This window comes from Rhinolophus sinicus, chromosome 5, assembly GCF_057876585.1.
Source record: "Rhinolophus sinicus isolate RSI-liver-muscle chromosome 5, RSI-T2T, whole genome shotgun sequence".
Classification (NCBI taxonomy): Eukaryota; Metazoa; Chordata; class Mammalia; order Chiroptera; family Rhinolophidae; genus Rhinolophus; species Rhinolophus sinicus.
Genome location: NC_142505.1, coordinates 57,420,398 through 57,708,755, shown reverse-complemented (window position 1 = coordinate 57,708,755; position 288,358 = coordinate 57,420,398). Strand labels below are relative to the sequence as shown.

Below are 288,358 nucleotides of genomic sequence, written 5' to 3'. Positions count from 1 at the left end.
AGAGCCTGGCAGGAGCTCTTTACCCCGCCATTCCCTGAACACAGCTCTAAAGCAGCTTGCAGACTGGGTGGTCATAGTATTTGAAATAGTAATAACAACAACACCTAATATTACTGGGTGTGTATCATGTACTAGGTATAATTCTGAGCACTTTACATGAACTAACTCACCACATCCCTATGAGGTAGATAGAGGTGTTATTCCCATTTTACAGGTGACATAAGTGGAACACAGAGAGGTCACACAGCTTGGAAGTGGAGAAGCAGGATTCAAACGTGGGCATCCTCGCTCCAGAGCCAGTGCCCTTAACCACCGTACCATAGCAGATGTGGATGATGATAATAACTGATAGCAAGCATACTAGACCACTGACTGACCTGACATGCTAGTGACTTCACATAGTACATTGCTTTAAACACAACCACCCTGTGAAATAAGTCTGACTATTATGTCCATTTTACAGATTGGTATACTAAAGTTCATAGACATTGTGACCTCCCCACGGTCCCCACTGACAGCCAGGCCCTGAGCTGGGTGTGGTAGTCTGCAGAACCCCTGCTCTTAACCTCCCTGGTCTACATCCTCACAGGAAGGGAGCCGATCACCGTCAGGAGATTTGCATCATGACTGTCTGAAGGGACAGTCCTCTTCCTGTGCAGCCAGTTGGTGGTTATGTCTGTCTCGCTCTGGCAGGGCTGGAGGGAAGGTTGAGAGCATGCATGTCATATGAACGCTGAACGGCAGGAGGCAAAGCTGGCAGTCCGAGCCGATGTGCCCAGGTCAGAGGCAGGAAACACACAGGAGCCAAGTGCAGCTGTCCCAGAGTTGGCTCCCAGGCAGGAGGCACCGATGGAGAGATTAGGCTGTAGTGCAAATTAGGGTCAGGGTTCAGGTCACACACTGGGGCCTGGTGCAGAGTTGGAATTGGGACTTGTTGCTGCAGCAGAGGCCGCACCACAGGACAGCTGGAGACCATCAGCTGGCCCCTGCAGAAGGGCCCCTTGTGGAGTGAGGGGACTGGGAATACGGGTCCTCCTCGAGGATCAGCCATATTCTGTAAGAAGTGGTTGGGTCAGACAGAGCTGACACCTGTGAGAAGGAAATGCAGGTGTGTATGGGAGTGAGGGAAGGGAAAGATGGTTTCTGTCCATTCGTTCAGCTGGCAGTTGTGACTTGAGTGCTTACCCTGTGAGTTACAGCAGAAGAAATGAGAGTGCAGCTGCAGAGCAGCCTACTAGACCTTGTAGTTTAATACCTATGTAACCTTGGACAACTGGCTTATCTATTCTGTGCCTCAGTGTCCTCATCCTTGAAATGGAATGACAACAGTGCCTTGTTAGGGTTGTTGTGGGAATTAAATGAGTTAATTCCTATAAGGAATTTAGGACAGTGCTTAATACCCTCTAAGCACTCAATTAATAGTAGCTGTTATTATTGTTAGTAGGTGCCTCAGCCTGTGCAAGGTGCTGGAGATGCATGCTGAGCCAAAGTGGATGTGGGCCTTGCCCTCCTGCACCTCACAGTCTAATGGCGTTTAATAGATAGTAACAATCTAATCGCACAATATAAAATTGTATCTGTGGCAAATGTGGAGCTAGGAGGGTAGACAAAGAGGGATATGGCCGAGTCAGGGAGATCAGAGATAGCACCTTGAAAAAGTGATGCTTACTGGAGAATAGAAGGCATATTCCAGACAGCAGGAGCAGCATGTGCAAAGGTCCTGTGGTAGGAATGTATGGCAAGCATGAAGAACTAAAAAAAGGCTCCCTACCTGGGCGGAGCACAGAGAGCAGGCAAGGAAGGCAAGGGTTAGATAGTACAGAGGCGTTTAGGATATTTGAAGTGTTTGGGCCTTTCCACTAAGGACAATGGAAAGCCCTTGAAGTTGCAGGCCAAGCATGGAGGGACGTAGCAAGATTAATTTGCATTTTGAAAAGATGGTTCCAGCAGCTATGTGAGGAATTGATTAGAAGAGGGCAAGTACTGATGCCCGGAGACCCATTAGGAGGGAATCCAAGACTGTGCAGCGCAGGAAAGAGATGACGATGCAGTACCCACAGTGTAAACAGAGCGAAGACTGAAATAAGGGGATGATGGTGACTTAGGAGAGGAAATTGGCAGAGGTTTATAGGGCCCCTGAGAGAAGGGTCCTGGGAGACCCAAGAGGATCGATTTGAAAACAGAAATGGATACAAGTTTGCCTGCTCTGTGATTTTTTGACCCAGGCCAGCATGAGCTGAAAGTATGTGTGTGTCAGTGACCTGGATATGCAGACGCAGCAGGAACAGAAGTCGGAAAGGGCCTCCTGCCGGCTTTGATCAGTGTGGCATTGTTGTGGCATGTCCACACCGTTAACACCCATCACCTACACACCTGGACAAGGGAAACGTAGTTGTGCAATGCTGAGACTCACTTATTACTGAGGGGGATGGGGGAATTTGTCAGCGTTGCTGGAAACTGGAAAAGAATGTGAAAACAGCAGTGTAGGGGTCTGAAACAACTGGAACAGCTCCCTTTACCAAGAATGTCTGAAATGCTTTTTAATCCCTGTAATGCAAAACATTTCTATATTTAATTTGGGGGAAGGAACATTTCTCTTATTCTTCTGCATAACTTGGGTATCCATCTTCTAACCCAGTTTCTTTATTTAAATTGTTGGGTAAGACCTCCTAACCAGCTGGCGCCCAGTACTTGTGTGGCCACACCTCAGCCGTGCTCATATATTGCACAGTCCAGATCTTTTTGTTCATTCCCTCCCCTGGGGAAGATGTGTGGCCCAGTCTGGTTTCCCAGATTTGAGAACCTCGAATCTACCTTGAGTCCTGTGCGTTGGCCCTGGGCTGGCCTGGGGTCTACTTGAGAAATGCATTGAGATTGTCTTCGTTCATTGGAATTACAGAAGTCTTGTTTGCAAGTGTCAGAATTCCAACTTCAACTGGTGTAAACAAACAGAATATTTCTTAAATCAAGTAACTCCAAAGTTCACAGATTTTTGGTTCCAAGCACAGCTGGATGCAGGTGTCATCAGGCCTGATGGCATCCGCACTCAGCTGCTTTCCTTCTCTCAGTTCTTGTTTGCTCTATAATGGCTTCATTCTAGGCAGGCTCTTCTTAGGGGCTGCACAAATGGCTATCTCAGCTTTAGGCCAACAACATTCCTTGGCATTAGGTGAAGGGGACTAGGAACTGCTCTTTCTTAATAGTGTCCCCAAAGTCCCAGAATTAAGTTGCAATTACCTGAGTTGGGTCACCTGATCATTGTTAAATTAACTCCTGTGGTCAGGGTGGATGATTGCTCTGATTGGCCAGGCCTCAGTGACATACCCATCCTGGGAACCAGGCAGTGGGGTCAAGGCCAAAATAATTCAGGGATTGAGAATAGAGATGGGGGGCTTCTCACAGGCAAATCAAGGTCGTGTCTTCAAAGGAAGAAGGATTGTGTTGCAAGGAAGTAAAAATCACAGCGGTCTCCTACTGAACCCTAGGGATCCCCCCATCTTGGCTGACTCCCCTGCTCTGGTTCCTTCCTCCAGAAGCCCCACCATTTGAACTTGGCTTCATATGTCCATTATGTATGTCAGCCATGGTTTTCTGGAGTCAAATCTCTGGTCTTTGAGGCATGTTGCTGTGGTGATTTTAATGTGGGGGTTTCAGGCCAGCAAGGAGATATTTTGGAGGGGCAGGTTGGATGGAGCTGAACCCTCTCGCTGTGTTTAGGATTTGATTCAGGAATACCTCCTGACTGGTCCCATGGGGCGACTTCCTCTGTGCTCTTCAAGGAAGCCGTGCCCTCCTGGGGGCATTTCATAGCTCTGAACTAGGCTCATATACCAGGGGCCAGATGAAAACCAGCAGAGTAAAAGTCATGGGAGAATCTGTTCGTCTCTTATTTCTATTTCTGAGTTCATTTCCTGGTATGTGGGGAAGCAGAGGATATCTCAGAGCCAGGTGGGAGAGTCGGAGCACAGTGGACAGATGGAGAGAGCCCAAACCAGAGGCTGATGCAATGCACTCCTGCTACATGTCATGGTCTCACTGACATTTTCTGGGTTCGGAGGAATTTTTCCAGTGTCCTGGTTTTTAATAACCATTCAGGAGGCTTATTTATAACCTCCTTGGGCGTGAGCAGTCATCTGTGCCCAGAGTAAGTAACCGTGGCTGCTGACAGGAGAGAAAAGATTGCTGATTTTATTCATTTTATTACTGAAAAGGCAACCCTTGAATAATGGGTCCAGGGTGGAGGCTCTTCAGACTGGTGGAACATTTATTTCATAGAGTGAGTGGATTTTTAAAGAATGTGTATACATTTCTCTTAGAACCTTTCAATTTGGGAATCTCACAAAAGGAAATGAGGTAGCTCTTGACCACTAGAAAATGACTTTGAAACTCAGATTTTTATGATTTTTTGTGTTGTTTTTTTTTTGTATGGGAAGTTAGGAAAATGTAGAAGAGGAAAATTAAGAAAAAAGAAGTAGGGAAACAATATCCAAACTCTCACCACTCGACTAGTGTTAATATTTTGGTGAATTTTCAATTTTTTTTTTCCAGTATACTGGTGAGTTATTTTTTCTGTGTTGCGAATATACTGAATATTGTGGGCCCTGAATTTCATCAGTTGCTTTCTGGCATCAGCTTATTTTTATAGCTTCTGTAACCATCATTTTTAATGCCTGCATTAATATTCAGTTGAATGGATGTTACCACATCTCTTGAACTAGACATTGAGGCAATTTCCAAACGGATTTGTGTTTAAATCTTGATTTCCTTTTATTTCCATCAACAAAAACTTTTTTACCCCCTTTCCTTATAAACATAATCAAACCTTCTAAATATTTTGACTCCGTGGCTCTCAGGCCCTTGACCTTCTCGATAACTTACTCACTTGGAAAAGCCCCTTTAGCATCTCCTCTACAAAGTGTCCTGGTGGCAGGCGAGGCCTGTCAGCGATTCTGTGCCAACAACCACTCCTTCCCCTTCAACCCATATATGAAGGGTCTCCTGGAGCACTGGAAAAATTAATGTGATTAAAACCCCACTTCCTAATACAAGCCACCTGTAGCCAGCTTTTACGAGTGTATTTCTCCATGTAAACAGTCACCCATCCACTCCGTCAATTAGAGTAATCCAGGAACCACCTACATTATATTCATCAAGGATGCTTGTCAACAATGCAGATTCTTGGGCCCCATCCCAGACTCACAGACAGACTTTCTCAGGGCTCGTACCTGGGAATCAGCATTTCTAACAAGTGCCGCCCACCTCCCCACTCTGAGAACACTTAGGCCCACTAAGGTTGAGGACTATTGAGCTAGAGAAAGCCAGGCTCCTCACCTTTACCTGAGTGATCACCTGTACTTACCATCTCGTCTATGGTCAGAATCTTCATCTCTCCTCCAGTGCCCTTTTGCATCCCTCTTAGCCCTGAGTTCAGACTCCTGTTTAGACAAAAGAAAAATTTGATTATGCTTCTTATGAAAAGCTCTGAAGATGTTCCTGCCATCAAATAACTCCTGGTACAGAAAATAGCACCTTAATGAGCTAAGAGCACACCCTCTGAAACATATGGACCGTATATTCCTTAATTACATAGCATGGATTAAATATGAAAGCGGGTAATACTTGCCGAGTGGTTTTGGTATTGTCACTGAATGCAGCATCAAAAGTGGACAATGAGTGACACACTCTTCTTCATGTAGGGCACGTTTCAGTTCTAAATCAATACCATGAAACCACAGTTGCGCAAGAATTTGAAGTTGGTTGCCGTCTTATTTATTTAACCTAGAATAATTTTCACCAGCCCTCCTCAATTGTTTTGCCAGCAACACCTTGAATACCCAGGTGGGGTGTGTGTGTGTGTGTGTGTGTGTGTGTGTGTGTGTGTGTGTGTGTGTGTGTGTGTTCTCCCAGGCATCTCCTCCAGCCTGCCCTTCCCAAATCAAAACCAGACCATGACATGTTTCTGGGAGGCAGCTGTCACAAATCAGGCTGAGCAAACAGGCGGGGCACTGTCTAGAAGATAAAGTCTTTGTCTTCCAACACAAAATTACTAAGAGAAAGCCTAGTGTTTTCTTTGCTAGAAAAACTTTTAACAGCTTAAAAGTGCCGTGCTGAATTCCCCATCCACTTAGCTAAAGAGGGCATATTTCCCCCATTCTTTTTCTCTGTTGCAGAAAATAGCCTTTCTCAACTCTTGGCTACCCAAGGGTTTGGTTTGCAGTTTGCAGACCATCCAGCTCCTGTCTTCTCTTTTCTCTTATTTTTGCCACGCACAAGGAGTGCTGGCAAAAACGAGTTCCTTTTGCTCCTTGCACAAAGGGGTAGGAACTGCCCTCTGTGCATTTCTGTTCTCTGGGCCTTTTCTTGGAACAAATCCTTGACTCTCAGCTGTGCGAAGTCCCAGGGATTCTTCTTGGAGTCAGTCCTCCTGTCCAGTCAGATCTGCATCTGTGAGAGTGTTACCAGTCCAAGGACACCCATGGGGACTCACTTCCGATTCTGAGGTGCTTATGGTGAGTGTCCCTAGCAATGGCTCCATCGTGCGAGCAGCAAGCGGTCTGGATCTTGCCAGAGTTTCACATCCTGGCAGGAGCAGACTTCCTGATGGCTGCCTTTCAAATCAGAAGTGCTGATTTTAAAAGGCAGAGATGTCTGTTTCAGGCTCTTCTTGTGTCTTTTCCTTGGGAGCAGATTGCGCTCAGAGCAGGATGAGAGAGGAAAGGAGATGAGAACAGCCTAGAATACCTCATCCTTTTTATTTCTTTCTTTATCCTTGGCTCCTGAGTCGTAGGTAAAATGATCGGGGGGAAATACCCTTTACCTGCAATGCGCACTCATTTGCAAACACTGCCCAATGTGAGTGGGGGTCTAAATCAGAGGTTTTCAGCAGTGGGGATTTTGCACCGAGGGGACATTTGGCAATGTTTAAAGACATTTTTGGTTGGCATAGCTTGGGGTGCAGGGTGGAACTGACTTCTAGTGGGTAGAAGTCGGGGTACTGCTAAACATCCTACAATGTGCAGGACAGCGCCTTCCCTCCCAGCAAAGAATTTTCCAACCCCATAAACCAGCAGTGCCAAGACGGAGAAAGCCTGGTCTAGACACAGGGCATTCCACTGGAAACCACCAGCCCCCACTGAAGCCAGGCAGAACCGAATCTGAGGAGGGCATGCTGTCATATGAAGGGCCTGCCTGACTGGACATTGCAGAAGCCTTGTCTGCAGCTGAAAGAAGTCTTTTAACTTTGGTCTGACCTCAGCTGCAGTGCACATTGGGGCTTAATGTTTAAGGATCAAACAGACCTGGTTGAAATCCCACCCTCTCTAGCTGTGTGACCTCAGGCAAATGGCTTCAATCTCTTCAGTCCCTCAGCTTCCTTGAGAGTAAATGTAAATGTCTGCCACATGGGGCTGTTGTGAAGCATGAGGTAATATGCAGAAAGCACTTAATTGCACGCCTGGCACGAGGCAACCTCAATATTTGAGAGTTATTATTACTCTTACTATTAGGTGCCCCAAAGATACGACCTCCTACCACCTTCCTTTTAATTCTGTCTCAGCCCATTGCTCACTTGCTAGGGAGAAGGAAGATTGAATGGAACTTAGATATCATTATAATAGACAGGGATAGAAGGAAAGGACTGGAACCAACTGAGGAGCGGGAGGCTTGGTGGTTCTGTAGATGTCAGTGATCCAGACACATGCTGACACCCACAACTGGGGAATTCTGTGCCTCGGGTCTTCAGGAATGCTAGCAGCCAGAAAAGATAAACCCTTTCTTCTTGAATCTCATTTTCCAACCTTGTCTGAGTTAAAAGAGGCTACAGAATCTGTGGCCTAATTATACCCATGTACCACCTATTAATGCTAATGGAACGGGCCTCCCCACGAAAGCTGACTGCTCCCACACCTCAGTCTTTGCTTCACTGCTTCCCCCGCCCCCCAGTATCAATTAACTTCTCAGAGAATTCCCATTTGCCACAGTTTAGAGGAGTTAATTTGTTCTTTGAGTCTGTGGATGAGATGCAGGCCCAGCTTTGGGCCCGGAACTAGGAAGACAATGGGGAGAGTACAACAATGGAAGTTTTCTGTTGAGATCATTATCAGCTCCAGAAAGAAGCCCTGCCAAGCCCTTGTCTGCAGACCTGTTTCAAGCTTGGGCCCCTCTGCAGGGAGAGGGACTCCAGCCTGGCCCCAGGTTCTCATAAAGCTCTCCTTGTTGCATCCCAAAGCTGTTCCTCCTTGAGTAAACTGACCAGGAGAAGTGCAGACTTTCTGTCACCTGACTATTGTCCTTTGTGGCTCTCTTTCTGCTCATGATTAGGGCTGCCCAAGAAGCGGATGGCTTCCTCTTTCACTTCTGCCCTCTGAAGCTGTTTATGCGGGTGGGCGGTGGGGTGGTGGGGAGGCAGTTTGTAGGGACATCTGACACACCTTTATCTGGCAGTATTGGATGGAACACATCAGATTAGAGAACATTTTTTATTCCAGGTTTCCTCTGAGCCCCAGAACTGCTACAAAAGGAAAATTTTAGACACTCTTAGTGGGTTCACAGAAGTGCCATCCCCACTCCGCCCCTCCACCCCTATTTGCCATCCAGCATGGAACCCAAAGTCCTCCTGGTAACATTGAAACGTAAATATCATTTGCTGTCAGCCCAGCCCCTGACTGTGCATCTCAGCTGGAGAAACTGCATAAGATGCCACATCCTCCCTTATGGCATCCCCCCAAAATACATCTCTAATGGGCTGCGTTTCTAGAGTTGCCATTTAAATGGGAGCTGTGCTGGTGTGTCTCCCCCACGCACCCACAATCCCAACAACCCTGTTTATCTGTTTTCTATGCCAGAGTTTGAGACAGGATTTGGGGGGAACAAAAAGAATAGGAAAGAGAAAGATATTTTAAAATTTTTGATTCTGAGTTGTTTTATATTCATTTACTCAACAAATATTTATTGAGTGCCTACCACGTGCCAGGCCCTCTGCTAGCTGCCAAGTATACGTTGCTGAATAAATCAGACCCAGTCCCTGTGTGGGTCAAGGCCCCAGCAGGAAACAGATGGCATATTCAGAGGTTAATTAAAGTCTAATGAAGGAGGGCCACTGGGTAGGAACTGAGGCCTTAGCGAGCGAACTACAGCCAACCTGCAGCCTGGCGGAGGACACCAGGGTAGTAAATAACCTGAGATAACTCACTTTCTGGCCTCTGATCTCGCCCATGAGTCAAACCCAACTAGAAGCCAGAGGGTAAGAGAGCCAGCCATTGGCACAGTTCTAAGAAAGAACAGGGTGGAGATGGTTTATAATCTAGCAGAGGCTATGCAAACACACACATAAGGACTGATTGTGATATGTGTTATGAAATAAATGAGCAGGGAAAAGAATAGAGAATATTGAGAGTTAAGTACCTAAAAAGGGTGGTCAAGGAAGCTCTCTGGAGTGATTGATATTTAAGCTAAGAATTGGCTGAGAAGGACTTGACCTTGCAAAAGAGGGGAGGAGGACAGGAAGGAGATCATTGGCTTTAGGAATAGCATATGCAAAGGCCCTGTGGCAACAGAGAACTTGTGCAGTTCCAGAAACTGAAAGCAGGCCAGTGTGATGAGAATGTCCTGGTCAAGAGGGAGACAGCTATACTTAGAGCTGTGAAGCACTCACATGTTATTGCTGGCTCAAATTCAACCTCTTGGAATTCCTCTGAGAACACTGCCCTGGTCCCCTTTTTCAGTGGAGTGTCTTAGAGTACAAAAAGGAAGATAACTTGCCGAGTGGGTTGAGGAAGCAAATGCAAGAGTACAAAGAAGCATTAGGTCAAAAATATCATGTGTGTTGGGGAGAGTGGGGGAAGAGCACACCATTTAAACCAAAACTATTTTGTGACAAAACTAAAAAACAAAACCAAAAAATAACCCTGTAAACTCTTTCTGTTGGCATTTCTATTGCTATAGCGTATTTTTCCTTTCAGTGCTGACTTCTGCCTTGGTCATTTCCTGGATTTCATTTACGTGGTACATTTGAATTTTACCCCAGGTATCCTCGCTTAGCCAAACAACTAATATATGAATCTGATTAAAGCAAAAGCCTTTCCTTAAGTAAACAGTAAGCCTTGGAAACATATGGCAAAACAGAAATATGATTCATAAATCCCCTTCTTTTTTTATTGCACAAATTAGCCAGTGTTGGCCATGGCCGACAGACTCCAGGGCTCTTTAGATCTGTCCATTGGTCCTAAAGAAGACTGAGCAGTTGCCATTTCTCCCAGGTAGATATTGCGATAATTATAGAAGCCTTTCACCTAAACTTCAAAGAGCTCTATCCTTTCACCTTTCCTCAAAATCCCTTTCTCAGGCCAAGGTACAGGAGTTCAGCAGGAAGATTCTGCATTGTTGGTGCCAAATCATCATGTGACATTGTCCTTCTACAAGGTCATCACAGTATTAAGGCAAGAGAGGAGACCAAGTGAGGTCACAATTTCGGACCAATTCGGTGACCACTGACTGAGGCTTGTCCTTACAGATCTCCAGAGTCCTCACGTATTTGAGGCCCTTGGCTGCCATCACCTTTGTTCTGGTTAACATGGATATGGGAGCCAATTCCTCATGGGAATTCGCTTCTCAAAGTCACATTGTTTAGATTAAATACTTCACACACATTCTAAAGAAAATTGTCACCAGGTCTTCTCCATCTCTTCTAAGAGAGTTTGATTGGGCACCTATTGGAAAGATGGAACGTACACGCTAAAATACTCAGACACTGGTTCTCAATCTTGGTGACACATGGAGTGTAAAAAAATACTGATGCCTGGGCCTACCCCAAAATTTCCAATTTAACTGTTCTAACGTTTGACCTAAGGGTGAAAGGATGTTTGAAGTCTTCCCAGTAATTCTACAGAGGTGACAAAATTGAGAACTACTGCATTAAGGCAAATCCAAATTCTTCATCAAGTGCAAGGTCTGACGATTAAGTTTGCGAACTTGTTGTAACGATGTTGCTAACGTTTTTTATATCAGAGGGATTATTCATCATGGATTTGTACCAACTGGACAAACAGTTAACCAAGTTTACTATTTGGAAGTGCTGAAAAGGCTGCGGGAAAAAGTTAGACGACCTGAACTTTTTGCCAACAATTCATGGCTCTGGCATCACGACAATGCACCAGCTTGCACGGCACTGTCTGTGAGGGAGATTTTAGCCAGTAAACAAATAACTGTATTGGAACACCCTCCCTACTCACCTGATCTGGCCCCGATGACTTCTGTATTTACCCGAAGATAAAGGAAATAGTGAAAGGAAGACATTTTGATGACATTCAGGACATCAAGGGTAATATGACAACAGCTCTGATGGCCATTCCAGGAAAAGAGTTCCAAAATTGCTTGGAAGGGTGGACTAGGCCCTGGCATCAGTGCATACCCTGCTTCCTTGAAAATAAGACCTAGCCTGACAATCAGCTCTAATGCGTCATTTGGAGCAAAAATTAATAAAAGACCTGGTATTATATTATATTATATTATATTATATTATATTATATTATATTATACCCGGTCTAATATTATAGTAAAATAAGACTGGGTCTTATATTAATTTTTGCTCCAAAAGACACATTAGAGATGATTGTCCAGCTAGGTCTTGTTTTCGGGGAAACACGGTAGCTTCCCCGAGGGAGTACTTCGAAGGTGACTGTAGTGATGTTCAGCAATGAGTTGTGTAGCACTTTTTCTAGGATGAGCTCACAAACTTCATTGTTCAGACCTGTATGTTTCAAGCTTCCGGGGTGATTTGTGGGCGGCTCTGCTTCCATTGCCCTAGTTTGGCCCTTTCTGCCTCTGTCTGTGAAGTAGCACACATCCTAAGGGAGACAGTGCTCATTTGAGTGTACAAAATGCTCTCTGGTAACATCCTTGCTCTGCCTAATCCCGAAGCACCTAGAAATGCCACTAAGATGATCGTCTCGAGTGTCAGACCACTGTTCAACTCTTGGCTGTGTCTGTGACCAGCTTAGTAACCTTGAGCAAATTACCTAAACTCTTTCAGCCTGAACCTTCTCACCTATAACAACCCTTTCATAGAGTTAAATGAAAGATCACTTAATATAATGCCTAGCTCAGACTCAAAAACATTTGCTGTTTTCATCATCAACAGAGATGTGGAATAATCTCAGGATCCATGTATTTTGATACTGTTATAGCTAAGGACTCAAGTGGAAAACTCAAGAGAACTATAACAAACAGCAACAATTATGACCATTATCCACATCTTGGAGATGAGGAAACTAATGATCAAAGAACTTAAGATCACATAGTTGGTGAATGGCCGAAGGGGTTTTGCCAGCCTACACATGAACCACTACTCCATATTTCCTTCCATAAAATGAAAGCCCTTGAAGGAGAAGGAGGGGGCTCTTGGCGACATCAGCCCTTAAATCTTGGCTGAGAATAGGGAGTTTACACAAAGCTCAGATCTTTCTCTGATGGGAAGGGTACTCTAGAGAGACATGAGCAGATGAAGCCAGAAGGGGCAGGGGCAGCCAACTGCCACAAGCACCTCGAAAAATCATCTTCCACCCGTTTTCATTGTTTGTGTCCTTCCTCACAGCTGCCCAGCACATATGGCATCCACAGCAGCCAGGGCACCAGCCAGGCTCAGCCAAAACAACCTCAGCAGCTGCCATTGCAAGATTAGGGTGCCCAGCTGAGACAGGCGGGTCTCACCCCTTCTTCCTCCTGCTCATTGTTTTTCCTCATCCTAATAGATAAGATCCTCTGCAACTCAACTTGCAACGTCAATGGTTCAGACCAGTGTCTCTTCACTTTTGTTTGTTTATTTTTAAGAAGGCATACCCTCTTTTTAACAAACTAAACAGGAGACTCTCACACCCGCACCCCACTGGAGTTTTTGACTGTCTGCATCCCAGTCTCTTGTCCAGAGCGTATCCTCTGTGCAGCCCCAAGATGGCAGTCATCTACGGTCATAAATAGAGCTGAGAGCTGTGAAGCCTCTCGGGTGGGCCATTGTGTTAACTACTAATGTAGACGTTTCTTAGTTAATCTTTATAATGACACTGTGAAGCCTGTGTGTCGTGTTGTCTTCACAGAGAAAGCCCAAGAAATTGAGTAACATGTTCAGCATCACCACCCAGCAGATGGCTTGAACTCAGGTCCCAGGGGTTGAGTCCTATACTTTTAACCGTAACCCTGTGGTTCTCAACCAGGGTGATTTTAGTCCCAGGCGACATTAGCAGTGTCTGGGATGTTTGAGTTGTCACAACAGAGTGTGGGATGCTACTGGAATCTAGTGACTAGAAGCCAGGGATACCGCTAAACATCCTACAGTGTAGTGCCCCACCCCCACACCAGAATTACCTGGCCCCAAATGTCAGTAGTGCCCAGGTTCAGCATCCCTGCCATAGCCCAAAACTGCTAAGCGACCTTTTTTCAGTTTGTACTGTGAAAAGAATCATTAATGTGATTATTAGAAGATTCAATGTGCTTTTTAAAGGGCCCATGCCCTCCCTTCCTCTACTTCTCTCCCTTGACCTGGGAACGCAATAGCCACTCCAATCCCCCGCTTTGATAATCCCTGGGTTTTGACTTTGTCAAAATCACTTCATCACGTTAGCAGCAGAGGTTGAATCTGTCTTCAGAAGTTTCTTTTTGCCTGTGGAGAAGTCCATTTCTGTGCTGGACCAGCAGCGGGTGTTCATGGCTCCAGGCATGGAGAAAGCAGGTGGGCGCTCTCAGACCACGCCAGGCCTGCCTCCTCTGTCTGCTTTCCCTCTTCACCACCAACACCCCCTTCCGTGTAAGGATGGAGGCTCTTTCCATGGGAGCAGCCTGAATGCTGCAAACTGCAGAGAAAAGGAAAGAAGGGGAACTTCTTAAATCATATCAAAGATAAGGAAATCACCCGGAGACAGACCTCAATGGTTCAATCCGTCTGCTCCCACTTAACCCCCACTCCCTGGTTGAGACTTCCAGTTTAATCGGTGTCTGCTGCCCTCTTCCTGAGTCTGTTAGATTGGGAGACCCCAAATCACAAAATGGGACCGAGAGAGAAAGCTTTCTGGCCTGGGAGGCAGAAAAGCTCTGCCTCCTGTTAGGCTAACCAGAATGTTACCTCTGTGATCTGAGGGGAGAAGGCCCCAATCTCTCTGAGCCTCAGATTCCTCTTTTGAAAAAATGGGAATTACAATACCTACTCTTAGGGGCTTCATAGGAATCAAATGAGGTTGTATATGTGTTAGGTTGGTGCAAAAGTAATTGCGGTTTTTGCAATTGTTTTTAACCTTTTAAACCACAATTACTTTGGCACCAGCCTAATAAAACTGCCCAGCAGCATGCCTTGCCATGGTAAATATTCAGAAGGGTACCTCTTGTGAAATAACAATGGAGAAAATCTTACACAGGACAGGACTTGCTGCAGAGGGGATGGGGGCAGGTGGGCAATGGTGGTGATAATAGTGGTGGAGGTAATGGCAAGAGTCACTGAGTAGTTTCTATGGGATGGGGCTCTGCTAAAGCGTTATGTGCATTAGCGCATTTTGTGAGGGTGGAGTCTGTTCTTATCCCTAGTGTAGCCCCTCCTTCTCTTCCCCACCTTATCTTTCTGTATAGCACGTAACACCCTTTGATATAGTATATATTTTATTGCTTATTTTGTTTATTATCTCCCTCACTTGTTGCCCCAGTAGCTGGAGCGCTGCCAGACACATAGTAGGCATTTCGTAATCTGACACATAGTAGGCATGCATGAAATTGTTGTTGAATAAATGAGCCTCCATTTTACAGATGAGAAAACAGAGGCTTAGAGAGTTTAAGAGATTTGCCCAAGATCGCATGGCTGCCGCGAGGCAGCCAGAGTCCAGCGCCTGTGACCGATTCTGCAAACTGCCTCATGCGGCATCATGTGGCCCATAGTGGTGACCACAGGACAGTGAACGTGTGGCTGCTACTTAAAACCAGCTGCAGAGGAAGTGGGTCCTTTGTTTGGGTTCAGAGCTTTGGGGTAAAGATGTGGGTGGAGGAGGATGGCTTGAGATCTGCAACTGCCTGCCCTGGTTTTTCAGGCCTCCCCTGTGAGCTCCAGGTATTTTCAGCCATGAAACAGCTGAGTAACTTAGCACAAGATTTGGGGAGGAATGTATTTTCTTTGCTGTGCCTCACAATGTCCCAGAAATAGTAGCCTTTGTGCTTAATATTCTTGTGCCAGGCTCCGTTTCAGCTCCAGAGAAAGGATCTTGTATCTAGTTCTCATGGGGGGTAGGCTAACGTGAAAGGGGTTACTTTTCCATGTAATTTTATTGTCTTCTCTAATTACATACAAAAATAGTATTTTTAATTACAAAACTATAGAAATATATCCTGTATAAATTGAAATTGTCCCATAGTTTCCTTCCCTCACCACTATTCCTTTAGTATTTGTCTCTGGGCATACACTGACAAATACATAATTGCAAAGGAAAAAGTTATCACCCCATTTTGTCATTTGATTTTTCACTTACCAGTGTACCTGTTCACCTTTCCCCTCTTGGTACATGTCTGATAGCGCTAACTCGCATGAAGCTCTGTAGTATTTCACTGTATGATTGTACCACCGTCATTCTTTTAACACAATCCCTATGGCTGGATAGTGGGTGTTTTTTTCACATTTTTCACTGTTAAAATTTGTGTTTCCGTGAACATCTTTTTCCTTGAGTTTGTGTGCTTGTTAAAGTTTTTCCACAGCATAAATTCTAGACGTGAGATTTCTGGATCGAGGGACGTGCACATTGCAGGTTTCTATGGATGTAACCAAATGACCTGCTTGTATAAATGTGTACTTCTATCAAAAGACTCGGAGCTCTGAGCTGGGTGCTTGGGAGGACAAAATCCTGCTTCAGGACGACGATTGCACAGCATGTGGAGGGTGGGCACCCACCTGCTCGGATATTTGGGGGTTTTAAGTGCTCGCAGAGCAGAGAACAGCTCTGATGACCCAAGAGTTGGAGCCACACCAACTGCATTCCTCCCTCCCTACCGGTCTCCAGCATCCTGACAGGTTTCTCAGGTGCCAGCCATCTGAACAGTTTCCAGGGGAGCTGGGGTGCCATCACCCTCACTGGGTTGGCACAGGGACCACACTTAGTGACAGGGGCCTGGGAATTAAGTCATCAGTCTTCGCCAGCCAAGATCTGGCAGGAAAGGTAACAAATTGTCCTGGAAATCCTGCGTCTGACAGTGGCTTGGGGTTTGGCGGGTCACAGAATCCTCGTACCTTGCTTGGCGCTGGTGAGGTAGTTACATAACAGACTGAATTCCAAGGTTGCCTGTAAGTGAGGGGAACTGGTGCTGGGGACCTGTTTGCTTATTCACACTCACATGACTTCAAAGCAGTGGGGTTTATTTTATTTTCCAAGGCACCAGAATCAAGAAAATGCAGATTCTGGAGCCCCCACTCCCAGAAGTTCCAATGCAGGAAGTCTGGGACAGGAACCAGAAAACTGCATTTAAAGAAGCCCCCCCCACCCTTGCTGGTTCTGACACAGGACTGTGCTCTGTTATACACTGAGCCTTGGCCGTTTGGTTATAACTTTCAAAGCGCAGGGTACCAGGACCTACACGATCCACTTGAGACCTCTCCGTCGGTTTCCACAAATGAAAAATGACGAAGTCGGCAAATCTTTGGTTTAGGTTTCTCTCTTTTTCTTTTCTTTCTATCAATGAACTGCACCCCTAAATGTTCCCTGACTGTCTAAGAACCCCTGAGTGTTTTCATGTCTGACCTCTGGCAGCTCTCCAGTACCTCTCCTTTCTCTCCCTTCTGCCTTGATCAAAACGTCCCTCTCCCTGGCACCCTTCTGTCAGGGGCCAGACTCTGCCATGGTACCTGTACAATAGTCCACACTGATCAGATAATGAGACGTTTCTGTCTTGGATTATAGAATCAAATCACAGACTCTCATTCTCAGAAATGGGTGAAAGTGATCAAAATTTATGAACTTGCAGTTATAAAATAAATCCTGGGGATAGAATGTACACATGGTGACTATAGTTAATCATGCTGTGTTGTATATTTGAAAGTTGATAAGAAGATAGGTCTTAAAAGTCGCCAGCACAAGAAAAAAAATGTAGCCATGTATGGTGATGGGTGGTAACCTGTGGCGTGCCAGCCGCCACGAGTCGATCAGTACCTGAAAAGGGGAGTGGGAATGAAAGAAGACACTCACACAATATGATGCGATCAATCAGACTCCAGTGATGCTGAAGCGTCGAGTTTATTCTGTCCCCAGAATTTATACATTCTGTGGACGTGCAGTTTAACAATCACAAAAATGCATTACCTCATTAACAGTAAATCTTTAACTTTAGACACAGAAACTACAAAATCACTGAAACTACAAAAGATGATTATCCTATCAATTGCCCTGATAGGCATCAGCCTTCTGTGTCCGGGAACTGGCCAATCCCACCACATTCCTGAGCAGCTTGCAAGCACCCTCCAGGTGCAGGCAGAGACAATTGCCTCAGGGGGAGGAAACAGGTTAAGCATAAACCGAGCCATTCTGTTAAGGCTCAGAGTTAGCTGTAACCATGGCTCCCCACAGTAACCAGACTTACTGTGGTGATCATTTTGCAATATGTACAAATATCGCATCTGTATTACCCACCTGAAACTAATACAATGTCAGTAATATCACAATAAAAACAAAAAATCTTTGAACCACCCCTCTTCCTCCCCACAGACTCTCAGCTGGGAGAAGGTTAGAGAGTCTCTGGTGCAAATTCAGAAGAGAAGAGGAGCTGAGGCTCAGAAAGGAGAAGTAATGTATTTAGGATCTTACTAATGCTTTGCAGCGGCGTTGGGACCGGACTCCACGTCCCTTGCTATCCATGGCAATTACAGATGTTCCTTGACTTACAATGGGTTTACACCCCAGTAAACCTATCATAAGTTGAAAATATCATAAGTCCAAGTGCGTTTAATACTAGAGTACTGGTGATCGCAAGGCTGACTGGGAGCTGCCCAGCATCACAAGCGAGTCTCGTACTGCAGATCTCTAGCCCCAGAAAAGATCAAAACTCAAAATCTGAAGTATGGTTTCTATTGAATGCATACAGCTTTCATACCATTGTCAAGTCAAAAAATTGTAACTCAAACCATTATAAGTTGGGGACCATCTGTATTTTTTCTACTACCCTAGTAAACACAGTTTATAGGACATATACAATCCATAGAATTTCACAAATGAAAATTAAAGATTTGACTGAGGTGAAAGGTGAATGACCCGTCTGGCATGACCAGGACCGGGGTGAGTCAACTGTGTCACTGCCATGGATACATAATTGAAAGGGGTGCCAAAAAACTCAGCACTCAGGATAAGTAATATCTCAGTGCAGTGTTTTAAGATTCAAAATTCATGCAGAAATCCATGATTAACAAAATATAAAATTTGTAAATAAAGACAGGATCAGTTTTACTGCTTATATCCCTTTGCCTCAGGCTCCAATTTCACTGGGCATAGCACTATTACAGTGACAGGGATAGAAATTATAAGCAGACACCTTTGTATTTTAACAGGAATCATTGTTGTTAAGCCAGTATTTCCCAAAATGTGTCCTTTTGGGTCAGGGTGGAGCCAGGTGTGAAGGGGTGCTATTGTCAAAATACGGAAAACAGTGCATGTTCTATCTTCTTTCTGAAAATTCCTACTGTACTTAATCCAATGAAAGGGTTTGAAAAGTCCTTCAGAGATTGTCAAACGTATTTGTCTACAGAATTTTGTTTCGCATACTTCAAGGAGGATACTTTGGAAAAGCTTCTATAACTCCCGGGCTGGATCCATGTGGGGTTGGTGAGGTGGGAAGAGAGAGATTTTTTGAGGGCCTTTGGAGGACGCTGGATTCCCAGCTCCTCACAGGTTAGCAGCTGCTTATTCCATCTGTGTGAATGGTGAACCTCGCCAAGCCCAAGTTGCCTCAGGAAGACGAGTGAATGGCACAGACTGGCTGAGTCAGGAACTGGAGCTGAGAACAGGAAAGGAAGTTGCCATGGTCAGGTTCAATGTCCTTATGTTTTCCAAGAACGCAGTCCTGGCTTTGGTGGGTCTTTTGTCAGAAGCAGGGAAGAGGTTAGTGGCAGCTCCACTTGATGAGCGGAGAAAGGAATGGGATAGAGCAACGCCACACTTTCTCTCCCTCCTTCAGAAGTTCCCTGGCTCCCTGGCCAGAGGTCTGGGGGCGTTACATGCTCAGACACAGCCCCCTCGATGGTCTCTATGATCACACCTTCCTGGATGCATTAAGAGAAACAGGGGATGCCAGGTGGTCTTTCCAAATGCAGGTGATAAAGCACCCCCAGACCTTTGCTGTTCCAGGTGTGGTCTATGGACCAATAACTTCAGCATCTCCTGGGAGCTTGTTAGAAATTCAGAATCTCAGGCCCAACCCCAGAGGCATTGGATCCAAACCTTCGTTTTAAGAAGATTTTTGCCTCCTGCCCCTCAAATCTCCTGCCATATTCCTTTTACTCTTTCTACTCAAAATAATAAAGGCAGGAGGTAGAAGAGTTCTGAAGTAGCTCCTGTGTGACCTCAGGCAATTCTTCCAGCTCTCTATTACCCACTTGAAAAAACTGCATAACAATGCCTAGCAATATACATGACAACACACTAAAAAATGTTTTACAGGTGACAAATACGAGGTAAGGACTGTGAGAACATTGCATCTGATCTCACTGCATCAGCACTGTTCTGAATACTCGGTGTATTAACCCACTTAATACCTTAACCCTAATGAAGTAGATTCTGCAATTATTCCCATTGTGTAGATGAGGAAACTGAGGCACAGAGAAGTTCAGTGTCTTGCCTGAGGAAGTAGAACCATAAGGGACAGAGCTGGAAGGTGAACTTCAAAGTCAGTGCTCTTCACTGCCCTGTGCTCTAAGATGCTTTATTAATCCTGCCTGCAAGCACGGGGGAAGGGAAAACACTCTCAAACCCACTAGAGAAACCTCCCTCTGGCTCCGGTTCCCCTCCATGGCTTCATCCCGCTTCTGTCCTCCTTGCTCAAGATACTCCAGTCTCACTACCTTTTGGTCACTTCTTAGAGCACATGGAACTTTCTCTGGTACAAAATGTTCTCATTCCGTCTGCCTAGAATGCTTTCCCTGCTCTTGGCTGGCTCCTTTACATCCTTTAGGGCACACGCTAATTATCGCCAACAGAGGGTTCTTTGCCAACAGTCTGTCAAGGCAGAGCCAGTCTTTTCTTCTCTGTCGTAGCATTGCGTTTCTTCCCTACCTCGTGAGTACTGCTGTAATAACTGTATGTCTATGCTGATTTAGTGATACGTCTCCCCGCATAATGTAATACCCATGTGCCGTGTTCCCTGGAAGACCTTGTTCCCCATGGTCTGCACAGCCCCTGGCAGTGGCAGGGCTGCATCAAAATCTCTGAAGAAACCAAGTAGGTGGCCAGGTCCGTTCCGGCTCTCTACCCCTGGAGAGCCGTTTAGCTTCTGCCCTGTGTAGTCAAGTGTTTCCTGAGCAAATACTCCAGTGTGGGCTGCCTGTTGACTTGAGCTAATAGATTCTGGAAAACAGCATGGGGTCGGTGTAGGCCCAGAACAAACTCTGGCAAACAATCTTCAACTGGTTTAAATTTTTGCACCTCCTTTCAATTAGCAACTGGCTTTGTGGCAATACAGCCGCAGTCCCCCACAGAGTGAGTAACAGTTAAAATTGACCCCGCATGTTTCTGAAAATATCGCTTCCTGGTTAGCCCCTTCGCTACTTTTACACGTCCGTCTTTAGTGGGGTAACTATTTATCAGGAAGTTAATGTAAAAAGCAAGGCAGTGAATAGAAGAAGGTAGGAGACCTCCAGTCCGAACCAAGTTTTAATATTGATCAATTTCGTCCTTGTAACTGTACTGGGTCAGTGAGAGAAGCTATTTTAGTCCTACTGCAATGCATGTCACTTCCGAGTCCCATGCTGGTTCAAAGGCAAGTGCCTAGTGAATGCTGCTAAAAAACAAAGGCTCTTCCCTGAATGGGGGAGGCAGCTGAGCCTGGGGGCAGAGCAGGGGGTTGAAAATCATAAGTGCCCATGTTCCTTCCTTTCCCCTCCTCCGGCCGCTCCCTCCCCCTCGACAGCAGCAGCTGACAGAAGGAAATTGTTTCTTGCATCTGCCAGCACTTTTCCTGGTACCTTAGGAGCAAAGGCCAGACGTGCGACTGCAAACACTCACAAGCTGCTGATCACCTGGGACGACTAGATAGGCCGGTGACTGGAATAAAGAAGTAAGAAAGATGCATCAAGGGCTCGCGATTTCAAAAGCTTCAATAAGACGGTGAAGACCTTAACCACAGGGAACTCTTGAAACCCATTAAGGGAAGGACAGACTGTCAAGAGTGGGTTTGTAGAGAGGAGTTTAGGAGGGGACAGCTGTGCAGTTCCCTGATTGTGGAGACAAACCACACCCAATAGTGGGATGCACTCCTCCTTCTCTAGAAAGAGGGGCCCCCGTCCTATCTAGGACTAGGTCAGGCTGATGTTTGCTGTATGGGATGGAGCAGGCCTAACCCACGGCTGCTCCTGGAGGGTCAAGAGTGGGGTGCTCCTTAGCCTGAGGTCAGCAGCTGCTCCAGAATCGGATCTATTCAAGCAGTAGTTCTCCGTCTGGTGGTTTTGCCTCCCAGGGAACATTTAGCAATGTCTGGAGGCATAAACTACAGAGGTGTTACTGGCATCTAGTGGGTAGAGGCCAGGGCTGCTGCTACACAGTCCACAAAGCAGACGTCAGCCCCACAACAGAGAATTATCCTGCTCAAGATGCCAAAAGTACTAAAGTTGAGAAATCCTGAATTAGAGTATCTGAGGGTATAACAATGTGGTTTCCGAGAATAGGAGCATCTTTAGTTACGAAGAATATTTTTCTGGAAACTGCCATCTGGCACTGTGTCCCTCTCACCCTCAGGGGCATTGCATCACCAGGGGCTCCTCTGCAAAAGCAGATTCAGAGCCTGAAAGTCTGGCTAGGATGCCACTGCCCCTGGCCCACAGGGCACTCTCTGAGGAGCAAGGGATTTTGAGTGTGTTCATAATATCCCCACCTCCACCCCGTCTTTTCCTTCCCCCTCTCCCTCTCTTTCTATCCCTGTCCCCCAGCTGTCCCTGTCACACTCCGTTCGAACCATTCACATCCGGTCACCAAATAGTATGTGGTGGTGTTTAAACTTTACTGCGCAGATAGCAGCTTCTCTCCAGCTGTTGCCAATTTAAAATTCAGGGTGTTGAAATCAATTGACTTAGTTAGGAAAAGGATCCCAAGGGACCTGATCAAACTGCCCCCCCCACACACACTTAAATAAACTTGTACCTCAAAGACATTTTTTGCATGACCAGAGACACTTAGATGGTGAGAGCCCATGGCTTTGGGGATGCTCAGGCTTGCTACGCTTCAGAGATGGCACATTCGCACTCTAAACCATAGGTTGACTGTTTCTAGAAAGGGCCAGATAGTAAATATTTTAGGCTTTGCAGGTCATACAGTATCTGTCACAACTACTCACTTCTGCCAATGTATCAGGAAAGCAGCCATAGACAGTATGCAAATAAATAGGTGTAGTTGCATTCCAATAAAACTTTATTTACAAAAACAAGTAGTTAGCTGGGTTTGACTCATGGGCCAGTTTGCAAACCCCGGTTCTAAACAATTCCTATTTCTTCATGTCTCTCCTTCAGCGAAAAAAAAAAAAAAAAAATCATAGGGGGAAAACCTTACTGAAAGAGAGTTAAATCATCAGTATGAGTTGTAAATGTCTAGAGGGCGAAGGTGAGTAGGTACTATTTCTTTTACTGCACAGAAATGTGACATGTAAATGCACCTTTTAAGTTGGCAGAAATATACCTCTGTCTTCCTATGCCTTTTTTTTTTTTTTTTTTTTTTTTTGAGGAGTAGAAACAGAAAGGGCAATAAATAAGGAACAGAAAGATGTACCAAAAGGGCTGCCCTTAACATTTAAGTCTGCATTTTCTTCTCTTTGGATTTGAGTGCATACCTACTGCTCTTAGAACAGATGGGAGGAGGGGAACAGAGCAAAGATTGCCTATCTCTCACATCAGACCCAGCGCATTTTTTGAAGGTATTGATTTTTCTCATTGTCACCGGCTTCTGTGAGACCTCCTATTTGCAACGAGGGGACTTTGCTGAGACAGAAACGCTGATGTTGCTTACAGAGCCATGGCTGCACCTTCGTGTTGACAGTTTAACCACCGAGAAGCAGAGGCTGCATTCAATACTGATTTCTCCTTGTTGGTGCAAGGCCTGTGGGGCCTGAGGGAACCTGCGGCCCTGTGGGTGTCGACATTTGTGTAGCTCCTGGCCACACTGACCCCTGGGATAAAGAGAAATCAAATCGAGGCCTTTAATTCCACACTCACCATCTAGCACGTCTCACAAAGCCTGCATTATTTGGAGAGGAAAAAATCCCCCTCTGTCTATTTACAAGACAGAGTTCCATTTGAGAGGAGAATGACCTGGCATCTGTGTCTCATGCTACCAGGTTCTCCAGAATGTGTTGGAGGCACCAATGAGGCCGGTGTTAAATGTGTGGTCAGACTGTGGGCTTCGGCTAGAGCTCTCAGGAGAATGGGGTTTGCCGTCTACCCCACCCCTACCACACCTGTGCTTCTGCATCCATACACGCTCACATACACACAACATGGCTTGGGCGGCAGGACAAGCAAAGTGCATTGATTGCAGGAAAGCAGAGTGGCATCTGGGAGCCCCATTTGGTTGGACTGTCTTGATTTGCAGTGTTTTGACAAATAAAGAGTTGAATTTCGTCTGGGTAGAGAAGTAATCTCCAGCTTCAGTGTAGAGCACAGATTATTTTAACAGTGGTTCATGGTCAGTGAGCATTGCCAAGTGCGGGTCACGTTTCTCAGATTCGCTCATTCATACAATCATGCATTCATCCAGTATCTGTTTGCCTGTTGCCTGGGTATAAAACCCTTAGGGCATGTTCTCTTTCTTTGGGAATTTTTAGGCCCTGTGCGCTTTCTTCCAGCATATTGAATACCAGGTACTGAGGTGGGCACCCAGCAAACAGGAGCCAGTCCCTGCCCTGTTGGAGCTTATAGACTAGCCAAGGAGATGGAGAGGAAATCAAAACTACACAAATGTATTACCGTTGTGATGAGTCTTAAAAAGGAAAGGTACATTTTTCCTCATCTAATAGTCACTACAGCTTTCAAGTTTGGATACTATTGTTATGTTCATTTTACAGATGCATCTCAAGAGATTTGAAAGTGGCCCCAAGTCACCCAGCCAGGGTGACTCTCCACAGTTCTGCTTATAGTTATTTAGAGAGAAAGGGCTTATCACAGTGAGATGTGATCTGTGATAATACAGTTCTATCTTAGGGACAAGCTGCTAATTTAAACAGACCTCCAGAGCTATGATTAATAAGACAAAACATTTTTTGCAGATCAGGAAGCTAATAATAAACCATGTGTTCTTCAACTTTAAAATTGGAAAAGCCCCAGATACTGAGTGGGCTGATTACTGAACCGGCAAAGACAACGAACGAGATTGACAGGTGTGACCGCGGTTGGCATCCCACCCACCTGAATTACAATCAGTTGTTCTTTCAGTCTGGCTCACTCTGGGTCAGAGGGTGGTTGCTTTTTCCTGGCAGTGGGCAGGCAGTGTGAGGCTTCTTGTGCCTCAATATCACAGATATTTACCAGCATCAATGGGGTGCCAGGGAAAGTGCTAGTTCCGGGCAAGTGTAGTGAACAGGAAAACAAGATCCCTGTTCCCGGGGGATATCCATGGAGCTACAAATTTACACATAAATTGAAGAAAGTCAGGGTGGGGGGCTTTAAAAAGAGTCCAGTGCTACAGAGTGACTAGTTGGTGGGGGAACAACATGTCTTTAGAGTGATCTGGGCAGGCACCGCGGAAGAGGTGACAGTTACGTGAGGGCCTTCACGAGAAGTCAGTTCTGCAAAGGACAGGGTTTTCCAGAGGGGGCTGGAATGAGCTTGCTGTACGTACGTTGGAGGAGGAGGAAGCCTGTAAGTGAGGCTGAAGCAGGGAAAGCCAGGAGCAGCACTGAGTCAGTGATTTTGGATAACCAAAGGGCCGTGAGGTCTGCATAAGGACTCTGCATCCTGCTAATAATGAAATTAAGCACAGAGTGACCCCATGTAGAGGCAAGTACACAATTATTGCTAGTCTGTGGGCAACAGTGGCCATTTTGTTCATGCCTTGCGTGAACGAAGACCCTGAAGAAAAATCTGAGATGAGAACGTTGACATTTCTCCTCTCTGGAGTGAGCAGTCCCACCCCCATGTCTGCCAGGGGAAGAGCTTAGGTGGAGGTAAAGCCCATGGTAGACCCTGCTTGAGCAACAGGAGGGCGGCAGGGTTAAAGGCATCCTGAGATTACCCAGGATGCAGAAGCACATAGGAGAGGGCAGGGTCACCTCCCAACGGAACTGAAGCTGCCCGTCTTCACCATTAACCCCCTCAGTAAAATAGGAGTCTCTTCACCTACAGGACTGTCTCAGAAATACTTGACTTTGGGCTTCTGAAAGTCAGGTTCAGGAAAACAGCATGTCTGAGAATTCGCAGCATTTGCTGACCCTAACTCCAATCCAGGGTGTGAGCAGAAAGCTGGGCACAGATCATTGGGCCGCCTATGTAGCTTTTGTTTCTACATGTGATTTTTGAAGAGTTTTACTCCCTCCTTACTAGCGTCCGTCTGCTCACACTACTCACTCATCATCTCAGGTTGCTACTCTCCTCTCCTCTCCACCTTCAGATTGGGGGCGTTCTGGAAGCTATTAGGCTGTTGTAAATCAGCTTTTGTGATGTGTACGTCAGAGATAAGCAGCAGGAAAGCAGGAGATGGAGGACTCGACTCCTCTTGCCCTGACAATTATCCCAATAATGAAATGAAAACACAATATGTGACTGGAAAGTACGCTGTTGGTCAGAATAGTTTCCTCATAGGCATATCCTACATTTACACGTGGCTCTCTGATGAGAACCTTGCTTTATTTTTACACCATTTTATTGAGGTATAACTTATGTAGGATAAAGCAAGTAAATATGGAAACTACACCTCAAGAAACTTTTACGTTTGTGCATCCTTTTATAATCATCACCGAGATGTAGATAAAGAACATTCCCAGTGCCCTAGGGGTTTTCCCTTCTACCCCCTCCCACTGTTCTGACCTCTGTCTCCACAGACAGCCTTAGCCTGTTCCTGAACTTCATACAAATGGAATCATGCAGCATGTACTCTCTTCTGTCTCTCAGCATTTTCTATGAGATTCATCTATGTTGTTGGATGTAGTTATTCATTCTATTGATGTGTAGTATTCCAGTAAATCAGTTTCCCAGCTGCGGCATTGATGTTCTGAGCTGGATAATTCTTCTTGTGGGGAGTGTTCCTTCTTGCGGGGACAGTGAGGTATTTAGCATCTCTCTGGCCTCTACCCACTAGGTAGGTGTTGGTAGCACCTCCTGCCCTTAATTGTCCCTGGAATTAAAAACCATCACATCATATAAATACACTACAATTTTTTAGAAGCTTTTAATTTGGAAATAATTTCAAACTTAGTGAAAAGTTGCAAAAATAGAGCACATAATACTCACAATACACCCTTTACCCAGATTCAGCTATTGTTACATTTTGCCTCCATGTGTTTTATCATTTTTCTTTCTCATACACAAAATTTATTTCTGAACCATTTGAGAGCAGGTTGCATCCACCTTGGTCATTTACCACTGTGTACTTCTGAGTGTATTTCCCAAGAACTGGATCTTCTCCAACACGATGATAATTATCAATTAACCACAGTCAAATTAGCATAATACATTTATCAATTGCCCATAACCCAATTTTTGTCAGTTGATCAACAATTATCCTTTATAGCATTTATTTTCACTACAGAGCAGGTTCCAGTCCAGGATCAGGTATTGTATATATTTGCCTTAGTATCTTTCAATCTAGAACATTCCCTCAGCCTTTCATTGTCTTTTATGATACTGAATTTTTTTTTAAAGAATACAGTCTCTTTTCTTATTAACAGAACATTCCTCACTTGAAGGTTTGTCTAATCTTTCCTCCTGAATACATTCAGGATATGTATTCTTGACTGAAAGACTACATGAGTGGTACTGTGTCCTTCTTAGAATGTCCCATCTGGAAGCACGTGAGGTCCAGTGGCACCTCGTCAATGATGGGAAGTGTGATCTCCACTGTATAGTTACTAAGTTTTCCCTTGCAGCTAATAAGCTATATGCGGGGAAACATTTAACACCATGCAGGTATTATGCTCCCCCATCAAATTTTACTCCCCAAATTTAGCATACTTTGACTCTGGCATGAGTCTTTACCTACAATGGATAAAAAATGATCTTCCAGATCCAGCATTCCTTCTCTATGCTCTCACTCTGCTTAGCACTCCACTATATACAAGAACCCACTCTTTCCCCCCATTTATTTATTGATGTTTTTATCTGTTTTCAGTATGGAGTCATGAATTCCTTTCCCCCCCCAGTGGTTTATAAATCATTACTGGTTTAAATGCTCAAATTGCTCAGCTATGGCTAGTGGGAGCCCCTTGAAGTTGGGCCCTGTGTTTTTCTGACAAACACCATCAACTTTTATTTTTTAACATTTCCTTACTTTTTGGCATAACAAGATAGATGTTCCAGGCTCACCTCTTACCTTCCCTTCTGTGGTCCTAGAATCGGCCATTTCTCCAGAGTCCTAGTTCCTTTTAATGGGGAATGACAGAAAGTATTGCAATATATTTATCCATTTACCTGTTAATTGACATTTGAATTGTTTCTAGTTCTGTGCTACTCTAAAGAAAGCTTGTCTGAATACCCTTGTACATTATTTTAATACCTTTGTACATTTCTGCTGGGTATATACTCAGAAGTGGTGATGTGATGAAAAGTCAGAATCTCCACTCTGGTTATGTACCCAACAGAAATGAATACATAAGCCCATAAAAAAAGGACACAGATATTCAATGAAACTACTTTCATAATGTGTGAGTATGTATATATGGAGCTTTAGTAGATACTGCTAAGTAGTTGTTCAAAGTGCTCATAACATTCATTTTGTCCGAGGAGCAGAAGTCATTGGCCCCAGTAGGTGGGGAGAAGTAACCAGTGACAGGGGACATCATGGGCCATTGCAATCCAAAGACATGTTGTCTGTGAGCAGAAATAGCTTGCTCATCCTTTCAACAGATAATGAATGGAAAAAACTGAGATTTTGCCACCTGGTCCACTCTTAAGCCTCTCTTTTCAGAGCTGCTCTAAGACGGGCAAAATGGAAGCTACCAAAGCCAAGGATCTCCCACGACCTTCAAACCTGTTTTCATCTCAGAGATCCCAGGGACAGCACTTAGGGAATGCAGGTCCATTGCCAGGGGCACCTGCTGTTAGTGAGCATTAGGGTCACTGCTTTGTTTTAACAATGCGTCCCCGAGGGAAGGAGGAGACCCGCAGAGTCCCACTCCCATCTCCGGGCTGATGGGGGCCCACTTAGAACACTGGAACAATTACTTAACAGTCTCTACATCCGGGGACTCAGTTTTCAAGACATTTGAGAACAGGGGCTGAGGGACAGCAGGGCCCTCGGGAAACTGCCAGAAGCTAACAGGAAAGTAGGAAAGTGAACTGGTCCAGTATCGTGGGATGAGGTTCTAGGCTCAGTGTTGCCAGGAAGTGTTTGGGCGTGGCCTGGCCTCTTAGAGCTTAAAGTTTCCGCATCCAAAATATCTGTTCTACATAGCTTATAGTACATCATTAGAATCGAAGAGGCAATTGAAACTCTCTTTAAATCGGAATTCTAAACAGAGGAAACATCATACACAAGATACACAGTGGGCTCTTAGTAACTTTGATGAGCCGTTCTAGGAATTAACTCATAAAATGCATCTCTGTGGATGCATTTTAACCAAGTGTCCCCTCTAGGTGGACATTGCCCCACTGTGCAGTGGGGAGAGCCCTCCTACACCCTCTCTGAGAGAGCCTTTGTGCAGCGTCGAAACATATGGGCAGTGACCCCTGAATAGCTGATGGACAGCAAGAGTGACCCCCACTGCTGCACATTTGTATTAACCTCCATGGTCCTCTTCTCTCCACCTCCCCTCCCCCACCCCACCCCCCACAGGCCTCTCAGCCGACGGTGGCGCCAAGCGCCAGGAGCACCTCTCCCGGTTTTCTATGCCTGACCTCAGCAAAGACTCTGGAATGAATGTCTCCGAGAAGCTGAGTAACATGGGCACACTTAACTCGTCCATGCAGTTCCGCAGTGCAGAGTCAGTTCGCAGCCTGCTCTCGGCCCAGCAGTACCAGGAGATGGAGGGGAACCTCCACCAGCTCGGCAACCCCATTGGGTATAGAGACCTGCAGTCCCGCGGAAGGATGCATCAGAGCTTTGATTTTGACGGGGGGATGGCAGGCAGCAAGCTGCCAGGGCAGGAGGGCGTAAGGATCCAGCCCATGAGCGAACGCACCCGGAGAAGAAGTACTTCCCGCGAGGACACCCGCCGCTTCCGACCTCACCGGTCCAGGCGTTCCCGACGCTCTCGCTCGGACAACGCCCTCCATCTGGCCAGCGAGCGCGAGGCCATCTCTCGGTTGAAAGAAAGACCGCCACTACGAGCCAGGGAGGACTATGACCAATTCATGCGCCAGCGGAGCTTCCAGGAGAGCCTGGGCCAGGGGTCCCGGAGGGACCTGTACGGCCAGTGCCCGAGGACTGTGTCGGATCTGGCTTTGCAGAATGCCTTTGGGGAGCGATGGGGACCCTACTTTACCGAGTATGATTGGTGTTCCACCTGCTCCTCCTCCTCAGAATCTGACAACGAGGGCTATTTCCTAGGAGAACCGATACCCCAGCCAGCCCGCCTGCGATACGTCACAAGCGACGAGCTTCTGCACAAATACAGCTCTTACGGCCTCCCGAAGTCGTCCACGTTAGGGGGCAGGGGACAGTTGCACAGCAGGAAAAGACAAAAGAGCAAAAACTGTATCATTTCTTAATCTGATTGGGGTTAGGGAATGGGGAAAGATGGGAGCTAAGAATGTAAATTCAGAAACTTGCACTGTTTTAAATTTTAAAGCGCTTTTTGGGGTGGTTACTGGGGGAGAAAAAGGGAAGTGCTCTCAGTTGATGAAGGCAAGGTTACAGATTGACTCAATAGGTAGTCACAGTTCTTGGCATGTTGAATATTATTTGCACATTTCACTTTGGAAACGCTGTAGACTCGGAGGCCAGGGTTGGGCGCCCCTCCCGTCAGTGTGTTGAGTTGCCGCTCTCAAGATGGCAAATTGTTTCCCGCTCGCTTACGTCCTCTCTGGTTCTCTTACTGTTAGGGCCCCTTTTCCAGTAAGTAATTTGTTTATTAGCCAGGACCCAAGACTAAGTTATTTACATGTCCATTGTAAATGCAATGTAAATGAGAGTTCTGATAAAATATTTTTGTATTTTGTAATATGAAAGGAATTTCTATATCGTAGGCCTCAGCGAAGACGTGCATGCACACCCAGCCTTGTCTTTGAGTGATACTCAGAGGTGGTCCGGGACCACCTGGCTTTCTTTCTTTTTTCTATACAAATTTGTTACATGTCAGTGAGACCTTTTTCAAAGGAGTTTATTCAATTAGGCTTTTTGTGGCTAAAAAACAAAAACAATTAACTATTATACCCAAAGCATTTTGTGCTCTATTCCTTCTTAAGGAGCCATCCTTATGTCCATTCCCACCCTCAATAGAATCTATTCTCTACAAAGTGATAGTAATTTTTTAAAATAACAAACATAGCTTTTGCCAATTAGCGAAACCAATCAGTGTCAGTAAAGTTCTGTGAGAAACACCATCCCTTCTGGGAACCCCAAAGTTGCTTACTATTGGTCTCTCCTTTGGGGAAAATAAAAGTGACTGTGAGTGGTGCTGTCGTGTGATGTCGGCATGACGTTGTTTTGAATGTGGCATTCTTTTCTGGTGCTCATGTTTCCTGGATTATATTATCTGCTTTCCTTTACCAAGGCAGACAGAACAGCTGCCTTAGCCTGACAACCGCTTGTCCTCAGTGCAAATGAACTTAGGTGCAGGAAGGTTCTGGTGGGGCTCTGGGAGTGTGCTAGAGTATATGTTATGCATGGAGGAGAGAATATGAAGGAAGGTCAGGGCGAAGAAGAACTTCTGGAAATGAACTGGAGGAGAGGTGACAGCCGCCTTGAAGAGCCCCAGTCCAGTGCTTGTGGAAAGAATTGGGTTTAACGCACTCCACAACCAGAGTATCTCAGTGACCCAGAAAGGTTGAGCTGCTCAGGAGGTTTCAGTATAAGGGTCTTAAAAAACAAATGTTGTTGAAAGGAGGATTTCCATCTTGAACTTCGGGGGACATTGGTCAGACAGAAAATGGGCTCAAAGTGAGTTTGCTTCAAGAAGACATTTAACGGTTGTGTTGTTTATAGTAAAATAAAACTTCCTACCTTGCTTCAGTTAAAAATGAAGCGCTTGCTGTTTCTTCCATTCTCCTCCTCCCCTTAATGGATCGTGGCAGTTGAAATACTCCATCGCAGGACCCACCTGTAGTGAGATATCCTGTTGGTGTAGTGCACAGTGTATCTCAGCGGCATCTGCCATGGTGAGGTGAGCGTGGTCTCTTTTCAGTGTAGTAGTTAATATTTTCTAGTATTTTTTTATGGAGAGAATGTGAAAAGTGGCTTTTCAGACACCATGCCAAATGGGTCTGGGGAAAGGATGGCTGTAAAGGATGTGGAAATGGCACTCCATTCAGGATGTATTAAAATAATTTGCTTTTCAGGTATTAATATGACATTTGTCATTGTCACTGATTTTTTAAAAAGCAATGCAAATGTTGGTTGTGGCTGTTTTCCGCATGCTACCTTCATATCTAAGTGCTTCATTAATTATCCAAGTATAGTAAGTCTGTAAACTGCTTGGCAAACTGATTTTAAGAAATAATGTGCAACACCACACTACTAAAGTGGCAGGTTTCTGGTAGAAATTGGGCTAGTCCAATTTGGAGTTTTGAGTTTCTTGATTGAGGATAAAAAGGCATTTTGGAAAAAGAAAAGCGTCGATCACTTAACCTAGCAAAAAGCTGAAAATAATGTAGGTCCTCTGTGGCCTGGAATCCAATAAAAGTAATTCTCCTAGTAAATGCTGCTTTCTAACTCTGTCCTTTGCAGAGTACCTTTTGCATTTCCCAGATGAGGCTTTAACCACCACCAGCAGAAAGAAGGTGGCCTAGAAACTGATCCATAGTAACCAGTACCCAGAGGGGTTAGAGGAATGAGCAGTTTCAGATCTGGTCGCTCAGGGAGCATCCAGCATCCAAGCTGGGCCGAGCTTGAGATTTAATGAGGTACAAGCCTCTGTCAAATTGTCTACCCCTCCATCTGTTCCACCACTGCAGGTGTCCTCTCCCCACGCCACATGCAGTCAGCTGCCTTACAGAACGCCCAGGGAGGACAGCTGAGTCCTCACAATGAGGATGGGAGTTCCACTTGTTGGTGATCACTTACACGCAACATCCCAGAATCCCATTCCCCCAAATTCAGTGCATTCTTTTCTGAGGCAAGAACTTTCCCTGACTCCTCCACCATAGCCATGAGTTCTTCTTGGCCAAGTTTCGCCTGTGAGTGGGGCCCACACTCATCTCTTCTTAGATCATCACTTCATATCCAGTAGACTGTGTTTATAGAGGTCATCTTTTCCCAGTTTCCTCTCTGCTCTACTGCCTTGGGATTTTTTTTGTTTTTCTACCTCCCCTCATATGGGTCTTCTTGTCTTTTGGTTAACACCACAGCTTTAGAGTTCAGTTCCTGTCCTACTGCGCCTCAGTTCAGTGGCAAAGACCTGGCTCTTTCCCAAGAAGGAGAGGTCATTGACAGTTTCCTGAACGGCCCTGCCAATGCTACCACTCTTGATACTGTGAACAGGTTTCTTAGCAGGCTGATAGCATTGAGCGTGACATTTAGGTACCCTTCCTTCTGTCATATAGTTCTGGGGACTCTACCAAGGTGAATCAGTGAGGGAAACCAGAACTGGGCTTCTTGGTTTTGCATGTGTTCAAAGGGGGAGAATCCCTAGGGTTGGTGGTTGGACACCTTTCCACATTCACCTTCTGTTCTCTAGTCCTTCCTTTCTACCCTCGGCCAGCTCAGTGACCAAACAATTTTGTATTTCTAATATGGGACCTGGAGGCAGCTCTTTCTCATCCTCTTTCCCCTTTCTGTAGGATGCTCCTGCACTACAACAAGATTATATTTCCTTCTCCTCCTGCAGCAACTTTCTGCTTCTTGGGTACCACTAGCCAGTTTCGGTGGGGACCAGTGATGACATATATGTAGCACATGCTCTGCCATCCTGCAACCTGGGCAGATATAACCGATGTGTCACTGTAAACTTTCCAGAGAACGTGGATACAGCCTCAGAAATCTTGCAACGCTCCAACCAGCCAGAGCCAGTTGATCAGAACTAAACTTATTTGTCTGATAACAAATCTTATTTGTAATCTGATTTTTATTTGTCTTCCCACTCTGGGCTCTTTGACCATTGGCCAAAAATAGTACAGCAGCCATTTAGAAAGCATCATTCATAAATAATTGAGACTCCAATTCCCATCTCCCCAGATCGTGGATGCTAACAGGATCTGACTTCTTTAAGCTAAACGAAGACAAATCTCTTTGACCTCCTTTTCCCTTTTTGTGTTCTTGGCAGCCTCTGTTCATCCTTTTGCAGAGGTCAGATAAGAGTCCATCTTACTATTCATTTAATCCCACCTTTTAACGAGAAATAACACAAATATTAAATTCCAAAGAGAAGTGCTCTTTGTGTATTTCTGTCTAACAGAAACCAGATGTTAACACCTAAGAAGGAGAGTCTGTCTATGACAAAGGGAAGTTGAAGGTGGAGCCAGCTATCTGAATATTTCATGCCAGAAGAGTTGCTATTAGCAAGCAACTGTTTAGCACCTTTGTGGCTTTGAAATGGGCTCTGCGGACAGCATTCCAGGTACAGGACTCAGCCAAGCCTCCTCTGCTGATTTGAAGACAGTTTCAGATTGCTACCTTTTGAGGTATATTTCTTTAAGCACAAGAGAAGTAGAAATGAGGAGGGTTGTGCTTTGCCTCCAGTGGTTGGTTCCTCGGGGACCTCAGCAGACACCAATGCTTGTATGTCTGACCACTTGGAAGCAGCCACCAAGGTTAGGATCAAGAAAGGATTTGATTCTTTTTCCATTTTCTCATAATAGTAGCCCGGTCAACACAAGACTCATAAAACATGACTCACTGTTGGGAGCTAAACTATTTTATAAGCTTACTTCCTGCTGACAAAACTAGCTTCCCTCAAGGGGAATAAAAAGAAGGCAGGGAAAGTCATGTAATGTTAGGACTTCTGTGATTTAGAGATAACGAATCCGTAGGATAGAAAAAAATTATCTTGTTCTATCCTGAGACATCCTTTCACCCTACTGGGCTTTTGGCCGTCGATGTTCAATAGGTCACTGGCCAACCTTTTCTAAAATTTTCAGAGCTAATTACTCACCAACAAGGTCTGTTCTCAAGTCCTTTCTGGTTGATTTCTATATATTCCCAGAAAGCATTTTGGTTCTATCATGGACCCTGACTTAACACTCTAAGGCCAATGAGTCCTCTGTTTTCCTTAGCAAATTAGAACTTTGGCAGTTTTCCTTCTCCTAAACACATTCTTTCCTGTACAGGATTGCTTTGCCCATCTCCTGATTTAATTCTAAGTAATTAAACAAAACCTCAGAGGTCCTGAGAAGGTGAGGCAGGCCAGAGTCTGTGCTGTGTGTCGAACGTCGAGCTGTTTGTTAAGAAGGTCTACAACAGGCCTTTGGTGTAGGCTCTGCCAGAGACTGTTGTGAACACTTTGCTTGAGATCTGTGCCCTGTAAAATGGATATGATGTTTTACTGATGTCTGTAATACATTTGTAAACTTCCAATAAAATTTGAATAAAAGAAATGTTGCCATTCTTCTCAGTCCTCCCTCGCTTTCCAGATTTTTAAAAATCTTTGCCTTTTAGCATCTCAACAGAGAAGAGAGAGACTACACATGTCAGGAGATGAGATTTACTATAGAGATGAACCTAATTAGTTGAATCAGAATTTCGCAACCTCAGCATCACTGACTTTTGTGCCAGTTTATTTGTTGTAGCAGAGACTGTCCTGTGCTTTGCAGGATGTTTAGTAGCATCTCTGACCTCTTCCCACCAGATGCAAGTAGCACCCTTGCCCCGAGTTGTGACAACCAAAAATATGATCCATACATCACACCCATTAGGATGGCTACTATCAAAAAACAAAACACAAAATAACAAGTGTGGGCGAGGATGTGAAGAAATGGGAACCCTGTGCACTTCTGATGGCAATGTAATATGGTACAGCCTCGTGGAACACAGCAGTTCTTCAAAAAAATAGAATTATCATGTGATCCAGCAATTCTATTAGTATATACCCAAATAATTGAAAGCAAGGCCTCAAAGATGTTTGTACTCCCATGTTTATAGCGACGTTATTCACAATAGCTAAAAGGAGGAAGCAACACAAATTGGTGTATGAACGGATAAAGAAAACGTGTTCTATGTATACAATGGAATATTATTCAGTCTTCAAAAGGAAGGAAATTTTGACACATGCTGCAACATGGATGAACCTTGAGGACATTATGCTAAATGAAACGAGCCAGTCATAAGAAGACAAATGCTGTATAATTCCACTTACAGGAGGTACAAAGAGTAGCCAAATTTGTAGGTTGTTGCCAGGGGCAGGGGGTTGAAGAGAATAGGGAGACGTGTGACAGTTTTTCAAGATTAAAATTCTGGAAATTGGTTGCACAACAGTGTGAATGTGTTTACTGAACTGTACACTTAAAAATGGTAAATTTTATGTTATCTTTATTTTACCTCAATTTAAAATTAGTATCACCATCCATAGCTGATTGTCCCCTGGGAACAAAAAATCATCTCTGGTGAGAACCACTCATTTAAATGCTGTGCCTTCTTAGCATCTCTGTCCCTTGAGTATTCTTGGAACTGACTCCTATCCAGGCCACACAGTTAAGTTTCAGTTATTAGCAGGAATTAAAACCAGCAGATGACCCTAAAATATTTGTATTTGCTTTTAAGCAAATAGTAAGTGGGCTGTTTAGAGAGTTATATGCACAGCTGTGTTCTGGTTAGGATGGCATTAATATCGTCTGGAAGCCAGAACCAAAGCAGCATGAAAATTGGATTTTCCCACATCTGATCTACAACATTTAGGAGCTGCTGGATACGGTAGTATCATTTATTCATTTATTCAAACATTTATTCAGAGCCTGCTCTATGTCAGGCACTGTTCTAGGTGCTTGGAAAATAGCAATGCACAAAACAAACAAATCTTCCTACCCTAAAGGAGCTTACAAGTTGACTTTGTACCAGGCAAGAAATTCGGAACAGCAAATATTCTCACTTAACCATGAGGACTTGGGATTTGGAGATGAGTTATTTTACTCGCAGGCCTTCTGAGAGCCTTGGAATGAAGACTTACGTCGTGCTGAAATGGCAATTACGTGCCATGCCGGTTCTGCACACAGACCCTTGTGGAAAGCATGGCCATCAGGCAGCCATGGTTTTACTAGTTGACCCCCTCTTCCTCCTCCTCAGCCAAAGTGACTCGCATCAAGAATGGCACTAGCCACCTAACACAACACAGTAACCTGGACCAATCAGATTCCCTCTCTCAACCTTAAAAACCAAGGAATTCCGAGAGAACGGGGCATTTGGCAGTGGAAAATGAAGCTAAGAGGATGTGTAGGAAGAACAGCTAGGAGGTAAAGTTCAGCCCGCAAGCATCCTGGTAACATGAGGGGTGAAGAAGCAGAAGTGATGAGTGAGCAGACGCTCAGGCTGAGAACAGGTCCAGGAACAAAGATGGATGTGAGCACCGAGAGATCTGAAATGGCCCAGAGGAGCTGGTCCCAGGACTTCCTCACCTGCAAACAGATTCCAGTTCCTGCTCTGGAGGTACTCTTCTAGGATTACCTGTGAGTTTGGTCCTTCACACACCTCTTCCCCATTATGCTTATGTATTAGTACACTAGACACCCACATAAACTCTTAGTTGCACTCAAGTGTTCCTTGCCACCCTAATTAAAGCATATGGAAGATGAATTCTCAATACCAGCCACCACACCTCTTTTTTGCCCCACTTCCTCTTGAGCAACTTAATCCCATCTCAACCATTTACTAGTTGTATCATCTTGGGAGATACCCGCATCTTCTCTAGGCCTCAGTTTTTATCTGAGAGAAATGGGGAACAATAGAGTTGTGTAGATTTACTGGAATAATGCATGTAAATCCCTTAGTGCTGTGTCTCCCACTGTAAGAGCTCAAAACACATGATCTGTTGCTGCTGCTGCTGCTGCTGCTGCTGCTGATGATGATGATGATGATGATTTCTATCCCATCCAAAGATAAAGGGTGGCAGGAACTAGATATCATTGGTCTAAGAGTGTTCATTGTCTTGTCTTTGAATGTCAGCATTAACTAATGGTTAGAGACATCCCCGAAAGGCCTGAATCTTTATTACAACACATATAAGAAATGTCTGCAAAGCGTATTAAACAATGAAAATCTCCTGGTCCTGCCCACAGAGGTTATGGTTCAGGGGATCTGGGAAAAAAACTCAGAATCTGTGTTTTTAACAAGGCCTTCCATTGCATTCTGATCTAACTGGTTTGAGGATCACAGTTCAAGAAATTCTGCCTTAGCATTTGTTTGTTTTTTTCCAAATATCTGGGAAAAACAAAACACACCAAAAACCTGTCTCCCAGTTCCACTCACTTCAGGAGAATCTGATAACAAGTCCATTGGTCAGGATGGAGAGATCTGAGCCTGGGGGTTATAACGCAATTCTGAGGACCTGAGGTATATTCACTTCATCACAGGAGTAACAGTCTTCAAAAGAAAGAAATGTCATTTGACTTTAATTTTTCTTGAGTGACATAGATCACTACTGCACTAGAAGATGGTGGGCTTATTGCAAAACACAGTCTCACAATTGTGTGTGGACTTGAGAATTGCTACTTTGGGCTCATAGCCAATGGCTTTCACACATCAAAATTACCTAGTTAGATTATTTAAAATCCAGAGCCCCTGGCACCTTAGAAAATCTGATTCAGGAGTGTCCAGCAGGGTAAGGAAAACTGCATTTTTTATAAGGATCCAGGGAAATGAGACCACCTTTGGAGGAAAGCTTCTCTGAGCCTCATTGACCGTGGGAAATCCTTCATCTTCTCTCTGAGCCCCTATGTGCTAAATGCAGTCCAGCTCGTGGTATCGCACGTCAGTCTGGAAGGGTCTGCTTCTCAAATGTTCACCTACCATATGTGCAAAGTAGATACTGGTTTACTTCTGACCTCTGACCTATAATGAAACATTAGCCCCTTTGGAAAGCCCAGGCTAGTGTAACTTCTACACACAGCTTATTTGTCTGAGAGAGATGTTGAGACAAGAACCCAAGGTGGAAATCTTATCAGAAGACACAACAGATAAATAATCAAAGACAAACACAGGCTCCAATTTGGGGGGACATGGTTAAGCCATTAAATGACACAGTCTTATCCAGCAGAAAAAGAGATGAGGTCAGAGCTTTCTCAGTAAGATACTAGCAGTTACTTGTGTCCCTGCTAGGTTGTTGATTCTAGACATAAAACAAATCATCAGGTTTCATGGAAGGCTTTGTGCCATTAGCACACAAGTTAGCAAACAGATGACACCAAAAGTACAGAAAGCAAACCCAATAACGTGAGAAATTTGGACCATGATTTTTTTGTATTTTTAGTGGCCAAAACTTACTTCAAACCAATTTGAGCGTAAGTTGGGGGAAAAAGAGAGCGAGAGAATTTATTTGAATGTACTATGCATCTTGTGAGAACCTACGGGCAGGCCCTTCATGAGGGTCTGGACCCAGGAAACAGAAAGCTCAGTCCATCCCAGTTTTGAAATCTGTTTCCCTTCTGCTGTCTGCTGAATCTTCTCCCTTAGCTTTTTCTGCTTTGAGCAGCTCATGTACATATGTGGCAGCTCACATTTAACCCCTTATTCTCAGGAAAGAAACACTGATTGGCCCAACTTGGATCAAGTACTCATTCCTGGTCCAATCAACTGGACCAAGAATGAGAGTGATTCCTAGGGGCCAGCATGCTGGTAGAGTGCTAGTTCTTGAGAGTGAGGAAAGTTTTCAGATAGAGAATAACGTGGGCTGAACAGGCACCGCACAAACTGTTTCTTATAAAAATGATCCTAGTAATATCCCAAGAGGGAAGAACCAGGGTTATTATCTACTGGATGTGTTTCTAAAGAGTCACTGGCACTCTACTTATAGAATTGGAGCTAGGGAAAGTTTCCACAGCCCCCCAAACCCTATGACTCCAATTGGCCTGGTCTGTCAAGTAATACATTAAAAGAAACACCATTAAGGAACCAAAAATATTATAAATCTGTACTAAGTATTTCAAATCTGTACTGTCTCTCAAGGGAATGACAAAGGAGAAGATGAATCCTTAATGCATAGCAAACGTCTTAAAATTCTCTCTCCATTGCTGCCCTTCCACTATTCTGTACCTGGGTACCAGCGTTCCCCCAAACTCTCTTTCCTAGTCTCAACTTCCACCCCAAACATACCAAGTGCACAGACCTTTGCTGCCCCACTTCCCCTTCTCCCTCACCTGCTACTTATTATGTAAATCAAATTAGCCAGTGTGTGGTGTTTAGTTTTTACCTCTACTTCACCCAACACCCAGACTCCTCTGTACTGTGCCATTTCTAACACTGGATGAATTTTTGTCACCCAAGCTGCAGGTACCATAGAGATCTTTTCCTCTGATGCCATAGCCTGTGTGGATTCCATCCATGTCGTGGCCTCCTGTCAGGTAAGAGGATGGCTCTGGGTAAGTCACTGTATCTGTTCTCATGGTCAGGTCCATAACCCAGGACACCTTGGTGGTAGACAAGTTCTCAGGTCTGGCACCTTCTCTCAGTGTTCAGCTAATTTTGTCTCAGAGAGCTGTCCAGACATGCACACACAAGGCACATGAGTGGAAGACATTGCATGATGGGCATATGACCAATAAGTGGTATGGAAGTCTGACCAAACCAATCTCTCTGTTACCCATCGGTCTCTCCCTTGTACCTACACCTTTGTGCTTGCTGCTCCATCCATTCAAACACTCTTATTTATTCTGTCCCTCCTGGTCTTCACCTGATTACTTCTCATGCTTCAGCTCTCAGCTTAGACGTGCTTCCTCCAGGATGAACAGGCTGCTCTCCGCAGATGGGAAACAGGTGCCTCTGCCTTGGGCTCCCCGGGACTCTGCGTATCCCCTACCCCCATCTTGTAGTTGTGAGTTTCCTCTTCTCCCCCATTACAACCTGTGCTGCATGAGGGCGGGGGTCCTGGCTGTCTTCCAGCACTATTCCTCTGGGGCCTAACACATAGTAGAGACTCAAAAATATTTTGAAGAAATATCAAGAGGAAGATTCCTACAGATCCCGGTTCAGTAACTTAAAAGGGTGAAGGGAGAGATGAGCTTAGTTTTTCACACTGTTGAGTGTTTGGTCTCCCTGCTGTGCTCCAGCCTTCCTTCTAAGGTGCAGGCTCTTTTCCTCAGGATGATGCGTTGCTGCAACACAATGTTTCATTCAGAGCTCCCATTAGTGTCTGTGGCTGTGATCAGGTTTACGTTACTGAGTTTCCCCCACATTGGAGCTTTAAAAAAAAAAAAAAAAAAAAAACAGCTAAGCATAGTGTTTTCCGATATCGAGGAGTCAGTGCCGTTGGACTCCATAATGAAGCTACCAACATTTCAAGTACTATCACCCATAAATGCAAAAGCCAAAGTCAAGAGTTCTTGCCACTGAATTCTAATCAGGTGCTTTATGATATAATGAAAGCATCATCACTAGGAAATGAAGGCTTAAGAATAATCAAATCCATATTGATCTGGAAAATGCTACCTAGGAATATACTTATAGTAGCAAATGGAAGAAATTATCACGTTTCAACATACTGTTTTCACGGGTCTAGTGCTAATTATACTACCCTTGTTTATTGGAAAATGTGCCTGAGCAAACTGCGACAGAATCAGGGCACACTTAGTAGGTAATAGAAATCTGCAGCTGAATTAGAAATAAATGAGATAGTACAACACTTAATAAAAGCCCCAATGGCAGAAGAAACACAAAGAAAGAACTTGATGTTTGCTACACAGTAACAAAAAGTAAGCCTAACAAAAGCAAATGTTACTCTAATATTTTAGATACAATCAGCTGTATTTATTGTACACAGAAGCCCAACGGGCAAAGGTTCACAAAGGCATACATTCATAAGGTAGGTAATACTACTGCCACAAATTTTGTAGATATATTAAAACCAATTTACTTATTCTATAATCTAAAGTTTTCTCTCATCTCTTTTTACCAGAGTGGAAAAACAGACTTTGTCACCTGAAAATATGCAGGGTAAGATTAATTTTTCCTGGCCTGTAAAAGAGATCAAAGAACTATGGACATAGCACCAAAGTCAATACTGACTTCCTCTGACCTAGAGAGAGGGGCAACTAACCCTATTCCTTTCATTTCAAAATTATTCCCAGATAAAGAGCCCTGGGAAGAAATTGGCCCATTGTTTGCAAAAATCTATCCTCTAAATCTCATCTATCAACTGTCTCAAAGTTGTTTCTCAATTCTGCAGAATGATGATTCGGGGTGGGGGGGTTACATAAAGAATGGGTATGGCTAAGACATTTAATGCTCACTGAATATCCATGTGTTGTTGCCTCCCACTTCCCAGCCCCTTTGCAGTTGAGTGGGGTCATGTGACTAGTGCTGGCTAAAGAACCAAGGAGAAGTGAGGTGTCACTTCCAGACTAAGGCAGTGAACAGCTCTAGGCATTTACGTACAAGCTCTCATCTTGCGCCATGGTGACCTGGATGCCACAGGTTGAGATGCTGAGTCATTAGATAGAAGCAGACCAGATCCCTGAGTCACTGTGTGGAAGATGCCATCCAGCACAAGCTTTGTTTAAACGAGAATATACCTTTGTTTTATTAAACTGTAGAGATTTCAGGGTTAATTTGTTACTATAGCATAATCTAGCCTATTGTGATGGATACATGGTGGCCAATCTAAAATGACCTTTCAAGGTTTTTTCTAGCCTAGAATATCTAGCTGTGTGAGTCATTTGATGGCCATGAGAAGTTCTGAAGGCCCAAAGGGCCAGTGTTTTGGGTGTAGTTTCTTTGTTTGTTAGTTTGGTTGGTTGGTTGCTTTGGTTTGGTGAAAGTTATTCAGTTAGTTAAAGCCTCCAACCGTGATGCTGTCCTTAGAGAAATACATTCCATAAGACTGCAGATTCCAAGCTGGTGTACACCTACTTAGCTCACCATTCACACATGCTAAGCTCAGTCAGTGCCTGCACAGAATAGGTTCCCAACAAATACTTGTTGAACAAAAGGAATAAAAGAACTAATTAAATCATTGAAATGACCCACGCAAATGTTATCTAGATTGCATGGAGCCCTCCACCACCCCAAGTGCTTTCCTGAAACACTGAGGAACGCTTTCCCCTCCATGCAAAAGCATAAGGAAACCGCTGCACTGAGTTCATTGGACAGCGTACTAATTCCTGAGGTATTTATTGAGAACCTATGGTGTGCATTTTTCTAGGGTTAGGGATAGAACAATGAATAAGTCAGGCACATTTCCTGTTCTCATGGGGTTCTGCTTGGCTTTTCTCACATGTCTATTTTTTAAGCCAAAGTTTCGTCTGCACAAAGAAAATTTCACTAGTTATCTAGTTATCTGAATTTTCTGAGGCATGGCAGAAGGTCCAAGTACACCCCAATATGTTAACTCCACAAACCCCACTTCCCTGGGGCCCTTGATCACTAATCAGTCTGCCTTGCTTTTGCTTCACCATTCACTTTTGCTGCTTTGCCCTGGAGATTCCCCCTCCCTGTTTCTTATTTGAACTGAGTGGATGACCCCTACTCTCCTCCCTTGCTCAACCTCATTCTTAAGAAAAACTGTTTCCTTCTATGAGCTTCCATTCATCTCCTCCTGGGTCAGTTTCCTGAGGGTTTTTCCTATCCATGGTTTTGGAGATGGCTTGCTAGTCTGCCCTGATCTAAACGTCCCCAGCCAGGGCCTCAGAACTATGACTGTTTGCAAAAGGGTCACTGCATCTCCACAGAAATGCTCCCAACAGTCCTAACTGAAACTACATTGAACTGGCCCGAGGACTCAGGACAAAAGTTTGCTTCCTCCATCTAGTCCTCAGGGCCTTGCCTGCCCCCACACAGAGTGGTAACCAAGCAATGCTTAGCACTTAGTAGGGCAGCAACACAAGCGCACAGCTGCTTGCTAGCTGCCCTCTTTCCTGCTGGGGCAGCCCTCCTTTTACCACCTCCACCCACCCACACAGGGTCACCAAACAGCTGTAAATACTTAGCTGACCACCCTCAGGAGCTGGGATGGGAGGGTCATTTCCAGTATGCAGTCCTGCCTTTGTTCCTCCTGCAGCTTCTCAAATGCTTGGCCAGTATTTTGAGTAGACTCAACCTCACCCATGAGAAACATGTCCCCCAGAAACACCGGGTCCCCTGAAAGGAGTCTTCCTGACATCATCAGGGAAATCCTCCTCCTCTTCCCAGCTCTTTGTCCTGCAAATCAGTGCCATCCATACAGTGCTGTAAAGGAATCTTTTTTTCTTTTTTTTCTTTTTAAAGACTGAGGCCAGGAGCTGGGCACAATACACCAGCCAGGGCATGAACGACCTTTCAACCTCGTATGCTGACAGCCCAAAATAAAATCCTTAGAATGGGCAATAAAATGCTCTGCAAAGAATGAGCATATAAGAAGCCTGGAAAGGAATAGGACCCCAAAGAGCAGAACATTGGGAGTTTGCTCCTTCAGAGGCGCCGCTGCTCCTGTCTCCTCCCCGACTTGGAACATGTGCCATTGACCCAAGAGGTATACCCAAGAGTTCTCTTTCTGTTAGGCGGGCCATCCAGGTAAACAACAGGTATAACAACGCATGTAACCACATCCAAATGGTCAACAGAGCACTGGAGAAGGTGCCTTTGTGCTGCCTTCACCATGCCAGGAGTTGCCGCCCCTGCAGTAAGTACCCTGTGAACCCCGATTTCAGCTCAGACTGTGAGTCAGCTGGACCTTCGGGAAAGGGAAAGAAGAGGGGGACACAGCCTCCTCTGCTGCCCAGCACTAATGGTTCTACAATTTTGAATCCAGACAGGATGTATCTCCCTGCATCCTCTGAATGGGTCTTTGTCAAAAATAATGACAGCATCGAGGGAAAAACTCATCTCTGGCCTGGGCGAAGTATATTCTTTAATCTTCTCAGATGATTGTACTAATGAGCAAACTTCTAGGTAGTACACAGTGTTATTTTTGTGTGGGCCATGTTCAATGGAGGGAAATTTAGGGAATCATCTATATTTTTTGCATGCTTACCGATTTTATTCTATTCTTTCTGTTGGATGCTTGATGTTTCTCATCTCACTCCCACTCTGAGACTACACCATGAGGAGCATTAGCTGTAACTAAACCTTCCCTCCCTTGTATCTATCATCTTCCATTATAAAGGACAGTAGTTTCTCAGTGAAGTAGCCTAAGATAACACGTGCATGATAAAGCTTCTGCATTCGTCAGCACACGATCCTGGGACCACAATTTGACCCAGGGCCTGACCCACTGTACAATGGAAGGATCTTAATAACATACCCACATATATGTACACGTGTAAGGATTTTGTTCCCCAGAATTGTATATATCTGCCAAAGCAGGTAGATTTGGTGCATTGTAATAAGTCCACCAAAGATAATTTTTATTTAATGGATTATTATATGAAAGTTTTAAAAACACACACCTTAGCTACTATTTCTTAGAAACAAGCTCATTGCTAAGTGGGACACGTACAACCTAAAGACGATGTATGTATCAGTAACCACTGTTACAAATCTTATGTGTTGCAAGTGAATTTCAAAGAAGTAAGGGTGCTGTGATATGAGAGAGCGTTCGCCATTCAGCACCAAAGATCACCCTAAGAGAGTCTGTTATTAAACTTTTACATTTCTAGGGCCTAGCAGAGGTCTTGACTCATAATAAGTACTCAATAAAACATTCTTTCCCAAAATCTCATTAAGAACCTCTTATATACAGCCATTGCGCTGGGTACCAGACATACTTCAAAGCACATAGCTCCTGACCTTGACCTTGAGAAGTTCAAGGTCAGAGGTCTAAAAATAATAACAGGCAAAAGCTTCTCAAAGGAACTATTTGAGATTGATTTGAAAGGATGTGTAGGAGTTCAACAGGTGAAGACCAAGTGGAAAGGCAGAGGAAACCACAAAGGCCGAGCTCAGCAATATGAAACAGTGTGATGTATTAGGGGAACATTGTGGCTTTAATGTGGCCAGAATCCTGATGCCGGGACACAGGTCGGGGAGATAGATGGAGTGGGCAGTGAAAGATCCTGGGTGCCATGCAAAAGAGTTTGAACTTCATTTTCTGGGCAGTGAGAAGCCTCTAAGTTTCCTACATAGGAAGAATGAAGTGATTCCATTTGTTTTATAGAAAGCATACACTGGTAGCCATATGCAGGAAAATTTTGGAATGAAAAGAAAATTGAGACCCAGGGCAGAGTGATTGTTGCATCAACCCAAGTGAGAAAAATTGAGATCTTTCTGTTCAGTTTGACCCGAAACATGGGCCTCGGAGGGAAAGAATTGGGGGAAAAAGCTAGAAAGTTTGGTGGGAAGAGGCAGTGTGGTGAAGCCATTGAAGATGGGCAATAGAGAGATCAATCTGGAACCAACAGAAGATAGTGTTTTACTGGTGTCCAGACGCTTCTTTCTGTAGCTGTGGCTTTCAAGAGACTTGGAACCCTTAAACAGGAGCTATGCACAGACTTAGATAGCTCACACTTTATATCTTGGCTCTGCCCCTTGCGAACTGTGTGCCCTTGGACGCATTCGTTGCTTTCTCTAGGCCCCAAGTAGAAAAAACAGACACCATGCTGGAGGCAAAGGGGAGTCCTTGTTTACTGAGAGGTGAGTGGGTACATATGAAGCCCAAGTAAGCTGAGCCAAGGAAAGAAATAAAATTGGGCAACTTGGTTGACTCCAGTTACTTGTCCTTCCTGTTTTTATTCCTATCGAGCTGCTTCTTTTTCAGGTGAAATTCATCACCCAGCTTCCTATTCTGGGATCCTGCTTTGCTGGGGAAAGTAGAAGAGGTGTCCAGGGAGAAGAGGAAGTCTCGTCTAACATGCTGGTTGAACTGCAGACAGGACCAGCCTCCATCTAGTCTCTCAGTGAAACACTACATTGTTTCCTCTCACTCTCTTTCAATGGGGATGATCTAGGAAAGGGCTGGGACCAAGTAATCAAGCCCTTGGATCTGATCCATATGGCATCCCATTTGTGAGCCCCAGGGAGATCAAAGCTGGCCAGTGCTGGAGCCAGCCCATATTTAGACCATTTCCAGATGGCACCTTTTGATTGACACTTGGCAAGTACATGAGAGAGTTTACTTTTCTTTCCTAAAAGCTATTTCTGTTTCCAACACTGTAATATCTAATGCCTACAAATGTCTTTTAATAATTGTAATTGTAGCGAGGATAGCATGGATAGGATTGAATTCACATTTAGTTTGGGACCTGTTAGAATTTCAGACCTTTTGGGAATGGTCCTCTTGGGCCATGGGGTGAAAGCACATCTTGGAGGCTGAGGCTGGAGTGGCACGTCTCCTGGAGGGAGCGGGTAGCCCAATGGCCCATGGACTTGGGCCTAAGTCACTTTTGGGGAAAGAGGATTTCATTCAACAGTCAGGATGGAGATGAGTGGGGCCAAGAGATTCTGGGGCATAGAGAGGTCCTAAGAGTGGATATACTCTCTGGCCATGTCAGGGCTGTGGTCATGCGTGGCCCATACGGGCACCATTCTCAGGGAAGAGAATGTGAACGGTGCCCCCTGGAGTTTCGCAATAAGGTGACGCTAAGCCAAAGACAAGGAACTGGCTCAGTAGGAGAAGCTGGCAGGTTTGGGCGTGTGATTCAATAGAGAAGGCCGATAGCCACACTTGGGATGATATGTCCCTCACTGCTGTGGTCAGACTCGGGGGAGGCAGAGAGCAGGGCAGTGGAGCCAGCAGCAGGAGGGGAGCCTGAGACACAAAGTCAGTATGCAGTGAGCTCTTGTTTGGAGCAGAGGTGGCAGGTTTCCAGGGCAGGAAGAGTCAGACAGTGACTGCATCCTTCAGCTTCATGGGGCAGCTACCATGTTTCCCCAAAAATAAGACCTAACTGGAAAATAAGCCCTAGCATGATTTTTCAGGATGACATCCCCTGAACATAAGCCCTAATGCATCTTTTGGAGCAAAAATTAACATAAGACCTGGTCTTATTTTAGGGGAAACACAGTATCACCTGGTAGCAACCAGGCATTTGAGTGTGATTAATTCCTGGACACCTGGGGTGAAGGAAAGAGATGGGCTCATTTGGGCCCTTAGGCACGAGTTGTTGTACTTGGAGCATCAGTGTGGGGATAACGTTTGCACATCAAGCTGGGGAATGGATACCCCATTTATATGTGACTGTGTTGGCTTGTTACCCATGGAATAAAGTGAACAACTGGCTGTGGATCTTAGGTTTGCCTACCTATAAAATAGTCTGGTGAGTTTTATGAAGATATTGGATTCTCTTATGTTAACATTGTCGTGGGTCGAATTTTGGCCCTCAAAAAGATATGCCCACGTCTTAATCCCTAGTATGTGCGAATCTGCCCTTAATAGAAGGTCTTCACAGATGTAATTAAGCAAAGGATCTCCAGATGAGCTCATCCGAGATTTCGAGTGTGTCCTAAATCCAATGACTGGTGTTCTTCTGAGAGAAAGGAAAGAGAGATGCACACAGAGAGACACACAGAGGGGAAGGTCATGTGAAGACGAGACGGAGATTGGAATAAGGTGGCCACAAGCCAGGGGACATCGGGACCCACCAGAAGCTGAAAGAGGTAAGGAAGGATTCTCCTTCAGAGCTTGCAGAGGGAGCACGGCCCTGCCAACTCCTTAACTTGGGACATCTGGCCTCCAGAACTGTGAGAGGAAAAATAATGTCTGTTTTAAGCCACATGCTTTGTGGTGATTTGTTACGGCAGCCCTAGGAAACGAATGCAAGCATATTCAGTGTTTGCTGATGTAAAAACTGAGTCATGATTTCACGCCCCTCTCTCTAATGGGAGATTCTAAACACCTGGTTGAAAGCATGTGACTGATTCATTAAGCATTCTAAGGCAGAGATTCTTAAACTTGAGTATGCCTCAGAATCAGTGGAAGGTTCATTAACACAGATTGCTGGGCCCCGACCCCAGAGTTTCTGATCCAGGAAGTCTGGGGTGGGACCAAGAATTTGGATTTCTGACAAGTTTCCAGGTGATGCTGGTGCTGCTAATTAGAGGCCATTGAAGAGCCCCTGAGCTAACGTTTGCAGCCCCAGGGCAAATGGGTGCTTCTTATGTTAGACACTAATAGTAATTCTGGGGAAAGAATCCCACTTGGGGTACATGGATGATGGAAAGAATAAAATTTATTATTTTATTTGCTATGGCTTACAAAGGGTCCAAGTGACAAATCAAACAAAAATTATTCACTTGTGAACAGTATTGCCTCTTTTCTCAATCAACTCCCTGCCATTTTTCTCCGAGTGTCGACAAGTCTATGGATTGAGCTGGTGTTTCATGGGCAGCCCCTTTGAGGTCCCCGGGAATACAGTGGATCTAGGCAGTAGTCATGAACTTCATTAGACCTGCAGGATCATTTATCACACTGGACCCCTCTTGTATACCGCTCCACTCCTTTCAGCCCTGCCCCTTACTATACCTCCTGTTGTGCCGGTGAGGTCAACCAGACATCAAACAGCTTCATGTAGACACAACCTGACAAAGCTTCCCTTTGGGTCTTGACCCTGGGCAACTTCCCTCTTGCTTCCCTCTGAGTCTCCTCTGACTCCTTGCACACTCAACCCAAGGTGTGTAATGCAAGAAGTTAATGCAAGAAGTTAATGCTCTCATGCCCTTCCTGACAATAAGGAAATAAGCTGATGGACAAATATTTCCACTTTTCGATTCCTAGGTGGACAGTTCTGGCTTCTCAAAACGTCCTACAGGATAATTTAATGCCCATAGCGGTGTCCAACTCTGTAATGATTCTTAGAATAGACTTTCACTCCTTCCTTATTTATCCCTCATCCCTCACTCCAGCTCCTTAAGACCACTTCCCAAAGAAACCTACTTGTACTCAAGCTTTTATCTCAGACTCTGCTTTTTAGGGAACCCACGCTAAGATATTCCCTGTACCCCTGTTCCCCCCTACCATCGTTTAGAAATTGATAGAAGTCCAAAGATTCCACGTCATATGTGCACAGGACATTTGGGATGTCTGCCATAGGGATGAGGGAGTTTGTTGGTTTCCGTCAGGTAGCTTTGACACTAAGAAATGAAATTCCCCATAAGTGATTCATTGAAGTGGACAACAAAAGCTGACATACCCACAACTTGCCACCCTCCCTTAGATTTCACGGACTAAGGGAGGCCCATTATTGGTTCAGGCAGATACCAAAAAGGCTTGGAGTTCATCTGTGCTCACAAGTAGGAAGACCCTACAGTTTGTTTTCATGTAATGCCGTGCAAACGCTTTGGGTTTCTCAGCCTCTGAAACTCCCCGAGCTGTATGATAAGCTAGTCCCGTGGTTCTCCCACACTGCGCTATGGACCAACTTCTTCAAAATCAGCTAGAGAACTTCGTGTTTTAACTGTGGTAAAATATATGTAACATAAAATTTACCATTTTCACCACTTTTAAGTGTACAATTCAGTGGCATTGAGTATGTTCACATTGTTGTAGAGCCATCACCACTATTTCCAAACCTTTGTCTTCACCCCAAATAGAAACTCTGTAACCTTATTAAGCAATGACTCCCCGTTATCCCTTTCTTGCCCCTGGTAACCTCTAGTCTGCTTTCTGTTGCCTAGTCTAGACGTGTCATCTAAGTGGAACCATACGATATTTGTCCTTTTGTGTCTGGCTTAGCACAATGCCTTCAAGGTTCATTCATGTCGTAGTATGTATCAGAATTGTATTCCTTTTTATGGCTAAATAATATTCCATTGTGTGTGTGTGTGTGTGTGTATAGATACATATAGAGATATAGATATAGCACATTTGCTCATCTGTTGATGGCAATTTGGGTTGTTTTCACCTTTTGGTTATTGTGAATAATGCTGCTAGAAACTAAGATAGTACAAATGTCTGTTTGAGTCCCTGCTTTCAATTCCTTTGGGGTATACCTAAGAAGTAGAATTGCTGGGTCATACGGTAACTCTATGTTTAACTATTGAGGAAGCGCTACAGTTTTCCACAGCTGCCATACCATTCTCCTACTAGCAATATAAAGGGGCCCATTATTCCACATTCTTGCCAACATTTATTTTTCATATATATATGAAAGCCATATATATATAGATATATATAGATATATATAGATATAGATATATCACTTCTGATACATAATGGGTGTGAAGTGGAATCTTATTGTGGTTTTGATTCGCCTAATGACTAACTAGGGACCTCTAAGCAAATACCCACCCTGAGCTCTACCTCTGGAGATTTGGGTTGGCTCTGGGGTTTGGGCCATAGACCTAGCACATCCTTCCACCCAGTATGGAAATCTATTTGTATACTTCCCCAAAATGCTAATCCAGTCTCTGCATATTTCTAATAACATGGAATTTGCTGCTTTCTGGGGAAGCCCATTCCACGTTTACACAGTTTTAGTTATTTATCTCCTAATCAGAATTTGTATACTTTACAGCTACTCACATAGCATGTGGCATGGCATGTTTTTTCTGCCTGGACGCTTTCTCAAACCATCCCTATCCCAGGCGGAATCGGCTGCATCCCCTCTGTGCTCCCATAGCGTCTTAACCTTCCACTATCATAGTGTTTCCCCACGTGTTGTAATTTCCTGTTTACTTGTGTGTCTCTGCTACCACACTATGAGTTCTTTAAAAGCTCGCAGCTGTCATTGATGTCACACACAGTTCACTGATGTCTTCCCAGTGTCCACTACCCCGTCGTAATATAGGCACCTAACAAACAGAGGTTGAAGCATTGGTTGAAAAACATAAGTTCTTCACTAAATGCACAAGGAAATATTTTGGTATTCTTTAGTATGAAATAGGTTATGCTTGTTAACTAACGTTAGGAGCTCCTCAATCAGCAAGAAAGAAAGAGGATTTCCTAAAACCTAGACCATCTTCGAATCAGGCGATAGAATCCCAAACCAATGAGAAATATCATCCATAAGCAAAGGGAGCTGGAGAAGCTGCTGGATTCCTTTCTCTCTCCACTCTTTTCTCTCAAAGAGACTCACTGCCAGCACATATGACATTTGCTCAACCTGAACTTTCCCTGTGCTTGACAAAAATAAAGCACCTTAGGGTGTATTTAAACAACCTCAGAGTTACATTTTCACTTGTGCATTTCACCTATGCATTGGAAAAAGGAATTTTGTCCCAATTAGAAAAGGCCTTTTCAACTGCTGACACAGTTTATAGAGCATCTGGATATAATCTGATTAGCATCTGGTGTCAGGCTGTGAGATACTATCTCCCGAGGTCTCCCATAAAGAAGGAAAGGCATATACTTGCATTTATTTGGGCCATTCTAGTGTTGACATCTGCTTCTGGGTCAAGGTATTGGGGCCCCCATCCTCCAACGCTCCGCCAAAGTTCACCTGGACAGAGGGCGTCACCCTGGACTCTCGAGGTCTCACTTTAATTGGAGCAGAAAGCCAGTGTCAGCACTCTAGCTGGTAAGAAAATCTTAACATTCTTCTCTCTTCTTTTCCTCTCCAGCCAGCGTGGAATCATCACACACATCTAGTGAAGGAAAAATATTGGTGGGCCTCTTCCTGCTCCAGCTGCCGATGTTGCCAGCTCTTTGGCGCATGGCTTCCCCGTTCACCTCCAGCTTGCATCCTCACAGAAAGTTGCATGATACAGCTCAAGAATTCCCTTCCTGGGTTTTGTTTTGTTTTGTTTTCATTTTCAAGGCAGAGGTTTAAAGGAAAATTATTTCATCGAGTTGTGTTTATTTTTTGTGTTAGTTTTTGTTTTAGGTTGAAGCAAATAGAGCTGGTTTCCCAACATGTAAACTAATGGGCATCCTCTCCCTGGAAATGCTTAATTACTGATGTTTGATGAATACACTGAACTGAACTGGGGATGTGGCAGCAGCACTTGTCGGTCCTCACCCAGCATAGCACCCTGCACTACGAAGGCTTAGAAAGGCGAATCTGCGTAAGAGGGAAGGAGAAGGGGGTGGTGCTTTCAGGCGTTGATAGATGACTAGTTGGGCAGGATCCAATATCATCTTAGGTGCATAATTTTTGTGATGGGTCTGAGGAGAGAGGGTAGCTTGTAGGTGTTTGGCTAAGTCTCACATACCCTTTATCTGTTTAAGTCCAGTAGGGCCAGACAAACACACTGACTTTAGTTAGTGATTCAGGCAAATATTTACTGAGTGCTTCTATCAGGCCCTAGAATACGTGCAGAAGGAACAAGCCCACCATGGCCCCTTGTCCTCGCTCCAGACAGAGTCTCGTGAGGGAGACTGGCCATCACACATGATCGCACACATCAACACAGTGTCCTCAACTCAACGAGTGCATTTTGTCATTATGCTTTTCTGTTTTCCAAAGTTTCTGTTTTACTACTTGAATTATTTTTAGAATGTATTTGTATTTTCATAGCTACTAATCTTTATTCCTGAGGAAAATTATTGGTACTACGGTGAAAATAAAATTTGTGAAAACAACAACAAAAGGATGGTATCCTTAACTGTGGGAGCTCATGAGTGAGAATGTAGGCCCAAGAGGAATTGGAACAGATTGCTGCTCTGACTCAGGGGGTGAGGATGGCCTCCCCGAGGATGTGACATTTCAGCTGACACTTGGAGGCATCAGTCAGGTGGAGGTAGAGAGTTCGAGGCAGAGCGAACAGCTTCGCAATGGTGGGAAAGAACCTGGCACATGCACGGAACTGAAATCATGCCAATGCGTGTGGAGCAGAGAATGAGAGTGAAAGGGTAGAGGATGAGACTGAGGGTGAGGAAGGAGTGGGTGGCACCAAGTCACACAGGTGTTTTAGCCTTAGGAAAGCACATGGTCTTGTTCTAAGGACAATGGAAGCCATTAAAAGTGCTTAAATTGGGGGGGTGGTATAATCCAATTAAAATCAATGGTTGTTTGGAAAATAAATTGTAAGGACAATAGTAGAAGCAGGAAAACAGATCAGTAAGTATGAAAAGAGTGCTAATTGCCCACCTAATAACCATTTTCCCCTTCTGCGAAAGAACCCTGATTTTATTCTAGTAGGTGATATGATTACATTTCCCTAACACCCTTGCAGCTAGGATTGGACAATGGGATATAAATAACATAAGTGAAGTTTTCGGGTAAGACTTTTGAAAGCCCTTTGAGAGGAACTGATTTATCGGGAGTAGGCCCTTTTGCACTTTACTTCCTTCCCCATCCTGCTGCCTGGAGTACAGATATGATGGCTGGAGCTTCAGCAACTATGTTGGATCACACAGTAATCAGACTTAAACCAAGGTGGTAGTGAAAGGGATGCAGTGATGGAGCAGTGGGAAGTGAAGGGTATGGCCAGGAAGGCTTCCCATAAGAGGTGATGTTTCTACAGCATTTTGAAGAGCCAGAACGATTTGATCAAGTAAAGAAATAGGGCAGCTATTAAAAACATGTCTTTGGGGGCCGGCCCGGTGGCTCAGGCGGTTAGAGCTCCGTGTTCCTAACTCCGAAGGTTGCCGGTTCGATTCCCACATGGGCCAGTGGGCTCTCAACCACAAGGTTGCCAGTTCAATTCCTCAAGTCCCTCAAGGGATGGTGGGCAGCGCCCCCTGCAACTAAGATTGAACACGGCACCTTGAGCTGAGCTGCCGCTGAGCTCCTGGATGGCTCAGTTGGTTGTAGTGCGTCCTCTCAACCACAAGGTTGCCGGTTCAACTCCCACAAGGGATGGTGGGCTGTGCCCCCTGCAACTAGCAATGGCAACTGGACCTGGAGCTGAGCTGCGCCCTCCACAACTAAGATTGAAAGGACAACAACTTGACTTGGAAAAAAGTCCTGGAAGTACACACTGTTCCTCAATAAAGTCATGTTCCCCTTCCCCCACCCCCCCACCCCCCAAAAAAGTCTTGTTTTTGTATGTTTAGTTTTGTTTTCATTTCAACGTCTATCAAGAATAAGACCAGAGGTTGAAAATGGTAGATCATAGTCAAGTCTAACCCTGTGATATATTCTATGTGGGCAACACTTGATTTCACATGTTTTGAATTCTTTGTCAAGCTTTACAAATTCGGAGAGCTCATATAAAACTCTGGATAGGAGGGAATTCTCTTGAGGATTTAACAAGATTGGGGCCCTGTTTATGCAAGGCAAGATAGTTAGCTGAATCCAAGTGGTGACTGCCCTACTGGCCTCACTCCCCCCTTGGCTCACTCACTGCTGCTATTCCCTGCCTGGCCCCAGTGGGCACTTGAGTTCGCAGCCTTGGACAAGGGGACCCTGCCATCATGACCAGTGGGAGGCGCCCTATGCTGAGACTCTCTGAGGGCGAGGAGGTGGAAACCAGGTGTTAATTGACTTTTGGAGAATGCAGCGCCACCCTGTTGAGTTCAGGCCTGGACTGGTGGCAGATGAGGCCAGGAGGGTATGCAGAAGCCTGACTGGGGAGGCGACGTGGCCTAAGCTGTGAGGTTCAACCATTTTCTGGAAGAACATAAGGAAGTAGGGAGCATTTTAGACATAACAGCTCCTTAATCAGGTCTGTTTTCAAATTTTTACTTGGAAAGCTGGGTGAGACTAATTTTGTTGTAAATAATTACCATTTGTATACAGTTTACAAGTTTGTACATACTTTTTTTTCATTTGATTTTTATAACACTTCAGGAGTCAGGCATTGTGTATATTTACTTTGATATAAGAAAACGAAGGCTCAGAGAGGAAATAAAACTTGCCCGAAGTCACACTAACAAAACGGCAACTTCTAAGACCAAAGCCCAGGTGATATTTTCCCCCAGGGCCTAGTATGTGAGACCAAAAAAAGGGAAAGAATGAAAGAAAAAGAAATAAGCATATTTCATCATCCTGAAACCTACTTTTGTTCCTTTTCATGTCATTAAATCCGAATACATTGTCATTGGCTCAATGGCTTTCATTTGTCGTCTGTTTGATTGTCCGTGTATGTCAGTTTCTAAAGAGCCTCCCACCCATTTTGGTTTCCTTTGTTTCCCACTCTCTCTTCGTCTTGTTTTCCTTCTCTGTCATAGGCCTTTTCTGACGCACGCTCCAATAGCTAAGTTTCTCCAGGGTTCCTCCCGTGGTCATTGAAGCTACCAACCCGCCTTAGCTCTATGTTACTGCTCCCTGTCGCGCCCGCTGCACAAGCCCACATGCAGGTGTAGGGATGGGAGAGCTGGGACACACCCTGAGAGCTCATCCTGGATGTGAGGGCCAGCTGAGTTAGGCCAGAGAGTTTGAACCCCCCCAGGCAGCCCTAATTCAGGGGAAAGGCATTCAACAGCTGCCCGGGCATCCTGTTCCTAGGATCTGTCCACAACGGGGACACTCAGCAAGTTTTCTCAACCATTCACCTAAGTCATACCCTGCATAATTGGCCAGGACAGTGGCCATTCATGCTGGCCTCGGCCAATCTTCCCTTCCTTTCCAGAAATGAAAAGCTTGGCCTTCCATATCTATACACACCCTCTACTTTGCTCCTCCAGGGAGTGAGAATTTGGCTCAGGAATCCGCTCAGGACTCCCAGCATCCTCTGGCCATCTGGCATGACTGCTGCCTCCAAATTACGTTCACATCCATGGATAGGCAAGTGGATTATCTGCAAAAATGACCTTCTCAGTGAGCAAGAAGGGAGGAAAATACCACATGTACTTGCTTGCCTAGAAAAGACGGCGGTCATCAGCTATTGCCCTTGCTGGCGGTAGCATTTGGTTGCTGCTCCATAACGCAAAGCCTAAGTCAGGCCAATTAGTGTGAGACTAAAAGGCCTTAAGGGCGGCCAGGGTTTCCAGAACTGGCATTCGCTGCTGTCTGGCACACAGAGCTGACAGGCTCCAGCTTGGAAAAGGTCAGCAAGGGCTCAGAGTACCCTGAATGACTCACTGACCCATCCACCACCGCAGGTGTAATTAAGCTGCATGTCCTTCCATTCCTGGATGTCATCCACTTATTGACAAAGCATTCACAGAATGAAAGCTAATGTTTAGTAATTGGCCCAAGCAAAACATCGCCAGGGAAGCAAATCTGGGAGAAGCACAGCATCTTGCTGGCCTCCCGTCGCACAACTAATAGAATCGACATCATATAGCTCGTAGGAATCTCTGTCCATAGACTCCAGAAATACAATATTTATTTTCCCTTAAATCCTTGATTCACAATCAGGTGCAATGTTGCTCCCCAGGGGACGACTGGCAATGTCTAGAGACACTTTGAGTTGTAAAAACTGGAGACACAGAGTGGCGCTACCGATATCTAGTGAGCAGAGGCCAGGGATGCTGCTAAACATCCTCCAAGGCACCAGGTAGACCCCACAGCAAAACTACCCAGCTCAAAGTATCCATAGTGCTGAGGGTGAGAAACCCTGCCTTAAATCAATAATTTCTGCTCCAAGCCTCCCATTCTGCTGACAAGACAGTTGATATCGATTATTATTGGGGTTTGACCCAGGGCTGTGCCATAGCGCTGAGATCTTGGGCTGAGCCAGGGCTAAGTAGAGGGTACTGTGCCTGGAATGGAGAATCTTTGGGGAGGCCGCCAAAGGTCCCATCTGCCTAAGCCTGACTTTCGACACCTGTTCCTTGAGCTCTTGTCTCTTCTGCCAGGTGGTTAAATGAGATCCCCATGGCTCCAGGAGCCTCTGTGCTTTCTCCTCTTCTGCCCCGAGCTTGGGCGAATCCCTTGATCGACTCTCCGCCCCCTGCTTTTTCTGCCACTCTGTCTCTTCTTGCAATCCCCCTTCTTCCTCTTAGCACTGCAGAAATCTCCTGAATTCTGTATGAGACAAGAAATCTCCCAGGCTACTTCTACTTTCTTCTTTGGCACATACTTCCCTTAAGCTCCCTGCTGGAATAAAGGGAAGGGAAAGAATAGGACAGAGGAGAAAAAAACAAACATAAATTAACATCTTGAAATATCATCCAGCAGTCGCAAAGAGTACAGTGAGGTCAAATTAAGAAGTCTATGCCATCCTTGACCTTGGACTAAAAGGGATGCCCAAACTTTCTTGCATTCTTCTCATATAACAGCTTTTCCTGCCTATGGGTAATGTGAGGTTGTTAATGCCAGTTATCAGATATGCTGACACTTGAATGAGAAAGGCTTGAAGTTTCCAGTCCTAGAGAAAGGTTCTGATAAACATTTCTACATTGGCATAAAAAGAGAAGTTTAATTTTTGAACTCTCACTGATTAGAGCTGACCTGGCTGTGACAGAATCACCCTAAGAGTTTGTTTTAAACAATAAAACTTTTGGAGATGATCCAATGGAATCTGTTAAAATTATAAATAAGCCTACCATTGAACTCAATAATCTTTCTTCTAGGATTCTATCCTGTAGAAATAGGATTTCGACACATGATCATTGTTTATAGAGGCAAAAGGAATATAGGAAAAAACAACAACAACTAAAAGTCTATCAATTGAGAAACAAATTGGGAAGTGAATGCATTGAGTTCTATCCACAGCATGTGTGACGATTACTTCTGTATGTCAAGTGGGCTAGGCCACAGTGCCCAGACGTTTATCAAACATTCTTCTGGATGCTGCTGTGAGGGTGTTTTTTGGATGAGGTTCACTTAAATAGGTGGACTTTGAGTAAAGCAAATTATGCTCTACAATGTGGGTGGGCCTCATCTAATCAGCTGAAAGCCTCAGTAGAACAAAAACTGACTGCCAGTAGCAAGAGAAATTCTGCCAACAGACAGCCTTTGAATTCAGATTGCAACTCTTCCCTGGGTTCCCAGCCTGCCAGCCTGCTGGGCAGATTTTGGAGTTACCACGCCTCCGTCATCACATGCTCCAGTTCCTTACAATCAATCTATCTATCTATCCTTATGCTACTGTTTCTCTGGAGAACCCTTACTATTAATAATGTATCATAGAATATTATGCACTTATGAGTTATATCTAACCTAGGGATCTGGAGAGATTTCCATGTTGCATTAAAGAAAAAAGGCAATACATGGAGATACATGATGTAAAAGAAACAACAGCCAGAAATGTGTGTGTGTGTGTTAGCACAGAAACCTGTATGGAAGAAAACATAAGTTTTAACACTGGTTACCTGGAGGTGGAGGGATGAGGTAAAAGAAAAAGAAACTCGAGTGAAATCGAAAAATATCTATCAGATAATATCAATGAAAATTGTAGAATACTCAATTCAATCTGATATTATTAAAAATAAGAAAATACTAAATATCCCCATTAGTAGAGATTAGAAGTTAACCTGCAAAACTGAGTAAATTTGTATGTCCTTGGATTGGGATTTAGGGCCACTCCTTAACTTGAATTTCTGATACTTTAATATTATAATAATTAAGAAAAAACACAGATTCTTGAGTCCAAGTCCCAACAATTTCGATCCGGTAAGGCAGGGGAAGACTGAGGATGTGAGAATTGGCATGTTTTAAATAAAGGCCCCCAGGGTGATTCTTGGTGTGTGACTAGGTTTGGGATCTACAAGTATGGATGACAGAACATTCCACGAGAGCTCATTCTAAAATTCAGAGCGCAGAGGCAGAGAGCATTTTGACCGATCAGCTCCTGAGGACTTGGGGTGAGTGGGAAAGGGACACCCCTGGCGCTTCTGTTCTTGAGTCTCCCTTCCATGCTGAGGGCCCTGAATCCTCAGTGAACTTTCTTCTTATCCCATACCTGACCCCAGTATCCACAGCTTAGCCCCAGTGTCACATGCTGAGTGAAGTCAGATCTGATGTCAAGTGAACATTTTAGGACTCAGAAAGCCTTCAGCTGAAGCCTTTGGTAAGACTCCAAACCCAGGACTTCATTTCCTTGCCTACATCCCACCGGACTCCTCAGGAATGGCCTTGCTCCCGGAGGAGAAGGCAAACACAAGGTACGCGTGTCCATGCATTTATATTCCCACTTCCTAGAGCCCAAGACTTGACTCAGTCGCCATGGCCACGGCGATTCAGGGAACCTGAGTATGTGACATCTGTAAATTGTGGGAACTGGGTAAATGCCACTCTCCTGCTTTGCCAATCAGAAGGGGCACTTGCAGTTCCTGGGGGTATCGCCTCTTTCTCTTTTATTTCCTTTGTGCTTTTTCTTTTTCCTTTTTCCTTCTTCTTGACCTCCTTTGAAGCCCCAAAGTAACTGGAACAGAATACACAGTCAGAGTTGGGACGAAACCTTTTCATGCCTTCCCACTCCAGGCCCTGATTCAAGTCCCAGAGACTCTCAAAGCCATTAATACCGCCCTCATCAACCCTCCAACAGCCCATAACCAAGCCGGCTGCTAACTCGATTAGTTACTGTGTCAAGTTTGGACATATCGATTTCCCCCTAAAAACAGTGAAGGGGGACGCTCATTGTGAACAACAGGGTGATTCCAGGGCCTCAGTTAGCTCCACGGCTGAATGGCAGGCCCCCAAGTCTCTCCTGCACCCCAGTGGAAAGGTTAATGAGTTGGCTACTCCCAGAGCAGGGAGGAGGGGGTACAGGAGGTAAGACCGAGAGTGCAGGCCGTTCTCAGCGCTCACAGGCCACAGTCACATCCACTCACTTGCCACCTCTACTCTTTCCAATGACATCTTTTTTTTTAGAAATGCAAATATTCATATAGCACCGTGGACTGACTGCACGTCTATCATCTTGTCTGATTCTCGCTAGCTCCCAACAAGGTGGACACAGAGCCGTTGTTGGTGTCATCCCCACCTACAGATGGTGGCAAGGAGGCTGAGGAGCTAATTAGGAGACCTCCGCACACCCAGCTAATTCAGAGTAGGAGAAATGGGATTTGAACCCAAGTCTGACTCCCAATTCCTTTTTTCCCGTACCTACCACACTGCCTTCTCAACTCACTTAAATGCCTTTTTTTTAATGCCTTAAATAGCCAGCCTTTAATTTTTGTTGATTTGATGTGGAAAAAAAAACATTCTCTTATGATTGACAAGCCACTCGATGCATGCTGTTTAATTTTTGTGTTTGCTTTCCATTGTTAGCTGTTTCACATCTGCCTTTGTTAGTCATTTCATGTGGGGGCTTTTACTTTATACTCTATGCATCATGGATTATCCAGGGCAGAGAGTTTTATAAACGTGTTGGGGACGATGTGAACTGAAACTGGCAAGAAGTAATTTTTCCTCTAAGTGGAAGTTATTGTCCTGTTGATGGGATGGTTTGTCTTCTTCATGCTGAGGACACCTGAACAATGGGTTTGAAAGCCGCTCGGTAGCTGGCAGAACAAACAATACCACACCTGAGGATGAAAGCAGACATGTCTTGAAATTTGTGATAGGAATGTACTTTCCCAGTTAAGGAAAACTTTCCTGTTCTAAAAAATGTATATATATATATATATAGCAGGGAATGGAGCCAGGCCCACAGACAGCAGGAGAACATCATCACTGCTAGCAGAATACTCTGGGGCCTGGATTTTTGTTTCCAAAAAAAATAAGGTCTGCTTATTACTTGTAGAAACATTTTCCTAATGGAAAATCCCAGTATGTTTTCAAAGTATTTCCCAGGCGTCAGCATCTGGTAAGAACTAGAAAATACTGATTAGCCAACAAGAATGGAGAAAAAAGGGGGAGAAGGGGGCTGCTCGTTAGGGTATCCACTTGGATGATTTTGAAAATCTGCTATATTTTGATTGAAATCCAATGAATTATTACATAAGATTGATTATGCAGGGTAGAACTCAGTGCACTTGAACCTGACCTTTAGTTTGGCCTGCTTTTGAGGCCCATGGAGGGTGGCTGTGGACACTGTAATTCCGCGTCTTACAGAACGTCCGTCTCAGCTACAGTGAACGTCCCTTCTCGTACACTTCTACAGTTTTGTGCAATGCGTTTCCTTACTAACTTGGGAAAGTACAGCCACTCTACTTCCTTTTCTCCCTCCTAAAATTCAAAGGCCTTGATTATTTTTCTTGGTCCTTTTTAAAGCCAAATGAAAGAATAAAGCTAAAGGAAACATTGGCTGATGCCATGTGCAAATGAGCCGGTGATCTAGAGCAGGGCTGCAGGCCATTCTGAGGGTGAAGTCGAATCTATCTTGTTGTCAAGGGGATGGAATAGCCTTGTCTTAATAAGAAGTGAGATGCCACAATACTGCATGAGAAAGAGAGAGAGAGAGCACGGAAAGGGCCTTTATTAATCTGACCTATGGGTGACTGTTCATGCAGACTCTTATCTTTCCACCTCTCACTGGCATTAACCACTCATTAAGTAATCCAGACCCATTGCCAGCTCTTCTCTCTGAAGGGCACTAAAAAAGACCCCAGCTTTAATTCTGCTTTATCTTCATAAGGCAGACAGGAAAATATCCTCTGGCCATCTACTCTTGATTAGTAAAGAAGAGCCCTCTGCCCCCAGTGGTTTCTGCCTACGTGAACAATGGACCACCCGAAAAAAACAGGAGAACAAAGGTTCTTGGGGTTATAGCAATGCAGAACTGACTAACATTGAAATACTAAGGCAATCAGCTTTGGTGTAAAACAAGTTGTCATGACTTTTTCATCACTGTGCCTGTTTTGGTGTCATGGGTAATCTCCCTCTCTCCCATCGCATCCAGGGCTGGTGAAAGGCAGTGGCATGTGTTGCTTTACAGTTTGTGAAATGCTTTAATGTATATGAACTCATTAGAACTTCATCATAATGCTGTGGGGGTGGTATTCTTTTGTCCGAGTCTTGCAAGAGCTGAATGTAATTGCTTGCTCGCCGTTGGTCCGATAGAATGTGAAGGACCGGTGTTGGCACCTCTTTCTCTTCTCAGGTGGTCACTTACGTTACTGTTCATCCAACTTACGGAAAGCTATTTCAGCTGTTTTACAAAATGAAATGCCGCCATGGTGTACTAAGTCAGGGAATTTGCCACAATACTGAGCAGATATTGTGAAAACACAAGTGTGTGTTTATGTACATGGGGTGAATAGAAAGAGTTCTGGAAGTATGTTTGCACAACTGGTCACAATGGTTACTTTTGCGGGAATATATGCAATGAGGAGTGAGGGTACCTTCATTATTTATTTCCTATGCTTATGTATTGTCTGACTTTTTAAAGACAAAGGTATATTACATTTGTAATCAAATTTTTTTTTTTACTGACGATAAATAACTAAAACATCTTCCCTACATGAAATCTCTTTTAAAGCTGTCTCTAATCCTGCAGACCTGCAATAAGCAATAAGAACTTAGTTCTTCCATGTGGAAATTAATCCGCAGTGGCAGAGATGCCTATGACCAGTGCCCCACCTTGCATACCCGCTCTGTGAGAGGCAGCCCGTGAATTTAAAACTAGGAAGGAACAAACATTGACTCCTTTGTATGTGCAAGGCCCTTTCTCATTGTCAGCCGATTTGAGCCTCTCATTGCCTATGTGAAGAAAGCATAATTCACCCTGGGTCTAGATAATAAACCCAGAATTCAGGAAGAGTAAGTGACTTACCCATGATCACATATAATATGGAGGAGAGCTGCATCTGTGATTCTTCTGTGCCACAACTCCTCCTGGAAACTAGCTTAATAAAATTCAGTGAAATATAAGATCCAGAATAATTATTGCTTGGTTTCTATGTCTGCTTTTCTGAGACCTTTGAGTTTAATTTCTCTTGGCAATAATCTCTGTTATCCTAGCTAGAGAAATGGAGGGATTCCCTTGGGAGGAAAATAGAGACCATCGGTTAGCGTGATTTTGTTGTTGTTGTTCAATATAAATTTCATGAGCTAAATAGAATTTTTTGGTAGCAGGCATTTTGAGTGAGAGTTGATGATTGAAGCTCTCACGGTATCTCAAGCTGCCTCTTAGCCCCCAAATGTTCATTCTTGTCTCTTGTCTCCCATTTTCCTTTCCTTCGTATAGCCCTTCTGTAAAAGCAGGAACACAAAGGCTCCTGCCTGAGAGGAGCAAATAGGTTGCAATTCAAGAGGCATCTTTGCTCCGATAATACTGTACTTCCCCTCCAGGCCCAAGGGTCACATAAAAAATGTCAACTGGAAAAAGAAATCCACTTAATTTTTATTAAACTACCTGACTTTTCCAGGGGTCTTTAACTTAAATCTTGGTTAACTGGTAATTGGACACTTAAGGAATGACCCCAACTTTCTCAAGTGAATCTATAGGTTTGTTAAGAACCAGGGGGAAAAAAAATTCCTGGAAGGGAAGGTCACCAAAATATTACCAGTGCCTATGTGAGGTGACAGGATTACTAGTGATGTTTTTATTTCTTGCTTTATACTTTCCTAGTTTTTTTTCAGTTTTTCAACAATGAACATGTACTCACTTTTTAGTCAAAATAAAATGTTTTGTTTTTAATTCTGGAAAGCAATGTGTAAAGTCTACTTGCAGTATTGTCCTAGGTATGTACCAGTGTGCTTCAAAAATTACTGACAAAATATAAGCCAAAGTGTTTATAATCTATGTTTCTAGATAAAACAATTATGGCTGATTTTTTCTTTATATTTTTATGTATTTTTCACATCCTCTCTAAGGACTCTGTAGAGGATTTATAACCTTAAATAATAACCCTTTTTAAAGACTTAAATTTGATGAGGAGTGGGGGGATTCTATTAAATTCTAAAATGTTGTTATTATTCTTATAGCAATGACATATTCTTCTAGTTCCTGGAATAATTGAGATTTCTTCAAAATACATAATTTATACTTAGGAAGTAAGGTATCCATCTTTCAGGATCTAGCTCAAAAATGTCCTAATTCCTCCCAAACTGATTTAAATTATTTCATTCACAAAATATATAATGAGCTTCCACTCTGCACCAGAGATCATGTTTGGTGCTGGTTGAAGCCCGTTACTGTTGGCAGATGATTGCCCTCCTTGGAGCACCCCAGTTACCTCAGTAACCCCCACTGCCCTCACTTCTCTTCTGGATGCTTGTCTCAGGGGCCACAATCCTCAAAGGGGTGGGGAGACAGTCCTTTGTGCTCTTCTGGTTTGGGGTTCTCTTTTTGCCTGTCTTTTAATGTGCTCCACAGCTGGAGCTATTTTTATAGGGTCAGTCCCTTATAAATGAGATGTCACACCTGGGACAACATGATGACCCTTTGACTTAGCAAGTCACCATCTAACTCCATTTTAAAATGGTATTAAATGAAGTCGTTGAAGGTAAGAGAGGGAACCTGAGAAATGAGTTCATCTAGGAAGGTCAGCATTACCTTCCTAATTCTACGAGTCATCTAGGTCTTTGTTCACCAGTGACATTACGGCCAAATCCAGTGCAGCAGTCATTGCTGATGGCGCGGGCCAGCTGCATCTAATTTGAGAGCTTGTTACGTTAAATACTCCAATAAAGTTCTTTGGCAAACCTAGGAATTAATCTATTATGCCAGATCATCTTTTTAACGTACAAAGAATTCCAAATATAGGGCTTTGTTTAAAACCAGAAGTTTTTGCTTTAAATGAAAACTGTAATTTAAAAATAAAGGGGGGGGGACTTTTCTAGGAAGAGGAAACAGTGACTATAAATTGCAGATGTAAATCAGAGCAGCTTAACAGCATCAAAAATAAATAAATACATAATACATAAATAAATAAATACATAAATAATCTGTTTACAGAGCTAAACATTCCTTCTTTGACACAATACAGTAAATGCAATATGATGACACAAACCATTTAAGTAAATACCAGCTCCAATAATAGCTGCATATCAATTGGAAAGTATTTTTATCATGTGTGTGCTGGCTCCCCAGCCATAGCCTTTATAAAGCAGAGCAAAATGTGTGATCACTCTGGCCCAGTTTCAGAGAAAGAAATGATGGATTGTTTGATCCCTGGAAGCACCGATGCCGCTAAATGGGTCCTTAGTGCTAAGAATAATGAAGAAAAAACCCTGTGTGTCGTGTGATAACCTCTGTGGCTAAGGAGAAGAATTTGGGAGGGAAAGGAGTAGAACAAGAAAAGAGGAAATTTAATTCCCCAATTAATCTCACTCTGCTTCTGACATGATTCTGGATGGCATAGAATATTAAAAATTGGCATGCCCCACATTCACATTCTTCCTCTCTATCCTGTCTGCTATCCATCTCTGTCAGATTTTCCCTGTAGAACGGGGACAGGATTCCCTAAGGACTTGTGAGAGAGAGAAGAAGAGAATGAGTACTCCCTAAATTTTGCAATATGTGTTTCGGTTTTCACCTGAAGGTCACCTATAGGTGGGTCTATGAGATTTAAGGTGCTCTCACAGTGGTTTTCAACATGCCCACATTCTCTGCCATTCGCTTGGAAAAGTGCAGCCTAATTCACATTACCCTGAGTGTGGACTGGACTTAGCGACTCATTTCTAACTAGCAAAAAGATGACAGAACTGACATGTGAGACTTCTGAGACTAAATCATGAAAGTCGTAGTCTCTCTCTCACCTCTCTCTCTCACCTCTCTCTCTCTCTCTCTCTCTCTCTCTCTCTCTCTCTCTCTCTCTCTCTCTCTCTCTCTCTCTCTCTCTCCCTGTCTCTCTTTCACATCACTCAGTCTCAGGAAAGCCAATAGCCTTGTTGTGAGGACACACAAACAGTCCTGTGGAGAAGCCTGTGTGGTGAGAAACGTCTACCTGCAGGGAACTCAGACCCACTGCCAATAACCACACAAGTGAGCTGTCTTGGAAGCAGATGCTCCAGCCCCAGTCAAGCCTTCAGATGACTGCAATCCCACCAAGAGCTTGCTGCATCCTCAGGGGATACTCTGAGTTAGAATCACACTCTCAGCCCCTCCCTCTTCCTAAGAAACTGTGTGACATCCTGAGTGTTTATTGATAAAGTAACTGATAACTTAGCAGTTAGTTTTTACCTTTCCTCTTGAGGGCTAGATAATAATAGATTCCTCTTGAGCACACTGATAACAAGTTTAAATCTTGGGCTTGTGTTCTGACTTACTGTGAAGATTTGTGTATTTTCATGTTCTCTAACTGCTTTTGGACATATTTAATTATTTTTACATCATTCGACCACGCAGTTGTCACATACGGTTTTGTACACAGCAGCAATCATCTTAATTGTCTTCTCCTTCTGTAGGCTTGTCCCCAGATGGTGGCGGAGATGCCATGTTCTGATTGGGATTGATAACTTTAATAATTTAGATGCAGTGGGTTTACAAACTGGAATACTAGCTGGCACCAGTTACCTTCTTAGGAAGATAACTGTCTCTGTTTGGAAAAATACCTTGATGAGTCTCCACGGAAAAGGATAAGGCCCTAAAGACTTTACATTTTGCAGGAGTAAAGATAGCATTTGGCTAAACATTCGTGTATTAGAAAGAATTCCCTGTAACAGTGGGAGCGGTGGTAGGAAGAAGTGAAAGACAGCTGAGTAGGAGGAAGGCTGTAACTCAAGCCATGGAAATGGCCATGGGTTTTCTTGGAACAAGATTTTCTAGTGTTAGATTTTCAGCACTTTGAATTTCTGCAATATAAATCCCTACATAAATCTTCTCTTGACTTTCCATAAAATGCTCCAGTTGTGTGAGAGATTCATTTAATGGAAATTAAAAAGAAAGGATGACAATGTGTGAGAACTGAGACAAGATAGGATGAATTCACCAGAACCAAGAGCTCAGGGCTGGGGTGAATCACCCTGGAATTTAGAGAAATCTTGGGGATAGCACTGGACTTCTCAAAATCTGTGAAAAGCAGGTCTGGTTCCAACAAGGTGATCCAGTGACATCTGTAGTGTGTGCATCGCTCATTTCATCAAATGATTATAAATCCCAAGTATGGAGTTTTGCTCATGTTCACATATTTTCCTTCGTTTGTATGCAGTTTTCTCTCTCCAGATAGTGATATTACTAGACTTTATTTTTCATGACTTCATCTAAAACACGCACCTAATGAATACCATCTAATAACGTGACAGCCCTTTTATGTGTGGGATGTGTGTTTCTTGGCTTTTTCTAAAGTGTCACATACTTTAATCACATGACAACTCTATGAGGTACAACCTATTATGATCATCATTTTACAGATAAAGAAACCGAGACTTCGTGAAGAAGTTACATAAATGTCCAAAGACACACAGCTAACAAACACGGAAACCAAGGTTGAAATCTGGGCTTGCTCAGCAGAGCAGCCTAAACCGCTAAGTGCTGTGCTGAGCTATTATGCTGCTGACAAGGGGTGAAATTTTGCAAAGGATCCCAAGGAGAACAAAAAAGCTGGATAAGAAAGCAATGGATTGGGGGTCAGACAGGAAATGGTAGAGGGCCGAAGTGATTAAAACAATGCGTTATATAAATACGTGAACAGAAGAGATCATTGTCACCAGGGCTCATCTGGGAGGGTTTCTGTGAGGCGGTGGGACTTGAAATGGGTGTTAGAGAACCGACTGGATTGGGGGAGACAGGAAATAGTCTAGGCTGGAAACACCTTGGTGGTTACAGCCAGACAGGTGGGAATGATCTGGCATATTCGCCAAGAAAACCGACCCTTCTAGGGTGGAGGACAGAGGCTGGCGCATTGGAAGAGGAGGGTGGATGAAGGTGGAGAGAAGAGGGCAAGTTATGGAGGGTTTGAATGCCAGGTGAGGAGCAGTGAGGAGGTTGGGCTCTTGAGCACTTGGCATTGGGGCCACCTTTTGCTCTCAAGATGCTGTAATGACCTGCTAAATGCTTCTGTTTCCTTTGAGGAGCAGGGATCATTTCTTATTCTTCCCCAAATCTGCCCCATTCAGAGTGTCTCATACACAGAGGTACTCCTTCATAGATGAATGAATAAACGAATAATCAAAAGGTGAAGAAAGAGGAAAGGTGGCGTGCAGAGATGTGGGAGAGTCCGAGAGACACTGCCCTTTACCTTTGCACTTACTGTCCGAGTACCTTTGGGCATGTATCTCCCTTAGCCTCAGTGTCCTCATCCATAAAATAGAATGAATATTTATTGCAACCTCATTGGTCTGTTGTGAATGCTAAATAATGTGTGTAAAACACAGCACATCCCATATAATAAGCTCTCAATACAGTACTTTAATCTCACATCAACTTTAGTGAGTCTAGATCAAAAGAATATGAAACCTAGTGATTAGGAAAAATCTTGGGGAGCGTGGTAAACTTTTCTCAGAACCCAGGACAGGGCTTCAATGTGAATTTTGGTTAAGTCTCAAGGGGTGTGTGGACCTCGATTGGACTGTTGATTTTAATTGGAGAAAGGCCTGCGAATGTGATTGTGAAGGACCTTGAATGCTCTGCCAAGGATGTTGAGTAAAGTAGTGACAAGACTGTATCTGTTTTAGGATGGTCTCTCTGGTGGCAATGAGGGTGATAGCTCAGGGACCAAAAGGACAAAGGCAAGTTCATTAAGAGGCTACTGCAATGGTTCTAATAAACATGATGAGGGCTTGAATTAATGCTATGCCTGTGAGGACATGGAGAGGAAGTTTGATTTAAGAAACTAAGAGAAGAAACTGGATGTAGAGACTGACTGAATGTTGGGGGAAGATAAAGGCAGAACGCAAGGATAACTGAGGCTTCTTTGAGCATCTGGGTGACTGGTGATGCTGGGGACAGGACCAAGGGAAACAGCAGAGATAATTGAGGATGCCCAGTTGGGCACCCAGGTGATTCCATTAACCCAAATAGAAAATAAGAGGGGATTAATTTAAGTTACCTCTTTACAATATCTCCTTTTAGGAATTCATCACACTGATACACACGATGAGGGCTCCCCCTGACTCGCCCAAGTTCCAATGGATTTTACCGAAAAAAAAAAAAAAAAAAAAAAAAAAAAAAAAAAAAGTAAAGAAGGACAGAAAGAAAAACAATGTTAAGATATTTACATTTCACCTGCAACCTCTCTCCACCCTACATTTTACCATCGGTTTTGAGAAGGGAAAATTTTGCTTCAGGGAGGCCCATAGTTATGGTGAAAATTTCTGTGTAACAGAACATCTTCCTACCTCCAAATGATGACCCACTTATGAGAAGTAAGATCCAAAATAAGTCGATACTAGATTTATATTTCTACCCAACGAAAGAATTGGTAATTGAATTTGGCTTGTGTGTGCATGTGTGTGTGTGTCACCCCTAATACACACACATAGAGAAATACTGACATAGAACACACAATAGTTGAGAGAACTCCCCTTTAATCGTGTTGGCATCACTATGGTAACATGAACAGAAGCAGCACCCCTAATCACACAGGGCAAACCTGCTGTTTAGTGGTACACGCCCCACCCCCAAAAGAATGTCAGCCACCATGTGGACCATCACAACATATAATGCTTGCTTCTAATTTTTCTCATATCTACTATTTCAATAGACCTCCAGGACCACAACACGGCAGCTCTCACCCCCGTTCTTGCTGCTGAAAAATGGTTCTCTTGGCCACTGTGAAGGGGGTCTTTCCCCGTGTAGAAGACACTGGTGCAGAAATAACTTGAAACAATTCTGCCGTACCTTAAAGTTATTTAAAATTATATATCATTTGAAAGAATAACTTTTTAAAAAACAGACTTCAAAATGCCAGCAGCATTCTTTTCTGGGGTTATTTATGTACGCACTCATGGAAATGACAGATCTGTGACCTACAGACTCAAAATACCGAGTCAGAGGTCAGCTACCTGTGGGTGAGGTTTAAGAAATGCCTCCTCAGTCACTCCAAAAGGAAATCAATCCGGCCTTTACTATTTTTCTTAGGAGAATTGGAAATAGCATTCATTAGAGAAATCTACTTCCCTCCAACTCCAAGGGGGCTCCAGATTGCTATTGTACTTATATACTGCATCTCTCGTAATGGTTTTCCTAAGGGAGAGCTTCTTTCTTCTGATAACATTCAAATACTCTTCAAAAGCTTCAATCTGCTAAAACTGATATGAAACTTCCATTTACTAAGAATTCATCTCTAAGTACCAAACAATTACTTTTGATGTGTCATCTGTGTACAGTATCATCTATAATACAAATGTTGTTCCGAACCTTTAACAAGTCAATGATTTTTTTATTTTGAGCTCCTGTTGAAACAGAACTTGTTATTTTGAAAAAGTTAACAGTTTGTGCATTTTAGAATGTTTGTGTGACACAAACATGTGCATGTATATACTTATATGTATACGTGCCTATATATGCATATATGTGTGTAAGGTTACATGTATGTTAAATTGTAATAGGGATTAAGAGTATAGGTTCTGGAATCAAACTATCATGAAGGGAATTTTCCCTCCTGTGTGACTTTGTGTAAATTACTTAACCTCTCTGCTTCTCAGTTTCCTCATCTATACATGGGAACAATAATAGCAACCACCTCATAGAGTTGTATGATGATTAAATGAGTTAATAAATATTTAGTGCTTAAAACAGTCAGGCACAGAGTAAGTGCTCAGTAAGTAGCTTTTTTTTTTTTAGAAGTAGTCCAAATAACTCATATTTTTTAAAAACTGAGTCACCAGCAAACAAGAAACTTTTAAGTTATTGGTGTGTTTTATAACATGCCAATTAGTACTGGTAACAGAAATATTGCTGTTGTCTGCTCTTATTGGAAAGCATGAATAAATGGTGGCCCTCTACTCTCACAGTCTCTGGGTCCAAGTTTCTCCCCTGCAGAGTTAGCCCTTCAGATGGCGGTTCCACCCCCATGGAGTCTTCAGTGAGAGGGCAAGTTACATCAGTGCAGGGAGAACTGTTGGAGTTCCAGCCACTTTTTGTCATTAGTGGTGGTCCTGGTGGTGGGGTTTCACTCTTTTTAAAAAATTATTCCTTTCCTTGTTGGTGTAACTGGAAGGAAAGAAAGACTACGGCGTTTCTAGCATGAATAGGCATGCCAAGCAGGGTTGAAATTTCAGGAAGGGCTATGGAAGGAAGATGATTTGTGGATCTGTTCATTTTGAAATCAAGAATACGTGGTGGCTGATGCGGGTGGTGGTCGTGGAGGGGAATCAGCTACAGTGTTTAATAGTACCTCAGAAGTTAAGTGCTTACCTTTAATCTTACAGAAATCTGGACTCCGTAAAGGGTCATGGTTGTCGTGAAGAAAGAAAGAGGAAATAATGATGGCTCCTCCTGCCTGAGCTCTGCCTCTGAGGCAGGTGCCGCTCCCAGCACGCTGTACACCATTCTTCCTCCCAGCCGGTAACTCAGAGATGGCCCAGGTGAGGTCTCAGAGAGGCCTGAAGTTCTGCTCACACTTCTACATTTAGGTCTTCAGACAGCTCTGAGGAAATAACTGGTCTCCAACCACGTATAGGGTGCCCTTACACTCATTTTTAATAGACTTTATTTTTAGAACAGCTTTAGGTTTGCAGATAAATTGAGCAGATAGTACAGAAGGTTCAGATATACCAGGTGCCAATTTCCTTATTATTAACATCTGACATTAGTACAGTACATTTGTTACAATTAATGAACCAGTATTGATAGATTATTATTAACTAAAGTCCATACTTTTTTCAAATTGCCTTAGATTTTACCTAATGTCTATTTTTTATTCCTCCTACTATCTGTAGTTTATTCAGATTGCCTTAGTTTTACTTAATATCCCAGGATACCCCATTCAGTTCTCATGTCTCCTTTAGGTTCCTCTTGGCTGTGACAGTTTCTGAGACTTTCCTTGATTTTTATGACCTGGACAGTTTAGAAGAGCAGTGGTCAGGTGTTTTATAAAAAATCCTTTTATTGGAATTTGTCTGATGTTTTTCTTGTGATAAGACTGGGGTCACAGGTTATTGGGAGGAAGACCACAGAGGTAAAGTGCTATTTTCATCACATCTTATCAAGGGAACATACTATCAACATGATTTATGACCTTGATCTCCTGGAGGTGGTAGTTTGTCAGGTTTCTCCCCTGTAAAGTTCCTCTATCACCCTCTCCAGTCGGTGCTGGTTGGAGCAATGTGATTGTGTACAGCCCACATTTGGAGGAGGGGCAGTTTATGATCCCCCCCACCTTCAGAGTAGCTACAGAAATCATTTGGAGTTCTTCTACAAGAAAGATTTGTATAGTCATGTTTCAAGTGAGATAATTTTGAAGAAAATTGGCCAAAGAGAAAATTATGGTCAACAGATGTGTAGACATGAAGAGGAAGTATTGAAAACAACAAAGGAAAAAGGGTCTGAGAAATAACTTTTCATCTATTTTGGGAAATTACCTGAATAGTCAGACATGTACTCAGAAATATGTCCAAAAAAGTTCATTGCTGCATTGCTCATAGTACTTAAAAACAGAAAGCAAGTAGAATTCCCAGCGAATCATGGTATATTCATGTAACTTAATTCAAAAACATTTTTATATATGTATAGATAGGATTGTTGGCATAGAAATATAATAATGGTATGATGGTGAATGAATTATATATAATACAAGTATGAATACACATATAAGTGCACACACATATATACTTATATAAGCATACATATATAAATACACTTACGATATAAGTATATTATATACACACACTTGTGTGCATGTGTGTGTGTTTGTGGGTAAACATACTCATACAGAATGTCTGGAAGTTTAGCTAATACGAAAAAAAAAATTATGGTCATTATCTCCAGCTGGTATGATTACATATTATTTAGAATATTTCTTTCTAATACCTATACTTTCTATTTTCTTCAATATCTTTTTATTTCTCTAATAAAACATGAAAATTAAAATAAAATTGCTTAAAGCAAAAGCTTTACTGACAAATATAACACTGGCACATAGTGTTAGCAATCCAAATCATCAAAAATTCACTATTTATCACTTTGTGGGGGGTATAAACGTCTAGCTATTACATTGTTTTGTACACCTGAAACTAAAAAACAAAACAAAACTCACTATAGGCCAGCTTTTAAAATGCCTCTAAGAGGACTTGGAATAGAGAAGGATGGCAAGAACTTTCCTGATTATTTTTATGCTGTTTCCTCTAACACCAGGAATCCTAAATACAGATACTTAGTTCTCTGTCCATTCTTGGACCTTGGACTCCGAGACCAAACCCGACCCCACCCTCTAAACAAAGGGCTGTGTCGCTCCAGCCTTTCTCCATCTTCTCAGCTGCCCCCCGTGTCTTTCTTCAGCCCTTCATCACCTCAGCGAACCCCACGTTCTCTCATCCGGGCCTCCCACCCCCTGGTCCTGTGCCCTCTCGCCCCCCTGACTTTCTCGGTGTACTTCCCTCCTCTGGCTACTTATAGACCCTACAGCATACTAGATTCCTTCGCATTGCCATGTAAGACCCTTCATCATCTTGCATCGATCTCATCAATTGTAAGCTAACCACTCATTCCAAACAAGAAAAGGGGCATTACACCAAACTGTAAGTATGCCATGTGTGCCTTCCTATATTGCCTTTCCTCCTGCCTTCTCTCACCTCACCTCCATACCGTCTCACCTCACCTCAGCTCTCCATTTTCTGAACCTTCTCTTTCCTTTAAAGTGCAGGCTAATCACACACACACACACACACACACACACATTTTCCAGCTCTCCCAAAGTCTGTGATTCTTTTCCCTCTTATCTTTGAGAGCACCTATTGTCTATCAGCTGGTTTTTAGCGGAAACTACTTTGGGCTGTTATATTTTCACTATATTCCCTAAGCATAGGACTCATTTTTCTCCTCGTCAGGCACTCTTGGTGCTTAGGATATTGCAATGCGTGTCTTTGGCCCTCACTAAACGTTTGTTCTGCTCATGACTATGTGACAGTCACAATGAGAAATAACTAAAGGTGTAGCAAGTGAGTCTGAGGTAAGAATCAGTATAATACAAACGTAGCATGAAACCCACAGCCACTGGAGCCTGACCTCTGTTCCCCACCGTCTGCGTCGTCCTGAGCCCTTGCTCACCCTTTCTGAGTCTTTCCTCGTGTATAAAATGGGAGTGATGATCTGGGATGAGCCTGAAATAGTTGAGTCGTACGAAGCTTGCATTGTTTGCAAGCCTGACAATCATTGATTGTTGACATCATTAGCTGGTGTGTGAACTCTCCCATCAAAGTCACATAGGCTCTGAGCACAATACTGCTAAGGATCTAGAATGAGGTGTAGCTGTTTTAAAATGGACTCGGGATTTGTTTTAATCATGTGTGGTGCAATGACAGACATAGAGACAAGTGCCTTTGAATGAAAAGTATATAACTCACTGTTCCCAAAAGGAGGGAACATGCCACGCCACGCAGGGCCCATGGGGAAGCACCAGGGTTGGTCAGGTGGCAGAAGGAACAAGGGGAAAGCAAGGGCAAAGCCTTTATTACTATAATGTGGGAAGTTGGTAGGTGAAGATGTCCCTTATCAGGCAGGAAATGAAACACGGGTGGGGTTTGTGGTTGGATGGCTTGTAACATGAGTTCTGCACGCCCACAAAAACCCAAGGATGGTATGGATATACATAACTTATGCTGTTAGTGTGGCCCATGATTTAGGATGCCAAATTATCAATTACAGAATATCAGGACTGGTTATTACCCAAGCTGATTTCTATCCATGATTGTACTTTCCTTTAGTTTTCAGTGGCTACCATCCTTTCCATCAATGTTTTTATCTCTTACTGTCTTCTTGAAGTGGCCTTGCTATGCCCTGAGTTCTGTGTAAACCTATTCTTTGGCCCATTTTGGTTTATCTCTCTTCTAAGCTTTACTCTGCTTTCATTATACCTGAAAAAAAGGTTTTCTCAGTTTTTCACTTTCTTCTCTGTATAAAGTCTTCTCCTTCTCACAAACAAGCATAGAAACTTGGAAAACAGAAGAAAGCTAAGGTTGTGTTGCCTGTCAACCCAAGGCAGAGCTGACTTTTCAGCATCTTGCACTAATCTTCCTCACTTAGGGACTGGCAGGGTCCTGGAAAAGTGTTTTGCCCACTGAAACGTCTTTTGGCAATTATTGAGGACACCCAAACTTTGTCTCCAAGGCCAGGCTGTCCTGTGGCTTGGGTGAGCTGCTAAGTGGGATCTCCTGAAATGATCTCACTGTCAAGACAGGACCAACCATAGCCCAACACCCTTCTCCCTTTCTCCCATTTCTAAAGAGGAGCCCTACTGAATATCCACGCCAGCCCATGACTGGATAATCACAGGAAATCCTGGCTCCACTCAGCTGAAAGAATTATGGAAGAAGAATTTCAGGCTCTTTTACTATTTCCCCTTTCTTGTAGTCTGGCTCTGTACCCCCATTCTCCTTTCTTTTCTCCATGCTAATTCTGGGTTGCTACCTAACCCTCACCCCCACCATGCTCTGCTTGGTGAAACATGAAGCCCCTAACAACCAGCCTTCCACTCTGAATTGGTTGAACATTTTTATCTCTCTTTTTCCTGAAGAAGAAAAATAATGTATTTTATGATATAACCTCTGCTTTACTATGTTATTTTTTGCTTTTTTTTTTTTTTTTTTTTTTGAGTTAGGAAAATGTATTGGTTAGGTAGCAATGGCTCTGGCTTTGGTTTCTGCTCCCTTTTTATGGGGTGAGGAGTAGGTTCTGACCTGATTACACCCTTTAATGACGGTGGCAGCAGAGAGGAGGGGACTTACCTAGACTTCTAGGGGGGCCGCATTATTTGAGCACAATGACAGATTCCAAAGGAGCCCTGGGCTTTACATCACAGTAATTGCCTTTCTTTGACTCTGGCTTTTATTTTCCAGAATCAAACATCCTGCTATCTGCACGTCTTTTTGCGTAGAGTGTCATCTGCAGACCTGAGCAGATGGGACACGACAGAGCAGTACAAGACTCGCTTGTAAAGGAGAGCCCAAAAGTGACCAACCAAACCCTCCAAAGTTCCAGTGACGACTGATTCCAGCATAGGCTCCAGACAGCAACACAGCTGCATCTGACTGAAGCATATACCATTGGTTTCCATTTTCTCTGACATTTATTATTTGGGGGAAGGGCTGTCAGGGGAAGGGGCATTAGCCACAAATATGACAAGGTTAAAGGACAATGGGTCTGGTCTGCAGCATTGTGTTCAGATGGTTGACTTCCTGGGTTCATCAATCAATATTATTGACTTGGCTGAGCTTCAGGTTGGAGTAATTTCTGTAATGCGATTTAGCCTGTGCCACAAAAATGATGTGTTGGGGATAAAATATTTGAAGCCAATCGTCTGTAAGAAACATTTTAGGAAATGTTCTTTAATCTTAAAAATAGAACTTGGAGTGTTTGCAGCCAGGAAAATGCTTAAGTAGATTCATATAGGAGCCACCAGCTGTTCATAAGAGAGGCAGAAATGTCTGAAGTCTCTTCTGGTTCTGTGGAGACAGGGGAAATGGCTCCCTCGTGGCGAGCCCAGTCTGAGAGATCCTTCAGCACAAAGCTCTCCAGGCCTGAGTGGCCAAGCTTGGCACACAGAGTTGCATTTTCCCCTTCTATATCCTCTTGCTCGGCTCTCAAAACCTGAGGAGTTCTTAGTCACAATACCGAGTTTCCCCGAAAATAAGACCTAGCCAGATCATCAGCTCTAATGCGTCTTTTGGAGCAGAAATTAATATAAGACCCGGTCTTATTTTAATATAATATAAGACTGGGTCTATAATATAATATAATAATATAATATAATATAATATAATATAATATAATATAATATAATAATATAATATAATATAATATAATATAATATAATATAATATAATATAATATAATATACCAGGTCTTATATTAACTTTTGCTCCAAAAGACGCATTAGGGCTGATGGTCTGGCTAGGTCTTATTTTGGGGGAAACACAGTAGTAAAATGTCCACAAAGTGATCCTGCCATGGAAGGGGCCATATAATTCGTGTATGACCAGCCATATCCCTCCGCTTCCTCCCGCAGCTTCTCTCCACACTCTCAGAGGTAAATCCTGTCTTTACCAGACTAATTCCCGGATCTTGGTGATCCAGCTGTGGGCAAGGGTACAAGGAGAAAACACAAGCGAAGGAAGCTGAGAGGGAAGGTGGAAAGACGTTTTCATAAAGACCAAGTCAATCTATATAATGACAATTTGGGAGAGAACAGGAAGAGAGTGTAGAGGGAAAATCATGCAGGTGGTTCTGAGCGAGTTTTATGGTAAGTTCACGGCTCTTCAATGGAGGAGAATAGAAAGGAAACTTTGAGAAGTATGAGCTTTGGGTTATGAGCCAATTTGAGATGAGTTACCAGCCTCACAGGTTCAGAGGTGACAGGGCCTTAGAAATGATACAGCTCAACCTCCCATTCAATGCAGGAAACTCTTTTAGGCTATTCCTATGGAAAGGGCACCCAACATTTACCTGGAAACCTTCAGTGATAGGAAATGTGCTGTTCGGTTGGCACTATAAAAGAGTAGTAAGAACACAAATGCTAGAGCTAGATGACCTATGTTCAAATCCAGGAGCCACCAGTTACTGCTTGTGACACCTTAGGTATGTTACCTAACATCTCTGTGCCTCAGTTTCTGTACCTATAAATGGGGGATAGTAATAGTAGAGGGTTGTTATGAGGAGACATATATAGATATAGATATAGATATAGATATAGATATAGATATAGATATAGATATAGATATAGATATAGATATAGATATAGATATAGATATAGATATAGATATAGATAGATATAGATATAGATATATATATATATCACTATTGTCAGATTGGTCTATGTAAATGAAGGTTCTTTTTCAGATTAAGTAAATTTGGTTGCTCTTATTCCTGCTTGTTCATTCCATTTCTCAGCCCTGAAATAACTCAGACAACGCTGCCTACCTTTGACTTGGGTACCTTCCGAATATCTGAAGATAATTATTATTTCCCTCTTTGCTTTCTTCCTTATGTCATAGAGGAGAGCTTTTGCAAATGCTGTTCCTTCTGCCTAGAACACCTTTCCCTCCCATGTTCTTCATGTTCTAACTGAGGTTCCCTCTCCTTCGAGATGCTGTCCTTCATCTGAGTAATTTATACAGTTTTACTCATGTTCTCTGTGTAAAGGTACAAAGATAAAAGAACACAGTACAGAGTCTCATAGCCATTTGTAGGTGTTACCATGTGAGCATTGGATTTATTCGTCTTGGTAACCCAAAGCCTAACACAAAATACTTACTGAGTGAATTAGGTGGAGTATAGAAGATGGGTGGGCGTAAAGCAGAGGCTTTCTTCAAAGGCATAAAGCTTTTCCCGAGGAGAATGGAATATTTGGAGTAAAGAGAGAAGTGGAAAGAGTCGGCCTTTTCAAACAACTGCTGAAAGCACTAATGTCTGTAATTTCATAAGTTGATGTTTTTGTCCCTATTAATTCCATCAAAAGGGAAGATTTCTGGGTTTCTTGATTTCTGAGTGCTCGGACAGCTTTCAGTCTCTACTTGATTGTGCAGAATCTTATTAACGGGGGAACTGAGAAACAAAAGACAAAGAAGAAAGAGAGTCAATCTATATAATAAAGAAATAAGGCAGGAGTGAAGACGGGGACAGAGGAAGAAGAGCCTTTGGGTTGGATGTGGGCAGGTGGTCCCTAGGAAGAGAAGCGAGAGGAGATAGGGTTTGGTAGAAGCCACTGGCTGGGGTGTAAAAGAGTGTGAAAGTGGAGAGTCATCTGCAGGGACGTTATAAAGGAAATTTGCTTTGCACTAAAAATACTCTTTTATTTAGTGTTTTCTTGTGAGAAAACATGGCCCAATCCATGGGAGACCCACTTGTATCTGGGTTGTGTTCTGGCTAGGCTGGTTGACTGGGTTAACCAAATCCAGGGGTGTCCTTTTTCTGTGGGACAGTGAGTGACGCCTCACTATAGCACAAGGCAGCCCTAAGAGAGCAGCTGTCACATAGAGGCAGTAATGTTTATGTCTATAAATGTGTGACATAGTCAGGCCTGGTGCAGCTCAAAGCAGCCCGTGGACTGCTGAAAATTTCCTCTTTGTATAAACATGGGCTGTTTCTCTTTGCTTCCCAAACTGAATCAATACTTAAAATCTTTACTTAGATACTGGCCCAAGGAGGAAATTATTTGAGGATGAGACCAGAGGGACACTATTCTTATTTATTCTTATTCTTCTTCTTATTATTATTATTACTATTATTATTGTTTTATAAAGTAATGGTGCAAATGTTACCTGGGATAGAAAAATGTATGTAAGATACCAGCATTCTTTTCCATACTGGGATACTGATTGCCACTAAAAAGATATCTGATAAAGTCTTTTGTAGGTGAACCTCTACTGAAACTTAGCCTGTCCTTAGAAAAGCTCCCCTGTCCTAAGGGAATACGTACAATATTCTGGCTCCCCACAATGTAAAAGGATTAGCTATTTCTATCAAATTTTGGCCAAGTGTTCTTACTTTCAAGTTGCTATTTTAATTGTACAAAGAAAGGACAATTGACATTCTCTAGCTGTTCAAAGAAAGGTGATACATACACACTTCCCAACAGGAGATCATAAATACTTTTTAGGATAGCATCGACCGAAAATATAAAAGTAATTGTTTTATGGTAATACGTGGAAAAAGGAGCCTTAAAAATAATTCCTTGTTGGACCATTTCTTAGAGGACACAAATTTCTGCTTCTGTTACACTAATCTAGTCTTCTTGCAAGTTTCAAAGCTTATTGCTCTTCTGAGATTAAGCTTTTCCACTTTCATTATAGAATACTTAGCATAAAAACCATAATTAGGAGCTTGGAATTGTGTGGTTTGACTAATCTTCCCAGACAGCTCCATCAGAACTGGCCCCAGTTTTTCAGGAATAAGGTTGTTTTGAACTAATTTATTGTTTGTCTGTTGGAACTATTTCAATTTGCTACCAAATCTTGACTTCATTTTACCATAAAACTTGACTTTAAAAAAGTGCAGAAAGCTTTTACCACATTTTCTCTGTTTATAAGTGGATGGCTATCCACTACTAATGTACAGTGATTATCTATGAGAGGTAGAATAACAGACAATTTTAATTTTCTTCTCTTTGATAATAGCAAGAAGTCTAATGAGAAAAAATTAAATGTTATTTTTAAAATACATTATAAAGAGAGACTATTTTCCTTGTGTTCCCAGGCTTTCTAGAGGCGGTGGAGTGCATATTTCTCTACTATCACTCACGTGTATTCTAGATTCTAGTTTATAAAAGGATCAGAAGAGAAAACTCAGCAAAATGAGGGTAGACAGAAGATGAAAAGAAATTGTGCTTGGAAGACATGCGAAAACAGGTCACATTATAAGTGTCTGAGCGATTTAAGCTGGGTCTATGCAAATATTTGGGCAATGTAGGTCAAAAGCCATGCTTAAAAAAAAAAAAAAAAAAAACTTACTGGCATTTCAAAGCAAAAGTATTTTATCTGCATCAATTTCCACTCCCGACAAATGTAAAATTGGCCCAAAGTGTTGGAAGAAAAACAAAAACAGAAGCAGTTCTGCTCAGGGTGAGCACGTGATAGATAAAAATAAAACGAGTAAGGTTGGCGTTTCAATAGGCATTATCCTGGGAAATCAAGGAAAGGCTGAGTGGTTGGTGGGCGAATAGATAGAAAAAATAAAATCTCCTCTTGTTGGTTGCTGAATTGCCTGTGGAACTGTGCCCACCTTCTGCTTTGCCCTCACATGGCACTGTGACATCCCGTGACCTGCGCCTCAAATCCTGAGACCTGGCGGAGCCGTCTGTCGCAGGCAGTACAACATGGCCGTCAGAGGTGCTGCGTGGTGAGTGAGGGATTCATCAGAACACAAACGCTGAGCGCTGTTGATCTAAGGACATGGCACCGCGGGGTCAGCGAGATTCTCAGCAAGTATGAGGGGTGACACAGTGCACACAGACCCCAAAGGAGAAGCCAGGACGGCCGTGCACGCATAGGCCACAGAGATGATCACAGGATGTCCGTAGCAATATTTTGTTAATGACTGGCAGTTGTTGAGAAAGTCCGCTCCCTAGAACAACTACCGTGTTCCCCTGAAAATAAGACCTGACCGGAAAATAAGCCCTAGCATGATTTTTCAGGATGACATCCCCTGAACATAAGCCCTAATGCATCTTTTGGAGCAAAAATTAATATAAGACCCGGTCTTATTTTCAGGGAAACACCGAATGTACCTAAGTGGAGTTAACTAATATCCTTATTTAAAGGATTTTGAGCCAAAAGGCAAGTTGTTTCAGAGCAGGCAAAATGCTCCATTAGGTTGGTGCAAAAGTAATTGCGGTTTAAACGTTTAAAAATAATAGCAAAAACCTCAATTACTTTTGCACCAACCTGATATAATTCATAATTGGAAGGCACTTTATCAATCTAATAATCAGGAGGATGCTGATTCCTAGGTTGACTGCATTAAGGACACCAATTACATTTGCATTCAGTTCAGTTAAGGTAAAATGAAAGTAACAAGGATTTTCTTAAGATACAGATCTTAAGTTCTTTGCAACATTTTGTTCACGGGTCTCCTGGAGTTCAGACTCAGATATAGTGAGTGGAGAATAACCCCAGATGTGGGTTATATGGACCCCTCATCCAACTGCACAGAGAACTCCGTGATTCCAACTGTGTAAGACAGCCAGCGCCTGGAAGTGTCCTCTCACCAGCAAAACCTTCACACGCAGCAAGCAGCACAGCCCTGCCTGAGGGCCACGGAACAGGATTTGCAAATGGGAGGCTGCGAGGATTCAAAGGGAGCCAGTGTAGAGAGTTTGCATTTGTGCAAGCAAAACCCACAGGGCTGATGTTGAAACAAGCTCATGGTGGCATATGAAGAGATGAACAAAGGGAGACACAGAAACACAAGAGGGAAGCCAAAGCTTGCTCTACTCCCAATAAAGAGTTAAGCCTCACACTCCCCTTTCTGTTTTCCCGCCATTCCCTAGGCAGTTGAAGTGAAAGTGGTATTTGGAGGCCTGAATTAGTGAGCTAATTACCTCACTTTCTCTAATTCACTCTGAATAGATACATTTAGTCTTGGTGTTGTTGTTTTTTTAAATAAAATAAGCAACTTTGAGCCTACATTAAGAGGTGTGTCAGGTTTTGATTTGAACAGAATGATGAGCATATGTTGTTGAACACATGACACTCAACACCGATGAGTGTGTGTCCCCCAACCCCCGCCTGGATTATACTGTCCTTAGTCAATGCCATGGGAGGCAGGGTGAAAGTCTCTTGTGCAATTTTCCTGCAAACAATAATGAGGAGGTCAAAATAGAGCTCTGGGAACCGTGTGTTAGTATTTCAGGACATCCACTCCGTTTGCCAGGCACCAGAACCTCAAGATACATTTAAAAGGGAATCGATAGGACTGACTGACCAACTAGATGTAGGAGGACAGAGAGAAGGAGGAGCTGGGGAGGGGCTGACTTTTCTAGCTCGCACTGCCAAGTGGATGGAGAGGCCCTTACCATGCGCGCTGCCACGGCAAGGAACGCAGGTCTGCGGGTCATCCTTAAGAATATCAATCATCCCGCTGTGCGAGGAAGCCCTCGGGGTTATTGAGCTATGTGGGACTGTTTGCTCTGCTTTTCAATTTTCTTGCTTCTTCCTTAGCTGACAAACTGTCAGCTGTCACTTCTTGCTACTGTCAATGTGCCTGATTCTAATCATCTTCCTCCTTTACTTTCTAATGTGCTGCTTCTAGAAAACCCAGGAGGCAAGTTGGCCAGAAATGTATGTAAAACAAGAGTCCATAGGGGCAAAGGGATGGTCCAAGGACCATTGTATGTTATAAAGCAGCAGGCTTTGTGACTGCTCTCTCAGCTGCTGCAAGGGACTTCTCTCATTTTAGATGGATCAGGTCTTCACAGATCTGACATTCAGATGGCTAAGGAGGTGTTTATTTATGTTTGTATAGCAACGTGGAGAATAAAATGGTTCCTCAAGTCATCCCGTGACTATCCATTCATTTCTAAGGTAGGATTTAAAAAATGTCTTGGCTGCCATGTAATAAATAATGGCTGACTTACATTTATTGGGCACTTAGTATGAGTCAGGCCCTGTTCTAAGCCCCTTTAATGCAATACCACTTGGGATCAGCGTAGGACTACCTCCTGTGTAGTATTATTATCACCCATTCTATAGATAAGGACATCTGAAGCTCGAGAGGTTAATTTTTCCAAGGCCAAGCAGTCCACAAGCAGCAGAGCCAGGATTCAGATGCAAGCACTGTGACTCCAGAGCCTGTGTTCTTAATGCTTCGCTGTGTTACCCCACAAAGCAGGACCACGGGCAGAGGGCCCCTAACATGAGACACTGTGCTTTCTCTGGTTAAATAACAGAATGGTAACTAGGACCAACTAGTCAATTGTTTCTGTGTGTCTTTAGGGCACAAAATTGTAGTTCATTAGCAACACAAGTCAGACTTAACTCCCCTGTCCCCGCAGCCCCCACCTCTAAGTTCACAATATACAAACATCAACCACTTCAGACACATTTGCAGCTCCGTGACTTAGCTAATAATGTAGAAACCCAAATAAGGATGAAGCAAATTTCCAAACTCGGGGGGTTAGGTGGCTACTGACTCAATAACAGTATGTACCCAGATAATTCACTAACGAAGGTCAATTTGTCTTGTTCTCACCAGATTTCTTCCTTCCCTGCCCCAAGAAGGATCTCACTGTATGTTTCCATTATGTTACCCAATGAGCTGTGTCTCCCCCCAAATTCATATGTTGAAGTCCTAGCCCCTAGTACTTCAGAATGTGACTAGGTTTGGTGATAGGCCTTTAAAGAGGTAATTAAGGTAAAATGAGGTCATATGGCGGTCCCTAAAACAATAATTGGTATCCTTATAAGAGGAAGGGATCAGGACAAATACAGAGAACGGACCACGTGAAGACACAGAGAGAAGACTGCCATCTATAAGGCACGTCGAAAGGACTCAGAAGAAATCAAGCTTGATCTCAGACTTCCAGACTCGAGAACAGAGAGCAAATAACTTTCTGTGGTTTAAGCCACCCAGGCTGTGGCACTGGTTTATGGCAGCCCGAGAAAACAAATACAGTGACCAGAGAGGTTTGTGCTCAGAGTCTTATGCAGAGGTCACGTGAGAACAGGCTCCCTCCCTGGCTTTTCCCCCCAAAGCTTAAGTTCATTGAGGTATTATCTTAGGAAAAGGGAAGGAAGTTGAGCTTCTTAAAATGGGGTGGTGGGGGGCTGCAGGAAGGGCAGAAATGAAAAAGGCTGAGGGGCAAAACCATAAGGGCACCTGGCTCGGTGGGTAGCAGCCTCCCACCTAGACACGGGTGCTCCACCTCCAACTCGTGCCCAGTGATGACCCAGCTAAATTCATGACACATCAGTCAGAAATTTAGAGGTAGATATTATGTTATCATTGGACTACTACTGTTAATTCACAAAATAATGACACACCTGTGGTGTTGAATGGAACTTGAGTGAAATCACACCCTCTATGAAAGCTCTGATCATCTAATTGTGAAAGGCCTACGGCGGAAAGTTAACAGCTGTGACCACCACTGCTCTTCATGTCCAGCACTGTCCCCTCTTCTGCTGGTGACACACCTTGACACCTTTTTGAGGAGTGACTTTGCCCCCAAAGTCTGGGATTCTGGAGCACTGTCAGTCAGGATGCTTGCCTGATCAACCAAGGACAAGCCCGAGGACCAGCTGGATCAACTGGATTCTCCCCACTTTCTGAATCTTGAGAGAAATGATCTAAGGAAGAACCAATGCTGGAATTAATTCATTGCAACTCTCGCTCCCTTAAGTAACTGGCCAGATGGCTGGGGTTCCTTGGAGCTCCCAGAATGAAACTGGTTCTCCAGGCTTCCCCAGCATCCCGTGAGGGTCCACCGGAGTCTGTTTCTGGGGCTTACAACCACAGAACTAGTGAACACAGTGACTGTGGGACCAGACCCTGGAGGTTCACATGGAAACAGCAGATAGAACACGTTGATCACCGCTCTTAGGGGAATGTCATAACTTGCTGCTTATTGAGATTTTCAGCCACTCATTTCCTCACAGGTGGTTCAGCATGCTGAATTTAAATATATGAATTTTGAGATTAGAGACAGATAGTTTGCTGCTGAATTTGGGGTTGAAATCATAATTATCATCTGTAACCACAAAGGGGCACCCTTTGAAAGACACTTGGTGGAAGCAGTGGTTCTGATTCATGTACTCATTAGTTTGACAAATATGTATTGAGCACCTGTTATGGGCCAGACACTGATTCACTCAAAGGGGATACAGCTGTGGAGAAAGCGTTGACAAATCCCTGCACTCCCCAAGTTGAATTCTAGTGGGCAAGATAGGCACTAATGGAGAGGAAGTAAATATATAGTCTGTTAAATAAAGAGATGTGTTTGAGGGGAAAATAACCAGGGAAAAGAGGATAAACAATATTGAGGAGCAGAGCACTGTAAATTTGAACAAATAAAAGGATAAACCAGGATATATAAAGTTCTCTGTTGTATACCTGTTAAGACAATACAGGGGAGTAGGATCTTCCCCTTACTTATTTATTTTTGTAACAGTTTTACTGAGATATAATTTAAGTACTATACAATTCACTCATCTAAAGTAAAATGCAATGGTCTTTAGTATAATCACAAGATTGTGCAGCCATTACCACATCAATTTTAAAACATTTTCATAATCCCCAAAAGAAACCTCATACCATTTAGCTATCAACCCCTCAACCTCCCTATCCACTAGCCCTAAGCACCACTGGTCTATTTTTTGTCTCTATAGATTTGCATGTTCTGGAAATATCACATAAGTGGAATCATGTAACGTGGTCTTTTGTGACTGGCTTCTTTCACTCAGCATAAATATTTAGAGTTTCATCTATGTTGTTGTGTACACATTCTTTTTTTTTTTTTTTACTGAGTAATATTCCATTGTATGGATACACCACAATTTGTTTATGTGTTCATCTGTTGACCATTTTGGTCATTTCCAGTTTGGGGCTATTACAAATAAAGCGTCTGTGAATAGTTGTACACATGGTTTTGAATGAACGTGTGTTTCCTATCCCCTTGGGTAAGTAACTAGAAATATAATTCCTGGATCACACGTTTAACTTTTAAGAATGAGTCAAACTATTTGCCAAAGTGTTTATAGCATCTATATTCCCACCAGCAGTACCTTAAAGTTCCAGGTCCTCCATATCCTTGCCACCACTTGGCATGTGAAGTCTTGTCATCTGCAGCCATTCTAATATATATCTCTTGAGGGTTTAATTTACATTTCCCTAATGACTCAAGGTGTTGAGCATTTCTTCATGGGCCTATTTGCCATCTACATATATCTTCTTTGGTGAAGTACCTGTTTACATCGTTAGCCCATTTTTTATCAGGTTGTTCACTTTCTTATTGTTGAGTTTTGAGAGATCTTTATGTAATCTGGATACAAGTCTTTATCAGATATACACTGTCCAGAGAATTTCTCCCAATCTGTGGCTTGTCTTTTCATTTTCTGATCAGTCTTTTGAAGTCCAAAGATTTTATATTTTAATGAAGTCCAATGTGTAAATTTGTTCTTTTGTGGATTTCGGTGTTGTATCTAATAAATCTTTGCCTAACCTAAGGTCACAAATATTTTTTCCTATGTTTTCTTCTAGAAGTTTTATAGTCTTAAGTTTTAGTGTGCTGAGAGGTAGAGATCCAAATTTCCTTTTTTTTGTATATGGATATCCAATTGTTCTAGCATGATTTGTTGAAAAGTCACCATTCATTGCATTGCCTTTGTGCCTTTGTCAAAAATAAATCTATATAAGTGGGGGTTTATTTCTGGACTGTGTAGTCTGTTCCATTGATCAATTTGTCTGCCTTTCCATTTATACCATGCTGTTTTGACTGCTGTAGTTTTATAATGATATTGCCATATTTGTGTATGTGTGTGTATAGATTGCAGACATCATGGTATTTCATCCTTCAATACTTCACAAAAGTTTTAAGAACAAAGACTTTATTATACTTAAGTTGTGACAGCAAACAATTAGTGAATATGGACTGTATATTAAATGATTAAATGTCCATATTTAAATTTCTATAATGGGTCCCAAACCTCTATAGCTTTAAAAAATTAAGATAGGGGGCCGGCCCAGTGGCTCAGGAGGTTAGAGCTCCATGCTCCTAACTCCGAAGGCTGCCGGTTCGATCCCATATGGGCCAGTGGGCTCTCAACCACAAGGTCGCTGGTTCAACTACTCGAGTCCCGCAAGGGATGGTGGGCTCCGCCCCCTGCAACTAACATTGAACAGGGCACCTTGAGCTGATCTGCCTCCCAGATGGCTCAGTTGGTTGGAGCGCATCCTCTCAACCACAAGGTTGCCAGTTCGATTTCTCGACTCCCGCAAGGGATTGTGGGCAGTGTCCCCTGCAACTAAAATTGAACACAGCACCTAAGCTGAGCTGCCGCTGAGCTTCCAGATGGCTCAGTTGGTTGGAATGCGTCCTCTCAACCACAAAGTTGCCAGTTCGACTCCCTCAGGGGATGGTGGGCTGTGCCCCCTGCAACTAGCAATGGCAACTGGACCTGGAGCTAAGCTGCACCCTCCACAACTAAGACTGAAAGGACAACAACTTGAAGCTGAATGGCACCCTCCACAACTAAGATTGAAAGGACAACAACTTGACTTGGAAAAAAACAAAAAGGCCTGTAAGTACACATTGTTCCCCAATAAAGTCCTGTTCCCCTCCCCCCCCCCCAAATATGATAGGGTTTAATTTATCAATATCTCCAGCTTCTCTTTCATAATTCAAAATGGTAAACTTTTTTCCCTGGATCAGTTTTTACAATTTATAATATTGCTAGGAATTGATCCTTCTAAGTATCGCAAACTGTTGCCATAGAACTGATTATCCTATTCTCTTAAATTATTTTAATCATTCTGTTTCTGGTTGTTTCTACTTGGTTGTTTCTAATCTTCTCTCTCTCTCTCTCTCTATCTCTCTCTCTCCTTAATTGGGATCGGAACGAGTTTATATATTTTATTAGCCTTTGCCTAAAATCAACACTTGAATATATTTATCCTCTGTGCCATCTACTTATGCTATCTTATTACTTCTGGGTTTTATCTTTATCCCTCTTCCTAGTTTCTTTGGGTTTATTTTGTTGTTCTTTTTAGGAAAGTATAAAAGTGAATTCTTAGTGCCTTTTGGTCTTTCTTCTTTAGCCACGAAGGTGTTTGAGGCCGTGGACTCTGAAAAGGGTCTCTCTGTATGACACATTTCATATGCTGCGCACTATTTTTTGTTGCTTTGTACATATCTGGTAATTTTTCTTTTGAGTGCCTCCTTAATTCAAGGGTTATCAACAGCTCCTTTTTAGTTTCCAAGTGGGTAAGATTTTTGGTTGTTTTAAATTACTTATTTCTAATTTTACTGGATTATGAATTAGAAAATTGAGGCCTGTAAAATCTTAATGCTTTTCAATTTTTAAGATTTAATTGGGGGCTTATTTCATTTCTTTATAATCACGTTTTATAGTTATGGCTGAACCTTTGAAAATAATGTATATTTCCTATTGAATGGATGTCAGATTCTATAAATACCAGTTATATCAAGATTATTGATTGCATGTTTTAATTTCTCTAGGTTCTTGCCTTTTTTTTCTATGCTATCTAAGGGAGATATCTAGAAGTCTCTGATTACAATAGTAATTTTGTCAAGTTCTCCTTGGATTTGTAATAGGTTTTGTTTTATATGTATTTAACTTCTAAAGTTTGGTGTATAATATGCTTTGTCTGCTATATTGTTTTAACGAATATCAGCTTTATGGTTACAAAACGGCCTATTACATCCTGTTGAGTGGTTTTGACCACTCCTATTCATTTTCTTCCATCTTAAGATCTCTCTTCTGGCTCATTAGTGGTGGTTTTCAGTCTTAATTATTTCCTTGGAAAAGGTATTTTGGAATTATAATTTCTAGCTATTTTCTTATCTTCAAATATCTTTAAACCTGACAGATGGAAAATATCATGGCTGAGTATAGGTTTCTCAGGTTGCAGTCCTCTCTTAGATACTACTCCACTATGTTTTAGCTGTTTCCTATGGTTTAGCTGCTTCTGTCTTAGATGCTACTCCACTTTGTCATCGTCACAGGTGAGAAGTCTGAAGCCATTCTGATGAGGTGTGTGTGTGTGTGTGTGTGTGTGTGTGTGTGTGCGTGCGTGTGTGTTAGGGGAGCTGGGTGGCAGTTTGAGGGCATGGGGGTACAATATCAACCAGGGCTGCCATTATGCACAATTTCAGGAGGCGCCATCCATGTCAACTTTCGACATAAGAACCACAGATGACTGGGGGGTCGCATTCCTTCCAGCACCTGCCACTCTCTTGGCCTCATCCTAGGCTTTCCGAAGCCCGGTCCGCAGGGACTTGCCCAGCCCATAGGGACAGATACTTCCACCTGTTTTCTCTTCCAAGGCTCCTCCACTGCCCGAGGCCTCACCCGAACTCCACTACCCTGAGGCTCCAGCAGGGGGACCTCCTGAGGTGCAGAGAGACGGAAGTGAGCACCGAGACGAGAGGAGCCGCGTTTTGATTGCAGGGTTCCCAGAATCCCGCCTCATCCTTCTCTCTTAGCACAGTTCTTGAGCCAGGCTTGCTTAGGATTTTGCCTCCAGAGATATGAACACTTCACACTTAGAGATTTCTCAGTGACAATAAAACTGTTACTCAGTGACCGTAGCACCACTTTAAACAGATTAGGTGCTAAATTACTTTGTCCTAAAATAAAGCTCAATGTGTGACATCAGTGCTCTCCATTTAAAAAAAAAAAAAGAAAAAAAAGAGAAGCGCTAAAACCTTTAGACATTTGGCTTGTCCACGGTCTAGAAAATCTAGCAGCCAGCTTGCTTTTGAAACAGGGAACATAAGACTCCACAGTGCACAGCGTGACGGTCCAGAGCGGTAATGACCGCGTTTGAGGAAATATTTCATGAGACACCATCTGATTAGAAAGCAGAGTCCATGAAATCAACTTGTTTAGCTATGTCTGTATGCTTTAGGCAGGCGTACACTCACTGAGAAGAAACAAAAGAATGTTCCTATAAACTTGTAATGGAAAAGCAATAAAAGCCACCAGAGACATTATGAAATTTTTATTCTAATATTTCACTGATCAGAAGGAGGAAGTAAGAAGCCTCACAAGGTTTGAGAAATAGTTGACAATATGGAAACACCACTTTTTCTGGCTTGTATGCAGCTAACTGGGGTGGAATGGGGGGGTGATGGGGTTCAGAGAGGAAGGAACAATTGGTCTTGTTGGGCTTGAATGAAGTACACTTTTTTGAACTTTTTGTATTGTGCTAAAATATATGTAACATAAAATTTGACATTTTAACCATTTTTAAGTGGCATTAATTACATTCATAATGTTGTGCAACCATCATTACTGTTTCCAAAATGTTTTCAATCACAATATTTCTGTTTCACCCCAAACAGAAACTCTGTGACCATCAAACTACGGAACTCTCATTTCCACCTCCCTGAAGTCCCTGGTAACTTTTATTCTAGTATCTGTCTTTAGGAATTTGCCTATGCAATGAAGTATTTTTGTGGACCAGAAAATAGTAACACTAAGTTGGAGCCTGGGTGAAAAGACTAATTCTAAATTGCTTCAGTACTTAGTACTTCTGTAGACCAGCGAAGGCATGCAAAGTTTCAGAGCATGCAATACCACCTCATCGGAAAGTTGCTTTAGGAAGTTTCACCTGGCAGAAGTTTGTGGGATGGATCCAGGTCTGGAGAGCAGCTAGACACTGTCAGGAAAGGCTGTTTTAGTAGCAATCCCCAATGCTCCAGGGGGAAGTGACATTGGGGGCTGCTACTGAAGTAGAAAGGAAGATTTAGGAGGCATTTGAGGGATGATGGAGGAGCAAGCTGCTCCTGACCTGGCACAATTACCTTGGGGACGGGAGAGGGAGGATGATGTGAGAGTTGGATAATATGGATGATTACTTAATTTTTAAACTACACATTTTATATTAGACTCCTATAAACAGTCACAAAAAGAGTCATTTAACTTATCAACGCAGAGTACAAGGATAAGGCCAGAATTAGGTGTGATGTTAAGAAAAAACCCAAATCAAACAATGAAAGAATTTTATCTTCCCTTAAATGTCAAGGTTCCTATTATGTGGCAGTTCATAGACAGGAAAGGAGGTAGGAAAGACTGGGATAATCAATCAATATAGAGTGACTGAAGGTAAGATTTCAGGAGAGGGAGAATGTGTTAATTCTGGGGGGAAGTTTGTTACTCATGGAGGAGTATGCTATGGTTAATGTTTGACAATAGGGTGTGTGATATTACAGCTAGGAGCATAGAGTCTAGATCCAGACTTCTGGAGTTCAAATCCTACTTTGTCATGTACTGTCTACTGTTTTCCCTGAAAATAAGATCGAGTCTTATATTAATTTTTGCTCCAAAAGATGCATTGGGGCTTATGTTCAGGGGATGTCATCCTGAAAAATTGTGCTAGGGCTTATTTTCCGGTTAGGTCTATTTTTGGGGAAACACGGTATGTGACCTTGGTCAAGTTACTTAACCTCTCTGAACTTTTGTAATGCGGAGTAATAATCATATCTATCTCATGTGTTGTTGTATAGATTCATGACTTAATATTTGCTGAGTTCTTAAAGAAGGACCTGGCACCAAGTAAATGCTATGTAAAAGTTTGGTGCCATTATTATTATTATACTAATTTAAAATATAAACCAAAATAAAAATTTGCACGTAAATTTAAACAATTTAATTTACCAAGGAAATCAGAAATAAGGAAATCACAGTCTTAGACGTAGCGATGGCTCAACTGTCTGCGTTCTTTGGTTTAAGTTAACCAAGAACCCTGGCTTCTCAGGCCAATGCTAACTGTTCACCTTTTGGTTAAACATCACTTTAAAAATACATAATTAGTATCCTTAGTCACTTTTTAAAAATTTATTGATTTGGCATTTTTCTAATGAAGGTTTCGGTTTGTCTTGATGGCCAGGGTTTTCGCCGTTTTGGGTTTTTTTGTTTGGTTTGTTGGTTTTGCCTATGACTTGTGATATATAGTAGGGGCTGAATCAATACACAGTTAACTAAATAAAATTATTTGTGTGTTTTCGGTTCATCAGTGTCAGGGTATAAAATTAGGAATACAGATCTTTAAGGATCTTTTGCTTCTTGGTAACTAAAAGGGGGAGGGTTCCAAAGGTCGTATTCATCTTCTAAATGAGTGGGTTTTCCTATTTTTCTCCTGTAAAATTTAGAAGACGCCCAGATTCGCTGTGCTTACTGTCAAGTGCTACTGTCCTGTACACCCTTCCCCTTGACCAGGCTGCAAAGCGCCTTACTCACTTAACCTGGAATTCCTGATCGCCAGGCGGGCCTGGAGCCCCGGGTGCCAGGGCTCCCTCGACCGCTGGGCCCTGCAGGACTCGGTGGGCACTGCTGCCCTCTGCTGGTGATCGAATGGAACACCGCACTCTGTTCCCTCCAGCTGAGCTTTGCAGAGGAAAGGAGCCCAGTGGTGTGAATACCTTTGAAACCCCACACCCTGGAGCCTCCACACCGCCCTCTCTCCCCACATGCTCCGGAGAGGAAAATGCAACATAAAAGCAGTACTAAGTAGTGTAGCTGAGCAAAAGGAAGTCCACACAGCTCTGATTTACCCCACAGTTAGACCACAGCTCTTGTTTGAATGTTCACTATTTACTTCTCTCCCAAATTTCACTTTCTCCTGCTTTTGTTTTGCTGAATCTGCCAGGAGTTCATGCAGCACTGTTTCAATGTGTCCAGTGTAGGATTTTCAAGTTAATCTTAAGAATTTGAAATTTAGGTGTATGTGTTCTACTAGACTGCTGGCACAATGTGACAGCAGTGCCCTGTGGTTGTGTCTTAAACTCTTCTGATGACAAAAGTCAGACTCACTCTTTTTTCTTTTGATATTTTGTGTCCTAGTGGTTACCTTTGAGTTTATAACTTATCATTGCCTCCACTCCCCCTTAGTCCTGTTTGTCATTTGTGTTGTTAAATGATATCCTTTGATTTCTGGAAATCACTCAGTATCACATCATGATTCTTTTTCACAGCTACATAATACTCCACTGCATGTTTTGTGCTATAGTTTATTCAACTACTTTTTTATATTTGGGTACTTAGGTTGCTTCCAGTATTGTACAATTTCAAACAATGCTGCAATGAATTCCTGTGTGTGTGTATTTTTGTATTACAGAAGGCATATCTTCAGGGTAAGTTCTAGAGGTGGGATTGCTGAGTCAAACAAAGGGTGACTGCACGTGTAGTTTTGTTCAGTTTTATCAAATCGCTCTCGGAGGGAAGAGACTCTGAGACTGTTAATGACTAGCATTTATTGTGAGGATAGTTGTGATTTAAAAAGCAGAAAGAAATATTGGAGTATTAACTACATGGTCATGTCTCTTGGATACTAAGAAAGCAGCTTGGATGGAGAGGTGGGGGGAGGCATGAACAGGGTCTCTTGAGAACAGAAACAGCAGCACAAACTGGCCTTGTAGAAGTGATTTGCTGCTAGTTCTGGACCTAAGGCTGACCTAGGTCCCTTCACCTTGTGGTTTGATGAATACTCCTTCTGATGTGCCATCACTTCTTGTGGGTTTTTTTTCCTTGTGAATAATTAATTTTGATTTATTTTAAGCCAATATCTTTCTAAAAGTTGAATTGTAACTAAATTTTAATAATATAAAAATAATAAAGTAATATAAATATTGCAGGAAATACATATCAGATTTCCTGATGGAGAATGAAAAATTTAGGCACGTGTTTTTTCACTATCCCAATGAGTAACAAATACTTAAGAATAATGAGTTCTGGAATTTAGTCACTTCCTGTAAAGTAGAAAACATTTCCAATATTTTTATTGTTGTTTTCTCACACTTTAAAAAAAATTGCTTCCTATGAGATGATTGCAAAGAGTTAATTCAGAGTATATGAGCTAGACTGATGTTTCCTGTAAATTAAGAAGCATTCCCAGATATTTATTGTTTTTCCACAGTTTAAAAAGAAGTTTATTTTCAATGGAATGAAGTTAATTCACAGTATGTGGATTAGAACTAATGTTTCCCTTTATATAATCTTTGATGGAAAGGTTTGCTGAACTGATATATTATATAAAGAAGAATCTTACGAAAACAAACTTAGTGACTTAATATTTTCACCCATAAAATGAGGATAAGAATAGTACTTACCTTACGGAGTTTTTTTTGTTTTTGTTTTTGTTTCAGGTGTACAAAACAATGTACTAGTTAGACATTTTATCCCTCACAAAGTGATAACTCCCGACCCCCAATCTATTGCCCCTCTGACATTGTACATATCTATTACAATTCCATTGCCTCTGTTCCCTATGCTGTACTCCATATCCCGTGACATTCAATATTATTTAGCTTCAGACGTACAGCGCAGTGGTCAGGCAACTTTTTGTGTGTTTGTGGTTGACGTCTTTCTGTCTGCTTCTCCTCACATCACCGCCTGCTCCCGTGCTCTGCAGCACACAAATCTGTTCCTCCTGCTCCTTCTTGCCCATGCTTTCAGGTCGCCGTTAACTTTCTGACTTATTATGGCTGCTCTGGGCATACAGCCTCTCTCTCTATGTCATGACTACGATTTCTATGCCCACTACCAACTGGGGATTCTCACCACAGTTTACAATTTGAATTCTGATAAGAAAAAGTCAGAGTGCCCCCATCTTCCCTTGGAGACAGAACTTTCCACACTGGGGTGGCCTCTCCTAGGATGGTCACCAACAGTTCACACTGCTGCCCTGCCTGGGCGCTCATGCATCTCCTTGGAGCAGCTGCTCCAGAGGGGTTGTGGGTGGGACTGAGAGGTAACAGGTCACATGGTTGTAGGTATAATTTAGCAATGTACTAGAAATGACTTTACTTACTGTGTTCTCAATGGCTGCACAAGTCCAGATGCAAAGATTTTTCCCATCACACGCTTGCTTTTAAACTGTGAAGAGGGGAAGATGCTATAAAACCTTTTCATCACTATGTATTTTGTATATGAAGGGAAATAATTACTAATGGAACTAAGAACATTGGCACAAGGTAACATCCTTTAAAGATGATCCTAAAGCAAGCCCAGCATTTTTATCTCACCCCAAATATCATCTCACCAAAAAGCCTTTCCTTACCTTGTGTGCCCCGCTCACATGTTCACATCTTTACTGTTCTTGCCACTATCTGAATCATTTACCTAGTGATTTATTGTTTGCATGTCTTTTCCCAGCCCTTCCCCACCAAAACGTAAACTCCATGAACTTAGGACTACTGTCTGTCCTGCACCCCCAGCACCTCGATCCGTGCGTGGCACATAGTAGGAGCTCAGCAAATATTTGTTCAGCAAATTAGTATACTAAGAGTGGGGTTGCATGAAATGTGGCATGCTGTGTGACACGTTTTACACTTCTTGCTGTGCGCAAGTGGCTTCTAGTAATCAAAAAGGAAAACTGATATTGTTTACATCAATTATTCAAGCTTGATAACCAGCTCCAGGAACAAGAGCTTTTCCAAAATGCTCCTTGGGGAAGGTACAATGTAGTGAGGAAGAAACATCGCTTGATGTCTATGCTACACTAACAATGACCTTCTGTGCATTCCAGGCAGATGTGCTCTGTAAAGTCGGATCCTATGAGGTGTGATCAATAACCACCCACCAGGAAAGACGCTGGCAGGAGCAGATCCTGTGTCCGCACAAACCCATCTCGGAACTGTGCAGGGAAGCTCCCAGCAGGGCCTCTCACATCGACTCTGAAATTCAGTGAAAAAGCTGAACGTGCACATAATTAAAAGTGAGCATCACCACAGCCAAGCAGATAAAGCTAATTGTACACTAAGAGGAACATTTTTTTTTTTTTTATGCTGTGGTCATATAAGTCATCACAATTGGCAGCCTGCGGGGCCAGGACAGGGAGCTAAGTTCTGCTCAGAATGAAAGACTCCAGTGCCCTGAAACTGAACATCCTTTTCAGAGCCAAATGCTCTCACATAAAGGGAAAGTACAAAGGCTGAAAAGAAGTAGGAGGGCCTGTTTGGTAGCCTCTCTAAATAAAACCAGGCTCAAAGAGAAAAGAGGTTGTACCATAATATTATAGTCACCATGCTGTACGTTACATACTTGAGAGCTGCCAAGAGAGTAAATCCCAAAAGTGCTCATTGCAAGAAAAAAAAGTCCTTGTAACTTTGTGTGGTGACAGAGGGTAACTAGACGTATTATGGTGATAATATCACAGTGCAAACAAATATCAAATCACTGTGTTGTACACCTGAAACTAATATGTTATATGTCAATTATACTTCAATTTTTTTAAAAAGAGATAAAAGAGCTTATAACACTGGCAATAAATGAAGAAAGTATGATTTTCAAATAAACCCTAGAAGCAGAGCAAATAAAGAAGACATACATCCTATGATAATGGGTGGAAACTAGACTTTGGGTGGTGAGCACGCAAGAGCGTACAGACATTGAATTGTAATGTTGTGCACCTGAAATTTACATAATGCTGTTAACTGATGTTACTGCAATAAAAACTAAAGAAAGAAAGAAGATATACATGTCTTTAGCTCACCATTGCCAGTTTCTGTTAAACATTTTAATTGCCACGGAGCAGGATTCTATGAAGAACATATGTATTTATTTTTCCTCTGTGAGGCTACAAAGACCCCAGGCATCAAGCTTAAAGAAGGGTCTTTGTAAAACTAGTTAATCCAGTCAAATCAAGTTAATGGCTACAGAGAGGTTGATGGAATGGGTGATTTACTGTTCAATAATGACTTGTCAATATGGGACAAAGAGCTGCTTTGATCAAGCAAATCACAGCAACAGTTCAGGGTTTGATTGATTTTGCAGCAATTAGTGGTAATGGTGCTAAAACACAAAGAAAAAGACAGATCTGACTGGAAATTGGTCTCCCATGTGCTGTGTGGAGAAGGTCCTGATAGCAGGTGCTGTGCACAGGGCCTCGGGGGGTATTGGCACCTGGAATGCAATGGAGACTGGAACGGCCTGTCATTTAGATCCTTGGGCAACTGCAAGCTAAGTTTGATGATGAATCTATACTAGGAAGAACTGGAAACCAGAATGCAGCAGTCACACACAGTTTAAACTGCGTTCTCTATATTAATGATCATATATGCAGGATTTCCCTTAAACTGAATAATGAGTCTGTGGTCATATGTTCAATTCTTGTCACAAACCTGAATCTCTGCTAGGATCACTTTTTTTTTTTGTCTTTCATTCTTTGCTCTTGGACTTGAGTGTATCTTCCCCCCTTTTGAATTGAAATACTTCACATCTTAGTTCTAAGTTTTGTAACATTGAGTAATACTTTAAAAAAATTTTTTTATTGGGGAAAAGTGTGTTTTTTCAGGACCCATCAGCTCCAAGTCAGTTGTTATTTTCAATCTAGTTGTGGAAGGTGCAGCTCACTGGCCCATGTGGGAATTGAACCGGCGACTTTGATGTTATGAGCACCGTGCTCTAAACAACTGAGCCAACCTGCCGCCCTTGGGCAATATTTACGTTGGATTTTTTTTAAAAGCTGGGGTTCAACCTGAAATAATAAATCTAATTACAGAAATGAATATTTTCACATAATTACCCAAGAAATTTATATTGACATCAAAATGTGAAAAATGAGGGGAGAAAAAGAATATGAGGCTCTCTGAACGCTGGGCAGTAAAAGCATCCCAAGTATAAAAGTAAAAATTGCTTCAGCATTCACTGTGATCAGTTCATGATGTTCATTCAAGGATACTCATTGCCTCAGAATTCACCCCCATGTCTGTGGGGTTAATGTAATTCCTCAAGTGAAAAACCTCCACCAGTGACGCAGGTTTCTAGCGACGTCAACAGTGACTAATACAGTTAAGGAAACATACCCATATGTGTCCGTGAAGAAGTACTATTATTTTAGGAGGCAAAACATTTTGTAGATTAAAAACCTTCAGAATTATAAATTCTAAGCAGAGACTTAAAACAAAACAAAGCAACTGTAGAATCCTGCTGTCCAGAGACCAACACTTCTAACGTGTGTCTTGGAGTTTTGGCCCCTATATTTCTAAACAATTGCCTTGTGCTGCTTTATCCTCTTTTCCAGTTTTAGATATTAGCTTTTAACTCCATACCATGGAAAATAAAGTTCACACAGATACACATTTTCTCAGATCCTCTGAGAATAGGTTCAGTCCTGGCTGAAAAAATAAAAAAAAAGGGGGGGGGAACAAGAACTGAGGGGAGCTTGTGGCGATAGAGCACAGTGATCTGGATCTGGTTCCGGGGTGCTCGTCCCCACCATTCCCGGCCAACTTCCCATTCCACTCTCATTCGTCCCCTGCCCACTCTCCATCCTCCAGTCTATTTATCGTAACCCTGCCTCCATCCATGCCTAGCATTTACACTGTTATAACTACTTAAATGTTATTCACAATTGAGCCTGGAAGTGTTTTAGAATTCAGTTTCTATAACTATCTCACCCCTGAACTCACCGGCAAGAGTATCAATTTAGTCTCAGTATTTTCTAACTCATCTTGTATTTGATATGTTTCTTCTTCTTGGACACTTTCTTCTGGAGCCGCCCCTCCCCCATTTATTCAAGAAATATATGTGGGTGCCTACTAGGTGCCAAGCTGTCTTCTAGGCACTGGGTGCACTCAATGCACATGACAGCGTAAATATACCAGAGGAAAACATGAGTGATTATTTTTCAAACCATGGTGTTGGAAAGGTCTTACTAAACTTGGCAATAAGAACAGAGACCATAAAGGAAAAGACTGTTGTATTTAAGCATAGAAACATTGTAAACTTTTATGTTGAAAAAGTTTCATTAAAATATAGAAAAACAACTAGGAAAATTTGCAACACTTGAAAAGAATTTAGTATCCTCAAGATACGAAGAGTGCTTATAAACCAATGAGGAAAATTCCGTGGAGGAATTGAGAAAACAAAACAGACATTTCATAGAAGAGGAACTATACATAGCTAGCTCAAATGTGAAAAGAAACCCAACCTCATAATAATAAAAGAAATGTAAAGGAAAAGCAACATTGTTATTGTTGCTAAAGCTGAAAATGGTTGCTAAAAGTATGTCAGCAAAGGGGGGGGCGGGGGGCTCTCTGTTTAATATTGGTCAGAATGTAAATTGTTATATCATTTTTGAAAAAATAATTTACATAATCCTTATATGAGGTCTGACTATTAAGTTTGCGGACTTGTTGCAACAATGCTGCTACCCTTTTTATTATATCAGAGGGATTATTCATTATGAATTTGTACCAACTGGACAAACAGTTAACCAAGTTTACTATTTGGAAGTGCTGAAAAGGCTGCATGAGAAAGTTAGACCACCTGAACTTTTGGCCACAATTCATGGCTCTTGCGTCACAATGTACCATCTCACACAGTATTGTGGGGGAGTTTTTAGCCAGTAAACAAATATCTGTATTGGAACATCCTCCCTACTCACCTGATCTGGCCCCCAATTACTTCTTTCTTTGCCCAAAGATAAAGGAAATATTGAAAGGAAGACATTTGGATGCCGTTCAGGACATCAAGGATAATATGACGAAAGCTCTGATGGCCATTCCAGAAAAAGAGTTCCAAAATTGCTTTGAAGGGTGGACTAGGTGCTGGCATGGGTGCATAGCTTCCCAAGGGGAGTACTTCGAAGGTAACGAGAGTGATATTCAGCAATGAGATATGTAGCACTTTTTCTAGGATGAGTTCGCAAACTTAATTGTCTGACCTTGTATGTCAAAAAATAAAACATTCAGACCCTCTTATTTAGCAGTTACACTTCTAGGTATTTGTATTAAGAATTATGAAGTATGAAAATGTATGCACACAAATGATCAGCACTGTGGTATTTATAAGGGTGAAATCAGTATCAATTAAAGATTGATGGGGAAAAAGTTGGTACATAAAAGTAATGGAATTCTATCTGGTTGTTGATTAGAAGTGATGATATCAATCCATTTCTATTGGCATGAAAAGATATCTACAATATACGGTGGAGCGAATAGAACAGTTTGTAAGGTATAAGTACAATATGACCCTACTAGTCATATCTAAGTGGGTTTCAGTGAAGTTAAGTGTCTCTAGAATGTAAGTTCCACCAGGACAAGTGCTTTGTGTTCTTCACTAATGTATCCTTCATCCTTCATGCCTAGAACAGCGCCTGGTACTTTGCAACCATGCAATAATGTTTGTCGAATGAACGAATAAAAGATATTTAGAAAGTTCTTCACCAATAATTTACCATGGTGGAGTGCTAGTAATTTTTTCTGTGTCCTGTATATTTTCTGTACCATTTGAGTTGCCTTCAAAATGCTTACTTTATTTTTACCAAAACAGGTAAGATATAAAAAATGTGTGGTGATGTCTACTGCTGGTGAGAATGTGGCAGTGACTGTGTAAACTGGTTCAACTCTTTTGGAAAACCATTTGACATTAAGTATGCAAAAATCACAAAACGTTGTTTCCTTTTGTCTTGTCTGTTAATCCTTTGTGGGAATTCATGCTAAGGAAAACAAATACAAATTATGAAATGACCTATGAATCCAGTAGTGTTCATCTCAGTTTTTATGTTAGGAAAACAAAAGCGAACCTGTATAATATAAAGGCATCTCTAATGGAGGGAAGAGTAAAAGTAAATTATGGTAACTCCATTAGCTGGAACTTCACGTAGCCATTACCAATTCTGAAGCCTCTGGGGCAACATGAATAAAAAGAGGCTGAAAATGCAGGCATGCAGTAATTTAAATTATGTTTAAATAACATGATGATGTTGTTGTATTAAGACTAGAATTCTGGATGCTCTTTTCTTAGAATAGCAGAAGGAACACTGGCTTTAGAGCTACCAACTTTTCTTTTCGAGCATTGCTACATACTGTTACATAATCTTGCTTGATCACGTTCCCTAACCTCTTTGTGCCTCAGTTTTCTTATCTACAAAATGGGCTAATAGTACTACCTCCTAGTAATAACAGGATTAAAATGAGATGATTGTCGTGCATGGTCTCAGCTCCCGCTCCCCGCACAAGAATACAGGATATGGTGACGCCAAAAAGGAACAACAACAGAGCCATAGACAGGGGAGTCATACCACGATATTCTTGATGGCTGCCAGTAGAGACACAAAAGCAAACATCCTCCAGTACCCAAAGGAGGGGTCTTCCTGCACCCCAGTCTGGCTAGCAGGGGAGACACAGGAAGTAGGATCTACAGGATCCCGCAATCCGCCATCCGCTTGCTATCCGCACTTGCTAGACTCAATCCGCGCGGCTTCTCTGCCAACCAACCAACCCCCTAGCCAAGCCATGGCAGTTGTATTAGAGACTAATGGCTAATGGGTAACAGCTGATGGCCATCTACTACCGGAGCCAGCACCTTTCCACGTAAGGCCGAGAGCCTGGAAACTGCACACTGGGACTCTGTCCCCACAATGACACACGTAAAAGGCCAGGCAAAGAATTAAGGACTTGACAAATTGTGATAGTTGTTTTTTATTGTTGTTATTATATTTTCAAAATCTTCAAAGACTGTCAGCTCCTATCAATTACAAACGGAGTGAAAAGTAAAACAGCTAAAAAGAGGAAGGAAGAAGTTCACGAAGTCGAACTTCGGGGTTGGGCTTCAGACACTGAGACCCGCGAAGCCCAGCGCGAGGGAAGCTCCCAGCCCGCCGAGCGTTCCCGGACACGTCCAGGAGGGGTCGCTGCCGGTGGAGGTGGATCCCGGACCGGAAGCCGGGCGGGAGGCTGCGGGGCGCGCTCGCCGACTCCTCCCGCTTCCGCCGCCGTCGCCGTGGCTCCGCGCTGAGTTGCCGTCTGCTCTGAGCCGCGTCCGCCGCCGCCGAGATGCCCCTGGAGAACTTGGAGGAGGAGGGTCTGCCCAAGAACCCCGACCTGCGCATCGCGCAGCTGCGCTTCCTGCTCAGCCTGCCCGAGCACCGCGGGGACGCGGCCGTGCGCGACGAGCTGATGGCGGCCGTCCGCGATAACAGTGAGCCCGCGCGAGCGCCGAGTCAGCGGCCTAGGCCTGGGCTGGCCCCGCGCCCCGGAGCCCGCGGGGATTTCCCCCGACGGGGCTCCGCACCCCGGGGCGTCCCCCTCCTGGGGTCCCCGAGGCCAGGCCTGGCTTCTCACACCCTCAGGACCTTCCTCTTGTTGGGGGAGCCTTCGGGGACCGCCGGCCTTGCTCGCAAAGGGGTCTGCATCGGTGTGGGCGCTTCCCCTCGGAGAGCAGCTTGGGGGGAGTCCTGAGGTCGTTAGCCCCGTGCTTCGCACAGAACAAAGACTTACTGTCATTAGCGAGCGGAGCTGGGCTGGAGGTAGTCCCGCAGGAGAGTCACGCTGTCCGTGTGTAGGACCCGGGTCGCTTCCCTAAGTCCTTCTAGCAATCTGTGGCTCTGAGCTGTATATGCTTGAACATACGTGTCTGAGTGTGTGAATAAACAAGCTTACCCTTTACGTTGCTTGAAAACTCTTGGAACAGAAGCCATCAAGAGGCAAACCGAGCCCCACTAGAGGTTGGCAGTGCCAGGATCGGCCCCGATGCAAACCTGCCAGCAGCAAACACTTACGTTTTGTCAAGCCCTTTACCAGGCGCTATCCCATTTCTTCCTGGTAGTGAGTAGGAGGCTGGTGGATGACCTAACCGTGTGTGTGTGTGTGTGTGTGTGTGTGTGTGTAAGAAGTGGGTGGACACTGACTCTAGGGTACGAGGGGTCCCTTGCTATTAAGTCACATCTCTATTTTTGGCTCTCAGACATGGCTCCTTATTATGAAGCCTTGTGCAAATCCCTGGACTGGCAGATGGACATGGACCTGCTTAATAAAATGAAGAAGGCAAATGAAGAAGAGTTGAAACGTTTGGACGAGATGCTGGAAGATGCAGAAAAGAATCTTGGAGAGAGCGAAATCCGCGATGCTATGATGACGAAGGCAGAGTACCTCTGCCGGATAGGTGACAAGGTGAGTAGAGATGGTTTCCCCGCTCTGGATAGTCTAGAATGGGCACTATTCTAAGTTGGTAATGTCTTTAAAATCAGCTTCCTTTAAAAAAAAATTCAAATGTAATGTGCCTACCTGAACTAGTGAATCAGTGCAAAAAATTAATAAAGAGAAAGGTAATAGTCTTCTTGCTACACCCTATCTATCATCTGCCCCACACACAGCAACCAGGTGTGTATTCTTCCCCATCTCTCTTTCTACCAATAAAAACAAGTGCACAAGCAGAAATTTTTGTTTACTGCTTTTACAAAATTGGGATCATTCTCAGTAGTTCACTTTTCTCACTTATCTTGGTTGGGAAGCATCGTTTCTGGTGTCTTTTTAAAAGTATTCTTTACACAAGTAATAATCTTATAAAAAACTAAAGCATTATATAGTTAATATTAAAGTTCTGTTTGATCTTTCTTTATTCCCTACCTCCTCAAAGGTAACCTTTTGAGTTCTTTTATTGTACATTTACGGGCATCTAAATGTACCTGTAGAAATTAGGTAGTATTGTGTTTAAATATTTTTTTTTAAATCAATGGGCGATAGTATATTCATATCCCGTTTATGAAGCTAATAGCCTTGTAGGGCTGTGCCATAGTTTACTTAGCTATTAAGCCATTGATGGACATATATGTTATTTTCAGCTATTTTTGCTATTACAAGCTGCTGCTGTAAAAACATGCTTGTATATGCTTTCTTGAGTATATATGCTAATATTTCTCTAGGGTATATTTTGTAAATTGAAACTGCTGGGACAAGGAATGATTTTTCTCTTAATATGTGTGGTCAGTTCTTCCACATAGCAGCCAACCTAATTAATACTCCACTATCAGTGCAGAGAGGGATACCCAACAGTATTGGATCTTTAAAGTTTTTAAATGTAGTAGTTGTGTAATAGTGGTTAAGACGATGGGCTTTGAATATCCTTTATTTTAAGCACTGTACCCTAAAGTATTTCCATGACAGATGACATAGTGTTAATATAAAAAAAATAAAATGTTCTGGGCTCTTGGATCAGATTGCCTAGTTTCTGTTTCCGGTTTCAGTAATTATGATTTACTGGCCCCTCAGTTTCCTCATCTGTAAAATAGGGATAATGATAGTTCCTACATAATGAGAATTAAAAATAAAGGCAAAGAGCTTAGACTAATACGTGGCACAAAGTGCTTAAATGTTAAATGATAGGCACTATTATTATTTAATTTAAATTTAAAACATGTTTTCTTCTTCTGATTATAAATCTAAGATTTGGTCATTGTAAAACTTTGGAAAATACAGAACATTTTAAAAATACCTAATAGTGTGTGTGGTTTTCTAGGTTGTGTGTATGTTTGATTTGATTTGATTTTAAAGAGGATACATTATTACATATGAATGAGAAACTTAACGCTTTTGATTCAGACCTTGAGGAATTTCAACAAGAACATGCTTGAATCAATATCAGGGGGTTGTAAATGAGTGATGTTCTAACATTCTGTTTATCAAAAAGCATTATTCTAAAAAGAACAGCTTCTATTTCTCCCGTTTACTCTTATTTACAATTACTAAATAATAGACTTAATGGATTTTTATTCACTGTGTTACCACTGATTATAGTTATTATTCTTTTACGGTGCCCAGTTTGTTACAGATTTATTCATGGAAGCTCCTTCAAGAAGCCTTCTTTGTACTTTTGACGTTGGTCTTCCTTATTTTTCTCATGCAGCAAGATGTCACAGGCTCCCCTGTTATTTTCACTCTCCAAACCTGGAATCATCTATTTTTCCTAGGATCCCTGGTTTCTTTTAGTGGGGGTATTTAAAAACCAAGATCTGAGTGCTAGGTGTACCCGTTACTGTCTTGCAAGTTCCTTTTACAAATTTATAATTACATAAAACTAAGATAAAGGCAAAGAGCTTTAAGTCAGACACATACTAGAAATTACCAAATATAGACATGATTTTATCCATGTTCATGTTTTAAAGCAATAGAAACATTTTATTCCACAATGCTGATCATTTGCAATAAAGTAATTTTAAAGTAATATAATTGTTAAAGAGAAAAAATATTGAAACAACTGTGAATAAATTGTGAGTGTTTTTCTTATATTGTTTTCTAGAATACAAGTATATGCTTAGGCACATCTGATCTATTTTTTATACTTTATGCAAGTGGAGAGAATAGTATAATGAAGCCCAGCTTCAGCAATTATCAGTGCATGGCCATCTTGTTTTCTCTCTGCCCCTGCTTATACCCCCAATCCCTTAAGAGAATCCCAGACGGCTGATAGCTTTTGCAACTTGTCATCTGTTCTCACCTGTTGTTGCCTTGGTTCTCTTGACAGGAGGGTGCTCTGACAGCCTTTCGCAAGACTTATGACAAAACTGTGGCCTTGGGTCACCGGCTAGATATTGTGTTCTATCTCCTCAGGATTGGCTTATTTTATATGGATAATGATCTGATCACTCGAAACACAGAGAAGGCCAAAAGGTACTTGTTAACAGTGCGGATCTAGTGCCTCTAAATTATTATGCTATCAATAAGAAATTGATGTAAGAAATTTGCCAATTTTTCTTTGTTTACTATTTTCTTAGTAAATTTGGACAAATAATTGGTATACCAATTTAGTAAAATATTTTTGTAAATAATCCTTTTGGTTCAAGTTGTTAAAAGTTGTTTTATCTTTAGAAATAACACAAAACTTGTAAAAAGTGGCATTGTCTATATCCAGATTATGACTTTATACTGTTTTTTACTTTATAGCTTAATAGAGGAAGGAGGAGACTGGGACAGGAGAAACCGCCTAAAAGTATATCAAGGTCTTTATTGTGTGGCTATTCGTGATTTCAAACAGGCAGCAGAACTCTTCCTTGACACTGTTTCAACATTTACATCCTATGAGCTCATGGATTATAAAACCTTCGTGACATACACTGTATATGTCAGCATGATCGCCTTAGAAAGACCAGATCTCAGGGAAAAGGTAACGACTGAGATTTAATACTCATACTTAAGGTTACTTCATGCTTTTCTAACTTAAATACACAAAAATCATTAAAGCAAGACATTTGTTTTTTAAAAAACGTCCCTAGGTTATTAAAGGAGCAGAGATTCTTGAAGTGTTGCACAGTCTTCCAGCAGTTCGGCAGTATCTGTTTTCACTCTATGAATGTCGTTACTCAGCTTTCTTCCAGTCATTAGGTAAGGATAGAATGGCTCATTCTGAATTTCTGTCTTGTTCCTGATCCTGTTTGCAGATAACCTAAGATGATTTTTCACATATATGAAAAATACAGTGTGTGATAGCTATATGTCCGTGATCAGTATGGCTAACTTTTGCCCATTTTTGTTTGGGGGGGGTTAGCAGACTGACCTGTTTTTATACAACCCAGGGGGTAAGGTTAATGCTTACATTTTAAAAGAGTTGTAAAGAAAAAAAATGTGACAGCTGTGTGGCTCTCAGTGACTAAAGGTATTTAGTGCCTGGCCCTTTGCTGAGAAGTTTGCCAGACCCCCTAATTAGAGTCTTAGGGGTGAGCAAATGGTCCTAAGTATTGACTCGTATCAGGAAAGATGTGAGGGAATCCTGAATCTCCTCGTGGGTTTATGGTAACTGAACCTCAGATTCAACAATGGATTGTTCTTGATGCAGTAGCTGTTTTTGCTGATTTGCAAATCATTTTCAAGGGCTGTAGGTTGAGAAAATAATCAGTCGAAAATACTTGTGGTGTTCTCCAAAGCTAGTTTACAGTGATCCCACCTACACAGATGTGCTTGTTTTCCCTCTTGTCCCGTTTCTTCCTGGCCATTTGGCTTCCTGCTGATGAGCAGGCATCACTAAGATGATAAAAGAATTAACTTGCATCAAATCAACCCAGGGATTGTTTTTCCTAAAACTTAACGAACTCGGCTTTGATATATTCTCTTGTTAATGCTGCAAATTTCAGAAAGTATTTGGTTAAATAAGTAGGTAGTGTTCATGAAAATTGGGGAGTGTGATTTCAAATGATGATCTTCCTAGTTTTGGAGTTGGTTTTGGCGCAGTGTTTATGGGGTGCTTTCTCCATGCATGCAGTTAGGCTGCTCCATGAGGATTCATACCTCTTACTTACCTCCTGTAACATGGGACCGGGCTCTCCAGGCATGCGGACTGCCTGCTTGACCTTGTCCTGGTGTGTTTGCACACAAGGCTGTGTTGCAGAACTGCTCTTCTCCTTTCTCGTGCTTGTAGATGGAGCTCCTGGTCATTGCTCTGCGCAGATGGGGGGCATCTTGTTTTTGTTGCTGTTCTTCAGTCAGAACAAATCCCTTCTCTGCATTCCTGGAGCCTCTTCCCCTCTTTTTACTGAGATATAAATCACATACCACAAAATTCACCATTTTAAAGTACATTTCAGTGGTTTTAGTGTCTTGATAAGGTTGTGCAGCCATCACCACTAATTCAAATATATTCATCACCCCAAAAGGACATCTGTACCCATAGCGGTGACTTCCCATTCTTTCCCCTAGCCCCTGCGACCACTAATTTTTATACAGCTATGGATTTGCTTATTCTGGACATTCGTATAAATGGAGTCAGACAGTATGTGGCCTTTTGTGCCTGGCGTCTCTCACTAGCATCATGCTTTATGGACCGTCTGTGTTGCAGTCTGTATTATATCAGTGTTTCATTTAGTTTTATGGCCGAGGGATACTCCACTGTATGGACTTACCACATTTATTTATCCATTCATTAGTTGGTGGACATTTGGGTTGTCTCCAGTTTTTAGCTGTTAGAAATAATGCTGTAATGAACATTCATATACAAGTTTTTGTGTGAACATGTTTTCATTTCTCTTGAGTATATACCTAGGAGGGGGATCACTGGGTCATATGGTAGCTCTTTGATTAGCTTTTTGAGGAACTGCCAGACTTTTCCAAAGCAGCTACACCATTTACATTCCCACCAGCAATGTGTGAGTGTTCTGATTTCCCCACATCTAATACTTGTGATTGTGTGTCTTTTTAATTATAGGCGTGAAGTAGTATTTTGTGGATGTGATTTGCATTTCTCTGACGGCTAATGATGTTGAGCATCTTTTCATGCACTTATTGGCCATTTACCCCATTTCTAAAACTTAATACATTGTTTTGTGATTTTTTTTTCCTTAGACTTTCTCTCTTCCGATAACTAGAATTATTAGGAGCAGAATTTATGCTTTTTTTAATCTTTGTAGTGACCCCCGATACCAGCTCAGAGTCTGGTACATTATTGAGTACTCTGTGTAAATGTCTATTGCATTAATTAAATCAGTAATTTAAGAGAAGCATGAGGGGAAATGCTATCCCAGTGTAATGAAATTGGCTTTTGGAAACCTATGAATGGTGAAAGTATTAACGAGCTCTCTCCGTCCCCTTCCCTACTAGCAACGTTTTATTTCAACACTTTCAGATGAAACTTTTTATCTTTACCAATTTTATACATTTCCCAGATATTTTAAATTAAGAAGACAGGCTAGTCAAATTTTCTTTTGGTGACAGTCATCATTATTTTCATTTATTAACAAAGTTATCCTTTATTCTCTGCTTTGGTATAGTGAGACAGGTAGGGCTTATTTGCTTTTGTAAGACTGTTTGGTTCTCCAAATATTCATAGACTATGTGCTTTAAAATATTTCATATGAAAAAAGAAATAGCATCATTTTCTAGATAGTACCTGATTGTTTTTGAAAATTAAGAATAAACCGAGAGAGTGGAAGGTATTGTGTCCCATCCTATCCCGAAATCCATACACACACATTCACTCACACACACAATTCTTCCAGAGATACACATTTTAAGATTTTGTCGTATATCCTTCCAGGCCTTTTATTCATTGATATGTACTTTAAGAAACAAAAACCACACACAAAAAACCAAGGTTATATGGACACATGGAAAAATTTCAGACGGTATCATGTATAGAAGAAAAAGGCTTTCTCTAATCTGTTATCCTTTCTCCAGAGGCAACAGCTGTTAGCAAGTTTCAGTGTATCCGCCAGAGGCATTTGTATGTAGAGATACAGGCATAAAATACCTTTAAACATGTGGATGGATTTTACATGCTGTTTTCTAAGTACCTTTTTTTCCCTTCCACAGTATAATGTTTGTATCTTTTCATGTCGTTATACAAATAGCTGGTCGTTGAGTCTGTAACTATTGTTAAGTGGCTGTCGTGTATCAAGCACTGAGTACATATGAAGTGACAAATTGACACTTGTTGGAGCTTCCAGTTATCTTTTTTTAAGGACCTCCTAGTATTTCATTCAATTAGATGTGCCTTTTTCCTTTACTGATAAAAAATGTGTTTGGTGTTTATTATAAGCAACCTTGTTTTGAACACTTTTTTACAAGGCATATTTTCCACTTCCACTTGTTATTTTCTTAGGGAAAAAACAGAAACAAAAAAAAATTTTGGATAGGGTAAATACATTGCATCTTGATCATTGATTGTTGCCCTCCAGAAATATTGTGCCAATTTATTAGGTTGGTGCAAAAGTAATTACGGTTTTTGCAATTGTTTTTAACCTTTTAAACCGCAATTACTTTTGCACCAACCTAATACATTTACACAATTTCTATTTTACTCACTTAACATCATTTGAGAGTCTGTCCTCTTCCCCTCATACCCAGCCAGTTTGAGAAGAGAAAAGTAATTTTATTGATGTTTTGTGGGGTTCTTTTTTGTTTTTTTGTTTTTTTTGGCCAAGGATGGTTTGTTAAGGTGGCACATAAAAGAAGGAAGAAGATATTTTATGTTGGGCTTGTGGATGTGAGCCGTCCTGACCAGCAAACATTTTTCTTACCATCCTGTTCCATAGGTTTTCTTTGCCGTGTTTTTGTCCCCGTTTAATTGTTGTATAAATGACATGTAACTATAAGTTTAGGTGTATAACAGTGATTGGATAGTTGTGCATTTCTTTTATTAGCAGTGAGAATGAGCCTCATCTCCTGTTCGGGGCCATTGATGTGTGTGTCCTCGTCTGCTCTGATGTTGACCAGCCTTTGCTTGTGGCTCCAGCTTTATGGCCTCATCCTGTGTTAGACGTCTCAGTGCTGACCGCCCCAGACTTGCCCATTGCTCTTTTCTCTATCTTCATTCTGTCATCAAATACATCTGGATGGTAATGATCCCCAAATTCATGTCTCCAGGCTCAGGCTTCCCACTGAGCACCAGACCCATGCCAAACGCCTCCTGGATAGCTTTACTCGGATGTCTCATGGGTGAATCCACTAAAACTCTGCCAAAGTATAATGCTGGAATTTCAAACCCATCCCATCCCCCTGAGCGCACCTCCAAAAACGAAACAAAAATTCTGCTTCTCCAGGGATCCCAGTCTCGTTCAAGCTAGCAATATGTCTATTCTTGACTCTTCTCGCTCTCCTTCCAAATCCCTGTAGCTGTCTCCCTGCTACATCCTGAATCTGTCCTCCTTTCTGTTCTTGGGCGTAGCCAGGTCTTCCTGCCGTGGGACCTTTGCGTCATTCGCCCGCTGTGCGCCTCCTGCTCTCTGCCCAGCGGCTCCTCAGAAAGGTCTCCCTTCCGCCCCCGTCAGGCCCAGGGCGGCCTTCTAGTCACACTCTGTCCCGCAGGTCACTCCTTTTCTTCACAGACCTTGGCAGTCGCCGAGAGTCTCTTGTTCATTTGTTGATCTCTGCTCTTTGGAAACCTAGTTTCTGTGGGAGCACGGTCCTTGTGTTTTGGTTTACTGCCATCGCCTCAGTATTTAGAGCCTGATACAAGTAGTTATTCAGTAAAATAATTGTGTGATTGCTCATTTTACTGTTCAGTTAATCTTTTTTTAATTGACTTATAAGAGCTCTTCATAGACCAAGGCTATTCATTCCTATCATGTTATAAATATGTCCTCCAGTTTCTCTCTTTATCTGAAAGGGAGAGTCTTATAATTTGTCACCTTGTTCATTGCAGCTATTGTGGAACAGGAAATGAAGAAGGACTGGCTTTTTGCTCCTCACTATCGGTACTATGTGAGAGAGATGAGAATCCACGCGTACAGCCAGCTGCTGGAATCCTACAGGTCACTAACCCTTGGCTATATGGCGGAAGCCTTTGGTGTCGGTGTGGAATTCATTGATCAGTAAGTTTAAACAAGTTACCTTTCTCCCTGTTTGCATTGCTTCCCTCAATTATGAAAAAAGTTAAGAATTTTTCTCTGAATATTATCAAAACACTTCTATTATCTCTGCCTCCATGTTGTGCCCCTTCTGTTACAGATGGGGAAACTGAGTTGGAGAGAGGTTAAGTGATTTTGCAAAAGTTTATTAGACCAGTTGTTATCAAAGTAGCCTTCTGCTTCTTTCTGGACCACATTGCTGCTAAGCGTAGTGACTCTTGGATCTCTATCTCACATTTCATGTGAGGTCACATTTCCTCTGATGATGCCTTTCAGTTTTAGGGTGCTGCTACGATTCTGGGCAGAGTGGTTAAGACGGGGCTCGTAGCCCTTGCGTGAATGACTCATCAAGTACTTACTTACTCAGCCATTACACTGTGGTTGGCGTTGCGTTAGATCCCCATCTTTGTGGACCTTCATTCTAGTTTTAGAGGAGAGACGGCGAGTAAGCAAATAAGTACATAAGGTAATTTCAGACAAAAGTGAGTCTCCAGAGACAATGAAATGGACTGGAAAGATGTGTGTGGCTGCAGCATCGGGGCGGCCGTGGAGTCACCAGGCCTGTGCGTGGGGCCTGCTGGGCCATGCTGCGGACCTCCGCCTTTATGTCGATGCTGGGGGAGCCAGTGGAGGACTTAAAGGGGTGGGGAGGAATGGTCATGATTTCATGCTGTGTCTCCCACAGACCCAGAGAATGGGGAGAAGACGTTGACAGTGGCTTGGACGAAGGTAGTGGAGTAGTTGAGAGCAGTGGAAGTTCAGACTGTGTGCTGTCCGTTTGGTATCAAGAGCAGTGGTTCCCAAACACAGGTCTTTTACATGTTCACGATGTAGTTTTCATTGGCCCACAATGAAAAAAAAGTGATTTATTGGCTAAAATAATATTAAGTGAAGCGGCATTTCATTTTAATAAGACCATTCTCTTTCTTTTTAGTGGTGGTTTTTCCTAATTTATTATGAAAAATTTCAAACATGCAAAAAATTATAAAGAATTAATACTGTGAATTCCCATATATCCTTGATTCTCCAATTAATGTTATATTTGCTTTAATCACATATCTGTTCATAGATTTTAACTACTTCAAAGTAGACTTCAGATGCCAGTTCATTTTATCCCTAAACACTTTAGCTTGCATATCAGTATTTATTTATGGGTTGCTTTGTTTTGAGGTAATATTTACACTCAGTGGAATGCACGGATCTTAGTGTAACTCATACTCCCCTATGGAGCCATCACCGGAAATTCCCTCATTCTCTTCCTTTGAAACAAATAAGTGATAGTAATTTTTCGGTGTTTTAAAAATTATCCTTACCCGAGTGAAGGCTGGTATCCTTCGGTTGGTTTTGTTTCATTTCTGAATTAACTCGTCTGAGATTCAAGTCTGGTCAGCACTGCCTGAGCGAGTTGTTTGCTAGGATCAGGGGTGGCCATGATGAAGGTGGTTTTCGTGACTCAGTGGAAGGACTGAGCAAGTACATGAAAAAGGGGCATTGGCTTGTCTTGTTCTAGCTCTGCCTCTACAAAGCCGTGTGGCTGTGGTCAGGCTCCCTCCCTTGCTCAGTTTCTTACCTGTAATGTGGAGGTGCTGCAGCCTTCGGTGACTGGGGGCAGCGGCGGCACGGATGAAATGGTGGCGTCACACTCAGCAGCCATCTAGACGCCCGCAGTGTTCTGTAGTCATTACAGTGACGTTAGAATTCAGGGCAGGTGGTACGTTGCAAGGTAGGTGGTATTTTGAGTTGTTTAGTTTTTTCTTCATTTTCTAAGATCAGCTCTAGAGACAAAGCTTGTACCACTCAGCTCTAATTGTTGTTACCTACGGAGGCCTTGTTTTAAATTTCCGTAACTGATTCAGGTTTTCATGTATTCTTTCCCCCGCCCCCTTACAGACTTATTTTAGGTGAAAGCCTTTTTAAAAGATGGGCTGATTTAGTACTTTTGAACAATAACTCTACCTCGCTCTTCTGCTGCTGCTTCTTTAGCCTCAGGATGATACTGTTGGAGAAAGGGAAGGGGCCATTAGCTGAGTAAACAACGCTTCCACTGCCATGTTTAAGGTTAGAAATATTCAGGGGCTGTGTTCCACAGTTTTCTTTGTAGGTCTTTTGTTTGAAACTTGGGATGCAAATCTGACCAAAAAAAGTACAACTGGACATGTACTGAGGGCGTGGAGCAACACAGAGGTGGGAAGACGAGGGGACAGGTTTGATTAGCACAGAGGGAAATAAATGACAATAAAGGTAGTTTGGACCTAAAGTGAGGAATGGGACCAGAAAGGAGGCTGCGCCCAGATTACTCTTGGCACACATAGTTCAGAGCGAGCGTAACTGGGAGGCCGAGGATTTGATCAGTGTCTGAGAAATGGACGCATCCACAGATGGCTCCTTGTGGGCATTTAGACTGGATGTCATTGCATATTTAGGATTTGTATAGGCAGTGATGGAAAAGAGAGCTTTCCAGATGGAAGAAGCAGCACAAATAAATGTAGGAATGTGTTTGAGAAGCCAGTACCTAGTTGTGCTGGATGGAGCGTGTGGTCCTATGTACGGGGAGTGCACTGAGGTAAGCAAGCCCAGAAGGATACCAGGTTGGACCTAAAGCAGTGTCTTCATGCCAGACTGAAGAGTTTCAGACGTGTTTGGAGTCTCTTCTGGGTCTGTCTTTCCTCCTGCTTCCACTAGTCTGGTGATAATAGGAATGGAAAGCAGCAGCCGAATTGTCAGCAGGTCCACAGCTCAGCAGAGGCCATCTTCAGTCAGAATTTGCTAGTAAGTCAAGGGCAGTGTATTTCTTTATCTTCCTGCCTGGTACCTTGTTCCTAAAGCAGAACATCAAGATTCTTCTTTAGAGGTTTTCCTTCCTGTTCTATCGATTTGGGAGCAACTAAGAAGGCTGGTGATGATTCAACTTGATTGTACAATTTGTGCTGTATACTTCAGTCTCAGAATAAGAGTTGCAAATGGGTTTAGCGGCCAAGGTCTAGAGGTGCAACTGTTTACTTGGAAAATGAATATAAGTGAGTTTAGAAACACTGCTGATCTTTTTAATTTTTAGGTTTTGTCTAAAACCACTCAGTTACATGACTCAAAAAACTAACAGTTGAAAGAAGGAATGGATCAAATATCTTTGCTATTGAGATAATAGAAATAAAGCGTGCTATAGAAGCACGTACAGTTCTTGCTAGTTTAGGATAACCTCCAGCTTAGAATCTTCAATAGTATAACTTAATTCAAGGCAGTAGTGGGTCTTTCACCACTGACTGACCAGTGGCAACTAATTATGATACTTGATCACTTCTTTCAAAGCACACTCTACACACTTTTTTCCTCTAATTAAAACGCTTGTTCTTCAATGAGTATGAGACACGGTGTTTGCCTCAGACCTTCCTAACTGGTGCATTAAACTTTGTTCTTCCCAGTATAGTAGCATTTCAGAGTAGCTTTAATCTGCAGTTTCAGTGAGTGAAGTTGATCTTTTTTATGTATATCCTTCACCCATGTTCTAATGAGTCATTAGTCTGATTTGTAGTATTTTCTAATTTATACTGCAGACCTCTTTTATCCACACTGTCTATTGGTTTTGATGGTATTTTCCTATGTAGAAATTCTCTTTACATAAGAAATCTTACGTGATTTCCTAGGCACCCTCAACGCCATTTAGTAAGCCAACCTTTCCCCATTAATTTGCAATGGCATTTTTGTTAGAAATTCAATTCTTAAGATTTAGAGTTCCTTTTCCGTTCATGTTTATGTGCTTGGATTGAGATGTCTTAGTGTAAACAGAGAGTAATGTGTTCCATAGTTTTTATTGGAAATCTCGTTTTTCTTGATTAGGAGGGCTCACTACATGAAACCTCAGTTTAACACAGTCCTAATGCAAACGGGTCTGTATTTTAAAGGACTCATCTTACCATTTGTTCTCTGTAGTAGCATTATGCAGCTGTCTTCGTAGAGCTCTTGTACATTCCTAAGCATTTACTTTTCTTTTCCCCATGTTACATGGTGGTGGACTATCTTTGGAGAGTCTCTCTCCTGGTGCTGGTTTTTGAGGTACGAGTATATGTGACCATGTTTAAATAGTTGTCTCAATGAGGTTTCGGTCATAACCGGATATGGACACTCAAAGTACCTTTCGCAGTCACAGCAGATTACGTATCATCTTTGCATGCGCGGTCCTACTTTATTAGTACGTTATTCTTTTTTCCTGAGATTTTGAAAATCCTGAGAGTTACCTGCTCCTTAAAAGTTAAGTTGAAGGAAACTAGGCAGTTTAATCAGGTTGGTCCCCACCCCCCTCAAAAAATCTCGTTTCCTTATATTTATTGTTTTTCTAACTTAGTTTTTTTCTCTGAGCACTTCCATAGCTCCAGAGACTTGCTGTGATGGTTTCATCCTGTGACATCTATGCCCCATCTGAGTATGAACTTCTAGGGTCACGTGGGTTTGGGCAGATGACTTCATGTTTGGGGGTAATCCTGTAACACAGCAGAGGAGGTCTTCTCTACGCTCATATTCAGTAGCTAAGGAGGGAGAGAAACTAAATGTTCCCTTGAAAGACAATTGAATCATGTATTTAGTGTACTTTATACTTTTCTAAGATTTCTCTATAAGGCTAATGCTGAAGGCTTTTCTTTTTTTCTCTCAATTAGGGAACTCTCCAGATTTATTGCTGCTGGGAGACTACACTGCAAAATAGATAAAGTGAATGAAATAGTGGAAACCAACAGGTACTTTTAAGTTTGTGTATCATTTGTAATACTTCCCCGAATAAGGGGCATTCTTAAGTGCCTGCTTTTAAAAGTAGGTCAACTATTGTTACGAGTAATGTGACTGGTAAATAATTCATTTTTTTTCTTGAATTTATTTATAGACCTGATAGCAAGAACTGGCAGTACCAAGAAACTATCAAGAAAGGAGATCTGCTACTAAACAGAGTTCAGAAACTTTCCAGAGTAATTAATATGTAAAACCATGTAAACAAAGGAATTCCTTTAGAGAGAATTATTTGGAATTTTTATAGCTTACTTTACTATGTGCCCAGTTCAACTCTATAAAATAAATACTGCATTGTTTCTTTCAGTTTACTTTTTTTCTTAAACATATCTACATTAAGGATGGGATCCAGTAATGTTAAATAATGTCACTTTTATGTTATGTGAGTATCTCCAGTTTATGGAGTAATGGTTAAAATCAGAGGACATAGTACCTGAGTTCAAATCCTGCCTGCCTCAGCAGTAAAATAGGGATAATAATACAAGCCCATCATTTCTTACCTTTAAGTGTCCTGAATTTTAGAAAGAAGAGTAGTACACGCTATACATATAGTAGGTCAAGATTAAACACGCTGTCCCTCACTGAGTGATATAAGATAGGACATATATGTATCATAAGCTTCCCCTCAGAAACAGGTAATCAAAGAAGACAGGAAGTTATTCCTTTTTAGGAGACTGCCATGCCCTGGATTCTAGAATCTGCCAAGGCTGGTCTCAGTAAACATAGGTGTAAAAACCTATGTAGATATTGGCAAAGGGAATCTTTGTTTTCCCCCCACAAACAGAACCATAGTAATAGCGGTGAGGAAAACAGAGTTGTTCCTTGTTTTTCTCCCAATTATAATATAAACTCAGCGAGTCAGATGGGGTAAGTGCATGAAGAAAGAAACATAAAACCTGATAAAGGAGATAGAGTGAAATAGGGCATGAAGGGCTCTCTTCTATGGGGTGTCACAGAAGGCCTCTCTGGTAAGGTGACATTTAAATAAAAAGGGGAGAGAGACTGCAAATATCTAGGGGAAGAAAGAGATGGAAAGTCTCTGGAGGTTTTAAGCAGACTAATGGCCTGATCTGACTTACCTTTAAAGTGTCACTTTGGCACTCAGCTGGATGGGACAACAGATAACGGTGACGTGGACTATAGAGGCAGCCGGATTTGTTACAAGATTAGAAGTGGGGAGAGGATGGGAAAATGAGTCAAGGAGGATCCTCGGCGTTTTGATGGTGACCGTGAGAAGAGCAGTTTAGGTACAGGTAAGTTAAAAAGAGAATGGGAAGTGACATTTTATTGTAAAAGGAAGGGCACAGAGTATGAGGCATTTTGCTTTAAGAGAGCATGTTTATATGCTGATGGGAATGGTTCATTAACATATCAGAGGAGAAAACATGACCTCGAATGAAAATAATTTGATACAATTCAACATTCATTTACGATAACTTGAGTAAACTAGAAATAATAGGTTGGGAAATCCTGCCCTATCACAAAGGAATATACTTAACGGCAAAGTATTAGAAGCATTACCTTAAGAGTCAAGACAGTGGCTGTCACCAGGATTGTACTGAAAGAGGGGCCCTTGGTTATATGCCAAGGAAAGGAATGTGACCAGAGCTGTACTCGTGCAGGCTCTGTATGGTGGACGGGAGGCTATTAAAATGCTGGATGTGCATACAGCATTGAGAATATCCACTTGCGGGTATCTAAAAGTGCTTCTTTATAAAACCTTATTAACAATGATCACTAATTTGTTGTACAAATTGTGAATATAAGTATCCTTCAAACCCACGATCCTTAGAATCCGTTGCAATGTTAAACATACAGTCATTGCAAACTTACTGTGTTCCTATTTAAAAATTAGTAGAATTCTGTTTTAGCAAATTGACTTCACTGCAGTTCATGCTAGTAGGATTAAAATGTCAGTTTCTTGAAATAACCCTTTCCCCAACTCCCACCTGTAAAACCACTTGGATTGATCATAGAACACCTATGGCTTTTAAATCAAGGTCGAGACTTACTCCTGCTCTAGAGGATCGGGAAGTCTCAAAGCACTTCTCCCTTGCTTAAAAGGCACTTGATTTTATTCTTTTACCATTTTAGCCCAAATACATAAAATTAGTGGGAATGAGAGGGAAGCGATGCTAAAAGAAACAAATGCTGTCCATTCCCAGTGCAAGATGGGGAAACCGAAAACTCCAAGACTGCTGATAAAAGTCAAGTAGAAGAACTTTATGATGAAGTAAAGAACACAATTTTGAGGAGAGGGAGTCAATTTTTTCCTCTTTTTCTGAAAATATATGCTCATTGCAAAAGAAATTCAGTCATCCAAAGTGGAATTGCCATGAAATTCTATACTGCAGTAGAATTCTAATAGTAGATAGCTACTGTTAACGATTTGATGAATAGGCCCCATATTTAGTCCTATGCACGTTACTTTTAATACAAAATTTGAGTCTTTGTTACGTACTGTTAAAAAGTTATTCTATGTAATTACAAATCCCAGTGGAACACTGTTAAGTCTCAAAGTTATCAGTTTTTGGAGGTAAAAATAAAATTGGAATCCAATAAATCTATTTTTAAATGAGGCCATTATCGTATTGGAGAATTAGCACTGGACCCTGAAACTAGAAACATCAAATTCTAGTCCCAGCTGCCCTGACACCAGCCGTCTGATGTTGGGAAAAACTACTTTCTTCATCTCTCAGAGCCTATTTCCTCATCTGTAAAGTAGAAAAGCTGGCTGTTATGAGGTTCATTTACGTGAAAACACAACCTGTAAAGCAGTAGTATACCAAGATGTATTTCTTAGTACAGTAACATGAGTGTTAGCAGAAAGCTCCTGCCACATAGGGTGCCAAAATTGGGCCACCTAAGCCAAGTTTTATAGGATAAACAAAAAGTTTTAGAATATTTTTGTATTTTATCTCATTAAATTGATTTTTAAAAACAAACTTATGTTTGTTGATTGTGTAGTAAGACTGGATAGAATGCTAATTTCAAACCTTGGTTCTCTGCTCTTTGGCTAAAGTATGTTAAACCTGGTAAAAGGCCTGTCAAGTCAGTTTTAGGTTCAGACCCTTATTTCCTACAGCTCGCGATACAAAACACCCAAAACTAAAGCCAGGATGGCAAAGAAGGGATCCTGATGCTACTTAGTTGCAAACTGGTCACCAATGGGCTGTAGTTGCCCCTCGGGCAAGATACATTTTCAAGAAAATAAGTCATGGTCACCATATATATAAAAATGGAGAATGTAAAACGCACCTACCTGGCAACTGGAAAAATGAGCAGATGAAGCTAAGTCTGGGCTCCCAGTCGCAGCTCAGCTCCACGGCATGCATTCTCCAGCAGGGCCCCGCTCACTCAGCCTGCCGTACCTCACACTTGCGACCTGGCCCCCCGGGGATTGGAGTGGGCCCTGCACTCACTCCCCATATCGTACGTGCGGTTGATGGTCAGCCCCATGCATTAATCATCGAAGAGAAATGTTTCCAGAGAATTCTTAACCTTCCTAGCTTCCATTTTTGTACCTTTTTTAAAGTTTTGAATTAGTTTTCTGGTTTTAGTCATGAAGGGCACAATATGAAAATGAGATTATCATCAAATAATTTTATTTGCTAAATGACATAGAGCTAAAACACTTCATTGTGTTGAGTTGTTTTCTTGTTGGTGAATGTTACGTAATCTTGTCATGTGCATCAAACCTAGTCTCACTCATACTACACTATCCTTGTGTGAAACAGAATCATTGTAATGAACCATCTTTTGTGGTTATTCTTTAAAGGTAAATTAATGCCAATTTCTCTTAGTAAAATTTGTGTATCAATTGTATCTTCAATAAGAAATATTTAAAAGTTATGTCAAATTATGATAATCTATTTCCTATATTAGAAATAACAGCTCTAGGTCAATTTTTTATTTACTAACTAGCCGTCTTTTAGGAATGGAAATACCATCTAGAAACCGCATTTGTTATTAAGTACCTGCACCTAACTTCACCTGACCCAAATGACTAAAGGGATACCTATCTCATGTGTTCCCTGAACACACACGCTGCAATGTACTTAAGATTTTATGACTGAACACATTTAGTCCCGAGTAACCTGATGAGGCTACTTACCCTTAGCAAGTCAATTGCATAATTCTGAATTAATCCTTGATGCTGTTTTTATCTTTTTTTAAAAGAGGATTAATAGCTGATACTTGAAATATTATCTGTTCCCTTGATAATAGGGAAAAAAGGGGGGACTGTGACAATCCCTCACGTAATGCTGTCAAACTTGGGGGTGTTAGTAACAAACCTCATACCCTCATAATGGCAGAGGAGGAGTTGAATCCCTGTCTGGAAAACATGAAAGGCTCTAAGAATCACTGGTTTTAGTTTCCAAGCCACAGGTTTGCATTATTGTGTGTTCTTGGTGCCCTACAGAGGATAAGACTGCAGCAGCTTGTCCAGGCCGATGTTGACGTACATGGTAAAGGGGGGAGGGCTTTGCTGCTTATCATTCACGAATCTCTCATAATGACATACAGACGATGTAAGAAATAAAAAGGAGCTTTCAATTCGGCTATTCTATGAGGGCAATTAAGTTTGCAAACTCACCTACAAAAAGTGCTCCATACCGCATTGCTGAATAGCACTATGGTCACCTTTGAAGTCCTCCCCTTGGGAAGCTATGCACTGACGCCAGTGCCTAGTCCACCCTTCACAGCAATTTTGGAACTCTTTTTCTGGACTGGCCATCACAGCTTTCGTCGTATTACCCTTGATGTCCTGAGTGTCATCAAAATGTCTTCCTTTCAATATTTCCTTTATCCTCGGATAAAGAAAGAAGTCACTGGGGAGCAGATCAGGTGAGTAGGGAGGGTGTTACAATGCAGTTGTTTGTTTACTGGCTAAAAACTCCCTCACAGACAGTGCCCTGTGAGCTGGTGCATTGTCGTGATGCAAGAACCACGAATTGGTGAAAAGTTCAGGTCGTTTTCATCTAACTTTTTCATGCAGCCTTTTCAGCACTTCCAAATAGTAAACTCGGTTAACTGTCCAGTTGGTACAAATTCATAATGAACAATCCCTCTGATATCAAAAAAGGTTAGCAACGTTGTTGCAACAAGTGCTCGAATTTAATTGTCAGACCTCATATATCATAAAACCTGAGACTGCCTTGGGGAAGTAACCACTTAGCTAAGGCTGCCAGCAGGTGGTGTCCTGACAACTTTGCCAGCCCTCTTAGAATTCTGTCACCAGCGTCTCTGTAGTAGGTGGAATATCAATGCTGGTAAAACTCTACATGTGGTTTTAGAGGACTCTGCCTCTCGTGAAACCGTCTGGGTTAGAGGCTGTTTGCTCATACAGACCTCTGCAACTTGGGGGCAAGAGTAAGTCGTTTCCCAGTCCCTTGCTCTCCTGGTCAGTGTGTTTCCACCCTCATTCAAAATGCCTTCCTTTTGAAGCTGCTCACCACACAGCAATACCACCGACTCGCTGTGCTCACTGCCTTCCGACCTTCCAGTTACTGATCCCATTCACTCCGGACCCGAGCAGCTGGCTCCATCTCCCTCTCAACCCTGACTAATTCCGACCTGGCAACCTGCACAGTAATACCCTCGCCTCGCAGTTCCTCCTTAGCCTTACCTCTGTGCTCTTTACCTTCATGCCATTTCCATCCACTGCTGTGGTCTCTCAGCCAGGACCCTGGAATCACAAGCACCAATGAATAGCTTTGCTTTTGGAGTTCCGCTCCGACCGTTACCCTATTCCATCTTCCCCTGACCTGTTCCTAAAAGTGCTACGCCACTGTCCTAACTGGTCCCCAGATTGGCCTTGTATGTAGCCCCTCTTCACTATTTCTGGCCATGTGGAACACGGACTTCGCTCTGTAACCCTGAACAGATCACCTGCCTAATCACAGACAAGTTACCTGGAAGGACCCTAAGACTTAACAGGAGGGTGATTACAAATGAAATATCCTGAGAGCGCTTGCAGATTCTCTGTGGTAGCTTCCAATGCTCTTCCTTGAATACCCCATCTAAGCGTCATCTGTTAGCTTCACCCTCACTCATTAACTCTTTGGCACTCTTCCTACACAAGTTCTTCTGGCTTTTTCACTCAACCAATACCTATTGTTCCAATTATCCCGGAGAAAGCAGGAAAAAATACCCAACACAACCCATTACCTAGGTGGGTTGATAATTACGATGGAGTCAACTGTCTAAACCATCTCAAGTTCATCCTTCTCTCTGCCTTCCCCGATCTGATTCTTCACACCTTTAGTACCAGTTCTCTTCACCCAGATACTCTGTCCTTCAGCAGTTTGTCTTGGGCTTCCCACTGGGCCGTGGAGGATGGGCTTCGAGTCAGAGAAATCCTGGAAATGGAACATAAAATGTGGCGTGCCTGTGCTGGCCCCGCCAAGTGCGTACTGCTCATTGCACAGCAGCCCGGCAGTCGAATGACAGAGTTGGGACAAAGAGACTTTATTTGGAAAGCCAACCAGCTGAGAAGATCCTAAAGAACCATCTTAAGAAAGTACAGAATTCATGCTTTTTTTATGTCAAGGGAAGGGGGAAACGGGAGGGGCAAGAGGGGATTGAGGACCTCAAATATCTGGGTGCCGGCAGGGGTCCAAGCAAGATGGTGTGACTTTGTTCTTAGTCTGTTGACTCTAGTTGATGTGAGTCCAGTCACCAGGTTTCTGCAAATCTTGGATAAACATGATTTTTGTACCTACTTCCCCTACATCTTCAGGAGAGGTACTTTCTGGTAAAGAAGGGGCTGTTTTTGTAAAATGTAAGCCACAAGCAGAATTCCTCTAAAGACTGGCCTGTCTGTAGGCAAGACAGAACAGAAGCTATCAGCCTGAGGGCCGTGGGAACAAAGCAGGCTGGGACAGGATGGAGTTAGAGGGGCCGAGCGTTTCACTGTCACGTGCCTTTGTCAGAGAGAATCCGTAACTTCTTTCATGTGAGTCTCAGAATCTGTGACAGAAAAAAAAAAAGGTTACGAACCACTCATGTGACGAACCTGGCAGAATTCACAGCCTGGCAATGCCACCTACTAGGGGTGGGACCCCAGGCAAGACACCTTCTTAGAAGACCTCTATCAGTATAATTAGGATCAAATACCTACTCTTACAGGGGAGATTATGTAAAATGTTAGGTACAGTATCGGGCATACTAGGCACTCAACTTGGAAAGCATTATTTTAACACACTGATAAAGTCAAATCTAATAACTACTTATGTGAACTAAGCCACTCCCATCTAAAAGGGAAAAACACCCTGCAACTGTGTTACAGCGCAAACCTCCCTCATAAGCTCCATCCAGACTACATACAGCCACTAAACCAATATCCCACCAGTAACTCAATTTGTTTTTTGTTGTTTTCATTGTTTCTTTTTCCTTCTCTGTCACCATATATTTCACTTAAAGCTCATCAACCAGTTTGGCCAAGGTAGAAATCTGTACGTTATTTTTGAGACTCAGTTTCCCCTTTAATGTTCAACATAATTAGACCTTAAGGCCTATTGTTTCTGCCTTTAAAAGACCTCTGCACTCGGTCCCCTCTTGATCCCCAGGGTCACCACCTTAGTTTGGAAACGTAGTAACTCTTTACCTGGATTATTACAACAGGTTTGTGACTTACTTTGTCCCAAGGTTCTCACCTGTCCATTCTGTCCTCTATAGTTATTGGAGGGCCTTATGTGATGGGGATTTAGAAAAGTATTGCATGTTTGATGCCCCCTTCCCCCTGAAATATGTTTCTTTTGCTGAGTCTCACCCTCCCCAGTAAGATACTCTGCTAGGGCCAGCCTTTGGTCCCTGGGCTTTGCTTGAAGATAGCAGATACCCAGAATCACAGCCTTACAAGGTGAAAGACTAGTTTCATTAAGTCCCATTCGCAAGGGGAGCAAAAGTTTCTTATTAGAAAGAGGCGACTGATAGAGGAGAAAGCAGGGTAAGAAGGGGGGGGACCTTAGGCTTAGTTTAGGGGGGAGCTTTTTGATTAGGACTTGAGAGAGAAGGGTAAAGACAAAGGAGAATGAAAGTGCAAGAAAAAAGGAGAGATTTCAGTGCTTTGATTCATCAACGTCTCCATTAAAGATGTGAATGGCTTTTATTTTTGATAGCTGCGCCATGCTGGGCCTGGTCCATGAAAATCTCTGAGCTGTGACAGTTACATTTGATTAAATTGTATGTTCCTGAAGATGAAAGCCCCAGGACAACTCATACTTGAGGTCCCTGACAACCTGGCACCAACTTCGCCACCCCTATCAGCCGGCTGCCTTCACCGAGAACTACCCTGTTCACATGTCTTCACACCGGTGCTGCTGCTGGCTGGGGCTGCTCCCTCCGCTCGGAAGGACGGAAGGACTTCACCTTGCCTTTCTGCTGGTGAATTCCCAATACACCAAGACCCCAAACTGCCAAACCCCTGCTTGAATTGGGATAGTCTCTTGCTATCCATAGCCAGGTCACCTGCAAGGGAATGGAAGTTAAAAACGTAACAGATTGAGTAATTTGAACCTTTCCCTGGGAAGTTTAAGGGGGACACCCAAGGTGAAAGGAGTTAGCCACAGAGCTTCTTAGGAATGGACCTGAGTAGCTGATTGGTCTAGGAGGGGATGGGACAGCCACGGGGCCGTGGGGGGAGGGGCAGCCTGACTCCGTCATGCAAGGCGTGGATATTTTCTCCAACACAGAAATCAGGTGCTTCCCTTACTACTTTAAGCAACAAAAATAATTAGTAACTTACTAGAATGATTTATTTGCCAATGATAAAGCGGGCCAGATTTCTAGAGATAAGATGATGTTCTCCTCTGAAGAATACTAAAATGCACTTGTATTGCCAATAAAAGAGGTACGTAAAAGCAAGGAAAAGATCAGAGCAGCTCTGGGTAAAAAACTTACTTCTAAACAAAACTGACCACGTGCTATCATGTTTACATACTGAGCCACTGAAGTAGAGGTGTTTCTCAATCTAGAAGCTCCTGTTTGTTGACAAACCTGCAGGGCAAGAACGCAGAGGTGTTCACTGTTTCCAGTCCTTAATCTATCAGGGCAAAGCTTTGTGCCCAAGGATGGAAACCTCCTAAGATCTCAGAAGGCTTTAGCTTGCACAGAAGGGGAACCAAAGGAAAGGGCTTCACAAGGGTGTCTGAGGCCAAAACGGAATAAAAGTCAGGCTAGATGGAAAGGGCCCTAGTGTCACAACGAGGCAGAAACATGTAAAATAGTTCATGCAGCCAACCTTATTTATTGAGAAGTCCTAATTTTATTGCCTGTTTAGTAACATGTTTGTTCAACAAACTAATTTTTCATAAAGCAAAGCACAACTTTTTCTTATAAATAGTATAAATTATTTTATTTACAGAAACTTGTTACAAAACAAATAGACTATATATTTCTTCTCTTTTAAATATCCAAAGTAATTTTCTATCCCTTGACATTTGTTCATGTTCTATACAGCAGCCAACACAAAGTCCAGCTGAGATGCTCTTGATTATGTGTACAAATTATCAAAGTATTCACACATTTTAACACAGGAGATTGCTTTTATAACCAAGCTCAAATAAAACAAACAACCCCCCCCCAAAAAAAACAGCAAAATGCTTTCAAGCCCCTACATTCACACTGACAGTATGTAGTGCTCATTTACATGATCTGAAAATGTTTACATGTTTTGCACAAAATGTAAAAATGATTATTTTCTTCTAAACAACAAAACTTTTAACCATCATTTTCCAAAGCCCAACATTCCCCCCAGGACACAATGAGAGATATTAAGAAATTCCTTGGCAACAGAACTCTTGCAGGAAGACAGCTGCCTTTATAAATTACATTTTTCAAATTATACATTGTTTTCAATGTTCTCAGAGGTACTTTCTATTATAGTTTTGGAATACAAAATATTTTAAACATTCTACTTTAAACTCTGTTATTTCATGAGTGAATAACAAAACAGACACATCACACAAGCTGCTGGCTGACAAAAAGATTTGTAACCCCTTGGTGCCACTGGGCAATCTCTCACCAGTTAATTTACTGTGAACCACAAAGCCCTAATTTTAAAATACCTTATAAAATCATCAGCATTGGTGGTTGTCAACCCCTTCCCTAAAATTTTAGAAACGGTATTTAGGTGGAAAAAGCAAACTCCAAAAATTCAACTGAACATTCAAGTCTTTTTAAAGAGAGTCTGTCTAAGCTTAAAACTAGGTTCAGGCACTTTCAGTTTTTTTCCATTAGTTTTAAACCACATCGCATACTAACACACATGTGCTCAGAGTGTACACATACAAACACACAGGCGCGCGGGCACACACACTTTCACACATAAAACAACAAAAGAAAAGCAGTGTGTCACTTAGTTCCATGTAGTCTATCGGGAAACCAGGCAACCAGGGAGAATCAATGCCCACTTCATCTGTAGGGACCCACTCCCAAGACATCAGAGGGACAAAAGGACTTTCACAGAACAGAGGCACCCTTTAACTGCAAAGGAGGCAGGTTCTAGGACTCTTGGCTTGGCAGTGAACCACTTCAAATTATAAAAAGGTATTTACTTTTATTAATTAATAAATAAATACTAGATGATCTCAATTGTACCAAAACAGGATATCAGAAAAAAAGACCTGTGCAAAAATACATATTTAAATATGTACAATTCATTTTTAACAAAATATGTCTTCTGAAATAGGGATACTTCCATATTTATAATAGAACAAGAAATTCCAAAATAAAGGTACAAAAGTAGGTTTTGTATAATTCTTTGTTCATCATTGCAGCACTTTTTTTTTTTTTTTTAGGTTAAGAAAACTGCAGGAGTTGTCATGAAATTCTACTGGAAAGAATATAAAAATTATCTTGGTTTTAAATTGATACCAAAGTGTCTAGAAACAACCCAACCACTGCAAATTTGGTTTTTGCAAGTTAATTTAATTCAAAAATACTTGTATTCCCATGTTTTAAATGGTCTTAATTGTTCATCATAATAAAAAGTAGTTGTAGGAGAAAATAAAATATTTGAACAACAGTCTAAAATTTAATAGCACTGTTTAGAATATGTCTGTTTGTGGCAGGCAGAATCCAAAATGGCTAATTTCCTAATCCCGCTGCTCTCTGTACTACCGGGAGACATAATGAAATTCAATTAAAACCTCAGTCTAAGAAATCAAATGATCAACACTCGCTAATCTAGATGTATCTACATTATTCTGAATCAACTTGCTATTGTGGGTCCTATTCACATCTTTTGGAACATGATCTGTCTATAAATCCCATTGCTAAAAGCAACTTTATTTATAACCATCAAGTCCCCTTGGCTCTGAAAATAAATTCTACCCATACCCCATTGCACTTGTCACCAAGGAATCAACTAAGTATGTTCTGATTCCCTCCCTCCACTGGGATGGAACAATCCAACTGACTTCTAACTGCACCAAACTGGCCCATCCATGCTCTGTCCTTACTAAGCTCTCCTATAGTATAATTTTAAAAACATTTACTGATTGATTGCATAATAAGTGAACAAGATACTGTTCTCCCCTTCTTTTAAAAAAAAATCAATATTTTTACATCAATTTATAGCTAAAGTATCTGCATAAAGTTTTTGTTTTCTTACATAATAATTCTGTAGCAATTCACATTATTAGGCTGGTAACCAAGTATTTATTCATTCTACCTGTTGTTGACTTGAAATTCCCTGAAACTGAACCAAGAATTGTAGGGAAGAAAGGGTGCACTGACTGGCTCTGCCCAGGCCTGCCCAGGGAAGTGATCAGAGCCCTGGGAAATTTACCCTGTGTTTTGTTCAGCAACTTTGCGAGTTCTTCTAAGCATGCGTGCCTGGTTCTTGGTTCAGGAGCTGTGATGGTGAAACCACCTGTTAAAAACCCCAACTTTCCCCCAAATTCCATGGCAGCTTCTCAAGCGGTGATGTTTTAATATATTAAGCTTTGTTTTGGGGCGGGGTACTAGAAAAAACATCCTGGAGGGTCTCCAGGACTCTCTCAGGAGGATGGCTGGCATCAATCCCAAGAAAAGGCGGTGTGTCAGGGAAACACCACCACGCGTCTCGTCACCTGCACGGGTGCACGTGCACTCACCCCATGCCCTCCCGAGTGCCTGCTCCCTGCCCCAGTGGCATCCAAATCAACGTCTGTAAGGGAAGGAGGGGGAGTGCACAACGTGGACATTTATGCTTAGTCCCAGGACAGTATCCAAAGAGGAGACTGATGGGAATGCAGAGGTGTCTTGGAAACATTTAAGTATATTAATGACTGTGCATGAGTTTCTGCTGCATCCGGATAATTTCACTTTACAAAGGCAATTCTTTGAAGAGAATGAGCAGGACCAACAACCCAACCTGCCACACTGTGTGACATGAGACTAAAAGTATAAAAACATTCCATCTCTTTGGAAATCTTGGGAAAAATTTTCCCCATATAATGATTTTATCTACCTTCCCCCACCCCACTAAAATTTGGCTTTCCATTATTAAAACTAGTTTGCGTTTTCTTTGAAAAAAAAAAAAAAAAATCACACAGAATTGCTTTTGTACCACGAAAAGGAAGCCTCTATAATGGTATATACCTGCTCTCTGGGCATCACTCTCTAAGTTAGAAACTTCTGACAACTTCTTAATCCAAATCACTTGCAAAATGCTGGGCACAATATAGGCTATTTTCTCATGACGCCTTGAGCTAACGTCCGTATTTCGTTCCTGGAACGTTGCTATAAAAAACCTAACGACAGATCCCTGTCTCTGGAGGGTTGCTCGGGATACAGCTCTGTCTCTCCTCTGGAGGGGTCTCCAGTGAAGGTGCCCTCCCTGCTGGAGAGTGACCTGCAGAAGACAGTGTAAAAAAAGGACTGGGGCGGGGAGAGGCGGGAGGGAGGAAAGTCTACAGTAACGTTCCTGTCAAACATTCTTTCACCCAGCCATTCTCCTCCAAGAGTGGCTCTGTGATATACTGCAAGTTAAAAAAAAACAAAACGAAAACTTGTCACAGATCGGTAGCAAGCAGTCCAGACCACTTTAACACTGACAGAAGCAATTCAGCGGCTGAACTTGACCCAGTGTCCTTCAAAGTACTCACTGCTACAGACGCAGCTTCAGGGAAATCCTCGTTAAAACAACAGCCCGGCTGGCAGCTTCCTACCCTTGAGACCCACAGGAGGTTGGGGAAACAGACTCAAAGGCATCTTGGAGTCCAGAGTGCTGAGTGGAGGTGTAACTTGTCGTCAAAAGTGTCCAGAGTATTCCTCCCCGTGCTATTTTCAGCTGTCAGGGACGAGCCTTTGGCTTTCAAAACAAGAGAGGGTGGGAAACAATGAAAAGGTAAGTGGCTGCACACTGCACTGACAGAGCTAAACAAGAGTATGTCCAAGGCCGCACGCCCCCCAAGGCTTCAGGGACTGGGGGCGGCCAGGAGCTGTCAGCTACAGAGAGGGGCCTTAGCTGTCAAAAGCCTTCACTGCCCCATCATGCTAAGACCGGACTTCCAGAAAACTGTCTGGAGAGATGCAGGCTGGGTTTCTGGCTTAGAGAAAAGGCTCACATGTTTGCCTTTGCTTTTATTTACTGATTTGTTTTTCCTTGAAGGTATTCCAGGTTGTCAATTGAAAACTGAACAAGGACAAATGGGCTGGCACATGCAGGTGTGAAAATTCACATCCAAAGCAGGCCCATGCTGGGGGACCGGCAACGCTGGCTATGAACAGACTGGGGCGGGAGTGGAGGAGTGACCCAGCCCCAGCTGCTGGGCTTCCCAGCATTTCCCACTGCATCCGCTCATTTAGGCAGCTTCATCCAGCTCAGTTCAACGAGGAACGGAGAGTCGAGGTCCCTACTTTTCTAAGAGCAGTAGTCTTTCTTATAGCATTCTGGAGTCATGGGCCCCTTTGAGATGCAGACGAAACCTCCAGGTTCCCTCCTGTAGTAAATGACCATCAACAGAAAAAACAGTCCTTTCTGGGGGGTTCACCGAATCTCTGAGCTCCCTGGGAGTCGTGCAGCGTGATAAAAAGTACTCCACTGCACAGCAGAAATCATTCTCAGATACACACTTAGGCTGAAACTAATTTCTAAGGAACAGAACACAAACGTAGGCAGCCTGTCCTAGCGGGACACAGTCCCTCCCTCTCCCCCACCCCACCCACAGTGGAAATCAGAGGAGGCAGACTGGTGGCTCATGAGCCAAACTTAGCCTGCGTGAGCTGCATTAGATTAAAAAACCAAAACACAACAAAAGTGACACAGCTTTAAAAGTGGCCAAGTTTCTCAGGCAAGTCCGGGTCTGCAGTTTCTGGGAGCAGCTGGCTCCGTGCAGACAGGGCTCCCCTCTCCCATTTCCCATAGGCCCGGGTACTCTCTGCTCTGCCTCCTCCCCTCCTCGCTGTTACTTGGGGCAGTGAGGTCTGCAGCCATGTCCCCTGAAGCCAGAGCGTGCTCTGAGTACACACGTGGCATCTCAACACAATGGAACACCCCCGGTGCGGGGTTCACGCAGCACCAGGAAACCATACTCAGAGGGAGTTTTAAAGAACGCGCAGACCGGGCTGTGAAGGCTGCACTGCACTTCTGTTTATCATAAACTATATATAACGAGTAACTATAAATAAGAAGTAAAAGCACATTTTCCCTTGTCCAGGAACCCCTTGCCCCAAGAGCCAAACACACCAATAGCCCATATGTATTTGAGGTTCAAACAGAATTTTAAGCAGCTGCTATTTAAATTCATGGATAATGATTTTCCCCATACCTTGGGCACGGGGAGTAATTAATTCATACAGATATTGGAAGGAAATTGTATCACAGTAAGAAACTTCCTTGTATTTTCTGAAAAAGTCCTAAGCTGGCCTTTGAGTTAGGTTCTGAAGATGAGGAAGGAAAAAACAAACAAAAACGAGCCTCACATTTTAAATCAGGGCTCTGGGGTGATGCTGCTGCAATTCCTGTTCGTAAGCAGGGTGAGGAGACATCCTGATGAATGAAATAACAAGATGAGAGATGAGCTGGAAGTTAGAGCAAAGGAAGCTGGGAGGAATGGCTACAGGAGAGATCAGGAGAGAACAGTAACTGGTGGGAGAGTGGGGAAAACAGATACAGCGTAAAAGAGAAAGCCAGGGTTAACTCGGAGTCCGACAGCCAGGGAGCCACTTCTCTACAAATGCATCCACATTCAGATTTCTTTTGCATCTACTAACTTAAGAGATTTTAGTCTTCTGCTATGCCCATACTTAATGCTGTTACCCTGCCCCCCTGGAAACGGGGAGGAGAAAACATAGGGAGAGAGTTAACCAGAAAATCTAAACTTCTTTGATGAAAAAATATTAGAGGCTCTCTCTTCTTACAAGTTACATCATGCCTCTCTAGATCAGCTTGAGTTGAGCCCAGCTTCCTTTAGAGGAACACAGGAGAGAAGTGCTCTGCAGGAAATCGCCTGCTTCCTTCCTGAACTGCACCACAGGACGCACACGGTCCCCCACGACCACACTCGTTGGCTAGGGAGAGGGGTTTCGTGGTCACACAGGACGGTTCCCACAGCCCTATCTGCTAAAGCACTTCCGTGGTTTCGTTACCCAGGACCGTCTTCCAAGTCCTCAGAAACTCTCGCAGAAAGGAGCCTGTTTTACCTTCGTATCGCCATGAACTCTTTCTTTTCTTAGAAGATACAGGAAAGCTGGACATCTGTTTATGCGCAAACCAACCAACCCAACTACACAATGTCCATGCCGGTGAAAGGTCTCAAGGGAGAGGAAGTGGGCCCCCCGCGGGGCTCAGAGCCCACGTCCTACCTGATGCAGAAGGGAACTGTTCGTCAGTCCTTGTGCCCCTGGGCTCGTGCCTGTGTATTTCACGTGGACGTTGTTCATGGCTGGCAATTTGGCAACCTTTGTGGGTTTGCTGCTGCTGTTGACGACGCTGCTTGAGCCGGGTGAGCACTTTCTCTTCTTTCCTATGAGTTTGTCCAGAGGAGTGTGTGAGTGTGAGTAACCGCCATGGGAGTTGACAGGCAGCTCGCTGGCCTGGTGAATGAAGGGGCCCAGAGAAAGCGTGGAGTCGCCGCTGTTGACCATCACACTCATCCTCTTGATGGATTCGGCAGGGCTCCCCCCGGGGGGGCCCCTCCCTGACTGCTCGTGCCGGACACTCACCGAGTTCGCTTTAGTCAGCACACAGTTGAGGCCGAGGCCATGGGAAGATGTCACCGCTGAGGGGTAGGGAGGCCCAGAGGGAGCCACACAGTTTTTCCTAAAAGACTCCATGGAATGAGAAGAAGAGGAGGAAGAGCAGGACGAGGAGGAGGAGGGAGCTACCAGAGGAGAACTGGTTTTGCGCTTCTTTCCTGAGGCACTGCTGGCACTGCTACTGGTGCTGTGACAGTTAGTGCCGTTGCCAGAAGACTCCTTGGGTCGTAAAGACTTGCTAGATTTCAACTTCTGAGGTTTCCTGGACATGGGGGAGGAGGGCACTGAGGAAAGGCCAGAGGGCGTGGAGGGGGACGAGGACGAAGAGGACACTTGTCTGGACTGCATACTGCACACAGGATCCATTGCCCCGGACGCAGCCGGCTGTGCATTTAGCGTGGTGCCGTGAGCTGGCACCGACTTGCCGTTTGGGGAGATGCAGGTGGACGAGAGCAGGACTGGGGGTGTAGACACGGAGGCTGCCGCCAGATAGCTGACCCCACACTGCGATGTCGGCACAGAGTTCGTCCGGTGAGGAACACGTGTGGAGGCGGGGGGCGTGGTACTGGGCACGGGTGGGATTTTCCTGCAGAAAAGGAGAGGGCAGTGAGCGATACTCACCACAGCCATCATGGATGATGCTCTGTGGATACCCCTCCACCTCCGCCGGTCAGAGGGATCACTCTGAAATGCAGAGGCAGTTCTGTCACTTATCCCTCAAACTCCTTCCTGCCTCCCAGGGGCTCTCAGGTAACGGTCAGGGAGGTCCACGGGCCTTGTCGGCTGCTAGCGCTGCAGCTCCACTGCTGCCTCCCAGTGGTTCCAGGTGCTGAGCTCCCTCAAGGTCGGAGACCAGCCGATGACGTGCCACCCCGGGTATCTTCTGCCTACAACACTCTTACCCCAACTTCTGCTTATCCTTTAGTTGCAGTCCATCATCGCTTTCTCAGGAAACGTCCTGGCCTTTCTGACTTGCTTCATTCCCACGGACTCACACTGCCCTGTCCCTGGACTCTGGGGACTCGGGGTGGTTTCAACGTGTGAGTGCTGCTCACTGTCTAACTTCTTTGCAGACGGAGCAATCCGCAGCTCATTAACCACAGTGGCACCCTGCCCAGCACGGTGGCTGGGGTACAGACAGCACTCAAATATGAGCGACTTCAAGGGCATGGCTAATGAATAGCTGCTACGTCGTAACTATTGGCCTGAATGATGAAGCCCCCAAATCTCAGGGGATTCCCAGTTACAGTGCAGAGACAATGCGTTCTGATAAAAATGTCTGGGCGAGGTGTTTATTTGGGGGGGGGGGGGGGGGGAGCCATTCAGAAAGTCAAACCAGGGAGGCATCTTTTAGTTTAGCTCTGAGTTTAAAATGTGACAGCACCAAAATTTGAAAAACGCCTATGGCAGAAATAACAGTGAGGTGGCAAAACAGAAGCTGGCCTGACTGGAAGGCAAGCACCAAGACCGCTCTGCCCGACTTCAGGGGCAGCTCTGGCTGATCCAGTCGCCACGCCAGCTGGGGCTCCAGCGCCTCAGCTTTCAAGTGACAGAGTTGGCCAACGCTGCTGCCAAAGTGCTTTCCAGATACTTTTTAAGAAGAACTATAGTTATTCTTATAGTTATAAAAGGAGTTAATTACAAGTGCTTGCAGCAGCTTAAAACTCCCATTCAAGAGTGTGGCTCTGGCCCCGAGTCGGTGCTTCTCAACTCTGGCTGCACATCACGGTCACCTCTGGAGCTTAGGCTGCACCCAGACTGACTGCACCAGAATCCGGAGAGGGGGGGTCTTAATAATTTCTGAATCTCTCCAGGAGATTCCAACGTGAACCCAAGATTGAGACGCTGGCTCCCGCCTGCCCCTGGGCTCCTGGAGGACAACCACAGACATCACCTGAGAGCCTTATGAGAAGTGCAGAGTCCCCAGGTCCCACTCCAGACCTGCTTCATCAGATTCAAATCTCAACAAGACCTCCAGGCGAGTCCTGGGCACTGGCCCCTTGGAGAAGCCTTCTGCTCACCGGGTGCAGTGGCTTCTCATGGCCACCAGGTGGCTTAGGAAGACAGAACCTAAAGAACCAAGTCCCAGGAATAGAAAAAAGCATCCATGCGGGGCGGGGTGTGGCTCTCTCCAGACCATATTACTGGTTTCTCTTTAGAAAGTTCTTTTAAGTCATTCATTACATTTTGTATAGAGAAGAGACAAAGCAAGAATATGTTGTCATACTGACCTGTGTTTGCATAAATGAACTCTGTAAAGATAACACAAGCAACTAATAAAAATGCTTCTTTCTGGTTAGTGGGGGACTGGCGACTAAAACTTTCCCTGTATACCTCTTCATATTCATTTTTCTTTTTTCTTACCCAAGTGAACTTATTACCAATCTAAAAAATTAAATTAAAAAAAAAAAAAACCTCAAAAATTCCTTGATAACCATCCCAGCCCCTCCTTGGGGGATATGGAATAGTCGTCCCGAATCCATGCCAGGTGATCAGTTTACATGTCACAGGAACTTGGAAATGACCTTTTGGGTCATGGTCACATTCCAGAGGAAGTGCTGGTCTAATTTCACTGTCCAGAGACTCCATACACTGAAGGGACTTACTTCATTGTCACACTCAAATCCCACCTCCTCTTACTCCCCAATTAACCACATAAGCAACTAAAGGGTGAGGGGCTGAGAAGAGGACTCTTCCTGGAAGGCAGAACTTTGGGCTGAGCCAACAGGACGGGACCTGGACCGCTCTGAGAGTTTCCTTGAGTGCCTCAGAGACGCCACCTGAGAACAGTTCTCTGGCTGAGAAGTGCTGACAGACTCCCTGAAAGTCTTGGCGGCTGCCTGAGTCAGGGGGCACCTCTTCAAGCACCTGGCCTGGCTCCTCTTGCCAACCTACTGTCGGCCTGAGGCCTGTGTGCTGGCTCATCACTGAGCAACAGGTCTGAATCTGCTTTGACTTTTAAAATGGAAGGTCCTGTTAAGGAAAAGGAAAGGATTCCTTCTCACCGGGAATGAGTGACTGATAAGGCAGTCAGCCTGACAGGACAGACAAGGCAGGCAGCGAGACGGCACAGTGGACTCGCCATCCTGATCCTGCTTCTGCAAAAGTTCTCCAAGAGGAAAACCTCTTCAGACAAGCCACTCGGAACTGAAACCACCTTCACCCAAAGTGCTGGCCACAAACCACTTATCAGTATAGAGCGGGCAACACATTCTGAGGACCCTTCTGCACTCTTAGGAGTACTGATCCCACAGTTCAGTAAGCTCAACAAGCACTCCATGTCCCAGTAGCTAGTATGAAGCTGAGATTCACGTAACTTGGGGTTCTCTAATATGGAGAGGCCACCCCCCACCCCCCCAATCCCTACAAAGCAATGCCCTGAGTCTGTCTCTGGGCAGGGACGATGTTCCTTCATGAAGAAAGAAGAGGAACCTCTTACCGAGTAAGAACCAGGAAGAAATGTAGACTAGAAAAGCAGAGTAACACTGCTCTAGCTCTGGGTTTCTAAGTGAACAAAGACAAGTCCGACTGATGATCATGGATTATGGGCTCTCTGAGGCATCTCAGCAACTACCTCTGACTTTATTAGGAAACCACGGTAGGGAGACAAATGGATATCCTGGCAGAATCCCTTCAGGGAGGCACTAGTACATGATGCCCAAATGGAGGACTTGGGATGGCCTGCGGACCACTGGACAGCCCCCTTTAGCAAAGCACAAGGTTTCCTAAAGTAGGTACCACCAAATGCTGGCTCCCCTAAAAGAGGCTCCCAGGTTTGGACCTGGGAGCTTGGGAGACGTTCCACATTATACATGATATCCTTTGCTTTGAGAGTTATAATGGATAGTTCCCATTAAAGGATCTGAGAAGTCCTGCAGCAAGAAAATATACAGACTTCGGGAATGACTGAGCTAAACCTTTCTGACCAAGGAATGAACTCTTCTTCCACTTAAAATCCCATTTGGGAAGCACCAGCAAAACATTACCCAAGACGATCATCTTACCCTAAAACGTCTGTCAGAGCACATGGCTCCTCTACCTAAAACTGTCCACAGCCCCTCACTGCATTCAGAATCAATTTCAGTCATGTGGCCTCTGCTGGCCTCTAGGATCTCATCCTGTACCATGTTTGCTTTCTCGCTCTGCCTCAAACCACATTCCTTTCTGACTCAGAGTTTCACACACATGGTTCTTTCTGCCTGGAACTCACTGCTCCCCACCATCCCCACGGCTGCTCTCTCTCAGCATCCATCTCAGTTCAAGGGGCTCCTCGTCAGAGACGCTTGCCCTAATTCCTCTGATCTGTGCTTTTGTCCATCTCACCTCTCTGTTCGGAACCAAACCTCCTCTGGGTCCAAATCTTGGCCCTACCACTATCTTGCTATGTGGCCGTGTTTCTCAGTTTCACTATCTGCAAAATAGGGATAATCAAGGTCACCTGACAAGGTGAATTATGCAAATTAAATATACTTAATATGCTGCCCGGCATACAGCAAGCTCTCACTGTTAGTGATTATCTCTTATGACATACTATAATCTCTATTTTCTGTTTATTGGTTTTCATGGTTTTCCAGCAACTAGAATGTGAGCTCCATACTTGTGGGGAACCCTGTGCCTGGAACCCCAACACCCAGAACAAGACATATTTGCTGAAAGAGTGACTCAATGAATGAATGATGGTGGCCTTCTTGTCAGGGCCAAAGGGTATGTTTTCATTTTAGATAAGCGCGTCTTCATTACATTACTCCCGTAAGAAACAAGGAGGACGCAGCACTGAGGGCAGTCGCCCCTCCCGTCCCGGAGGTGTGAGGAGAAGCACTCACTTCCACAGCTGAGAGTTCAGATGCTTCTCCACCATGAGGCTGAGGGCGCAGCGAAGCCGGTTCCACCTGGAGTCAAACACGTAATAGCCTCTTCCAATCTGCCGGCTCCCGAATGTGCAAAACTGCAAGAGAAAGCACAAGCACACAGCCTTGCTAACTCTGCCGGCGGCACACCCGGCAAGGGTCTCTCTCCTTCAGGAGTGAAGCTAACCATGGAAGACAGAGCGTACTCTGAGCACCACAGGCTGTGAAGCATGACAGTGACAATGACTGGCCCTGAGGTTCACAGAAGAGAAAGGAACAGCATGAGAAGCCCCGGACACACTGCATGCCGCCACTGGGGTAACCTGCTCTGAGCTGCGCTGCTCTCACACCTCGCCCGCGTCCCTCGAGGAGGGCATGCCAAGGTTCCTGGCGCGCCCCACTAGCGTCTGGTCCCTGCTGCACGGGAAGGTGAGCGGGGTGGGTGGGCACTTACAGATGCCGGCTGAGGATGACGACCTGAATAATGACAGTCCAGTTTTTCAACAGACTCTTCTTTGTCATCGCCTTCTCCCTCCTCACTGGATAACCGAGAAGCTGGCTCAGTGGCAGGCAGGGGAGGGTGTGGAGGTTCATGGACTGGAGGAGGGTCAATGGGGGCACTCCCCACTTGCTGAGCAGGGCAGCCTGGAGGCCTTGGTGAGTAGAAAATGCAGCACTAATCAGGTCACACGTCTGGGAATCAGCCGCCTTAACTCAGATACAACCACGGATCCCAAACCACCTGGGGTGCACCGCTAGCACTGGGGAAACCCGATGCAGTGGCCTGGGAGTGAAGGCTCCTCTCTCCTGACCTCCACGATGCCAAATGGAGCTGTGTGCCACATCCGGCCCGAGGTTACTTACATCTAGTTCTCCTTTCTACAGCCACTGGGGGGGCTCAACTCCTCCTCGTCTCCCCAAAGAGGGGAAAACATGCATGGAATTTAAGAGACTACTTTCTTTGATTCCCCTTCAAATTTCACCTGGATTCGGGTTACTAAGGCAATAAATGAGATAAGTGTCAAGTGCTCTAAAGCAACCTCGGAGGGCAGGGGGTGACAAAATAATTGGCACATTATTACTTTATGTGGACAAGTGAGCCTACAGCCTCGTACTCAAGAACACAAATGTATTTTTCCTACATGTAGTACAAAGTCCTGGGGATTCTAGAATTAAGCTTCGTTTTTTATAGATGGGAGAATTTCAGTGAGAAGATGGCCAAAGAAAGGACCTGCTGAGGAATCATGGCCAGGCCCAGCCACTCTCTGGGGAGCCTCCTCTGATGGCTCTTCCGCCGTGATGCTCAGGAAGCAGAGGGGCTCGTTTTGGGATGAGCTCAAGCAAACACCTGGGTTTCCACGAGGGCGGCACTTCCACCCTTCACGTGGTACTTTCAAGGCTCAGACATGTGAGTGTGAGTGTGACAGGTCAGGCAATGGCAGCGAGGGCTGGATGCTCCTAAACAGAAGCCATGGTCGCCGATGACCAACACTGGCAGCCCTCGTCAACATGCCTTTCTCTTTTCCTTCCCTCTGGGAACTGGGTACAAAATCCTTTACTTCAATTTGGTGAAATATATAAGCACCGACATACATGTATTCTGTCCACCAACACTGTCTCCGAGGAATGTGTATAAGTTCTTGGTAAAACACTCTGATCCATTGCTTACTACATGGCTAAAAAGCCTAATACATGCTTAGGCCGAAGTCCCAAATGAATGAATGACAAAATATGTTGATAAATGAATGCTGAGAAACTTAGGCTAACTGTCCCCAGCAAAGATTCCCACTGCTGCATTTTGCAAGAAGCAAGACAAATGAATGGGAAATTGCTGCTAAAGCCATGTGAAATGTCCCAGTCACTAACCTGCAGGTAGGACCCACGTGTCAGCCCTGCTCAGTGGGCTTAAGAGACACACAGTGTTGAGCAGGTAATTCTAGCTTTATTCTACTGCTTGCATTGGGCTAAGAAGAGCCCAAGGATGAACTCAACAACTTTTCTTCCCTTGAAGTAAAATCCAATTAAAAAAACATTGTCTCCTAGTGAGCCTGATGTACACTCCTCGGCATCGTGACTGCACTGGTGTGTCCCAGTGTCTCCAAGTCTGTTCTCTGAAAGAGGGAGAAGAGTGGGAAAGCATGGCTTACCTTGGAAGACTGGGGGTGTGAGGTTTAGGTTTACTAGCTACAAAAGGCTTTGATTCGGAAGGAATCACTCCGTGAGAGTTTTGGTGTGGCTCCTGTGAAGTTCTGGGAGGGGCGGGATGCGGGTCCCTGAGAGGCTGCGCTGGTTGCTGAGAGTCCAGATGGCGAATCGATTCCTTTTCCCTGGTTTTGTTTTTGTGCTCGGCTAACAACACATCAAATAGTTTTCTTCTACCCTGGACAGCCCTCCGTTGGGTTAAGGAATGTGTCTGTAGACCAAAAAGTACAGAAACCAAGATATCTCAGTAATAATTCTTTCTCTGTCATACGTCAGAAAACACTATTCCCAGTAAAAAAGCATCCTGGACCACTAGCAAAGGCTGCTCAGCATTTGATAAACTAAAAATCATGAGTATGACCTTTTCCCTTTAGCTAGAATAGAAACAGCACATATTCCAGGCTCCAAATGTGTGAGGGTTTGGTGATGGTACTGCCACCACAAAAAAGAAATGTTAGCTGTGCTGTCCAGTACGTACCGTATTTTGCTGTGTATAATGCACTTCTTTTTGCCCAAATTTGTGAGGGAAAAATCAGGGTGCGCATTATCCATGGGTAGTACTAATTCCATATCTATATAAATGTTTTAAATTCTTTTATTTATGCTTATGAGTTAAAAGAGTAACTCGAGAAATCAATAACTATACCTGTATGCCAAATAATACCGTGGAATATGGTAACTGGTTTTGTTGAACTTAGGACAAACTTGCGACAAAGAAGAGTTCTTGGCCTTCTACATGCGTAAATATTGTAAATTTGTTACCGGTACATAAAATTTCTTGTACCTTGTATCTGTTCTTGTGTTTTGTAATTATTTGTTACATAAAATTTCTTGTACCTTTATGTTAAAAAATAAAGGCTAAAATTCATTTATAATACAAAAAAACCAAGTACCTAAATGTAAACAAACAAAAATTTGAATTAAAAAATTAAAACGAAAGATTTTTTCCCCTGAAAGTTTGGGCCAAAAACGTGCGCATTATACATGGCAAAATATGGTAATCAAGTGGCAAACAGTAGAAACAAGCAAGTGACAGGTCCTCCTGTTTTGTGCAACAATAATTTGTTTACTGGGGCTCCTACCAAATCCATTAGAAAAATCCCTCTTTGGGCCATTGAAAATTTTGAATGTTAAAAGAGAAGAAACAATTATTCATGAAACATGTATCAAAAAGTTTTCTTTTAGTAACTGCCAGAGAGTAAAAACTATACAAAAGTGCTTCTCTATTCCAATGAAAATGCCATTGAAGAAGAGAAAGTGACTCCATGCAAGCTGAGGACAGGGCCTACTTAGGCCCAGGAAAGTTTCTCCGGCTGTGAGGAGATACACAGCACAGTGAATCCCTTTAAATGTAAGTGAATTCATCCACATATTTCCTTAGCTCTTTTATGCCACAAAATATTGCAAATGATACTTTATGTGTGTTCACAGCTCTCCACATTACACAGATGTACTGCTCTACAGATCTACATGCTTGCTACAATTGAAGAGGTTTAAGGGGAATTAGGTTTCTAATGTCCTTTTGAAATTCAGTAACATAGACCTGCTTCCTTCTGAGACCCACTGCAAATTACAGATGCCCCAAATCTAATCTGACACAGAAAGATAAATGTGTTTAGCTGCTTTTAAATTTTTTCCTTAATATGTGATATGTACACAAGAAAATAACGTAAACGAAGACAAAGAGCTGTTTTTTCAGTGCTGGACCAGCACGCACACAGCACCTGGCACTCAGTAAATGCTTCAAACAACGAGCACATAACAACAGAGGCCTCCAACACGTGTCAAATGAACAACTGAATATATAATGGCCCTGGTACACCTGCCTGTCTGCAGACAGACAGAAAAGCCTCTCCTCATCACCAAATGGCCCCTGGTGCTTAGCACAGCAAAGCCAGGCGACCCATGTAGGCCGGCATGATCGATGTTTACCCTCTTGATTTGAAGAGTAAACAGGTTTTCCACTGAGCACTGAAGAACCTTCCAAACACAAATGTGACGCTCCCTCCTGCATCAGAACTCTCTGGGAGCTGCCTCAGGCTTGCAGGATAAAGGCCGACTCTGTAATGAGGCTTCCGGCCCCGCACACTCGAACACCCACGCTTCCTGCTCCCTGCTCCCCACTCTTTTTGGTGCCAAGTGCTTCAGCCTCCTGGCTGTCGTTCTGACCCTAAGGTGTTTGTTCTGCCCAGCACAGAGCTATCAGACATGTTGCTTCCTCAGTCTCTCCCACCCCTCTTTGCCCAGATAAATCATAGGATTTCAGCCTCATGGTCCTACGGCAAAGGAGGCTTCCGTGGTCCAATCGCCCTACGGAATGAAGCCTGTTATAACATAGCCCCCCTCCATGTTTTACACATCAGTGGTTAACTTCACACTTATCTGAGTGATTATCAGGTCAAGCTCTACCTCTCTCATTAGACCGTGAGCCCTATGAGGGTAGGAAGATGCCTTGATTTCGTTAAAGCCTGGTAACCTCTGGGACCATGAACGAGGCCAGGGTCCCAGATATGCAGTAAATTTCTACAATGATTAAATGGACAAAGCCACCAGACTCAAAACCGATGTGCACTAAAAGCAAAGAGGACATTAAACAGGACACTGGACAGATGGGGACGCGAGGAGGGGACAGTGTGGGGCCGACAGACAAGAGGGCACGAGCGACAGGAGTGAGAAGCAGGAGATGCCGCCAGTGAAGAGCATGGACGATGTTCTGAGTGGCAGACGGCAGGGGCCTGGGCGGCACTGGGGCATGTGCAGCAGGGGCACCCACGAGTGTTTGGCCAGACTCAGGCCACGGAGGAGAAAGGGAAAGGGAGAAACACTGACAAAGAGCACAGGAAGAGAGGCCGGGCATTCAGTGAAAGGGCAGGCCTGCCAACACGCTGCATTTTCTGCCAGTTCTCTGCTGAATTCATGACATGCCAGGGCCGAGATACCAATTAACGCGATGACAGGATTAGCACCATGCCACAGACAATAATGACACGCTCAGCAGAACACACGGAAAGCACACACGATCCAGAAAGGAAGGTGGTCAAACTCCTCACAGATTCTGAGCTGAGAAAGCTTTTGGTTCACCAGCACACCACAGAGATGACTGAAAAAGAGCATGTTGGATAAAGAAAGCATCCTTCATTGACCACAGGTACGGGACTACTGAGAAATCTGTCGAGATGATGATGGACCAAGGCACATTTTCACAAACTCTAAGGGACAGCTAACACGGACATAACCCTACAGAGCTCGGATGGCCGCCTTCAAAGAACAGCAACACATCTCTATGTGTGTTCCATTATCATTACAGAAAACAGGAACAATTTGTTCTGATAGGATTTTTTAACCTAGAGATTCGGGGCTGGGCTGGTCCATCAGCTCTTGAAATAGAATGCAAAATTCAGAACACATATGTGAGTATGTAGTTTTTCCTCAGGAAAGAGGATCTGTGATTTTTAAAAAATTAGATATTTAAAGGTGCTCATGACCAACCCCTTCCCCCAAAAGATCAGAACCATTGTTGTAAGATAAAATCTACATACTAAAATTAAATCAAAAATTAAAATTAAAATAAGGACCACTTAGAAATAACATTTTCCATTCCTGAAGATTACAATGTTCCTCTACTGTTTTACGGGGTGGAGTACAGCCTAAAGTCCTTTATTCAAATACAATCTTTGGTAAAATTTAAAATAATATCCCAAACAATTTTATTAACTTTCAGAAGATGAGACTAATTTTTATAATTTTTAACTTGTCCTCCAAACAAGGGTTTTTAAATTACACACTTCAAAGCAGTGATTCTTAATATTTCTTGATCTTTCCGAAGGGACACTCTCCTTCTCTACAGAACCACAAATAAACATAAATGCTCATTTACGTAGCAGGTCCAGTGACAGCCTGAAGCCCCCCTACACTGACAATACTTATTTTACAGCAAATATACCACAGCGTATTAGCAAACTGGCATTTCCAAGGAAAACCTCAGGACAGAAAGGAGGACCATTATGTTTTCTTAGCTTACATGTAAATTAGACTGTACATTGTCTAGTATTTAAAACATCACAAATGTTTTAAAGTGGCTCTTTAAAATGGAAGGACCACAGATTACAAAAACATTTTAAGAACATTCATGTATATGCAAAGTAAATTTATAGACTTGTTCTAGTATAATTTAAACCACAGTAAAGGGTAGTTTCTCATATTCAATTTCTCTGAAAAAATGTTAAAAGTATTTGAAAATAACAGGTTAGTGAGGAAAGAACACTATTCCCGAGTATGACACTGCTCAATGGAAACAAAACCTCTCTTAAGATTGCAGTTTATAACAACAGACTTCACATGTTCTGAACCTGAAGCTTTCTTCATTAAAACCAAGTTATTCCCTCATTTATAAAATTCGAAACAATCCGCAGACCAGACCCCTCTGGGTTTGAGGTGCTGGGAGCCATGCCTGTCTGCTGCAGCCACTGTGCTTCCCTGAACACAGGCAGCTCTGCCCAGGGCACCACCTACCTTGCATGTCAGAGACCGGGTGCAGGGCTTCCTGGTGTCGAGGTCAACGACCCCACAGTGCATGTCAGGATCAAACTCTCGTTCTGTCAAAAGCACACAGACATTACGATGGGCTCACCAAACCCTCCCTTCACTCAGTTTGTAAATAAGAAAACAGGAGAAATTGGAAAACACACAAATTGTAATTGGATAAAATCTACCACATACCAATAAATATAAAGCAGCAGTAACACCACTCAGAGTGGGGACTGTTGCCAGCAGGGGACAGAAGAGAGACTGTTTAAGTCAGCACAACCACAGTACCGGAACATACCATTGGAAAGCTGTCTTCACATAAGCTGCGTGTGCGCATGCGTGCACACACGCGCGTGCACACACGCGCGCGCACACACACAACGCACACACACATACACATAGCACACACACGTGCACACACACACAGCGCACGCACACATACACACAGCACGCGCACACATACACACATACACACACGTGCACACAGCACACACGCACACAGTGCACACATAGCGCACACACACATACACAGCACACACAGCACACACACACATACACACAGCACACACACATGCACAAACACACGACACACGCACGCACAGATACACACACAATGTGCACACACACACTCACATACAGCACCCACATACGCACGTGCAGATACACATACACACATGCACACACATACACACACGTGCACACATATACACACAGCACACACGCACACACATACACAGTGCACACACGTACACAGCACACACGTGCACACACACATATGCACAGCACACACAGCACACACACATACACACAGCACACACACATGCACACACGACACACACACTCACATACAGCACCCACATATGCACGTGCAGATACACATACACACATGCACACACATACACACACGTGCACACATATACACACAGCACACACGCACACACATACACAGTGCACACACATACACAGCACACACGTGCACACAGTGCACACACACATATGCACAGCACACACAGCACACACACATACACACAGCACACACACATGCACAAACACACGACACACACACTCACATACAGCACCCACATATACACGTGCAGATACACATACACACATGCACACACATACACACACATACACACACAGCGCCCACGCACACACATACACACACACAGAGCACGCACACACACGCTTTAAAACCGAGCAACAGTGCAGACGGCAAGCATCCTACTTAAGGAACGTCCTCCTCAAGCTGGCGATGACCAGTTTTAAAAGAGGACTTACAGACAGCAGCTCATGTGCTCCCCTATGAATGGCCAGTACACAGGAAACACTACGAGAAATGGAAGTTACCTGATAATCTCTTATTTAAAAACTTCCTGTTACTGGAACTATCTTCAGACTTCTTTTCCAGGGAGGGCGGTGCAGGAAGCCCTTTGCCATTCAGAATCTGTCCAGGTGAAGGCAAGGTTGGCTTTGGTATTGAGGGGCAGTTAAGGCCAGGCTTGACTGAGGAGCTCACAGTAGCAGGACAGGGCGGCCCCACCGCAGGTTTCAGTAGTGTGCCATCCATCTTCGGATGAATCTTTTCCACTTTCACAGAGGGCGTCATGCTGTGGCGGGGAAGCAAGAACAGCAGGACCTAAGTACCAGCGCCCCGGTGAGTGGGAACAGACGGATGAAGGGTGCCTGTCATCCGTGCACCGCACCGCACAGCTAGGCTCCTCAAGGCACCTTATGGAAACCGCTGAGGACTCTCCAGGAAATTCAGTAAGGTTCACATTTAGCCAGTCTATAAGCCCTTCTGGTGAGGCAAAAACCTCCAGGGACCATCGACTTTACCTGGTCTGTCATCTTTCCAGAACAATCTTACACAGGAGCCTTTGGGAGATCTAACTTGAGACCTAATGCAATTCCTACAAGAAGCAAAATATGAAAAAGTCTAAAAGGACCAAAGACTATTTGCAGGACCTGAAGGTCTCTGAGAACTGTCATTTTTAACATGTTGCATACGGCGGGGTTTAAATCCCTCGTGAAGATTCTCGTGATCCGTATGCAACGTGTTAAGGAAGGATCCATCAAAACAAAGTAAACTGAGTGAGCAAAGAGAAGAACATTGAAATTAGAGAATATTTCCAAGAAATGTCACTAAAGACTTATACGGACTGAAATAAGCCTAACAATATGTCGCCAAGAACAGGCTCTCTGCTTCTGTCAATGAGCAAGACCAACGTTTAATTAGTAAATGATGTATCACTGGAGTGATAATTCTCCAGTCCCTGAGAAAGGTTTCTGTAATAGGAGCTTGGAATACACATGCCTGATGCAAGGCTGCTGACCACAGAATAATACCTGTGCCACTAACAGAGAATGGATTTCTCTTGAAATCTTACAGACACTATCATTTGGGTGGCAAATGCTGCTCTGAAGCTAACAGCTGGCCTGGTCCCCCTCTAGAGGACAGCTCCAAATAGAGGTTTGAACGGATGGGGTTTTATAAACTTCGGTCAGTGGAGTCAATGCTCTGACAGCTGTGCAGCTGGCAAGTGACTTGCACAGTACACTGGCATTTTCTTTGGTGTTCAGACAGCTCTAGGAACAAAAGCCAAGCTTGCTGTACTCGCACTTCTGACAGATGAACAGAGGCTGGGGGCTTAGCAACCAGAACAAACAACCCCAAACAGCTGTACCTGGGACAGCCTGACAGAAGCAGAGACACTGCAAGATGCCAGGGCCACTCCCAGTTGGCAAGGTCCCTGAGCAGTAGCAAGGGCTGGACGCTGCCCTGAGATTAACCAGGTTAATCAGACGCTGGGCCTGGGATGTGTGGCATACCCTCCAAAGGGGAGGCGGGCCAGGGAAAAGCCACCTGCCACCAAGGCTAAGGGACGCCATGACGAAGCAAGATGTGTTTCTCTGGGAGTGCACGGCTGCTGCCTCACGTGACCACAGGGGCCTGCCCACGTACAGCCCCGCGTGGAGAGGCGCCAAAGCCTCGCCTGGTGGGTGTCAGCTTCTTCCCGTCTCCCCTCATCACTACACTCGTGATGTGAACCCAGGACGGGGGGGAGGAAGCACCGCTTCCCTGTTGGCCTACAGGCTCTGGAAAGGCCTAGGACAGCATCTGGGACTCCCTTCACCTTTGCGTCCTACTGTTACCAACTGCAACAGCAGAAGTGCCAGCATCCATTTATTTATTCTCTCCTGTGGGCCAGGAGCCTGACTAACACATTAGCCCCACTGCTCTCATAACCCTGCGCGACGGATGCTGTTCCTGGGCTCTGGAGAAAAGTGGTGCCAAGTCCAATACCCCACAGCTAGGAATTGACGCAGCTGGGATGTGAATCCAGGCCTTTCTGACTTGAGGGTCCTCAGCTAAAGCTCCTTGACCTTTTATTACACTTCCTTATCCTCACCCGGGAAGTGGGGATAACAACAATACCTATTCCATAGGTTTGTTCTGGGAATTAAAGGCCGATACACATGTAGAGCTTCGTTTCAGTAGGTGAGACACAACAAAGGAGCAGTAAGTATTATTAACCTTATAACTAACACTATTACTACTCTGCAAAGTCACCCAAGATGTGACAGGGAAACAGAAAGAAACAGCATGAACATGACTTTCCCCCGGCAGGCTCCCTTCCTCATGCTCCCAGTCACGCCCAGAGCAGCGGTGTGCACAGGCCCACTTGCATCAGGGAAGCATGACGACCATCCTGGCCGTACTCACATTCTGCTGTGGGGGACTCTGCTTTGTTGGACGGGATGCATTGGTCTGCTGTTCCCCCTGAGCTGCAGTTTCTCTTTGGGCGATTTCAACAACTTGGAACTTAGTGAGGATGTGCTTAGAACACCTCCACTGGAAGAACGGCTGCCTCCACTTCCACTGCCTCCTTTGCTTTTGGACAGAGAAGGGAAGAAAGAAAATACTGAAGTGGGAGGAACGGCCAAAGAAGGCTTGCTGGATGAGCTATGTCTTCTTTCTGAAAATGAAAACAAAGGGAAAAAAAAAAAAAAGACATCATGTTTCAGGCAAGTCTCCAAGGGAACCCTGGAAGAGTACCCTGAAATCAACACATTTAGGTTCCAACATACTAAACTCTACAGCTTTCAGAAATGGCTTATCTAGGCCCCACAGGCTCAGTAAGGCTTCTAGGAACTGGTCCTTGTGCATAGGAAACATCTCAGCATAAAAAGGTTTATCATTCACAGACAGCCGTGAGGAAGTTAAACAGCCATTCTAAACCTTAGAATACTGGGTTTTGCACATGAACCTCATGGTTCCAACTTGCAGGCAGACAGAATAAAATTACTCATTCATCTGCAGAACTCTGCTGACTGACATTGTATGGAATTAATTCTTCCTCTCCAGCATAGTACCTCTCCAATTTTCCAAATAGCAAAATGTTAAGAAACAAATTGTACCTTCATTTTTTTTTGCCACTACCCACTAGCATATGACACTAAATAAGAATGTTTCTAGGGTAATCTTATCATTCCTTAAGAATCTGTGCTGCATTTTTCTAGTTAATCATTTCAGCCCCCCCCCCCCCCCCCGCTTTTTTCAATATTTCAATAATGTCATTCAACTACAGATGGCATAGCTCTGGTTCACACCACTAAGATGCCAAAGGTGCAAGACAAAAATACCACAAATAGCTGTGCTTGGTGTTTAAACCAGGAAGTAATTAATGGTTAAGTACAGACTACACAGGTGTAACTGAAAATAAGTCCATCCGCTGGAGCACCAGATTCTCTCAGAGTAAAGCAATCCATATTAAATAAATCAGAGCTGTTGAAGAATGTTATCAATGGAAACAAGTAAACTATTTAGTAACTTTAGCTACTTAAGTACCTTATGATGGTAGCTTAGCGGCTGCCTTTAAACTTATAATTTAAAATGACACATCTGCTTAAGTCTAAGTTTTAAACGTATGTGATCCAATATTTACTTATCACAATATGGAAGCTCTGAGTATTTAAAAAATTAAACATATGAGAATCAATGACTACCAGCATGACTTAAATAGTTTATTTTAAAAGGTCTTTTTTATACCAGTCTGGAGCTTCTCTATGAAGCTGTGATGATTTATCCCCACAAGGCCATTAGTTCAACGATGCTTTAGGAGGTACTTGAGAACCTGCCCTACACCAGGACAAATGTGTTATGCTATCTGCAGGCAAAATTCAAATTCTCCAACTCAACCACACAAAGGCCACCAGCAGGTTAGGAAAGCTAAATTGATAGTGACTTGTAAGTGCTTGTTGCATCCCGCCCCCCTTTCCTGATTTGAAAGTTGTAAGGAAGGGAAAACTAAATTAACTTAAGTTTAATAATTTTTCCAAATTTGGCATCAGAGGTTTTTTGTTGATTTTTTAATTTAGTTTCTCTCTCATCTGTGATCCCAAATACTCTGACTATACTTCCAAGACTCAGCGCTTGTCAGCCAGGACTGTAAAACTCTATTTCCAGTTCTGTTGTCTGCTTTGGATGGCGGAGCTTCCCTGAGCCATGTTTCACTCATCTTCCCCATACGACATGGCACAGAGCAGGGCTGCAATTCACAGCTGCTTGATCGGTTCATCTTTTCTTGTGAAGAGGAGTGGTTTTCTCATGGCCCTAGACCAGTGGTTCTCAACCTTGGCTACACAGTGGCATAACCTAAGGAGCTGAAATCACACTGGTGCCTGAGTCCCCCTCACTCGGAGAGTGTGATTTAACTGGTTTGGGGTGTGGCCTGGGCATCCAGACACTTACAAGCTCCCGGATCTGATTCCATGGTGCAGCAGGGCCTGCCTGAGACGAGGCTCAGTAACCGGGGCTAAGAGAACATTTGTGCAGCACCGAGAACACTGCCTGGCATCCCCACAGTGCTGTACCGTGCTGTGTACCAGTTTGTTAAAGCTCACTGCTGCTACTTGTCCTGAACCGGCGTTCTCAAAACTTCCATCAATTACAAACTATTTTCATTGTTCTAACCAAAGCCACATAAAATACTATTTTGTACTCAACACTTTAAATGATCAACTCTACTATTCCCTACTCTTCCTTAGTCTCGTACTAACCAGTCTCTCATGTGGGCATCATTGGTATTTTGGACAACTCCACAGGATTTCAGGATAGTTAGAATTCCTGGTCTGCCACCCTTTAATCACTAGTAAGGGCAACCTGAAACTAACCCCAACCCATTTTCAGATGGCTCCATGTGAGATGGCTCCGTGTGAAGCACGGTACCGCACTTAGAGATATTTTCCCAAAACAATAGTATCTCTGAAGCAATAGGTTTGATCAGCTTCCTATAAACACTTTTCTGGTATACATTAAAATAATTAAATATTTAAATACTCATCCATAAAACAGTGTATGTCCGGTGGCAGTGTACTGAAGGAACAATAATACCATGTCTGTGGTATGAATGGGGGAAAACCCCAACAGGAACTCTGATTTGTAAGAAATCGACTCCTTTTACTATTCTCTGGCAATTGGAACTCTCAAGCACGTGTCTCAGAGTAAACGTGATATATTTTCTCTGATATTAAAAGATGTAAACAAAATTCTCAATCTAATTGAATACAGTCAGTTCTGCTACAATGTTTGTTTTCAAAATGTAAATTTATTCCAAAGCTATTGATACACTGAAAAACAATTTGAGCATAATGAAATTTTGCATTTGCTTTTGTAAGATTTCATGTGCCGGAAGCACTAGGTGCAGGAAACTGCCCCTGGCTGAACTGAACCCCATGGGAATGCAGCTCGGCCACCCAGGATGGCAGGAGCCACGCCGTCCACATCAAGTGCTCCGACTTTCCAGTGATTTCACAGACTCTTCCTTCCACCACTACTCAGCTCACAAGCGCAATCTTCCCGCCACCTTCTTCCAGAACCAAATGTCAGGTCGTTTTCAAGGTAACTGTCATATTTATTCTCATATTTATGTTGTGTGTTTTTTTAACCATTTAATCCATGTAAAACTGTGCTACCGTTTTTGTTAGGTTCCTATCTTTTTCTGTGTGTCACTGATCAAGTTCTTGAGTGTTGTGCCCTAACCCAATTTTCTCAACGAGCCTCATGTGGTTTTTATTGTGCAATTTGCACAGTGCGGTAATTTTTCAGGAATGCGTGTTGTGTTACAGCAGAACTGACTAACTTCAAGCTTGTCCTTTCAATTTTCTACTCCCATCAGAGTCCATTCTCCCCATTTTCTTTAGTTAACACTTCTTTTCTTGTCTATTAACTCTTGAATTGGGCTTTTGTACTACAAAATCAAGATTCACAGTCTCCTAACATTAAGTCAGCTGATGTATGAATAACATTTCCCCCAAAATTGTATATTCTATTTCAGCAATAAAAGCTACTTAAAAACTGAAGAATGGCAACTAACCATGTGAACTTCTTCATTCACTAAAACTTGAAACCGGTTGTGCACGCGCACGCGTGCGCGTGTGTGTGTCTGTCTTTCTGTCTGAGATTCTGGCTGTAAAGTGCCAGCTCAAATTCTTGTCATGCTGCTGAATTAAGTTGTTCCTTCACATCAGGGTCTGGTGACTTACTCTCTGGAAAGGGCAGCATCTGGCTTTCCCTCCATGAGAAAGCGAAGAGGGAAAACCAAACATAATTATAGTTCAGTCGGACTCTCCTCACCCTTTCAATGTAGGCCCTTATTTTTCATAAGATTTGAAACTAGGCCTCCAGCTTAAAAAAAGTGTATGTTCTTACAACAAAAGTGAAACAGGCAAGTCATAGGTAGGGTTAGGCACCTTGTATTGCGTGGGCAAACTGGTGGCCAGATGCCAAGCATAACTGCGGCGTGGTCTGGTGAGGAGACCGAGCTGAGTTTCCACAGCACTCCTCTCCAGGGTCTGGCACCAGCACAGAGAAAGCACACTCTGTCCCTGAATCAGGAGGGCACTTTGAACGGCTCTAGCAAGAGGGAGAAACAGGCAGACTGACAGACAGACACACAGATACAGGGAAAATGGGAAGGACGGAGAAAGAGCCAGGGGTGAGTGTGTGTTGGTGTGAGAACAAGGCAGGTAAAGGGAGGCAGGTAGGGAGAGATGGATGGATGCACAGGGCTTTCTTCCCCTTTGTGTCTTGAAGATGTGACCCCACTGAAGGCAAGGGCAGGATATGGGGGAGAGGAGAGGACAGCTTTCTTTAAGTCTTTCGAAGTGGAAGGCAACCAAAAATACTGAGCTTGTAATTTTGGAATCATGCTGAGATTTAAAAATATACATATTTGTGATTATATGCAAGTGAACGCATGTATGTCTGTGTGTCTATGTATATATGTGTGTGTGTGTGTATGTATGTGTATATATATATATATATATATATATATATATATATATATATGCGTGTGTGTGTGTCTGTGTGTTTGTGTATTGACACTCAGGTACAAACCAAAAAGGAGCTCAAAGCAAGTAATTAGGTATTTTTAAGTCATAAATAAATATTGCTTTGGAAATAACTAAAAATAATTTATAACGGACAAGTGCCAAAGTTAGAGCACAAACCTAAAAAGCAGTCAAAGCAAACTGTAACTTCAAATCATTGATGCTTGAAAAAAATCTAGAAGGATATACGACTATATCAGACTTTTTAAAGTAGTTATCCCTCAGATTATAGGTCTATTTTTAAAAAACCTTTGCATACTGTTTGAATTTTCTATAATGAATGAATATGGTTTACTTATCAAATACATACTTTAGAAAAAGAGCAATTTCATTGGTGTTCTGTGCTCAATTTCACACATGCCAAAATAAAGGAAGCTACGTTATAATTGTTCCGTTCTCAATAGGCATGAAGAGCAGGCAAGAGTGCTAACAGCAATCATTATTGTTAGCTCCAAAAAGCTCCGCTGAGAAACTTTGGGTCATTCATTAAGCAGCCCCTTCACAGAATTATTTAAATTGTTGACTTTGATACCCAGGTTGAGAATAAGTATAATCTGCTATGACGCAGCTTCCAGTTAACCCAAACTGCCATTCTTCACTTGCAGGGTGCCCAACACGACTCGCGAGGGGTCAGCCGGCATCATCTGTCTTTCATAGGAAACATCCCAGATCAGGACCTGAGGCCAGGCTATAAGGTCACATATGTGGATTTTTAAATCTCCGAACTTCTTCCTTACACATCTACTTTTCACCACATCAGTGCTTTCCTTAAGCTTCTGAGATTCAAAATCGAATCCCACTCCAGGTCTTTTGTCATATGTGCACATTATCAAAGACTATTATTTACTTAACGTATTTTTCAAAACACAGTGGCTGACTAGACACACCTAATTTAGCACTGCAGAAGCAGTGTCTGTGAAACCAGGGCTTTGGGTTTGACAGCTATTTTTTCCCAATAACTATTAAAAAATACTTGGTATGCCATTTAAATCACACCACGGACCACGCGTGATCATGAACACTGAATGATGTCTGCTCACGGCTCTCACTGTCAGCCCTTCCCTGTACATTTTCTTACTCTTTTCTGAAAGCGCTCGTGTCTGCAGGCAAAGGGGGTCCCACTCCACTCCTTGTTGTCACATACTTCTTTAATCCCCAAATCTGTTTTTCTTTTGATTCAATTGCTTTAGGGTCCTCAGGTACTTGATTAATAAATAGTCTAGTACTAAAAAGGAAGCAAATCGGTAGGACTGTTCCTGGAACATTAAAATCTTAAGTTGGGGAACCCAGAGCTGTTCTCTGACACGAGTGCCCAAGGACAATGGGCCACAGTTGGAGCCGGAGGCAGCTTCGGAGCGTGCCCAGGTGGGTTACAAACTGGCACTGGAGAACAGTGAGGGAGAAAGTCTTCGGCACAAAGCACCGGCGTCTTTCCACTGGGGAGATTTAACTGAAAAGGATGATTTCAACACTGGCTGCCCTAACAAATTAGTCTCCAACTGTGACTTCTGCCAAATGCCTTTCTCCTCCCCCTAATGCAGAGGTGCTTTAAAATTAAAACATAAGGGGAAAGTGCAGAAAGAGAGTCATTTACAGCACTCAGGCCACTTGAAACAACTTTTTGCCAAAGGTTTATAATCAAATTATCAAGCTCTTTAAGTGAGTGCTTTATGATGGGAATAAAAGCCCCACTCTTGGCATTTCCACATCTCCAGGCAGGGTGCACAATGCAGCACCCCACTCACACTGCCTGCATGAAAGAGCAGATCACAAAGGGCAGATTACAAGGGAGAAAGACTCCGGTGGGGGAAGGGACAGGCGTGAATGGATTGTAAATAATGTTGCTAAGAAAGGAGCAGAAATATGGCAGCAAATAATGTTGCCAGGACTTCCCATGGGACTGTTCTTTCTGGACTTTGCTTTCAAGTATGTGAGAAATATGAAAAACTTATTGACTATCTAGGGGTACCCCTCCCCCACCATCTTAACTTGTAGCTCTTGGCAAACATTTAAACAATGTTTTAAAATAGTTTAAAAATCCAAATAGTTTAGTAAAGAAGATGCAATGGCGAAAAAGAGGGGGTACTTAATGGTGTAACATTTGATCACCTCAGTTGTGAGTATGACATCATTTCTTCATAATCATGGTCAGAAGACAGCTTGTTTTAGGGAAAACTGAATGGTCCCGGCAGCCAGTTCATTTCCTTAAGGTGGCCCCTTCCTCTGCTCTGGCAGCCCTGGCCAAGGTGCAGATGCACGGAGGCTCGTCACCAGGGCCTCAGACAGACAGACAGACAGACACACACACACACACGTTCGCGGATGCCTTGAGTAAAACACAGCCACCTCTATGTGCTCCTACGATCCCCGGAATGGTGCCACCTTTGTGACTTACTGTCACTGTTTCTGACTACAGGATATCCTGAAATGCATGCCATGCTGGCTGCCACTTCTATTTTGCTAATAGTCCTAAGGACCTCTCCCTGCTGTCTTCAGGAAGCATACTGTTACCAAATGATCCTGACAGAATATAGCAAGCAATCACCTGCCTGAAAACAAGCAAATTTTGCCGTCCGAGTGACGATGCACAGCATTTCTGAAAATCTGCTCCCATCTCCCTCCCACACTTTCATTGACTTGAAATGTCTGTATTTCTCAGGTATCAACAGGTGAGAAGAAAAAACAGTCCGAACCAAAACTCCCCAAGTTTCCAGGTGCTTTTTGATTTAATCCGTCATCTGTTAGGGAAAAAAAGCACCCTACAAATTCAGTGATCCATCACTGTAAGTTCAGCCTCGCAGTTTGTCAGACCATGCGCAGTCCAAGCATCAACAAACGCAATTTGTACACGGGCATGTCTGTAGCCGTATTTCGGGTCTGGGTCAGTGTTTCCCAAATGAAAGACACAAGACTATCATCAAAGTGTAAAAAGAGAATTATGAAAAACAATGTGTCTTTACTACTCCAATCCAGTTTTCACACACACAGATCGGGGAAGAGAGGATTATAGGAACCTGGTAAAACTCAAATTAGAGGAGCTCTCTTTTTGTTTGTTTGTTTGTTTGTTTTGAGTGAACACTCCTGTGCAGGAATCCCCACAGGGAGCACTGTCTTCCAGGCCAAGAGGGAGCAGCAGCAAGTGCAGGTTGAACGGAGTGTCACCACCACCTGCTGCAACGTGCTACGCTCAAGTCTGCAAGGCACAGCTTCACTGCTACACTACATCCCACTAGCTGTCTATCCTTTTTATTTTACTTTATTCTGCGTGGGGGTGGGAGTGGAGAGAAGACCACGAACATGGGAATAACAAAACCCTCAAACTTAGAACAGTCCAGAAAACGTCCTTCGTTAGGCACTCTGTTAACAAGGAATGAGTGATTCATTACTTAACAATGCCGCTGTTTTCAATGAGTTTGCAGCACGTGTTTATTTCTTCTGAAGAGAGAAATAGCATCTGCCCCACCTATAGGCTAGGGCTGTCAACTAATAAACACCGAAAGAAATATTCAAAAACGAAACCAGAAATGGCAAAACTAAAACTGCCTCACGAGAGACAAGAGTTTTTAGAAAAATCAATTTTAGGGAATTAACAGCCATTTGGTTTAAGGTTTAAGATTTGTTTGTACTTAAAGTCCTTCAAAAGGGTAGCTAAATTTCAACCTCAATTAAACCCATCCGGTCATCGCAGAAGGCATGAAATTTGAAGCCAGTAAGAAGTAAAGAACTCAACTGTCACCTCCCTTCCTGCTTGCGGACAGAGGCATGATAATTAGTGTAACTGGGAGAACAGCTTCACAACCCACTCAGCTTAGCTGTACTGGCTACCTCAATAACAACTGAAAAGAGCGTCTTTTCTGGCAGTCAGTCAGTAATTACATTTTTATACACTCAATTGAAGAAGTTACTGAATGACTTCCCAGGGTTACTGTTTGTATTTTGAAGTTGTTTTCCCTCTTGCCAGTGTTCTGTTCGAAACTGTGCTGTGGATTTGAAGTATCTGACAAAATAGCTTTCAGACACATTCTTACAGGAAACACTGTGAACTGGCTGTCATGAAACCTCACTTACCACAAGTGAAATACAAAACAAACAGTTAAAGCATGTTACAACGTTCCTCCATTTTTAGAGAACGACGTAACCAATGTTCTCCCTGTTTTGAGATCCGGGAACTGTTTGGTGCAAACCGCAGCATTTTGTTGGAGTTAATAGCAAACTCAACTCCTGTCTGCATTTTGAACTTTGGCCAGATTACTTCAATGACATTTCAGAATGGCTCCTGTGGACGGCTTGCAGTAGCTAATCTCTCTGGTTGCGATTACCCACTCTGATCACTAGCTCTGCAGAGCTCACGCTTTGCACCACTTCAGCTGCTTACGGCTCCGGCCTGCTGGCAGGACAGGACAAATGATAGCAGGAAACAGGCCTGCACAAACTCTTCCGACTCTGCTTGGTTCTATGGAGTGTTACCAAAGAACTAACCCACCTCCTGCAAGCTCATCCAGAACTGGGCCCCAAGCCAAGACCAGCCTCTGAAAACTGTCTCAGAAAACTTACCTAGTGGAGCTTTCAGCCCTGGTGCGGAGGAAGAGCTATTCTGGAGACGCTTCTTGTTACCTTCCATTCACATAATTTGGTTGTGCTTCATTGCACACTCGCTACTGCAGGCTTACATCATGAGTTGGGTCTGCCCACCAACTCCAAATATGCTCCATGTTTGGTCTTATGTAACATTTGCTACTACTGTAAAAAGCACTTGAATTACAAAGGTCCTGGCAGATCAACAGAAAACAAGGGGTGGAGTCTAATTTGATCTAATACGGTCATACAAGGCATCCTGGCTAATGTAAATTAATCCTTCTCTTTGAAAGGCAACTTGCCAAAACTGGAGATGAAATTTATAAATTAAACCTGCTAAAATGTGAATTATTCACACCCTGGTTTTTCTAAATACCTTCAAACAGACACTGTTACTACCAGGTATATTAGAAAATTTACATGATTCATTATACAATCTAGTTTTTATGCCTCGATAGACCTAGAAGTTTTAAAGTTATACATTTCTATACATATCAACAAGACTTTCCCCACATTTTATTTCCTCATGATCTGTATTTTTAAGAAATAAAGGTTTGTTACAAGTGAGCACACTTTTCTTCCTAAATCTGGTAATAAAAATCTTAACTTATTTTCCGTGCATATTTGTAAAATAAGTCTAACTTCAGAAGAATATACACCTGACTGTCCAGAGTTTTAATCACTGGATGTCTGACTAAAGCGTGGTACTTTTTATACTGGGAATCCAAAAACTTCTCTAAGTGGCTCTTTATAAACAGTGTCTTCCTGGTTTAGCTGTTTCTATCTCAGCCCCATTATGTTCCCCATATCACTACTCCCGCTCTTGTCAATCATCAAATCTTACTGTCAAACACACACTTAAAAAAATGGCCAACTGATCTGACTGTTAGGATGATAAAGGCTGCACACGTAAATACACTCAGATGCCCTGATAGTTCAGAATGAACACTTTTAAATGTCAAAGAGGTGGGGGTCGGGGGGAATTCCTATACAGACTCCCATCACCCCATGCAGAATATTTGGCAAAAAGTTATGAATTACACGTGTGGAAAGATTTGGCCTGGAAGGGATAAAAGTTGTGGGCCATAGGAAATGGCTTCTATTAGACCACACACAAATGCTAAATTTATTCTAAAACAAAAGAACAGTAGCCACACTGCTTTATTTTCACAGCAAGCATTCAGATCCTAACCATGGCAGCAATATTAAGATCCAGAGGGTTTTCTGAAACCTACTGCTTTCTTTTCCTTTTCAAATTTCTTACAGGCACATTCAGACAAAACTATGGTGGTCCTTAAAAGACAGCAGAAGAACACAAAGAAAGAGCCATTAGCAGGCCTTAGAAGGACAGAATGAGCGAATTTCAAAAGTTAATTAGCAAAAACAAGAATTTTCGGTTAATTGACTGAAAGTTTTCTTAAGCTAGCAGAAAGAAAACACAATCCATTGCTGTACTGCCTGGTTGCCACAGGCCTGAGCACCGCTCACGGCACCTAGCCGCCTGGGGCCCCGGAGGTGTCCCGGGATGCCGGTCCTCCCCTGCAGGACAGAACTGGGGCAAGAGGCTCTTCCTCAGGCGCGGTGTCACCCCACACCGCTGCAGCCACCACACTGGACATCGACCTCCTCGCCAGTCTCCCAGCACAAACGCTTGCCTTTCCAGTCTTCCCTTTTGTGGATGGTGGATGTGCAAGTGGGGAAAACAACTGTTACGAGAACCAGCCAATCAGTGACAGTTCTGGGGACAGTCTTTCTACAACCCTTATGAAAACCAGGGTACATTTCAGCAAATGTTCTTGAATGCCACAAACACATGTCTACATTTAATTTCATATATAAAGAACTTAAATTTATTTTTAAGATGTACATCAAAAAGGGATGAATGACAGTGTAGGCCAGGAAAATATGTGTAACTCTGTACAATATATGCAAATACACAAAAACTGGGCATAAACTCAAATTAAACTTTTAATGTTTAACACATACAGCTCTGTTCTCTTTGAAAAGCACCGTTATTATTTTCTTCAAACCATTTCCCAATATCCTATCCAAATAAAGTTTATACTGATATTAAATCCCTCAATGGTGGCTCAGATTTAAGTGTCTAGGTCTGGGGACATGCTCACATTGCTTTTTTCTTATGAAAAAAACAGACTCTAGACTACAAAAAGACTACAGAGTAAAATACCATTTTGATAGAATAACATCCATGCCTTACAGACCAAAGATTACAGGTATCGGCTGTGGTGTGGATGGTGTGCACTCACCAATTTTACTCTGGTTGCACAACAGGAGGCCTGATCTGACACAAACCCTTCTGTGAATGAGTCGGCGCAGAGCACGAGCAGTGCAGCCCGAGCAGGAGGGGCAGCTGCCCGCGGTCTCAGCACTTTCAGTGGTGCAGCCGCGGGCAGAAGAGTCCTGGCCCTCAGGTCTGTGTGTCCCTCTGAGAAGCCTAATTCTGCTCCCTCCTCGTAACACCTTTAGTGCAGCACCCAGCACATCTCCAATGCTCGACAGATGTTAGCTATTATGATTAGAAACAAGGAGAAACTGGACATCATCTGAAGAAAGGAAGAGTAAGAGAAGGACAGTGGTTTTGATTATAGGAATTAGTGAAGTCGCCAACAAATCATGGGATTTCCTAAATGAAATCCCTGAGAAGCCAGCAGAGGTGTCTGTCGTGGGTGTTCTGCAGGGCACCCAACAAGGCCTTGGCAGTTGGGAAGTGCTGTGTTCCTGTCACTGGCGGTAGGTAGCCAGTTCTCCAGTTTACAGAGCACAAGTCTCCATCCACTAACCCCACTTCACTGTCTCAGCAGGCCGGGCGAGTTATAATTGGCCTTAATTGGCACTTACAGGAGCTTTAACATTCCTTACCTGCTGCCAAGGAGCACTTGAAAGGGGGAGAAAGTATTTTCAAACTTAGAAATACCAAGCAATTCATTCAGCTGTGGGCCTGGCAGCCTGCTATCCAGAATCAGATTAGCTTCACCAAGAAATGTTGCTATATTACCCAGTGCTCATTAGGTACTCAGGCCGGATTAGGAGAGGTGGGAGATGGAGTCTAAATGAGGGTAATTCACCTTGGGGGCTAATGCCACTGGCTGCCACCATCTTCTTCAGGGCTCAGCCACACTTCATGTGTGTGTCCCTTTGCAGCTGTCCCATGTGTTCGAAGGCAGGCGAATAAAGTATAACCTCATTGCCTGATTTACATGGACTTCGTGTTAACCCCAGTCTCACCTCAGCCCTGTTAGTATCTGATACACAAAGTGAGCACTGTCACTCCAAATGCAATCAGAAGTCAAACTGACGACATATTGTTTTTCACTGGCCCTGCAATTAATCTCTCCAAAGATTGTTCTCCTGTAGGAGACTACACATGCTGCCTAACAGAGAGGAATCCCACCTAACAGAACTAGATGTCTTCCCTGAGGTAAATTCCATACAGAATGAACAGAAGTTTTCCATATTATAGGAAGATTGCCTGTCATTGTTTAAATGGAAATTTTAAAAAAAATTATCACTCAGTTTTTGAAAGATCTCTTTGCCTCACATCCTCATATTACTAAAACTCAGAAGATACATGCCATTCTGGTAGTAAAAAAGTGTGCAATTGTTAGAGAAATTTACTTCAAAATCAAATTACAATCGTGTGTGTGTGTGTAAAATAATGTAACAGGCTTTAGAAAAAGAAATGAAAGTTTAGAAAAATAAAACACCTATTCCTGGTGGCAATACTTGCATACAATTCTAGTAGAGCTACAAGGTATTACAGTCTTTTTGGGAAACAATCTAGTAGCAGCTATTAACAGTGCAAATAAATACCCTTTCTGAGACTCTATTCCATAGAAACAAAACCACCAATAGTTAAGGACATATGTAGCAGGGTGGATACTGTTACTTTGGTCATAGGGGCAAAAAGCAGGAAACAAAGTTAATATCCACAGACAGAGGGCCTGGCTACTGCACAGCCACACCTTAGACAGTAAGCTATCATTAAAAAGGGGATTAGTGTTATGTTGGGATATGAATGGATTCCCAGGTAGTATTGTTGAGTAGAAAACAAGTGTGCATAACATGATCCATTTTTTGTAAAACTAGTGCCTGCTAGTAAAACATGGCATTATATGTGCCTATATAGAGTTATGAGCATGAAAAAAAAATATAGAAGGATGTACAATACTAAGTTATATGCCAAGTTGCATCGACAGCTTACAGAGTAAAAAGGACTTTTAAGGTGAAGACGGTGGGGAGGCAGAAAGAACCAATGAAATAGGAAAAAAGAAGGCTAACTGAAAATAGCATGTTTGTGATTATTACATTTGTGTATCTATGTAAAAATATATGGTGTGTATATATATTTCATATACTCACGTCAATCAAAAAGTCCATGGAGAAACTGTTTTAACAAGTTTTTGTTACAAAAAATGCACTATAAAGGCAACTGAAAAGAATTTAAACAATATGAAATCCTGGTATTATTACAGCAAACGAGTTATCCTGACGATGTCACCCATTTCATTTGTTTGGCTAGGCAGACTGAGATTCAAGTAGCACAACTGAGCACAGTAAGAATCACACAGAAAGGCCTGCTAGCCACTCAGGAGTAACAACCTCTTCACTTTCAAAAGCTCACTACAAATCTTGTATTAAGAATTCTAACAATCTTTTTAAAATATCAAGCACAAGAAGCAATGAAACAAATTTCAGTTCAGAGTTTATTTTTGACCCTGGGAAACCACAAATCAAGAACTCTATCATATGTGGTTAAGGGTTTACTGTTTGTATTTTAACTTATTTTACCATGAGGTAATTACCTTCCCTGATCTTTCCCTCTCCTTTTTTTTTTTAACTTTCAAACACACAAGAGGAGAAGGTATAAAATTTCTTTGAAGTTCAATCTGAGAACTCTTGTCTTAAAAACAAGATGTAGAAGTAAACCTAAGACTGGGATTTTTAGATACACAATGTGGCCACTGACCTCTTGCCCCAAACCAGTTTGTTTCATGGGCTTGGACTAGAACATGCATGGGAGGAATTATCCCAGCCAGGTACGCAGTAGGCGCTACAACATAAGGAAGTGATAAAAACTCCCTCTTCTGGTCACATGTAAGACCACAACTTAACAGGGTTGAAACAGCTGGTGTGTGTGCGTATCTTAACTAGTCAACATACATATTAGTCTTGTGAAATGATTGTCAGGAAAAACGTCTTTTAGAAAATACAACTAAAATATGGATTTATATCCTAAAATGTCCCCTTTAAAATGTGAAGCACAGCTATCCTAACAATTTCTATATGTGGCAGACAAGTCAAGAGTAGCACTGGTGAATAGTAATAGTTTCTTGATTGATTGATGGTGTTAGAAACCCACATTTTCACTGTCTCATGCTGATGACACAAATCAGAAGAGTTGAAGTAGTTCTATGCATCACACTAGCACTAACCTGGAGGGCCGCTATGCCAGCCTCCCTGAGGAGAATTAATACGCTGAAATACACAGGCATTCCCAGAGAATGGTCTTTAAAGCATTGCATGGAATAATGTACTGAAAAGGTAAATGCCTGTCAATAGGGAACTGATTAAGTTAAATACATTAAGAAGTGGAATTACAGGCAGTCTTCAGAAAGAAGGAAATAGAGCAACATGCATTAACCTGGAAAAGATAGGTTATTAAGTTTAAAAAGTAGATTTATAACAAATCTAATTTTTCGTGTGTGAGAAGTATGGAGCCAAATATTGTTTTGCCCAAGGTCTAGGAACCTTCCAAGGATAAATGCCAAACTGCTTTATTTATTCTGACTGAGAATAAGTAACACAGAGAAGCTTTATTTATTCTGATTGCATATTTATCCTCTTGTTGGTTAATTTTTTTTTTTTTTTACAATGTATACTACTATGCTAATAATGAAAAAAAATCAAAATACATGTGTTTTTTGATCAACAAGTTTCTGTTACCCAAATGAGAGTATGAGAAGTCCCAGAAAAGTGTACATATCCTCTTTTGTTTTCTGGCTTGTATGACTAAATTACTGTTCCACTACAAAACAAAAAAAGATGCTTCCGTGCTCAAATCGTCCAGCTACCCAGCCTTGCTGGCACTGCCGCATCCTGGTTTCTCTGCCCCGGCCCCTCTCCCTAACTCCACCTGCAGCCCTCTCCTTGCACAGTGCTCTGGCACCTCCTCACTGGCCTTGCCGCCCAACCCGTTTCCACCTCAGGATCTTTGTACTGTCTGTTTCCTCTGGAACACTGGTCCTCCAGACCTTCACACAGAGGCTCTTTTTCATCACTGAGCTTAAACATCCACTTCTCAGAGAGGCTTTCTTTGACTAGCCTTATCTAAAATGCCTTGCCTTGATCATTTTTTTTCACATTATTCCTAGCATTTATCACTACGTGAAATAATCTTATTTTACTTGATTTTTATCCTTCTCGCTCCACCCTCCCTAAACAAAATATAAGCTGTATGAAGTCAAAGACATTGCTTTTCTAGTTCAGTGGAGAACAATGCCTAGAGTAGACAGTAGGTACTCAATAAATACTTGTTAAATACATGGATAATATCATTGCCAGTTTATTTTTTCAAAACAACTTCAAGACACAGACATTAAAAAAGGCACAAATTTTGTAACAGAATAAAATAATCCGTCTTTCTGACTCCATCTTGCTCGGGCCTGCCAGTTCCCACGACATGTCGGTTAGCAGCTTCTGCTTAGTCCTGCACATAGCTATGCTGATCATGGAAGTAAGCTAACCTGCAGCCTAGGAGTTACTGAAGCAACCTCACTGCTTGAAACTACCTCCCCAAGGGGATAAAGAAGGTATGTACACAAATAATGGTTGTTTATCAAAAGATTTACGGGAACCTCGTGACTGGGATCACAGCAACCAGACTCTGTTGACCAAAAGCAAAGAAGTCTCACCATCCCCTTTGGAGCCTTGCTGACGTCTGCGGTCAACAATCACCTCCTGACCTGAAACCCCTCCCATTTCCCCCTTTCCCTGACATGAAAGAAGCCTGAACTCTGTACCTTCTCAAGATGGTTATTTAGGATGCTAGTCTGCCATCTTCTTGGCTTGCTATCTCTCCAAATAAAGTCTCTTTCCTTGCCCCAACTCCCTGTCACTTGACTTACTGACTGTTGTGCTGCAAGTTTGAGCTTTCACTTGATTAGAATTTCAGTGTGAGGGAAAAAAACACACACATTTATATTAACACATTTTATAACTAGAAATTAAAATGTTGCTCCTACAAATGGCATAAATATAGCACCATTTTAAAGATATCTGCTGATTATATAACTAAGGAAATAACATGAGGTGTATTAGAAAAATACAGTGAATGTTTAAATTTAAAAAATTTATTACAGTAAAAGACACATTGTCATTAATCCCCCTCACTTTGAACACACTTATCCCATCATCCTTGCCACTTTCTGAAGCAGTTCTGGAAGTCCTCTTTCGTGAGTGTCTTTAGTTGTGCTGTCATGGCTGCCTCGATGTTCTGAATCAATTCAAAACGTTGACATTTCATGGTCATTTTGACTTTGGGGAGGAGCCCGAAATCTCATAGTGCCAGGTCCAGTGAATAAGGTGAATGCTTTCATTTGACAGAAATTGCCATACCAGAAGCGACGTGTGACACGGAGCCTTTCTGTTGTGATCACAAAATATGGTGAATGCTGCTGCTGAGTACCATCCAACAGAAAGGCAGCGATCTTCAATACTGAAAGCAGTGCGTCGAAACTTAGTAACAATGTGTGACAAGTTTCAACTTGTTCAATGCAGTCAGTCAGGTGTAAACTACGGTTGAGAGAGGGTGTGTTTTAAAGTGTGCCGTAAATCATCCTCCATCATGACAACACTCTGTGTCACACATGGCTTCTGATATATGGCAATTTCTGTCAAATAAAAACATTACAGTGTGTCCTCATGCACCTTATTCACCAGATCTGGGACCATGCGACTTCTGGCTCTTCCCCAAAGTCAAAATGACTCAGGACATGAGGCAGCCACGACAGTGCAACTAAAGACACTCACAAAAGAGGACTTCCAGAACTGCTTCAGAAAGTGGCAAGAATGATGGGATGGATAAGTGGTTTGAAGCGAAGGGGGAGTATTTTGAGAGGGATTAATGGCAACGTGTCTTTTATTATAATACATTTTTCTTTTATTTAAACATTCACTGTAGTTTGATCACACCTCATATAAAATTGTGTTAACACTATTTGGCTTCTGGCAAAGAAAAACTCAATTTACTGCATTTGTTTTACATCATGCTATTCAGTGACAAGAAGCTTAGGTCCAATGGTCAACTGGGAAGTTTAGAGTGAAACTAATGTCCACCTTGACAGCATTCACGTTTTGATCGTCTACTCTGGTTAGCTCCCTTCCCTGGCTCAGCCCTCGCCTTCTGGAGAAAGGCCTGACATGTGTCTCCACAGCAAGAGAGCGAAATATTTTTGGCTCTGAAACAAGTTTCAATCTTTATACTGACTACAGAAATAAATATGCCAACCAATTCTCTAAAGAAGCTACAAAATGTTATGAGGCTGGAACAAAAAGAGGAGGAGATTATCTTTGGTTAGCTATGATTTAGGGTTAAATAAAGTAGGAGAACATTCTGAAGAGAAATCCAAGGACTGTGCTAAATCAAATATCTATCTACTATCATTACATCTTCAAATTACTGAATGTACTCTCTGAGGTAATAGGTTTACAGTGCTTACCCAGCTACTCTAAGCATTAAAATTCTACCTGAGCTAAAACATCTGTCACTAATTAGGGTTTTGGACAGATGGAATTTTTCACATTTTCTCTAGATTTTCTTTTTTAACTCTACACATCCTTATTATATGCATGAGAAATACCTACTAGTAGTCAGAAAACCTGGTCTGGTACATTTTATCTGTGTGAATGAAATTTATTTTAGGAGTTTGATCTGTAACTGGGAATAAAACCATCCATTCTGTGGATCTCTAAGAACAGGAAATGAGATAATACATGTGAAAGGGTTTGTGAACCATCAAGTGCTATTAAAAATTATCATTAGTCTATGAACTTTTAAATGAATGTCAATCCTAAAAGATTAACTATCACTGAAAGTTTCAAAGTAGAAGAGATTTAGATTATAAAAATTCAGTAGCCAATTTAGCTGGCATACTGGAGAGAAAAAAGAAACATTTTTCCTTATCCCAAAACAAAGTTACTTAGTAGCCAAATAAAATAAGTCATTCAAAATGCCTGAAGTTGTAACTCCAGGTCTGAGTCAATCAGACGGTAAAAGGGTGAGGGGGTGTGTTTTTATTAAACAGCAAAACCTCTGCTTTGTGATGTAGACTAACTTAATTATAGGATGGCGACCGCTGGTCACAGATATGTGAAATGTCTACAGTGGGAATCACCATTTTTGCCAGAACCAGCCCAGTGGAACTCACAGAGTAAGACTCATTTCGCTTTTACACTGATGTTCTTTGAAACCAATTAATTAGCCCAAAAAAGTATGAATAATTTCTATTTACTCATCCTTTGTTGAAAATGTCATTTTAAATTAATGCAATATATGTCGGCATCTAAAAGAATCCAAGCCACCTCAGTGCACTTCAAGGAACATTAAGAACAAGCAATGGGCATGGTTGTTAATTTTATAGGATCCGTAATGCCTGCAAGTGGAGAAAGCTAGAAGAGCGCAGCAGTGTTTCTGCTAAAGCTACTTTTACAAAGTTATGAAAAACCCCATTTATGATCTCTCCCTCTGTGAGCAGAGTCTGAGAGGTGCTGATGTTTTACACTGAGCCCAGACTCACACACCACTGACGGCATCTGGTAGGGGATCAAGACAAAGAGTCAGCTGATAAATGGCAATGGGTGTTTATCTGGGATCTGTCCCTTTGCAGATCAACCTGAGATTCGAGAATTCAGCTTCCCAGGTATGGCGTTTTCTAGGGCTAGGGTTGGCCTCAGTAGATAGCTCCCTAAACCTCAGAGGACACCAAACCCAACAGCTTGAGCCGGTATTTCCCAAAATGCAGAGTAGCTTCAACCCCCAACATTAGCAACATTAAATTGCAAGTGAAAACTTACTCCGCTTCCAAATCTCTTTCAATTCTTCTGATAACATCACACTAACATGTGGGTAACACCTGCCTAAAATGTGCTGCTCTCCTTTTCAACAAAGGGGCCGCCTCAGAGCTCAGAGCTGGCACTGGCAAGACCGTCAAGGAAGTGAATCATCTTTTCTCCGTATTTGTTTTTACACTCACCATCGTATGGCAAACAAACATCATGAATTTTCCCGCTGATGATTCTGGGAAGATTTTCTTCATAAAAGATTTATTTAAATAGAAGTGGTTTAAAGAAAAATATTAAGAGGAATTAAGTAAGCAAATCACAAGGATGGGACCTGGCTGATGAGAACTGGGAAAGAGTGGCAGAGGCCCATGTGGGCACGGAATCCTTGCTCTGGGACTCAGGGCTGAGCCAAAAGGGTCAGCCTAACTAGTCTGCGGCAAAACACTTCAACGGCTGACATTTGAGCAAAGTTTTAATTAATTCTAGGGATTCTACATGTGGCACCTGTCCGAGCTGATTTAGTATCACTCATTTATTATGCCGAGGTAAGACCACGCCATGTCTGCATAAGACAGGTATCCCTGGAAGCAAACGCCAAGAGCAGCAGCAGCCCAGAGCAGCAGTGCACGATGTAGCTTATCAGGATCACCTGGGAAACGCTCTCAACACAGAACCCGCGAGGCACCCTGTGAGTCTCCAGCTAGTACCACCTTCTCAGATCATAGCAAACATGTAAACAGAACTACACATTATGGGCTCTCCAGTAGCCAGTTTAACATATTTACCACTAGCTGATCAACTGAGATTCCCAATTTGTTAAACAGCCTCAAAAGAATGCTGCTGGGCCTGCCCGGTGGCTCAGGTGGTTAGAGCTCCATGCTCCTAACTCCGAAGGCTGCCGGTTTGATTCCCAAATGGGCCAGTGGGCTCTCAACCACAAGGTTGCCAGTTCGATTCCTCGAGTCCCGCAAGGGATGGTGGGCTCTGCCCCCTGCAACTAAGATTGAACACGGCACCTTGAGCTGAGCTGGCTCCTGGATGGCTCCGTTGGTTGGAGCGCATCCTCTCAACCACCAGGTTGCCAGTTCAATTCCTCAAGTCTCGCAAGGGATGGTGGGCAGCGCCCCCTGCAACTAAGATTGAACACGGCACCTTGAGCTGAGCTGCCACTGAGCTCCTGGATGGCTCAGTTGGTTGGAGTATGTCCTCTTAACCACAAGGTTGCCGGTTTCGTCTCCCAAAAGGGATGGTGGGCTGTGCCCCCTGCAACTAGCAAAGGCAACTGGACCTGGAGCTGAGCTGCGCCCTCCACAACTAAGACTGAAAAGGACAACAACTTGAAGCTGAAGGCACCCTCCACAACTGAGATTGAAAGGACAGCAACTTGACTTGGAAAAAAGTCCTGGAAGTACACACTGTTCCTCAATAAAGTCCTGTTCTCCTTCCCCAATAAAATTAAAAAAAAAGGAAAAAAAAAAAAGAAAGAAAGCTGCTTCTGGCCCGAGGAACTTCACCATCTCAGTCCTCCTTTACACTGTAAGTTTTAGAGACAATTAATGTGCCATTTCCGGCACATAATACAAACAGCTAAAAAGCCATTAAAAATAAAACAAAAAACAACCAGGGGCCTCCATTCATGCCATCTTTGCGAGACTCAACCAAGTTCTGGGCGCCACTGTGCAGCAGTCACTATGCCAGGCCGCAGGACACAAGGCAGCAGCTCCAGCAGAGAGCGGGGTCTGCTGTGAGCCCCGTGCTTTGGGCCAGCCTGTGGCTCCGAATCAGCCCAGGGACTCCTGAGTCTTAGCCTTGGTGACCCCCAGCCAGCTGGGCATCAGGAAGGGCCTCAGGAAGCGGCCCACGTAGGAAGCTCCCTTTGATCCAGATGCACAGCATGTTTGGGACCCACTGATTCAGGTTACACTTTTAAATCTGAAATTAGCAGTAAATAACATAGTGCTCTTAAAAATACTGAGTAATGAAAGATAAATATAAGGCATGCTGGAGTATTTCAAAACCTTAAAACAACATCAAGAAAGCATGGTATTACTACGCAGTTTCCAAGGAAGAAAGCAATCTATACTACGAATGCAATCAGACTATGTGAAACTGGAAATGCCAAAATGACAACACCGTCACTCAGCATCCCTGCTCAGATGGAAATCCTGGTTAATCACTAATTCCCAAAAAGGCAGCTCGGCTCGCAAAAAAAGTGTACAGCCTCTTCCTGCTCTGCATGATAAGCTGCTCACCAATTCAGAATAATCTTACCACCAACATTCACTGATCTACAAGCCTTCCTGCCACTGTAGCTTCCTTCCCTGACCCAGGCAGCAGTGGTGTTAAAGGAAATGTCTGTTGGGCTTTGTAGCAACTGCTCATTTGTTCACAGAAGTTACAAATGATATCAGCAATACATGAACTCACAGAAGACTGTCCACACATTTTCACCAATTTCATCAAAACATAAAAAGTAGAAACCTTCCCTTGGCAGGTGTGGGTTCTTCCTAATAAGGTAATAAACAGACTGCCATGACCACTTGGAAAGATTTTGAATTTGAAGACCTTTTAGTGGTGTTAACTCTGGAAAAACAACAAGAATGGGCCTTCTGAAATTACAACACAAAAAGAATGGGTTCCAAAACTACTTCTTCTTGCTACCACCCAGTAGCAACGGTAGAAGACGGAGACTGGCAGCGCCGGGAATGGTTCTCGGCCTGTCGACCCTGCCCACCTGTCCTCCCCTCCAGCTGAGGAGGTGTCACTGCAAACCCCCGCAGGGCCGTCCCAGGGCGCCTGCCTCCACTTCATGCTGTTGCCCCCAAGCCCACATACCTAGCCATCTCCAGACCTCTGTGTGCTCCATCAGACTACTCCTCGGCTGTGGCCTCAGAGACGGAACGCCTTCCAATTTGCCAGCTGAACTTCCCACGTGGCCATCATCTTTCTCCAGGGACTTCCTCTCTCACAACTTTAATATTTCCCTTGCCACTAGAGGGACCAAAGCACCCACCCACTGGCTTTACCAGTCACATCTCCTGACTAGCCACAGAAGGCATGTGAGTGTGTGAATCACACCTTCACACCTTCTCATTCACACGTTTGAAGTTACCACAATTACTTTATCATTCAACAAGAATCTTACTAAAAGACACTGTGTGTACTAGGTACTGGTGGAGAAAGGGTAGAAATAAGGTTTTAAGACCCCTCCTCCTTCCCTCGCTATACACTGACATTCCAAGGGAAAGAAAGAAAATCATCTCCATAAAGTGTGCTGTAACAACTGTGTGAAGTGCTTCTGGAAGAGGAAACCAGGAGGGGACCAAGAGGGCCCCTTTCTCTCAGGAGTCCTGAACGAGGTAACACCTTTGAGCAGGCCTTGACCCAAACTGCAGAGGTTACACGCGTCCCTCTTTCCTCTCACTCCCATTCCACTCTGCCCAGCAGTCCCGCAGGACCAAGTCACATCACTCTGGTGCTAAGAATCCGGCAATAGGTCTCCCCTGACGCATCAAGGGCACAGGTGTCCGATGGGCTCCCAGGCTCTCCCGGCTGGGCCCGGGTTGCGTCTGCAGACAGCTTTCCACAGGTGGGTCCATCAGCTCTGGCCAACGGAGACTCTGCGCCGTCCATTCCAGACAGCCTGGAACTTCCTGCTTCTATACTTGCTCATGTCACCCCAGTTGCCCACCAGGGGCCACAAATATGGCTGTTCAGTGTACAAACTGTACAGGTATTATATGGCAGCCCTGCCTACCCCATCAACATACTTCCCATTTTAGGGGATTATAGATGATTTTTTAAAAGTATCTTCTGCATTTTCCACAATGAATACATAGCACGTATCCAAAAATTGAGGGTGAAAAATTGCACGTGGAAAAAAGAATCCATTTTACTCTCCAGGTAGCCCAACATGCAGACTTCTCTGAGTTACTCAACAAGAAGCAACTCTTAACACCTCAGACCGTTTTAGGACTTGAGACACATACCTTCTGTACCTACAGCTGTGCCTTTCTCTCTCGCATGCCTGTTACGTATTGGATTGAATGAGGGCCTTACCCACTGTGTCCCAGTTAGCCGTCACTGGGAAACAGCACAGCAAAGAAAGCTGAGGCTGGAGATCTCGCTCGAGGCAAAGAGCTAATCGGCGGTTCTTACAACATTAAGTTTAAATCGAGTCTAGTCTGGCTTCATAGACCTAACTCCCAACACTTGGCAAGTGACAAACTGCCTTTGCCGTTCCCAGCCTCTGAGAGTCCTAAGCAGGAAGACAGTGTCTTATTATGTTTGCACTCACTCTCTGTGCCTACCCCAGGGCCTCACCCAGAAGCAGAAACGCAAAGAACATTCTCATGACTACATAAAAAATTTATTCCCTGGGAAAAAAATGGTGGGATGTTGATTATGATGGCATTCCTCGTAAAACCGCTGCCACGACAGCAAGTCCTGTAGGCTGTAGCTTTAAAATGTGTCCCCACGCTGCCCCCCAGCACTGCTGCCGCACCTCAGCCTCAGTCTACGCTCATCTCCTCCCTCTGAACTATTGTCCCTGCTTCTATTCTTCTCCCACAACGTATTCTCAGCAAATCAGCCCATGAGCTGGACCCATTTTACTCCCTTATATAAACCCTCCGAGGTCCCCCAGCTGCTGCTTCCTCTGGCCTACAAGGCAGTGTTTGATCAGGGTCCCTGCCTACAAGGCTGGGCTTCTCTGGCCTCTAATTCCTTTCACTAACTACCCTCCACCCACACAGGCTTCTTCAGGTTTGTGCACTGGCTCTTCCTCTGTATCGAATGCTCTTATTCCAGATCGTCACATGGGTGGCTGCCTTCTCATCACTTAGGGCTCAGGTCACCAGGGTCACCTCCTCAGAGGCTTTGCTTAAACACTTATCTACAGAAGGACACCACGGTTATTCTCTCTCAAGCTTGCATTTGTAGTAGTAAGGAAAACAAAGAAAGAACTTGCAGTTATTTAAAAAATGTTTCTAGTTAGTTTTGCCTATCTCTCCAGCTAGATTTTAAACTCCATGGAGGTAGGAATCATACTACAAGGTGGGTATTCAAATACTTCTGAGTTGTTGTTGAACCAAACTAAGTATAAAACTAAGTTTTATAATCAGAATTTTATTTTAAACACTTTAGGTGGCATTATGACAATGCAAAAGAACCTTATCTGGATCCTTCCATGACTAAACCCCCAGGTGACAGGCTTGGAGCCCGAAGCCCAGGGATGGCTCAGGGGCTCGTGACACTCCTAAAGTCATAGGCCTCATTCTAAGTACATGAATAATTGTGATGGGGAAGATGTCATAGCTTCATCACACTGACAAATTAAAACATGACATCAGGATAGATTGAGAACTACTGAACTTACAAGTTTCAAAATCACATTTCCTTTAGAAAGCCCATGTCTCCATACGGCGTGTGTATCTATAATTTTACCATCCACTACACTCACAACCATGGAATCTAGAAGGAAACAAACCTTTTACTATACTGATGCAATATTCCAAAGAGAGTCTGTAAAATACATTTTCCCTGTCTAATTTCAATAAAAATCAGAAAATGAACATCACTCTCAATAAAACTCATAAAATACCCAAGATCTGACAGGCATTAACTCATTCAATGAATTAGAAGGCTTACTTCCTGACAGGGGGTGGGACATCATAACCTACCCAGGCTGTCGCTGCCTTCAGTTTAAGCCTGCTTTACCTATTACGCTCTAACAATGATTTTGAAATGATGAAGCACTTACCATAATGTGACTGAAATGCCTGCGGTTTGACAACCTGATTACAGTCGTTACACACCACCAAGTAGAAATCATCGTGGGCTGGACAGAGACCAAATATTGGCATGTCTGCAACAAAGAAAGGGAGTATCACTCACTCATCTGGTTCTGATTAGTATGAAACCATTGGGGTGGCAATACTCTCTCACGGACATGCCTTATGACAAAGTGCACCGGGACACATATCACTTCCAGTTTAAAAGTCATTGATGTGGCACACCATGACTCGTAAGAGAGAAATGAAATCAGGCTTACAGAAACACCATTACACAGGGTTAAAATAAAACGCACCAAAAATCATGAGTATGAGGTAAAACTGACAAATCTATTGAAATGCAACAATGAATACATTTGCCCAGTAAAGCAACTTTAGACAAACTCTACCAAGGGTTATGGGGAAGAATTTGCAACCACACAAAATGCTTAGCAATTTACAAAAGCTGTACCATCGAACGGTTTTATTTGTTTAACTATGCATTCTATTCCAGCCATCTGGTCTCTGAGTTCTGTGGAACAGTTAAGAAAGGAAGCAAGGTTTCACGGAGTAAAACTGCTGGTTTCATCAGCATGTAATACAAAGAAAATTATTTTTATACTCTTCTTTCAGCTCACAACAACCTCTAAGTCCTTTTGCTTACACACTGAAGCCACTGGACAGATGGAACTTCAGTTCCAAACACAGCATTTCATACATTAATTTCAGTTCCGTTATTAGAATAGGGCAAGATACACGTTAGATTTTTTACAGTAAGAAGTTTAAACTTAAGACATAAACGTGAAACTACATTACCTGCAGATACATGAAAGGTGAAAAGAAGTTGATACTAGTGACAGTATATGGTTAAAAAGTTCTAACCATGAACAACTGATTAACAACAATCTAGGGAACAGAGTTAACAGTTCAGATCCAGAATCTAAATCTCTTAAATATTTCAAAATTGATTACTTTATGCAAGTATTTTACACTATATGCGATACACTATTTAGAATATATACAATGAATGGATAATTAGCACATTTCAATTAGGCAAATATTTTAGTAGTCTAAATACTAAGTTTAAAGGGGGAAAAGATCTAAAAAGCTGATTAGCATCTGCTTTCACGTAAAATTTAATTTCACAGTCTCTCAAGTTTGGGTGATCTTGGTGGTTTTTAAGGAAAAAGAAAATGCCCCGAGGAGATGTAAATAGTGGTGATAATCTCTAAAATAAAATTACTGATCTCCTATCTACACATGACTATAGCTCAGATTTTCTTAAACAGTTTCTATTATCCTGAATTGCACAGGTAGCTAGCTATAAACCTGAAATATACCAGGAACCAACATGATTCTGGCATGCAGTAGCTACATTCTGTCCTCACAACTGCCAAGACAGACACCATTACAATCCCACTCCAAAGAGAAAGAAACTGATTCACAGAGAGGTGAAGTACTCTAAGTCAATAGCTGGCATTTAAGTCTGACTCACTGCAATAGCCTGGTTTTGGTCCCTTGAAGAACAGAGGAATATGATTTCTAGAAATTCCTTCCAGATTCCAACTCCAATAATTTGGTCAGGGCTAAACACCTTTGGCTGCATAAACCGATTAGATAACACAGGAAGCTTCTAGTAGACCGCTGACTTCTGTGACTAAGCTTAATAATTTAATGAAAAATAAGAGCTAAACAATATGCTATTTTCCTTGAAAGCATGCCCACATTGAGTTAAAAATAGTACATGTGGGAGAAGGGGAAAGGTTATATCCATGCAATGATCAACATGTAATAATAAGCCATTTTCCAAGTCTATATAGTTCCCTTGACATGACATTTCCTTTTTAAAAATAAAAATCGAAAGTAATTTACCTTAAGTTCCATATACCCCTGTGCTAAATGCCTGATACAGGACATAAGGGAAACCTGAATTACAGAAAAGGAATAACATTCATACTTTATAGCTGAAAAGTATGAAATGTCTATAAATATCAAATCAACAGTTTCATTAAAGGTATCAGCTCTGTTTTATTAATTAGACAGTTAAAACAGCATTAAATCATGTGGTCTCGGTTTAGATTTAGGCCTCTGTGATGTATTGGTTTGTGTGGTTTTCCACAGCACTCAATGTCAAACAATGCTGCTTAAAATACATCACTTTGCCACATACCAGACATCTCTGGGGACTGGACCCCATCGCTTCATAAATAAGGCAATTAAAAAAAAAAAGAGAAACTATATTAGGTTGGTGCAAAAGTAACTGCGGTTTAAAAGGTTAAAAATAATTGTAAAAACTGCAATTACTTTTACACTAACCTAATACCAATCCTTTCAAGTAACAGGAATTCAAATGGCCACAATGATGATTACACAGGTAATTGATTTTTGCTTGGATTTCGCTGATCTTTTTGTTAGTCTCAGGAACATTAATAAAGCCGAGAGGCGAGGGGCAGTCTGTAAGGGACCAGAAATCTGTACTCTGTAAAAAGTTCAGTTTCCTCAATAACTTAAGGGCATTGCACATGATGATGACAGTAATGATGATTTTAATGGTAAATGGTGGCATTTATTGAGAGACTACTGTGCGCCAGGCCCTGTGCTAAGCGCTTTTTACATATTTTAACCCTCATTTTACTGATGGACACATGAACCACACTAATATCACCCAGCAAGAAAGCACAACCAGGACTCAAACTCAGGTTTGCACTACCTGTGAGCTCAGTTCGTAATCTTTGACTAGCATATCACAGCTCCCTAAAAAGCCCGCATGTGTGCACACGTGCGTACACACAGAAACCCTGCGGAAAGAAACATGGTACACTTGCATCTCGTCCACGCTACCCTATGAAATCAAGTGCCTGTTATGAAAATCGACAGCAGCTTTAATTTTAGCTTTCTAAATTCTTTACTTTCAGATATCCATATTTGGAAGTAAGTTAGAGGACACAAAATAATTTAAATAAAATGTCTTCTTCATGGGGGAAAAAAAAGCGTTCTATATCCTTTTTCTGCACTGGGACATTCCAGAGGCCTTAGCAACAGGAACAGAGTGTGGAATGTTGTGGCAACAGAGAAAATGAAATAATTTTTGCGAGAGACAGTATGTATGTTCCTGAGCATTTTTAAAGCATAAATTCACAATCAGCCCATCTACAAATTAACATATGGAACGTGCCCAAATGCAAGGAGAGAAGAGTTTGATTTACAAAAGAAAATAAAAGCGAGTTGATAAAAATGAGTTCCCACTGAGTTAAAAAAAAGTTTACAAAACACATTTTAATATACAACTTAAATCATTATATATTTCAAAATAATGAGAAGTTTTAAAGTTGTGCTTGAGACCACGGACACTGTACTAATTTGTAAGAATAGATTTTATTGAGTGGAAGCCCTAAATCTTTCTCAGGATCCAGGTGCCCCCAACCTCCAATCAGCGAGTGGCCCAGCACCACATGCAGGCCATCGTGTACTCTGGAGACCCCAGGCCAGCACAGGGAGGGTGTAGGCACACGGACACGTGAGCGCATGTGCAGAACATCCACAACCACATGCAGAATGAAAGCGCTCGTCCCCCAGTCAGACCCTCAACAGGAGCAAACGCATCCCCATATTGAGACCTGCGCCATCTCTGAAACCTGAGTATGTAGCACCCTGGCCGTCTCCCTTCTCCCATGCTCCCAGAATTCTACATGCCAACGACTCCCACATCTCTCTCTCTATCCCAGGCAGCTCCCAAGCTCTGTCTAGACTCACAATATCCAACTGCCTATTAAACACTGCATTTGGATGTCTTCTATACCTCTCAGAGGGCATGTCCAAGAAAACTTCATTTTTGACCCTGCCCTGTTCCCCACCCCCCAAAACCCTCCCCACTTTGGGTAAGTGGCACTATTCATCCCAATTGCTCAAGCTAAAAACCCAGACGTCACCTATGACTGCTCTTTGCCACATCACATCTGGGCCAGAAGCAGGTCCGGTCGGCTCTACGCTAAGACGTCTGTTCGCTTCTCTACACTGGCGAGGCCACCGCTGCAGAGTCTGCCAGCAGCACCTTTCCAATGGACCGGGGAAGAAGTCTCCCAGGTGGTCTACAATCCCTTTCACAAAGCCACCAAGGTGGGCCTTGGAAATCCTCCAACAGATCATGTCACTACCCTTAAAATGTCTCCAGTGGCTTCCCCCCTCTCGGAATAAAATCCCAACCCTTTCCACAGCCCCCACGGCCCTGGCAGATGTTTGTCCACCTCCCTGTCACACTGTTCTCTTATCCCCGCTCCTCTCTCTTTGGCTCCGTCTGCAGCAGGCTCACTGACCTGCTTTCTGTCCTCAGACCCAGAGAGCTCGTTCACAGCTGGCTCGACCTGGCTTCACAGGATGCCCGCTGCCTTCTCACACGCCAAGTCTCTGCTCAGCCATCATCTCTTTAAAGGGCCGCCCCTCTCCCTCCCCTATTAGTTACTCCTATCACAGGTATTTAAAGCAGAGTGCCTAACAGTATGGGCCACTGACTACAATGTGACCTTGAGTTAGTTCTACACGCTCTTTGAACTTCAGTCTCTTCGTTTGTCAGATGGTGATCGTACTTAATTTACTGAGCACTTCGCAGGGCAGAAAGATGAAGAGAACTAATTCCTGCCTCAGAAGGCCCCAGGAAGCGCTCACTCCATGGCCCCCCAGCCTGTAAGACAGGAGTCATGCATTCTGTTGTACTGCTCAGGAAACTAAGGAACACAGACACTGAGACTGCACAGCTACTAAGTGGCAGAGGCAAGGTGAGACCTGCCGGGCTCACAAGCCCAGCTAATTCCCAATATCCCCCGAAACACTGCCAGAACCTGTCTCCTCCACGCCACTCCCCCCGCCAGTGCCGCGGTCAGGGCCCGGTGGCCTCCGCACACCTCAGTGTCTCAGTGCCCTCCTCGCTCTGCTGCCAAAGCCACCAGCCTACAAAACTGTTAACGCCCTTCCTCTCCTTGGACAGCTCTGCTGACTCCAATGCGGCGTGGGCCCCTGACCTACGTCTCCGCAAGCAAGACCCTGAGCACTCTGCTCCTCGCATCGCTCCCGTCGGACTCAACCTGCTCCAGCTGCAAGACTGTCTGGGCCTTCTCAGAGCCTCCTGCTCTCCCGCCATTCTACCTTCCAGCCAGCATAGTTCCTGCAGCACGAAAGCTTTTCCCTCTTCTTTCTGGAATCCCCACCATTCCAAAGAGCCAGCTCCAGCGCCCTCTCTCTGTGCTCTTACTCATCCCACTCAGACCTCCGTTGCAGTCCGCCACTCACTGGCGTATGATTTGTGAATGGGAACGGCTAAGCAGATACCTCTGAGTGCTGTCTGCAGCAGACTCCTTGCGTACGTGGCCTGAGAAGTGAGCGCTCGCTGGGTGTTGGTGAAGCAATGACTGGCATCTAGAACTCTTGCAGAGCTTCCAGGTGCTCTCAGGATAAAAGCTAAGATTCTCGACCTGACCCACGAGGCCTGGAACAGCCCAAACCTGCCTCTGTCCCCTGGCTCTCTGCGTGTGGCCTCGCCGGCCCTCGTTCGGGTCCCGGAGCACCTGGTGCTCCCCAGTCAGAGCGCCCTGCCACTTGCTGTTCCTTCTGCCCGGAACTTTCTCCAGGTCTGTACCTGGCTGGTTGCTTTACTTCAGTCTCAGCCTCAGTGTCACTGCCTTGGAGACTTGGCTAGGCAGTGTCCTGGCACAGGCTGTCAGAGCACGGACGCAGCCGTGCCACACAGCACCAGCCGCAGTTACAAGGACCCAATTAGCTACGTGTGTCTTCCTCTCCTCCCGCTGGCTGAGCTCCACATCTGTCTCCTGTTCTGCGCTGACAGTGCCTAACAGTGCCCGAGGTGACTGACAGGAAGCAGCTAATCAATGTGTTGTTAAATATTGCTTGATGGATAGTAACTGAAGTATTCGATTAAGTGCCCATGGTGCCATCATCAGCCAAGGTTAGAATTGTGCCTTTATGTCATTTAATAATATCTAGTCATCCACTGGACTTGGGTATGTCATAGTGACAGAAAAGTTCACGGATGAGAATATCTCCCTTGAACACATGCTCCCATTCTAGGAGGTAGCTCCTGGTAAAACTTTTGTGGGTCTGATCCTCAAATACGCACACTGGCAAATTCTCTCCTGCTAGTGTGTGCAGAGCAGTGAGTAGTAAGAGCCTGGGGTCAGACTCCTTGGACTCAAGCCCCACTCTCCCCTCCTCTTCCTCTTACTACCTAATTGAACATGGTTAAATTACTTACTCTCTCCACTTCAGTCTCCTCAGCTATAAAACACAGCTAACAGGACCCACATTTCACAGTGTTATTGTGAGGATTAAATGAACTAATCCATAAAGAGCACTCAATAAACGTTAACAAAATAAACAAAAACACCAAACATATACACACTGACATGTCTGCTGCAAGGGCCTCAGCTCTCACCAATTAAAGTTGCAGGAGACTGATATATACTGTAAGTGCTCACATCCTGTTGATAGTTTCTTGGAACTGAGGCAAAAGGACGTATAATGAAACAAATTTTACCAGAGGCTAATTGACATCAACAAGAGTTAAGTTCCTAGGGCATTTCATCAACGCTCTACCACAATGACGCTGAAGGAAAGGCTGTTATTCGAGGACCTGCTGTAGAGCAAACAGCAACTATTTTATAATGTGAGCTTAACTCTCACGGGGTCTCGCGCTCCCCCTGCTCACCACTCACTCCTCCCCGGAAGCAGTGAGAGGCATTGGAGAGCTGCGGGTGTTCTCTGCAGAGAGTCAGGGCCCATGCTTCGAGTTTCAGCTCTACCCTGCAAGCCAGGGAGAGAGAGCCTAGCGTTTGAAGCAAGCAAGCCACATGATACAAAAAGTCACTCTGGCCTGAAGGTAGATGCACTTCGGTAAGGGGGAGAGGGTGATCCTCAAGGGCTGATGCAAAAGTCAGAACGAGACAGAAGTAAGTACCTGTGTGATGAAGATGGGGGAAACCACGCTGGAGACATGCTCTGCAGGATCCTACAAACCGCTTAGGAGACCGGTGGATGGGGGTGAGGCAGAGGGAAGCAGCGAAAGATGGGTCTGCAATTCCTTCCTTCCTCACTGCAGCTCATAGACACATGGATGGTGGGAGACACAGATGGAAGAACCTAGTCTGCCAAGGCAGAGTCTACTTACAGGCGCAGCCTCTGGGGTCAGACTGGCTCTGTTCAAATCCCAGCCCTGCCACTTAGGAGCCTTTACCTCAGTTTCTCATCTATTAATGGGTAAAGTAATAGTACCACCCTCAGGGCTTGTTGGGAGGACTGATGAATATATGTGAAATGCTTAGACAGTGCAAATGTGAGCTAGTTTTTTAAAAACCATTTTCCCCATCACTGTCTGCTCTGGTCAACAGTGGCCGTGCTCCCCTCCACCTATTCTAAACCTCCTTAGGCCTAGTAACCAGTGATGTTGTTAAATCATAAATGTCACCTGGTGTGATTAAACCCCTCAGTGGTTCTCCGATGTAGTCAGAATGAAAAGCAATGCTAACGAGGCCCTGCCTGACCTCTGCAACCTCAAGTGACAGCACTCTCCTCACATTTTCCACTCCAGAATTCTAATCCCGACAATACATCAACATGCCACTCACTTCCCCACTTCTGGGCCTTTGCTAATTCTGTGCCCTCTGGATGGAATGCTTTGCCTGCCTGGCTCCAGGTCTCAGCTTACTTTCCATCAGAAAGCCCTTCCCTAACAACCAATTTAAAGCAGGACCCTATCTCTTCAGACAATTCTGTCTCACTCAGTAGTTATTTATCATTTGTCTTTTGGCTATCTCCTCAGTAAGATATAATCGTCATGAGGGTTGGGGCCAGGTCTGCGTAACACCACAGCGCCTGCCTGACTCACAGCAGGTTCTCAACTAAAGAATTTCATTAAGGACTTTGGATCAGTCTTCTGAGTTCAAATCCCAATGCCATCGCTCACCAGGAGTGTGACCTTGGGCAAGTTCCTCTGTGTTGATCCTCGTCTGTAAAATGGGGACACTAGTAGCTACCTTAGTAGGTACTTATGCGGATGAAGTGAGTCACTACACATAAAGCTCTTGCAACTACGTCTGGAACAGAGCCTGTGCTAGCTCTGCCTCACCTACTATAATTATTTCTATTTTTACTGTGTGTTACACTGGCCACTGCTTCTAATCTCTGCTGGTCTACAGCCACCACTTCCTGTAACACTATGCATTGAGTGCTTAGTTTGTGTCAGGTATCACGGCAGTACTTTATATATATATATCATTCATTCATGTACTGAATGCCTACTATGCCTGGGCAGTATTCTAGGAACTGGGTATATGTAGTGAACAAAAATCACAACCCTGAGAAACATTAATACACATAACAAAAATAATACCAGTTTGCAATTACTGAGCACCTCCAAAGTTCCAGCTAAAGTACCAAGTATTAACTCATTCATCTTCACAACACCACCTATCTCTCAGGGATGTTTTCCCCACTTTACAGATAAAGCAAGTGGGGCATAAGATTACCTGCTTTAAGTTACAGAGCCAGTCCATGCAGAGGCTGAGATTTGAAGGTAAACTACTCCTTTAAAGTGCATGCTCTTCACCACCTCACTATACAAGACTTTCCAAGCTCAGTGCCCTCCCTGCTTCTCCCAAGAAGTCTCTACTCGTCTGCCTTGTGTAATCAAAGTCAACCAACACATCGGACCCAACAGCGGACTTCTGAGGCCACCTCTGGACTGTCTGCTTTCATTGATCCTCAAAGGCTTCCTTCAATACTAGGGCTCTCAGCCCCACTGGTGTCTGAAACACGTGTAAGGAACCTGGGGGACCTGGAAGGCTGGTCTGCACATAACCAGGCTTTTACGAGAGTCCGAGAGTCCGTCTCAAACTTGTTTCAAATGGTAACTTTCAATTATAGGTAATCAAAAGTAACACCAGGGGCGGCCGGATGGCTCAGTTGGTCAGAGCATAGCTCTCAATAACAAGGTTGCCAGTTCAATTCGCGCGTGGATAGTCGGCTGCGCCCCTTGCAACTAAAGATTGAAAATGGCAACTGGACTTGGAGTTGAGCTGCACCCTCCACAATCTGACTGAAGGACAACAACTTGGAACTGATGGGCCCTGGAGAAACACACTGTTCCCCAATAGTCCCCCAACAAAATTTATTTAAAAAAAAAAAAAAAAGCTCTTATAAAAAACCAAAACATCAATGACATAAAACAATTTTAACTGCTGTTAAATGAACTTTAACAACTGGGAAATAATAAAATAGAACTTTATTTACACCCTCCACACACTTCAACCGAATTCACGTCCTTTGCTCCAATAAAGGGAACTGGGCTTTCCCTTGACTATAAGATGTTAGATGATGAAACCAAGCAGGGACAAAAAAAGGCCAATCATCAACCCGCTAAAACGTATATAGTTTGAGGCCCTGCGAACCAAAGTAGCCAATAAAAATGGGATTTAAAAAAGAAAACTGAGATGTTTCAAGCAAAAAAGCAACCAACCAAACACCAGAGGAATAAAGAGCTAGAAGAAAATGGTTAATATTTATTAATCACTAACTACAAGTGGCCAACCTTACAGTGAGTGACTCTCCATAGGTAAAAGCCCCAAGAGCTATTATCACTGCTTGTTCTGAAATTGAGACACAGTACCTGGGACCGAACAGAGGAGACAAATACCAAAATCCTGGGGAAACTGGGTTATGGAAGGCAGGCTGGGCTACAAAGGTGGCCAACATGGCAGTACACATACAGGCTTGCCTCATGTGTGCTCAAAATACTGTCAGCAATTGTGAGCTTTCAAGACAGAAATCAAGCCTGACATGCCATGTGCCCTAAATCTGGAAATTCCACCCCAAATCCTTACTGGGTCTTCTCTGCATCACTACAGTTCAGCTGAGCTTGCAGCCTATGGTCAAATGTGCACTAAGAGAGTTTACCACTACCCTGGTATCGTAACCTCAAGCAAGACACTTAACTGCTAGGCACTCAGTTTCTGCATTTAAAAAATGGTGAAAACAATGATATTTATTTCAGTAGACTGTTGGACTGAATGAGATTATTCATGTAAAATGCTTGACTCTGTCTAAACACAGTAAGCAGAGTGCATATAAGGACTCAGAAAGCATAGTGCCAATTTTATTATCATTATTATTATGGTTATGGTTATAACCTCATGATTTTGTTAAGAATACCATTCCTTCTTTTGTTCAAAAGGCAGCCCATGCAGCAATACCTTATCTGCCAGGTATCTTGTATGCAGGACACCCATGGCTCTCATATAACTATGGGATGGCACTGCCTACTGACCTATCTTTATGTGTTTAAATGGTTAGCCTCATATAAACCATATCTTGGACCATAAAACAAACCTCAACAAGTTTAAAAGAACTGAAATCATGTCAAGTATGTTCTCTGACCACAACAGAATTAAATTAGAAACCAGTAACATAAAGATAACAAAAAAATTCCAAACACTTGGAAACTAAGCAAGACACTTCAAATAACCCATAACCAAACTATGACAGTAATAGGTAGCATGAAAAATCACACTACCATAATAATTGATGCAGAAAAATGTACTCATGATAAAAAAACAAAAACAAAAACAAAAAAACCCCAGATAACTAGGAATAGAGGGAACTTCATTAACCTGATAAAGAACATTAACAAAAAAACCTAAGCTAACAACATACTTCATGGGTAAAGACTGCATGTTTCCCTCCTGAGATCCGGAACGAGGCAGGATACCCATTCTCACCACTGCTATTCAGCATAGTACTGAAGTTCTAGCCAGAAAGATAAGGCAAGAAAAGGAAATAAAAGGCACAGATTTGAAAGACAGATATAAAACTACTCCTATTTGCAAATGACCTGACGCATTATGTAGATAGAAAAGCACAAGGAATCTACAAAAAAACTGTCCTAAAATTTATTGGTTTAGCAATATCACAGGACACAAATTTACCGCAGTCTTTTTGGGCTGCTATAACAAAATACCATAGATTTGGTGGCTTAGGCCAGGGCACTAATCCCATTCAGGAGGGCTCCACCCTCATGATCTACTCACTTCTCAAAGGCCCCAACATCCAAAAATCATCACGTTAGGGATTAAGCTTCAACTCATAAATGTGGCGGGGCTGGGAGGGGAGCACATAAATAATCAGTCTATACGCAAGGTCAACAAAAAGCAATTGTCTTACTATACACCAGCAATGAATACGTGAAAACGAAAACATAAATGGCTAGACTTCAGTTGGCACGTTAAACGTTATTTGCTTTGTGTTATAACTGAGTAGTCAACAGCCGAGTGGCCGTGGTGAATATAGCACACCAGAGATCTGCATCTTTCATAAGTACTTTAACGGGCATTATAAGTTGTAATTAGCTCTTATTTGTAAAGTCTAAATATCTTACCAACGACATGCCCCAGAAGGTTCAGGACTTTTAATAGATAATGAAAGTGGACTAAGTGTCTTGAGTTTGTTTCAGATGCCTCAAGACAGAAAAAATGCTCTTTAGATCTTCTGTCTTAATGGTCACAATGAAAATCTGAATAAATCCAGCACAAAAATTTGAATTAGTAATGTTAAAACTTCCCACAAAGTAATAAAGCCCAGGCCCAGATGACTTCACTGGTGATTTTTATGAAATGTATAAAGAATTAGCACCCGGCCTACACAAACTTTTCTAAATAATAGAAAAGGAGGGCATACTTCTCACTTCTCAGCTTATTGAGCCCAGTACCCTAATACCAAAACCAAGGACATCACAAGAACTGAAAGCTATGGACTAATGTACTTACTATACATTATACAATATATATTTATTATTTCTACAACGTATATTAAATACGCATTTGAAAAATATACATTTGAGCAAATATGCGCAATATACATTTGATAGATAGATGGGTTTGGAAAAGCTTGAATTACTACCTGAACAATTTCTCCAATATTGGTAACGTTATTAAAGTTCCAGGCCAGACTGTATGACGCACTATTTTCAGTGCTTCTCAACCATAGAAGTCACCTAGGTAATCTTGTTAAGGAGCAGATTCTGAAATGGTAGATCTGGTTAGGGGCCCGAAATTCAGTAATTCTAACCAGGTTCTTGGTGATACAGAGGCTATTGGTCTGTGACCATATTTTAAGCAGCAAGGCTTTATTTTGAGGATCAACATAGAATTGGGTACACCTTCTTTTTCAGTTTTGGTATGTTGTGTTTCATTTTCATTAATTTCAAAGTATTCTCTAATTTGTAGTGATTTCTTCTTTGACCCATGGCTTACTTAGGAGTGTGTTGTTTAATTTCCACATTTGTGAATTTCCCAAATTTCCTTCCGTTGTTAATTTCTAATTTTACTCCACTGTGGTTAGAGAATGTACTTTGTACTTGTGTAATTTCAGTCCTTTTACACTTATTGAAGTTTACTTTATTATGGCCTAATCTGATCCTGGAGAATATTTCACGTGCACTTGAGCAGAATGAGTCAGTACTCTGCTGTTGTTGATTAGGTCCAGTTGGTTTATGGTTTTCAAGTCTCCTATATTCTTCTTGATCTTCTACCGGCAGTTGTATCAATTCTTGAAAGTGAGTTATTGAAGTCTCCCACTATTACTGTTAAATTGTCCGTTCTCCTCTCAGTGTCAGTTGTTTGCTTCATGTAGTTTAAAGTTCTGTTGTTAGGTTAGGCACATGTACCTTTGTAATTGTTATTTCCTCCTGACAGACTCAGTCATGGTTTTAAAAATGTTCTCCTTTATCTCTAATGACAATTTCTTTAAAAAACCTATTTTGTCTGATATTTTTATCGCCACTTTTGCTCTCCTTTGACTACTGTTTGCAAGGTATATCTTTCCTATTAACTTTTAACATGTTTCTGACTTTGAATCTCTGGTTATGTCGCTTGTTGATAGCACACATTGTTGGATGACGATCTTTTTAGAGCTATTCTGCTAATTTCTGCTTGCTAATTAGCGTTTAATCTAGCTATTTAATGTTATTGATACAGTAGGATATATGGCTGTGATTTTGCTTTTTATTCTACATGTATCTTTTTGTTGTTGTTCCTCTATTACTGCCCTAATTTTAATTTGTGTTAAACTGATATATTCTAGTACACCTTTTTAATTCACCTTTTTCTCTTTTACTTTTATCTCCCTATTTTCTTAGAGGTTGTCCTGGAGATTACGATTACCATTTTAACTTCAAACAGTGTAATTTGAATAAAATCAACTTAATTTCAACAGTATATAAAATATTTGCTTTGCTATGGCTCTATCTCATGCTTTGTTCCCTCTGCATGTGGGCTGTATTTGCTGTTTCTTTGCCTGTCTTGTAATTTTTGTTGAAAACTGGACAATTTAAATAATACAACATGGCAATTCTAGAAATCAGATCCACCTATCATTTTCGTTGTTTAGTTATTTACTTGGTAACTGTGGGAAGTCTGTACTCTTTGTTATGTTTGGTTAAGTCAGGTCGCTGCTTGGTTATCTAATTATTGGACAGGATTTCCTTAAATGTCTTGAACCAGTAAGTCTCCTACCCTTTGCTGAGGGGCTCTGTGTTTATGTTGGGGCATGCCTTCTATGCTCTAACAAATGGTTTACAACTCTGTTTTAGCCTTCACTTCCTGTTTGCATAGAGCCTCAAGGTCGGCCAGAGGTGAGCAGTAAGGCCTTTTCTAGATCATTCCTGGGCATGTGTGCAGCCATACCTATACATGTGGTTTTCTAGAAATATGCTGGAACTCTTTCAAGTCCCAACTGACACCCCGTGCTTCCTATTTAGTTTTTTCGTTAGGCTCTTGTTAGCACCAACTGTTACCACCACCTCAGACACCTTCGATATTCAATAATTGCTGCTATTTTTTTTTTGACAAACACCTTAGGAATAGAGCACAAAGTGAGCTATGAGTCAACTCAAGTAGAGACAAGTTCTGAGAATGGAGCTTTTTAGGGAGCTACCAGACAATTCAAACAGAGAATTCTCTGGGGGCAGGGCTTTGCAGGACCTCCGAACCAAGTCTGTCCCCTCTGATAACTTCTGTGCTGCTATATTCGATAGCTGCCATAGTTGTAAGGCTGTTGGTTTTTAAGTTACTGTGGGGCTATCAGGGGAGGGAAGGTTGAAATAGAGGAGACTGAAAACACCAGAGTTTGCTGTATTTACAGATTCAGCCATTTTTCTTGCATAAACTCTCAACAGATCTTGTAAGCCTTTAATTTTCAGAATTCTGAAAAAGTTAATTTTGACAATTCTTGCCAGTGTTCTCACTACTTTTATAGAGGAGAAGATTTTTAGAGGTTCTTACTCTGCCATTTGGAAATGTTTACTGAAAGTATTTTAATGGAGGATAATATCATCAGGCTGTTTATATTTTCAACACTGCTCAAATTGCAGTTTATAGAATGGAGATTCGTGGCCTGAAAGTAGAAGTGAGAAGGCCAGTTAGTTGTTGTTTGTAATAGTACAGGTGAGAGACACAGGGTAGCTTAGACTAGGAGATGGCAGAGAGAAAATTCAGGTATTTAAAAAGAATTGTTGACATGACTTGGTAATGGCCTCGATAGAAGGGTGGTACAGAGATGATGCCACGTTTTCCATCCTGCAGAACAGGATGGATGGGTGGTACCAGTTTCTGAGGAGGAATCCTGGAAGAATGCCAGGTCTGAGAATGTGGAACATACACTGGGACAAGTGAAAGCTGGGTGCCCCTGAGATTTCCAAGAAGATACCAAGGAAGCCATCGTCTTGAAGACTCTCCCCTAATTTTAGAGCAAGGCTTTATAAATTAAGTCCTAAGACATTATTTCCTCCACATGAAAAAAACAAAACAAAAAATAGGCAAGGCATATGTACTAAGTGTCCATAATTCAAAGTTACCCAGGAATTAGAAATATGGTTCCAAGAATGATGAAAACCATGCAGAAATATCTGAAACTTACTCACTGCTTATACTCAAGTGAATTAAAGCTTTCCCCAGAGGCAGCTTTATTTAAAGAGAAGTTACAATAAAAATAAAGATAAATCTTCCCTGTGTCTGAAAAGATTGTGTTGCATTCATACATATATGTCAATTTAATGTTGTGATTGCTGCCTGTGAAAAGAACTCAGACCAACCCGATTCATTCACGCTCCCACTCCTTCCACAAATACCCCCATGTCTCCTATTGGACGGCACTTGGTCTGACCTAGGAGACAGCTGGGAATAGATCAGAATAGACCCCTGAAGTAGGTGTTTTGTTGTTGTTGTTGTTTTTTGTCTTAACACCAACTTCTCTGAATATTGAACTTTTTTATAGTTCAGTAATCATTTCTGTTAAGCCTCGCTTCGTGCACAAAACTCACTTGTACAGCAGCTGTTTCTGGTTGGGTTTGAGGAAGGATAGACTTGTAAGGAAACACTATGGGGGGGAAGAGAAATGTTGGCTGCTGGTAATCAATTTTACTCCTAATCTCTTTCAATGTTACAAAGGCCTTTTCTGTTTAAACAGATTAGGTACAGTTTATTACCGCTGGGAAATATTAAAGTATTTCAAGTTTGTTTAGACTGTTAGCTCATTTCTGTTTCAATAACTAGAAGACCTAATGGGTAATACTTTCACAAGAAAGTTTTATGCATTCTCTCATTTCAGTTTTACTTCTTCAGACTCTGCAGTTTCACTCCTTGTCCTTCCAGGAGAAACGGGTCACCGTACCTGAGCAAGGTAGTGAAGCTCACTTACCACAACCACATGCAAACAGCTGTGGCTGGCGGACAACAGCACCTCAGCCACATGTCAGTGATGCCTCAAGTTAAACACCCATTTATCTCCACTTCTTTTGTCTGGTTGGTTTCTTTGGTGCTTTTAAAGTAAAAGGTGAGGCACATGTCTAAAACGCAATATTTAACAACAACAGCCACTGTGTCAAACGTGATTGAGAATTTACTGGGCCAATGTGCTACAGTAATTTATAATCTTTATGTTATGCAATCCTTACAACAACCCTGTAGTGCAGGTACTATTATTAGTCCAAGTTTACAAATGAGGAAACAGGTGTGGAAAGATGAAGTAACTGACCCAAGATCACAAAGCTGGGAAGAGGTGGAGCTGGGGTGAAATGTCGCATCTAGTAGATGCCAGATCCTAGTCCCCAACCAGCACACAATGACATGTCACTGGTCACAAAGCTTCAATCCTTCCTCTAACAAGTATTTTCTAAGGTTCCTAGTACTGTCACCTCTGGGGAAGAGTAAACAAGAAATACAAAGATTTAAAGATTCCTTACAGAACTGAAACAGCTTCTTACATTATGAAAACCGTTTAAGACTCTTGCCTGGGCAAAACTATTCACATACATTAGTTTATACGTAATACTGCTTAAAATTCACCACTGGCCTAATACATCCCAATTACCCTAAATTACGGTGTATAAAAATTTATATTGGAAATTATTTTAGTGGGTGGGGGTGGGATCTAAATATGCTCAATTGAGGTACAAAGCACTCAACTATATTTTTAAAATACTAACATGGCAATCCATATTTTCTCCCCCATTCAATGTATCAGAACTCACTCAAGACAATAGGGACAAAGAACTTTATGTGCTAAAAAAGGAAACCAACAGAAACTATACTTTCCCCCCCAACTAAGCCTTTGGTCTATTTTATTTTAGTTAACATATTTCTGTCCTCCCTCATTACAGGAAAACAGCTGACACACTGCCGTATTTACGTCGATGCTTATCAGTAATGACATGGCAATATCTCTCCAAACGGTTAATTAATTTGTACCCCTATCTTCTGGCTGCCTGCCTATGCAACTGAACAGCAAAAATAATTACACTAGGTTAAAGCGGGAACATTTCCGCTCTTCCGAGATTTCTTATCGTGGGGCCCATTGCCTTTCTTTAAATGGGTTTCAGTTGTAGAACACTTGAAAATCAGATTAAGGTCATTAGAAGATGATAATATTTCCATTCTTTACTATAGCATGAATATTCACTCAGAAAGGCAAGGGGCAGGCTGGAAAAGTGACCAACCAGTCAAAGGCACAAAGCATGGACTCAGTAGACTCACGGGTGAAGAGAAACCCAGCTCTGCTCCAAACTCAGTCTCCGGAGATACACATATTTCTGGCACTTCAAACGGAAACACAAGAGTCCTGTGATCAGCTTAAAGCCATCGGACATACAATGAATGTGATAGCTTTCTGCACGACTAATGATTTTCATCACAGTGGCATCCCAGTTTAAGAAAGAATTCGGTTTAGTTTCTTAAGTCAGTTGAAATCATCCTTGAAATTTTCTGAGACACCACATGGAGCCTAAGTAGTAAGTCCTACACAGCCAGTCGTGTCCCTGATGTGAGAACAGACGGCCATTTCCACCAGAGGAAATAGCTGGCTTGTGTTTAGGGACCTTATTTTACAAATCCATGCAATTAAACACCAGAATCACAGAACAATGAGATGCTTACACTTTGAGATACTTGAGGGAACTGAAACCAAGTAAAGGACAAGGAATCAATACTCTACAATTATCTGTGTGCTTACTATGTTCAAAAGGCCCTTTCAGGATGCTGAAGAAACAGCAGTGAGCAAGACGCTGTCCTCATGGAACTTGCATCTTAGATGATTCACACTTCCCATTTCAAGCACATTTCAGGGCAATAATATACATTTCATAACTGGTAACATTAGCCACACTTTTTCCTCTTGTGTGCCATCACTTAGTATACTTCGCATAAGTTATAAGCACTTATGATGCAACCCTCCTGTAAAAGTTTGAGACACATATTTCTTGTCACCAGTATCAGAAAACTAGTTTGTACCATATACTCATCTCCATAGTGAGCAAAATGCAGTAAAATAACCACTCAAAGACACTGCAGAAAGAGCAAACTAGGGACTACTGAAAAATGCACTGCTGGTACTGAATCATGTGAGAGACTGCACTGCTTTTCGTCCTGAGCTGAATGACAGTCCAAAACCATACAAACGGCAGCTGAAGGCTATCCTAACAGAACACTGGAAAGTGCAGGCTGTTCAAACGTTTGAGACACTGTGCTGAGCACTGGGAAAAAACAACGTGGTAAGACAGCCTTTGCCCATCGGGAGCTCCCAGGCCATTGTGAAAGCCCAAACATTCACAGAAATCCCACGTTCTTTCATTTCAAAGCTGCCATCAAGTGTGTGTCAGTGTCAGCCTTTGGGGAAGAAGAATGTACCCTTCAACTTTATAATCCATTCAGCTTTCAGAAATACTGAGACAAGAGAAAAACTGGTGTCTTGGAATTAAAGACAGACAGTGAGAACCACTCTGGCATTTCCTAGATGTTGCTGTGCAACCTCAGAGAAACTTCGATGGAGAGGGAGTGCTGGTCCTTGGTAGCCACCCGAAAGATTTAGTTACTGCAGGGCCCTGAGAGTCTCAACAGGGACCTGCTCCCTGGTGTGACATCTAAGGAAGGAGCTAGCACTCTTTCAACTGCCTAACACCAGCAACACCAACATTCACTCATTCAGTCAAACATTTATCAAGCACTTCCCCTACGCAAACAATGAAGAACATTCCTACGTGCCAAGTACTGAGTGAGGGGCTTTACATACATTAAACTTGGGGCAACTATGGCCCTCCCCCCCAGGGGACATTGACAATGTCTGGACACATTTTTACTTATAACAACTGGAGTGGTGCTACTGGCATCCAGTCATAGCTAAACATCCTATAATGCACAGGACATTCCCCCACAACAAGAATTATCTGGCCCCAAATGTCAGTCACACTGACTTGAGAAACCCTGCATTAATTAAAGCACCCTCAAAATGGCCCTATGGGGAAAACGCTATTGGTACATGCCCACTTGGGAGGATACTGAGGTTAGGACGTGTTAAATAACTTGCCCAGGTAAGCAGGGAGTGATGGAGCAGGGATTATAAGCCAGGAAATGCGGGGCTGCTCTGCAACACGCACGCACACCCTGCAACACTCCTGGTGTGATTACAGGAACCAAGAGAGGAAGTACTTAACAACGGAGTCACCAGGACACACACTCTTCATTTCACCCCCTCCGCCCCAGTTCGCATCCACAAGCATTCCCTTCCTGCCTCTCCCACAGGCCATCGCCTTCGTAGTGCTCCCCAATCCCGACTTGATCTCTGCAGAGATGTGCACGGACAGGGTCTGATTTCTGACTTCTCTAACCATTGTTCAGAGTGGCTTGCATACGCACAAACAAAAACAAAAACATCCCTGCTCCCCAAGAACCCAGAGAACCAGGCATGTCTTTCTCTTCGAGAATTGTCTTCCCAGAAGGGGCACAACTTCCGCACACAGTGCACCAGAGGCCAGACTCAATCACAGCCTCGGGGTAGGCAGGAATGAAGAGGCTGTGGGAGGGGCGAGAGGCTGCCAACTGGCAGGCAAATATGAAAGGACAGGACACAAGGGGGTGGTTTTCAGACTCCCCATATCCTGGAGAAATTAGTTTTTGGCCTCTCAGTACAAGTGTAAAGTTGGCCATTAGCTGCAAAGGAATTAGGGCAACTGGTGATTCTGAAAATAAGGATGGACATTAGGAGTTTTACAAGTGCAAAATCTATAAATAATCAACCACCCAACTTCCAATTAGTTTTTTTTGAAAACCAAGGGTTCTATTGTAAAATAAATATTAAAAAAGAAAAATCAACTAGCCAATCCCTGCAATAGCTGCGTGTGACGTGCCAAGTTCCCCACAGTAGGAACGATTACCCCCTCCCCAGAAAGGTTATTTAACAACCCATTTTGCGCAAGTTTATTTCAATACCCAATAAAGAATATAATTTCATCAAGTGGGATGTCAAAGGGGATTACCACAGTCACAGGGAAATTATATTTCCTCTTTTTGTAAAAGAAAAGTAGCTGAGACTACAGTCACTTAACACTGTGTTCCTTATTCAACCCCAAATCCTGTTACGAGATGTACAGTTCACTCATCGTGGATTTTTTTCAAGGAAGCAGAAAACAGCTTTTGCCTTTGTTTGAGACTGTGGAGAACGGCTTGCAGAGTAGATAAGGAAAGTCAACAATAAGGTGGCAAAAAATTGTACCCCAGATTTTGTGTGGATTAAAGAGCGAATATCCTAGGTATGTTGTGATTCTCAGATGAAGAACATTTTTGTCACCAGGAAGCCTATAATTAATTCTTCTTTTAACAACACTTTGAAGGTCAGACTGCATTTTCAATTCACAGGGCTCTGAGTTTCTATAGGACAGAAGACTGCAATTTCAACAGCCCAGAACTTAGGGAGCAGGAAAACTGGGGAAAAGCTGGGTCTTGCCAGTTCCTTAAGGATAGACTCTAAGAGAAAGGAACTGTGCCCCCAGCTATCCACATCCTTTTCTGTCACCTGATGCACCTCTGATACTTGAAAAGCCTTTCTGGAGGGCATGTTGGCATTATCTACTTAAATATACCCTCCATTTGGCTGTTTATTTACAAAATAAACAGCTGACAACAATTTTACTAGTGATAGGAAACTAGCTGTGTCGGTAAAAGCAGCAAAAGTGCCAACAGCCTAAAGATCCGTCCATAGAGGGTGAGTTTAAACAACCATAGTAATATTCATAATGTAAAATACTACGCAATAGTCTAAAAAAACTTCGGCCGAGCTATAGGTGACGACCCGTGAAGATCTCTTTATGGCTAAACACGAAAAGCACACTGCCAGACAGAAAGCTGGACCAGAGGCCAGGGAGGCTGCCAGCAAGAACTAGAAATGTCGAAGACTGCACCTGAGAGATGAAGGTTAGTTTTCCTTCTGTTCGGGAAAGGGGTTAGGGAGGAAAATGGAGCAGGGGAGGAGGTAGGTGTGGGGAAAGGGGCCACTGTCCCTGCATGGAGATGGCACATAACCTGAAGGGAAGAGATAAGGGGCTGTGGTGGCCGTGGGCAAACGGCACCTCTCCAGCCACAGTGAGTATCTGTAGTTTTGCCCTAAGGACAGTGGGGATCAGCAAAGTCAGTTAAGCAAGAGCAGTCATTTAAGCAATATTTGTTATTTACTGTTAGATGTGAGTTTCAGAAAGAACACCCTGCTAACTCATGTCCTAAAATCTATCACTCACTTGTCCTTACTTTATAGACAGGTTCAGTTATAAAACTTCAGGTAGGATTGAACTTTTCATCTACCTATCGAAAGGACGCAAGTCCACAAGGTATCACTAATGACCAAAAACGGCTGTTGTCTCAGTGGGGCCCAATTATGACTCTTAATCCTTAAAGCAGCCAGAATACTGTTACCAATGAAAATTAAACAATATCGTGTGAAAGCATTAATTAAGCAGATCAAAAACTTAAACCAAACAAGAAATTTAAAAAAATGATCCTGAATATGGGAAGTCGAACAGCAATAAAAAAAACCGTTTTAAGTACAAATAAAAGAATGCTGGCTCCTCGCTGCACTCTGTAGAAGGACGCCGGTATGCGCCTAGGGGGCGCTGAACACTGCGGGGTCATGAGGCCCTCGGACATTTGCTGAACAGCGTATTCTCTCCCCTAGGAAACTGTACTTATGCAAATAACATTCTGCATGAGCCCATGAAGGGGTTCAAGGACCTCTCTTTGCTTACATAAACCCAGTTTGAGAACCCCGATTTCAAAGTCTATGCATTAGCTCTTCATGCGTCTACTTCCACTTCTGCACTTAAGGCTTTTCTTTCCTTTGTCACAGGTTCATCACAGTCACAATTTACATCTGTCACCCACATGATGTGAGATGGGGGACATTAAAGAGAGCAGGATTTAATGTGAACTCTTTTCCTGAAGTAAGAGTTAGAGGGGTAGGGAGCAATTTACAGAGGGCATAGGTATACAAAAAAAGACAACCTAAATCAGAAGAAATACAGCCAAGAGCGTTGAAAACAAAGCAAAAAGAGAAAGAGAGAGAGAGCGTGTAGGTGCTGGCAATGATGTGTCTTCTTCCTGAAGAGAAGGCAAGCAAGGCCTTGAGGGAAAGGGAACGCTGGGGTCAGCCAGGCCTCCCAGGCCAGGGCTGTGCTGCTTCTGCAGCGAGACAAAGCCCAGGAGCGCCCTCTCTGGTCTTCAGGGCTCCTCCTTCCTGACGCCCTGTGAGCACTGATTCCACACACCGGTATCCACAGCTATGGTTCACAAAATCTTTCTCAGAGCTACGTTGCAATTTTGAGTAATTCGGCTTCATGCTTTCCCCTCCACTTTCTCGGGGGGTGCTTATGAGTAAGAGGGTCATCAACGGAAACAAGAAGTGAGAACTACCACTACTACACATGCCACTGATTGCAGCTTTAAGGTACCTCCTCTAGACTCTTCTGTATTGCACTTTAATTCCTTAGTAGTTCTCTGAAAACAGCTCTGCTCTCCCGCGCCCTACACAGTGTCAATAACTATATTTAATAAAATCAACACACAAGCAAGCTTTTACTATGGCTCCACTTGCCCAGTGTCTTAAAACTTGGTACCCAAATCCGTAAGCAATGGGGGTATGTTAGGACCCACCCCAAATTTTAAACTGTGGGATTTGAAAAAGATCAGGTGGCTGTCCTTCCACTGTGGCTCCTGTCTTCATTTGACAGTGCCCAGATATAGACAATAATTATGGCCACGGCCTTCCAGGGAGAGCAGGGGAGGGGCTGCACACCAAGGATCTTATTAGGAGATATTCTCATCAGACAAATAAGAACTTGAGCGATGATGCCAAACCAACCACTTGCAAGACATACTCCCTAATTACCTTCTCATAAAACTGACAGCACTGAAAATTTCCTGGGCATTTGGAAATAAAAGTAAAAACTTGTTATCTTTTAAAATGGAAGGAAAAGCTGTCTCTGAACAGGGGCTGCTAAATCTTACCAAACACACGCATTAAACTCTGACCTCTCAAAGTAATCAGCACTACTGGAAAACCATTAAAATATATATTAAGACCTATTTTTCCTATTTAAAATAAAAACAAATTATGTCTAATTTAGTCATAACCATTTAAAACCCCCGATTCCTGCAGAAAGCTATTGAGCAGGGGAGTCCCCGTTCTTGTGGCTGGATGGGGAGGGAGCCTTTCAATCATCTCTCTACTGCTTGTCAGCTGCTTCACTGACAACAGGCCATGTGAGGCCACTGTGTGCAGAGCAAGACAGGATGCTGGGAGGGGCTAGCCTGGCCTTCAATCAAACTCCCCTTTGCCTTATGCCAGTCCTGTCACAAGTAGGCAAGACCACAGCAATGGAACATGATCAAAGCAAAGACAAACAGTTTTGCTGTTGTAACCTATCTCACTTTTGGGAAGCACCACCATCAAGACAAGCAACAAGGGGATAGGATGGGGGGGGACCATGACAGGTCAGATCAATCAATTTAGTTACTTAATATCAACCAGAACGTGGTTTGGGAGTGAGACAGCACAAATTAATGACTTCAATCTTCAAAAGAAAGATGCCTGGATAATCTTTGCATTACAAAGTATCTCCGTGCGTTATTATAAAAGGTTGTCGCTGTGTTTATCTTCTCAGCTGAAGACCCTGTCCTTAAGCATACATTTCACTTTCCTGTTATGTTTAAGAAACTTCTAAATTGTCACTACCAGTTTCAGCTAACAAACCATTAGGATATGCTTTCCGAGAGTCAATCACTTCTCCACCACACATTCTAGAAAGTACACACACTATGGACTTTAAACGAACCCTTCCAAGTACGCGGGCACACACCCACCCCAGGGCTGTAAGTCCTAGGTTTGCAGGCAATACTACCCCTCTCCCCACCAGCACCTCACCATTGCTGTTATTCCCTAAAACACCAACCAAGTGACTTCCTTGATTTTATTTAAACTGCTCTCCAGAATGTGCTGGTATATTGTTTACCAATAACTCAACGCCTATTTCAAGTGTCCCCTCATAAATGGCAGCTCAACAAGCAGAAATTAGCCTTTTTAATTTGACAAATCAGGAAACCATCTGGCTTTGAAGTTATCTAGACCAGAAATCCCAGCTTTGCCACTTATAAACTGTGTGATTTGTGGCAAGTTAACTTGCGTAGACTCAGTTTTCTCATCTTTCAAATGGGGATAATGTAAGCACCTGCTTCACAGCACTGCAGTGAGGATTAAGTGGGCATCAGGTGAAGCGCTTAGTACAGTAGAAGACACACAGGAAATGCTCAAACCATGAGAGCCACTATCATTACTAGTACTCACCACCAGGGACTGGCTCAGATGCTTCCTTTTTCAGGTTCTCAAATACTTTCTAAAAGCATTTTCCCACTCTTAAATAAAACAGGTATGCAGACCATACAGCTGTCAGGATTTGACATGTTTTCATAATTCTCAAACGCCATCTATCAAAATCCTGTAGTTAAGGAGCTGTTTTTATTTCAGGATTACTAGTAAGGAAAAAAAGAGGATCTTTGTGAAATTCCATCAGACCTGCCCGGCACTTGACGAATACTCGCGCTTCCCAACTTTATTAATCTGTTTGGTTTTTAAATTATAAAAAAAATTAGTTGTTTATTTGTTACCCTGGCATCACAGCATCTTCAATGAGAACACTATAATTCATAGACAGATAATAAATTCTCACAACACAGATTATTTTCATCAACTGCCACCACATTTTAAGAAAACATCTACTGAACACAAGATCTTTTAAAGAAATAGCCACTGCAGCTGCCAGTTAACAATGAAAAGCTCATCAGACATGGAGCTGACTAAAGTAAGAGGAATAAAAAGAGTAGCACAAAAAATCTACAGCAAACTCTGCGTCTGTCTCCAGTACAGCAGTTCATCAGAGGAAACAGAAAAAGGCCTAGAAACAGGAATAAGGGGAAGGGAGAAAACACATTTCCTATTTGAGGCCGACAAAAGCACAGAGGTTATCTTGGGAAAGAAAACCCCCGTGATGTAACAGAGGGATTCATTGATTCATACATAACCAGTTATTCCAAAACCCAAACCATTTCTCTCCTCACAGCATATTGTTCCTCCCCCAAAAAGAGGGTGCTAGAACTCTGCGAACAGAGATGAACAATGTTCTACCAAACTTAATATCCGACAAGGAATTAAACGATATTGCTGGGAACACTACCGCCCTGCCCCCAGCAAGAAGCCAAAGAATATCATTAGTGGGAAGTCTATAGTCTTTTTCCCCTTTAGGTCAATTTTGCAAATTGAGCCAAGACCTATGTAAAAACTTCTCATAATTCATCCTACCGGGCATTGAAACCCCAAATCTAACAGCAATGACACATTTTAGCAAGATTAATGGCTTGCTTTGTAGCAACACAAGACACTACTGCATGATTTTTGATAAGGGCTATAAAGTGAACGACAGTGACGTGGAGGACCCTTTAAGGTGACACCTGAACTAAGCGGGGGGCGGGGGGGGGGGCAGGAAGAGAAGCAGAGGCAAAGGGAATGGCATATGCACGGGTCAGAGTGGGGAAGAGCCCAGTGCCGGAGAGGAACTGGAAGGAGGCCCGTGTGCCTGAGGCACAGCAGTCAAAGGGGAAAATGGAAGAGGAGGAGGATGGGCAACCTGGCAGAGGCCGGACTGAGCAGAGCCTGTGGGCCACAGGAAAGGGAACAAGAGTTTGAACAGGTTACAGGGTCCTGTGTGATCCGCCTTCTTGACTCACCCCCAAGCCCTCAGCCTCACACTGCTACGACTTCCCCTCCCCACACTCCTCCTGCCACCCTGGCCCGCTGGTCCTCAGCCACTCCGGATCCTCTCCCAGCAGAGCGTCTGGGCTTGCCATCCCTCCTGCCTGCAGGCTCCTTCAGATCCACACGCTCATGCCTTCAGAGCCCACAAGTCTGGGTTCAGAAAACTCCTCTCACCCTCTTTCAACTTGTCTTCTACCCTTACTTTTTCTCCAGAACACTCATAACCACCTAACATCTATTTCACTGTGCTCTTTAAATTGTTGCCTGTCTTCCCCACTAAAATAGAAGCTCTATGAGGGCAGTTCTAGAATGTTGGCTGTTTTTCTGAAAATTTGAATACCTAGCACAAAGTAGGAGCTCAATCAATAATGCTGAATAAATTGAATGCAAAGAAACAGAAACCATGAAAGGGTTTTATCAGGAAGAAACAGTCATCACTTCCTCAGTTTCTCATTACCTAGACACTTGAGGGTTTCACATGAAGGAGGCAGGCTTCATGTGCCACTGGCCTCCAACTTCATTCCGGCCACTCCCAAATCACTCTCCTCACTGCTACGCTCATCTTCCAAAGCCCAGCCTTGGACAAAGCACCAACTGCCTTTTGGGACGACCTGTCTCCTGGGGCATCCAGCCCCCTGTCCTGTCCTCCCCTAATCCCCCCCCCCCCCCAGGGCTGCAGCCAAGTTCCAGGCTCCCCTCTGAGATGTCCTCCCCCCCACCCCACACACACCTCACAAGTGCTCCCATCCTCATCCCACAGGCCCCCACTTTTCCCCGTTACCTCCTCCAGGTAGCCTTCCTTCCTTGTTCCCTGCTTCCCCACCCTGTGCTGACTGCAGTCCACCTCAGGGTGAGATTCCTGATTTTCTGGGCTCTCACTACCACGACCCAAAGCCTCACAGGCCGTACTGGGAAATTTGGGTTCCTTCTAATTGTACTTGGAGGCCTCCAAAGGGTACATGACACCCTGTTTACTTGGCTAACCCTGTGTCTGTTTTGAGAAAAAGAGACAAAATTTTTCCTCCTACCCTCTTCTCAAATGATGACTTCCTAACTTCTCTCTTACTTCACATAAATGATGGGAAAGAACTACCTACTTTATCGTCCCATAATTCCCAATCCCCACCTGCAATTGACCCACGTGATTTTCCTGTCATTACAACAGAAGGAAGTCTGTGATTCTATCCGAAACTGACACATTCACTTGGGTTCTAAGTCCCACCCCTTCCCCCAAACCAAGGATTTCTCCTGGTGATTATCCATTCTCTCACCCGAGTTCCATTATTCCTCACTCTTGGATCATCTCCACAGGCAGAAAGACATGTCCTAATACTATGCACAAAAAACAAAACAAAATAAACCTTCCCTTCATTCCCTTTATCCATGCCCGCATCCTGCCATTGCCTCATTTCTCCATTCTTTTTCAAAGCAAAACTCTCAAGACCTGCCTGCTCTTGCCCTCTCCACTTCCTCAGCTCCGTCCCTAAGCCTCCTGCAATCAGGCATCTGCCACTCCAAGTCCCAGACGAGGGTCATTAGTGACCTCCACACCTCCATTCCCTGGCCTGGCTCTCCTCCATTTCACAGCAACATCTGACACAGGCAGTTTTTCTCTGCAATTCTACACCGCACTCCCCTTGTTTCCCTTCTCACCTCCGTCGAGACCCCTCAGCTCTTCTGCAGACCCCTCCTCACCACCACCCCCTCAATGCGGCTTAGCCCTTGCCCCTCTTCGCACCGTACTGGAACTTTCCCCCTCCTACAGTTTCCGATGCCCTCTGTACACTGATGAGGCACATTCACCCAGTGTCCCCAAGTTCCAGACTACATTCAACTTCCGACTCCACAGCTACACACGAACACCCAGGAAGTACATCGAACACAGTGCGGCCCAAAACAGAGCTCCTGACCCCGAGTCTCCACAGTTTCTGCCATTCCTCGGCTCATTCAATGGTACCACTGGGCTCTCAAGCTTCAGACCCCAACCCTTACCTTTCTCCCTCATCCAATTCTTCACTAAATTATGTCAACTCCGCCTCCAAAACACATCCTTAACAGGACAACCATCACCAGCATCCACCTCACCATCACCTCTCACCTAGGCTGAGTCCTTACACCCTGCCCCCATCCACTCACCATATAACAGCCAGTGGTCTTCACACATTAGGAATTAAATTAGGCCACTCCCCAGCTGAAGTTACCCCGCCCCCCCCCGCCCCCCCAGAAGCTCTCATTACCCTTAAGATAAAGCGAAATGCCTGACCTTGGCCTCTGTGATCTGAACTTCACGAGCCTCCTTACCCTCCACTCTTCGCCATTCCCATCTCAGAGGCCATGTATTTGCTTTTGCCTTCTGCTTGGAACATACTTCCTCCTCCATCCAGATGACCCAATGGCCACTTTTCTCTCATCATTCAGATCTCAGCTCAAACGTTAGAGTCCCAGAAAAGCCTTCCTGGTCATGTTAGCTAGAACCCTCCCTCCCCGACTCCCAACTCATTCGCCTACTTTATTGACTTTATGGCACTCAACGTCCTTGAGAAATGTTTATGTATTTACTGTGTCTCACTTCACTAGAGGGCAGGGGCTCTTTCTGACTGTGTCACTCTATCCCCAACACCCACCCGAGAACCTGGCACCTAGTGGGTAACTCCATAAATATTTGCTACCTAAATGCCTGAACTGGAGGTAGGGCTGTGCCTTACCTTGTTTGCAGTTGTACCCTCGGATTCTAGCCCAGCAAAAGGCACAGAGAATGCACCTGTCAAATGTTTGTGGGATGAAAGATAAATGAATCAAGGTGAAATAGCCAGAGGAATCTCAAGGCAGGAATCCCACTGGACAAATTACCCTGAGGCCTGCCCAACAACAGGGTCCGAATGTTGTCAGGAAGTGAAATGACCAGCCTGAACTATTTCAGTCCTGCCTGTCAGTAAGTGCTCCACGGAGTTACATGGGTGTCCTCGATCAACATGAAGTGCCCCGAGTCCAAGTCCTACAACTGAAGATTTAAAATTGGTCCAGGGTGGGATTACAGAGAATGCAGGCTTTCATATTCCATACGTCCATTATCAGTAAAATCTTTACAATAAGTATGTATTAACTTCCATAACAATACTGTTTTCTTCCCATTTAAAAATATCTGTTTCTATAGTTTCCAAAGAGAACAAGGTAACTAAAATGGAGAACTGCTTCAAGTTAAAATGGAAATTTCCAAGAATTGAAAAGGCAATTTTCTAAATTCCCTCCTCAGACAGAAAACCCGTGACTACGACCAGGCATACATAAAGCCATGTAATCGTAGCCTCAGTTATCTCTGATCCAAGCCCCAACTTAGAAAGAATGACTGTATTCTGTTGGCTGTAATTTACCTTTCCTGTCCGGGAAAAAAAGGTTTGTAAAACACTACAAGAAGCTCTCTAAAGAAACACAAACTACAGGCTTGCAGAACAGGTGCAAGCACAGCTCTGCACAAGCACGGGGAAGGGAAAGACCCACATCGGGCTTCTCTCTGTGAGTAAACAGACGACTAAAGGAGGAAACAAGAAATGTCGACTCCCACTTCTCCTTTTTACTAAGTCCAAGAAAGTCTGAAACTGGGGTTCATGTACTACTGTCTATTATCCTGAGCACGCTGAGGTTTCCTCTCACTGCCTACATATTGCCTGCTAAAAGGAAACTGGCATTTCACTTCCTGCTGCTCCCAAGAGTCCTGGCTGCCCCCTTGATTAGAGGCCTGCTCAGGACACTGTATTCTCATTGATAAAATAACAACATTAGCAACTCACATTTACTGAATAGTTACTCTGCTAGACACTGTACAAAGTGCTGGACCTGCATTATACCATTTAATCCTCCCCACCACTATAAGGAACCACCACTATGCCCATTTTACAGGTAAGTTAACTGAGGCTTAGCAAAGCTATGGAATTTCCCTTAAGTCATTTACCTACTAGAGAGGAGATCTGAACCCATCTAATTCCAGAACCGGAGTTTCTAGTACTGCCTCCCTCTTCAAGTTGCCTTTTGCAGACTTAGCACATAGGACCCCTTTTCTGCATGACACCTACTAATAACACACAGAAGCAAGGTTGCGTGGAAGGTGCTTTAGGAAGTTGATTTAAAGCAGTGGTTCTCAAACACCGAAATACATACTTATCTCCAGAAAGTCCAAAAAAAAAAAAAAGGAAAAGAGAGAGAAATAAGGATAGTGCAATAAGTCTTCCCTAAACCTAAACTTTCTTCAAAATTAAAGGACTGTCCTTTATTCAAAATAATGGCCCTCACACTTTTATGGCGGTAAGAATTATATATGTATCTAATTATACATATTATAAAATGCTGGCAACCCTATGTTTGGTCCTCAGTTTATTGCAGAAACTTTCTGGCTTAAAATATAAACACCTAAGAACCACTGACTAAAAGCATTCTTCTTTTTCTTTCTTTTTTTTTCCTACTGCATTATTAGAATTCAGGATTGTGTAACACATCTGTATAATCTGGGAGGGGAGTATTTTCTGTTTTAAGATTGTGAATCTAATTGATAATGAACTATTACTTTTTCTTACCACCAGCTTACATAGAAGAGAAAAAGCATTTCAAGTAAGCAGGGTCTTTATTACAAAGAATAAGAACACTTAATCTCGTTTTATATTATGAGTGCCTGAAATGCAAAAACCCATTCTTCTCCTTCTCTTGCTCCTTTGTAATAATCCCTGCTGCACAAGATGAATATAAACGTAATCCTCTGCCTTTCGCTCGGAAGTACAGTAACTCCAACTGTTCAGTCTACTAACAGGCTTCTTTTTCTCCTTAGAACTTCAATCAAAAAATACTTTAATAATCAGAGGGGCACATTTATTAGAAACACTGCCATAAACTTTGAATATCAATGTGATTAAAAGCAATCTTGCATTGAAATGCCATTTAAATAGTGAAATTTCACTTCTCTTTTTTTAAAGGATTGTTTTAATGGCACAAATCCCAGATGACTGTTTGCTATCTGCTACAACCTTAGCTTTCATTTAATCTTTTTTTAAAAGCCAATTACTTCCAACAGAAACTGCATGCTTCCCCTCCCCCTCAAAGAAAAGATTTTCTAAAAGAACTGCTAAATACAACATACAGACTGTTGAAAGACACAGCAAGGAAAAGGCGCTGATATTTTTACTTAAAAACATTTTTTTTTTTTTTTTTTTTGGTAAAGGTCAGTATGCATAGCCGAGGATAGAATAACAAAGGTCACGCAACCTGCTCAAGTTCATGAGAAGCACGTGCACCTTCTGGAATGGGCTCGGCACAGCAGAGGTTAGGCACATGTGCTGCGGAGTTAGGCAGCTCTGGGTTATAGGGCCTCTTACACGCTTTGTGATCTCACTGAGGTACTCTACTCCTCGGAGTCTCAGTCTCCTCCTCTGTAAAATGGGGATAACGGTAACACCTAGATGAAAGGATTGCTGTGAAGATTCCAGAAAGTAAAACTGTGCTGGCACTCAGTAAAAGTTCTCCCGGAGCTGGAAGTGTCCACATACACAGAGGTACATTGTCAGATGAGGACATGAGGGAGCAGGATGTCCTTATAAGGAAGAAATGAGACGACATTCGATGTAAGTCCTACTCAATAATGACGCGTAAACTCCTTGTGCTTCCCTCCTGAGATCAGAGTTTACAAGAACCAATCAAACTACATGGAGTACAACTCGGGAATCGCATCCTATTACAGGTAACAAGCATAGTTTCCAGCAACGTGAAGTCTGGAGGGTTGAGGAATTCAGCATGGATTGTGCCAGGTGTTGCACTTTTCAGCAAGTACAAAATCACAAAGATGTGTGATCTAAGGGCACTGTGTGCCCTCTTCATCAATCAAAATGCAGATGTTTCCTGGTGAATCCACCTTATAACCCCCAAGACCTCCAACAGGGTTTCCCTTTCTCTGAGCCAGCTTAAGGTCAGAAATTATGAAGAACGTGAATCAGGCAACCTTTCAAATATCCCATACAAGTTATAGATTCTTTCACTAGAATATTTACATACCATCCAGGGACTTAATAGAAGCCAAGCACCATCCTGAGTCCAAGGCTGTTGGACGCTGGGGCAGTAACAGCTCTGCACTGCTCTGTATCTGAATTGCCCTGAAACAGGTATATGCCCTAGAGGAGTGGCAGTGAATGACAACAGCAAACAAGGACAGGTACCTTCTTACACAAAACTGTTTCTCTGTCCATATATTCACTTCTAGCTCAACATTATTTCTTCAATACTGAATAAACTTTTGGTTTAAGAATAGTGGGTTTTACTATTTTGAAGATTCACCCTCTCAAAACAGAAAGTTCAGAGTCCGAGAATCACATTCTGTAGAATGAATTTCCCTTCATTACCCAAGGAACCCATCAGGATAAGAACAGCAAGCATTTTTTGTAACGAGACAGACAGTGAGTTTTGGACTTCGTGGGCTGTATGTTCTGTAGCACCTACTCAGCTCTGCTACCCATCCCATGGAGACAGCAGCCGCAGGCACTAGGTAAATGAATGGCAGTGGCTGTGTCGAATGAAATGTTACTTATGGACAGTGAGATCAGAATTTCATATATTGTTCACATGTCATGGAATAATCATCTTCTTTTGAGATTTTATTCCAACCATTGAACAATGTAAAAACTATTCTTAGCTAGTCTGCAAGCAGGATTTGGCCCACAGGCTGTCGCTTGCATTAAAACAGCCAAGGTGCCACAATCAGAAAGACTTCCTACTATAGGAGTCAGCGTCTCTCTAGGTTTTCAGGGGCTCTTTCACTCCTGTGTTAGTGCAGACTGTACAAGCAAAGTTACATACAGGAACTGTCGGCAAGGATGCTGCCCCCGTCACTGCAGCCCTAATGCTCATCCCGGGAGCATCAAGTTTGAGCAGCCTGCAACCCACTCGCCTGATTACTCCTTCCATGTGTACTAATGCGATTTTGACCAGTGAACCTGGATAGCACTGATTCCTGTCAGGGGCTTCGTTTCAACCTCCACTTGAGATGTAGGCTGACTACATGCATGGCCACCTGCAGGACCCTAAACACCCATGGGGGAGATGAGACAGGCAGCCTGGCTGACCTCAAAAGAAGGTGCGGAGCACTTTAACGCTCCATTTTGCAGGAGACAAGCTGAAGTCCGTGGAAACATAAAAAAAGAAACCAGAAGAAATGATATGTCTGAGACGTGCTTCAAACTGATTCAGTGCGGGGAGTGGGATAGAGACGATGTAAGATTGGGCCATGGCTTGGTTGTTGAAGCTGTACGGCAGACACAATGAGGCTGGCTCATTAAAATATTTGCTCTACTTTTGTATATTTCAAATTGTCCATGCGAAAAGTTGGGGGGGAAAAAACAAGAGAAACCCTAAAGAAAAGTAAAAATGTTCTTTACTGCAGGGAGAGCGTTTAGTTACTTTAACAGTACTTCACACAAACACCTATTTATTTTCAGTGAACTATGAACTATTTTTTTCCCTAGGAAAGAAAAGTTGGTATTGTTATGTTGACTCAATCTGTGTTGATCGCGGCTACCCACCTTCCTAGTCTTTTTTTTTAACCCTAGCCGCCTGTTGGTGCCAACCAACCTCTTTTCCGTCTTGCCTTAGGCTCACTTATGGCCCTGTTATTATGACAGAAAAATCACCTGTCATCAAGTGTGGATATCATACCGGGTTGCCATCCTCCTCCCTTGCCTGAATATCAGAGATAAGAGAGGTGATGTCCTGTCTGCACTCTTTCTGGAAAGTGTAAATGGAGTGCTAAACTCAGAACAAAGCAATAGGAGGTGCTGAAAGACAGCCTCTGGCCTCCCTTGGAGCCATAAGGCACACCTCCCCGGAGAATCGTACCTTTGAAAATTGGTCACTTGAACCCCTCATCTTTCAGTGACTCCGTTCAATCTTTCTGATAGCCCAATTAATTCATTTTGGGGGCAAATATTTACTAAGCACAAACACTGTGCAGAAGCTAAACATATCTCCATCAGCCATGCCCCTGTCATCTGGGAGCTTCCACTCTACGAAAGGCCGTCAAGTAATACACGCTACCATGGTGACAGTGTTTGGAGAAAGGGGAAGGACGGGGTACTTTCAATATTGTACAACAGGGTTAAGAGAAAGTAGGGATAGCATCCCAAAGAAAATATCATTTTCCAGTTACAAGTTTAACTCCCACAAGGACACCATATATATTATTTTAATTTGCCATGAAATTAAGGCATTTAATGTTTTCATTTTTAAAGGCTCCCTACATCTTCAGGCACTAATACGGAAACCTTAATCAGTTACTCATTCCAATCAATTTCATCTAAACATAATTTTGTGAACTCTAAAATTTCACAAATCACCTAGAAAAAAGGTAATTCGTCTTTTGAGTTTAGCCATTTGAAAGTCAAAATTATCAGTTTTTCCCCACTAAAATCAACTGTGCGATCAACTGTTACAAATTACAGAAAACAAGGAAATAAAAGTATGAGGACGCAGATGAAAAACAGACTGACCTCTGAAAGATAACTGAAATTTTATCCTAATATCTGTCTACCTATGCTAATAGGAAGAGGGAATGATACATCAACTAAACCACAAATAATCTCACTTCCATATTAATCAATAATTCCAACCTCTTCCACAGCACTAACCCTAGGGCAATCTTGCCAGAGGGACTTGAACAAAATAAGCTACAAGAAGAAAAAGAGAGAACAGAGAGATCTTAGCTTAGCAGTTTTGAATTTGGGGGGTGAAGATATGTGAAGGATCCTTGAGCATCGAAGAGAAGCTGTGAACACTTGCCCTAAAAAGCGGACATACATACAGTGCTTTGCACACAATTTCAGGGGAACTATGATCCCCTAAAGCCCATTCAAGTCCCAGGTTAAAAACCCCTGACCTAGATAAAAACAAATTAGGAAATCAGGTCTCAGATTATCAGCAGTTGAAAGGGCTGAAAGGTATTAGTACGTACAGTCATTTTCAATGCGGTATCTAACCTAACTTAATTTCAATCCCTACGCCCACCTTGGGAAGTAGGTATTATCGTCTCCTTTTACAAAGAAGGAAAGCTAGATTCTGAGAGGTGAAATAACTAATTCAAAGTTAAGCAACCTTCTCTCTCACTCAGGATTCTAACCCCTAGCTCTGCAATCATGAACTGGAGAAGAAGTCAAGAAGTCTAGTCCACATTCCTAGCCATCTTCCAAAATGCAAAGTTTTGGACTTTTAGTACTTCATTCATATGATCAATTTACTTATAAATATATTTTCAACTTAATCTCACTGGCAAGAGAAATTTAGTAGGGATGTAATTCCAAAACACCTTTTCTTGGTAGGAGATAATCATAAGCAAAGATAAAGGATAACTGTCTAATAATTTTTGATACTTTTAAAAATGCATTTTCATTTCCTAGCAGCCTGACAAAAACTGTTTGGTATGAAAACAAAGACCCACTGCGTGAGTGCTGAACCTTCTCCTGATTGGATTTTAAAGCTGTCCCAGAAAAATCCAGTCACAAATGAATCGAGAACTGACTGAATTAAAAACTTCAGTCTCTACTCAAACCAGGCAGGCAGAGTTTCAGATGACCTGGCCACCTCAGCATCTTCTGAATGGTTAGAACAACTTTTAACACACTGCGTACGGATCACGAGAATCTTCGTGTTTTTTTCTGAGCCATGCGTTAAGGACGGATAACGAGAATTCTCGTTTTTACTGTTGACTCTTTTTACTTTGCACATTTTATTGAATTATTTGTGTTTCGTTAATAACAAAGGAAGCTGCTTTCTGCAGTATCACACCAGGAGGGATTATTAACATCATAGGTGAGTAACTCCTAAAAAATTCCATAGAAAAATAATAAATGACATAGAAGCATTTACGCTTTAAAGAGAAGAGTGCATTTTAAAGTAGTTTCTTTTAAAAACCTGCCGGAACAGAGGGGTATGAGGGATTTAAACCCCGCCGTACGCAACGTGTTAAAAATGGCACCCCTAACAATCACTAATAATCTGATAGGTCAGAAGCACACAGAACCAAATCCATGACCCTTTTGCGCATCAAGAAGGTAGTTAAGAGGTCTTAGATCTTCATGGTAAAACCTGCTAATGAATATGTCCCAAAAGAAAATAACAAATACAGCAAAAACTGGGTCCAGGCCACTAAATTAACTGGGTCTCAGTCCAGACCAAGTTGCCCAGTGAAACACTAATACACTTAACCTCTACAGGGAAATTACCAATAATTAGCACAGTTTTCATACAGACTTAGACACCCTTTATGGGAAATGTATCCACACCCAGAGAATGAAAACTAAGAACGAGAGCGGGTCAGGTCTTCTAAAGCTCCACTGCAACTGCTTCCTATGAGAGTTGCCACCTAGTGATTTTAATTTTTTAAGTCCAGGCAGGCTGCCAATTCAACACTAAAACCGGACTAACAACTGACTTTTCCTATTGCAACATCGCCAGCAAGTCCTGTGCTTTCCCTCTTTCCTTTGCTCTCAAACAGCAATTCTCATTTTCAAAATCAACTAATTTGCTCTATAATCTGTTCCAATTGGAAGCTCTCAGAGAGCTGCCAATGGAATTATTCTTTCTCCTAGTGCCAAGAGGCCAACAAGTGGCCAATTCAAAAAACCGAAACAGTGAATGTGAAGAAAAGACAGGCACTAAAAACAAGAAATACATGCGAAGACAGGAATAATGGGCCAATTCTGGACTTTAATATGTTCTACTCGCCAAAGCTCTACCTATTCTTGGGCCCCAGACAACAACTATGCCAGAATAAATGGCTACACGTGAGAAATAAAGTTGCATAGAGGAATCTACACTCAATATTTTGGATACCAAACTTCAATCAATGCCTTGCCCATAGTACCACAGAAAAAAATTACTAGAAATGAACCTAAAGTTGACTGGCCTCCAGAAGTCCTTTCTGACCAACGTGCAGAGGCATTAGACAGCAAAGGTTGACCGACCATTCAAGGAAAAAGAAAATCTGAAGGAGGTCTCACTTTCCAGACAGCTGACCTGACAAGGCATACCTTTAGCTATAGGCATTTCCCTGGAGTATCCTTCTACCAGACAAGTTGTATTAAAAACTGACTCATAATTGGACTCCGATTTCACCTTTAAGGCACTAAAGGCTTGTTTCACCATATAAAGTTCTGGCCTTTCCCCCTCCCTGATCTTGGCAGCTCACAAAAAAATCTGACCAACTGCTCCTCAGTTGTGATGATCCTGTTGAACCTTTGCAACTTAAATTCCATAAATATAAGGCTGCACAGGCAAGGCGTCATGTTTTTGTTTTTAAGTTCAAGATTCATTTTGATCGCCAGCAGAAAATTCCAGGTGGCAAGGTTTCCTTTCCAGCGCCCTGTAAAGCATTTGTGGAAATGCTTTCAGAAGCCGAGCACTCCTTTCTCCACTCCTGTTTCTTCCTAAAGGGGTCAGACCTGAACCCAACGCAGGGCCCAGGGCTCATCACTGAGCCACGCTGCTCATGCGGCACCAGGCCAGGCCTCCACGGAAGGGTTCTAGGATGCTCCCCATCACAGGAAGCCCCCGGATGCCAGATTTTCCAAATGCTGTGTCCGCCCGCTTCTTCCTCCTCCGGCAAGGTGGGTAAGGTGGGCGAAAGTTCCCCGCCCTGGTGAAGCCAGCAAGAAAACTTCCCCCAGGGTTTGCATAAACTCCTTCAGGGGGCTGGACTCACCTTCGCGACAGAGCCCCATGACTTCGCGGTTTTTCCCAAACTCCTTGAAACTTTCGTCCAATTCCGTGCCTAGGAGATACACACACACAGGAGGAGGGGAGAGGCAGGTCAGTGGCCGGGAGTGTGACGCACGCTCATGCACGCACTGAGTAGGTGCGGGCACCTCTGCGTTCCCCAACCGAGCGATAGCATCTCTGACCCCCGAGGGGGCTGGTCACAGGACTGGGGGAGGGGAGGAGACAGGTGAGGATGGGAGAGCCAGGGGCGTGGGGAAGAGGAAGGTGTGGACACTCACCGTCCTTCCCAGGAAGTTTGGAAGCCTCGACCCACAGATTCCACGACTGTCCCAGCATCGCTTCGGGACTGGGCAGGGGCCTGCGCTCCCCGACGGTCGCCATTGCAGCGGCGGCCGAGGTGGAGGCGGCGCCGGGGCCGCAGTCCTCCGGCCGTAGGCGCCGCGGCGGCGGCTGCTGCCGCTGGGGCTGCGAGGGCTGCTGCTGCTGCTGCTGCCGGGCGGCCGCTGCTCCGCCCGCCGCCGCCGCCGCCGCTCGGCGCGGCTCCCCCCTGACGTCATCCGCGGCCCGCTCCGACATTCTTTCCGCTCCTACAATGTAACAAAAAGGGGGAAAAGAGTCGCGCGGGGGCCGCTTTTAAGGAGGCGCCGGGGAGTTCCGGCGGCGTGCGCGGCCCGCGGGCCGGGTGGGGCGCGCTGACAGCGCCCCCCGACCGCCCAGCCCCCCAGCCTGCCTCCTCCCGGGCCACCCCCCGCCCCGGGCGCAAAGTCCGCCGCAAGGGCTCGCTTTCGCTTTCGACTCCCGCGGCCCCTCGGGGGAGGGGACGAGCCACCAGCGGCCCGCCACCGCGGCGCAGGGTTCCCTGCCTGCCGATGCCGCGGAGAACCAGCACGGAGGCCGGCGCCCGGGGCTGCCCCCGCCCCCGCCCCGCCACGGCTGCCCGTGGCAGGGAGGCCCGAAACGCACCCCCAGCTCTCGGGCTGCCCACCCTGAGGCCGCTCGCATCCCCGGGCCGGGCCCGGCGGCCCCCGCTCCTTCCTTCCGTCCGCGCGTCCGTCCGAGCGGCGGCGCCCGGCCGGCTCCCTTAAGCGGAGGCGCCTCCCGCTGCCTCCTCCCCCTCGCCGGTCCCTCCCTCTTAGCTCGCTCCGGCGAAGTTTGCACGTCAAGCCCCCGGAGTGGAGCCAGGGCGAAGTCGGAAACGCAGCCACCAAGGGAGAATCCAGGCGGCCGACCCCGGGGCACCAGTGCCTGTCGCTGCCGTCGGGCCCTCGTTGGGTCCCGACCAAGGGGCGCAGGGGCTGGCGCAAGAAGCACTAAGCTCTCCGCTTGCGGGTGGCCGCGCAGCTGTCAAAAGCATGAATGGGAAGCCGTCGACGAGCGGACGCCAGGCTTGTAGGAAACCACCGGCAGGCAAGGAAATGCGGCCCAGGTGCCCTCCCAGGTGCCTTGCCCGAGGCCGGGAGTTAACCCGATGCCCACTCCTGGAGGTCACAGCGGCACTTGAACTTCTTGTCCAAAACAGGACAGCAGAAATCAGTGTCAGGTGGAACGGAGGAGACACTGAGGCGAATCCCTTCACATGTTTTGGAGACACTACCCCAAATTTCTCTATTTCCCCTTCCATTGCTCCTGGAAGTGATTCATTCACCCCGGAAAAAAAAAATCGTGCCATTTAAAAATTGATTCATTTTTAATTCGAGTTATTAGTCTTTCCCTCTTTTTGATTGCCTTCGCTTGGGCAAAGCGGGAACCCAGGGCTTAGAGCAATGTAAAGCATTCCTAGAAAATGTGTTCAGAAAACACTGTTTTCTGTCACATTTAGTTCACTAAATCAAGCACAACCCACAAAACTTAGCAACCCCCCGCCCCCACCCACACCCACCCACCCACCCACACACACACAGTGCCCAAAGCTTTTGCTTGTGATTGGTAAAAAAGATGGTAAAATAAAAGGCTACTTAATGAACTAGAGCATATAAAGATGTGAAAAGTCTGACGCCTGAGACAAACAAGGATTTTGATCATCATATTTCGCATAGCAGCAATATCAGCATTCCTGTGGCACGTGTGTTTTGGCTGCTTGCTTACAGGTGCTTTCTCTAGGTGGGGAGGAAGCAAGTTTATTCATGTTTTTTATCTAGGACATTTGGTATGATAGAGGTGACCAAGTTCTCTGCTACAGAAACAAAGTCCAACTTGCAGAAACAAAAATGTTTAAGAGTGAAAATGAGTAAAGAAATGTTATTGCAACCTAAACGTAACACAGGGCTCTTGTAGAAAGGGTTTGGTTTAGGTTCAAAATTTAAAAGCTTTAGGAAATAAATGTGAATTTTTTATTTTTCATAGATTTAGAAATAAGTGTGTAATTTTTTTTCTGGATTGCATGAAGACGGAAGTTTCAAAATGTGAAAACTATGGATGCTTCCGGTCCTTATTAGTAGTAAAAACAAAATAATCAAAAAATTGTAGAAACGATTGAAAGGATAAAAAATAATTTCAGAGCTTTAACTAATAAGAGTACCAATGAGAAAAATTCACAGGTAAAACATGGAATTCCCTTGGTTACAACAGGGTTCCTAACTCTTAACATAGGACCTCAATCTTGGCTGTCCCTAATGCAGACTTTTAATTTTTCTTTCATCCCAAATCACTGAAAAACTGCAGTTACATAAATGCATCCAACTTGTTTGTCTGTTTTCCTAGATTAAAGGACAGAGTTTATGAATTACTTCGAATTTTGTAATTCCACATTTAACATACATGAAAAATTGAATTTTAACAGCCTTTGGAGCTGCCATTTAAAAGCAAAGGTTAGAGCCACCCAGCTATATAGATACCAAAGGGAGTTTGTCTATTGAGTACAGCCCTCTGTTCTCCGAGAGTACAGGGTGAGAAGGAAAATAGGGGAAGAATGGCAAACATCAAGTACAGTCCCACTTCTTCAACTTGACTCCCCCCTTTGAAAATACTTTTTCAATAGTTGATTCCCCTGTGAAAATACTTCAAGATTCACTAAAATGACTTCTAGCCAATGGGGGTCAATATGGCAATTTATCATACTTCAACTTCTGTCCTTATCCCTGCTTTGCTACCTCTTTGGTTTTTCCTTCAAAATTTTTGATTGGCTCATTAATAAAGAAAACACAACAAGGCTAAAATGAAAAACACTAAGTATCCTAAGTTAGCATTACGATAGTTTTAAGAGAAATTATTACTAATTGCAGTTAGCAATTATTGAGCGCCTACTAGGTACCCAGGATTGCCATAGGTACCTTACTGCATTACCTCAATTAATATCCACAATTGTGTATGGTAGAAGTTTGTATTACTTAAAATTTACAGATAAGGAAAATGAGGGAGAGCTCTGGAGCCAGTCCCTATGAATTTTTCCTGGGTTCATATACTGGCTCTTCCACTTGCAAGCTGTGTAACCTGAGCAAGTTACGTAATTTATCTGCAGCACAGTTTCCTAATCTGTAAAACGAAGATAATGCCAGGCTTCTTCTGAGGATTACATGAAAAGATCCATGGAAAGCACGTGCTACAAAGTTTAACATAAAGCAAACGTTATAAATAGGTATCCTACATCAAACTGAGCCATTCAGATCAATGCTTATCTGAGAAATTTATTACCAAGTTGATGAAGATGTGAGGACCGAGAGAATGAGAGGCAATTCCTGATATCTCCCCAACAATTTCTTGTGCTACGCCAATACATTTCACCACACTCTTCATCCACAAGTTCTAACCCTTTCTAGATCAGGCAGTTTCTGATATCCATAGTTGGTCTGGGGTTCCCAATGGTTTGAATGAGTCACCAACAAAAGTCAAAATTGCTAGATGAGAAAGTACAGTGTTCTGACACTCCAATTTGGGCAACATTTAAAAAGTGCTCCTATACAAAGGACATTGTCTATAAACAAGGGTACCGTGTAACCCCGAAAATAAGACCTACCCCGAAAATAAGCCCCAGTTAAGATCGTCAGCCAGATGGACCTATTTAGTACATTATGACTATGTTCCAGAAGATGACATGCCTGTATTTGAATAAATGTAGGTTGTTGTACATGAAAAAATAGGACATCCCCTGAAAATACACCCTAATGCATCTTTTGGAGCAAAAATTAATATAAGGCCCGGTCTTATTTTCAGGGAAACAGGTACAATAGAAACTCAAACACTTGGTTTTACCTACCAGGCCATAATAAAGAACCTGATCACTTCTTACCTAAATATTCCTCTTCTACCCTCAAAAATATAAAAGGAAAATGACCAAATACAACTTATATTCATTGAGTTATTTTAATACAGCAGTGTGCCTTGTATGCTGTCTGTCAGTTTTCCTCGGTGTGGCTCTCGTGATGTGTTGGAGCTCTGAGGATCTTCAGGATCTGTCTGTACAGATAATGATGTTTTATAAGGTCTGAGTAACAAGGACTCAATTTATCAAACTGTCCCTGATGGCTTCTCACACACCACGCACTCTGCTAGGCGCCAGGCTGAACACAGTCATTTCGCTGAGGACATGAGAAGAGAAGTAGGGGAAAACATTTAATTCATCAAAATGCTCTTATGGAAAAAGCTGTCACCACCAATTAGATTGTTTGTGGCTTAAGAACTAGGCCGTCAGAAGAGAAACGCTGCCAAGTTCTGAGCATTTCATCCCTTCCAGGGATGTATTTAAAATATGGCCTTACTTCACCATCCAAATTTAGGGATGTTCCCAGTAGGTGCCAAGGGTAACAAGGTCTCTCTTTACAAGAATGATTCTTTGCACAACAGATTCACTTGTAAAATGCTTTGTCCAAACTCCAAAGACATCACTACGTAAAAAAAAAAAAAAAAAAAAAAAAAGTTGATCTCTCCAGTCTTTAAATCATGCTTAATGTAAAATGGATGAAACTTTCCAAAAATTTTCTAAGATGCAAGACCCCACACAACCAGCCTTTTACTTAGAAAAAAACCACTGGTCCCAATACAACATTTTAATAAACTTGAAAACCAGCAGCTACAGTATATTTATCTGCAAATTACAGGGTTGGTGACAGAGATTCTCCATTATCAACCCTAAAGGACTGCCTTCATTTGAGTAACAAGAAACTCAGATCCACTGAATTTGGAATGTGTTGACTTTGGTTTCTTTATTTCCTCCAAAAACGGGCTGAGCCAATGTTCCTATCCCCTCTCCCTCCTCTGACCACACCTCTTTCCTTCTTTCTTCTCCAGACAGAGCCAGGGCTCATCTGCATGTGTGGTATGGCAGGCAGGGCCTTGCCTTAACTGGACTCCGTCTAGTGAAATACTGTACCTTACAGCCAGTATTCCAGCAGGGTCTGGAGAACAGGGGAGGGAGGAAATTGAATTTATCAGCTCAGCGGCTGGAATTGCTGGCTATCAAGTGCAAAATTAGGAATAATATGAATAGTTGCAAAAGTGGAGATTTAAAGATGAAGGTAATTATCTTTTTAAAGACTTAACCTGTACCTGCATTCATTCTACAAACTGTACCATTTGCCAAGAAGTTCAAAGCTTTGAATTTTTAGTTTGTTTTCTTAATCATATGTGTGTACAAATGCTCCCAAAGAAATATTCACCAGTAACAGCAAACTGTTTCAAAGAGAAAAATTTAAAAATACACACATAAAAGGTAATAAATTGTTTAACTTCAAATTGAATAATGCCCAAATGTTTCTAGGAATTCAATACTGCCTGTAATTTTAAACTATTAACAAAGTTGATTTAAAATCTTCATTTAAAGCTTTCAGGTAAAATAGCTTTTAAAAAATACAAAGGATTAAGTTATAGAAAAGGAATGGAAAAGGAGAACCAACATTCACCTATAAAAAGAGTGACTACATTATAGAGTTATAGCCTCAGATGCAATAAAATGCAAAATTAAACACACTGTTAAAAATAATTCCCTAATCACCTTTGTACCGATACAGCTTTCACCGAAGCGACTGTCAATGTCGACATCTTACGGGCCCAGCGGTTACGAGCACGGCTTCTAGAGCCGAGCTGCCCAGGCTGAATCCCAGTTCTACCACTTACTAGCTGTATAACTCGGGGCAATCCTTCAACCTCTCTGTGCCTGTTGCCTTGTCTATAAAACGAGTAAAACAGAAGTATCTACTTTATGAGGAATATTAAGAAAGTGATCCTTCTTCCCCCTTTCTCCAGCCAAGTTCCAGCCCTAGGCAAAGTCACAGATCTAGCAAACAAGCCCTCTGACTCTTCCGCACACTGTGTGCACCCTTACCCAGCAGCCCACCTGGGTTTCTACTGCTGCGCAAAGGAAGACCGACCCACAAAGGCTTGCATCCTCTTTCCACCAATACAACAAAACACACAGTAACTCTCCTCCCGTGGCCATTCTGATTTTAAATGGCACCACCTATGACTCAAGGCAAAGTTTCCACCTTGTATTTTAACCTCTTCAATCTATTTTAATCTCTCTTTTGATCAACATAAGCCCCGCAGGACCAGAGACCTTGGTCCTCTTCTGCACTTTCTACCGCATCCTCCTCCCCACCAAACTCTTCTAAGTGGAGGAACTTCAGGAGCAGAAAAGGTGAACTGAATCAAAACTGGTCCTGATGAGAAATCTCCAGAGCTGCTTGCTCCTCTCCACTTCAGAAAACAGGTCTTTTCACAAAGCATTAGGATTTTCCCAAATCATTTCTGGGGGCAGTGGCTGCAGGGCAACAATCACAAGTGGGTGGTCAGTCAGCTGGAATTCAACTTACGGGGTATTTCTTAAAAAATAGAGCCAAATTGATGAATTGGACTCCATTAAAATTATTAAATGTTGTGCTTCAAGAAAGTGAAAAGACAATCCACAGAATGGAGAAAATTTGTGCAAATCACATCTGATAAGGGATTTGCATCTGGAATGTACAAAGAACTCTTACAACTCAAAAAACATAAAAAAGACAAATAATCCAATTTTCCACATGGGCAAAGAATCTCAATATATATACATAGATACTTCTCCAAAGAAGACACACAAATGACCAACAAGCAAATGAAAAGATGCTTAACATCTTTTATCAGTAGAGAAATATAAATCAAAACTACAATGAGATACAACTACATACCCACGATGGCTATTAAGTAAATAAAAACAAGCAAACAACAGAAAATGATAAGTGCTGGTAAAGATGTAGAGGAACTGGAATCCTTGTACATTGCTGGTGGGAATGTAAAACGGTGCAGCTCTTGTGGAAAACAGTCTCTCAAAAGGTTACACATAGAATTACCACATGATCCAACAATTCCACTTTTAGTGGAATTCCACTCAGAAGAATTGAAAGCAGGGACGCAAAGAGATACTTGTACACCAATGTTCATCACACCATTATTTACAACAGCCAAAAGGTGGAAGCAGCACTAGTGTCCATCTACTGATGAATGGATAAATAAAATGTGGTATATCTACACAGCAGAACATTATTCAGCCATTGAAAGGAATGAAGTCCTAATACATGCTACAACATAAATGAACCTCAAACAAGCCAAGTAAAAGAAGCTAGACACAAAAGACGACGTATTATATGATTTCCTTTATATGAAATGTCCAGGATAAGCAAATCCATAGAGACAGAAAGCCGATGAGTGGCTTCCAGGATCTAGGGAGAAGGGAAGACGGAGAGTGACTGCTTAATGGAAATGGGGTCTCCTTTGGGTGTGATGAAAATGTGCTGGACCTAGAGGTGATGGTTGAGCAACATTGTGAATATACTAACAACTATTAAATGGGTAAATCTGTGGTATTTGAATTACATTTCAATAAAGCTATTCTTTTTAAGCCAACATTAAAACTTGGGAAATTTCACACAAAATTCCAGATTGACTTCTCTTGAAAAATCTCTAAGATCTCACACCATTGGCCACAAAGTCCCTCATGACAGCCATCAGCTGGAACTGAAGCTGTTCCTGGAACCCATCTCTGTCACGGCCTAACTCTGGGCATGTTTCACCTCTGCCTCCGTTAGGTTCTCTGTAAAAGGAGGATCATAACAGTATCTACTTCATCAGGTTGTTATGAGGAATCAATGAATTAATATGTTTAGAAAAGCACCTGGCACATAGTAGATGCTCATTAAGTGTTAGCTACTTTTATATTTTATGATATTTCATCCTCTTTGTAATAAAGGTAAATGGCATTTGCTTTTCAATTTTTTTTCACAAATGAAAGTATAGCATATAATGTAGCAGTCCAAAAGAAAGAAGTGGAAACCCAGCCAAGATATAAACTTTTTTTAAAAGCAACATGTAAAATACTATGCATAGTAATGTGCCTATTTTTGTGAACAGCAATAATGATGTTAAGTCTATGCATAGAAAACAGTCTGGATAACTGGCTTCATAGGGAGCAGAAAGTGAAACAATGCAAAGGGGCTTTTTATTAACATACATATTTACGTAATATTTAAATTTTACTAGCTTTATTGAGATATAACTGACATATAACATTGTGTAAAGTTAAGGTGTACAATGTGGTAATTTTATATATACCCGATCTTATATTATATTATGTTAGATAAAACCCAGTCTTATATTATAGCAAAATAAGACCTAGTCTTATATTAATTTTTGCTCCAAAAGGCGCATTAGAGCTGATGGTCCGGTTAGGTCTTATTTTCGGGGAAACACGGTAGTTACCTAAATTTTTTTTAATGACAAACTTTTATAAACAGGAACTATAATAAGGATTTTTTTTTTAAAGAAGAATTTTGTTTGAGACTTTTGTGAGATTGTCACAAATTCCACCAGGTGAGTAGCAATATCACAGACTGATAAAATGAGGGGCGATTAGCTTTCTTTTGACCCAGAGGCTGGGATTCCTAAAGCACCACCCTCTCAGTTTCCTTCTTCCTTATGGAGGATGTATACGCTGCTCTATTTCACTGTTGCCAACAGAAGAGATTCTAAACTCCCGAGCCCGGCACTCAATACCTTTCACTATCTGTCCAAACAGCCTCTTCATAGCGTGAGCACCCACCACTCCCCCTTACAAAGATTCCACTCTGGCTACAGGAGACATAAAATGCACATCCCTCAAGTGTTTTTCTACAAGCAATTTTTTAAAAATCGAGATAAAACTCAGATCACCTAAAACTTACCATTTTAACAATTTTAAAGTGTCCAACTTAGTGACATTCAGTACATTCACAATGCAGTATAACCATTATCACTATTTGGTTCCAGAGCATTTTCATCACCTCCAAAGGAAACCCTGTCCCCATCTAGTAGTCACACCCCACCTCCCATTCCTCCCCATCCTAAGAAGCCACCTCTGTCTTCCGTCTCAATAGATTTGCCAATTTTGGATATTTCACATAATTGAAACCATACAATATGTGACCTTTCGTGTCTGGCTTCTTTCAGTTAGCATAATGTTTTCGAGGCTCATCCATGTTGATGTAACTGTAACTTATTACTCTTTACGGCCAAATAATATTCCACTGTGTGGCTATACCAGTTTTTTATCCATTCATCAGTTGATGGACATTTGGGTTGTTTCTGCCTTTTGGATATTAGGAATAGTTGCATGCCATTATCTTTCCCTTCTTTCAGTGTGAATCAAAGTAGCTTTCATGTGAGCTTCAAGTCAACTCTTACCCTCCTCAACTTCGCCCAGCCCAAAGTTCTCACTTTTCTGAATTCCTTCACTACTTCTATACCCAAGATAGCAAATTGTCAGCACATGGCAGAGTCCCACGGACTTGTTTAGGTTGACTCAAACTGTTTTCTTTTCTTAAATTAGTTGCTAACATTGAAAAACCCAAGAAAAAGATAATTAAAGTCAAGGTTCCAGTTCCCTTAAAAATCTGGAAGGTCTGGCCATATCATCATCTCTTGACTGGGTTATTGCAATAACCACAGTCTAACTAGTCTCACTGCTTTTACCCTTGCCCCCTACACCGTATCTCAAAGTGGTTTCATAAAAACAGAAGTCAGATCAACTCACTCCTCTACTCAAAACATTCCCGTGTGGCCTCCCACTTCTCCCTGAGTAAAAGCCAAGGCCCGGATGGACTATAGGTGGTGTACGCTGGCCTTGTACCTGTCAGACCCTATTTCCTACCACTCTCCTGCCACTCACTCAGCTTTGGCCTTCTTTCTATTGCTTGGACAACCCACGCAGGCTTCTGCTTTAGGTCTTTGCACTGGATTTTCACTGTATCCCCCCGACAACTTAACGGTTCACTCCTTCACCCTCAATGCTCAGATCTCACCTTCTCGAAAGATCCTACCCTGACCACCCTTATTTAATATTGTAAGCCCTTATCAGCACTCCTGATTCTCCTCATCCTGACCTACTATTTCTAACCAGTTATTATCATCTAGTATAAGGAACAATGTATTTACTTGTTGCATTCACTAGCTATTATCTGTCACTTTCCATTAAGAGGTAAGTGCCACATGGCAGGAACTTTTGTCCTTGTGATTTACAAATTAACTCCCGGTGCCCCGAAGAGCACAGTATGTAGGTAGGCAAGCAGCAAATATTTGTGGAATGGATACTGGGCTTACTATCAACTGGTGCTGAAAAGGGGCTGCCCTTTAAGGTTGGTCATGAATGTGACAGTTCCTCACTCTTCCCCTTTGCCCATTCCATGCCTCAGACTTCAGTTGGTGCCACTTCTTTTTTCCTACCCCTTGTCATTGACTGCCTGGTATCACACTCATCTTTTCATCAGAATAGCATTCCAAAAAGGATGTCATACTTGTAGTCTGTGGAAATCACCTACTATTCTTCTCTTTTCCTCCTCAAGGACACTCCCTGTGTACATAGTAGAAGCTCAATAAGCATTTATGGACTAACGTGCTCTTTTGGCATTTCGGTCACATTTCCTCCCTCTCTTCCCCCCAAATCTCACCCCTGCCAATTGCTGACCACCATCTAAGAAAGTCCTGCTTCTCTCTTCTCTGGCCCTTTCCAGATATTCCACAGTGAATGACATCCTTTGTGATGAGTTTGATATCCCTGAAGGACACCTCCGCAGCGCTGCCCTATCGGTTCTGGGCAGAAAATGTTCAGGGCCTATTTTGAGGGTGGAGACTTCAGAGCCGCCCAGTCCTGTGTTCTTCTCAACACCTGAACAGAACTGCCACATCCTTCCTGACGCTCCTGTTTCTGGCTGGTAAGGGGCAGAATAGTATCTTTGCAGATGAATGTTTATGTTGTCCAAAATGTTTCCATCTTTGCTAGGGTTGCCTAAAACCTGATTGCGGCATTGCATCTGTTGCCTAAATACGTAAATTGATTAATTTCAGAGGCTGAAACTCCTTTGGTCTTTCCTGTTTAGATTCTGTTTAGTTTTATCCTTCATCTTAAACTGCCTCTTAACTTGTAAGTCCCCTCATTGCTTTTAGGAGTAGATGGGAGGATGAATCGTTTTTTAAGTAAAAATTCCTCCAGGAATTTTCCCCTCTTTTTCACATTATGTGAAACTTACCATCCCTTTTCCCCAAATAGTAAATGCACAATGGCAAACATGTAGTGAGAAACCGATTAATGGTGGCTGCTATTTGTGTAAGGATCTGGGATGGCTCACGAGCACAGAGCCATCTGGCGGCTGGGCAAAGGCACTGGGCCCAGAAAGTGTGCCTGAAGAACTCCTGCCTGCTTTACAAATTGCTAAGGAGCTGCCTGCCCAGCCCTGAACAGCTTGGCCTGCATTGCTTGTGGAGGGAAGAAAACAGGAGCTGGGAAAGTGGAGCTGGACAGAAACACAAGAGCATATCTTTGGGCAGCTTCCTTGGAGAAGATAAACACAGATTTGTGTGTGTGTGTGGGGTGGGGAGAGAGTGGGGGGGGGGGTCCTATCTCCAGTCTTCCTGTAATTTTAATGAATGGGGGGGGTAGTATTTAGCAGTTTTTGTTTTGACACCTAATAATATTGTACTCTTACATTCACTGTCATTTCATATTAATAAGATCATATTTAGGGTTATGCTTAAAATTTGAAACCTTACTCAGATACCTTAAATTTAAAAAACTATCATCCTTTGGTAAAACTCTGTTACAATCGGAAGAAGCACATTTATTCAGCTGTGCTGTGTGGGCACAGCAGTTACCTTTTCTTTGGAGGGCAGGCCAAAAATCCTGATCGATTTACCAGTGGATCTTCATGTGCTGTAACAGTGGAAGCTCTTTCTTCTTAATTCTGCTCAGATCTACAAAAAGAGAAAAGGGGCAAAGGGATGAACAGTGGGTAAAGCTAATCAGAAATCTACACTCTCATTATTTACCAGATGTTCCAAAATTATACGTGCTTTGAAATGTCGGTGTTAAAATCTCAGGCATTTTACCAATTTTACAACATAATTTGTAGTTTACTTTGTTTCCCAATGAACTTAATCAGCTCTACTTATAATAAACTGAGAACCAATGACTCCTCAAAATGTCATAGGGTCAGGCTCCTGCGGCTTCACGTCACTGCGCGTCATCTGCCACCAAGGCGTTTTCACCTCATTTTTAAAATGGCCATTCAGAAAGCAAGCTCCTATGAAACCCGTTAGCATCACAGACTTAAACACACACACAGGCAAACACGTACACACTACATGAGATTACTATTTGGAGAGCTTTGTCCTTTACCATCCAGCAGTTTATAAAAGCCATTCGTAATACTACAGACAGGAAACAAAAACTCAGTTAAACCATCTTCCTATAAAAAGCACAGGAGTTTGTGTGTTCCATACTTTTGTGCACATGTGTACATATATATTTCAAGTGGAATGTGGCTACTATTCAAATTAATTTGGGGAGGAGCACTGAGTTAAGGAGTCAGGAACTGGAGATTAACAGACCAGAGTTAGAAATTTAACTGGGTTTCAAGTTTGACTTGCAGCAGTAGAGAAAGAACAGCAAATACAGGCACAGCTATGGAGCAGATGCTGTTAAAGTATAAAGCACAAGGCAGGCTGATTTCTATGAAAAATTTACTACTAACACACTTCTCTTCCTATAATCCGCACGTGCTATACACCATGGTCGGTGACGGGAATACTGCTTTGATCAACTTTTATTTATTTTCATATAACCTAAGATGCTAAGCCAAATACCTCCATGGTTTGAGATACTAATAAAGCATCTCAGAAAGTCAGTGGCTGAAATTCTATGCTGTTTTGAACATTTATTCATAATTATCTTTATTGGCTTTTAAGTTATTCCTGGCTCACATCCTTCTCTCTCTTTTTCAAACAGTTTCGGTTTTATTCACCCACAAAATGGTCTTCAGTAATGTAAGCATTCTGTGAAGTAATCATTCCTACAATCTTTATAAGCCAGATGTTTCTCTTCCCCCGATTTCTAATTCCTTCCCAGTCCCCTATCTTTGAAAATTTTTCTGATTTCCATTTTAGTGTTCCTTTTCTGCCTTGTTTCCAATAAAAGCCACTATCTTGCTTAACATGTCTGTCCTGAGCCAAAATTCATTTCTTTGCACTCTAAATATTTAACAGCTATGCAAAACTCACTCAAAGGAAGCTACAAGTTACCAGGCTAGAGATGGCCAACAAAGATGTTATGTTAGAGATAACCATTCACCTCGCTGACGGTGATTCCTTCAGAGTACACTTGAGGTGGAACAAAACTGGCGTCAGGTTGGGCTGTGCTTGATCTTATTTCACTAGGTCAAGCTATTTTTCAGTTTTCCATCAGGACACCCCAGCTATTTCTCTACAAGTATCTAAGGAAGTCATCAGATTTGGGGTGCTATGAAATTTCCCCAAGACAGTATTACTGGCCATTAAAAGAATTCACCATTTTCCAGCCTGCATACCTTAAAAATGCTTTAAGGGAAAGCCTATTCTTAGAGGAAAATGGTAGTGGCAGTGACTAAAAATAAACATTTAAAAATAGTAACTTTTCTACTTAGACTAGGGGGTCACAAATCTTTCTTTCTATGGAAAAAAACTATCATATGTTTGTATATATGCTCTCATTTTATCTTCACAATGACATTGCTCAAAAGAGCTGTTATGATCTCCATTCTACTAGTGAGGAAACACACTAACAGAGGTCATCATTTGCTTGAGGTTACCTGGCAAATAAATGGTTTGAAATTGTAACTAGACTGGAGGCCTTTGGTGCTGTTTAGTTCCCTTTCCAGTACACCAAACTGCCTAAACAGCAACTTTAAATGTGTTTTGCAAAGACAAAGAGAAATAGTTTAAAAGGCAGACTGGGGAACATTTTCTAAGAATAGAAACATAAAACTTGGTAGCTTTTATTCACTCACCACTTACTATGTAACAAGCATTCAATAAATACAATTTTTAAAAATGTTATAAAAAGATGACAGCCAGTTAGAGGTGGGAAAGAAGGCGACAAGAATAAAGATGTAACTTGAGTGTTACTGAAAGTCCTGAGTATATTACATTTAATTTATTTATTCTTGGTTTTTTTTTGCGGGGGTGGCAAGTCTGTAGAAGATGCCTTTCTCCTGGAGGAGCTGCCTAGCCCATGGTGACCCTTTTTTCTCAGCACTATGTAATTCTCAATCCCAGGCTAAGTCATGTTTGCACTGCGGGACTCCAGACTCCTGTTTTAGCCAAAGCTGGACACATGACCCAAACTGAGATTGTTTTCCGTGCAACTAGAAATGGGATGAAAAGGGTCTGCTTGGTCTAGGCTGCAAGCACCCCCTCACCCCCCCGTGTGCTCTCGGTCTATAAGAAAAAGCCAGTCAGCAAAGAGAAGAACAAACGTGTTCACGCTCAGAGTGACCTGGCCTCAAGGGGCCACACAGCCCCAGAGGAAAGAAAGGGAACCGGTTTCTGTCCAGGGGTTACAGGTCTTTCCTGTCCCAGGTATAGTCCCCCAGAGGCCCAAAGAGCTTTCTTCCCTAGGGTTTGAAGACTCCCCTGGACTGGTAGGAGAAATGGCTCCCCTCTTCCGAGCTGAAGTCTTTTGGAATTGATTTTTGATAACTGCAACAAAAATGATCTTGCTCAAGACAGCTAAAACTTTTGTATTTAAAAAAAAAAAAGGGCAGATGTCAGGAGAATTTGTTACAAAAGAAGATCCTGAGGAATGCCCAAGGGTTCAGAAAAATCCTCTCATTACCTTTAAACGAAGAAAAGCCCACACTGTTACATGGACAGTATTATATCAACTTTTAAAGAGAAAAATGACTTCTTTTCTAGGAATAACATCTCTGTGTCCTTTTAAGACTCTGAGAGCCTTGTTGCAATTTAAGGCACAATCTGGAACATTCTTGTTATATAATAGAGTCTGTCAAAATTAAGCAAAAATTTACCTACTATGATAAAGGAAAGAAAACACAGGCTAAGTGAGTCAGTCTTGTTTTGAAGCACAACAGTATAAACTTCCTTTTTATTTCTTAAACCTTCTTAAATTCTAGGCAAACCATGAAGATTTAATGTGAGACTGGCACCCTGGGTGCTTGGCGAGGACAGAAGTCTGGAGAGGTGGGTCCTAAAAGGAGGGTGACACAAGTTTTGACTATCTTCTAAATTAGATCTGAGGTAAGGCTGACTCCTATCTCTCCATTCTACATACTCGTATGAAAACACTGAAAACTAAGAGAGATTTTACTCAAGCTGATTCATTGATCCAATGAAATATGCTCAGCGTGGGCTCCAAGCCGGTCCTGTGCCTTCACTAGAACCAGCAGTGGATCCGGCCGGGCTGCCGAACTCCCAACTTACACATCTTTCTCTCTACTCTTTGACCCTCACTGCAAACAAAAAGTCCACAGGCCTAAAACAGTTCACTTTTTTGTCTGTTTGTCTGGTGATCTTGGGGGGGAAAGGAGGAAGGAATTTGTTCCTTATACTTACAAGGTGAGAAGATTCACATAAAATTGTATATTCCCATTTTCCCTTGGAATGTCCAAAATTCTGGTGACTAAGGCCAGCTCTGCTGCACGGGGACAACTAGCTGATGCTGTGTCCTGGGCTGCTTCTTGTCACTGGGCATATACTTGCTAAGTACCCACCCTTCTGCATCACGTATTTTCCTTCCAGGCTGTCTCCTGTAGGCAGCCAAGCCTGTGACCCTGAGCCCAGGCTGTTTTCCTAAGTTTCTTCTCCCAAATGAAAAACCTACAAACCAGAAGTTTTAAAAACAGGTTACATGTCAGCTGTAGGCATATTCTACAGAAATAGGAATTAACGTGGTCCCTAGCTTACTCTCTCCTCCTACCCAAGTTCCACCTTGCTTTCACCCTGCCAGGCTTCCTCCCTGGCAAAGCAAATTTCAGAATGAAACTTTCTCTATACTCCACACAACCTGTCTTTTCAACCTGCTACTGGACACCCGCCCCACCCCCTTCAAAGGTCGGCTGGAGCTTCTACATCTACTGAGTGAGCTACAGGCACTTCTCTCAGGGTCATTCTACTGAACACCAAACGAGTCTGAAAACATAGCTGGTGAAGAAGGAGAGAAAAGCACTTCCTAGGAAGGACTCCAGCACCTCTGGCCTCGGCTTCAGGGACATGTTAGTCCCTGCAGTCAGTCTGAGGCTCTCCCAGCCCTCTGGGAAAGTCCTCACATAGTGTTAACATTGTTCAAGGAACCTGTATTTTCTGCAAGCCTCTACATATCCACACACATTCACCCCCTCCTCTCTCCAAAGGGCTCAGCACAGCCACCCTGCACCCCCTTGGCAGTTTCAGGTCACACGGCTCCCTTTCTCCCAGGTATCACTGAGGTTAACTGGCCTCCTTCTCCTTCTAGCTGAGGGGTCAGCAAGTCATTTTCCCATCAATTGTGACTACAGTACACTATTTCACCATTAGCCTAGGAGAGAACCAAAACTATAATAAAGTTCCCAGTAGCTCTCCAAATTTGTCTCTGTGCAAAATCCTTGGTTAATTCAGTAGATTTGCAGGTTGATTTACAAAAGCACATGACAGTAATAACAGTAGTAGCATCTGACATTTACTAAGCACTTACTATGTGCCCAGGATGAATACATAGTAAGCTTGGCATTAACACGTGTCACCTTACTTAACCCTCCCCGGTCTATGCTATAGGAACTTTTATTACACTCCTTTAACAGAGAGAAAACTGAGGCTTGTGGGATGAGGCCAACAAGGGGTAGAAGTGAAGCCATCAATACAACAGCTGAGCTGAAAACCATTCCCTTCACTGCCACCCACCACAGCAGCTCCCCCCTCAGTTCCTCTCCTCTGCACCTGCTGTTCCCACCACCTAGAACTGCTTTCTTCTTACCTTCCAAGTAAGTCCCACTCAGCCTTGAAAACCTGGCTCAGATGAAACATGCCCACCTCCCTAAGTGGGCTTCTGAGAGGCAATGTCTACAACATTTCAGCCTGTACCCAGGGCCCGACGCTGTAGGTGCTAACAAATGCCTGCCTGCTGGATAGAACTGGATGAATGGAATCTCAGGCTGACAGGTGCCTATCGCTCAGGTTAGCATGTGCCTGGGGTGGGATGTTCTTGCTTTTGCTATTGGGCCTGAGCAATAAGCAGCTGTTCTGACATTCACTCCCGTTCTTCCCAGGGAAACTCACTTATGGACCTCAGCACTGAGGACCGGAAGGAGGGACGATAGGGAAATACAGGTCCAGTACCTTGTTATTCTCTTCACAGGGACTCAGGTCTGTGGAGCCTGGGGGTGAGGGGTGGGGGTGGGGGAGCAGAGCGGGCTTCTCCTGCCCCAATATTGTGTCAGGGGAACATTCACCTCCTATTATTGGCCTGGAGTTATAGAATTCTCAAATTCTTATAAATATCCTCTTTGAGTCATTCTTAAATAGTCTAACATGGTCCTTTAGAAAGATGTCAAATAAATGAACGGCTATTAGGCATTTAACTCAAGGCCATACTTATTAATACGACCAATAACAACAACTTTTACTGAGTGTTCACTGTGGGCCAGAGCCTGTGTTAAGTACTCTACATGCACTGTCTTGTTTAATCTTCACCACCGCCCTATGAAGAATATTTATAAGTGAGGAAATGGAGGCTTACAGTATGTAGTTAAATGGCTTGCCTAAGGTCACTACCCAGTGGCTTATGGTAAGAGCAGTGGCTAGTTGGATAAATGTGTAATTTGATTAATAATGCTTGCAGGATTTCTTTCCCCCCTTCCTCTTTAAATAATGCCACTTCGTAAAGGCAGGCTGGGCAACCTATTACAAATTTCACTTCTTTAAAAGATCCAACCAAAAGCCCTCCTCTTCTATTAGGCCTTTCTAAATATTATTCGTGATCAATCGCCCGTGCTCTCCTATGCCCACCTTCTCATCTTCCTGAGCACACAGTTAGGTTACGTTCCCCGTATTCACTGCAGCAAGGGAGGGCTCATGACCGAGTCCTAACGTGTGAACACAAAGGCTGGGTGCCTGGCCTCCTGGTCTTCACCCTCAGTCTCTGCTGGCCACTTGGAGGGCTTCAAGCACCCAGAGCGGGGCAGAGTCACCACATTTCCCCCGAGTGACTGGGTGAAGCAAGAGTCTCCTTGCCAACCCACACTGAGCTGTGGCTCGAGTGAGAAGTAAACATGGATTGTGTTAAGCTACTGAGGTTTTGGGGAGCGAGAGCAGTCAGCCTACTCCAAAACAGTCCGGCTGTTGTCTTTATATCATCCCAGTTTTCATTATCAACAGCACAGCTCGAAGTTACTGGAGGTGTATTGAGTAACAGGCATCATACAAAGTCTTTTACATACATATTTTATTCATTTCTCACTATGAGGTAGGTACTACAGGTGACAAAATCAAGGGTCCGAGATTAATAATCTTTTCCTCTTCTGAACATGTACAACATTTACAATCTGAAACATTTGGTAATTAATTACGGATTGTGTCATACATGTTGCATTGACAGGTTAAGCAGTTTTCTCTCCTATGGTTAGTTGATTTTTGTTTTCCTCAACTGGATAGAAAGATGCTAAGAGGAGGGGTAGCTCTTACAAATCTATATTGCATATTATTCACACATTGCCTCATGAATATACAAAGTAATTAATAGATATATATTCTTTAATACTATGTATATAATATTTGTTTTGGGCAACAGACCTCTAAAGTAAACCTCACCATGAAAATTGGCTTCTTTGCTACGGAGAGCTACTTAGTATGCTGTTATTTCAGACCCATGACTTAATGAGCATGATTAGAGCATGTTTTCAATACTGTAATTACATGTATGAATGTGCATGAACATTTAGTACAGTGTCTGACACATATTCAGTGATCGATACATGATCGTTTCCCTTCTCCTTCATCCCAATAGCTACTTCAAGTACAATCATATGCTGCTTGAAGAAAACAAAGATGATCAGGAGAAAAATGGTAAGCCTGTCAGTAGAGGTTCATTTTAATTACAAAGAATATTTTCCTATCTGGGAGGAAAACCATCTAAAACGCTAGGAGCCAGAGCCAAATGAAGATTAATTGCCAGTTACACAGTTACAAGATTATCCCATTCATAAAAATCTGTCCTGACACAACCTTCAGGAACACGAATTCTGGGCCAGCCAAGGAGCCGGCACTCACACCTCACCTCCATGTCAGCGAGCTGCAAGGCCCTGGAACTCACCTCCCATTTGCTCAGCTCCCCAGGTCTGGGCACATGGGATCCCCTAGGGCCATTATTTGTAGCCAAACACTAACATGCTCGCCTACAGCAACCAGAATATTTTTTATATTTTGTTAGAAAACAACACACTGGTTCCTTCTGAGGCTGTTTGTTCCCATATACCCACAGGGCTCCATTTCCTATTGAAGACATTAAAAATCTGATTAACACAATGCAGACACTGACTTTCATATGGTGACATATCACACCAACCATATACAGCAACTCTGTGACACAATCTTTGCATTAACTAATTAATGTAAATATTTCAACTGCTATTCATTTAAACATTATGTTCCAAAAAGTTTCTCTTCTTTCAAGAGTCCTTTTAAGACGAAATGAAACACGAATGTGGGTCAGTTCCTTTATTTGGTGTACTTAAAGTACACATTTAGACATCTTACCATACTCAGTAATCGATGTTAATATGTACTTTGTTTATGGGATGGGCTTTTCCTGAGGTCATTTTCCCTTTACCTTCATGGTATTTTCCTTGACAGTAGGCAATAAGGCTAATGCTATTATCACATATTCCACTGGCACATATAACTTTGGCCACTGTTTAAATACAGCAACACAGAGTATGTAACACCCAAGTTAGAAAAATGCAGGTTTGAAAATTCGTGAATCAGACTCTGGACAACAACTTCTTTTAAAAATAAATATTCTTTTTAAATGTTTAACATAAATATTCTTTTAAAAAATATGTTTAAAATGCTGAGTGAAGAAAGCCAATCGCAAAAGATCACATTTGCATAACATTCCACAAATGACAAAATTAGAGTTGGAGAAGAGAGGTGCCAGGAGTTAGGGGTTGTGAGGACAACAGGACCAACAAAGGGTGGTGATGGAACAATTCTGTGTCTTGATTACGGTGGTGGTTACACGAATCCACACATGTGAAAAAATGACATGGAACTGCATACATGCTTTATGCCAATGTCAATTTCCCAGTGTCGATATTGTACTGTAGTTAGGTAAGAACGTAACCAACGGGAAAAACTTGGTGAAGAGTAACCAGGACTTCTCTGTACTGTCTTGGCAACTTCCTATGAATCCACAATTATTTCAAAATTAAAATTAGCTAAATGTGTATTGGATTATAAACATATTTGACAGAATAATGTATTCAATCTGTAACATTAAATAATATCCAATCCTTTGCAAATATATTTTATGTGCCTTCCCATTTTATACACAGATGAACTACCAATTGTCTTGATGGAGGCGAGGCAAGAGTGAGAATGGAGTGGATCACAGCAGGTTTTACTGTCCGGATGCTCACTAGTCATGACAAGCTCAGCAACAAGGACCACTTTAGCAGCCTATCTGGATGTCTCACAAAGGGCAGGTAGCATACGACACGTAAAAACAAAAACATGTATTTAGAGACTTATTATAACCTAAAATCTGTAAGATTTTGCCCTTAAAAAACAGAGAGCCATGGAACAGCATACTTTAAACATAAAAATAAGGAACATATTTTGTGATTTCTACATGCTAATCAAAATCTCATTGAGCATATGGTTATATATAATTTGCAAAATACATTATTAGACCTATATGATTGCCAAAAACACAATTTTTTTTTAAATGTACACATGGCAAGTGTTTCTACAATTCAAACATCTCTCTGGCTAAATTAATATAAACTGCTGCAATGTGCCTCTAGTAAATAAGAGACAAAAAGAATTCCAGAAGCTGGGAGATGCAAATTAAACAAAGCCAGTGTAGTTATTTTCACTAAGGGCTTTAGACAGAGATTTTTTTTTTAATCACCGAGTAATGCATAAACATTCTGGGACTGCATAAAAAACATGACTCCCTGATTCCTTGTATCTCACACCTAAGCTGGCTCAACACTGGTTCATCATGACTCGGAATCTAAAGAGAGGTTGGCAGCACTTCATAAATACCTTCCTGCTCGCTCCTTTCTGCAGTGATGCAATTTGACCTACATTTCCAGTGCCCATTGAAACTTCGTAGGAGGGGCAAGAGAGTTTTTCATTTATCCTAGCCTCTGATTAACTAGGACAGCAAATGCCACTCAAGGGACTGCTACTGGATAGAAGCAAAGGGGGAAAAAGTCATGCTAGTAAGAAATTCCATAGGAGAACATTTAGAAATACTGCAGTCTCTGCTGCTGCAAATCAACTGGCGTGACTTTACAAGACAACAGTGAGGAAGTGCCCCACTTTTACGCCATCCACACTTAGTTCCGAACACCAAGGGCTGCTTTATTTACTTCAGGCTCCCAGCATGATGAAAATAGACTTCTCTTTGCCATAGTCTTTTTAAATGAATGTTTAATTTTAGAATGGTTTTATGTTTACAGAGAAGTTGTTAACATTATACAGAGTTCCTATATACCCTACACTTGGCTTCCCTATTGTTAACCTCTTCTTAGTATTAGTAAGCAACGTTTGTCCCAGCTGATGAACCAATAATGACACATTGTTATTAACTGAGTCCATACTTCATTCAAATTTCTTTAGTTTTCGTCTAATGTGCTTTCTGTTCCAGGATCCCATCCAGGATATCACACTCACTTAGTTGTCACGTCTCCTGGCTCCTCCTCTAGACTGACAGTTTCTCAGACTGTCCTTTTTTGATGACCTTGACAACAGTTTTGAGGACTACTAGTTAGGTATTTTGTAGAAGGTCTTCAACTGTTTGTCCAATATTTCCCTCACGATTATAATGGAATTGTGGGATTTGGGGAGGAAGACCACAGAGGTAAAGCACTGTTCTCATGACATCATACCACACTGGTCACTGGTCATGTTAACTGATCATCCGGCTGAGGTACTGTTTGGCAGGTTTCTCCACTATAAAATTATTATTTTTTCCTCTTTCCATGCTGTACTCTTTGGAAGGAAGCCATCATGCACAGTACACATTCAAGGGACGGGCAGTTATGTTTCACCGCTATGTGGGGGATTATCAACGTCAATCATTTAGAATTCTTCTACATGGAAGTTTTATCTCCTCTCTCCCATTTTCTTACTTATTCGATCATTTATTTATATCAGTATTGACTCACGGATGTTTATTTTATATTGTTACTTTACTATGTTTATATTACATATTATTTACATATGTTCATATATTTAGTATTTATTTTATGACATATTATATATACCTTGTATATTTTATTTATATTCATTTCACAATTATCTCCAAGTATCTTTATTCTATGGCATGATAAATCACGGACAGGATGCTTAGTAATTGAACTACCATCTAACTGGCTACCTTTCAGGTTTGCTACGGCCAATAAAATGCCTTATCATAATGAAGATCCTCTAGAAAAAAAATTCTTTTTTCTGTTGTTGGGGAAAGGGAGGAGAGGAGAATTACATGCAGCATGCTTGCTGTTTTATACAATGAGGTTTCCTACTTTCTTCCCCCATTACCATTAAATGGCATTTCCTTTATGTCAACTTTTAATTACATGAGCTAAAGGAAAAAACAAGTACAGTCAGATCTGACTTTGAAATACAACAGCGATGCCTTACAATAGCAGCTACACCTTTGTACTTATGGTTTGTATATTTTAATGTTACGCAGTTTTTCTTCATTGAGACTAAACTAATCAGCCCAACACAAGGACAGAGCCAGGAGCTTCTTGGGCAGTGGGGGTACCTAGTAGGAAACAGAATTCTGTAGATAACTAAACCTCACAGATTGGAGTTAATCCCCTGCAACACACAGGAAAAATTCTTCACCTCAGATTCCAACCCTTAGTTTCTGTAAACAGACTATGCTTATAAAATCTTTAGTGACCTCAGGCTTTTTAAAAATAAAAAGTAGGCCGAGGCCAGCACTGCTTTTCTCTGTCATCCTTTTTTTACTCAGTCTGATTAATATTTATATTCAATAAACATTTCTGAGCCTCTACTATGTACTAGGCAGCACACTATGCCTGGTGCTTCCAATTAATCTAACAAATTAGAAAAGAAATTAAGAGGCCTATTTCATTTTCCCTCCTGGCAGAGATAGTGAAGTTGATGGAAGATAAATCAAGCCTTTACAATGCTGAGGACACAAAATGGTCTGGAGAAGCACACGGTTAAATGTCTGCCTCTACAGCTGTCTGATAAAGCCTTAGAAAGAAAGGGGCATAACTTCCTTATTTGTACAACAGATATCATCAAATCTCCTCCTCAGGGAGAATGCATGGGAAATTTAGCTCTGGCCCAAACAATGGTTCTGTAAGTATCAGCCCACGTGCACATTTCGCACTTCATCATAAACACATCTAGAAAACACCAGGACTGCCCCACTAAGGTGTTCCATTGCCTTTTTTTCACTGTCAATTGTACTACCTTTGTAAAGTCTAATATCATGATCTTTAAAACTATGTCAGTTCCTATGTCCCAGTCAACCTGTCTTTGATAAACAAACAATGCACATTCATTCACGAGGCACAGGTCAGAACGAACAGGACACATTAACAACGACACAGCGAACGTTGCTGGGAAGCTTGTTTTGTGCCCGCGACTGTGCAGACGTTGCACAAGCCAATGAGGTGTTTTAATTATCCCTAGTTTCCAAGTGAGAAACTGAGGCCAAAGAAGTGAAGTAACTTGTGCAAGGCTGTCACCCGTCTGGACCAGGCAAGCTACACTTACAGAAAGACAAGAACAAACAAAAACAGAATTACACCAAACATCTGAGCACAAACATCCATTCCTTACCGCTCACTGCTGATTCCTTTTCAAGCTCTGTTGTGCTGGGTGCTACAGTAGAATCAAAGAATCAACGAAAATGCTTCCTTTCCTACAAAGACGCAAACTGGGAGAAGGGCTTTGGACTCTTCTGCCCCCAAAAGGGTCTCCACATTGGGACTTCCTGCTTCCACAATATTGTCAATCCATAAAACCCATCAAGACCTCCCTACAGCATCCTACAGAAAGTGGCAAGGCCCTGGCTGGCCAGCCTGCCAGGCTCTTCACCGCCAGCCGCAGTCCGTGCCTTAGGACATTTGCGCTACAGGCAGCTTCTAACCCAGCTAGCTCCTTCAGTACTCAGGTTAGAAGTCACTTACCTCTTTATCTAAGCGGAGTTAATCCCACACTTTGATTTTGTAAAACTAGTTTAAGAACTCTCCAGCTTGCTTCTTCACTAAGACCAGCATTCAGCAGGGGCATACCACCAGGAGGAAGGACCACCTGCCTGCACCATAGCCCAGGACAATCACAGAAAAGCCTGCCTGGAGAAGAACAATTGTTTGGGGAATTAAACAGACCAGGATTTAAATCCTGTTTTCTGTTTACAAACTGTGTGCCCTCAAGCAAGTCGTTTCATCTCTGTGAGGATTAATCAAAGCGATGACACAAGTAAAGCACAATGCCTAACATTTACCAACTGCCTTTATCATTATTACCCCCATTACACAGATAAAAAGTTGAGCCTGCAAGTGGCCAGATACCAAAGGTCACAAAACTAATGAGTGTGAGTTAGGGCTCAGGGCTTGAAACCAGTTATTTTCCTATCTTCTACAATTCTTTATTGAGCACATTATTAGGTACCATGCTTGGTGCTGAAGACATAGCTGTGAAACAGGCAGACAGGTACCCTGTTCTCAGGGTGCTTACATTCTCGTAGGGAAGACAGCCATCAAACCTTTACACATACAGACTGAAAGGTGCTTGAAGGAGAAGGGCAGGACGCCTGAATCCACACAGGTTTGAGAGCAAATAACAAGATCCCTGGATTGTCTGAAAGGTCAGGGAAGCCTTCTGTGAAGCGGTGGCATTTAAACTGGGATTAGGAGACCAAAGAGGTGCTCGGAGACGAGGGTGGCAGCAGGCATGGCAGGCAAAGGGAATCTCAAGAGAAAGATGCTGAGGAAGCATGGCAAGTCTAAGGAACTAAAAGGCCAGAGGCTGGAGCCGTAGTTGGGGCCAGATCAGAGGACCCCTGAAGGACATGGTAAGGGTTGGGGATGTCATTCATCCTCGAAGCAATGGGAAAGTACCAAAAGATTGGATGCCCTTGATAAAACACTAATAAAAGGCTCACTCTGACCAGAGCTGGACATGGCAAGTGTAGACTTCTGATAAATATGTGTGAGCCATGCAAAAGACTCTCTGGTAAAGACAGACTAAACCACTTCTTTTTCATCGCACAGCTGATGCTTCTATTAAAGTACCTATGGCTGATTATTATAGTTGCGTGTGGACCTCCTTTCACTGGACAGAGGTTTCCAAAAAGCAGAGTAAGTATCTTATTTATCTTCCCATCTCTCAAAGCCAAATGCTCAATAAAGCTACGGATAGAAACAGACCCTCTTTTAATAACTAACAATCTCTTCTTATATTTAGATATGCCAGGTAAGAATCTTCTTGCCAATTCATCCCATGTTAGTTAAATAGATCTGAAGAATAATATGCAAGGACTCAAAAAAAGTTCCACTTTCCTTTTGCAGCTTAACTTTAACAACAAAACCCATTTCACCAATGTGTGATTAAATGTCCAATTTTTATATTTTAGGATAAATCACTGTACAATTCACATGCATACTTCAAAAAAAATATATATCTTAGTTTAATTTTAACCCAGAACAAAATGCCCCAACAGAAGGTCTTTCAGTGATTTTCCAATTCTTCTGAGAATTGTTCAGATTCTCTCTTTGAATATTTAATTACTGATAAGGGTGGGTAACTGTTTGGACTGTTTATATTAAAAGACAGAACTGAGTCATAATCAATAGTTCACACACTTCAAGGTTTATTTTGGGATTTCAGAAGATGAGGATGATGAGGTAAAATGATGCAAGTGGGATTAGGAATATGCTACTAGGATATGCTAGTAATTTACCGTTTGGTCCCCCTTTCCATCCCCAGACCAATTTCCTACCATCATGGCCCTGCTCTGTGCCCCAAAGACTGTCCTCTACGGGTAGCATCACTGGGTTCATGCAGGCAGTGGGTCTGGCCAATAAAGGCACTGGAAGGAGATCAAAGACGGAGGAAAGAGAGGAGGAGGAGAGTAGTGCTTCCTCATTCCCTTCTGGTTCTGGGCTGCATTTTCTGGCAATGGCTGAATCCCTCCAGGGCTGTAGCTCCTGTCAGCGGGCCCCTCCTCTATGGCCCCAGCTCTCTCCCTGGACTCCAGGAATGAATGCTATTTCTTCTCTTTGCTCCTGACCTAGCAGTGATAGCAGCTTCCCATTGCTGTTAGTTTCTGGGTGACAAGAACCCCATGTCACCCTTAACTCTGTCTATTCCTCTGGAAATAATCCCTTCATTAAAGTCTTCTGAACCATCTACACTGGACTCTTTCTCCTGCCAGACCGAAGAATTCAAACCACAGACTTGGAAAACCAGCAATCTACCTCCTTTGCTTGTGAGCAGTTATCACAATGGTTATTGGTCTTCCAAAGCAATTTCTTCACACCAAACACTGCACGCAAGCTCTTAAAGTTCTCAGGCAGAAATGACACCTCTTAAACTGGTCAGAGCAGGGGAACATTGGAGGCGCTGCTGAGCCTAGGGGTCCACACTTAGAATTCTCTAGGCAGGGGTCTGTTACACTTCAAGATAAAATGTTCAGAGATGCCACTTCCTCCTACTTCTCCAAGTTGCTTCTTGCTCAGGGCTCAGAATCAAAGTCAGTATTGCATTTTCATCCTGAATATCAGTAGGCTCTCTCACTGCCTGGGGAAGGTGCCGTGTGTGTCACTTCACTTTGCTCGTTTCTCAGCCCTGAGGATCTGCTTACCACTAGCCAAGGCACACAGAAAGAGAGCCAGCCATCTTGTATTACTCGCCTCCTGCCCGATCTTGCCTTCTTTCTCTCTTTCATCCGAGGATAAATCTTTCTTCTGCACTAAGGTAAAGATGAGCAGAATGAGGACATTCTGCTTTGCTCAGCCTTGCCTGTCTCTTTAACAGATTAGCACTTTTCTTTTCCACAGGAGAGGACTGGCACTTGCTTATACCATAATCTGCTCTGAGCGCCTTCGGATTTTTCTTTTACCAAGATGTCTGGATTTGAGGTTAAATGTTAATTGGAAATCACCTGAGTCTCTAAACATCCCACCTTGCTTTTTCACTTGGCACAAGTAACATAGAGTTTACTATATTTCTGAATATTGGGGCATTCTTTTGAACAAGAGCTGATGTAAAGAATTCTTCCAGGGAGTTGATAAGAACTGATGTCAACAAGCTATTCCAATAAGAACTCCAAATGTCTCCCTCTGCAACCAGCAGGCATTCAGAGCTGACCGAAAGTCGCTAAGAAAGACACCGGCAGACAGAGGGCAGTCTGCATAAAAGACGTTCTACTACACATCAGCCATGGCTGGCCAAAGTGAAAGATAGCTCTCTTCTTCTATCCCGGGCGAAGCCCCTTCTTCAGCCTGAAGGCAACATCTGAGAGAGGCAGTGGGTTTACCAAAACTCGGTTCACACTATGTACCGTGTTTCCCCCAAAATAAGGCCTAACCGGAAAATAAGCCCTAGCATGATTTTTCAGGATGACATCCCCTAAACACAAGCCCTAATGCATCTTTTGGAGCAAACCTTAATATAAGACCCAGCCTTATTTTTGGGGAAACGTGGTATATATTCCTACCACTCGATCCTTAATTCTCAGCATTCATTTCAAAGGATATTTTATTGGGGAACTCTGTAAAGAGCGAGGTGGATATATATCAAATGTTAAAAGTGGTATCTCTGGGTAATAGAAATATGAGTAACTTTTATTTCCTTCTGTGTATTTGTGAAATTTCCAAATATCTATGGTTTTTGCAATCAGGGAAAAATTATTAAACAAAAACCCTCTAAGTATTCAGGAAGTTGTTTTCCATAAGAACCAAATTTATGTAGCGCTTGAAACTCAAAATCCAAATTATATTTCTTAGCTTTTATGTATTTGAGATTTTCGATACTCTAATCATTTTATGAGCACTTTTTTAAAATTATGGAACCATTCGAATTGTGAAAAACAAGAATGCTAAGTTGGATTCAACGTGTAAATTTATTTTTTATATACATCATGACCTTAACTGAGACAGTTTAGACTCTTCAAGTTCAAAATTCTTTATTTTCATACTCTGAAGTACTCTTTATACACACGAAAAGGAATGGAACTGTTTCTCTTTGTAAGAACACCATGCAGACGATATCATATGCAGCTATAAGGCTACGAGGCTACAGATAAAAAACAGACTGGTGTTTCTTCCACTACAAATGCTAGCCAATAAAAACTTTCCAGTCTACAGCTGATTAATACTTGACACCAGATCTATGGAAAAGAAAGCTAATCGTTGCTGGCTGTTAGCTAAAGCAACAGACGCACTAAGAAACCTGTCTGCTACCAATTCATGACTGCTGTTTACTAAGACAACTGATTTTTCAGTTTAGTGCTATTTATATTTCTAAACAGAAACTTTTAATATTATATTTTCTAGGAACTACCTTTCTCATAATCCATAATCGCTAAACATGTGTTATTCACTGTCTTGTAGTGTTGAAATATTAACAGGGAATCTTGGAAACCATAAACATCTTTACTAGCTTCAGGAAGCTAGTAAATTTGAACAGGTGATTCCTTTTAAAAGTTTCCTAATATAATGGCAAATGGTCTCTTTTCTAACTTTGACTTCCAAATGATTTATAGTTATAACTATCAGGATGATAATAAACAACAGGGTGGGGAGTGGAGGGAATACAGAATGGAGTCTTAAATATTTCCTCTTAGAGCACCTAAGAGGAGCTACATGCCACACCACTAAAAATCCCTTTGTGTTCAGTACATTAAAACTTAAAGATGCTAATGAATAAAATATAAAGAAACAAAAAATATGCATTTTTTCAGTGTAGAATTTTGCTAGAGTTCTTTTCAGGATTAAGTTCAAGGATTCTGCAAGTTCAAAATGTGTGCAAAAATGAGACCATAAGACAAACTAGAAATGCAAGAGAAAAGAAAGACAGTTTTATCGTTTTTGTTAGATGTTAACAGAACATGGTTAGAAGCTGTAGAAATCAGTGCCTGAAACAAATTGAAAAAAGACAATTTGAAAACCAGTGTTGAATGTTAGGCCAGGGTTCTAAAAGCCAGGGAAAAGTTTGGGATGTAGCTACGAAAAGATCTGGCTTAACAAGAACCACCATGTTACCTCTCTGAGCAAATCGATGGTTCAGACTACAATGAAGTTAAAAGCAAGGGAGGAAGAGCCTAACGTACAACCCTCCTGTTAACAGAAACTGCCTGGAGATCTTAATTAAACAAGAGTCAAGTGCTCCTCTCAAAATCTCTTGTAGCGGTGGACGTGAACAGCAGAAAACAGAGCAGAGCATTTAAAAGAAGAGTCCAGGAGTTGGGAGGACAAGTGACTGCACAGCAAGGTGGTAATTACACTGCTGTGAAGTAAAAAAGGCCAGACTGAAGGGCTCCAAGAGGTACTTCAATACCAGCTAATCATTGCAAGAAGAGGTGGAGTAAGCCGGCTCCTCAACTGGGTACCTGTGGGGAAATGAAGAGCTGCTGGGGCTCTGCAGCAAGAATGAACAAGCGCAGCTGCTAGTGACCGAGATGACGACGAGATACCTCCCTTACGCCCCAATGTGCCCCAGTAATAGCGGCCAAACAGAGGTTCACCCATCTCTATCTAATTCAGGTGGAACCTTGATAAACCAGAAAAGGAGCTCCTGCAGTTGGTAACCCTCTGTTCTAGACCCGCCCTGAGCAAAGGCCTGGGAGGTCAGAACACCCGGCTTCTCCTGCGAACAGTCCTATGCTGCAGGAGAAATCGCTTGCCTTTTCTAAATCACGTGCTCAGCTGAAAAGTAGGGAAAAACTTGCTCTTCTCTCATTTCAAAAGATTAGAGTATAAAATAAAACTGAGTATGTATATGAAAATGCTCTGAATAAAATCACACTGGATTTGCACAACATTTTACTGTCTGAAACATGGTGTAACTTACACTATAAAGGCTATATAAATGCTAGTTGGCCCTTTAGCCTATGAGCTGCAAGGTCTAAAGTGTTTATTTTAAAGTATTAGCAAGGTTACAATGAAAGCAGATAAACACCAGCAGAAGACAAACAAATGCGGGGCAGTTTGGAGCAGTTCAGTGCAGGGGCCAATAAAGGTATTTATCTCACCATGTCCTAAGGGGATCACTATGCACTGGGTAAAAATGTTCTCCACAGGGACGAGGTTACCAGTGAACGGTTAAATTACAGTCCATGTGCTTGTCTTTTTGTTTATTTATTTTTTAAAGATTTTACTGGGGAAGGGCAACACGACTTTATTGGGGAACAGTGTGTACTTCCAGGACTTTTTCCAAGTCAAGTTGTCCTTTCAATCTTAGTTGTGGAGGGTTCTGTTCAGCTTAAGTTGTTGTCCTTTCAGTCTTAGTTGTGGAGGGCGCAGCTCAGCTCCAGGTCCAGCTGCTGTTGTTAGTTGCAAGGGGCACAGCCCACCATCCCTTGCGGAAGTCAAGGATTTGAACCGGCAACCTTGTGGTTGGGAGCCCACTGGCCCATGTGGAAATCAAACCAGCAGCCTTTGGTGTTAGGAGCATGGCGCTCCAACCGCCTGAGCCACTGGGCCGGCCTGCTTTTCTTTTAAAGATCAGAGAAATGTATATGTTTTAGAGAAGATTACCATGTAAGAGACAAATGCATTATTTCACTTACAATGGTAAGCACTGACCAGCTGAAATGGAAACAGATGGTATAGAGCAGGGGTACCCAAACTTTTTTCAACGTTTTTCACCAAGGACCATATGCGGTAAAATACACAGCCAGGCCACTCACTCGAGGTGAAGTATGTATTGCCTCACCTGGTTTATTTAAGTAAATTAAATATATTTTTGGAATTTGCTGCGGGCCAACTAACAATGGATCGCAGACCACAGTTGGCCCACAGGCTGCAGTTTTGACACTCCTGGTATAGAGTCACAAGAGTGCTTCTCAAACTGGGGTTTGAGACCACTTGGAGGCACGTGAGTAGGGAGGGAGAAGGGTGGACCAAGGGTCATCGGGGTGTTGCAAATGTTAAATATGATAGATAATGCACAAAGCCACTCACACATACATAGCAGCCTGCGAGTGTTCGGATAGTGGACATCTGTTGATTTTACCAGCCCTGCATCCATTCCCCTTGCTGGGGAATGACAACTCCCCCAGCGGGTACTCTCTGGGTGAAGCGGGTACTCTCTGGGTGAAGCAGGAACCAAGGCACCGGCCAGAGCCAAGTCTGGGCCTGAGAGATACTCTCTCTGTAGAAAGTGGGGTTAAAAACAGTTAGTTGGAGAGGGTAGTGAGCCCAGCACCCGGAGCAGACTGTCCACTGGGGCTGCTACCTGGACCCTGAAGCTGCTCTGGACCTCACCCATCCTGAGGCCTGGTTCTTCAGCTCTATTGTCAATTCTGGGCGCTACACCACATCCGTCCAGTAACCTCCTTTTTTGCTTAAAGTAGCCAGCTTTCGTTTCTACTGCTTACAACCAAAGACCTTTAGCTGATTAGGTATAGTTTGAATCTAGAAAATCCATTTTTTCAAAGATTTGGGGGATAACATTTAATTTGAGTGGCAAGCAATTTAAACTATCAATTTGATGGTATATTGTATCATGGAGTACAATATAAAATTCATTTAAAATATTAAGATACTGAATTTTTCTTTTGAGATTTTAAAAAAGATTCTTCCTTCTCAGTCTCCTTCCCTCATGCAAGTTTCTTTAGCAATGGGTTTAAGAAGCACTGCTTTGGAATAAACTTTTCTTAACTTTTAGGATTTGCCCCTAACTAGGTACAGGATCTAGGGCAAATTATTTAACCATCCCAAGGCTCACTCACCATACCCTTCAAATGGGGATAATAACAGTGCCTACCTCATAGAGCTATTACCCCAGGAGATAACACAAAGAAGCACTCAGCAAGGCTCCTCACAGCAGAGTTTATCAGTTATTGCAAACAAAGGGAGTTTAGTTAATATAACAAAAGCAAGAGGCATACTGTCTGCAAAGAGGGCCTCCCCCACGCCCCCACCCCTACCCAATTCCTGTGGGCAATATCTGTAAGATACACACCGCAGCATCTCCCAGCAAGAGGTGGCGTCTAATTCCAACCCCTTGAATCTGGGCTGGTTCTGTGGCGTGCCTTGACCAAAAGAATGAGACAGAGTGACACTGTGTGACTTCAAAGCCTAGGCCTCACCCTTGCAGTTCTCACCCTCTTGGAATAAGGTGCCTCCCCATGAGAAAATCTGCTGTCGGAGCTAGAGCTCCCTAGACCAACTAGCTCCAACTGGGGCTTTCAAATGACAACAGCCACATTAGTGACCTCAGGCTAGGCAAGACCAGATAAAGAACTGCCCTGCCCTAGTTGTAAACAAATAAATAGTCCCAGTTTTAAGCCACAAAGTTTTAGAGTGTGTTGTTGCTACTCAGCAATACATAATTGACAGACATGCTTCAGGAATTATCATAATATTTCTACATTTTTTTATTCCATGCATTTCCTAAAATTTCCTATGGACAAACTCAAAGCTCTAATGTCACCAAATAACTATGTCACAGCCAGATGCAGTTACACTTCTCATTCTTCACGACCAGGTCAATGTTTCCAATTCGATTAAAACACTGAAATGTATCCCAGTCAGAACTTGGGGGTTTAGGGCGGGGAATACAACATACTCTACTCTAAAGCCAAAATAACTTATGTGAAAATAAAGTGAAAATGTTCTAAAATTATCATAGTTAGACCACAAAAATGCAGGTGCAAACATAGTTGAATTGAAATTGAAGATAATCGGCTAAGAGAAGAAAAATGACACAAAATTGCTATGATTCATTCAAAAACTAGGAATCAAACAGATTCTCCCTTTAACTGTTTTTGTGCCTGGCATTTTCTTCCACATACTTTAAAGATGACCAAAACCCTCTTTTAAAAATTCACCGCACACTGTCGAGAGAAAATGCTTGCTTAGGTTACAATCCAGTCAACAAATATTTATGGAGCACCACCTCTGTGCCAGTGAGTTGTTAGCCCCTGGACACTTTGTTTTTTTCCTTTTGATAGTATACGCAGAGATACCAGGGAAAAGGGAGCACGACTGAGTGAAACTAGACCACACACCTGTCTTAGTCAAGGTTCCTGGTCTGGTTAGAGCAGTAGTGTCCAAACTTTTTTCAACGGTTTTCACCAAGGGCCATATGCGGTATAATACACAAACAGCCAGGCTACTCACTCGAGGTGAAGTACGTATTGCCTCACCTGGTTTATTTAAGTAAACTAAATATATTTTTGGAATTTGCTGCGGGCCAATTTGGATTGCGAGCTGCAGCTGGCCCGCGGGCCGCCGTTTGGACACCCCTGGGTTAGAGGGTGTAAGCTAGTAAATGTGGCAAACAAGGCTCTGCCTGCACGCAAACCTGTGACTAGAAGACGGGAAATGTTAGCATCTAATATTATAATTATCGTCACCAATATTATCACTATCATTCCTGTTATTATTATATACCCTTTCCCCTCCCTTCTTCCTCCTTAGTTACTGTTTAGTAGCTGTCACTGCTAAGCACTTGCCCCCATTTAATCTTCATAACAACTTAGCAAGTTAGGTGTTACCCACATTTTAAAGATGAGGAGACTGAGGCCCTTACTGGATAAAGTAACACAGACAGTAAGTAGTGGAGTTTGTGCTTTTAGACACTACCCTACACTGCCTCCATACATATGAATTCCTTATGATTTTACAGAAATTTCAACGGGGGAAAAAACCCTTCACAGCAAAAAAGGAGGCACAACATACTATCTTCATCAATGTAAATGTCTGTGTGTGTATGTGTGTGTTTTCAGTGAGTTTCTTCTGAAAACTGTTACTTACATGCTCTGTATGGAATTTTTTCTTGCCTGTTGGAAAAGTCTGGAAAATATTTTTACTTATTAGTAATAGAGAAAACATTTGTAAAGGTATGAGAAAGGTATTTCACTTCTCATTCAATACCACACAGTGAACGGAATTAGTCATCTCAGGGAATGAGGGCTCAATCAGCCACAAATGGGGGATGTTTTCAATTACTATGCTTATTCTTTAATAGCCTTGTTATTTTTTCCTGATTATAAAAGAAGCACATCCTAGATAAAATAAAAAAAATTGAGAAAAACATTTGGAAAAAAAAAAGCTCACTCACAATCTTATTACTTTAAAACAACAAGTTCCTAGTATTTGCTATAGTATTCTTATCAGATACTTTCCTTTAGGTTTCTATACACGGGACTTTTGCCTACCTTAAAAATCACACATTATACATGTTCTCGTGCTATCCGCTTTTTCCTAAGTATCATCCCACATCAGTAAACATTGACCTGCATCATGCTTTTTAAAGACTGCACAGTATTTCCCTGTATGGCTAGGCCCTAACTGACTTCATCAATCCCCTAGTAATAGGCATTTAGATTACGTTCTATGTTTTTCCATTATAAAAAAATGGGACAGTGAGCAGTCGGGTACACACATCTATGCACACTTGACCAACTGTTTCCTTAAATTCCTAGATGTTGGCTTGCCATTCTATGACTCTAGATTTGTATTGTCCACAGTGTCATCCAGAAAATACACATCAGATTTGTCTTTTTAAAAAGAAGGAAATCCTTAAATGTTAAAAGTAAGAACATATTTTACATTTCTAATATCTTGATAAAATGGCAGAAAATTTTTAAAACTGCACTTTATATTAAAATAATTAAAATATCGATTCATGCCTCTGATATTACATTAGGTTTACATGTGGAGGGGGAAAATTCTAAAATACCCAATAGTTTCTAGTGGTTTTATTTTCAGCATAATGTTATTTTGAAAAGTTGAACTCCAAAAAGAACATACTTTCTGCAAAACAAGGAATAGAGTATGTTAAAAGGCAGGCAGGGAGGCCAAAAAATATACCAATCAGTTATAGCAATTACCAAGTCACCAAATCTGCATCCGATACAATAGCCAAGAGGGAAGGGTCAAGAGAGAGAGAAAGGTGAAACTAAACGCAGCAGCCTTCAGCCTTCCGCGGCAGCCGGATGAAATTACACACAGACATGTACATCTACATGCTCTGTACACACCAATCCTGCAGCTAATCTCCAGGGGTTAGAGCACAAGAGGAATCTTTGTGTGCTTTATTTAACCAAACATCATGCAGAAAGCGGGTGGGGGAGGCCGGATACAGATTTCCTTAAGGTAAGTGTCTAGTTAGCAACCTGAGGGCCTAGTATCAATTACTTCCCCTCCAGGGCAAGGGGAGAATAAAAGGAACCTGGAGCATAAGACAGCTCCACAGGCACTGATTCCCTTCAAAGCCATCACCCAGGACAGGGATTAATCATCAAGGTCGACTGAAAACTGGGCAAGGTGAGAACATTTTTAGCGTACATAAAACTTCCCGGTGGCACAGTATGATGTGTGTGCTAAGGGACAGCCACACACTGTAACTGACAACTAACCTGCTGGAGTTTCATCCTAATGGGGGAGACGGGGCATTAGATTAGGTTTGAAATACTCGAGGTGGCAAATGGCAGTGTGTGTGGTGGGGGAAGTTGCTTGGCGATGCCACAAACCCACAGGACTTACGGGTCCAACATTCTTCTAGGCAAGGGGTCAGGTAACTGTGGTCTATGGGTCAAATCCAGCTGGTGCCTGTACACCACACCATGAGCCGAGAATGGCTTTTACATCTTTAAATGGTTGAAAAAAATAAAAACGTATAAAATTACACAAAATTCAAATGTTAGTGTCCACAAAGTTTTACCGTGGCCGGCTGTGCCCATTATGTTTATTGCTGCTTTCTAGATACACGGGCAGAGTAGAATAAGTGTGACAGAGACCTGAGTGGCGAGCAAAGTTGAAAATAAATACTGTCATGTCCTTTAAAGAAAGTTTGCTGACCTCTGTTCCAGTCCATAAAAGCATGTTGTTTTGAGTGGATCACAACCCCAATCCTGTGCATTCTTATTGCTTTGGCCCCTGACATACCCAGAACTTAGACATAACTTGCCGGCCTCATGGAGAATGCCACACAATTGTTAAGAACACTGGACAGGTCTGATAGGTCCTACAGATGTAGGGTACCTGCCCATAGTAACCAGAAAGATGTGAAAGGCTTTCTGAAAGTAGGATGGTCCCAGAACGTTTATAGAGGAATGAGTGTAATTAAAGGTTTTCTCTATGCAAGAATGTATTAGCGATTTCCTTTTAAAGATGAGAATGAAATTCATCCTCAAATTGGCTACCGCTTTCAAGCATTTACTAGGAACCTAGGACTGAGCATAGCCTTTTTTTCTTATCATCTCATTTAATGGTCATCTCTTCCAGACTCGGAGGCTCACCACTCAAGTAGAACACAGCCAGAAAGCTCAGGAAATGGAAGTCAAACTCATGCAGGTTGTCTCTACTCAGGAGCCTAAAGCTCATGTTCATAATCGCTACCCACTTGAAAGCAGAAAGCATGAATGCTCACCATGAGTAAATGAGAGGAAAAGGGAAAGACCACAGAAACAGTGGCAGCAAGCGTATTTTTACGGCCACGAGCCTTATCAGTATTTTATTCATATATCTCTTCTTTCACTCATAATACCCTCTCTTCCTTCAATGTTTAAAGAAAGGAAAAGAGAATTCAGTTCTTCCATACTCTTTCCTATTGAGAAAAACTGATGCAGGTACCCACTGTGGAGGTCTTAAAGATATCAGAATTAGACAGCCAAAGTTGTAGGTTTAACTTCCACTAATGAAATCCCTGGGGTACCTGTGAGAGTCCCATAAAGGAGGGCGTGTGCAAGCATTTTTAGAGGTGAAGGACTGGAAAGTACACGTGCAGTTTTTCACTTAAATCTCAAGTGAAGACCAAAAGTTAAATGGAATGTGACCCCAGACCTATGATGCTGCCGGGTGCCTATTGCTTCTTTCTACCCAGCATCCAGGTCCTTAGCTCGGCCAACAGCACCACCATTCTCCTTCAAGTTTTCCCCAAATGTCTACAATATAAGGACCAGTAAGTCTTAACTCATTTTTAAAAACTTGACTTTTTTTCCAAAAGTTTCAAGTTTCATCATACTTATTTGACAATAATGTACATCAGTATCATGTACCATGTTTATTTATACATGTTCACTCAGATGTTTATTAATGGTTACCCACATCTAGCGTCCAAGTCCTTCCTGGGGCACAAATAAGGGGCTCTGAGTTTCACACCAGGAACTTCACGCCAGTTTCCTAACATCTCCACTAAGCAAGTTTTATCCAGATGAGAAACCTGAGGGTCAGGCAAGTTAACTAGCTACAGTAAATGAAAGAATCCAGAGTTGAACGTAAGCCTGTTTCGAGTCAGAAATTGTGTTTTTCCCATCACACCCTGCTGTCTTACCAAAGCACAAACACATTTCTTAGAGTGACTACCTCCCAGTCAGATTTCAGATTCGCTGGAGAGTAATAAGAGAGTGGAGCTGAATGAACCATTTGTTCCAAGGGCTGGTTGTCAGGCTCAAGTCTCTGTTATGGACCACAAATCTATCTGTTCTAAAATTTTAAATATAATTTAAAAACAGCCACAATGCACTCAAGATAGCATGTCAAGCCCTTTATGTGCGTGCATGGTTTATCAACTCACAGGCGAAGCTTTGCTGTGGGAACAAAATGGAAGTCTTTTTGCACCTCTAAGACCACATGACTAGGCTGAAGGAAACTTTAAAAGGCAAGTATTGAACACCAAGATCTATTTTTTCCTACTTGTTTCTCTTAAAAGTTATTCTAACTCCCATTTAATAAAAACATCTTTCTCTAACTTTTTGGGCCCTGGACCTATTTTAAAACCATAGGCTCCCTCCCCAGAAAAATACACATATACAAAAAGTTTCAGTCACAACTGTAAGGGGGTCAGGAATCCCTTGAAGCCTATTCGTGGACACCTGCCCCCCCCCACCCCACCCCTGCTCAGAGGTTCACAGACCCCTGGAGGACCCTTGCTCTAAAAGAACATTATAGAAATGCCTACCTCATTTCGTAAGACCAAGTTTGTAAAGCCCATATAGCTAGTTATCTTATCATCCTTTATAGTTTCATAAAGTTAAAATTAAATAAACACTGAAACAAACTTCCTTAACTAGAGTCTCATAGTCTCAAAGAAACCAGGAATCTAATGACTTGAGTAAATCACCAAATCTACGGTCATTTAAGTTCAAAGTCCAAATCAGTTTGTTCTAGCTTAGAATCTGCTACTTCTTTCTGCCGAGATTTTCCTAGAAAAGAAACGACAGTATGGCCTAGAACTTAAGTTCTATTTTAACATTCATGAACATGTTAATATATAATTGATCACATGAGAAAGAGACAATGTCTAAAATTTACTAAAATATATTCTTTCACTATATATGAAGGAAAGTCCATTAAAACAATTTTTACATGTTCAGCACACAGATCTGTGTCAATGCAACTGCAAGTTAAATTACGTGGCTGACAAAGCAGATTTTTAAAAGTTCGTCAAGGCTCAAATTTTGATGTGTTTCCCACCACCTGACTCAAGAACTTCCAGGAATGTTTACTTTCAGGTATATCTCCAACTTTAAAGCCTTTCCAATCTCTCTTGATCTTCTTCAGAACATTTCTAGCACTGTCCAATAAAGTTGTAAGTTACACAACGAACTTACAGAATAAAGGATAGGATGTCTCATGAAAATTTAACAGTTACACGGGACAGGGATACTTATCTATAAACAACATTAAAGATTATTTTAAATCACTAGATACTGTTTCAAAATCTGTATTACGATGATGAGACCAAGTAACAAGTAACTTAAAAAGAACATAGTTTCACTCAGACAATTACCTTTTAAATAATAATGATCCCCACTAAAATGCCCTTGGGATAGACAATCAATTGACACATTCAATTTACAGTACTTTAGATTTAAAGTAACTCTTTTTTTGGTTAGAATGTCTTCTCTCCTAAAACCAAGAAAATGAACAGGGACTGATGCAAATAGGCAGCCAGTGTTTAGGCCAATATTATTTCAAAGCTCGAGAGGTTTCAGGCCCTGGGGGAGGGAAAGTTACACCTAAGAATCTTCACTCAACGTAACTTTATTTATTTGCCTCTGTGCCAAAAGTCAAAGGTGCTGATTCTTCACAACACTGTTGAAGAGCATAATTGAAGTTCTGACTTTATATATGAATAGTATTTTATATACACTGGTTTCTAGCTAGAGGTGAAATGAAACACACTTCACTGTTGTTACACATTTGCATTTACAACTCTTCCTCTTTGAAAGAACTGAGAGAAATGAACCCAACTTTAGTAAGGAAACTGAAACCACCAGATCCACCCCACTAAGTGCTACCTCCGGGAGATGAAGAGGCCGGTTACTTGCGGGATAGGAAAATTGGAAAATAACTCTATGCTCAATAAAATATGAAACCTGGGTTCAACACTCAGACACGCTGCTTGTGCCTAACTGAATCTATCCCACTGGAGAGCAAATCAGCAGCTGGGTCGGTGCTCGCCGTTTCTCACTTCTCACGACCTAAAGGTTGCCATTTGTGAGAAACTCATCGAAGTTGAATCAAAGTGACTTTTGGAAAGAGATGCCAATATAATCTGCAGTGTGCTCCGGAAATGTGTAACTTTACATACAAGGCAACGTTTCTCATTAAACACCCCCTCCCCCTTCACTTTCAACTTCCCCTTAAGATGGGGACAGTCACATAGACATTTTCCGAAAGTCAAAGAGAAAAATAAATACAAGCACCCCATCCCTGACCAGCGACGGGATTCGGGCGCCGGGTGAGGACGACGGGCACACCGCTCTGCGTCGCTCCGCGAACTGCTCCCGGAGGTCGCCAAGTTTCTCTTTCCCCCCTTCCCAGCACCCGCTAGTACCCAGGAGCGAAGGGGGCGGCCGCCCGGGCCGGCAGCACGCGACCTGCAACCCGGGGCCTTTTTTGATCGCCGGCCGCGCCCGGCGCAAGTGCCCGCGTTAGAGAGCCGCCGGGGCGCGCGTGGGCGCTAACTTCGCGCGGACCCTTGCGCCGCGCCCCATCGGTGCCCCTAGTCCCACGTCCCCCGGGCTCGGCAGGGGCCGGGCACCCACGCCGCCCTCCCCACCCCCGGGGGGGCGAGCCCACCCGCAGCAGCAGCAGCAGCAGTCGGGACGGGGCGGCGGGGGCCGCGGTCCGTTCCCCGGGAGGGCGCCGGGACCCCCACCCCGGGCGGTCCGCAGCCCCCGCCGCACTGGCGGCGTCCGGGCGAGCTCACCTGGCGGCTGGCGGCGGCCTCCGGGGCGGCCTCTGGGCGTGGGCCGGGCGGGGGCGAAAAGGGGGGCGGCGGGGGCCGGGGCTGCAGCCGGGGCCGCCGCCGCCTGCCTGGCCTGGCTCCCACACGCGCGGGCCGCGGCCGCCCCCGGGGAGTGCGGGGAGCGCGGGGAGCGCGGGTCCGGCGGCGGCGGCGGCGGCGGCAGCAGCGGCGGCGGCGGCGCGGCGCGGCTCAGGCGTCGGAGCGGGCGGCCGCGGGCGCCGCCGCCTCCTCCTCCATGGCTGTTTACCCGGCTGCATTGTGGGAATTTGACCTCCGCCGCCGCCAACCGCCGCCTCAGCCTGCGCCGCCGCCGCCGCCGCGCACGCCATGGGAGCCGTGACTGACGGTGAGGCCGCTCGCCGCCGCCCGGCCCGCTCCCCGGAGTCCCTCGGCCTCCCCCGGGACCCCCAGGCTCCACGGCCGCTTCCGGGAGTCCCCGGGCCTCCGCGATCGGACCCCTCCCCGGAGCCCGGGGCTTTCCCGGCCGCTTCCCCCGAGCCCTCGGCCTCGCTCCGCAGCCCCTCGTCCCCCTCGGAGCCCCTCTCGCTCCCGGGGCGGCTCGCTCTCCCGAGGCCACGCGGGGCCCGGGGGGTTGTGCTGGGATCGTCGGGGGGCCGGGAGGCACACGTGGGGGCCCGGGAAGGCTGGGAGCGCTGCGTGGGCGGGTGGTACCGGAAGGGGTCCGGGCTGTCGGAGGATGTGGTGGAGGAGCCCTCGGTGGGGGTGGGGGGTCCGAGAGGCCCGCGAAGGGGAGGAAGCGCGGGAGGCCCTGGCTCCGGGGGTCCCGAGGTCCGGTGGAGGGCTGCGGGGGAGTGCGAACCCCAGGGATGGGGCGAGGGTTTCGGGCCACGCAGGAAGGAGAGGCGTCCCGGGACGAGTGTACCAGGGGCGTCCGCGCCCAGCGGGTGACACCTGGAGGAGTCCTGGACCGGTGGGGCAGGGCCGCGACACGCTGGGGTGGATCACAGGGAGGCCCGGAGCCTGCCCGGCTGCGGGTGGGGAGGGAGCTGAGGCCCGGCCCGAAAAGGAGGTGTGGGCCGGGGTCTGCCGGCGGTCAGCGTGCGCGGGGCTCTGTGAGGCGACAGCCGCAGGAGGGGTCGGCCTCCTGGGCAGAGCGAGGCGGTGAGGTGCGTGTCTCGGGGAGCGTGCGTTGTCCGCGGGAATTGGGGGCAGGGCCGGAGGCTGCGTCTGTGGGAAGCTGTGTGGGAAGGTGGACCCGTGAGGAGGGGCCGCGGGTGGTCGGTGGCCTGAGAGCAGACGTGAAATAGGGTGATGCCTGGGGGAAGGCGAACGGGCTCCACGGGCAACTGGAGGGGAAACCTAAGACGGTTCTCAGTGTGGGAGGAAGGAAGTTCTGTGGCATCTGGGCAGGGGACATCCAGGGTCGCCGGGTCTACTTGAAGAGACAGTGACCAGTAAGCGTAGATGCCTATGGAGAGGCCACTTCTGAAAAATTGGAGGTAGAAGGGGCTCCACATTAAGGGGCTCGGCGCTGGGAAGCAGAGTAAAAGCCCCCAATTTGTGGATGTGAGAGTAGTGAAGTGGGAGGCTCTTAACGGTCCAGGTTCGTCGTTGGAAATTTTAACTTTGTTTCATTCCAGTTTGATTTATTCAGTAGATGTTTATCCCTCTGGGCTCGGCTTTGGGGTTACAGTCCAGAACCAACAGGCGAGACCTTTTGCCCCTCTGAGAATACGGTCTAGTGGGAAAGACACATTGGATAATTCTTTGTGAGCATGGTAAGCGTTTCCACAGGAGAAGTAAAGGTGAGAACTGTGGAAGCTTGTAGCAAAGATGGCTAATCATGCTTGGAGATCAGAAAGCGTCCCTGAAACAGTTACTCTTAGTCCCATTTTTGAAGGATACATAGACGTAGTTGGACTTGAATGACGTGTGCAAAAGCCCCAAAGTCTAGAAAGAACTCAAAAATGACAAATATTGGCTAGAATTTAGAAAGCAATGCATTTAAAAAACAACAACCACACTCTCTATGTGAAGAATGATGAGAGGAAGGGAAAAGTGAGGAGTTGTAAGTTCCCTCCCCTATTTCTAACATTTATACAGTGTTTATCGTATGTCAAACAGTGTTCTGATTATTATTCCCACTTTACAGATGGAACTGGAACACATGTATGTGAAGTAACTAGCCCAAGGTTGCACAGGTAGTAGGTTGTAGAGCCGGGGCTCTCAGCTGCTACAGCAGTGGTCCTAATGAGAGCTAATGGGGGCTCCATTGAAGAAGTAATGCAGAGAAGTGGACAGGTGGGGGAGAGATTTATGGGGGAGAATGTCAGGATCTCAACGATTGAGTGGATGGCAGGGGAAAGATGGAGGGTTATCCCAGGTTTCTGGTTTGAGTGACTGTGTGCTTGTTAGTCCTACTTCTCTTTATTGAGGTGGAGAACTTCAAAGGAGAGAGCAGTTTTGTCCTCCAGGAGATGGAAAGGGATGATGAATTCTAGTAAAGTTACAGACTACAGTCAAGGGCCCCCCACATCCTTAGAGGCTACAGGAATCTCCAGAAAGCTCTCTGACCTTGTGCAAGTTAATTAACCTCTTGGAGCATCAGTTTCATTCTTTACATGGGGAGAATAATAAAATTGACCCCATGGGGCTTTGAGTATTAAGTGCAATAAAAGTTGTAAAGTGCTTTGCACTGAGTCTGACACATAATGTTCAATAAATACTATTAAATGTAAGAGCTGGTTTACTCACCTCTTTCCACTTTCCTTTGATGAGAAATGTGTCTTCTTCCTCTTTCTCTTTTCAATTACAGTTGACATTCAATATTAGTTTCAGAGGTACAGCATAGTGGTTAGCTATTTATATAATTTACGAAATGATCCCCCTGATAAGTCTAGTACCCACTTGGCACTATATGTAGCTATTATAATATTATTGACTATATTCTCTATGCTGTACTTTACATCCCCATGACTATTTTGTAACCACCAATTTTTACTGCTTAATCCCTTCACCTTTCTCATCCAGCCCCCCAACCTCCCTGCCATCGGACAATCATCATTTTGTTCTCTGTATCTATGAGTCTGTTTCTGTTTTGCTAGATCATTTATTTTGTTGTTTAGATTCCACATATAAGTGAGATCATACAGTGTTTGTCTTTATCTGACTTATTTCACTTAGCATAAAACCCTCTAAGTCCATACATGTTGTCACAAATGGTTAAGTTTTCGTTCTTTTTTGTAGCCAAGTAATATTCCATGGTATAGGTGTTCCACATCTTTATCCAGTCATCTATTGATAGGCATTTAGGTTGTTTCTATATTTTGGCTATTGTAAGTAACGCTGCAATGAATATAAGGGTATGTATATTTTTTCGAATTAGTGTGTTGGATTTCTTTGGATAAACACCCAGAAGTGGAATTGCTGAGTCATAAGGCAGTACTATTTGTAACTTTTTGAGGAAACTCCATACTGTTTTCCGTAGTGGCTGCACCAATTTGCAATCCCACTAACAGTGCAAGAGGGTTTCCTTTTCTCCATATCCTCGCCAACATGTGTTGTTTGTTGATTTATTGATGATAGCCATTTTGGAAGGTGTGAGGTGGTATCTCATTGTGGTTTTAATTTGCATTTCTCTGATGATTAGTGACATTGAACATCTTTTCTTATGTCTACCGTGTTTCCCTGAAAGTAAGACCTAGCCGGACCATCAGCTCTAATGCGTCTTTTGGAGCAAAAATTAATATAAGACCCGGTCTTATTTTACTACAATATAAGGCCAGGTATAATATAATATAGTATAGTATAGTATAGTATAGTATAGTATAGTATAGTATAATATAATATAATATAATATAATATAATATAATATAATACCTGGTGTAATATAATATAATACCCGGTCTTATGTTAATTTTGGCTCTAAAAGACGCATTAAGAGCTGATGGTCTGACTAGGTCTTACTTTCAGGGAAACACGGTATTGGTCATCTGTATGTCTTTGGAGAAATGTCTCTTGAGGTCCTCTGCCCATTTTTTCATTGGATTGCTTGTTTTTTTGGTGTTGAGTTGTATGAGTTCTTTATAAATTTTAAATATTTTTATTGGGTGTTTCATTGGTGACTATCTTCTTCCAGTCAATAGGTTGTCTTTTTGTTTTGTTGATGGTTTCCTTTGCTGTGCAAAACCTTTTTAGTTTGATGTAGCCCCATTTGTTTATTTTTTCCTTTTGTTTTCCTTGCCCAAGGAGATATGTCAGAAAAAAATGTATTACTAAAAGCAATGTCAGAGAGTTTACTGCTTATGTTTTCTACTAGGATTTTTATGGTTTTGGGTCTTACATTTAAGTCTTTAATCCATTTTGAGTTTATTCTTGTATATGGTGTGAGGTGGTCTAGTTTCATTTTTTTGCATGTTATCTGTTAAGTTTTCCCAGCACTATTTACTGTATAATGACTGTCTTCACCCTATTCCTTCTTCCTCTCTTTAGTCTTCACAGATTGCCCTTCTCTGCCTGGTGACAGCCCATTTAGTCTTCAAGACCTACCTCATCTATTCCCCTTTTCTCTTTCCTAGAACCAGTTGCTCTTTCACCCACTAACCATATTATTTTATGCATATTGCTGCTATAGCCTTTAATACGTAATTAAGTCATCTGGCTTATTCTAGAGAATGTTTAATTAAGGCAGCTCACCATAATAAGTAAACATAAAATAAATGAGTGAGGACATAGGGCGAAAAGAACATGGACATTAGGAAAAACAAGAGGAAGTTAGAAGTGGGAGTGATCCTCAAAATTCTAGGGGTAAAGTCTGGTACATTTATTAAGAAAGCTACAAGTGGCTCTTGCTTCTCTTGCAGTCCAAACCAAGAGACAGGAGCTAGTCCATTCTGTGACCGAGTATTTATGAGAGAAAGCAACATTAGATCTCCAGGACAAGCAGCTTTTTCTGATTTAAATACTGGAGAAAAAGCTTATTTTGGGGGCTCTTATAAAGAAAAGCCAGTGTCACAGCCTTAACTTCTTTTTGGCACAGATGGGCTATCATTGGGCTCTTTCTTAGCACATCACTTACTTGGTCAAGAAGGCTAACTCACATTTAGAAAGTATTCTAGAGCCAATAGACGGTGTGGTTTAGGTGAATAGCTCTGGTGGTCTGCCTTAATTCAGAGCAAGATTTGTTTGCTTTAAGAATATCTAGACCATAGAGGAAAGGACAAACGACAACTTCTTCAGGCATTTCTCTATAAACATGGTTTTCCTCAACTGAGCTTTTGGTAAAAATCAAGCAGAAGTGAGTGATATGTGTGATAGGCCCACAAATCCCATACCTTTTAGGCACAATGCCAGGTGCTGGTTACTGCAATAAACTGCAGAGCAAGGCCTGAGTCCTACTTGGGGGGAGAGAAGCAATTGTGTGTGATCAATCAGTAAATAAGATAATTTCTGAGAAAGAACATGATTAATTTCTGAAGTTAATTGAGTTCTGGGAATGAACTAGATAGTATGTGAGAGAGTAATAAGGAAGGGCTGCCGACAGCTAGGTTAAAATAGGGGGATCAGGTATGACCACTCTGAAAAGTGACATTGAAAGTGAGACCTGCAGGGGTCAACTGTGAGAAGACCTTGGGGAAGTATTCCAGATAGAGCAACAACTAGTGCAAAGGCCTGAGGTGGAAACAAGCTCTTCTCCTTAGGGAAGATAAGGGAGGCAGCTGGGCTGGATCCAGGTGTGCCAGGGGGGTGCAAACAAAAGAAGGTCAGGAAAAATAAACCAGAAGGAGCTAGGCGGCAGGAAGAGGATTGCAGTGTCTTCTGTGGGTACTTGAAAATGATTGGAGGATTTTAAGCAGAAGAGTTAGTCATCCGATATACCCTTTAGAAGCTTCTGGGTTGCCGGGAAGAGAATGGATTCTAGGAAGGCAAGAATGGAAGCAGGGAGGCCAAGGAGAAATATTCCAAGCGAGAGACGAGGTGTGCTTGGATTAGGGTGGTGGCAGTGGAGAAGATTTTGAGAAGTGGGTGGCTTTGAATTCTGAAGATGATCTTGGAGGAGTAGCGGTGCCTTCTCTGGCATCAAAGAGGGCTGACGTTCCCTTGGGAGTCTGAATCTGAAGTGCCGGCGGTGTTGTGCCCTCCTGGAATCCTTACACGCGGGTCTGCGTTTGCGATTGAACTGGGAACTCTTGGAGGAGGAGCTCCCTATTTCCTGCACCCAGCCCAAGGACACATTGGTTACTTGGAGGAACTGCCCCACCTCAGAGGGGAGGAGACACTGAACGATATTATCACCAACACAATCATTTTATAGATGGAAAGATGGAGGTCTTGGGACGTTAGTGACTTACTGTCATGTAGCCAGTTATTGGCAAAGCCATTCTCGCTCCTCTGTTGCCACCGCAGCATTTAGGCTAACTGAAAACAGTTTACATGTTGTCACTGTTAATTTAAACTATGTTCACAGTTTGTATTTTGTATGTGTTAATGTAAAGGGCGTTAAACAGTGTTAGTATCCTGATAGAAATTGTTGCAGAAGCCCTCGTTGCGGTATAAGAGCACATTAGATAGATGTATTGCTGTGCCGGAGCAACAGATGGGAGACGAGAAAGGGGAGCAGCGGGAGGTGGCTGTACATTCCATTTAATAGAGCTTGTTGGTTTTGACAGGCTTTTAAAAGTAGAATGTGTAATGCATGGATATATGCTTGTTAAAATTTGAAATAATGGTTTGAAATATGCCTATGAAAAATGTGACAAAATAATGGACTTATACTATGACTTTCTAATAATAGAATTGTGTATGTTTTCCTATGACTGCAGAGGTGACACCACTTAGTATCTGTAAAGGAAGGTAATAATACATATTCTATAGGGTTGTTTCAAGGATGAAGTGTGGTACTGTATGTAACGCACTTTCAAGTTGAGTGACTATTTTATTGTCCAAACCTGGACACTTTTCATAGTGAAAGGAAACAAACAAGATGTATGGTCATCCAATAGAAGTGTATAAACACTGTATAAGTGTCTGCTGCTGCTCTTATGGCCATGTGAATTGCTGATCCAGTGTTAATTAGACACTTGTGGGCACAGGGTTTTTGTTTCTTGTGTTCTTTTTTTCACTAATGCCAGTGAATTTGTCCACTTTGTTACCTCGCCTGTGGCCCCAGCCCAGGGGTTACTGCTGCAGTTCCACTGTTAAATAAATGATTGTTTAGCCAAAATAAATGGTTTCTCAAAGCAAGATTGGAGTTTCAACCTTGACTTGATTAGCACCTTACTATGAATACTTAAATAAATCAAGAGAAAAAGGACCTCAACACGATATTTTTGCTTTTGTTTTTTTAAGTAATTTACTTTGGCATAAGCAATTTATTTAGACTGGTCCGAAGTGTCTCACGAGAGGTCAATATTTACATGAAGGAGTCAAATTATCTTACTTATTGTTCTTTCCACCTACCTTTTTTGTGTCTTCTTAATAGGGTTGCTTTAAAAAATGTTTTAATGATTTTAAGCTTCTTGAAATCGGGGGCTAAGGTGTTATTTTACCATGAGGAATCTAACACAATGCAATATATGTAATTCAGCTTAATAACTCTAGAGCAGTGGCGAACTAATGATAAATCTAACAGGAACCTGCACACACGTTGTTTTTACAAGGCCTTAGTCTCGCTCAGGTCAAGCCAGTTTTCTTCTTGTTGTTAACACATCATAGATTTACCAAAGCACACTGATTTTTTGATACAGGAAAAATGGAAAAAACAAACCTCAAAATGACCAGTAAGTTCACTACCCAGGTAACCACTGTTAGTATTTTTTTTTAATAACACATCAGAAAATTCAGGAAGAAATGCACCAAGTGACAAGTGAACCATCCATTACTAATCCCTGCCCCCAAAGGTGATCACTATAAATTCTGTTATTTTTGTGCCCTTCCAGAATGATTTTTAAATGCCCATGAAAGGTAGAAAGCATCACTGGTGCCAGACTTCTGAGTTTGAGTCCCAGCTCTAGTTCTTACTTCCTGTGACATTTAATTTTGGGCAAGTAAAAATATTTTTTTACCTTCATCAGTAAAATAGGGTAATAATATCTACTTTATAGGGCGATTGTGCAGATTAAATGTTTACATGTGAAGAGCGCTTAGAACAGCACTTAGCATATCGCAAGCGTATCTGTTAACATGCCTCTGTGTGTGTGTGTGTGTGTGTGTGTGTACTTTAAAATTTTACACAAAAATTTGCACACTTCTGCATTATACTTCTATAATTAACGATATAGCTTGGCGCTCTCCCTGTCTCATTCTTTCATATCAATGTGTATTCTATTTTTAAAACTAATCCCCTAGTAAACATTTAGCTCTTTTCAGTTTTTTCCTCTTACAAATAGTGTTACAATGGAGATATTTGTATAGATGTTTTTGTACATTTGTACAAAATGTATATAAATTCTAGGAGACAGGTCAAAGGGCATATGTGTTTTTAATTTTGACACATATTACTACATTGCCCTAGTGTCAGATGTTTTTCACTGTAATCCTGTCCCAAATTGTTATCCCTTCCCATGGTGTTCAGTTTGGATCCAGAGGGTTTAGGAGCACCAGGAAAAAGCCACTGGTGTGTTTGTGTGCTTGCTCAACTGCTTTTAGAAAGGAAATGCTAATCTTCAGTGGTAGATGCCAGGATAGCTACTTCCTAGAAGCAGGTAAGGTGGCAGTGCTGTGAGGGCGTCCAGTGTGCAGAATGAGGGTAGCTGGGACCTAGGAGGAGGTTGCAAAGCAGTGTGGCTCTTCTTGCCACTGGCATCCAGTCTTGACCTGTCCCTAAAGAGGTGTTTTGGGAGTTAGTTCACCATCATCTCCCAAATTGTTTCTTTCCTTTTTTGAATAATTGCTCCTAGATGTTCTAAAAAGTCGTTTGTAATCAAAGTTTTAATAGCTACTGTGGGGAATAACAATGAGGGGTTTTGAAAGGAATGTTAGTCTGGGTTTATGAGACATTGCCCTTTCCACGCTAATATGAGCACAGTTAAAATGGCTGCATCACTGACCAGAGGCTTCGAAATGGAGAGTTGGTCCAGTGACTGTCAAGGAGTCATTTCCTCCTGCCTCTCTGCTTATGGAAAGTGGAGTACTAAAAGGACTTTTTGAGGCTTATTTAGTGTCTTAAGTCATTTTATATTTCTTGTAGGTATAGGTTGGCAGATAAGACAGGAAGGGGTCTAAAATGCATCCCAATTTTAGGAATAAATATTTGCTTATTAGCATACAGATGTCATAACAGATTTGAAAGTGATTTTGAATGGTAGGCATTTTGTAGGGGTATAGTACAACATATAACTGAATCCAGTAGAAAATCTTCCTGTAAGAATAAAGTCAAGTGGAAAACTATCCTCAGGGCAGATGTTAAGTATTTTGGTTTAAAAGCTCTTTGCAGATGGCGTTGATCCTCATGGTCAGTACAGAAAGTAATTATGACAACTAAGGAATGATGTTCAAAACATCATTAAAATAGTCTCTAAGCCTCTTGACTCTTTTTACAGGGTGAATCAAGGCCCGCCAGAATGATCAATATTAGCATTCACATTGCTTATGAAGAACTTCAAGCACGATAATCATTTATGAAGTCAATGTGTATAGTAAGCAGAACATGTTTTAGGTGTGTTCAGTCTAGAGCTAATTGATGAGATACCATTAAAAACGATAATGGTGTGCCGTGTGTTACGAACCACCCGTAGCAGGCGCCCTTTAAGTTTAAAAAGCACACAGGCTGCTGTTGTATGAAAGGAGAGAAGGTGAGCCCTCCCCTTGACAAGGATAGAAGAGGCCTGGGCCTAACAACGTGCGTACGGTTAGGCATTGCCACTTACATCCTGGCACCTAACCATCATTTTATGAGTTGGAAAATGGTTTGCATTTACACCTGTAAATTTATTCATCCTTTTCATTTATGTAAGGTTTTTGTGCTCAATTCTCAACTCTTAAGAGATGATGACAAATTTTGTTTTTCTACTGTCACGTGAGAACATTAGGCCCCACCAACACGTCACGGTGAGGAAGATAAAAGTGCTGCGGTAAAATCAATCAATAAATCAGTCAATCGAACTCAGGCAGTTTTCAAACTGGCAACTTACCCCTTTGTTTTATTTTGTTGCTGGTAGAGCTGTGTTTACTTTATATATGAAGTATGAAGTATTATATATGGTATTTCAGTAATTCTCATTCCGAGAATTTTTTAGGCGTCAACTCTCTATGAAGTTTAAGCTAGAAATAGTGTGACCTTGCTGTATGAAGCTTGAGACAGAAACAAATTTGTAAGAAATCATAACTGGATCAAACTTTGTATGCATAATTACATAATATATATCTACATAGGTGTATAAGTAGCTCTAGAGATATATCTTCAACATTTACTCACTTTTTAACATTTTTAGGGTGATACAAGTTATGGATTACATTTAACATAAAGATAGGGATAACTTTTTTTTTCTGCTTTCCTACTGTAAACAGGCATTGCGCTCCTTTGTATACTTTTATTTTCATACTTTCAAGCAGTCCTTCAAAGTGGATAGCTTCATTCTCATTTACAGATGAAGTTAAGTACTGGTCACACACACTCACATGGACACACATACACACACTCACATGGACACACATGTACACGTACACACACTCACATGGATACACATACACACACTCATGGACACACACGTATATACACATGGACACGTACACTCACATGGACACACATGTACACACACTCACATGGACACACGTACACACACTCACATGGACACGTACACACTCACATGGACACGTACACACACTCACATGGACACACGTACATACACATGGACACACGTACACTCACATGAACACACGTACACACACTCACATGGACACGTACAAACACATGGACACGTACACACTCACATGGACACACGTACACACACATTGACACCTACACACACTCACATGGACACACACGTACACACTGTGGACAACTCTGAACGTTGGCCCCAGTTTCTGACTGGTGGCCCAGGAGTCTGGCTGTGACGAAATGCTCTTAGAAGAAAGAGGGCAAGGGCTGAAGCCAGAAAGGGCCGTGACTGCCTTGACGGAATCTGCCCGACCGGCACGACCCACGCTCCCCTGTGTTAGCGTGGGCCCCTGCCTTCTCCTAAGCGATTCTCTGCCCAGCCCTACCTGCCATCCAGGACCTGTGATTCTGATCTCTACTTTCATTCGTGCCATTTTAGCCTCTAACTGCATATGCTGTGGTAGCCTCCTAGCTAGCGCCCTGCCTTCGGCCTTTTCACAGTTGCAGTCCCTTTTGTACTCTGCCCTCAGCTTAATCCTGCTAAAAAGTCCTGCCTGTGAATCTTTAACAATTCCCAGTTGCCTCCCTGCCAGGTCCAAGTCTACTAGCATGGCAATTGCTAGTGTGGACTCCCACAGTCTGACCACAGGCTGCCTTTATGTGCCTGGGCCCCCATAACTGTCTTCACGCACCCAGCCTCCCTAGTGTTCTAGCTCTCATTTCCCAGGTCCAGCCTTTCATTCCCCTCCTCTGCTGTAGCTCACCGCTTTCTCCCTGCCTGGAGTGGGGGACAGGAATGCACTTTAGCGTGCTCGCTTTTTTCTTTTTTAACAGCTTCATTGAGGCGTAATTGATATAACAGGCCCGCACATACCATATTTAATGTGTACAGTTTGTTGCATTTGGACATATGCAAACCTGTGATACCATCACCACATCGTAGCTTTCTTTTTCAAACAACAGCTAGCAGACTGAGTACTCATATAATTCAAAAATCAAATAATATAAAAAGATGTTTCCCCATTTTCCAGTCTGTTTCCCCATCTATGCTCTGTATGCTGTCCCTCTCTCGGTAACCCCTTTTATTAGTTTCTTGTATGTCCATATATATACACATGAATATATATATTCTTATTCTCCCTCATGTTTACATGAAAGGAAACATGCCAAACATACTGTTCCTCACCTTGCTCTTTTAGCAAGTTATCTTGTGATCTATTTCAGTACATAAACGTTTGTTTCCTCCTCCTTTGCTTTTTTATAGCTTCACAGTATTTCATCATACTCCTGTACCAAAATTTACTAGTCCCCTGTTGATGGACTTAGGTTATATTGTATCTGTGCAAATATATCTAGGATTGTTGGTTCAAAGGGTGTATATGTTATTTGAAATTTTGATTAGATGCCTTTTAGATTTTTGATTGCTGATTTTTGAGTATCTAAAGAGCACCTCATATTCCATTTCCCCTGAACACCCCCCCTGCCCCCCAAGCCACGGGGAGCTGTCCCCCTAATCCCCACTATTGTGTATGTCTGCATCACTCACTTAACAGCCACAGCCGCCTCTGTGTGTGTTATTGCTCCAACTAGAGTGAAAGAGCTCAGGTCTTTATTTCACTTCCTCAGAACTTCCTCTGGTACCTGTGGCCTCTGGTACTTGCTCATTGATCAGATATTCATGTCTTTATTCAAGAAGAGAAATCTCTGCTTTGGTCCTGAAAAGAAGGTAGTTGCCTGCTATTTCTAGTGTTTCATTGATACAGAGCTCTCTTTGGAGGACAGGGGTCCCATGCAGGCACCACAAATCCAGTTTGAAAATATTTATTGAGCATCAGAAATGTAAAGACACAGTGTGAGAGGCTGGGGAGGAATCAATGAACAAGACATAGAATCGGCCCTCATGAATCCTTGGCCAAGTTTATTTGGCCTGTACAGTGTTTTAAACATTTTTCAAAAGCTTTTGTAATGGGGATATTACACGCATACAGAAAAGTGCACAGATCTTAGGTAGGCAGCTGGAAGGATTACAGAATCTGAAACATTTTTTTGTTCGTCATCAAACTTTAAAAAATCTCTTGAAAAACCAGTTCTGGTAATAGCTTCCCCTTTAGTCAGAGTATTCACTCCCAACTTCCCTGTACCTTATTTCCTATTCCCCTAGTGCCTTTAATTTGCAATCCCTGGTCCTCAATAGGATGCCCAGGAATCTTGAAGGAAGAAGTGGTTTCCTGGGGGTTTGAAAGAGTAGAGATAAAACTGGCAAAGGAATTTAACAGTGTTAGTCGAATACCAGACTGTTCACTCATCAGATGTTTATTTTAACAAAGTTAAAACATTTTTGTAGTTTAAAAAATCAATTCTTTTTCTCATTTTAATCCTTCAAGGACTGTGTTTGTCTCAGTCTCCTCAAATAACATGTTGGTGGTTAAAAACTGAAAGCATTAATTTGTATTTTAAAGGGTAAAATCGAAACACCTGTTGAATCTGTAGTTTGAGCAGCCTGTCAAAGCCGTAACTCTGAGAACAAAATCTAATTCTAAAATGTTTATCTGATGTTGTCACAGAATAGATTTGGAGCCATCTGCCTTCCAAAGTTTATCTCCGCTGCACCTGCGCTCAAAAATACTTCTGCCTACACACAGGAACTACGTATTGTTTAAAGATTTTGCTGTTGATTCATCATGCAGGCTCTCCAGGAATTGTTTACACTTTAAAACTTATTATAAAATAACTGCATACACATAGAAAAATCAAAGAAACACAAGTCTACGAAGCCATTTAAAAAATTAAATCTGTTCTCATCCTCTCATTCCTCTCACCAGAAACAACCACTATTACCAGTTTCTTGTTTATCCGTCCAAAGATATTCTCTGAATATACAAACACAACACGTGTGTGATGTGTGCACACATATGCAGACAAAGCCTCCTCTTTGCTACACAAATGGCAGCAAACTGTGCTTCTCTGCACCTGTTTGTTTTCATTTTACTTAACATATCGAAGGAGATTTCGTGGCTTCAGTATGGACACCCACACTTACTCTTTTGGCTGCATGATGTTAAATGTTTCATAATTTAACCAGTCTCTTGCTGGTGAATATTTAGGTTTGCAATCTTTCTACTACAAACAGCACTGCTAAGAACATCCTTTTACATTTTATTTTTGCGCATGGGTGCACATGTGTCTATAGTATGAATTCCTAGAATTGGAATTATGGGGTCAAAAGTATGTGCATTTTAAATAGTGTTTGTCACTGCCCAGTTGCCCAACGTAGTGAACCGTGAACCGGCTTACATTCCATCGGCGTGTGTAAGTGCAGTTTCTCAGCACCCTTGCTAGCACTTTTATTATCAGGTCTTTTGATTTTTTGCAGTCCGATAGATGAAAATGCTATTTTATTGTGGTTTCAGATTGCCTCTGTCCTGTTACGATCCAGGAGGAACACTAGCTGAGGGCTGCCAGCCAGCAGTTTGGTGTCACCCTTCTTGCTCATCAGCACCGTCTGCACTCCTCTTCCTCGTTTTCTTTTCCTTGGAGCAAAAGTGAGACAGACTTGTTAAAAGAAAGAGAAAAAGAAAAAGAAAGTCCTCATGGGGAAAGAACATTACAGATATAATAACTACATTATACATTTTTAAAAAACAAATCCATTCCTTTTTCTCTGACCCATCTTTCGTTCTCTTTTCTTGTCTGTCACTACATCTTTTAAGTCTTCTTTTCTCTCCATTCTTTTTATCAGTATCTCACATGCGTCAGAGACATGGAAACTACAGTCTTCTTCCTGTCTGAACAGGTTTTTCCAAAAAAAGTTCTCCAAGAATTACTGTTTTATTTCTTTGGTGGTACCTGAAAATTATTTCTGCTCAATAGCCCAGCAGTAGAATCCCAGTTCTGTGAGGGCAGAGCTTTGTACTGTTGTAACCCCAGCCCCAAGAATAGTAGTGCCTGACACAAATAGACTCTCAATTACTTTGTGTGTGTGTGTGTGTATATAGTAGTAAAACCCACATAACATAAAATTGACCGCTAACAACTTTTAAATGTACAGTTCAGTGGCATTAAGACACATTTCAATAATTTTCTTTTGGGTGAATGAATATGTAGTGATATCGGTTATTTGTTCCTGAACCTTAACAAGAGCCAAATGGTCTTCTTTCTTCCAGACGAAGTCATACGGAAGCGTCTCCTAATTGATGGAGATGGTGCTGGAGATGATCGGAGAATTAATCTGCTAGTGAAAAGTTTCATTAAATGGTGCAACTCTGGATCCCAGGAAGAGGGGTATTTCATTTTACTGTTGTTTCTATACCAATGCCCTGATGAGATTTTAGACCATATCCACAGCCCTGTTAATATTGCAAATTTTCACTCACCTTAAATGTCCAATGGAGTCAACTCCTGGTTAATCAAGAGTAAATTTTTCTGGCCTTTACTTCTCTTAAGAGGCCTGCTTTATGTTTATTAAAATGTGCAGAAGGCATAGTGGTAAGAAGATTAAATTTAGGTTTATTAATTTGGTCATTTTTAGTTGATAAGTGTTTATTTAGCAAGACAAAATACCTAAATGAAATGTTCTTTTAAAATAAACTAATAAATTCCTGCAAAGTTTTATATATATTTAATAATTTTTAACTTAGAAAAACTTTCCTCATTTGAATTAGCTTTCACATAGATAAATAATTACATAGAGTGAAAAAAACATAGTGAGAACAGAATTGTTTACATAAAAAAAAGGATACTTGATCAAAACATTTAAAAAAGTACTTAGAACAAAATTCAAACAAATAGCTGTTTGAATTAAGCTTATATTGATAAGAACGACAGTGCCATCTTTGGATTTGTAACTAAAGCAGTTTATAAAGTCAAGTATACTACATTTGGAAAAAGAAAACAAGGGACAGATATTGTAAATGATTTTAAATAAAACAAAGGATTATCTTAGAACTTGATATAATGTAATTAGCAAATCTTTGCCTGCACTGTAACAGTTCAACTTTGGCAATCCACGAAAATCTTTATTCTGTTTCTCTTTCTTTTTCATTAGATACAGCCAGTACCAACGGATGCTGAGCACACTGTCCCAATGTGAATTTTCAATGGGCAAAACATTGCTGGTATATGACATGAACCTCAGAGAAATGGAAAATTATGAAAAAATTTACAAAGAAATAGGTAAAGAAACTTAAAATAATTACTGTTTCTCTATCTGTGATTTTAATTTTTATGGTCTAAAGGAAACAATACCGACTAACATTTTTCTTTGGTTAGTGGTAAAATAATAATAATAATATTAATAGAAAGAATACAGTAAATGTTGGTTATAAAAATGTGTTCTTATATGATACAGTACTTTAAGTTAACAGTTATTTTTAAAATGCCAGCATCTATTTTATTAGCAATGCAATTAAATTTAAGAACACATTTTAGAATTGAAAATAGATGGAGATTATACATGTTGTTGTAACTGTTAAAAATCCTTTTTATATAGAATGCAGCATCGCTGGAGCACATGAAAAAATTGCTGAGTGCAAAAAGCAAATTCTTCAAGCAAAACGAATACGAAAAAATCGCCAAGGTAAGGGTTTTGTGGGAGTTAGTGTGCAAATACTTTATTACTGATTAGATTTTCATGCTGTTTTTAATGTTGTGAGGTAAAATCTCTGGGTAGAATCAAGCTGAATTATAAAAAAGAATTAGTAGCCAAACTTAATTCTTTAAAACTGTATTATTCTTTAAAATAGTGGAGAAGGAAGGCTATGCTGAAAAAAATTTTTATTTCCTGGATTGTATTGATTATCCAAGTAATTCTTAAGTATTCATTGTTGTACTGTCTTCAGACTCCTTTGCCTAAATAATATTATGGTTAATCAGCAAAAGCAATTTACACAACTACACTAAATTTAGAGTTTTGTTTGTTGTTTGTTTGTTTGTTTGTTTGTTTAATGGAGCTACTTTCAGAAAGAAAAAAGAAAAGAATTTAAGCCTATTGAGTTTTTGTTAAGTACAAAGCAAGCAAGTATTTACAAGCTGCCTAAATAATAAGAGGACGGTTAAAGTTTAGTTGTGTTTTGATCTCTTTTAAGCAAACGGATACATCCTTTTTAAATTAGGATACGTCCTTATTGCAGGTCATAAAAACTATTTCAAAATAGTGTTTAATGGCAGAGGCATTGCTCCTCTTATAACGTAAATTGAAAGAAAAATAAAAACTGTAATGTGTAATCATAATTGTGACATATATGAAAAACTAAAAGGAAATAGAAAATGTATATGGTTATTTTGGGTTTGTGGGTTTTTATGGCTTAAATTCTTCTTTTTTCTACACCAAGCATATATTATTTTGTAATCCAAAAAAATTTTATTAAAAATCACTTTTATTGAATTAATATGCTGATTTCCAAAACAATGAATTTTACTTTTTAGTGAGCTAATTAAGATGATGTTTGACTCCTAATTTTAAAAGTTGTTTTTTTAATTCAGTCTAAAATGCATGTGGTCAAGTTTTACAGACCAATTTTATAGCAAGATATATCAACTTAATAATTAATATGAATTCTGAAATCATTTAAAATGTTTTTGCAGTCATTTTGTTGACTGATGAGGCTGTTAAATGAATGCTACTATTTATTATTTCCTAAAAAAAGTTAACAGGCGATACATGACTTATCTTGGAGGTCTCAGGGGAACAGAAACATGGTTCCTGAATTTTAAATCATTTCTAAGCTTCTGAAATCTTTACCTTTACAATGAGTAATTTGCTGTTGTCTACGATCTGAAATTAATGGTATTTTACCTTGCTGATCTTTTATTTGCTGGGCAAATTGTGAATAGCATCCTCTTCACAATTAGTCCACTTGATAATTCACAACGACTTAAGAGCACTTACACTTATCCTGGCCCCTTCTCTTCTGCCCACGAACAGGTACATGGAAAACAGAGTGGGAGCTGAAGTCTTTGTTTGCAACACCTTTGAAATCACGTGTCATTACAGTTGTAGTTGAATCAAGTGAAACTGGCAATACTCTTTCCATCCGTCAACATTGTCATTTCTTTACTATGAAAGTGATTAGGAGAGACGTGATAGTATACATTTTGCTTTGATATCCAGGTTCAAAAAAAACCTTAATTTTATAAATATTTTTATGTCTTTCAGAATATGATGCTTTGGCAAAAGTGATCCAGCATCATCCAGACAGACATGAGACATTAAAGTAAGTTAAGAGTTAAGAGCTTTACTTGAAAGTAGGATTTCTAGGCGGGAATTCCCGCCCGTTCTCAGGAATTTTTTTTTTGCCTTCCCATTCCCGAACCCTGACATTAAACTGTTTTCTCTTCTCCATAATGAATCATTTTCACAAAGTGTTGGCTGATACTACCAACCACCTGGGTTCAAGGAGCCAATTTTCCCGATTTCCCAACCAACTTTTCTAGGAATTTGGGAATGGGAAAGCAAAAGAAATTTCTGAGAACAGGTGGGAATTCCCACCTGGAAACTCTAGCGATAAATAGGAAAAATGTCTAAAAGATACATTATGAATAGTACGTTTATTTCCCATTATGGGTATTACTGGGTTCAAGGAGCCGATTTTCCCGATTTCCCAACCAACTCTTCTCAGGATTTGGGAACGGGAAAGCCAAGAAAATTTCTGAGAATGGGCAGGAATTCCCATCTGGAAACCCTACTTGAAAGTAACTAATCTTTCTACATAAATGTTTACATACTGGCCTGTGCATTCCAGTTTTACAGGAATATATATGTGCTAAAAAGAAGGATCAGGTCATCAATATTGCATATTTTAATACTATTGATTAGATTTTTTTATTCCTCCTGCCTTATTGCCTATAGTTTTAAAATAAATGCATGTAATATGCATCAATATGAAAATGAATAAATAGAATATGGTCTACTCATATAGTGGAATATTAAATAGCAGTTAAAAAGAATAAAGTAGATACACACTTTTTAAACACAGATCTCAAAATTATAATCAGAGGGAAAAAACAGAAGACAAATGTTAAATGACTCCTAAGTTTCTAAAATATATATAGAATAATAACCATTTATAAAAGTTACAGCCTCCCCCAAATATTATATACTAACAGTGTATATTATTTAAAGACACAAATATATACATTAGAAAAGGATTGGAATGATATAGTGATTGCATGAATGGGAGATAAAGGAAGAAAAAAGGCCCGTGATGGAGGACTAGGGGTAAGGTTCAAACTGTATTTCAAGTTAATCTGCAATGTCTTATTTCTTTTACCAAAAAAAATAAAAATAAAAATTTGAAATAAGTATGACAAAATGTTAAAACTTATCAATTCTTGGGGTTTGATATTCTATTATCTCTGTTTTCCTATCTAAAAATTTAGGTTTGATGAAAATTAAGTACATATTTAGAAGTTAAGAAGAAAACCTCTTTGCTTTAAAACTGAGCATAATAGAGTGGTATAATTCCTTATCCTTTTTATTTTTAATTTTTAAAATACTACCTAGTAACTAAAAAGTTAGGTATTAATTGTGAATTTTGTTCCCCCAATTAGCAAACTATAACTGTTTTTTTTTTTTTTTTTTCAGGGAACTGGAGGCTCTGGGAAAAGAATTAGAGCACCTTTCACATATTAAAGAAAGCGTTGAAGATAAGGTATTTGCATAAGTGTGTTAGCCATCATGATATGTCTATGTTTATAGATCAATGTGTATTAATATTTTTCTTGTTAACACAGCTAGAATTGAGACGGAAACAGTTTCACGTTCTTCTTAGTACCATCCACGAACTTCAGCAAACACTGGAAAGTAAGTAGAAATCATTTCATATAAATGTTTATGCAGATTTTTAAATGATCCAGGGGCATGCCTTCTAAAATATACATCTTAGAGAGTCCACCTTCAGCTTCAGAACAGCGGTATAGCTGTATGACATTAGAAGGTACTCATGTTGCTCAACTTTCTGAATATATGCAGAAAGTCTCAATTAGTAGTAATCCATGATTTAAACACATATCCAGTAGTTTACATTATGAGAAACCAAGGATGATAGATTTGGAGTTTTTCTTGGTTTACTATAGTTTACTGCTATAAAATAATGATTCAGGATCCAGGCCGGCCATGGAAAGTGAGTGGACTCATTAGTGCATACCACCTTTGCATAGCCAGTGAACAGTGAGTGCTTTGGGGGAACTGGAGACTTGCTCTTCCTGTTGACTATAGCCAATCAGAAATTTCTGTCTTACCTGATCTGATCGTTTTCAAGAAAAGCCTAAGACCTAGATTCTTTTTTTTTTTTTAGTGAAATCTATCGCATAAATTTTACATTTTGATTCAGCTAACACACAACAACCAAAACAGAACTTTTAAAACCAAACATTTGTGTGGGCATATTACAGTCATAGGCTGTCATTTTGCCATGCTTGTTTTAAACTTATTTGGTTAATAAAGGATAAAAATGTTTTCATGTATTCATTAAATATATAATTTAAGCAAATTTGACTAAGGTTTTATGTTTCTTTCTCAACTGCAGATGATGAAAAGCTCTCAGAAGTAGAAGAAGCTCAGGAAACAAGTATGGAAGCAGATCCTAAGCCGTAGACAAGCTAATCGCTCACCATTCCCAAGACAAAGTAGCAACATGATCTTAGTGTGTTTAGAATTTGTGTGCTCTTGAGATATTTAGTTTTGACAGTGAACTACTTTGCTTTTAGATATTAATGTACAGTTCATTCATATTTCTTCACACAGAAGAAAATGACTTCAATATAGATTTTTTTTTTGAAATAACTTTTTTATTCTTAAACTTAAAAGACAGGAAGCAACATCCAAAAATTTTTAATAAAATGTTTTCAAGCCAGACATGTTTGCCTTAGCATTCTAGGTAGTTAACTGTTAACATTGATTTGCTTACAAAATAAGTTGAAGATTGTGAGAAGGTGGTGTTTCTAGGATGTGCGTGAGAAAATGAGTCAAGTTCTGGAAATTGTTATCACTTTTAAAATGGAGTACATGAATAGCTTCCGGAAGGCTATGAACTTGTAAAATAATGTGCAAAATGTTTGTGGTGTATGCTCATTGTGGGGCAGTTTCCATATAAAGAATCCCTGGTTTTAGAGGTAATAACAAGATTCAAAGCAACTATATGCATTATTTTCTAGATCTCTTGCCTTAGTACTTGAACAATGTAGTTGTTAAATGTTTGGTTCATATGTTTTCTCTCTACTGGTTTGTTCTTTAGGAGTCATTTTCAGTGGGGAAAAATGTATTGGTAAAGTGTAGTCTGAGATAAATAGTCTGTGAAGATGGTCTTGCATAAAGCATTTCATGATCTTTATAAAAATTAAGCTAAGGCTGAATCACTTGTAATTTTCTTAAATATTGAATCACATTTTTAATACTTGTTAGGTTCCATCCTTATTCACTTATTTTAGTTCAAAAATCTGGCACTGTATGAATCATACCTTAATAATGTTACATTTTTGTAGTTTTAATAAGAATTCTTATCTTTAAAAAGGAAAGTTTAAAATTAGCTCAGTAGTAGTCATATTAAAAGTGTAATACCTTTAAATGCTTCCTCTAACTTCATCTGCCAAATCATGGGAGAAATTTATTTGCAGAAAGGCTCTGCCTTAATAAATGTTTCTGTTTTCCTTTACTAGTAAGATTCATGAAGCAAAAATTTGCTTATATTGACTCAGAATCAAAAATCAATTTTTGACAAAGCATTTTTAAAGGATTATGGGAAGAATACTCTAAAAAATGTTCCCCTCCCCCATTGATTAATTCACTAGAGAGATTTATTCAGGATTATGTACCAAAAGATAAGAATCCCTTATGAAGATAACTTTTATGCAGTCAGGAACAAAATCAGAGGCAGCAGCATGTACATGGAAAACACATATTTTTCAATTTATACTTCCTTATGGTTCTCTTGGAAATCTTCTGGAACTGCTTGGAAGACTGAAGAATAAGAATTTCATCTCCTAGAAACTCACACTGTTGAAGCTCAGGGTGTCTTTGGGCCAGTAACTTCATGGACTTACCAGTCACTGTTTCGATGAGGTCATCCACCTATGACAGATCCGAAGAAAGGAAGCTGTGTGTTGGAAAGCCTTGTCAAAACCAAAGGGATGGTTGTTTTTCCTGAGAGCTGAGTTCAGGAATTGGTGGACATTTTGCAAGTCCTGAAGTATGCTAATTCAAGTCATAGCAAACAGAGCTTGAAAACATACATTTACCACCCAGTGATAAAGACAATCTCATTTCTTCTCAAAAGACGCCTACGTGCATGCCTTCATTTGAACTGACTCCACTTAATATTTATTAGGCATACGACATCATCCTGGGTGCTCTTAGCAATCCTGTCTCCACTCTCAAAACGCCCCCCACTAACATTATTTCTTAATGGTAATCATTAATTTTGTCCCACACCCGTGCTGTCTAGCAAAACTGCGTTCAGTTAAACCTGGCTTTCCGGTGCTTCTGAAACACAGAAGTAAAAGCCTTCATCCATTACCTGCATTTGAAGCTTCCCTCCTGTCAAGTCTGACTTTTGGAGGATGCTTTCCATGCCATGTTTCTTTTTTCTAAGTGCTGGGAACTGTGGTCTCTTCTTTGAGGAGTATGGCACCTATTGTAAAAATGCAAAAACACATCAGATTAGAACGTACCAACATGATTTCTGTGACAGTGTTTAAACAAGAATTCTTGCCCTTGGGGTACTCTCTGATAAACAACATTTGCCACATGACTGTGTTGAGTTGGTGCCCGTATTCATATTATTCTCCATGTCCCATGTGTCTCTCCTTTGTGCCACAGCTCTCTTTGAAGAGATCTATAGGATGCAGAGAAATGAGATTGTCTGGCTCTGAAAGAATACACAGTGTCAGGAAAAAAGCAGGTCATTCGGAAGCTGAAGAAGAAATTGTGTCTGCAGCTGCTGAGCACAGTGAGAGTGGGGGGACCAGTGCCCCAGAAAGCTCATTATCGCCGCATCCACTTGTTAATTTGGTCTTTTTTTTTTCCCCTTTTCTGTGGGTTTCCTTATTTTCATGGTAGACATGGCTCCAAACATAAAAAGAAAGCTCTGGGTTCTTTTCACTGCATGCCTGATACTTCTCCAATCATCCCTGGTGTGCTGGTTACAAGTACCTGTCCTAATAGTGTTGCTATTGGAAATCATTCCTAGTTCATGGCTCCTGGTTAATATGCCCTTTCTGGTCTTATTGGGTACATTCTTCCTTCTATTTCTGCTTAACAGCCAGCCTTAGGACTACTGTGGGACCTATATAAAGTAGGATATGGGACAGCATCTGGGTCCTACCCTTTGCCTGCTGAGGGGGTTTACAAATGAGCCTGCTGAACCACCTCTCCCTGCCAGCTTTCCCAGGCTCACATGTCACTTGCAGAACCTTCCCCATTCCTTTTCTAGTTGGACTCCTCTCTTTTCTCCCTCATAAAACTCAGCACTTCTCCTACTAAGCATCTACCACACTTAGGAATTACTAAGTTCTGTGTTTGCTGAATACTACTAATAGAAAGTCCAATGCTTAGAAGGACCAGGCAGATTTTGTAAAACAGAACCAGTTAGGGCTGCTGTGAATTGGAGAGGACGTGCCTCAGGCAAAGGGGGCGGGCTCTGCAGCTTCTGTTGCCAAGAGGAATTGTGGGAATTGTGGGCCCAGCGTTTCTATATCATCCTCCGTTTTTTGAAAGCAAGCTGGAAATTCAGATTTTTATTTGAAGTAAGTCTACTTTTAAAATGTGAGCATGTAATTCAAATATATTTTTGAGAACATTCTGAGAGCTAAACAAAACCCTTCTATAGCTAGTTGACAACATTTGATTTCATATTATTGATGAATAGAAACTCTTAGTATAGCCAAATATGTCCGTCTTTTCCTTAATGGTCAGTGATGTTTGTGTTCTAAGAAGTCTTTATACTGAAGTCATGAAAATATTCTTCTTGTCCTTAAGTTTTCAGGTCTTACCTTTTCCATATAGATCTGTAACCCAACAGGAATTAAGATTTCTATACGGTATGACATAGGGATCGGATTTTATCTTTTTCCCCAGATGGATGTCCACTGTCCCAGCAGCACTAATCCAAAAGATGACCCTTATTTACCCCAGTACTCTGCACTCCCTTGGTTTAATGTCTGTCTCCTCTCTTAAACTATGGATTCCACACAACAGGCCGTGCCCATTGGGTCACCTGTGTAGCCCCAGACCTAGGAACTGCCCAGCACATAACAGGAATACAGTAAATAAGAACTTAGCATGGAAGAGGCAAAATTCAAAACTAATGCCGGGGCCCTCTGACAGTGATGCATGAGGCAGGGCTGTTTAATAGGACTCTGCGAAGATGGAAATAGTTTTCCGCGCCGTCCAATACAACAGTTTAGCCACCTGTAGTTACTGAGCACTTGAAATGTAGCTAGTGCACTGAAAGAACTGAACTTTTAATTTTGATTAATGTAAATAGTTGCATGTAGCTATTAGCTACTCTATTGGATGGTACAATGGGTAGTTAGCACAGGAATTAAGAGTAAGGACTCTAGAGCCAAGTCTTTGTGGGTTTGAAGCCTGGCTCTGCCACTTTCCTGGACAAATTACTTAACCTCTCCCACCCCTAAAGTAAGGAGAGTATGCTACCTAAGTTATAGGGGTGTTGTAAGGATTATCTGATACATTGATTTTCACTTTTTTTTACAATTATATTTGAAGATCTTTTTTTTCAATTACAGTTGACATTCAATATTATATTAGTTTCAGGTGTACGATTAGCTGATATTTAGAACAGGGCCTGGAACATAGTCAGCTTTAAGTAAGTGCTGGTTATACGTAAAATAATAATAGTTCAGGCTATTTAAAAACAGTCTGAGCAATTTAGGCTCACATTTACATACCTGCAGATTAGAACAAGCTTTGGACTGGAGTGTCCTCGATTGTCTAGGATGGTCTGTGCTGTCACACTGTCTATACATGTGGCTATTTAGATTTTAATTTCAAGTAAAATCAAATCATATTAAGCATTCAGTTCCTCAGTTGCACTGGCCACACTTTAAAGTCTGGAAAGCCACACGTGGGTAATATCTACTATACGGGACAAATGTGCACTTGCATCCTTGAAGGAAGTTGGTTGGGCAGTGCTGGTTTCGTGAATTCCTCTCCACACAGCATGCATGATAGGCCAGATGCTAGTTTGCTACCTTGGTATTTGAACAGTTAAAAAAGTCAACAGAAAGCTCCAAACTCCACTGTTGCCCAGATTATAGTAGGAGCTGAACAGTTTGAATTCAGAAATGGAGGAATCCGATCAGGTAAACCTGCTTTCTGTGCCCTGCATTCTGGGAGAGGAGACAAAACAGCATATGTGAGGCCTTCTTGTGAGGACACGTGGTAGGAGAGCACCTGGCTTCTACAGCATCTCTCCACACTGACTAGACCGAAGTCCAGAGGCGAGTTTGTTTCCGCATTTCACCTTCTGCAGTCCTGAGGGAAGCGAGGTCACAGATAAACGCTTGGTGGTTCTCCTGGCCTGGAGCAGGGTGTTCCCTTGAGTCATCTCCTCTGTCTCTGCTTCTACGCCATCAACTTGTACAGTCACTTTGAGCGAGAGGAGGGGGGAAAAAAAATGTAACTGTAATGGTCACAGTTATAAACATATTCTTCCTCTTAGAAAGGATTCTGAAAAGACAGCGTCCCATGCTGCCTCCATAGCTTTTTTCTTTGGCATTAATTTTTTTTTTTTTAAATGTATTTGCTTTTCTGTATCTTACACTTTCTCTTGCACATTTTGGCTTTTCCTTGGGGTTGTGATCACAGTTGTCACCGATCAATCTTGACAGGTGGTTACCTCTCTGTCCTTGAGACTTCAGTGGTGCCCTCTGTTGCTTTTTCCTTTAACTGCTGTGGAATTAGAAAAAGTAACCCTCTGATGTATAAGACAATCCCTTGAATATTTGCTGTTGGTTGAAACAAAGTTTAAATCTACTCTTCAGCAATGGGGCTCAGGGCTCAGGCATTCACACAGCATCTTCGTTTTTTCCATATCCCAGGAGCCATGCGAATTCTGGACCCTAGTATTTTTCCTTCTATCAATTCAATTCTTTTTTTTTTTTTTATTAAATTTATTGGGGTGACAATTGTTAGTAAAATTACATAGATTTCAGGTGTACAATTCTGTATTACATCATCTATAAATCCCATTGTGTGTTCATCACCCAGAGTCAGTTCTCCTTCCATCACCATATATTCGATCCCCCTTACCCTCATCTCCCACCCCCCCACCCCCCACCCCTGTTACCCTCTGGCAACCACTAAACTATTGTCTGTGTCTATGAGTTTCTGTTTCTCATTTGTTTGTCTTGTTCTTTTGTTGTTTTTGGTTTATATACCACATATCAGTTAAATCACATGATTCTCTGCTTTTTCTGTCTGACTTGTTTTGCTCAGCATTACTCTCTCAAGATCCATCCATGTTGTCACAAATGTTCCTATATCATCTTTTCTTACTGCCGAATAGTATTCCATTGTGTATATATACCACAACTTCTTTATCCATTCATCTATCGAAGGACATTTTGGTTGTTTCCATGTCTTGGCCACCGTAAACAAACCTGCAATGAACATTGGAGCACACGTGTCTTTATCTCTAAATGTTTTCAGATTTTTTGGGTAGATACCCAGGAGAGGGATTGCTGGGTCATATGGCAATTCTATTCGTAATTCTTTGAGGAACCTCCATACAGCCTTCCATAACGGCTGCACCAGTCTGCATTCCCACCAACAGTGTATGAGGGTTCCTTTTTCTCCACAGCTTCTCCAACATTTGTTATTATTTGTCTTGTTGATGATAGCCATTCTGACTGGGGTGAGGTGATATCTCATTGTGGTTTTGATTTGCATTTCTCTGATGATTAGTGATGTTGAGCATTTTTTCATATGTCTATTTGCCATTTGTATGTCCTCTTTGGAGAAATGTCTCTTCAAGTCCTCTGCCCATTTTTCAATTGGGTTGTTTGTTTTTTTGTTGTTGAGTTGCATGAGTTCCTTGTATATTCTGGATACTAGCCCCTTATCGGAGGCACTGTTTGCAAAAATCTTCTCCCATTCAGTTGGTTTTCTCTTTATTTTGTCAATGGTTTCTTTTGCTGTGCAGAAGCTTTTAAGTTTCATATAGTCCCATTTGTTTATTTTAGCTTTTACTTCCATTGCCTTTGGAGTCAAGTTCATAAAATGCTCTTTGAACCCAAGGTCCATAAGTTTAGTACCTATGTTTTCTTCTATGCAGTTTATTGTGTCAGGTCTTATGCTTAAGTCTTTGATCCATTTTGAATTAACTTTGGTACATGGTGACAGATAGCAGTCCAGTTTCATTCTTTTGCACGTGGCTATCCAATTCTCCCAGCACCATTTATTGAAGAGGCTGTCTTTGCTCCATTGTATGTTTTTAGCTTCTTTGTCAAAAATTATCTGTCCATATTTATGTGGTTTTATTTCTGGGTTCTCAATTCTATTCCATTGGCCTATGTGTCTGTTTTTCTGCCAATACCATGCTGTTTTGATTATTGTAGCCCTGTAGTACAAGCCAAAGTCAGGAAGTGTGATACCTCCATTATTGTTCTTTTTCCTTAAGATTGCTTTGGCTATTCGGGGTCTTTTGTGGTTCCAAACAAATCTGATGATTTTTTGTTCTATTTCTTTAAAATATGCCATTGGGATTTTGATGGGGATTGCATTGAATCTGTATATTGCTTTGGGTAATATGGCCATTTTAACTATGTTGATTCTTCCAAGCCATGAGCACGGAATGTCTTTCCATTTCTTTGTGTCTTCTTCAATTTCTTTCAAAAAAGTCTTATAGTTTTCAGCATATAGGTCTTTCACATCCTTGGTAAAGTTTATTCCTAGGTATTTTATTCTTTTTGCTGCAATTGCAAAAGGAATTGTTTTTTGTATTTCTTTTTCTGAGATTTCATTGTTAGTATATAAAAAGGCAATGGACTTTTGTGCGTTGATTTTGTAGCCGGCAACTTTACTGTATTCGTTGATTGTTTCTAATAGCTTTTTGGTGGAGTCTTTAGGGTTTTCTATATATAGCATCATGTCATCTGCAAAGAGTGATAATTTAACTTCTTCATTCCCAATTTGGATGCCTTTTATTTCTTTCTCTTGCCTGATTGCTCTGGCAAGGACTTCCAACACTATGTTGAAAAGCAGAGGTGATAGGGGACATCCCTGTCGTGTTCCTGTACGTAGAGCAAAGGGCTTCAGTTTTTCTCCATTAGTTATGAGATTAGCAGAGGGTTTGTCATATATGGCCTTTATTATGTTAAGGTATTTTCCTTCTATACCCATTTTATTAAGTGTTTTAATCATAAATGGATGTTGTATCTTGTCAAATGCTTTTTCTGCATCAATTGATATAATCATATGATTTTTGTCCTTTATTTTGTTTATGTGATGTATCACATTGATGGATTTGCGTATGTTGAACCATCCTTGTGCCCTGGGGATGAACCCCACTTGGTCGTGATGAATAATCTTTTTAATACATTGTTGTATTCGATTTGCTAGAATTTTATTTAGGATTTTTGCATCTGTATTCATCAGAGATATTGGTCTGTAGTTTTCTTTTTTTGTGCTGTCCTTACCAGGTTTTGGTATCAGGGTAATGTTGGCCTCATAAAATGAGTTAGGGAGTACTGTCTCTTCTTCAATTTTTTGGAAGAGTTTGTGCAGAATTGGTATTAGATCCTCTTTGAAGGTTTGGTAGAATTCACTAGTGAAGCCATCTGGTCCCGGACTTTTGCTTTTGGGAAGGTTTTGGATGACTGATTCAATTTCGTTACTGGTGATCGGTCTATTTAGATTTTCCAGTTCTTCATGGTTCAGCCTTGGAAGGCTATATGTTTCTAAGAACTTGTCCATTTCTTCTAGGTTGTTGAATTTGGTGGCATATAGTCCTTCATAGTATTCTTGGATGATCCTTTGTATTTCTGTGGTGTCCGTGATAACTTCCCCTTTTACGTTTCTGATTTTGTTAATCAGTGTCTTCTCTCTATTTATCTTAGTAAGTCTAGCCAAGGGTTTGTCAATTTTGTTAATCTTTTCAAAGAACCAGCTCTTTGTCATATTAATTTTTTCTATTGTCTTTTTGTTCTCTATTTCATTTAGTTCTGCTCTAATTTTTGTTATTTCCTTTCTTCTGCTGACCTTGGGTTTTACTTGTTCTTCTTTTTCTAGTTCTTTAAGGTGTAACATGAGGTTATTTATTTGGGAGTTTTCTTGTTTCTTGAGATAGGCCTGTAATGAGATAAATTTCCCTCTTAAAACTGCTTTCGCTGCATCCCAAAAATTTTGGTAGGATGTATTTTCATTGTCATTTGTTTCTATGTATCTTTTGATCTCTCCTCTAATTTCTTCTTTGACCCAGTCCTTCTTTAAAAGAATGTTATTTAATCTCCATGTATTTGTGTTTTTTCCCGCTTTCTTTTTACAGTTGATATCCAATTTCAAAGCCTTGTGATCAGAGAATATGCATGGTATGATTTCAATCTTCTTAAATTTGTTGAGACTGATTTTATGTCCCAATATATGGTCTATCCTTGAGAATGTTCCATGTACACTAGAAAAGAATGTATAGTCTGATGTTTTAGGATGAAGTGCTCTATAAATGTCAATTATGTCCATTTCATCTAATGTGTCATTTAGGGCTACTATTTCGTTATTTATTTTCTGTTTGGATTATCTATCCATAGCTGTCAATGATGTATTTAAGTCCCCTAGTATAATTGTGTTTTGGTCAATTTCTCCCTTTAGTTCTGTTAGTAGTTGCTTGGTGTATTTCGGTGCTCCCTGATTGGGGGCATAAATATTGATGACTGTTATGTCTTCTTGTTGTACAGTCCCCTTCACCATTATGAAATGTCCATCTTTGTCTCTTGTTATCTTTTTCACCTTGAAGTCTGTTTCATCTGATATCATTATGGCTACACCTGATTTTCTCTGGGTACCATTTGCTTGGAGTGTCAATTTCCACCCTTTCACTTTGAGTCTATGCTTGTCCTTGTAGCTGAGATGTGTCTCTTGGAGACAGCATATGGTTGGGTTTAGTTTTTTGATCCAATCTGCTACTCTGTGCCTTTTTATTGGTGAGTTCAGTCCATTTACATTTAGGGTGATTATTGATATGTGAGGATTTCCTGTCATTCTATCCTTAGTTTTCTGGTAAGGTTGTGTCTCCATTGTTTCTTTGCCTTTTTGTTGTTGTCTATTATTTCTGTGTGGTGGTATTCTATGACGTTTCCCTCTGTTTCTTCTTTTATTTCAGTATATATTTCAATTCTGGATTTATTTTGAGTGGTTACCCTTAAGTTTATGTAAAAGAAAGTTTGATATTTAGAGTATTCCATTTTCTTCAGCATGCTTACTTTCTCCATTCCCATATTCCGGTTCAGGCCTTACTCTCCCCCTTTTTGAGTTGTGGTTGCCACAAATTGTCCCTGTTGATGGTGGTCGAATAGCCTCCTTTAGTATTTCTTGTAGTGCAGGTCGTGTATTAGAAAATTCCCTCAGCTTCTGTATGTCTGGAAAGGTCTTTATTCTTCCTTCATATCTAAAGGATATCTTTGCTGGATATATTATTCTTGGCTCATGGTTTCTCTCTTTCAATAGTCTGAATATTTGGTTCCACTCCCTCCTGGCTTGTAGAGTTTCTGCTGAAAAATCTGATGATAATCTAATGGGCTTTCCTTTGTAAGTTACCGTCTTCTTTTCCCTGGCTGCCTTGAGGATTCTTTCTTTGTCGTTGATTTTAGACAGCTTCAATACAATGTGCCTTGGAGAAGGTCTGTTGGGATTGAGGTAACTAGGTGTTCTATTTGCTTCTTGGATTCGAGGGTCCAGTTCTGTCCACAAATTTGGGAAGTTCTCATCGACAATTTGTTTGAATATATTCTCTCTTCCCTTCTCTCTTTCTTCTCCTTCTGGTATGCCCATTATTCTTATATTGCTCTTTCTGATGGAGTCAGAAAGTTCTTGTAGAGTTCTTTCATTTCTTTTAAGTCTCAAGTCTCTTTCTTCTTCAATTTGTGTCATTTCCAGGTTTCTATCTTCGATGTCACTGATTCTTTGCTCCATCTGGTCAACTCTACTACCTAAGCTGGTTATTTCATTCTTAATTTCTTCTATTGAGTTCTTAATCTCCAGAAATTCTATTTGGTTCTTTTTTAAGATTTCAATCTCTTTCGTAAAATGCTCATGCTGTTCTTTGATTGAGTTTCTGAGTTCCTTTAACTGCCTATCTGTGTTTTCTTGTATCTCGTTGAGTTTTTTCAGAACTGCAATCTTGAATTCTCTGTCATTTAAGTCACATATTTCTGTATCTTTAAGTGCCTTCTCTGGAGATTTTTCACTTTCTTTCTGAGCTATCTTGTTGCCTTGGTTATTCATGGCGATTACTGGTTTACTATTTCTCTTCCTAGACATCTACAGGAGTGACTTCTGCAACAGGTTGATAGAAAGCGGTCTTTCTTTTGTTTGCCAGTACTTGTTGGTAGAATGTTTTATTATTTCTCCAACTGCAACTTATTTTTCTTCTCCCACAGAGTAGTGCTATGTTTTCTCTGCACTATTCCAACTTCTCACGCAATGGGGGGATTCCCTGGGAGACGGGCTTCTCCTCTGTTAATAGTTCGTCTAGGTCACAGGGCGCAGTGTCCCGGTGGGTATGCGGAGAGCTTTTGATGTTCGAAAGCTCTTCCAGCTGCTGATTCAGAGCCCGTATATTTCAGCAGTTCTGTTTACTCCTGCAGGGATCCGCCCAGATAGGTGGGGTCAGGGGCGGGGTGAGTTGTGAGTGGTGGCCCAGAGCAATGGCGGCGACCACCACCACAGCCGGTCCTGCTTCCACAGCTCTCTCCCCTTTGCTGGAACTAGTTGGGCTGTGAATTTGTGTTTGTGGTCCACAGATCTCAAAACAGCAAATTTTCTGTTGTTTTGATCTGACACTGCTACTGTTTCGCTTCTAGCACTGGGCAGGTGGGGGCGGGGCGAGCTCTGGGAGGGGAGGGAGGGGGCAGCTAGTCTCAGTGCCTAAGGCTCCGTTCTCTGCTCGGCAGTGCGGGCTTAAACCACCGTTTTCAGCCTTTTTCCCTCAGTCTTTTCTCCGAGGTCTCTGCCGTGAGTGTTGGGTTCAGCCGTGTTATATGCTGTCCTCTCAGCCCTGTGGAGCCCTGGCAGAGCCCTAGCAGTCCGAGTTCTTCCCTCTCCCGCAGCTGCGGTAGTTCCGGGAAGCAGCGAGCTCGGCGCACTGAGCTGGGTCTGCGTCCTGCGCCCGCGCGGCTCCGTCTCCGCGCGCTTCTCCCTTTCCTCCTCCCTCCACTCGCACGAATCTCCCACCTGTAGGTGATTTCAGTCGGTAGTGGGCCTCTTCGTGTTGCCTGTCTGCTGTGCAGGGAGTCCTTTGTGGAGTTTTTGTTGTTTGATTCTTTGTAAATTCCAGGGGAGCTTTATAGAGGCTCACCTCACACCGCCATTTTTCCGGAAGTCCTATTCAATTCTTAATACAATAAACATAGTACTTTCTAAAAAAAAACCTTGAAAACACTACCATAAATCCAAAACCAGTATCACAAATAGGCATTAAAATTAATATGGTAAAAATAAAACCGTATCATTGCCTGCAGAAGGCACTAAATTTAAGGTTACTTTGTATCTTTTTAAAAGGCAGGAAATGAGATTTTTTCCTTGATGTAGTCAGAGGGATCAACAGAGACACTGGGAAAAGGTGTCTGTAGTTTGCTCTGGGTTTCAGTGTTTCCACACTGCGCACAGCACCGAAAATCATCTGGTCCTGCCTGAGGTCTGCTGATAAGAGCTTCTCTGGGAGCCCTGGCTCCTGATCTCAGTGAATGGGGGCCCCACTTTCAAAGCAGGTGCTCAGCGTAGGGCCTCTTCCTTCTCCCACACCCTCCTCTGTCCAGCTCTTCCCCAAATCTCATAACTGCTACCTATGGATACTTCTCCCTTTATCTCCCATCCCCACGGCCATGACCAGCCCAAGCTAACATCACCCCTTGCCTGAATGAAATGAAAGAGCCTGTTTATTGTTCCTCCTGCATCTGCTGCTGTCCTGCTCCAATCCAGTCTCTACTCTGCAGCCTGAGCTATCTTCTGAAAATGCAAATACGATTATATAAATCCCTAGCTTGCAAGCATTCAATGGTTTCTTATCACCCTTAGAAAAAATTACAAATTCTTCACAGAGGTTTCAACACTCTTGCCACTTCAATCCTGGCTGGATTACTTTCATTTTTTAATTATGCCTCGTACTCTCTTGATACTGAGATTTGAACCTGCTCTCCTCTCTTCCTGGGACACTGTTCTCCCCATTCTTTCCTTATTGACTAGACCCTTCAGATTCCACCTGAGTTGTCCCTTCCTCAGGGAGGCCTTTATGGAGCTCCCTCCCCTAAAGTTAGCAGTCCTGGTGCGTTTCCGTAGCATGCTGTACTTCTACTTTGTATCGGATGTAATTGTCTGTATAATGTTGGGATGTCCCTCTATGCTAGACCCCCATGGGGGCAGGGACCATCTGTGTTCTATCTGCTACTCTATCCCTCATAGAGTGGCTGACATATTTAAGTATTTAGCAAAAATTTGTTGAAAAGTGTTATGAGGGTCAGCAGGGAAGAGCGATTGTTTGGGCCACAGTTGAGACAGGGTCATAATACTTGAGTTGCAGCCTGAAGGATGGGCATTCTTTCTGAAGAAATCTTAGTGTAGCGATTTATTATTTTGACTAAGATGAAAATAAGCCAATGCACACAGATAAGGAGGAATTTGGTCCTCTGTTTCCTGCTGGACGTTCCAACTCCAGCCCCATCAATATAGGAGCATGTCCTCTTTGTTATTTTTAACAGAAATAGGTCAATCCATACCCAGTAATTGGTAGATGCTTGGGTGCTTGGATTACTGACTGCTTTTTTGAAAAGAGTTGGTATGAAATGGCAATTAGTCAGCTGGAAGCCATCAGTTTTTTGTTTTCATTTTTCTGGAAAAGTACCCACCAGGTCTGTAGCCTTACCACTGTGTGAAATGTGAGCTTATGTGGGGATGCCCTATGTATACATAAGGGCTGTATATGTTTCTGGATGCTGTGCTGTAAATGACGTTAAAGTCTAGGGAGGGTACTTAGGGCAGTGAAGCGATCCTGTATGATATTGTAATGGTGGGTACATGACATGACATGATGGGTTGTTCAGACCCATAGAGCTGCAGGGCAGAGTGAATCCTCAGGTAAGCTATGGACTTCAGTTAATAATATCAATATTGGCTCATCAATTGTGAGGGTGGGGTAAGGAGAGGGGATATATGGGAACAAACTCTATTTTCTGCTCAATTTCTCCAACAGACATAAACTGTTCTAAAATATAAGGCCTATTAATTTTAAAAAGCTACAGAGGAGAACGCAAATATTAGTGGTACTATTAGTCATCACTCATAGGAGCCCCCAAAACAGCATTACTATATTGCAGAAAAAGACTTAAAGTTAACAATTGCAAGTGTTGATTCTTCCACAAAGTACATAGGAAATAGATACAGTAAAATAAAACACTGTAATTTACCAACCATACATTATATTCATAGAATTCTCAGCACACCCTCCACTGTTGTAAGTAGCCATTTGAAAGGCTGCATCACGACTTTCTCCAAAAACAAAACAAAAAAAGTCCCACTTCACTTTGATTTTTCTAACATGTGTGTATATATGCCTATATTTAAATAAAAAGGGGCTTTAAACTGATTAAACTACGGATCAGTTGGACTGGGGGGGTACCTCCAAGGCAACCTAATTCAGAGTGTTTAAAAAATGTATGTATGTTCATACTAGTTACCCGAGGAGCTTCCTAAAACGCAGATGGGGCCACAGAGTGTGCACTTCATAAAAGCTCCCGGGAGATGCCATCCTTGGGGAAGCAAGAACATCCACCCTAATTTCTTTTTTTTTTTAAATTAAATTTATTGGGGTGACAATTGTTAGTAAAATTACATAGATTTCAGGTGTACAATTCTGTATTACATCATCTATAAATCCCATTGTGTGGTCATCACCCAGAGTTAGTTCTCCTTCCATCACCATATATTTGATCACATCCACCCTAATTTCATTACTCCTATTGGCCTTGACACTTAACCATAGACATTGCCTTTGATCACCATTCTGTGAGAGCTTTCTTATTTTTTGTTTGGAAAGTAACTTGGGTGATGGAAGCTCCTTGACAATTCTAGGAAGAAGGCTCTGTGTGTTAGAGAGGTGGTTTCCTTCTGGTTAGTGCAGCCCTCTCCACTGATGCTGGCTGGCTTCGGTGCGTGTATGACAACATCCTCCCCCAAACAGTCTTCACTTTCTTCATCAAATTTTTTTTCTAACTTTGCTGGGTTTCACGAAATTCCATGTCGCTGTCACTAGATGATTCCTCTTTGGGGACCAATACATTTTGTTTTACTAAGTCGGTAGACACAGCTCTATGCCATCTAAACAAAATGAAAATAATTTGTATTAAGGAAATTGACAACTTAAAAATGAATAATGGAAATAATTAAAATTCAAAGGCAAGTGTGAACAAATTATATAATTGCAAAAAAAGGAAATTGAAGACAAAGAATCAAATCACAGAAAAATAAAGCCAAAGCAACTACTGGTGTTCTGTAATGTTCTGTACACTGTAGTATGTGCATTCTGGCCATTATCTCATTTAATCCTCGTATCAGGCAGATTATATTATTATCTTCATTTTACTAATGAGTAAACTGAGACATAGAGAGGTTAAATAGTTGACCAAACGTAGAATGCAGATTTCAATCCCAGGCTGTGACTCTTAGAATATATTACCTCATACTGGCAAATTGGCGATATTATTTCAATGATGGTTTGAGATACTTTTTGCTGTATTTGGTGGTTCTAGGGCTATAGTGATGAGAAATGAGAGAGTCTCATTAGGTAGTCAATAAAGAAATAGTCGGGTGTCCGGTTAGCTCAGTTGGTTGGAGCGTGGTGCTGATAACACCAACGTTGCTGATTCTATCCCCACATGCACCACTGTGAGCTGTGCCCTCCTTTAAAAAAAAATTAAAATAAAAAAAAAGGTATAAAAAAGGAAAATAAAAAATATTTTTTTATAAAAAAGAAAGGTCTCCAAGGTCCCATAAATGCTGCATCTATATAGAGCATTCATTTAGAGAAAATAAACACATAGTTCCAAAATTCCAAGTATCATCTTCATCATTTTGGCATATTTTAGTAATACAACTAGAAAAACATACTGCAGCTTTATTTATAGTGGCCAAGACATGGAATCAACCAAAGTGTCCTTTGATAGCTGATTAGATAAAGAAGTTGTGGTATATATACACAATGGAATACTATTCTGCCATAAGAAGAGATGAAATAGTGCCATTTGTGACAACATGGATGGATCTTGAGATTATAATGCTAAGCAAAACAAGACAGAAAAAGCAGAGAACCATATGATTTCACTGATACGTGCTATATAAAACTGAAAACAAGAAAAGAACAAGAAATACAAATGAAGAAACAAAACTCATAGACACAGACAATAGTTTAGTGGTTACCAGAGGGTAAGGAGGTGGGGTGGGGGGTGGGAGATGAGGGTAAGGGGGATCAAACATATGGTGATGGAAGGAGAACTGACTCTGGGTGGTGAACACACAATGTGATATATAGATGATGTAATACAGAATTGTACACCTGAAATCTATGTAATTTTACTAACAATTGTCACCCCAATAAACTTTAATTTAAAAAAAAAAGAGAAAAAATAGATAAAATTTCTTAGTAGCTTTCTATGTGCTAAGTACTCTGCTCTTTTCATGTATATAATTTAACCTTTGTACTGTCATCTCCATTTTATAAATGAGGAAATTAAAGCTTGGAAAGATTAAATAACTTACACCCAGACAATCTGGTTCCAAGCTGTGTGCTGTTACCCTCTGTGCTAGAGGAAATATTATCCATTCCGTGATATCATTGTTTACCTAATAGTCTCCCTCAATTAATTGTTTTTTGTTAGTCTCATCCAAAGCAATAATACCCATAAAACCCCAGGGACTTAAAAAAATTAAAGTTTTTATTTCAAGGTAATTGTAGTTTCACATGCAGTAGTAAAAAATTATACAGAGAAATTCTCTGTGTACTTTTTCCCCAGTTTTCCCCAGTGGTAGCCTCTTACAAAACTATAATATGTTATCACAACCAGGATATTGACAAGGTGAAGAATATGTCAGTCACGACCATGATCCTTTGTGTTTTACAGCCACACCCACTTCTCACTCACCTCACATTTTCCTTAATCCCTGGGTACCACTCAGCTGTCCTCCAGGTGTATAACTTATGTCCTTTCAAGAATTTTATGTAAATAGAATCACACAGTATATAACCTTTTGGGGTTTACTTTTTTTACTCAGCATCATTTTCTGAAGATTCATCCACATTGTCATGTAAA

At 42.5% G+C, this 288,358-nt stretch overlaps 5 protein-coding genes and 1 non-coding gene across 22 annotated transcripts in view; 4 read left to right on the top strand and 2 right to left on the bottom strand.

Moving 5' to 3' along the window:
* The window catches only part of PRICKLE2 (prickle planar cell polarity protein 2), a 342,670-nt gene extending 307,618 nt beyond the window's left edge, over positions 1-35,052 (top strand). For all 5 annotated transcript variants that reach the window (XM_074313240.2, XM_074313239.2, XM_019728352.3 and 2 more), the window contains one exon: positions 29,181-35,052. In XM_074313240.2, coding sequence (XP_074169341.2) covers positions 29,181-30,055 — 875 coding nt within the window. In that variant the 3' untranslated portion in view covers positions 30,056-35,052. The remainder of the gene's footprint in view (positions 1-29,180) is intronic.
* A 66,995-nt stretch (positions 35,053-102,047) lies between these two features.
* PSMD6 (proteasome 26S subunit, non-ATPase 6) lies at positions 102,048-116,486 on the top strand. The gene is made up of 8 exons (XM_019728355.3): positions 102,048-102,277; positions 103,043-103,248; positions 105,599-105,744; positions 106,018-106,237; positions 106,347-106,455; positions 111,203-111,371; positions 116,057-116,134; positions 116,278-116,486. Exons 1-8 carry the CDS (start codon positions 102,133-102,135, stop codon positions 116,372-116,374), a joined length of 1,170 nt encoding a protein of 389 aa, XP_019583914.1. The 5' UTR covers positions 102,048-102,132; the 3' UTR covers positions 116,375-116,486.
* A 6,141-nt stretch (positions 116,487-122,627) lies between these two features.
* On the bottom strand, positions 122,628-251,154 carry ATXN7 (ataxin 7). Of its 10 annotated transcripts, none has more exons than XM_074313230.2 (14): positions 251,017-251,154; positions 222,262-222,360; positions 210,456-210,764; positions 210,161-210,229; positions 172,755-172,859; positions 147,672-147,924; positions 145,295-145,554; positions 143,930-144,012; positions 139,363-139,628; positions 137,670-137,868; positions 137,192-137,313; positions 131,976-132,954; positions 131,094-131,160; positions 125,411-129,480 (listed from the first exon to the last, which is right to left on the bottom strand). In XM_074313230.2, the coding sequence occupies exons 3-14, from the start codon at positions 210,751-210,753 to the stop codon at positions 129,371-129,373; spliced, it is 2,811 nt and encodes a 936-aa protein (XP_074169331.1). In that variant the 5' UTR covers positions 210,754-210,764; positions 222,262-222,360; positions 251,017-251,154; the 3' UTR covers positions 125,411-129,370. The 10 variants fall into 10 exon arrangements, with proteins under 10 accessions (XP_074169335.1, XP_074169331.1, XP_088654653.1 ...); XM_088798527.1 differs by lacking the exon at positions 251,017-251,154 and adding an exon at positions 241,812-242,711; XM_074313234.2 differs by lacking the exons at positions 125,411-129,480; positions 131,094-131,160 and adding an exon at positions 122,628-123,152.
* Positions 250,573-272,481, top strand: THOC7 (THO complex subunit 7). 4 transcript variants are annotated; one of them, XM_074313236.2, is made up of 9 exons: positions 251,269-251,401; positions 265,243-265,374; positions 265,996-266,113; positions 266,877-267,004; positions 267,321-267,407; positions 268,986-269,043; positions 270,414-270,480; positions 270,563-270,632; positions 271,357-272,481. In XM_074313236.2, the coding sequence occupies exons 4-9, from the start codon at positions 266,896-266,898 to the stop codon at positions 271,422-271,424; spliced, it is 459 nt and encodes a 152-aa protein (XP_074169337.1). In that variant the 5' UTR covers positions 251,269-251,401; positions 265,243-265,374; positions 265,996-266,113; positions 266,877-266,895; the 3' UTR covers positions 271,425-272,481. The 4 variants fall into 4 exon arrangements, with proteins under 4 accessions (XP_074169338.1, XP_019583918.1, XP_074169337.1 ...); XM_074313237.2 differs by lacking the exons at positions 251,269-251,401; positions 265,243-265,374 and adding an exon at positions 250,573-250,597; XM_019728359.3 differs by lacking the exon at positions 265,243-265,374 and having other exon boundaries at positions 251,222-251,401.
* Positions 260,786-260,908, top strand: LOC141567372 (U6atac minor spliceosomal RNA). Its single transcript, XR_012489967.1, has one exon. It is a non-coding gene; the product is annotated as a U6atac minor spliceosomal RNA (small nuclear RNA).
* Positions 272,482-272,693: 212 nt separating the features above from the next.
* Positions 272,694-286,733, bottom strand: C5H3orf49 (chromosome 5 C3orf49 homolog). Its single transcript, XM_074314089.2, is given in 6 exon segments — positions 272,694-272,897; positions 273,343-273,456; positions 276,310-276,434; positions 286,053-286,150; positions 286,152-286,370; positions 286,729-286,733. Coding segments are annotated over 6 exon segments (765 nt in total).
* Between the last annotated feature and the right edge of the window lie 1,625 nt (positions 286,734-288,358).

Bases quoted from the DNA above. Each gene is read 5' to 3' on its own strand.
- ATXN7 (XM_074313230.2), bottom strand. From the start codon at position 210,753: ATGTCGGAGCGGGCCGCGGATGACGTCAGGGGGGAGCCGCGCCGAGCG. The intron at 210,230-210,455 runs GTGAGTGTCCAC...TGTATCTCCTAG, and splicing joins CAAACTTCCTGGGAAGGACG to GCACGGAATTGGACGAAAGT. The intron at 147,925-172,754 runs GTAAGTGCTTCA...TTTCATTTTCAG, and splicing joins GGCATTTCAGTCACATTATG to AAAGAAGACATAGCTCATCC.
- THOC7 (XM_019728359.3), top strand. The intron at 267,408-268,985 runs GTAAGGGTTTTG...TATGTCTTTCAG, and splicing joins AATACGAAAAAATCGCCAAG to AATATGATGCTTTGGCAAAA. The intron at 270,481-270,562 runs GTATTTGCATAA...TTGTTAACACAG, and splicing joins AAGAAAGCGTTGAAGATAAG to CTAGAATTGAGACGGAAACA.
- PSMD6 (XM_019728355.3), top strand. From the start codon at position 102,133: ATGCCCCTGGAGAACTTGGAGGAGGAGGGTCTGCCCAAGAACCCCGAC. The intron at 103,249-105,598 runs GTGAGTAGAGAT...TTCTCTTGACAG, and splicing joins TCTGCCGGATAGGTGACAAG to GAGGGTGCTCTGACAGCCTT. The intron at 106,456-111,202 runs GTAAGGATAGAA...TGTTCATTGCAG, and splicing joins AGCTTTCTTCCAGTCATTAG to CTATTGTGGAACAGGAAATG.